This window comes from Hyperoodon ampullatus (assembly GCF_949752795.1).
Source record: "Hyperoodon ampullatus genome assembly, chromosome: 10".
NCBI classification, from domain to species: Eukaryota; Metazoa; Chordata; class Mammalia; order Artiodactyla; family Ziphiidae; genus Hyperoodon; species Hyperoodon ampullatus.
Window position 1 is genome coordinate 54705596 of NC_136923.1, and position 250410 is coordinate 54956005.

Here is a 250410-nt window from a genome sequence, read left to right on the forward strand (position 1 = left end):
TGTAGTATCATGTCATCTGCAAACAGTGACAGCTTTACTTCTTCTTTTGCAATTTGGATTCCTTTTATTTCTTTTTCTTCTCTGATTGCTGTGGCAAAAACTTCCAAAACTATGTTGAATAATAGTGGTGAGAATGGGCAACCTTGTCTTGTTCCTGACCTTAGTGGAAATGGTTTCAGTTTTTCACCATTGAGGACGATGTTGGCTGTGTGTTTGTCATATATGGCCTTTATTATGTCGAGGTAAGTTCCCTCTATGCCTACTTTCTGCAGGGTTTTTCCCTGAAATGGGTGTTGAATATTGTTAAAAGCTTTTACTGCATCTATTGTGATGATCATATGATTTTTCTCCTTCAATTTGTTAATATGGTGTATCACATTGATTGATTTGCATATATTGAAGAATCCTTGCATTTATGGATAAACTCCACTTGATCATGGTGTATGATCCTTTTAATGTGCTGTTGGATTCTGTTTGCTAGTATTTTGTTGAGGATTTTTGCATCTATGTTCATCAGTGATATTGGCCTGTAGATTTCTTTCTTTGTGACATCTTTGCTTTTGGTATCAGGGTGATGCTGGCTTCATGGAATGAGTTTGGGAGTGTTCCTCCCTCTGCTATATTTTGGAAGAGTTTGAGAAGGATAGGTGTTAGCTCTTCTCTAAATGTTTGATAGAATTCGTTTGTGAAGCCATCTGGTCCTGGGCTTTTGTTTGTTGGAAGATTTTTAATCACAGTTTCAATTTCAGTGCTTGTGATTGGTCTGTTTATATTTTCTATTTCTTCCTGGTCCAGTCTTGGAAGGTTGTGCTTTTCTAAGAATTTGTGCATTTCTTCTAGGTTGTCCATTTTATTGGCGTATAGTTGCTTGTAGTAATCTCTCATGATCCTTTGCATTTCTGCAGTGCCAGTTCTTACTTCTCCTTTTTCATTTCTAATTCTATTGATTTGAGTCTTTTCCCTTTTTTCTTGATGAATATGGCTAATGGTTTATCAATTTTGTTTACCTTCTCAAAGAACCAGCTTTTAGTTTTATTGGTCTTTGCTATTGTTTCCTTCATTTCTTTTTCATTTATTTCTGATCTACTCTTGATGGTTTCTTTCCTTCTGCTAACTTTGGGGTTTCTTTGTTCTTCTTTCTCTAATTGCTTTAGGTGTAAGGTTAGGTTGTTTATTTGAGATGTTTCTTGTTTCTTGAGGTAAGATTGTATTGCTATAAACTTCCTCTTAGAACTGCTTTTGCTGCATCCCATAGGTTTTGGGTCATTGTGTTTTCATTGTCATTTGTTTTCAGGTATTTTTTGATTTCCTCTTTGACTTCTTCAGTGACCTCTTGGTTAGTTAGTAGTGTATTTTTTAGCCTTCATGTGTTTGTATTTTTCACAGATTTTTTCCTGTAATTTATGTCTAGTCTCTTAGCGTTATTGTCACAAAAGATACTTGATATGATTTCAATATTCTTAAATTTACCAAGACTTGTTTTGTGACCCAAGATATGATCTATCCAGGAGAATGTTTCATGAGCACTTGAGAAGAAAGTGTATTCTGTTGATTTTGGATGGAATGTCTTATAAATATCAATTAAGTCCATCTTGTTTAATGTATCATTTAAAGCTTGTGTTTCCTTATCTATTTTCTGTTTGGATCATCTGTCCATTGGTGAAAGTGGGGTGTTAAAGTCCTCTACTATGATTGTATTACTGCTGATTTCCCCTTTTATGGCTGTTAGCATTTGCCTTATGTATTGAGGTGCTCCTATGTTGGGTGCATAAATGTTTACAATTGTTGTATTTCTTCTTGGATTGATCCCTTGATCATTATGTAGTGTCCTTCTTTGTCTCTTGTAATAGTCTTTATTTTAAAGTCTATTTTGTCTGATATGAGAATTGCTACTCCAGCTTTCTTTTTTATTTCCATTTGCATGGAATATCTTTTTCCATCCCCTCACTTACAGTGAGTATGTGTCCTTAGGTCTGAAGTGGGTGCCTTGTAGACAGCATATATACCAGTCTTGTTTTTGTATCCATTCAGCCAATCTGTGTCTTTTGGTTGGAGCATTTAATCCATTTACATTTAAGGTAATTATCGATATGTATGTTCCTATTACCATTTTCTTAATTGTTTTGGGTTTGTTATTGTACATCCTTTTCTTCTCTTGTGTTTCCCACTTAGAGAAATTCCTTTAGCATTTGTTGTAAAGCTGGTTTGGTGGTGCTGAATTCTCTTAGCTTTTGCTTGTCTGTAAAGTTTTAAATTTCTCCGTCGAATCTGAATGAGATCCTTGCTGGGTAGAGTAATCGTGGTTGTAGGTTCTTCCCTTTCATCACTTTAAATATGTCCTGCCACTCCCTTCTGGCTTGCAGAGTTTCTGCTGAAAGATCAGCTGCTAACCTTATGGGGATTCCCTTATATGTTATTTGTTGTTTTTTCCCTGTTGCTTTTAATATTTTTTCTTTGTATTTAATTGTGATAGTTTGAGTAATATGTATCTTGGTGTGTTTCTCCTTGGATTTATCCTGTATTAGACTCTCTGCGGTTCCTGGACTTGATTGACTATGTCCTTTCCCCTATTAGGGAAGTTTTCAACTATAATCTCTTTAAATATTTTCTCATTCCCTTTCTTTTTCTCTTCTTCTTCTGGAACCCCTATAGTTCGAATGTTGGTGCGTTTAATGCTGTCCCAGAGGTCTCTGAGGCTGTCCTCAATTCTTTTCATTCTTTTTTCTTTATTCTGTGCTGCAGTAGTTATTTCCACTATTTTATCATCCTGGTCACTTATCTGTTCTTCTGCCTCAGTTATTCTGCTATTGATTCCTTGTAGAGAATTTTAAATTTCATTTATTGTGTTGTTCATCATTGTTTGTTTGCTCTTCAATTCTTCTAGGTCCTTGTTAAATATTTCTTGTATTTTGTCCATTCTTTTTCCAAGGTGTTGGATCATTCTTACTATCATTATTCTGAATTCTTTTTCAGGTAGACTGCCTGTTTCCTCTTCATTTGTTTGGTCTGGTGCATTTTTACCTTGCTCCTTCATCTGTTATGTGTTTCTCTGTCTTCTTATTTTGCTTAACTTACTGTGTTTGGTGTCTCCGTTTTGCAGGCTGCACGTTCGTAGTTCCCTTTGTTTTTGGTGTCTGCCCCCAGTGGCTAAGGTTAGTTCAGTGGGTTGTGTAGGCTTCCTGGTGGAGGGGACCAGTCCCTGTGCTCTGGTGGATGAGGCTGGATCTTGTCTTTCTGGTGTGCAGGACCGCATCCGGTGGTGTGTTTTGGGCTGTCTGTGACCTTATTAAGATTTTAGGCAGCCTCTCTGCTAATGGGAGGGGTTGTGTTCCCGTCTTGCTAGTTGTTTTGCATAGGGTGTCCTGCAGTGTAGCTTGCTGGTTGTTCAGTGGAACTGGGTCTTAGTGTTGGGATGGAGATCTCTGGGAGAGATTTCGCCATTTGATATCATGTGGATCCTGGGGGTCTCTGTTGGACCAATGTCCTGAACTCAGCTCTCCCACCTCAGAGGCACAGGCCTGACGCCCGCCCGGAGCACCACGACCCTGTCAGCCACATGGCTCAGAAGAAAAGGGAGAAAAAAGGAAAGAAAGAAAGAGAAAAGTAAAATAAAATAAAGTTCTTAAAATAAAAAATAATATTTAAAAATAAAAAAAATTTTTAAGTAATAAAAAAAAGATAGAACGGGGCAACCAAACTAAAAAACAAATCCACCAATGATAACAAGCGCTAAAAACTATACTAAAAAAAAAACAAAAAATGGACAGAGAGAACCTTAGGACAAATGACAAATGGTAAAAGCAAAGGTATACAGGCAAAATTACCCAAAGAAGCATACACATACACACTCACAAAAAGAGAAAAAGGAAAAATATATATATTGTTACTCCCATAGTCTACCGTCTCCATTTTGGGATGATTCATTGTCTACTCAGGTATTCCACAGATGCAGGGTACATCAAGTTGACTGTGGAGATTTAATCTGCTGCTCCTGAGGCTTCTGGGGGAAATTTCCCTTTCTCTTCTTTGTTCGCACAGTTCCTGGGTTTCAGCTTTGGATTTGGCCCCGCCTCTGTGTGTAGGTCGCCTGAGGGCAGCTGTTCTTCGCTCAGACAGGATGGGGTTAAAGTAGCAGCTGATTAGGGGGCTCTGGCTCACTCAGGCGGTGGGGAGGGAGGGGTACGGAATGTGTGGTGAGCCTGCGGTGGCAGAGGGCAGCGTGACGTTGCAACAGCCTGAGGCACACTGTGCGTTCTCCCGGGGAAGTTGTCCCTGGATCACGGGACCCTGGCAGTGGCGGGCTGCAGAAGCTCCCGGGAGGGGAGGTGTGGATAGTGACCTGTGCTTCCACACTGGCTCCTTGGTGGTTGCAGCAGCAGCCTTAGTGTCTCATGCCCGTCTCTGGGGTCTGCGCTGATAGCCGCGGCTCATGCCCGTCTCTGGAGCTCGTTTAGGCGGTGCTCTGAATCCTCTCTCCTCGTGCACCCCGAAACAGTGGTCTCTTGACTCTTAGGTAGGTCCAAGCTTTCCCCCAGACTCCCTCCCATCTAGCTGTGGTGCACTAGCCCCCTTCAGGCTGTGTTCACGCAGCCAACCCCAGTCCTCCCCTGGGATCTGACCTTCAAGGCCCGAGCCTCAGCTCCCAGTCCCCACCCGCCCTGGTGGGTGAGCAGACAAGTTTCTCAGGCTGTTGAGTGCTGGTTGGCATTGATCCTCTGTGCGGGAATCTCTCCACTTTGCTCTCTGCTCTCTGCACCCCTGTTGCTGCGCTCTCCTCCATGGCTCCGAAGCTTCCCCCCTCCGCCACCCGCAGTCTCTACCCGTGAAGGGGTTTCCTAGTGTGTGGAACATTTTCCTCCTTCACAGCTCCCTCCCACCGGTGCAGGTCCCATCCCTATTCTTTTGCCTCTGCTTTTTCCTTTTCCTTTTGCCCTACCCAGGTATGTGGAGAGTTTCTTGCCTTTTGAGATGTCTGAGGTCTTCTGCCAGCGTTCAGTAGGTGTTCTATAGGAGTTGTTCCACATGTGGATGTATTTGTGTGGAGGAAGGTGATCTCCATGTCTCCCTCCTCCACCTTCTTGAAGGTCTCCTCACCTCCCCCCCCCCTTTTTTTTTTTTTTGCGGTACACGGGCCTCTCACTGTTGTGGCCTCTCCTGTTGCAGAGCACAGGCTCCGGACACGCAGGCTCAGTGGCCATGGCTCACGGGCCCAGCTGCTTCACGGCATGTGGGATCTTTCCGGACTGGGGCACGGACCCACGTCCCCTGCATCGGCAGGCAGACTCTCAAGCACTGTGCCACCAGGGAAGCCCTCACCTCCCCTTTTAATGCAAGTGTTGAGCTTTCTAGAAAATTCCTACTTACCTCCTTATTCCTTAGTTCAGGTTTACAAATGGCCTCAGAATTGCTCTGTCCATCTCCAGCTCTTCTTGTCTAGTCTATCTTTAATGTGTCACCAGATTTGACTTCCAAAGAAACAAAGTTGATAATATACCCCGTTGAGTTGACATTCAACGTACAAGCTCAGGTCTGAACACCTTGGCTTGAAGATACTACTTTACCCCACCCCACTTCTCAGATCCCCACCACTGTGTTTACTCCCCCCCACCCCACCCCCTGTGCTTGCCACCGTGACCTGCTGCTCATTTCAGCAAACCTGCAAACCTCTGGCTTTGCACAATCTGATTCCTGTGGCTAATGACTTCTTTTCTTTTCTTCATTTGGTAAACACTCCCTCATTTTCTAAGCCCAGCTGAATGCCATCTCCTCTGGGAAGCCCGTGTTTCTCCAAGCAGAGACCTGTTACTTATGCTGTGGCTGCTGCAGGATTTGATTCACCCAATGTGTCCTAATTATCTTTCTACACATCTGCCTCCACTCCTCAGCTGAGAGCATCACAGGGAAAAGACTACTGTTAGTCTGACCTGTCTTTGTAGCCTCAGAGCCTGTACATGGTAGATACTCACGAAGTATTTCTCTAACAGATGGCAATTGCTCTCTGGCACCCAGAGTGCAATCAATGTCACAGTTACTTATTTTCCTAAGGTCCATTAAGTTTGGCTCAAGCACTCGCTTTCTGGGTTGGTTAGGCATTCTCTAGCAGGGGAATCTTGAGTCTTACAATACCAAGTAATTGGTGATGTGAGAGGGGCCTGCACACCAGCTGATGGGGGTCATCACCTACCAGGCAGTCCAGAATCGTGGCTCAAATTCCAAAGGAACAGTCGGGAAGATCAAGCTGACACCATCTGCCTCCCCCTCCAGAGGTGCCTGTATTGCCAGCCCCTTCTGAAGCCTGCCTACCTCCAGCCCCCAGGGTCCAGGCCAAGACCTGGGTAACTTACCGCAATTGTTTGGACCTCTGACCTGCCTCCCCCAGGCTTGGAGAGTCGCCAGCCCCATTTCCTTCCACACCAAAGGTCAAATTCTTTGCCATCTTGGTTTCTCCAAATTTTCAGTTAGTTGTTCTGGAGGCCTGTCCCAGGCTCTGCCAACTCACATGCCCACATGCACCAGGAGGTGGGCTTGTCAGGGGACAGCAGGAGAACACTAAGGACAGTGGCTGCTTTTCAGTTTCTGCTGACTGACACCATGAGGGAAGCCAAGCCCACTGTGGCCAAAAGGTTCTGATTTTTCAAGAGATGCTGAGAATGAGATTTTCATGAGAAATAGTTTGGCAATTGATTTTTTAAAAAACTCAAGGTAGGGCTTCCCTGGTGGCGCAGTGGTTGGGAGTCCGCCTGCCGATGCAGGGGACGCGGGTTCGTGCCCCGGTCCGGGAGGATCCCACGTGCCCCGGAGCGGCTGGGCCCGTGAGCCATTGCCGCTGAGCCTGTGCGTCTGGAGCCTGTGCTCCGCAATGGGAAAGACCACAACAGTGAGAGGCCTGCGTACCGCAAAAAAAAAAAAAAAAAAAAAACTCAAGGTAGAAGCCAAAAACAACCTGTTTGTAGGCCAAATTCAGCTGGTGGCTGGGTAGTTTGTGACCTCTGACCTAGGCCTTTCTGTCATAAGAATTTTCGGGTCTGTCTCTGTCTTGGCCTATACCCTCCCCAGCAAATTTTCCTCTGTCCTGGGAAAGACAAGAGAACTGCTTATTCTCACCAGAAGACGCTTCTTTTTCTGTAGCAATGGAGGGCTGGAGACTTTCCATGAGTTCTCTACAGGAGCAAAACCATAAAACATAAAGGCTAGTTAATCTCTTCATAAGTCACCCTGTAACGTTTGGTTATTACAGCAGAGAGATGAAGGATAATCCAGGTGTACCCTTTCCTCTAAGGAACACTTGTGTATTTTAAGAGTGACCTTTTGTATCAGTGTGTTCTAAACTATCTGTGGGAAGGACCATGTTTTAAATCTGCCTTAAGTTAATAGTAAAATATGATAATAGCAAATTACTAGGAAAATGAAATTAAAAGATATACATAATGCAAGTCCCAATTTGATTTTTATATTATTTGATACATCAGACATAAAATTAGTCTGTCAAATTGCTATAAAGCAGTGGCTCTCAACCAGGAACGTTTTGTCCCATGGGGACATTTGTCAATGTCTAGAGACGTTGTTGGTTGTCCTCATTGAGAGGAAGGTGCTACTGGCATCTAGTGGGTAGATGCCAGAGATGCTGCCACACAGCCTAGAACGCACAGAGCAGCCCCACAACCACCTCCAGGTCTAAGATGTCAATGGTGCTGAGGTTGTTTCTATTACAGTTTCTAAATGACTCCCTCATTTTCTGTCTGAACTGATTCATGGACCAGTTATGAGCACTTCCCAGACTGGCACTGTTCTGCAGATTACACTCCAAGAAGGAACATTCTAGAGGTATTGCCATTGCCTTTCTTATCAAACCCAAAGCATGAGCCAATGGGCTGGTGGGATTTCTAGAAAACTTAGTATATTAGCCAGGATTCCTAATAGTGGGTGGAAGCCACACTGCTTACAGCAAAGACATTTATTTTTTAAATGACATAACTAACCATAATGTAACTCCTCTAGAATACAAACATGAGTTCCCAGAACAGAAGAAGGAATGCAAAGTCCTAGATCACCTAATGGTACCTCACTGACATACACAGCTCCCTTGTTCTTCTCAGCTAATAATATTTTAATCAGTTTAGCAGGGTTTCTCATGTTGATCATTAGTTTCTTACCTCTAATCAATAGTGCTTGTTAAAAATATAGATTTCAGGTTCCCATCCAAGACATAGGAATGGGAGCGGAGGTGAGTCTAATTGGAAAGCTCTGGAATCTGGAAAACACTGAGAGAAGGGAGACCAGAATCTAGTCACAGCACAAGTCCTGCCGATGTGTTCACTTAATAGCTCCTTACTCAGGGCCTGGTTCATGCCTGATGATGTGCTGGGTTTGGGGCTTCAGTAGTGGAGAAGGCAGACAGAGGCCCCCACCACATACAGCTTGTACACATTTCTTACTCCTTCCTTCCTGTCTCTCCTCCCCGTTCTTACTGTCCCTCCCTGGTGGCAGCACTTCTCCATCTCTCACCTGGATTAGTAGAATGACTGGTCTCCTTACCTCTGGTTTCACCCTCTATCCATCTTCCATAATGCCACTGCTTCTCTCCATCTGCCCCAGATTAAAACTCTTCACTGGGTCTCCGTTGCCTCCAGGAGAAAGTCTAAGCTTCTAAACATGGACTACAGGTTCTTTAGGACCTTATCTCTGGGCACACCCATCTCCCCACTTTAGCCTTTCTGAGAAACACCAACCCAATTATTGATGCCAACACTTTGCCTATGTTGGTCCCTCTGCCTGGAAAACTGGCATTCCACCTCATTTCCTAATATGATACACTTGTGTTTATTTCTCAAAAGCCAGCTCCTTACACCAATAATTGCTAACATTTATGAAGTACTTACTATGTACTATAATATCCAAGTATTATAGGCATTGGGCTAAGTGTTTGTTTTACTTACCCTCTATAGTAACTGTTGAGGGAAAGGAGGCTTAGCTAATTTTTGTGACCTTCCAATGGTTATGAAGCAAGTGGTAGACGTGAAATTCAAACCAGGCTGATTCCAGAGTCTATCTTGCTCCCAGTCACTTCTCATTTCTCCTCTCTGGGGAAGCTTTTCCCATAGCTACCCTCTCCCAGGTGGCTATATCCTTGTTGACAAACGTTTACTGTCCCTCTCGGAGGGAAGACTGCTATTTTCCTGTACTATTGATGTCAGGCTTGGCCATATGACTTTCTTTGCCTAATTAACCATCACCAGAAATAATGGCTGTTGTTCCTGTCACAGAGATAGAGCATGATTTGCCTGTTAATGGTCGAGAGGAACCAAAGGTCCAGCATCCTGGGTCCTGGCTGGGTGATGAAGAAAGCTGCACCAGATGCATGATGGACATTTAGCAGGAATGAGAAATAAATCTTAGTTGTCATCACCCACAGGGATTTGAGAGCTTATTTGTTACCAAGCAAAACCAGGTCATTCCGACACATTAGTTGTCAACATTAGTTGCTGCCTGCTCACCACTACTTTTGTACATACTTTTGTACCTACTTTTATTGTTACATCTAACACAACACATTTTGATTTAACTGTTCACACATCTATTTCCCCTACCAGACAGTGTTCTCTGAGGGACCATGTCTTACTTGTGTACCACGTTTAACACAGTGCCTGTCACATCATCAAAGCTCAAAAAGAGTTATTTACTGATCAGTGGACAAATAACTGTTGTGTCTTCGTCATCTGTTAGCTGCAAGAACTGTGTTCAATGTCAAGTGACTTTTAATATCCCAATGTCAGCTTCCAAATCCCTTGACCCTAGCCCCAGTGAGGCAGGTGTTTTCTTATGATGCCAAATCCAGATAAAACAAAGGATGGAAGTATGTCACAGATTAGAAAAAGGAAGAACTCTTAAAATCCATGAGTTTGAATCCCAGCTCTATTGCTTACTAAGTATGTAGCCTTAGACAAAGACCTAATAAAATTTATAAAATGGAAGTCATAATAATTATGTTGAGGAGGAAGAAAACTTTACCCTTGTAGGTTCTTCTAGCTGGTCTAAGAATTAAATTGACATGAGACACAGGAACAGAAGAACGTCAATTTTAATTTCAAATGTACAGGAACCCTACATACATGAGAGTTTCAGAGACAGGTAAAATGAGGTATATATGCCATTCTGATCTAAGGAGTGGAATAAGGGCCTGGGGCTTCCAAGGACAGGAGGGCAATTCACAGGATGATCAGAAGAAGAACAGATATTTGGTAATTCGATGTTTGTCCTGGCATATAGATGGGGCCACTTAGATAACATTTATCTTCAGTAGTAACTCTTTTCTGGGAAAAATTCCTAATTTAAGTTCTCCTAAGTAGTTAAGGGAGGGGCAGTAATTTCTCTTGAACCCACAGACTCTTGATTGCCTTTAGCTCAAAACAATCCCCTTGCAAAAGTGGCACATTTGGGGAAGGCTCGCTCTGAACCTCTACAGTTGCTTCTCAGGATTCTTGTGAAGATCACATGCCAAGTGCTCACAACGCAGCTTGGCTCACTGGGATATTGTAGTGACATTTGTCTTTTTTGGCTGTCTTGCATCTATCCTTCCTTCCTATGTGTGTGTGGGTCCTCTATTTGAGTATGGTAATGGTGGGGCACTTCAGCACCTGGGGAAGAGATCCATCCTGTATCCACCATTGGATCCAGGCTGGCCAATCCGGTGCACTCATCTGATTGATTTGATCAAGTGATCCCAAAATAAGAAATTGCATTCTTTCTGGGTACTTGAGGTAGGGTCTGAGGGTGGCAATGGGGCTTTCAGGGTGAGGGGGCATCCTTGGCTAGACCTGTCTCTGCAAAAAGATGCCTGCTGTGCCACCTCCTTACTGAACTTTCAGACCTGGCTTGGTTCTTGCTTGACTTCTAAGTCTGATATTCTAACCTCCAGTCAAGTCTGATGCCCTTGATATCCTCCTAATAAAGTGCTTGTTAAAAAAAAAATTCTTAAGGTAAGCCAGATGTCACTTAGGTTGTTTCAAAACAGTAAATGGTGGATAACTTTCTCATTTTTTCTCTCCACTTTTGTTTCTGTGAATTTGCTATAGTCTTTCTTCCTCTTGTCCTGAGTTCTTTGACTTCTCTAAGTTGTGTTCCTTAGGTTTTTAGCACCAAAGTGTGCTGATTATAATCTAAATGATGTTTCCTGGCAGTTTTGAACTCTGCTTGAAACTGATAAAATGAATGAATGTTCTTTCATGAAAAATACTCACCTGACCCAAACTCCCTGCTGCCCTGACCAACATGCACACACATTCAGACCAGTCCTGTTATCATCTGTTTTTTGGGGGAACTTCTTGATTCCCTAACACAGTTACTGTCTCTCTTTGTCTCTTTCTGCCTCTGTCTATCTCTCTTTAAACTTATTTTGTGCCAGGCACTGTGTCAAATGGTTTTCCAACTATGGCACAGATTGCTGGCTGCCTTTCCCTGGATAACAGAATCTGTAAAATGCCCAGGTTAACACACACACACACGCACACTTCCAAGCTTCTCTTGCAGAGGAAATATATATTGAACTTTACATGCAAGTTGTTGGATAAGGCTTCCAAGAAAGTTATTTTAAGGGACCCGACTCAGCTGTCAGGTGTTATTTTTGCCCTTTCCCCCTTCCTTCTCCTTATTTGGACATGAGTCAGTCTGGAGTTCTGACAGCCATTTTGTGACCATGAGGAAGTCCTGAGGCTGAAGCTTGTATTAAGGATGCTGGAGCAGAAAATGACAAGGCTTCTAGGTCCTTGATGGAGGCATGGAGCTTCAGTACCAAGCATAGACCATCTAACTCTACTACCTTCATGTTTAGGGAGAAAAATCATCTAATTTTTTAAAATCACTGCTAATTTGAGTCTCTACTACTAGCAACTGAAAATACATCTTTACCAATACAAAGATTATCATACAAAAATCCTATAGGGTTTATACTATTAATCCCATTTTACAAAATGGAGCCTTAGGCTAGTTGTAAAACTTGCCCAAGTTACTACTCATTCACTGGACAGTATTGGATTGACGATACTGGATCATCATTGACCCAGGATCTGACAGGTCAGCATCTGAATGTAGTGTTTGTCTGACACAAAGGCTGGATTCCTAATCATTACATTTTACTGCCCCTGAACTGAACATGTCTCCAGAATTTTAGACCAGTACAACTTGTGGGCCTCCTTGAGCAGGTGTAACTAAGTTGGAAGTTTTCTCATTGGAATAGATGCTTAGGATCTTCTTTCTTCTCTCTCACTGCCTGTCCAGCAAAAGGGATGTTTTTCAACCTCCAGTAAATTGGCCCAATAGCCGACCAACTCTGAGTCTAAATATACTTTTTTTTCCCCTCTCTCTCAATGTAAATTCCTAATTCCTTGGAGCATTCCTAGGGAGATCTGTTTTGAGATGAAATCAGCTTCCAGCAAAGTGTGTGTAATAGAGTAAGTGCTCAACAAATGTTGAATGGATTTATGAATGAATGAATGGTGTTCTCACAGCAGCCCTGCCTGGGACAACAATTCCCAAGTTCTTTCTTAAGACCAATTTTTGGGTCCCACCCTGTTATGAAATGTGGATGCTACTCTGTGAGGGAGCCAAGACTGCCAGGGTGCAGTCCAGTTTCCTGCAACGCCAGCCGGCCTGTCTGTGTACCTTCCAAGGACCCATTTTCCTGAAAGGTTTTGGTGAAAAGCTCTTATCATAGACTGTGGAAAGTATCTTTGCTAATCAGTGCAACCCAGTGTAGACACTGGGCACAAGCTTTGTAATTACAGAAAGCTGCCTTCTAATCATGGTTCCGAAATGCTTCCCCTCTGTGTTTCTCGGCAGATTACTAAAGCTGAGCCTCTGTTTGTCCATCTGTAAAAAGGGGGTGATAATAATTCCCAATCCCATATAAGGATTATAGAAGGGAATGTATGAAAAGCAGAGTGCCTAGCTCACAGTACATGTTTAAAAATAATAGCTACTATCATTAGTGAAAATGGTCAGTACTGGTTAGAAACATTTCTTAATCCTTCAAGTAGAATTAGCCATCCCCTCAGCTGTGGCTCCTCAATGCCCCATATCTTTCATGGAACATGAAACAGATGATGAAAAAGTAGCTGGTTCTAAGCCTGTCTCTCTCAACTACACTACAGCATTCTGAGGGCAGGATTTTTCTTTAAATCCCTAGTAACTGGCACAGAGGAAGTGCCAAGTAATTGAAGAATGAAAGCACGAAGGAATATAACACAATGCCTTTGCCATAGGAGTAAATATGAGAGTTGAGATAAGCCAGTAAGAGGTGAGCTTATAGAGCAGTTTCTGGCTTTCAATCTAAGAAATTTTAAATGGCATATTCCCTGGTTGGCGCAGGAGGGGAGAGGGAACAGGTCTGTAAATTGACATTTCTAGAGTCCACTGTGGCCCAGTTGGTCTTGGTTTGCCTCACACAGAGAGGTATTTAATTTAGCAGAGGCTGACACTGGTCACTGTTCTGAGCTGGGGTAGAGAGGGTCCACTTACTACAAAGCTAAAAAAGTTAAATGAAAAACTTGCCAGAGTGTATACTCCTTTAAATTGTTTTTAATAGAGTCACCAAAGTTTAACTCCTGAAGTTCTTATTTATGCTTCCATCACTAGATCTCAGTCCTTTATCTGGTGAAACTGCCTACAGAAGAGTAGATGGAGGGAGGGTGGTCTCAGAAACTTCATAAAATTTGTCTGCAGGGTCTTAACTTTAATATTTTTAATAACTCTAGTCTTATGTATATTAGGAATAATCAATTCTTATTTGAGAAAAAAGGGCTGCACTGTCTTCACTGATACGGACTTTAATTATGCAGCCATAGGAAATAGTTCACCTGCTAAGAAAGTAAACGAGGATTTTTTTTTTAGCCCCTTGAAGGATGTGGATTACAAATGCAGTTCTATAAGGTAGTTGTCATCAGTGTGCTTTGAAACGGTATTAACCGATTGCTCCTATCATCTCAACGGCCTCAGTTAAAAGCTCCTAAGGGAATTTAAACATAAAACTTGTTGGAGGGATGACAAAAAAGCAGCCCTCGCTGATTAAATTTAAACTTACAATAGGAACATGGCTGAAGCCTAACTTGCAGGGGCTTGCTGGAGCAATTACAGTGTTGTGAACATTTGAGTCTAAAGACCAAACTGATAGAGGCCCTTTCGAATTCACCGCCTCTTTTTGTTCTTTACCACCGGACAACAAGGTGCCGACCGCCTTCCCTTCTCCAAACTTGTAATGTTGCAGAGGCAAAAGGGTGAAATGGGATCTGGGGCAAAACATTCGCTTGTGGCGCTCTTAAATGTCAAGGCAGGCCTGAATGAATGGGTAGCGGATCCTATTCACCGCGGGTGCCCTAAAATAGGTTCCCTGCGCTGGTGGCCTGGAGCGGACATCAGATTTAGCTTAGGGCTCCTCTGGCCAGATCAGACCCAGCGAGGTGGTGACTACAAAAAACTGGATGCTGGGAAGGTCACAGGCCAAGGCTCACTCACCCAACCTCCTGTCCAGTCTCTACCCTGAAGGGCTGCTGGGGGTGCGCCCTGTCCGTTCCCACCTGGGCAAATGCCCCGCGCCCCCGCACACCGTGCCCCAGCCCTTCGCAGCTCTGGCAGAGGGACCCTGGCCCCGGGTCAAGCGGGCGGCAGGCCGCCAGCAGCTCGCCAAGTATTAATAGAGAGGCGCGGGCCGCAGAAGGCTGGCGCCGGGGCCTCGGGCTGCGGAGCACAGGCAGCGCGAACGAGTCCCTATCCGTCCCCACGCGGTGGCGAGCGCCCAGCGGCTGCCGCGCGCACCTGCGGGTCCCCACAGCGGGCGCTGCCTCGGCAACTGCAGCCGCCGCCTGGACTGCGGGAGCCGCGCCCGGGCCGCCCGGAGCCGGAGCAGAGATGAGCTGCCACCCGGACCGCGAGCGCCCGCTGGACGGTAACGACTCGCAGGCGCCGCGGCCTCTTAGTCCTTAACCGGCCCCACGCGGGGTATAACTTCCCGGTGCCGGTGGATCAGGGGGACCAGAAGGAGGGTTATTTATTTCCCCGTTAGGCGGCTGGTGTGGGTAGGAAGTCCTCGTCTTCCTGCAATTTTGCTCCTTTTCTGCTCTTTTTGGGGTTCTTTTTAGAATGAAACAAGTTAACTTTTCTAAAGCGCAGAGAACCGCTCTTGGAACGCAGTGCTCTTGGAACCGCTCTTGGAACCGCTCTTGGAACGCATTTGTCAAATCAAATGCAGAGCTGATTTCACTGACCAGTGCGCTGCCGCGGGTTTCTCTAGACATGGTGGGAGTTCCTTCCCTTTAAAGAATGATTTTGCTTCTACTTTGGGATGTACCCAGCAACACCCCTCCACCCCCGCCTCCACAAACAGGCGTTAAAAGAGGCTACCTCATCTTACAGAGTGAGTGATGCCCTCATGTTCTTCGGATTGGAGCCTGGGGGGGTGGGGGACCCAGGACGTTACTCGTTTAAAGAAGGCATCGTGCAGCAGAATTCCCCAAACTGACTTCAGAACTCGGGTGTCATTTAGTTCTACTGGGAAATAGTGGTTGTACGATTCTGCGAGGGAAGCGTCTCAGGTTGCTTTGAACGGGTGATGAAATATTCTGAACGCTTTTTTCCCATCAAAATTCACCTATTCACCTATTTGCATGTTTGCTAAAGATTTCAAACTTGACCCCTTAACTGCCTCCGGTTACCTGTGGTTCAAAAGCCCCGCCCTGAAAGGTCATCATTATTGCTATTAGCTACTTAGTTGTTGACCTTTTAGGAGGATCGCTCCTCCAGGAATAAACTCGTCTTTGCATCAATAACCCTTTCGGATTGTACTGAGCACGACTTAATGAAGTTGCTTTTTAAGTTGAAACTCTGGGGGCTTGTGAGGCAGGTGCACAGGCCAGGGTTCCCTGCGGACCAGGAATTTTGCACAGTAATTGGTAAGGCAAGAATCACTGCTGCAAAAACCATTTCAATCCTTCCTTTCATAGTCCCAAGTAGAGTTCTCAGCATCACTGCCCTGGATCCTCTTTTGAAAATATTTTTTTAAGTTGCATTGTTATTGTTTTCAGTAACATAATAAACTGGCATTTTGTTGGAACTTTTTGTAAAATGATTAATTTTGTGTTTCTAAGGTCAGCACACAGTGTAATCTAAGACAAATGGTTATTTGAAAACTGATTGATACATAAGACTAATTTCTAAAAAATTCCTGATAATATGGCAGGCTTCTTTATATGAGGCAGGGATGGTCAGGATAATTGTATCTGACTACCTTAGCCCTGCACTCTTTTGTTTGGTTTATTTTGTTTGGAATCTTAATTCCTGTTTTAAAGCCACAAACCCTTCAGAACTCTGATAGAAATCTTAAAAAAAAAAAAAGTAGCTCGTCTTCCTAAATTAAGCATATGTCCTTGTAACCAGGCATGTCTGTAACTTGTGAGGACTTCAGTAATTACTATATGTGAATAGCAAAGTGTAAAGTTTAACCTTAAATCTGAATTTCAGAGGATACCAAAAGGCTTAGGCTGCTGTCAGTCTGGTTATCCTTGAGCAGGTGACAAGGCGATAACATGTCCAATAACACCTAATTGTGCCAAATGTTTGCTATGACATCTTAAAAGAGGACTGGATATGTATCTGTCAGACTTAGTAAATTTCCAAGTATGTTTGACAAGATTGTGAAAGTGACATGTGATGAGTATGTTAAATGACATGCCTGTGTTAAACAAGCTCTCTGGTTGAGTATCTGTTACAGACTATACATTATGGACGAAGGTCATAGGGAATCCTGTTGCAGATAAAGAATTCTTATTCTACTCCTCATGTTTTGATCCAGTTTATAATCTGCCCATAGTACATCCCAGAGAAATTTAGGCAATTAATTATACCAGATTCAAATTTTAATACCATTAGAAATAAAGAATTATTTGGGCTCAAGTCATATTTTTCCTTTTGGTTTGAAATCATAACACAAATCTTCCATATAATTTTGGCCTGCAAAGTCCTCGTTTTTATTTTATGCAGCTTTGATTCTTCTTGAAACACTTTTAAAATGGAAGAAAATTTTAAGTTTTAATAGCAGAGGACAGAAACTTTTTCTGTTGAAAATCTGACTTTTATAGCCTGTTGTTAAGTCTGATGTTGGAATAAAATTGAAACCATTATATTCAGGAACAAAATTTCTGTGTAATTTTTTTGGCCTCCTCTATATCGCTTCGTTTTCTTTCTGTCTGTAAACTTCTCACTTTTTATTTACTCCTTTTGATCATAATTTAAATGAAACCCACTGTAGATAAAATTTATCACCCAGTGGCTGATCCCTCGTTTAGGATAAGAAGTGCTCACATTTATTGAACACTCAATTACCTGCTATGCTGAACTACAAGCACCAGCTTCTCTAACCCTCACTAGTTAGGAGAACTATTACTATCTGCTTTTATTATTATTATTATTAATTTTTTTTGTAAAACCGAGGCTCTGAGAGGGTGACTGTCAGCTTTGAGTGTTCACACGCCCCTAACACCTAACCCAGGGCCTGTGCTGCCTCCTGCTGGACCACAATGTTGAATGTCCACAGGTGGCCCACAGCATCCTCCGCCACCCTATTCAGGGACCAGGTAGAATGCTGGAGAGGCCCCTGGAAGGTGGCTGTAAGCTCATTGAAGTGAGAGCAGCATTCTTCCCGCTTCCTTTGGGTGGGAAACTGGGAGGAAAGACCATCAGTATTCAAAGGGCTGGAAGTGGAAGCTCCTTCTTCCCCTCCGGCCAGGGTAGGGACCTGTGCTTTGCCCCTGGGGCAGGGACCCTCTGGTTGCTAGGAATGAAGGGCAGCTTGGCCTTTCTGAGGGAGAAGGCAGTGCCCCATGGGACACTCTCTAAAGCCCTTCTCTGGAGCAGGTGGACCAGGGGTCCCTTCTTCCTCAGGCTGCAGCAGATGGGTCCACATTAGAAGGCAGTGCCCTGAACTCTGCTCAATATTATTTAACAACCTAAATGCGAAAAGAATTTGAAAAAGAATGGATACATGTATATGTGTAACAGAACCACTTTGCTGTACACCTGAAACTAACACAACATTGTCAATCAACTATACTCCAATATAAAATAAAATAAAAAAAGAAGGCTGGGAGCAGGCTGACCCACAGTGGAGCAGAGCTGTTCTCTGTGGCGAACTGTGGGAACAGAAGAAGGAGAAGGATACACAGCGAATACTGTGGCTTCAGCCTGCTCTGATGTGTATCTCTCGATACATGATTAAAACTCCGTGAGTCTCAGTTTCTTCATCTGTAAAATAGGGATAAAAAAATCCACTATTTAGAATTATTGTGAACATTAGCACTAATATACAGAGTGTCTGGCAAGTAGCAGGCTCCCCATAAACTTATTATATCCAGAAAATTGGATGTAGAGTTTAATGAGGTAATTGGAATGTGTTAGCAACACACAGCTCCCCAGGAAGATAGGGCTAACGTGACATCCATTCAACTATATGACACTACCGGGCACAGTCTACCTACTGATGCAGGAAGCCTGCCAGATGTGTGATCAGCCACACATGGTGTGTGCGTGTGTATGTGCTTTGGCTGCTGTGTCTGCAACTGGGGCTTTCATTTTGGGGAAAGACTGAGGAGAAGTTAATTTATATATTAAAACAGAAGGATGTGTTAGGAGTCCAGGTGAATTGTGGGAGAGTGATTTTCAGAAAGCAGTTTGGTCCATGGCACCGTGGAGTTACCCTCACAATCGACTTTCAAGACTTTGATTCTTGCTCACTGATTTTTCTAGTGTAATTTGGTAAAGCCTGTTTTGTCCATATCTTAACGCTTTTCAAAGTGTTTTCTAATTGTTTGTTTATATCTTTGTTTCTTACATAAAATCCATAGGGCATGGGCCACATCTTTCTATTTACTGGATCCCCAGCACATAGCTAAGTGCCTGGCACAGCGTAGGTACATATATTCAACATATGTTTGTTGAATAAAGAAATGCGTGAATGAATAAGAAAGTGATGGGAGGTAACAATGTGTGATTCCTGAAATACTTTAGTCCTTATTGTTTTCTGCATTAAGTTTTGAATTCTTACTCACTTTTTCATTCTCCAAGTTGTTTATAATAGTGAAAATCTATAAGTATTTACATGCCAAACAATAGGGTGTTATTTAAAACATATAAATATCCTTTTCTGGATGGCTTAAATAAACTGTGGAAGGCTATCAAATGCTATGTGAAGGCATTCTGCTTTTGGAAAATGATTATATGTTGCAAGAGGATCTAGATGGAGAGATAACAAAGGATTAATAGGTGTTGCTTCTGGGTAGATGGGATGATGGATATTCTTTATTTTTTATTTTTTTGCTTGTTTATGTTTCTGATTCTTATGTAATAAACTTGCTTTCTTTTTTAAGGAAGAAACACAATACAAGAACTATGTACTATAAAACAATATCATAGATCACTTACACTGCATCACCTAATCCCCTGTCACTGGACACTTAAGTTGTCTTCTCAACTGATTTTCCAAATTTGTCTGCCTAACTGTTTTGAACATTTAAATAAGTTTCAGCATCTCAGGGTTACAAAGTAGCATAATTGATTTTAAAGAGATGAGCAATTGAAAAAGAAACCCAAAGTAGGAAAAAGAATGACAATGACTCAATGCCAAGGACAAAATATACTAATTTTCCAACATGTCTTTTTGTTGAATACATTGCTTTGCTGCAAATCATAGTTAACTTTTCATCTCCCCTCTGCCCTAGGCTTTCCTTCCTTTGTTGTGTAAAGATGTTAGGACAGTTCATGAATAACTAGTTAGTAAGTGTTCCCTAATTGTTTTGTGTATGTACTTGAGGTGCTTTCATGGTGGCTACCAGTTGTATACTTTCTTTCTTTGCAGAGTTAGTTCCAGGAACAAGAACTTTGTAAAGCAGGGTGGTCTCTTCCCTTTTTTTTTTTTTTTAAAGTCACCATTCTTTGGGAATAGAGTTGTGAATGAGTAACTTTTAACCTTACATATTTTTTAAATCTTTAATTGAGATATAGTTGCTGTACAATACTAAATAAGTTTCAGGTGTACAAAATAGTGATACACAATTCTTAAAGGCTATATTCCATTTATAGTTATTATAAAACATTGGCTATATTCCCCATGTTGTACAGTATATCGTTTTAGCTTATTTATTTTATATATAGTAGGTTGTATCTCTTAATCCCCTACCCCCATGTATATATACCCATATATATATACACACATATATCCATATATACATATTACATCTCCTTTATCCTTTCATCTGTTGATGGACACTTAGGTTGCTTCCATAATTGGCACTTGTAAATAATGCTGCTATGAACATTGGGGTGCATGTATCTTTCCAAATTAGCGTTCTCATTATTTTTTAATATATACCCAGGACTGGAATTGCTGGGTCATGTGGTAGTTCTATTTTTAGTTTTTTGAGAAACCTCCATTCTGTTTTCCACAGTGGTTCCACCAATTTACATTCCCACCAACAGTGTAAAAGGGTTCTCTCTTTTTTTTTAATTTCGTTTTTTTAATACAGCACGTTCTTATTAGTTACCTATTTTATACATATTAGCGTATACATGTCAATCCAAATCTCCCAATTCATCCTACCACCACCACCACCACCACCCCTGCTTTCTCGCCTTGGTGCCCATACGTTTGTTATCAATCATCTGTGTCTCTATTTCTGCCTTGCAAACCAGTTCATCTATACCATTTTTCCAGATTCCACATATATGTGTTAATAAACGATATTTGTTTTTCTCTTTCTGACTTACTTCACTCTGTATGACAGTCTCTAGGTCCATCCATGTCTCTACAAATGACCCAGTCTCATTCCTTTTTATGGCTGAGTAATATTCCATTGCATATACATACCACATCTTCTTTATCCATTTGTCTGTCAATGGGCATTTAGGTTGCTTCCATGACCTGGCTATTGTAAATAGTGCTGCAGTGAATATTGGGGTGCATGTGTCTTTTTGAGTTATGGTTTTCTCAGGTTATATGCCCAGTAGTGGGATTGCTGGGTCATAGGGTAATTCTATTTTTAGTTTTTTAAGGAGCCTGCATACTGTTCTCCATTGTGGCTGTCTCAATTCACATTCCCACCAACAGTGCAAGAAGGTTCCCTTTTCTCCACACCCTCTCCAGCATTTGTTGTTTGTAGATTTTCTGATGATGGCTATTCTGACCAGTGTGAGGTGATACCTCATTGTAGTTTTGATTTGCATTTCTCTAATAATTAGTTATGTTGAGCAGTTTTTCATGTGCCTCTTGGCCATCTGTATATCTTCTTTGGAGAAATGTCTATATAGGTCTTCTGCCCATTTTTTGATTGGGTTGTTTGTTTTTTAAATATTGAGCTGTTTATATATTTTGGAGAATAATGCTGTGTCCATTGATTCGCTTGCAAATATTTTCTCCCATTCTGAGGGTTGTCTTTTCATCTTGTTTATGGTTTCCTTTGCTGTGCAAAAGCTTTTAAGTTTCATTAGGTCCCATTTGTTTATTTTTGTTTTTATTTCCATTACTCTAGGAGATGGGTTAAAAAAGATCTTGCTGTGATTTATGTCAGTGTTCTTCCTATGTTTTCCTCTAAGAGTTTTATAGTGTTTGGTCTTACATTTAGATCTTTAATCCATTTTGAGTTTACTTCTGTGTATGGTGTTAGGGAGTGTTCTAGTTCCATTCTTTTACACGTAGCTGTTCAGTTTTCCTAGCACTTACTGAAGGGACTATTTTTTCTGCATTGTATATCCTTTCCTCCTTTTTCATAGATTAGTTGACCATAGGTGTGTGGGTTTATTTCTGGGCTTTCTATTCTGTTCCATTGATCTGTATGTCTGTTTTTGTGCCAGTACCATATTGTCTTGATTACTGGAGCTTTGTAGTATAGTCTGAGGTAAAGGAGTCTGATTCCTCCAGCTCTGTTTTTTTCCCTCAAGATTGCTTTGGCTATTCAGGGTCTTTTGTGTCTCCATACAGATTTTAAGATTTTTTTTCTGGTTCTGTAAAAATGCCATTGGTAATTTGATAGGGGTGGCATTGAATCTGTAGATTGCCTTGGGTAGTATAGTCATTTTCACCATATTGATTCTTCCAATCCAAGAACATGGTATATCTCTCCATCTGTTTGTCATCTTTGATTTCTTTCATCAGTGTCTTATAGTTTTCTGAGTACAGGTCTTTTACTTCCTTAGGTAGGTTTATTCCTAGGTATTTTATTCTTTTGTTGCAATGGTGAGTGGGATTGTTTCCTTAATCTCTCTTTCAAATTTTTCATCATTAGCATATAGGAATACAAGAGATTTCTGTGCATTAATTTTGTATCCTGCAGCTTTACCAAATTCATTGATTAGCTCTAGTAGTTTTCTAGTGGCATTTTTAGGATTCGCTATGTATAGTATCATGTCATCTGCAAGCAGTGACAGTTTTACTTCTTCTTTTCCAATTTGTATTCCTTTTATTTCTTTTTCTTCTCTGATTGCTGTGGCTAGTACTTTCAAAACTATGTTGAATAATAGTGGCGAGAGTGGACATCCTTGTCTTGTTCCTGATCTTAGAGGAAATGCTTTCAGTTTTTCACCCTTGAGAATGATATTTGATTTGGGTTTGTCATATATGGCCTTTATTATGATGTGGTAGATTCCCTCTATGCCCACTTTCTGGAGAGTTTTTATCATAAATGGGTGTTGGATTTTGTCAAAAGCTTTTTCTTCATCTATTGAGATGATCATATAGTTTTTATTCTTCAATTTGTTAATGTGGTGAATCACATTGATTGATTTGCTTATATTGAAGAATCCTTGCATCCCTTGGGTAAATCCCACTTGATCATGGTGTATCATCTTTTTAATGTGTTGTTGGATTCTGTTTGCTAGTATTTTGTTGAGGATTTTTGCATCTATATTCATCAGTGATATGGGTCTGTAATTTTCTTTTGTTGTAGTATCTTTGTCTGGTTTTGGTATCTGGGTGATGGTGGCCTCATAGAATGAGTTTGGAAGTGTTCCTTCCTCTGCAATTTTTTGGAAGAGTTTGGCAAGGATGGGTGCTAGCTCTTCTCTAAATGTTAGGGTTCTCTTTTCTGCACATCCTTACCAACATTTGTTATTTGTGTTCTTTTTGATGATAGCCATTTTGACAGGTGTGAGGTGATATCTCATTTTGGTTTTAGTTTGCATTTCTTTGATGATTAATGAGGTTGAGCATCTTCTCATGTGCCTGTTGGCCATCTGTATGTCTTCTTTGGAAAAAAATGTCTATTCAGGTGCTCTGCCCATTTTTAAATTGGGTTGTTTGGTTTTTTGATGTTGAGTTGTATGAGTTATTTATATATTTTGGATATTAACCTCTTATCATTCATATCATTTGCAAACATTTTTTTTCCACTCAGTAGATTGTCTTTTCATTTTGTCAGTAGTTTCCTCTGCTGTGCAAAAGCTTTTAAGTTTAATTAGGTCCCATTTGTTTATTTTTGCTTTTATTTCCTTTGCTTTAGGAGACAGATCCAAAAAAATATTCCTGTGATTTATGTCAAAGAGTGTTCCTCCCATTTTTCTTTAAGTTTTATGGTTTCCAGTCTTACATTTAAGTCTTTAATTCATTTTGAGCTTATTTTTATATATGGTGTTAGAGAATGTTCTAATTTCATTCTTTTTTTTTTTTTTTTTTTTTTTTGTGGTACGCGGGCCTCTCACTGTTGTGGCCTCTCCCATTGCAGAGCACAGGCTCCGATCGCGCAGGCTCAGCAGCCATGGCTCACGGGCTCAGCCGCTCCATGGCATGTGGGATCTTCCCGGACTGGGGTACGAACCCGCATCCCCTGCATCGGCAGGCAGACTCTCAACCACTGCACCACCAGGGAAGCCCTAATTTCATTCTTTTACCTGTAGCTGTCCAGTTTTCTCAGCACCACTTATTGAAGAGACTGTCTTTTCCCCATTGGATATTCTTGCCTCCTTTGTCATAGATTAGTTGACCATAGGTGCATGGGTTTATTTCTGAGCTCTCTATTCTATTCCATTGATCTGTGTCTGTTTTTGTGCCAGGACCATACTGTTTTGATTACTGTAGCTTTTTAGTATAGTCTGAAGTCAGGGAGTGTGGTTCCTCCAGTTCTCAAGATTGTTTTGGCTATTCAGAGTCTTTTGTGTTTCTATTTTTAAATTATTTAAAATTATTTGTTCTATTTCTGTGAAAAATGCCTTTGATATTTTGATAGGGATTTCATTGAATCTGTAGACTGCCTTGGGTAGTACTGTCATCTTCACTTAGTATTGGAAGTCCTAGCCACAGCAAGCAGACATGAAAAAGAAATAAAAGGAATCCAGATTAAAAAGGAAGAGGTAAAACTATCACTGTTTGTAGATGACATGACACTATACATAGAAATCCTAAAGATGCCACTAGAAAACTACTAGAGCTCATCAGTGAATTCAGTAAAGATGCAGAACGCAAAATTAATATATAGAAATCTGTTACATTTCTATACACTAATAATGAACAATCAGAAAGATAAATTAAGGAAATAGTCCCATTTACAATCACATCAAAATGGATAAAATACCTAGGAATATACCTACCTAAGGAGCCAAAACACCTGTACTTGGGAAACTATAAGACACTGATGAAAGAAATTGAAGATGACACAAACAGATGGAAAGATACACCGTGTTCATGGATTGGAAGAATTAGTATTCTTAACCTTTCATGTTTATCAATATGTACTTCACAGAAATCACAATGCCGCTTCTATAGCATCCCTGGTGACATCATGATATTGTTTCCTTTCTAATTCTCATTGCTTCTTCAGGTTTCTGACTGAGAGGTAGGTCCTGGGCCTCTTTTTCCAGGTGCTGTCAGCAGCATCTCTTTTCTCTTCCATGTGGAGAACTCTTTCAGTCTTGAAGGAAATCCACTCCTCCTTTTTGAGGTTTTCCCTCCCAAACACTCTTATAACCTTGCTGAGTATGGGGGACCCCATCCCTTCCCTGTTATCCAGCTCTGCTACACTTCTTCTCTAGAGGTCCTGACCTCTTCATTTGAAGATGGTACCCCTATTCCACCCCATTTTGGTAGAAGGGATATGGAAAGGGAAAAATACCTGAAAGGAAATAATGTCTCAGACACAGAATCCCTCCCATTAAATTTGCTCCAACACTCATGGATCCATCTCAGTCCTTCTGGCCCCTCCCACTTTCTTTTCACCTTAAGCTTCTGATGGTTCCTGAGAGACTGGAACTCCACGATGATTGTTCTCCAGACAGTGTTCATTAGACTTCCTTTTGGATTATGAGGGACTGATTATATAGAACACCTAGCTGTCATTTTTTACACTTGGAACCACCACCCAGATGAAGAAGTATAATTTTACCAGTGTCCTGGGGTCACACATACTAAGACATAGCCCTTTCCCTCCCTTGTAAGGAAACATTACCCTGATTTTTGCATTTTCTCATAGTTTAACCAACCAAATATGCATTTCTAGACCTAACAATTTAGTCCTACCCATTTATAAAATTGTGATAAATCTTTTAATTTATAGATGTACTGTCCTTTTCTATTCAAATAATTTATCTGTTGAAGAACGTGGGCCATTTGGTCTATAGAATCCCCCACAATCTGGATTTTGCTGCTTTTGTGCTTATGGTTTAACATTTTCCTTGAAAATTGCCTTCTTTTGAACTCTGGTTTATACCACCCTAGCCCATCCTCTTTCTCAGTCCTTTTGGCTAAATTACATTTATTAGTCTGATCCTTAAATTCTAGAAACAACCATGAAATCATTTTATCTCTTAGACTTTTTATTATTAGGCAATAAAACATGTTATTAAGTTTCTCCTATTCAACTCCTTCATTCTTGCGTTAACTTCATTAGGCATTATAATGAATTGGTTGAAAGTTGATGCTCTCATTTACTAATTATTTCAAATATTAGTAATTTGGGAGCATTATGGGGCAGTTTTTTTATAAACTCTTGTACACTGTTGGTTGGATTGTAAAATGGTGTAACTGCTGTGAAAAACAGTAGGGAGGTTTCTCAAAAAATGAAAAATGAAACTACCAATAATTCCACTTCTGGATAAATATCCCAAATAATTGAAAACAGGGTCTTAAAGAGATGCCCATGTTTATAGCAGCACTATTCACAATAGCCAACAGGTGGAAGCAACCCAAATATCCATCAATGGATGAATGGATATACAAAATATGCTATATACATTCAAGAGAATATTATTTAGCCTTAAAAATGATAGAAATCCTGTCACATGCTCCAACATGTATGAACCTTAAGGATATTATGCTAAGTGAAAGAAGCCAGGCACGAACAGACAAATACTGTATAATTCCACTTATATGAAATGGAAAGTAGAATGGTGGTTACCAATGGCTGGGGGAATAGAGGGAATGGGAAGTATTTAATGGGCTTAGAGTTTCAGTTTTTCAAGATGAAAAATTCTGGAGATCTGTTTCACAAGAATGTGAATATACTTAACATAGTGAGCTGTATAATTAAAAATGATTAAGATGGTAAATTTTATGCTATGTGTTTTGTTACCACAACAAAAAAGGAATACCAAATTTAAAGACAAACAAAAATACTTTTAAGGATAGAAAATTTTTTTTTTTTTTCTGTTTCCTGAATTTTTTTTTTTATTAGTTTCTGCTTTATAACAAAGTGAATCAGTCATACATATACATCTGTTCCCACATCCCTTCCCTCATGCATCTCCCTCCCTCCCACCCTCCCCATCCCACCCCTCCAGGTGGTCACAAAGCACCGAGCTGATCTCCCTGTGCTCTGCGGCTGCTTCCCACTATCTATCTACCTTACGTTTGGTAGTGTATATATGTCCATGCCTCTCTTTCCCTTTGTCACAGCTTACCCTTCCCCTTCCCCATATCCTCAAGTCCATTCTCAAGTAGGTCTGTGTCTTTATTCCCGTTTTACCCCTAGGTTCTTCATGACATTTTTTTTTTTTTAATTCCATATATATGTGTTAGCATACGGTATTTGTCTTTCTCTTTCTGACTTACTTCACTCTGTATGACAGACTCTAGGTCTATCCACCTCATTACAAATAGCTCAGTTTCGTTTCTTTTTATGGCTGAGTAATATTCCATTGTATATATGTGCCACATCTTCTTTATCCATTCATCTGATGATGGACACTTAGGTTGTTTCCAGCTCCGGGCTATTGTGAATAGAGCTGCAATGAACATTTTGGTACATGACTCTTTTTGAATTATGGTTTTCTCAGGGTATATGCCTAGTAGTGGGATTGCTGGGTCATATGGTAGTTCTATTTTTAGTTTTTTAAGGAACCTCCATACTGTTCTCCATAGTGGCTGTACCAATTCACATTCCCACCAGCAGTGCAAGAGTGTTCCCTTTTCTCCACACCCTCTCCAGCATTTATTGTTTCTAGATTTCTTGATGATGGCCATTCTGACTGGTGTGAGATGATATCTCATTGTAGTTTTGATTTGCATTTCTCTAATGATTAATGATGTTGAGCATTCTTTCATGTGTTTGTTGGCAGTCTGTATATCTTCTTTGGAGAAATGCCTATTTAAGTCTTCTGCCCATTTTTGGATTGGGTTGTTTGTTTTTTTGCTATTGAGCTGCATGAGCTGTTTATAAATTTTGGAGATTAATCCTTTGTCAGTTGCTTCATTTGCAAATATTTTCTCCCATTCTGAGGGTTGTCTTTTGGTCTTGTTTATGGTTTCCTTTGCTGTGCAAAAGCTTTGAAGTTTCATTAGGTCCCATTTGTTTATCTTTGTTTTTAGTTCCATTTCTCTAGGAGGTGGGTCCAAAAGGATCTTGCTGTGATTTATGTCATAGAGTGTTCTACCTATGTTTTCCTCTAGGAGTTTGATAGTTTCTGGCCTTACATTTAGGTCTTTAATCCATTTTGAGCTTATTTTTGTGTATGGTGTTAGGGAATGATCTAATCTCATACTTTTACATGTCCCTGTCCAGTTTTCCCAGCACCACTTATTGAAGAGGCTGTCCTTTCTCCACTGTACATTCCTGCCTCCTTTATCAAAGATAAGTTGGCCATATGTGCGTGGGTTTATCTCTGGGCTTTCTATCCTGATCCACTGATCTATCTTTCTGTTTTTATGCCAGTACCACACTGTCTTAATTACTGTAGCTTTGTAGTATAGTCTGAAGTCAGGGAGCCTGATTCCTCCAGCTCCGTTTTTCGTTCTCAAGATTGCTTTGGCTATTCGGGGTCTTTTGTTTTTCCAAACAAATTTTGAAATTTTTTGTTCTACTTCTGTGAAAAATGCCAGTGGTAGTTTGATAGGGATTGCATTGAATCTGTAGATTGCTTTGGGTAGTAGAGTCATTTTCACAATATTGATTCTTCCAATCCAGGAGCATGGTATATCTCTCCATCTATTTATATCATCTTTAATTTCTTTCATCAGTGTCTTATAATTTTCTGCATACAGGTCTTTTGTCTCCTTAGGTAGGTTTATTCCTAGATATTTTATTCTTTTTGTTGCAATGGTAAATGGGAGTGTTTTCTTGATTTCATTTTCAGATTTTTCATCATTAGTGTACAGGAATGCCAGAGATTTCTGTGCATTAATTTTGTATCTTGCTACTTTACCAAATTCATTGATTAGCTCTAGTAGTTTTTCGGTAGCATCTTTAGGATTCTCTATGTATAGTATCATGTCATCTGCAAACAGTGACAGCTTTACTTCTTCTTTTCCAATTTGGATTCCTTTTATTTCCTTTTCTTCTCTGATTGCTGTGGCTAAAACTTCCAAAACTATGTTGAATAAGAGTGGTGAGAGTGGGCAGCCTTGTCTTGTTCCTGATCTTAGTGGAAATGGTTTCAGTTTTTCACCATTGAGGACAATGTTGGCTGTGGGTTTGTCATATATGGCCTTTATTATGTTGAGGAAAGTTCCCTCTATGCCTACTTTCTGCAGGGTTTTTATCATAAATGGGTGTTGAATTTTGTCGAAAGCTTTCTCTGCATCTATTGAGATGATCATATGGTTTTTCTCCTTCAACTTGTTAATATGGTGTATCACATTGATTGATTTGCGTATATTGAAGAATCCTTGCATTCCTGGAATAAACCCCACTTGATCATGGTGTATGATCCTTTTAATGTGCTGTTGGATTCTGTTTGCTAGTATTTTGTTGAGGATTTTTGCATCTATGTTCATCAGTGATATTGGCCTGTAGTTTTCTTTCTTTGTGACATCCTTGCCTGGTTTTGGTATCAAGGTGATGGTGGCCTCGTAGAATGAGTTTGGGAGTGTTCCTTCCTCTGATATTGTTTGGAAGAGTTTGAGAAGGATGGGTGTTAGCTCTTCTCTAAATGTTTGATAGAATTCGCCTGTGAAGCCATCTGGTCCTGGGCTTTTGTTTGATGGAAGATTTTTAATCACAGTTTCAATTTCAGTGCTTGTGATTGGTCTATTCATATTTTCTATTTCTTCCTGAGTCAGTCTTGGTAGGTTGTGCATTTCTAAGAATTTGTCCATTTCTTCCAGGTTGTCCATTTTATTGGCATAGAGTTGCTTATAGTAATCTCTCATGATCTTTTGTATTTCTGCAGTGTCAGTTGTTACTTCTCCTTTTTCATTTCTAATTCTACTGATTTGAGTCTTCTCCCTTCTTTTCTTGATGAGTCTGGCTAATGGTTTGTCAATTTTGTTTATCTTCTCAAAGAACCAGCTTTTAGTTTGGTTGATCTTTGCTATCGTTTCCTTCATTTCTTTTTCATTTATTTCTGATCTGATCTTTATGATTTCTTTCCTTCTGCTAACTTTGGGGGTTTTTTGTTCTTCTTTCTCTAATTGCTTTAGGTGCAGGGTCAGGTTGTTTACTCGAAATGTTTCCTGTTTCTTAAGGTGGGATTGTATTGCTATAAACTTCCCCCTTAGAACTGCTTTTGCTGCGTCCCATAGGTTTTGGGTCGTCGTGTCTCCATTGTCATTTGTTTCTAGGTATTTCTTAATTTCCTCTTTGATTTCTTCAGTGATCACTTCGTTATTGAGTAGTGTATTGTTTAGCCTCCATGTGTTTGTATTTTTTACAGATCTTTTCCTGTAATTGATGTCTAGTCTCATAGCATTGTGGTCGGAAAAGATACTTGATACAATTTCAATTTTCTTAAATTTACCAAGGCTTGATTTGTGACCCAAGATATGATCTATCCTGGAGAATGTTCCATGAGCACTTGAGAAAAATGTGTATTCTGTTGTTTTTGGGTGGAATGTCCTATAAATATCAATTAAGTCCATCTTGTTTAATGTATCATTTAAAGCTTGTGTTTCCTTATTTATTTTCATTTTGGATGATCTGTCCATTGGTGAAAGTGGGGTGTTAAAGTCCCCTACTATGATTGTGTTACTGTCGATTTCCCCTTTTATGGCTGTTAGTATTTGCCTTATGTATTGAGGTGCTCCTATGTTGGGTGCATAAATATTTACAATTGTTATATCTTCTTCTTGGATCGATCCCTTTATCGTTATGTAGTGTCCTTCTTTGTCTCTTCTAATAGTCTTTATTTTAAAGTCTATTTTGTCTGATATAAGAATTGCTACTCCAGCTTTCTTTTGATTTCCATTTGCATGGAATATCTTTTTCCATCCCCTTACTTTCAATCTGTATGTGTCTCTAGGTCTGAAGTGGGTCTCTTGTAGACAGCATATATATGGGTCTTGTTTTTGTATCCATTCAGCCACTCTGTGTCTTTTGGTGGGAGCATTTAGTCCATTTACATTTAAGGTAATTATTGATATGTATGTTCCTATTCCCATTTCCTTAATGGCTTTGGGTTCGTTATTGTAGGTATAGTCCTTCTGTTGTGTTTCTTGCCTAGAGAAGTTCCTTTAGCATTTGTTGTAAAGCTGGTTTGGTGGTGCTGAACTCTCTCAGCTTTTGCTTGTCTGTAAATGTTTTAATTTCTCCATCAAATCTGAATGAGATCCTTGCTGGGTAGAGTAATCTTGGTTGCAGGTTTCTCTCCTTCATCACTTTAATTATGTCCTGCCACTCCCTTCTGGCTTGTAGAGTTTCTGCTGAGAGATCAGCTGTTAACCTGATGGGGATTCCCTTGTGTGTTATTTGTTGTTTTTCCCTTGCTGCTTTTAATATGATTTCTTTGTGTTTAATTTTTGACAGTTTGATTAATATGTGTCTTGGCGTATTTCTTCTTGGATTTATTCTGTATGGGACTCTCTGTGCCTCCTGGACTTGATTAACTATTTCCTTTCCCATATTAGGCAAGTTTTCAACTATAATCTCTTCAAATATTTTCTCAGTCCCTTTCTTTTTCTCTTCTTCTTCTGGAACCCCTATAATTCGAATGTTGGTACGTTAAATGTTGTCCCAGAGGTCTCTGAGACTGTCCTCTGTTCTTTTCATTCTTTTTTCTTTATTTTTCTCTGCATCAGTTATTTCCACTATTTTATCTTCCACCTCACTTATCCGTTCTTCTGCCTCAGTTATTCTGCTATTGATCCCATCTAGAGTATTTTTCATTTCATTTATTGTGTTTTTAATCGATGCTTGATCCATCTTTAGTTCTTCTAGGTCCTTGTTAACTGTTTCTTGCATATTGTCTATTCTATTTCCAAGATTTTGGATCTGGGAAATAGAATCTTGGATCAGCTTTACTATCATTATTCTGAATTCTTTTTCAGGTAGACTGCCTATTACCTCTTCATTTGTTAGGTCTGGTAGGTTTTTATCTTGCTCCTTCACCTGCTGTGTGTTTTTCTGCTTTCTCATTTTGCTTATGTTACTGTGTTTGGGGTCTCCTTTTTGCAGGCTGCAGATTCGTAGTTCCCGTTGTTTTTGGTGTCTGTCCCCCGTGGCTAAGGTTGTTTCAGTAGGTTGTGTAGGCTTCCTGGTGGGGGGGACTAATGCCTGTGTTCTGGTGGTTGAAGCTCGATCTTGTCTTTCTGGTGGACAGGTCCACGTCTGGTGGTGTGTTTTGGGGTGTCTGTGGCCTTATTATGTTTTTAGGTAGCCTCTCTGCTAATGGGTGGGGTTGTGTTCCTGCCTTGCTAGTTGCTTGGCATAGGGTGACCAGCACTGTAGCTTGCTGGTCGTTGACTGAAGCTGGGTGCTGGTGTTGAGATGGAGATCCCTGGGAGATTTTCGCTGCTTGATATTATGTGGAGCTGGGAGGTCTCTTGTGGACCCGTGTCCTGAAGTTGGCTCTCCCACTTCAGAGGCACAGCACTAACTCCTGGCTGCAGCACCAAGAGCCTTTCATCCACCCGGCTCAGAATAACAGTGAGAAAAAGTAGAGAGAAATAATTAGTAGAAGAAAGAAAGAGAGATTGAAAGAAAGGAAGAAGGGAAGAAAGGAAGGAAGGAAGGAAGAAAGAAAGAAAGGAGGGAGGGAGGAAGGATGGAAAGAAAGAAGGAAAGAAAGGAGGGAGGGAGGGAGGAATGAAAGCAAAAGGAAGAGTGAATGGAAGAAGAGAGGGAGGGAGGGAGGAAGGAAAGAAAGAAAGAAAGACAGGAGGGAGGGAGGGAGGGAGGAAGGAAAGAAAAAGAAAGTGGAAAGAAGAAGGGTGGGAGGGAGGGAGGGATGGAGGAAAGAAAAAGAAAGAAGGAAAGGAGGAGCGGAGGGAGGGAGGGAGGAAGGGAAGGGAGGAAAAAAAGAAAGAGCAGGTAAAGTAAAATAGAATAAAGTATGAAATATAGTAGCGTTATTAAAATTAAAAAGTAATTATTGAAAAAAAACACGGACCGAAAGAACCCTGGGACATATGGTGGAAGCAAAGCTATACAGAGAGAATCTTACACAGAAGATTACACATACACATTCACAAAAAGAGAGCAGGGGGAAAAATCAAAAATCTTGCTCTCCAAGTCCACCTCCTCGATTTGGGATAATTCGTTGTAAAAAGAGGAAAAGGGCGAAAAGTCTGAAATCTTGCTAAGTCCACCTCCTTAATTTGAGATAATTCGTTGTAAAAAGAGGAAAAAAAAAGGGGGGAAAGTCTTAAATCTTGTCCTCAAGGTCCACTTCCTCAATTTGGGATGATTCGCTGTCCATTCATGCACTCCACAGACGCAGGGCACATCAAATGGACCGTGGAGCTTTAATCCGCTGCCTCGGAGGCTGCACAGAGAGATTTCCCTGTCTCTGCTCTCACAGCTCCCGGGTCTCAGCCTTGGACCTGGCCCCGCCTCTGCGCGTAGGTCGCCGGAGGGCGTCCGTTCTTCGCTCAGACAGGAAGGGTTTAAAGGAGCCGCTGATTCGGGGGCTCTGGCTCACTCAGGCAGAGGGGAGGGAGGGGAATGCCCTCTCCTCGCGCAGCAGGCAACAAAAGGGAAAAAAGTCTCTTGCCTCTCCGGTAGCTCCAGACCCTTTCCCCGGACTCCCTCCGGGCTAGCACTAACCCCTTCAGGGTCTCTTCCTGCCGCCAGCCCCAGACCTCTCCCTGCGCTCCGACTGAAAGCCGATACCCGAGCCTCAGCTCCCAGCCCCGCCCGCCCTGGCGGCCGAGCAGACAAGTCTCTCGGGCTGGTGTGTGCCTGAGGGCACCGATCCTCTGTGCCAAAATCTCTCTGCTTTGCCCTCCACACCCCTGTTGCTGTGCTCTCCTCCGCTACTCCGAAGCTTTCCCCCTCCGCCACCTGCAGTCTCCGCCCGCGAAGGGGCTTGTAGTGTGTAGAAACCTTCCCTCCTTCACGGCTCCCTCCCACTGGTGCAGGTCCCGTCCATATCCTATTGTCTCTGTTTATTCTGTTTTTTCTTTTGACCTACCCAGGTATGTGGGGAGTTTCTTGCCTTTTGGGGGGTCTGAGGTCTTCTGTCAGCGTTCAGTAGGTGTTCTGTTGGAGTTGTTCCACGTGTAGATGAATTTCTGATGTATCTGTGGGGAGGAAGGTGATCTCCGCGTCTTACTCTTCCGCCATCTTCCTCCGGCTCCCCTGCATGAGCTGTTTATAAATTTTGGAGATTAATCCTTTGTCAGTTGCTTCATTTGCAAATATTTTCTCCCATTCTGAGGGTTGTCTTTTGGTCTTGTTTATGGTTTCCTTTGCTGTGCAAAAGCTTTGAAGTTTCATTAGGTCCCATTTGTTTATCTTTGTTTTTATTTCCATTTCTCTAGGAGGTGGGTCCAAAAGGATCTTGCTGTGATTTATGTCATAGAGTGTTCTACCTATGTTTTCCTCTAAGAGTTTGATAGTTTCTGGCCTTACATTTAAGTCTTTAATCCATTTTGAGCTTATTTTTGTGTATGGTGTTAGGGAATGATCTAATCTCAAACTTTTACATGTCCCTGTCCAGTTTTCCCAGCACCACTTATTGAAGAGGCTGTCCTTTCTCCACTGTACATTCCTGCCTCCTTTATCAAAGATAAGTTGGCCATATGTGCGTGGGTTTATCTCTGGGCTTTCTATCCTGTTCCATTGATCTATCTTTCTGTTTTTGTGCCAGTACCACACTGTCTTGATTACTGTAGCTTTGTAGTATAGTCTGAAGTCAGGGAGCCTGATTCCTCCAGCTCCGTTTTTCGTTCTCAATGTTGCTTTGGCTATTCGGGGTCTTTTGTTTTTCCAAACAAATTTTGAAATTTTTTGTTCTAGTTCTGTTAAAGATGCCAGTGGTAGTTTGATAGGGATTGCATTGAATCTGTAGATTGCTTTGGGTAGTAGAGTCATTTTCACAATATTGATTCTTCCAATAGAGGAACATGGTATATCTCTCCATCTATGTGTATCATCTTTAATTTCTTTCATCAGTGTCTTATAATTTTCTGCATACAGGTCTTTTGTCTCCTTTGGTAGGTTTATTCCTAGATATTTTATTCTTTTTGTTGCAATGGTAAATGTGAGTGTTTTCTTGATTTCACTTTCAGATTTTTCATCATTAGTGTACAATAATGCCAGAGATTTCTGTGCATTAATTTTGTATCCTGCTACTTTACCAAATTCATTGATTAGCTCTAGTAGTTTTCTCGTAGTGTCTTTAGGATTCTCTATGTATAGTATCATGTCATCTGCAAACAGTGACAGCTTTACTTCTTCCTTTTCAATTTGTATTCCTTTTATTTCTTTTTCTTCTCTGATTGCTGTGGCTAAAACTTCCAAAACTATGTTGAATAAGAGTGGTGAGATTGGGCAGTCTTGTCTTGTTCCTGATCTTAGTGGAAATGGTTTCAGTTTTTCACCATTGAGGACGATGTTGGCTGTGGGTATGTCATATATGGCCTTTATTATGTTGAGGAAAGTTCCCTCTATGCCTACTTTCTGCAGGGCTTTTATCATAAAGGGTGTTGAATTTTGTCGAAAGCTTTCTCTGCATCTATTGAGATGATCATATGGTTTTTCTCCTTCAGTTTGTTAATATCGTGTATCACGTTGATTGATTTGCATATATTGAAGAATCCTTGCATTCCTGGAATAAACCCCACTTGATCATGGTGTATGATCCTTTTAATGTGCTGTTGGATTCTGTTTGCTAGTATTTTGTTGGGGATTTTTGCATGTATGTTCAACAGTGATGTTGGCCGTTAGTTTTCTTTCTTTGTGACATCCTTGTCTGGTTTTGGTATCAAGGTGATGGTGGCCTCATAGAATGAGTTTGGGAGTGTTCCTCCCTCTGCTATATTTTGGAAGAGTTTGAGAAGGATAGGTGTTAGCTCTTCTCTAAATGTTTGATAGAATTCACCTGTGAAGCCATCTGGTCCTGGGCTTTTGTTTTTTGGAAGATTTTAAATCACAGTTTCAATTTCAGTGCTTGTGGTTGGTCTATTCATATTTTGTATTTCTTCCTGATTCAGTCTTGGCAGGTTGTGCATTTCTAAGAATTTGTCCATTTCTTCCAGGTTGTCCATTTTATTGGCATAAAGTTTCTTGTAGTAATCTCTCATGATCTTTTGTATTTCTGCAGTGTCAGTTGTTACTTCTCCTTTTTCATTTCTAATTCTATTGATTTGAGTCTTCTCCCTTTTTTTCTTGATGAGTCTGGCTAATGGTTTATCAATTTTGTTTATCTTCTCAAAGAACCAGCTTTTAGTTTTATTGATCTTTGCTATCGTTTCCTTCATTTCTTTTTCATTTATTTCTGATCTGATTTTTATGATTTCTTTCTTTCTGCTAACTTTGGAGGGTTTTTGTTCTTCTTTCTCTAATTGCTTTAGGTGCAAGGTCAGGTTGTTTGTTCGAGATGTTTCCTGTTTCTTAAGGTGGGATTGTATTGCTATAAACTTCCCTCTTAGAACTGCTTTTGCTGCATCCCATAGGTTTTGGGTCGTCGTGTCTCCATTGTCATTTGTTTCTACGTATTTTTTGATTTCCTCTTTGATTTCTTCAGTGATCACTTCGTTATTAAGTAGTGTATTGTTTAGCCTCCATGTGTTTGTATTGTTTACAGATCTTTTCCTGTAATTGATATCTAGTCTCATAGCATTGTGGTCAGAAAAGATACTTGATACAATTTCAGTTTTCTTAAATTTACCAAGGCTTGATTTGTGACCCAAGGTATGATCTATCCTAGAGAATGTTCCATGAGCACTTGAGAAAAATGTGTATTCTGTTGTTTTTGGATGGAATGTCCTATAAATATCAATTAAGTCCATCTTGTTTAATGTATCATTTAAAGCTTGTGTTTCCTTATTTATTTTCATTTTGGATGATCTGTCCATTGGTGAAAGTGGGGTGTTGAAGTCCCCTACTATGAGTGTGTTACTGTCGATTTCCCCTTTTATGGCTGTTAGTATTTGCCTTATGTATTGAGGTGCTCCTATGTTGGGTGCATAAATATTTACAATTGTTATATCTTCTTCTTGGATCGATCCCTTGATCATTATGTAGTGTCCTTCTTTGTCTCTTCTAATAGTCCTTACTTTAAAGTCTATTTTGTCTGATATGAGAATTGCTACTCCAGGTTTCTTTTGATTTCCATTTGCATGGAATATCTTTTTCCATCCCCTTACTTTCAGTCTGTATGTGTCTCTAGGTCTGAAGTGGGTCTCTTGTAGACAGCATATATATGGGTCTTGTTTTTGTATCCATTCAGCCAATCTGTGTCTTTTGGTGGGAGCATTTAGTCCATTTACATTTAAGGTAATTATTGATATGTATGTTCCTATTCCCATTTCCTTAATTGTTTTGGGTTCATTATTGTAGGTCTTTTCCTTCTGTTGTCTTTCTTGCCTAGAGAAGTTCCTTTAGCATTTGTTGTAAAGCTGGTTTGGTGGTGCTGAACTCTCTCAGCTTTTTCTTGTCTGTAAACGTTTTAATTTCTCCATCAAATCTGAATGAGATCCTTGCTGGGTAGAGTAATCTTGGTTGCAGGTGTTTCTCCTTCATCACTTTAATTATGTCCTGCCACTCCCTTCTGACTTGTAGAGTTTCTGCTGAGAGATGAGCTGTTAACCTGATGGGGATTCCCTTGTGTGTTATTTGTTGTTTTTCCCTTGCTGCTTTTAATATGTTTTCTTTGTGTTTAATTTTTGACAGTCTGATTAATATGTGTCTTGGCGTATTTCTCCTTGGATTTATTATGTTTGGGACTCTGTGTGCCTCCTGGACTTGATTAACTATTTCCTTTCCCATATTAGGCAAGTTTTCAACTATAATCTCTTCAAATATTTTCTCAGTCCCTTTCTTTTTCTCTTCTTCTTCTGGAACCCCTATAATTCGGAAGTTGGTGCATTTAATCTTGTTCCAGAGGTCTCTGAGACTGTCCTCTGTTCTTTTCATTCTTTTTTCTTTATTCTGCTCTGCAGCAGTTATTTCCACTATTTTATCTTCCACGTCACTTATCAATGGATAAGTGCCTCAGTTATTCTGCTATTGATCCCATCTAGAGTACTTTTAATTTCATTTATTGTGTTTCTCATCGTTGCTTGATTCAGCTTTAGTTCCTCTAGGTCCTTGTTAACTGTTTCTTGCATTCTGTCTGTTCTATTTCTAAGATTTTGGATCATCTTTACTATCATTATTCTGAATTCTTTTTCAGGTAGACTGCCTATTTCCTCTTCATTTGTTAGGTCTGGTGGGTTTTTATCTTGCTCCTTCACCTGCTGTGTGTTTTTCTGTCTTCTCATTTTGCTTATCTTACTGTGTTTGGGGTCTCCTTTTTGCAGGCTGCAGATTCATAGTTCCCGTTGTTTTTGGTGTCTGTCCCCAGTGGCTAAGGTTGTTTCAGTGGGTTGTGTAGGCTTCCTGTTGGAGGGGACTGGTGCCTGTGTTCTGGTGGATGAGGCTCAATCTTGTCTTTCTGGTGGACAGGTCCACGTCTGGTGGTGTGTTTTGGGGTGTCTGTGGCCTTATTATGTTTTTAGGCAGCCTCTCTGCTAATGGGTGGGGTTGTGTTCCTGTCTTGATAGTTGTTTGGCATAGGGTGTTCAACACTGCAGTTTGCTGGTCGTTGAGTGAAGCTGGGTGCTGGTGTTGAGATGGAGATCTCTGGGAGATTTTCGCCGTTTGTTATTATGTGGAGCTGGGAGGTCTCTTGTGGACCAGTGCCCTGAAGTTGGCTCTCCCACTTCAGAGCCACAGCAGTGACTCCTGGGTTTAGCACCAAGAGCCTTTCATCCCACTGGCTTAGAATGAAAGGGAGAAAAAGTAGAAAGGCAGAATTAGTAGAAGAAGAAAGAAAAAGAAAGAAAGAAGAAAGAAAGAAACAAAGAAAGAAAGGAGGGAGGGAGGGAGGCAGGAAGGAGGGAAGGTAGGAAAAAGAGAAAGGGAGAAGATAAAGTAAAATAGAATAAAGTATGATAAAATATAAGAGTTATTAAAATAAAAAAGTAATTATTAAAAAAAAACAGACAGATAGAACCCTGGGACAAATGGTGGAAGCAAAGCTATACAGACAAAATCTCACACAGAAGCATACACATAGACATTCACAAAAAGAGGAAAAGGGGAAAAAAATCATAAATCTTGCTCTCAAAGTCCACCTCCTCAATTTGGGATAATTCGTTGTAAAAAAAGGAAAAGGGGAAAAAATCATGAAACTTGTTCTCAAAGTCCACCTTCTCAATTTGGGATGATTCATTGTCTATTCAGGTATTCCACAGATGCAGGGTACATTAACTTGATTGTGGAGCTTTAATCCACTGCTTCTGAGACTGCTGGGAGAGATTTCCCTTTCTCTTCTTTATTCTCACAGCTCCCGGGGCTCAGCTTTGGATTTGGCCCCGCCTCTGCGTGTAGGTCACCGGAGGGCATCTGTTCTGCGCTCAGACAGGATGGGGTTAAAGCAGCAGCTGCTTCGGGGATTCTGGCTCACTGAGGCCGGGGGGAGGGAGGGGTACGGAGTGTGGGGCAAGCCTGCGACAGCAGAGGCCGGTGTGATGTTGCACCGGCCTAAAGCACGCCGTGCGTTCTCCCGGGGAAGTTGTCCCTGGATCCCGGGACCCTGGCAGTGGCGGGCTGCACAGGCTCCCTGGAAGGCAGGTGTGGAGAGTGACCTGTGCTTGCACACAGGCTTCTTGGTGGCGGTGGCAGCAGCCTTAGCATCTCATGCCCGTCTCTGGGGTCCGCCCAGTTAGCCGCGGCTTGCGCCCGTCTCTGGAGCTCCTTTAAGTAGCGCTCTTAATCCCCTCTCCTCATGCACCAGGAAACAAAGAGGGAAGAAAAAGTCTCTTGCCTCTTCGGCAGGTCCAGACTTTTTTCCGGACTCCCTCCCAGCCAGCCGTGGTACACTAACCCCTTCAGGCTGTGTTCACGCTGCCAACCCCAGTCCTCTCCCTGCGCTCCGACCGAAACCCGAAACCCGAGCCTCAGCTCCCAGCCCCGCCCACCCCAGCGGCCGAGCCGACAAGCCTCTCAGGCTGGTGAGTGCCGGTCACCACTGATCCTCTGTGCGGGAATCTCTCCGCTTTGCCCTCCGCTCTCCTGTTGCTGTGGTCTCCTCCACTACTCCGAGGCTTTCCCCCTCCGCCACCTGCAGTCTCCGCCCGCGAAGCGGCTTCCTAGTGTGTGGAAACCTTTCCTCCTTCATGGCTCCCTCCCACTGATGCAGGTCCCGTCCCTATCCTTTTGTCTCTGTTTATTCTTTTTTCTTTTGCCCTACCGAGGTACGTGGGGAGTTTCTTGCCTTTTGGGGGGTCTGAGGTCTTCTGCCAGCGTTCAGTAGGTGTTCTGTAGGAGTTGTTCCACGTGTAGATGAATTTCTGATGTATCTGTGGGGAGGAAGGTGATCTCTGCGTCTTACTCTTAGGCCATCTTTCTGGGCTCTCCCCTGCACTCCTTTAATCTGGCCTCAGGTGGTCTCTTGATGAGGTTCTCTGGTTCCTTTAATCTGGCCTCAGGTGGTCTTCTCTGGAATGAAGAATGCTACCATCTTCCATTTGTTGGGTGTTTTGTTCTATAAAGAGCTCAAAGATACTGTTCTGTGTATCCCTTGAGGTGGAACCAGGACCCTGCACGAAGGCTGCACTGTTGTTTCTTGGCTGTTCTTCTCTTATCTCTCCATCCCCTTCCTTCCCTGATTGACAACTATTCGAATCTGCCCTTTGGAACTCAGGGAGTGTCAAGGAGGCTGGAGTCTCTTCCCTATAAACAAGAAACGGGGGACACAGAAAGGCTTCCATGTCCAGGAGCACCACAGGGTCCTGATTGGTTTCACTACTAAGAGGTCTGTAGTACAGCTTACAGGAGGCTGGGCAACTGTGCTTCGCTCCTCTTTACATTGCACATGATTTTTTAAGAGCTTTATTGAGGTATGATTTACACAGGTCTTTAGGTCTTTACATATCATATAATTCACCTGTTTGTGCAATTCAATTTTTAGTAAATGTACAGAGTTGTGCAGCCTTCACCAAAATCCAATTTTAGGGCATTTCCATGTGTATGATATTTCAAAAATATATTACTGTACTTTTCTTCTGCTGTTTCTGAGTACCTGCTCTTCTCTGCAAGTAGATGTCTGCCTGAGAGAGATTGTGACCTTTGCGGGTAGAATGCAAAGAGAAAGACAATTACTGTTTAGATTACTATGGTCAAAATAAGAGTTTCAAAGCAAAACAATAGTTTTGCAAGACAGACTATTGCCTTCAGATAGGACTTTCTAAATTCTTTAATTTTTTTTGGCCACGCTGCACAGCATGCAGATCTTAGTTCCCCGACCAGGGATGGAAATTGTGCCCCCTGCAGTGGAAGCACAGAGTCTTAACCCCTGGACCACCAGGGAAGTCCCCTCTAAATTCTTTTATTTCCCCTTGAACATGATCTACTAAACCTAGGAGGCAAAAATCATGGAGTTTTGTCCATAGTACAGAGAAGATCCCCTTGTGCACCTTTAGAGGTTATCCATAAAGCTAGGGTCAAAAAAGATAATTTTTAATGTAAAAAACTTCAGTGAAAAAAATCTCCACTTAAGACCTGAAGAGATAATGGGTACAGAAAAAGAGATTGAAGCAAGATACGTCAGTGCTGAAAGACTTGTCTCTATTTCATATTACTTGAGATCAAAGCCAAGGGACAGTGAGGGGCAGTAGATCATTTACATAGTAATTTAATGGAAACACTGAATAACAGAGATCTTTACCAACTTCTCTTGGAGGAGACCACCTTGCAACCTCTTCAGAGCAAAAAGTGATGGCTCACTGAGGTGGATAGAGAGAGAGAGGCTGGACTTAGCTCTTCAGGAGGTGGAGGTGACTCAGAAAGACCCTCTTTTCCTCAGAGGGAGGTAGCTGGATAAACTACCCTTGATCCTCCCAAGGGTCTCTGATGAGGATGAAGGTAGAAACAGTAGGATAAACCTGCTCTATTAGGGAGCTGATGAAGAATGTGGCATAAGCCCAGAGGGGTCTTTATCATTACCAACAACCAAGGTGAGTCCGTCTTAGGCAGGGATCACCCCCAGTATCTGACCACGATGAGAGAGAAGAGACCACAAGTATGCCTCAGCCATGACTGCCAGGTGGGAGAGAAATAAAGATGTAGATAAGTGAGATTGCTAGAGACAAAGGTGCCTGGGAGCCTACATGGATCCAAGGACCCCACCACTCTTCCACCATCCTGAAGTTGAGTAACATAATGCTTTCCTCCCCATGTACCTAGAAGCCACCAGAAAGAACACATGGAGACAGGGGAGTGAAAATCTGAGAGATCAAGCATTTTTATTGAGCATTGTAAAACTGAGCATTGCCTAAAGTGACTGTTTAATTTATCATAGCTGACCACATTTTAACAAGATTGGATTAAATAGAGGAAATTTTGTCAACTCCTTCCATCAGTGGAGACCCATGGGGAAGATAAGATCAATTAGAGAACAAAATAAAGATACAAGAAACCTTGTTTTATTATACTTTGCTTTATTGCACTTCCCAGATACTGCGTTTTTTTACAAATTGAAGGTTTGTGGCAACCCTGTGTTGAGCAAGTATATTGGCGCCATTTTTCCAACAGTATTTTCTCATGTCATGTCTCTATATCACATTTTGGTAACTCTCACAATATTTAAAAATTTATTATTATTATTATTATTATTATATATTTTATGGTGATCTGTGATTAATGGGCCTTGAAGTTACTATTATAATTATTTTTCAGCACCAGGAACCATGCCCATATAAAATGGTGAATTTAATTGATAAATGTGTGAGTTCTGACTGCTCCACTGACTGCTCTTCCCCATCTCTCTCCCTCTCCTTGGGCCTCCCTATTCCCTGAGACAGCAATGCTGAACTTCTGCCATTAATAACCCTGAAGTGGCCTCTAAGTGTTCCAGTGAAAGGAAGCATCCCAAGTCTTTCACTTTATTTTATTTTTTTTAACATCTTTATTGGAGTATAATTGCTTTACAATGCTGTGTCAGTTTCTGCTTTATAACAAAGCATATCAGCTATACATATACATACATCCCCAGATCCACTCCCTCTTGCGTCTCCCTCCCACCCTCGCTATGGCACCCCTCTAGGTGGTCACAAAGCACCAAGCTGATCTCCCTGTGCTCTGCGGTTGCTTCCCACCAGCTATCTATTTTACGTTTGGTAGTGTGTATATGTCCATGCCACCCTCCCACTTTGTCCCAGCCTACACTTCCCCCTCCCCGTATCCTCAAGTCCATTCTCTAGTAGGTCTGTGTCTTTATTCCCGTCTTGCCCCTAGGTTCTTCATGACCCCCCCCTTTTTTTTTTAGATTCCATATATATGTGTTAGCATACGTTATTTGTTTTTCTCTTTCGGACTTATTCACTCTGTATGACAGGCTCTACATCCATTTACCTCACTACAAATAACTCAATTTCGTTTCTTTTTATAGCTGAGGAATATTCCATTGTATATATATGCCACATCTTCTTTATCTATTCATCTGTCGATGGACACTTATGTTGCTTCCATGTCCTGCCTATTGTAAAGAAAGGTGCAATGAACATTGTGGTATATGACTCCTTTTGAGTTATGGTTTTCTCAGGGTATATGCCCAGTAGTGGGATTGCTGGGTCATATGGTAGTTCTATTTGTAGTTTTTTAAGGAACCTGCATACTGTTCTCCATAGTGTCTGTATCAATTTACATTCCCACCAACAGTGCAAGAGTGTTCCCTTTTCTCCACACCCTATCCAGCATTTATTGTTTGTCGATTTTTTGATGATGGCCATTCTGACCAGTGTGAGATGATATCTCATTGTAGTTTTGATTTGCATTTCTCTAATGATTACTGATGTTGAGCATTCTCTCATGTGTTTGTTGGAAATCTGTATATCTTCTTTGGAGAAATGTCTATTTAGGTCTTCTGCCCATTTTTGGATTCAGTTGTTTGTTTTTTTGATATTGAGCTGCATGAGCTGCTTGTCAATTTTGGAGATTATCCTTTGTCAGTTGCTTCATTTGCAAATATTTTCTCCCATTCTGAGGGTTGTCTTTTGGTCTTGTTTATGGTTTCCTTTGCTGTGCAAAAGCTTTAAAGTTTCATTAACTCCCATTTGTTTATTTTTGTTTTTGTTTCCATTTCTCTAGGAGGTGGGTCAAAAAGGATCTTGCTGTGATTTATGTCATAGAGTGTTCTGCCTATGTTTTCCTCTAAGAGTTTGATAGTGTCTGGCCTTACATTTAGGTCTTTAATCCATTTTGAGTTTATTTTTTTGTATGGTGTTAGGGAGTGTTCTAATTTCATTATTTTACATGTAGTTGTCCAGTTTCCCCAGCGCCACTTACTGAAGAGACTGTCTTTTCTCCATTGTATATCCTTACCTCCTTTGTCATAGATTAGTTGACCATAGGTGCATGGGTTTATCTCTGGGCTTTCTATCCTGGTCCTTTGATCTATATTTCTGTTTTTGTGCCAGTACCATACTGTCTTGATTACTGCAGCTTTGTAGTATAGTCTGAAGTCTGGGAGCCTGATTCCTCCAGCTCCATTTTTCTTTCTCAGGATTGGTTTGGCTATTTGGGGTCTTTTGTGTTTCCATACAAATTGTGAAATTTTTTGTTCTAGCTCTGAGAAAAATGCCACTTGTAGTTTGATAGGGGTTGCATTGAATCTGTAGATTGCTTTGGGTAGTATAGTCATTTTTACAGTGTTGATTCTTCCGATCCAAGAACATGGTATATCTCTCCATCTGTTTGTATCAATCTTTAATTTCTTTCATCAGTGTCTTATAGTTTTCTGCATATAGGTCTTTTGTCTCCTTAGGTAAGTTTATTCCTAGGTATTTTATCCTTTTTGTTGCAATGGTAAATGGAAGTGTTTCCTTAATTTCTCTTTCAGATTTTTCATCATTACTGTATAGGAATGCAAGAGATTTCTGTGCATTAATTTTGTATCCTGCTACTTTACCAAATTCATTGATTAGCTCTAGTAGTTTTCTGGTAGCATCTTTAGGATTCTCTCTGTATAGTAGCATGTCATCTGGAAACAGTGACAGCTTTACTTTTTCTTTTCCAATTTGTATTCCTTTTATTTCTTTTTCTTCTCTGATTGCCATGGCTAGTACTTCCAAAACTATGTGGAATAATAGTGGAGAGAGTGGATATCCTTGTCTTGTTCCTGATCTTAGAGGAAATGCTTTCAGTTTTTCACCATTGAGAATGGTGTTTGCTGTGGGTTTGTTGTATATGGCCTTTATTATGTTGAGGTAGGTTCCCTCTATGCCCACTTTCTGCAGAGTTTTTATCACAAATGGGTGTTGAATTTTGTTAAAAACTTTTTCTGCAGCTATTGAGATGATCATATGGTTTTTATTCTTCAATTTGTTAACATGGTGTGTCACATTGATTGATTCGCATATAATGAATTCTTGCATCCCTGGGATAAATCCCACTTGATCATGGTGTATGATCCTTTTAATGTGTTGTTGGATTCTGTTTGCTAGTATTTTGTTGAGGATTTTTGCATGTATATTCATTAGTGATATTGGTCTGAAATTTTCTTTTTTTGTAGTATCTTTGTCTGGTTTTGGTATCAGGATGAAAGTGGCCTCATAGAATGAGTTTGGGAGTGTTCCTTCCTCTGCAATTTTTTGGAAGAGTTTGAGAAGGATGAGTGTTAGCCCTTTCTAAATGTTTGATAGAATTCACCTTGAAGCCATCTGGTCCTAGACTTTTGTTTGTTGGAAGATTTTTAATCACAGTTTCAATTTCATTACTTGTCATTGGTCTGTTCATATTTTCTATTTCCTCCTGGTTCAGTCTTGGAAGGTTATACCTTTCTAAGAATTTGTCGTTTTCTTCCAGGTTGTCCATTTTATTGGCATAGAGTTGCTTGCAATAGTCTCTTAGGATGCTTTGTATTTCTGTGCTGTCTATTGTAACTTCTCCTTCTTCATTTCTAATTTTATTGATTTGAGTCTTCTCCCTCTTTTTCTTGATGAGTCTGGCTAATGGTTTATCAATTTTGTTTATCTTCTCAAAGAACCAGCTTTTAGTTTTATTGATCTCTGCTATTGTTTTCCTTGTTTCTAATTCATTTATTTCTTCTCTGATCTGTATGATTTCTTTCCTTCTGCTAACTTTGGGTTTTGTTTGTTCTTCTTTCTCTAGTTCTTTTAGGTGTAATGTTAGATTGTTTATTTGAGATTTTTCTTGTTTCTTGAGGTAGGCTTGTATAGCTATAAACTTCCCTCTTGGAACTGCTTTTGCTGCATCCCATAGGTTTTGGGTCATCGTGTTTTTATTGTCATTTGTCTGTAGGTATTTTTTGATTTCTTCCGTCATCTCTTGATAATGCATTGTTTAGCCTCCATGTGTTTGTGTTTTTTACGTTTTTTTTCCCTGTCATTGATTTCTAATCTCATAGCATTGTGGTCAGAAAAGATGCTTGATATGATTTCAATTTTCCTAAATTTACTCAGGCTTGATTTGTGACCCAAGATGTGATCTATCCTGGAGAATGTTCCATGTGCACTTGAGAAAAAAGTGTAATCTGCTGTTCTCGGATAGAATTTCCTATAAATATGAGTTAAATCTATCTGGTCTACAGTGTCATTTAAAGCTTGTGTTTCTTTATTAATTTTCTGTTTGGATGATCTGTCCATTGGTGTAAGTGAGGTGTTAATGTCCCCCACTATTATTGTGTTACTGTCGATTTCCTCTTTTATACCTGTTAGCAGTTACTTTATGTATTGATATGCTCCTATGTTGGGTGCATATATATTTATAATTGTTACATCTTCTTCTTGGATTGATCCCTTGATCATTATGTAATGTCCTTCCTTGTCTCTTGTAACATTCTTTATTTTAAAGTCTATCTTATCTGATATGAGTATTGCTACTCCAGCTTCTTTTGATTTCCATTTGCATGGAGTATCTTTTTCCATCCCCTTACTTTCAGTCTGTATGTGTCCCTAGGTCTGAAGTAGGTCTCTTGTAGCCAGCATATATATGGGTCTTGTTTTTGTATCCATTCAGCCAGCCCGTGTCTTTTGGTTGGAGCATTTAATCCATTCACATTTAACATAATTATCGATATGTATTTTCCTATTACCATTTTCTTAATTGTTTTGGGTTTGTTTTTGTAGGTCCTTTTCTTCTCTTGTATTTCCGGCTTAGAGGAGTTCCTTTAGCATTTGTTGTAAAGCTGGTTTGGTGGCACTGAATTCTCTTAGCTTTTGCTTGTCTGTAAAGCTTTTGATTTCTCCATTGAATCTGAATGAGATCCTTGCTGGGTAGAGTAATCTTGGTTGTAGGTTCTTCCCTTTCATCACTTGAAATATATCATGCCACTCCCTTCTGGCTTGTAGAGCTTCTGCTGAGAAATCAGCTGTTAACCTTATGGGAGTTCCCTTGTATGTTATTTGTTGTTTTTCCCTTGCTGCTTTCAATCTTTAATTTTTGCCAATTTGATTACTATGTGTCTTGGCATGTTTCTCTTTGGGTTTATCCTGTATGGGACTTTCTGCACTTCCTGGACTTAGCTGGCTATTTCTTTTCCCATGTTAGGGAAATTTTCGACTATAATCTCTTCAAAAATTTTCTCAGTCCCTTTCTTTTTCTCTTTTCCTTCTGGGACCCCTATAATTCGAATGTTGGTGTGTTTAATGTTGTCACAGAGGTCTGTGAGTCTGTGCTCAAATCTTTTTATTCTTTTTTCTTTATTCTGCTCTGCCGTAGTTATTTCCACTATTTTATCTTCCAGATCACTTATCTGTTCTTCTGCCTCAGTTATTCTGCTCTTGATTCCTTGTAGAGTATATTTTAATTTCATTTATTGTGTTGTTCATCATTGTTTGTTTGCTCTTTAGTTCTTCTAGGTCTTTGTTAAACATTTTTTGTATTTTATCCATTCTTTTTCCAAGGTGTTGGATCATTTTTACTATTATTACTGTGAATTCTTTTTCAGGTAGACTGCCTGTTTCCTCTTCATTTGTTTGGTCTAGTGCGTTTTTACCTTGCTCCTTCATCTGCTGTGTGTTTCTCTGTCTTCTCATTTTGCTTAACTTACTGTGTTTGCAGTCTCCTTTTTGCAGGCTGCAAGTTTTTAGTTCCCTTTGTTTTTGGTGTCTGCCCCCAGTGGCTAAAGGTGGTTCAGTGGGTTGTGTAGGCTTCCTGTTGGAGGGGACTGGTGCCTGTGTTCTGGTGGATGAGGCTGGATCTTGTCTTTCTGGTGTGCAGGACCGCATCTGGTGGTGTGTTTTGGGGTGGCTGTGACCTTATTATGATTTTAGGTAGCCTCTCTGCTAATGGGTGGGGCTGTGTTCCTGTCTTACTAGTTGTTTTGCATAGGGTGTCGTGCAGTGTAGCTTGCTGTCGTTCAGTGGAACTGGGTCTTAGTGTTGAGATGGAGATCTTTGGGAGAGCTTTTGCTCCTTGGTATTACATGGAGCCAGAAGGTCTCTGGTGGACCAATGTCCTGAAGTCGGCTCTCCCACCTCAGAGGCACAGGTCTGACACCCGCCTGGAGCACCAAGCATGGCTCAGAAGAAAAGGGAGAAAAGAAGAAAGAAAGAAAGAGAAAAATGAAATAAAAAGAAGTTCTTAAAATAAAAAATTAAAAATAATTTTTTAAAATAAAAAAATTTTAAAGTAATAAAGAAAAGATAGAAAGAAGAGAGCAACCAAACCAAAAAACAAATCCTCCAATGATAACAAGCACTAAAGCTATACTAAAAACAAGAAACAAAAAAAACAAGAAAAAAACAAAAACAAACAAAAAAAGAGACAGACAGAACCCTAGGACAAATGGTAAAAGCAAAGCTATACAGACAAAATCACAAAAAGAAGCATACACATACACACTCACAAAAGGAGAAAAAGGAAAAATATATATATATTGTTGCTCCCAAAGTCTACCGTCTCAATTTTGGGATGATTCTGTCTACTCAGGTATTCCACAGATGCAGGGTACCTCAAGTTGATTGTGGAGATTTAATCCGCTGCTCCTGAGGCTGCTGGGAGAGATTTCCCTTTATATTCTTTGTTCGAACAGGTTCTGGGCTTCAGCTTTGGATTTGGCCCCGCCTCTGTGTGTAGGTCGCCTGAGGGTGTCTGTTCTTCCGCTCAGACTTGACGAGGTTAAAGTAGCAGCTGATAAGTGGGCTATGGCTCACTCAGGCTGGGGGGAGGGAGAGGTACGGAATACGGGGCAACCTGTATTTTGTAGGTCCTCTGTGGCGGCAGAGGCCGGCGTGACATTGCAACAGCCTGAGGTGTGCCATTTGTTCTCCCGGGGAAGTTGTCCCTGGATCACGGGACCCTGGCAGTGGCAGGCTGCACAGTTTCCCGGGAGGGGAGATGTGGATAGTGACCTGTGCTTGCACAGGGGCTTCTTGGTGGCTGCAGCAGCAGCCTTAGCATTTCATGCCCGTCTCTGGTGTCCACGCTGCGCTGATACCTGCGGCTCGCGCCCGTCTCTGGAGCTCATTTAGGTGGTGCTTTGAATCCCCTCTCCTCGCGCACTCTGAAACAATGGTCTCTTGCCTCTTAGGCAGGTGCAGACTTTTTCCTGGACCTCCTCCCGGCTAGCTGTGGCGGACTAGCCCCCTTCAGGCTGTGTTCACGCAGGCAAACCCAGTCCTCTCCCTGGGATCTGACCTCCGAGGCTCGAGCCTCAGCTCCCAGCCCCCACCCGTCCTGATGGGTGAGCAGACAAGCTTCTCAGGCTGGTGAGTGCTGGTAGGCACTAATCCTCTGTGAGGGAATCTCTCTGCTTTGCCCTCTGCACCCCTGTTGCTGTGCTCTCCTCCATGGCTCCAAACCTTCCCCTCCCCCACCCACTGTCTCCATCAGTGAAGGGGCTTCCTAGTGTGTGGAAACTTTTTCTCCTTCACAGCTCCCTCCCAGAGGTGCAGGTCATGTCCCTATTCTTTTGTCTCTGTTTTTTCTTTTTTCTTTTGCCCTACTCAGTTATGTGGGGAGTTTCTTGCCTTTTGGGAAGTCTGAGGTCTTCTGCCAGTGTTCAGTAGGTGTTCTGTAGGAGTTGTTACACACGTAGATGTATTTCTGATGTATTTGTGGGAAAGAAGTTGATCTCCAGGTCTTACTCTTCCACCATCTTGAAGGTCTCCCCCCAAGTCTTTCACTTTAAATCAAAAGATAGAAATGATTAAGCTTAGGAAGGCATGTGAAAAGCCCAGACAGACTAAAAGCTAGGCCTCTTGTGCCAAACTGTTAGCCAAGTTCTGAATGCAAAGGAAAAGTTCTTGAAGGAAATTAAAAGTGCTACTCAGTGAACACATGGATGACAAGAAAGAGAAACAGCCTTCTTGCTGATATGGAGAAAGTGGTAGTGGACTGGATAGAAGATCAAGCCAGACACAACATTCTCTTAAGCCAAAGCCACATCCAGAGCCAGGACCTAACTCTCCTTAATTCTAGGAAGGCTGAGAGAGGTAAGGAAGCTGCAGAAGAAAAGTTTGAAGCTAGCAGAGGTTGGTTCATGAGGTTTAAGGAAAGAAGTGTCTCCATAACATCACAGTGCAAAGTGAAGCAGCAAGTACTGATGTAGAAGCTGCAGCAAGTTCTCCTGAAAGTCTAGATAAGATAATTAATAAAAGTGGCTACACTAAATAACAGATTTTCAGTGTAGATGAAGCAGCCTTCTATTGGAAGGACTTTTATAGCTAGAGACGAAAAGTCAGTGCCTGACTTCTGAGCTTCAAAGGACAGGCTGACTCTCTTGTTTGGGGCTAATGCAGCTGGTGACTTTACATTGAAACCAATGCTCGTTTACCATTTCGAAATTTACCATTTTGAAAAAGGGCCCTTAGGAATTATGCTGAATCTACCCTGCCTGTGCTCTATAAATGGAACAGGAAAGCCTGTATGCAGCACATCTGTTGGCAACGTGGTTTACTGAATGTTTTAAGCCCATGATTGAGATGTATTGCTCAGAAAAAAGGTTCCTTTCAAAATATTACTGCTCATTGACAAGGCACCTAGTTACCCAAGAGCTCTGATGGAGATGTACAAAGAGATTAATGATGTTTTCAGGCCTGCTAACATGACATCCATTCTGCAGCCCATGGATCAAGGAGTCATTTCAACTTTCAAGTCTTATTATTTAAGAAATACATTTAGTAAGGCTATAGATAGGAATTCCTCTGATGGATCTGGGCAAAGTCAATTAAAAACCTGGAAAGGATTCACCATTCTAGATTCCATGAAGAACATTCATGATTCATGGGAAGAGGTCAAAATATCAACATTAACAGGAGTTTGAAAGAAGTTGATTCCGACCCTCATGGGTGACTTTGAGGGGTTCAAGACTTCAGTGGAGGAAGTCATTGCAGATGTGGTAGAAACAGCAAGAGAACTAGAATTAGACGTGGAGCCTGAAGATGGAACTGAATTATTGCATCTCATGTTAAAACTTAAACAGACGAGGAGTTGCTTCTTATGGTTGAGCAAAGAAATTGGTTTCCTGAGATGGAATCTACTCCTGGTGAAGATGCTTTGAAGCTTGCTGAAATGACAACAAAGGATTTAGAATAACTTTAGTTGAGGATTTGAGAGGTTTGACTCCAATTTGAAAGTAGTTCTACTGTGGGTCAAATGCTATCAAACAGCACTGCATGCTATAGAGAAATCATTCATGAAAGGAAGAGTCAATTGATGTGGCAGACTTCACTGCTGTCTTGTTTTAAGAAACTGCCGCAGCCTCCCCAGCCTTCAGCAGCCACAGCCCTGATCAGTCAGCAACATCAACATCCAGGCAAGACCCTCCACCAGCAAAAAGATTAGGACTCACTGTAAGCTCAGGTGATGGTTAACATTTTTTAGCAATAAAGTATTTTTAGTTAAGTGGGTTTTTGTTTGTTTGTTTTAGAGATAATGCTATTGCACACTTAACTGTAGCTGTAGCACTGACAAATCTTAAATTTTCACAATTCATTTGTTGCCTCAAATATATTGCTAAATCCTCCCTTTGTTTAGAGTATAGGGTAAACATGACTTTTATACACACTGGGAAACCAAAAAATTCACATGACTCGCTTTATTTGATATTCGCTTCATTGTGGTTGTCTGGAACTGAACCAGCAATATCTCCAAGGTATGTCAGTACTATATTTTCTCAGTATACCTGAGGGTCATACATGTAATCGTGCTACAAATAGCCTTGAAACAACTGAAATTGGCTGCTTTAGTGACTGCCCTTGACACTGGCACTGTCTTGGGGGAGTGCAGTTGCCAAAGACAAATGTGTGTAAAGCTGGATCTCAGGTCTGCTGATGAAGTGTTCCATGGCATGAGGCTTAGTAGATAAGTTCTCCACTTTTTAAAGAAGGGAAAGTAATGGCTGCCAAAAGTCAATCAGTCATATTGTAATTTGAAGCCAAAGTGTTCCTTCATTCATTCATGCCTATGAACTCTATTTAAGCAAAACAGTATAGAGAGGCTTTTGAGATAAAACAGGCTCACCTGCTCATCATCTCCATTAGTTCCTCCCCTGAGCCACTACCATGGAGGTCCTGAAACATTATAGGAATTCACAGTTCTGCAGAGCATTGATGAGGATTGCTTTTAGAAATGCTGGAATGTGATTTATGGTAATTACATGAATAGGAATTTAATTGAAAAAAGGGCTTTAGCCATAGAATCACTGACTGTTAGGGTGGCACGTCATCTTGTAGAGCACCATTTAACTGAGAACATCGTTAACCAGAGAGGTTAAAGTACTACTTGGCAGCCACAGAACTATATAGAGCCAGACTTGGGGCAAGAACCCCTACCCCATTCCAAATTCCAGGGTGTTCTTTCTGTGCATATTGTCACAGCAGAAAATTAAATGTAAGAAGTCAACTCCACAAAATACTGATTAAATCAGAGTTGGATTTATATTTGTTTCCACCAGCATCTGCCATGTCTTCATGCAGTGCTAAGAATTTCAGCATCCAGGAGCTTCTTAGTGGGAAGTATTGCAGAGCAACTATCTAAATTACTTGAGGTCTGCAAGCCGTTGTTAAATATTAAAATCTGTTTTGGTGATTTAGCTGTAGCATTGACAAATCTTAAATTCCCACACTCAATTTTTTGCCTCTTAAATGTATTGCTAAATCTTCCCTTTGTTTAAGTTTCTTAGCCAATAAGCCTATTCCCAATTCAGCACTCTAGATGCTATGTTGTTTGATCTTCTAATACTTTGTATCGACTTACAAAATCAATAGACTTAGTTGGTATTTTATGACATATCTGTTCTTTCAGATGCTATGTGGGCCAAAAAATACATCCAGGGAACATATTTTCCTCATATACATTTTCCTTATGGTATACTCTGCTATGCTATCTGCTCAGTTTTATTTCAGTACCTAGTTTGTATGAAGCAGTGATAGAGGAGAAAGAAAATCTATGAAAAATTGAATTTCCTAATATTTGTCCATGGCCTTATTTTTCAAGTTGATGGCACAACAAAAGAGAATTTTAGAAAGTAATTGTGGAACATACATATGATGACACTTTTGCCCAGAAGTGTTCAATACAATATGTCAGCTTAGCTTAGTTAATTGTTCTTTTATTGTTTCACCTGTGTTAGTCCAACCTCCCTGGCGAGAGTGGCTGCATGGTTTAGTGGAAAGAAAAGAGACATTGCAATCAATCATAGTTTAAATATCAGCTCTTTTCTTTGCCCTGCCAGCTATGTGACCTGCATAAATTTAATTAAACTCTTGGATCCACGTTTCCATATTTGTAGAATTGGGTGTAATACTTGCCTCATAAGGTGCTATGAAGATTTGTATAAAGACATGTAACATAAGTACCTAGTACAGTGTTGGTCTGGTCCATAGGCATTCAAAAAACAGTAGTCATTTGTTTTGATTTGGATTTTCCAGAAGCACTCAAGGATTGGAGCATAAGTAGTACCTTTGGAAGGTGGTCCCAGGGAAGCCAACAGAGATACCTTATAAAGCAAGTTATCACTGAGGGTAACTACAGCTTACTTCCACTGGGTAACTAGGAGTGTTAATGAAGAATACACCTCTCAGAGTTATCTCATATGAAGGACAAGAGAGCTGATGTTTACACATTAATTTTTATCACTTGTTGATTGAGGGATGCTGATATGGGTATTAATTTTTCAGAGCTTCTGATTTGCTATGTAAGTGGGCAGAATAGAAAGGCCACAGGCAAAGAGATGAAAGTGCTAGCACTTGGAAATCAGGTAGCTTGCACATGAATGAGACACCCGAAGAACCACCTTACCCAACTTTTGTTAACTATGATTACATTTCCTTATTGAAGACCTTTTTTGTTTTCCTAGATCCCTATACCATGGTGGGCAGAAGCCACTTCATACCAGCTCACGAGAGTGTCAGATATTCAGAAATATTGTAAGCTGATATGTAAACTATTGGTACCTTGAAATTAGCTTGATGGGAATACCATACCATTGAAATAGATCTATTAGGATCTATTTTTCTTCAGAAACAATTTTACAGCACACCACTGTTCCCATCCCTTTTCTCCCAGTAGATGGAGAATAGGAATTACATGCATAGGCTTGGGAATCAGATAAATCTGAGGTCGAATCTGAGCTCTGACATATTTTAGCTGTGAAGTCATGGGAAAGTGTCCTAATTTCTCTGAGCCTCAGTGTCCTTGTCTGTAAAATGGGGATGTCTATAACTTGTACAGCTGTGATGAAGATTAAATGCAGTAACAGGTTGTATGTAAGATGCATTGTGGAATAAGGACTTTATTATTGGAATTAAACCTTACACAAATGTAGGAGGAGCTGTGAAAGGAAAATTCCACAAGGGGAAGTTGGAAGTCACAGAAAAGTCACTAACCAGCCATCCTGAAGCACCGTCAAGAATGGACAGGTTAGGGGCTTCCCTGGTGGCGCAGTGGTTGAGAGTCCGCCTGCCGATGCAGGGGACACGGGTTCGTACCCTGGTCCGGGAAGATTCCACATGCCACGGAGCGGCTGGGCCCGTGACCCATGTCCGCTGAGCCTGCACGTCCGGAGCCTGTGCTCCGCAACGGGAGAGGCCACAACAGTGAGAGGCCCGCATACCACAAAAAAAAAAAAAAAAAAAAGAATGGACAGGTTAGAGTTTGTGTGGGAATCCATGAATGCTGGCATACACAGTTGCCAAAGTGCAACTGTCCAAGGAGCTAGAGAAAGAAAGTTGTTTCTCTGTGTAGTTGCCATCTCAGGGGAACAAGAACCAAGCGTCCAGATGAGAGAAGAAGAGAGTGAGGCAAAGCTCACTGCTGTATGTCTGTGACTACCCATCATTGTATGCGATCTCAAAGAATATCAGAGAGGCTGGGATGTTTCTTCACTTCTGCCAGAGTGCAGAGCCAAGAGTCACAAAGAATAATGGGTTAGGAAACCATCCCAGAGGGCAGAATCAAACCACATTCAATATATGCAATATACACCTTGCTAGATTTCAGATCTGCTATGGGTCAGTGCCTGGACCTGGGCCTTTCATTCTTCCCTGGGTGTGTCTGTGGCAGTTATCCTGTTCTTCTCACTGTTTGTGTGTGGTGTCTGATAACTTGCATTTTAGTTTATGGGTCCCTGGATCAAGAGCAGCTGCAATTTAACAGCCTTGTCTGTCTGTAGACTTGATACAACTCATGAGATCCCAGAATTGAAGTCTGTTTCTATAATGAGATAAGATTTGGGTTGGTCCTGGGATGGAAATGAGCGTATTTTGTAGATGGGAGGAATATGAATAATTTGTGGTCGGGGGTAGACTCTGCTGGATTGCAAAGATGGCTTCAAATTCCTTTCTTCCTAGAATGCATACACTTGGCAATGTGATGTTGCCTTCTGTCACCGAGAGGTGAGCTTTTTCCTGTATCTTTGAGTACAATTTTCCTCGTGACTTGCTTTCACCAACAGAGTGTGTCAAAAGTAACAAAAGAAAAAAAAAGTTGTGTGACATCCAATCTGAGATCTCAAGAAGCTTGTCAGCTTTTTCCTTCACTGTTTTCAGACCTGCCATCACCTTCTGAGGAAGACCCAACAAATCTCTTGGATAATGAAAGCCCACAAGGAGAGAGAGGTCCAGCTATCTCAGTCTTCCCAGCTCTGAACTCGGCTCCAAGCCAACATACAAGTTGCTGCAGGTGTGTGAGTTAGCACAGGGAAGACCAGAAAAACTACCCAGACCCAGCCAAGCCACGGGATCATGGGAAATAATACATCCTTGTTGACTTAATCCACTAAGTTTTTGGGTCACTTGTTACACAACTATAGATAACTTACACACCCTCCCAATAAATTATTTTTCTGCTTAACTTAATCAGAGTGGGTTTTAGTTGTTTGTATCTTCACAGGGTTGTTGTGTAGGATAAAGGTGCTACTGTTTGTAAAGGACTTATCAAAACCTGGCACATAGAAGGGCTGAATAAATAGTAGCTATTATTATGTGAAATAGGTTCTAAATACTTATGAGAGGTGTAGTGTGGACAGCCCTTAGAGGATCCAATAGACTTACAGAAGGGGATATGTAAACATCAAACAGTCTGTGTGCCACTGAATCACAGTTCTCTCAAATTCAAAATGAGGACATTTCCCAAATTATCTGTAAGTGCTGTTCAAGCTCTAAGATCCCATGATCCTACACAAAATTGGCCAAAACCCCACCTTGGCACCTATTCTAGATGGCTCTAAACTCATGCCTCATTGGGTCTCAGCTGTAGACCAGCACAGACCAATGCCTTTATGGTCTTTTATGCAGTGTTCTGTGAGTGCCTCACTTATCAACATAAGAGTAGCAATGAGATGTGTGGGCATCCCCCAGAGCTGCCATGTTTGCCATTTCAGGGGCACCAGCTATAATGTAGTTTATGTGACTGTGTTGGCTCCCAGGTAGGTTAAAAATTTGGAATATTTGCTCTGATTTTATATGGAGGTGAGGCTGAGTCTGTGTAGCATAAAGGATGAGGAGAAAGATGCTGGTGGTTGCCTCACCCTCTTCTCTACTGAGCAATTCATCTCTGAACCCAAATTTGCATACCCCATTTAGCAATGCATTTGCCCTGCAAGTAAGAGTCCTCCCTCCTTAGAAGGCAGTTTAGACCATCTATTTTCACTTAAAGATGCTTCTTGGAGAGGTCTTATTGCCATCCCAAGCAGCTTCTCTGTATATTCTTTCCAGTCTCATGTAATACACTTCATAAAGAGGTTTTGGTAAGTGATGTTCTCTGCATTTGAGGGTGGTCACGTGTGAATGTCATAGCACGTGTGTTGAAATACTGAGCTGAGAGTAATTGCCCACTACTGACCTAGAAGATGACCTTCCAAAAGCCTAGGCTAGGAGGCAGTACCCTGGGCACACATGAGCATCACATCAGAGTTAATCAATGGATCATGCAAATGAGGTACCCATTTATAGCATGTATTTAAATTTTCACTTAAATTTCAGGTTAAGTGGAATCATTTAAAATCCTGCAGTCAACACTTGAGCAAATTGGTTTTAAAATTATATATTACATTGCAGCACATTGCAATTTAATACATAGTTCCCAGATAATTGCTTATTGCTTTAGGAGTATAAAATATGTGTCCAAATAGTTTAGAGTGGTTGATAAGACATGAGAAACAATATCTCTTTATTCACCTTTTTTTGGAAAAAGGTAGAATATAGTCACTACGAACATGATGTCCAAACTCAGGCTGCCTGGCTTTGAATTCTGGCTCTGTCACTTACAATTCTCTTCATCTCTCTGGCCTCAGTTTTCCTATCTGTAAAATTGAGTTAATGAAGATAATTATTATGAGAATTAAATGAAGTAACACATATAAGGTACCTAGCTCAGTACCTGATCCATTGCAAGTATCCAATAAATGTTAGCTATTGTTATTTTCTAAATGCAATTATATTTTTGTTCCCTTTCTGCCATACTACTACTAGAAAAGCTGCTAGAAAAGGTAAAATCACACAGGTGGCTGGAATTGTACTTCTTTTTGGCAGGGCTGTTCTAGACTCTTTTTTTGCTAAGACACTGGCCACAAACATCCTGACTTGTACATAAGTGGAATATTTTTAAAAAGAGAAAAAATGCAATATTTATCTTTTGACAGTAACTGGATGACCTCTAAGTTTTGCAGAACAATAAAAATAGGTGGGAAACTCTGAAGGTACAGAGAATATACTTATTAAGCTGTGTGTAGTTGTCTTTAACTTTCCTTAGTTGGGAATTTCCACAGAAGTCAAGTTATTCAGAATATTAGTTATGGTTCTCTGTTTTCACAGAACACAGAATGACTCTTGCTCACTAGAAGGGGGAGTTGACTGGAAGGATTTGGGAGAACTCACAGAATTCGAGAGAGAGCTAAATAATGAGGCCTTGGAAAAGACAAGAGCCAAGGCAACTCTCGAGATCTGGAATACTTGAGACTTGGAGATACCATGAAAGGGGAAAACCATAACTGACAGTGCTGCCGAGACTGTGTCCTGGGGGAAAGAGTGGTTCCAGTTGGGATGCCGATTAGGCCAAAAATTCCGCAAGCAAACAAGCAAACTCAAAATGGACGTTCTCCCTACTCATCCTCAAATCTCAGAAAACACAGGAGTCACTGATAAAGCAACAAGTCAAATGTAATGTTTCACAACTATATGTAGGCAAGAAACTAGATGAAAAGTCAGAGAGGGTACAGAGCCCAGATGGCAGAGAGGGAAATGCCAGCAGAAATGGTGACGCTGGGGGGCAGTGGCCAGTGAAGGAGGGGGCAGACATGGTGAGAGCAGCTCCTGGGGAGCACGGTGCTGATAAGCGAGATGAAAGGACATCGTCCGTAGCCACGTTCTCCAGCCCGGGCTGGAATTTACTCTATGCGTATGCCAGTCCAGTTTTCTCATAGAGCCTGGCTGCATTCAAGTCCCTGTAAGCTGAAGTAGTACCCATCAGTTCATAAGGTGTAGAGGGGGGATGATGGCTGGGGGTGGCTTCAGGGACTCCCTTCTAAGAAGCTTGTCCTCTCAGAGAATGGATTGTGTTGATGGACCCGGCTCTTTTGTTAAAGCGCATGCCTTGGTGTTTCCACAGAATCGGAGTCCTTTGACTGACATCCCAGATGCTAACACAACAGGGTCTCATAAAATAAAACCCAGGGGAATGGGAACATGTCACCGAAATGTTCTGTGTTCATCCATGCTTTGCAAGAGAGGAGCTGATGTATGGATACACAAAATTACCTTTTCCTATCTTATTCTGTCACCTTTCATCCAAAGATCATTTTAGAACATAGACTTACTGGAGGATAGAAAACTATACTATCCATGTACAGTTGTAGGGCTCATTAGAAAGACACAGGATTCCTGACTTCAAGTTTGCAGTAATAATATTGTAGGCAAGAAGTCAAAATAAATATAACCCCCCATCCTCTCTATTATCTAGTCCATGTCCTCCCTCTCCCTGGCCTGGATTATTGCCATCATGTCTCCCCAACTTGAACTCTTGATTCCCCACCTAAACTCGACACTGGTACCCACTTCATCTTTCTAAAGCGCTCCTCTTATCCCATCAGAAGTTCTCAGTGGCTCCCTATTGCCTACCAAGTAACAGACACATTCCTCAGTCTCCAGTGAGGTTCCTGCAAGATTGGTGCCCATGTCACCTCTCAGCAGTCAGTCACTTCTCCCATTTACAGACCCTGCCCCTTGGACAAACAGAAGTACTTGAGGTTTCCTGGACACAGACACACACACACACATTTTTTTGCCTAGTTCAGTTTCCTTTTTGGTTATGAATGTCCTTGCCATAATCTTTGTTTCTACCCCATCATAACCAATTTCTACAAATCAGTCAAAAATCTTGATTCTCCATCACACATTGACCCGACTGCCCTTTTCCAGTGGTCCCTGTATCAGCATAAGGCCCTGTCATCTAAGAGTCTTTTGTCTTCTTGACCCCCTGCACCCACTTCATCAGCAAGTCCTCTTGGCTTTACCACCAGAATTTCCCAGATTGCAATGCTTTTCCTATGTCTTCTGGATCAAAGCCACCATTCTCTGTTGCCCGGACTTCTATAGTAGCCTCCTAAGCAATCTCCCTGTTTCCACATCTGCCCTCAGACAGTCCATCCTCTACAAGGTACCAGAGAAATCTGTTAGAAATGTAAACCACATCATGTTACTCCTTTGTTTAAAATCTTTAAGTGGCTTCCTGTTGCTTTTAGAATAAAACACCTTACCTAACCTGCTCCCTGTCTGTCTTTCCAAAGCTCAGTCTATTCCTCCTTCCCCTTGTCCTCACACTGAGCTACACTGATGTCTTTCTATTCCTTTAAAAGGACAATTTATAGATTATTTGCATTTTTTGTTCCTTCTTTCTGGACTATTCTCTTTTCATGTCTTTTTACATCTGGAACCTTCTCATTTGCATCTAATCCAAATGTTTCTTCTTCAGAAATACTTTCCCCGATCAGATCTGAAATACCTCCTTATCTTCATCCTATCAAGTCATTCAGGTAATTTCCTTTAGAGCATTTATTAGAGTCTGCAGTTATTTTAATTATTTATCTGTTTGCCTTTTTATTAACTATCTCTCCCATCAATCCCAAGTAAATGTAAATTTGTGTCTTCTTTTTCATGGCTCAGCTTCCAATGCCTCACACAGTGTTCTGAACATAACAGGCACTAAGTAAGTATTTGCTGAATGGTTGAATGAAGGACCATCTTAAATATCATCTAAGAGGACTTTCTGCTTCTCACAGTCAGAAGCCCTCCTCTGGAATTTCAGTGTGTGCTTTGTCTGACCTCAAGTATCATGCTTTATACCTTCTGGATGGGATTCTAGGTATTCATAAACGTGTCTAATTTTCCTTATTGGACTTTGAGGTCACTGTCTGTGTGTCTGATCCATCTTTGAGTCTCCCACAGTGCCTACCCCAGTGTCTTATGCATAGCAGGTATTCAGTAAATATTTTGGGAAGTATAAATGAAAGAAGTATTAACTCACTGTGTATTTCAACTAAAGAGAGTTTAACCCCCAAAATGAGACTCAGTGATTTAAATTTTCTTTTTTTTTTTTTTGCCTTTGGGTGCCCATCTCTAGCTGACTAAAGTTATGAGCATAGTTTTGCCATTTTCTCCTGTGACTTCATATTTGGGGGCTGTACTGTGGACATGGTTTGATCTCTAAGTCAGGTCTATGATTCTACCAATCACAGAGCTAGATTCAGACACTCAGTCCCTGTACTTGTTGCTACTACCCACACCTTCAGAGCTTCTGTGGCCGCTGCTTTGTATTATTGTTATTTCTTAATATTTTTTTATTTCCTATAGTCTTTTTCCTTGTAGACTGCTCTTAGTTACCCTGACATTGGCGTGTTGTTTCTAAGACAACAAAAATGACTTAAAATGGTTGTGAAATTCAAAAGGGATGCAAACAATGTATAAGTCTTACAGGACCAGGTACATTGACTAAATTAGGTGTGCACTTTTTTGAGCTTATAAGAGACACCTGACTTGGAAAACTCCAGAACAGAAGAATGTCTCTTCAACTTTTGTTCAGCTCTATTTTTCTTCTCCCTGGCCCCCTGGATATTGTCTTTGAAGACTTTTAGCAACTTGAGAGCAGAGATTCTGTGTTTTTTAATTTCTGTATTCCCAGGCACCAGGCTGGTGCTTGGTACATGGTAGGCCCTTATTAATTTATTAATTAATACTATCCTCTTTCCCAAGTTTTGCTTCTCATTCCTATCTTGGACTGGCCTACTGGGCTCTCCAGATCCTGACCCTCAGCTTTCCCTGGGGCCCCAATGTCTTTGGCACAAGTTTTCTGAAGAGTTCCTTGACCTCCCCACCAGATACCTGGATTCACTTTTGATCCATTGTTCCACTTTCCATCCTTTGGAAGCAAGAGTTATTTTCCTAGTGCTGTTTTGCTCTTAACAATTAAAGAATCTCATATGGGAATCTTGGATCTTATTGGCAGACCTTCTGACAAAGACCTAAGGCTATTGATTCTAAACTTTACCTGGGCCAGCAGTGTAACGTGGGTGCTGGAAGAGAGTTCATGTAGACTTAGCCACAGTAAAGATCCCCATTCACTGTGTCCTGTACTCTACTCCTGGCAGTTGGCTCTTCAGCTTGCACGTACAGCCACATTCAACCCTCCCAATGACTCAGTGCAATAGGCATGGCTATTTTCTCTGTTGGCCAGATAAGAAATCTGGGTCACATGGAAGTTAAGTAACATGGGTAAGATCACAGCAACACGGTTAGAATTGGGGCCAAGATCTGCCTGGTTTCAAAGCTTAAGCTTTGGAATCAACTAGGATGCTAATAGAAGCCTTACTAATGGAATCATGATGACCAGAGAAGGGGAAATACCAATTCACTGTATTTTGAGTTGGTGAGACCACACCTGGAGTATGCCTCATTTTGTAAGATAGAAATAAACTGACCCAGACTAACAACCATGGTCTATCAGATCCATGGAAGAAACTGGAACAGTTTTAACTGGCAAAATAAGAGATTTAGATGAGAGTTGATAAAGGTCTTCACATGTTTGGATTAGAGTCCCATGGAAGAGAAATTAGACTTGCTTTGTCTACCCATCTAGTGTAAAAGCCTGAAGAAATGACACAAATGCATATTGAGTCACTGTAGGAGAAGCTTTGTGACCACTCCCAGCTGTTTGTCATGGACTTGCTACTTTAAGATGAGGTTTTAAAATTATAACTTTGTGATGAGGTTTTAAAATTATTATTATTATTTCTTACTGCAGATATTTAAAGAGAAGACAGGTCTTCCAATTCAGAAGTCTTCTCTGATATCTCAACTTCTCCTATAACCCTAAGCCTTAACCCTAAATGTCTACATTGCTTACATTCAAAACATTTTATTGGTATCCTTCTCATGGCACTTGACACCCTTTATCTTCTATTGCATTATTCAGACTCTGAGGCTCTCAATTACCGAGGACAGGAACTGAGTGTAATTCATCTTGCTGTCATTACTAACTCCCTAACACTGCCTTGCAAACTGTAGATGCCCATAGAGCAGTATCTCATTGCTCCTTTGTAGAACTTCAATATATTACATTATTTACCCCAGTTTCACTACTTACCAGCTCTGTGACCCTGGGCAAGCCAATTAAACCCTCTGTGTCTCAGCTTCCTCAACTATAAAACTGAGTAACTAAGTGGAAATTTTGTGACAATTAAATTTACTAAATCTATAAAATTTTTAGAACAGAGCCTACCCCACATGTCTTTTATTCTTGTAAATTTTCAGCACCTAACTCCCCAAAGAGACTTTGAGATCCTCAAAGAGATGATCCAATTCCTGTCTTTAGCCCCCACCTGCTGTGTGGCACATGGTAGGTGAATAACACGTTTGTTGAAATGAAAACATAATTATTAAAGGATAAGAGGGAAGCCAGGCGAACGAAGATGTTAAGATTCTGGAAGCATCTTAGAGGTCAACCAGAGCAGTGGTCCCTAAACCCACCTGCAATGTTAGTATATTTCAGTACTGTTAGCATAAGTGAGAGTGCAGCCAGCCCAGCACTTTCCTCAGGTTATCTCCTATTTTATAGATGAGGAAACTGAAGCACAGAGAGGATGTATTATTCCAGGATCAAAGAACCTGAGTGACTAGAACTCAGCTCTCCTGTTGTATCAGCCACTGGGTTGGGGAGGGGATTTGGGGGACTGTATGAAAGGGCCAGATAAGATGACCTCCAAGATAACAATACATTCAGCCAGTCAGTCCTCAGAGAGTTGCTGAATGCCTACGAATGCCAACGGCTGAACGGTTTTCTGGAATGTCCAGAAAATTGAGGCATGGATCCCTTCTGTAGGCGTTTACAATCTGGTGCAAGAAATAAAACCTCTACACAGATAACCACAGTGCAAGGTGGAAAGTGACAAGGTGGGAAGTCTGGACAGCTGCCCACCCCATGTGGACTGAACTGCTTGGCTATTGCCAGAAGTTCAACTCTCTTCATAAGGACAATCCCTTCCCACTGAGCCTTCGTCTTCCCATTCTTGCAGGGGATAACTCACCAGCCACTTTAGAGTTCATTACCTTGGGCATCTGATTACTCTGAGATCTCCCTTTCTACTGTCATTGCTTACTGTCACATGTATTTACTCCTGTTTGTTTATGTATTTAATAGTCTTGACTGCCTACTACTATTAACTTACACTTACTGACTTAGCTAATATTTCTAACATTTATTGAGTGCCCACTACACACCAGGCATTGTTTTAGGTCTTCATCTGTATTAATTCATTTACTCATATGTCAACGAAAGAGTCCACGACTGAATCTCTGAAACAATATTTGAAGCTGAATTTATTGTTTGTTCAGCAAGGCAGAGCTGTGCCTCTCTTTAAACAAAACAGAAGTTGAGCTTATATAGATAGGGGTTTGGAAAGTATGGAGTTGAGGAATTGGTGGAAATTCAGAAGTCGGAGTGTTTCAGGATTGACTGGCTTCCACGCTTGGAATTGTGGTTCCTGGAATGAGATTTGTTATGGACTGACCTTCAGAAGTCATATGACTACAAAAAAGGGAAGGAGGGAAAAGAGAGAGTAGGAGTGGCCTTGGTGAAAAGAACGGCTCAGGGAGGAAAGTGAGAGCCTCTCACCAACTGTTTCTTTTGATAACCCGGACTGCAAACTCAGTTTTGCCTTGTTGACCCTGTTCTCCAGGTCCTTCTTGCAGCCCCTGCTGCCCCTTCTCTAGCCCATGAATGGAGTTCCATGTCTGCCCTATTCCTACCAAATGTGTTTCCTCCTCGGTTAGGGCTGGCAACCTGCGATGGCACCTCAGAGGAAGGGACATGATCACCGGATGGTGGAGGGAACCAGGTCCCAGGCTTTTTAAATTTAATAGCCAACAAATGTTTATGGAACTCCTACAAACTGCCAGGCACATTCTGGGTGCTGTGGAACAGACACAAGCTCATGTTCCCATAGAGCAAAACCTCTGTTGCAGAGACAATATTTAAACAAGTAAATTAATAAGAATTGTAGGTCACTGCTCTTGAGTCAAATAAAGCAGAGAAAGAAGGTGGGAGAGGGGAGTGGTGCAGTGTGAAATGGGGTCGTCGGGGACACCTCTCTGAGAAACTGGTGTTTAAGGAAAGAGTAGAGGAAAAGTGAAGAGGTGAAAGTGGGTGAAACGTGGTGACCTTTGAGGGCAGGAATAAGAGATGAGGTTTGAGTTCCAAGAGATAATGGGGGAGGAGTTCATTTAAAGCCTTCGAGGTCATTATTAGGACTTTGACTTTTAATTTGATGAGTTAAGGGGTCATTGAATGGTTTGAATAGAGGAGTCATCATGTGATCTGCCATCTTTTCAAAGACACGTAGGAGCTACTATGTTGAGAATTATCTACACGGTACATAGGGCAGGGTGGCAGCTGGGGGTTAGTTGGAAGGCTAACCCCAAGTATTTGATGGTGATAAGGGAGGGGGGAATGAAGAGCAGACAGATTCTGGGTATATTCTTCATGGAACACTCCTCCCATTGAACAATTTCATTATTTACCGCTATCAACTCTAGCAGTTAGATGGGAGGTCCTGGGTGTGCATCCCCAGAAGATCACAGTTTGACTGACTGTTCAGTCTCCAGAGGGTCTTTTCCAGTTGGACAAATGTACTGGGGAAAGAGTGACATGATCACATCTGGTAATAGAAATAAAACATATCTATCAAGAAAAGACGCATACTCTATACCCAATTCTATTTAGTTTTTTTAAAGTAGTATTTTCTCCTATATAATTGTTTGAATTATGGGGGATTTCTGTAATTGATGGCTGTGGAGAAACAGACAATTTTAATTTCAATTTCTGTGCTATTCTGGTTTCAAGTGGGTGTTTGACATTTTCTAATGTGTGTGTGTGTGAGAGAGAGAGAGAAACTTTGAGAGGCCTACAGAGTGGTTGCTATTCCCTGGGCAATAAAAACCTGAAATCCTACTAATGAGTTAGAAAAAATCGAACTTTTTCCATGTGCTTAATAATAACACTGCCCACTTACGTAACCAGGGTTCCCTGAATAATTGCCCTCTTTTCCAATTGATTTTTACGACCTAAAATTTGGGGAGAGGAAAGTGCCTTTAGGTGTAGAGCATTTCCATCCAAAAGCTCAACTCCAGGGCTTCACCATTTGTCCTAAACCATGTTAAATACATCTTTTCAAGTGAAAGATAAGTGAAAGTGAAGGATGGAACTGAAATTCATCGTGGGAGCTCTGGATGGTTTACCCTTGGGTGTGAGGATAAAAGATTGATCCTTTGCTACAGATTCTATCTTTCTCAAATTAGGGAATCTTCTGGTGACATTTTTATCTGTCTTCGTGGACACCATTTGAGTTTGCCAGTCATAGAATTAAAGGTTTTAGAAAACCACGGAATTATACCAAACATGTAACTGCGAGGAGAAGATGGGCTCCAGGGCATAATAACTGTTAATACAGTTAGAACCCTCAATAAGTATAAAAATGTTTGAAATACATACAGACCGTCAGCATATTTAAGGTGTATTTACAAAGAATAAGTGAGGTGCTGTGCTAGCTGAGGCGCTGAAAAATACTTTTAAAAATTGTTTCTGTAAATTTCCACAACTCAGTGAACATGTACATTATAAGGAGGAAAGAGAGAGTGATCAGAAAAAGAGAACACAATCGAGTCAGAGCTTGAGGCAGATATTGGTGGAATATCTGGATTAAGTTGCCAGAATTATTTTGGAGGAGGGCTATTTTGGGTAGGCAGTAAACTTTATTCTCAGATATAGATTTCCATGTTGACTTTTAACCTTTATTCACTGACTGGCAACTGTCCAGTCCTGAAAATGTCCTGCTCCATCCTTCTGCCTAAATTGCAAGTTTGAAAAGTTTAAAGGTGTTAAGTATGGGTTTACAGGAATTGTGACACTGCTCACGTTCTTTTCTCCTTCTCCCAGTAGGAAATGGCCGAGTGGGTTTAACGAGGGGTTTCATAGACAAGGCAGAAGGGCATTTAATCACAGGCTTAAAACGTAAAGTTAAGAGAAAAGGCATGTTGACATTACTTCTTCTTCTTTAGGAATGACTTATGAAAAGGAAATGTATGGTCATACTTAAACTACAAGAGAGTGTGTGCCCACGAAATAGACATGGGCTTGTGTTTACAAAGATCTTTTTGTACGTGTGTCTGAAAGATGTTGGTATGAGTGAGTAAAATGGGTTGAATTTATGTTGCTTGAGCTCCTCCACGCTCCCTGATGCTAAACAAGATGCTGCAGGAATGGAAAATGGAACTTTCTTTCTTTAACTCTGTCATACCATTGGGCACCATAAGAAGCTGTCAGCTTCAATGCCTCAAATGTATTAAAAGAAGGTATGCCCTTTGAAGGTGGGACGGTGAGCCATTTCCCCTGTGTTTTGTTCTGTGCTCGAATTAGACTATCTCTCAAACACGGTTTGACTGTGTGCTTCCAGGAGATATCGATCCACAAGAGATGGTTCCCAGCAGGAAGAACACTGTTTTCGTGGATGGAGTCATACTGAATGGCCCCACAACAGATGCAAAAGCGGGAGAAAAATTTGTCGAAGAGGCCTGTAGACTAATAATGGAAAAGGTGGTTTTGAAGGCTACAGACATCAATGAGAAGGTAAATATAAAAACCTATAAGGAACCCTAAGAATGGGAAAGATAGGTTTTAACCAAACCTGTATGGCTAGATGTAAGGGAAATGGGAATCATGCTTTCATTTCCTCTATACCTTTGTTTCAAGGGGATGCCCAGATACCAAAGTTTGTATCTACTCCCCACCCCATCCCCGCCTCCAGAACCCCACCCAGTCTCTGTTTTTCTGGGAGGGTTGACTTTTACTTTGCCACCCAGCATGTGTCAGGAAATTGGCTGAGACCCAGAGTTTAACCAGGTAAGGCTGTGAAGCACAGGATGAAGCTTTCTGCCCCAGATAACAATATAGATTATAAACCACCCAATGATCTGATTTCTACACTCTCCAAAGCACACTCTGCTTTCCATTTTCTTGTGCATATTCTTTATGTTAGTAAGGAAAACCAAGCAGAAGGTAGAAAAAGTGTGAAAAGTTTAAAAATTTTTCTGAGGGTCTTTACCAGGACCTTGTCTGAGCTCAGACTAGAAATCTTGGGTTGTTAAGTCTGACTTCTGACTGGTACCAATGACTGGTTCTAGGTTTCAAATTCAGACTCAAATTCAGATGTAAATTGATATTGGAATTACCACTAATAACATCTATTCTTAACAGTACTTACTACGTGCCAGGTGATATTCTAAAAACTATTCCATACGTATTTGTGTATTTAATCCATGTGTTTGTGTATTTAATCATTAAAGACCCCTAAGATGCAGGTAGTATTTATTAACTCCATTTTAGAGATGAGGGAAAAAATGTGGCACAAGAGGTCAAGTATGTTGCCCCAAAGCACATGCTAGCAAGTCTCAGAGCTGGTACTAAACTCCAGGCAGGCTGGCTTCAGAGTTTGTGCTTTTTCTTTTTCTTTTTTTTTTTTTTTTTTTTTTGTATGTGTGTGTTACGCGGGCCTCTTACTGTTGTGGCCTCTCCCGTTGCGGAGCACAGGCTCCAGACGCGCAGGCTCAGCAACCAAGGCTCACGGGCCCAGCTGCTCTGCAGCATGTGGGATCCTCCCGGACCAGGGCAAGAACCCGTGTCCCCTGCATAGGCAGGCAGACTCTCAACCACGGGGCCACCAGGGAAGCCCAGAGTTTGTGCTTTTAATGATTCCTCCATACGTCTCTTAAAATCTCAAAATTAACCTCTATCACATTGATCACCTTTCATACTGGAATCAGATTATCAGGAAATAGAAGGAGAGATTTTCATTTCAATTTTATCAGGAGAAATAAATGTCATTTAAAAAAATGATTTTGAATGTGAAGTGGTATGCTGAATTTTTGGTAACATGCATTTGGGAAAACTAATAGGAAAATTGGTCAAAATGACCCATGATCTTGCAATGGTTAAATTCAAGGCAAAGTCACTGGAGGTGTTTCCTGATATGTACTTATAATTGCATATTTTCCTGTTTTCTTTGTACTTGGGGAATATTTTGGACCTGCTTTACTTTGGAGTAAACTACTCCCCTGGAACTTTTTTTATATCGGCCTTTATTCAGTCATTAAGTATTAACTGAGTGTTAGCTAAGGGTAAAGCATTACATTTGGGCCTGGGGAATATAAAGAAAAGTAAGAAAAAGGTTCAGCTTTGAACAGAATTTTAATCTAATTGGGAGAACAAGTTTTTGTTGGGATAGAGAACAGGGGATCCCAATAAGAATGTGATAAATGCTGCGTGATTCGGGCAGACTTTGGGGATTTCACTGAGGAGCGGGCACCTTGAACTTTGATGCAGAGTCTGAAGGTGAAGTAAGGTTTTGATGGACAGAGAGAAGTCAGCACAGGTGTGTTGAAGAAAGTGGGAGGTAAATGATAGAGAGTTGTAATAGGATAAGGTATTTAATACACTAAGAGGACTCTTCACCTAGAAAGAAGGGCTCATACAGGGCCCTAATGGGAGGTAGGATGAGAAGGGTAGGCTTAAGATCCTAAGTTGTCCATTAAGCAACCCCAAGCCCATTGCAGTATAGTAGACGTGCATCCATGTGAAGCTGGATTGAAAGTTATGTTGAGGTTGGGAGAGGGAGGTGAGGATTTTATGCTGCTGACTTAGCCTACTTGGTCAAAGATTCAACAAGTCCCCTTTCAAAGGTGACCTGAGGATAGGATGGGTCCCCACACTTAGATGATTATTACTAGTGCCCTCTTTGATAGACACTTTTTCTCAGCCACTTTTTTTGTTTTTAATTGAGCTGTAATTTACATTTAGTCAAGTGTATTCCTTTTGGTGTGCAGTTCTATGAGTTTTGACAAGTCATGTAACCATGAACAGAATTAAGATACAGATTAAGATCCATCACCCCCCATATTTCCCCGTGCCCCTCCATAGTCAACCTCTCCCCACACCTCTAGCCCTTGGTAATCACCGATCTGTGTTTTTTTTTTTTTTTTTGTCCTTATGGTTTTTGCCTTTTCCGGAGGTAAGGTAGATGGAATCATATCACAAGTAGCCTTTGGAGTCTTGCTATTTTCTTTCAGCAGAATGTGCTGGAGATTCATCCACATTACATGAACCCATAGTCCTTCCTTTTGATGGGCTCAGCCCATTTGATTTACTTCTGCCCATTATGGTTCTAAGCTGAGAGTTTGATTTCATACCTCTTGCACGACTTGGTATTTCCTCCTGCTTTCCCCAGCCTCCCACATCCTGGTCTTTACTCCCTGGAGGCCCCCCGTCTCTCTCCTCCCCTCCACAGCGAAACTTTTTAAAGATTGTCAATACTGCCCCCCTCCCTCTACTTCCTCACCTCCTACATCCTCACTTCACTCAATCTGGCCTCCACTCCCACCTCCCTCAGTCAAATGCTCTTGCCAAGGACACCTCCTTGTTGATAAATCCCAGGAGCACTTCTCAGGCTTTGTCTAAGTTGGCTTCTCAGCAGGATTTGATAGTGATGAGCATCTTCTCCTTAAAACATTCTTTTTCCTTGTTTTAGTAGCATCAGGATTTGACAGTGATGACCGTCTCCTCCTTCAAGCATCCTTCTTCCTTTGTTTAGTAGCACAAAACTCTTCTGGGATTCTCCCTGCCTCCCTGGCTTGTCCTCCACCTCACAACTGAGTCCCTCTCCCTTTGCCCATTTCTTACGCGTTGGCACCACCCAGGTGAGACCCTGCGCCTTCCCCTCTTACTGTAGGTTCCCTCTGAGCTGTGTCACCTGTGTCATCTTATAATGGATGCCTGGAACTCTGTTCCTGATCTTTTACAAGAGCTTCAGACCAACTGCTACACCCCTTTTGGATGTCCTGCAGGTGCCTTGGACTAAATGTGCCCCCAAATCATCATCCCCACCCCACCCCATCCACCATCAACCCGTGTGCAAGCTGGAAACCTCAGGATGGCCTTTGCCTCATTGCTCTCCCTCATCCTTAATTTGCTACTGCTTTCCGAGTTCTATTGATGGCACATTTTCAAAATCTCCAGATATGCTTCATTCCTAAAGCAGCTAGCCTCATCCAGACTACTACCTTCTCTTGCCTGGTTTATTAGAGTAACCTCTTATTTCCAATTTTATTTGGACTCTCCATATAGCAACCAAAGCTATTGTCTAAAACACAAATATGATCACATAATCCCCCTGTCCAAAGCATAATAGTTTTTTTAGAGCCATGTTCAAACTCTGTAACATGCCACACAAAGCCTGTCACAATCTGAGCCTTGTTTATCTCTTCATTCATTCATTCATTCAGCACATCTTTGTTGATAACCTCTTGTTATGGCAGGCTCTGTTAGTTACTTGGGATTGGTGAGCAAACTGACTGACATGTCTGCTCTCATGGAGATTGTGTAGGATATCATAAATGAATTACGTAGCACGCTGGAAGGTGACAGGTGCTATGGAAGAAGGAAGAGAAGAAACAGTTGGGGGGAATTGCTAGAGATGGGGTAATGTGCAGCCTGAGATTTTAAATAAGGACTCAGGATTGCTGTCATTGAGAAAGTGACATTTGAGAAGGGTCTTGGATGAAATGAGGAAGTTAGTGATGAGGATATTAGCGGGGGCGGGCATTCCAGGCTGAGGGCAAAGACCCAAAGGTGGGAATGTGCCTGGTCTTTTAAGAAACAGAAAGGAGTCCAGGTTGTGGGGACAGCGTCAGCTGGGAGGAAAGCAGTGCCACCAGGGAAGGAGGTTGTACAGGATCATTTTAGGTCATTATAAGGACTTAGGCTTTTACTTTGAAAGAATGAGGAGCCATCAGAGGTGTTTGAGCAGAGGGGTGACCGTGGCTCATATACAAGAGGAGCATTCTGGATTCTGGCTGCCTGGTTGAGAGTAGATTGTATGGGGCCAGGGGACAAGCAGAGAGACAAGTTAGGAGTTATGCCGGGAGCCAAGCTTCACTTCTCCCTCCCTCCCCCAGGTTCTGCGTTCAAGCCACACCAATGGACTTCACTCTTCAGAAGGGCTGTGGGTTCCCTTATATCTCAGCTTTGCTTGTTCTGTTCCTCCCACCTAGAAGGCCCCTTGCATGACCCCATCCCTTAATCTTTGCTTGGTTCACCCCACTCTTATTTTATGTCACAACTTAGATATCAGTTCCTCCAGGACGTCTTCCCAAATGTAAGATGGGATCCCTCCTTTGTTCCAACAACATCTGCTTTACCATCATAGCTCTGGTCACAGGGAACTATGGTTGCAGGTTAAATCTCTCTCTCTCCCACTTGTCTGGAAGCTTCGCAAGGGCAGGGGGCCACGCTTCTGACATCCTCTCCACACCTGGCTCTAGCGGGTGCCCAGTTAACCGTGCCATTGCCGAATCTCTAGGTCTGTGAGTGGCGGCCCCCTGAACAGCTGAAACAGCTCCTCGACTTGGAGCTGAGGGACACAGGAGAGCCACACCACCGGCTGTTGGAACTCTGCCAGGACGTCATACGCTACAGCGTCAAGACCAGTAAGAACTTCACTGACTCCCTTGATCCGTGCCTCTAACACGTTCTTCCATTTTCTTAAGCCTGTATTTACCTCATAGTAAAGGTGACTAGGGCACTGTTTATGGGATGAGAAAGCTGGATCAAAAATAGTGGTTCTGTTGTTTTGACAATGGTCCATCTAATCCGTAAAATAGATTTGTCAAGGCCAAAGATAGATTGATAGAAAAACTGATGGTGTTAGTGGTCATATGTAAATATTATCTGCTCTTCAGCAATCCTCATCCTCCTGATAAGTAGCAGTATCATGACTGCTACTTATCATTTCTTTTGTTGGTCCAAACTGATTAACAGTATTTTTTTTTTTTTGGCAGTACACGGGCCTCTCACTGCTGTGGCCTCTCCCGTTGCAGAGCACAGGCTCTGGACGCGCAGGCCCAGCGGCCATGGCTCACGGGCCCAGCCACTCTGTGGCATGTGGGATCCTCCCGGACCGGGGCACGAACCTGTGTCCCCCGCATCAGCAGGCGGACTCTCAACCACTGCGCCACCAGGGAAGCCCTGATAAACAGTATTTTGATTTTAGAAGTTGTTAAGGGATTTTAAATCGTGATCACCCAGAATATGGCCCCCCAAAATGTTCAAGAGGGTGACTTTACTATAAACAGGGATAGATTTATTTGTAAAGTACTCTTGGCAGTTGGCAAGTACCAAATTATTTGATCAAATCTAGCAGGATCAAAAGATAAAAACCTTTCAGAAGGTATAAGAAAATGAATGTATGGTGAGTTTTTGCTCTGATAGTTTCACAATAATGCTTAACCACTGTGATCTTTTGTAAATGCAGAAACATGATATTTGTCTTGTGCTTAAGTCCTATTCCAATTGACTGTTAGTATCCTATATACCCAGTGAATAAGTGTCAGAAGTAGAAGAATAACTTTCCAAAATATGCATTTCTCAGTGTTATATAAAGGTAATCTAGTGCTTAAGACCATACAGGCATTATGCTTTGTGAGTTCTGATACTGAACTAAATTTAGTGGAAAGAACATAATAAAATCCTGGCTAAAAATAATTGGTTTATATTCCCTTGGGAAAGTCTGATGTATGTATCAAAAAACCAGTTAGCATTTCAAAAGCAGAGATACATATCTCATTATTACAGTGCATGTCGGAAGTGTAGAATGACATTTAATGCAGTAGATTTTTCAGTTTACTGGATACTTTCCATAAAGTTACCATGGAAATCAATCATAAATTAACGCGGAACTAAAAAAAAAATCTTATTAAAATTACTTGTAGCAATGTCTGGTTTCCCTTGCCAGATTAGAGGAAGTTTGCCACGTTTTATACGAAAAGACATTTTCTTCTGAGACTTTTGTTTTTCATTGAACTGGTTTCAAGAGAAAAAAACCCCAAAACCAAATGCGGTGAGTTGCAATGAGAGGTCACTAACTAAAATGATTCCCAAATACCCAAATTTAGAAATAGGCCTCCTGCCTCTTTATTCTTTGTCACACTGGGCTTCCTATGATTGAGAATGTCAAGCCAGCCGTTAGCCGGGGGTTTGGTGTGAATATTCACACTGTGTAAAGCCAAGAACCTTTATGAGACCTTTTATGGGAGGGAAAAAAATAGAAAGTTGGAACTGAAGTTTTTCGAGTCTTAAAGGCAACTGCCTTTGAAGTGCATTGAATCAGAAAGTTTATGTAAGCTGCATGATGAGTCACATCTTACTCCATCAACACGATGCCAGTTGCACTATAAAAAATGGTCCAATCTGAAAAATTAAAAGGCCACTCACTGCCAGGAGCCTGAAGTGAACCCTGTTGGTGAGTGAAATGTGTTTAAATTAGGGAAATAAACATTGATATTTTTAGAAGGTAAAGGTAGCAGCAGGCTTTGATATGTGGACAAACTGCTCAAATAATCCATTTCTCAAGGTTCTGGTTTGGGTCTGAGTTGTATTTAAAAAGAAACAGGTAAAGCAAAGCTCTCAAAAGAGTGCTCAAGTTTTGCTTAGAAACATATTGTTCAGTAGACAGGGCTATGAAATGGGTCTTCAACATTTGTTTCCCTTGTACATGACAATATTTTATTTATTTATTTTTAATATTTATTTATTTTTTTGCGTTACGCGGGCCTCTCACTGTTGTGGCCTCTCCTGTTGTGGAGCACAGGCTCCAGATGCGCAGGCTCCGTGGCCATGGCTCATGGGCCCAGCCACTCTGTGGCATGTGGGATCTTCCCGGACCGGGGCACGAACCTGTATCCCCTGCATCGGCAAGCGGACTGTCAACCAGTACGCCACCAGGGAAGGCCCATGACAATATTTTAAATACTTTTTTTTAATTGAGGTATAATTTACATTCAGGAAAGTGGAAAACCTCAGGTGCTCAGCTCAGTGAATTTGTACATATCTGCATGTAAGCGACCATCACCCAGAGCAAGATATACACCATTCCTGGGACTCCAGAGGCTCCCTCAAGCCCCTTCCTAATCAATATCTCCTTGCCAAAGGTACCCAGGATTCTAGACAGAGATGTCTCCACAGATCAGCTTTGCCCCATATTGAACGTCATATAAGTGGAATCATGCATTGTATACTCCTTGTATCGAGCTGCTTACATTGTCTGAAGGATTCACTTATGTTATTCTGTGTCGATAGTTTTCTTTCTTTTTTACTGCTGTGTAGATTAATATTCTGTTTCAATTTACAGACCATCCAAGATTTTTCAACCAGTTATATGCTGGACTTGATTATTACTCCTTGGTGGCCAGATTTATGACAGAAGCATTAAACCCAAGTGTGTGAGTACCTTTAAATGGAATTTTACAAGGAATACGGATTAGAGATTTTGTTAAGTAGGTGAAGTTTTATTTCATGAACTTCTATTTAATGGTTTCATTTGTGCAGTGTCATCATAAATAATGGAATAGTCTTATGACACTTTGCAGTATTCAAAGAACAGTTTGATCTGATAGCGGTACTGTGAGATGGGTAAGGCAGGAATTATCTCCACTTAACAGATGAGAAAATTGATTAGGAACTCATTCCTGCATGAAAAGCCATGTCTGTGCTAAGGTGCTGGAGAGATACTTTGTGTAAAAACAAACCTCCGCTTTACCTCCATGAAGCAAATAATCTAATGATATAGAGATGCATGCAAATTAATCAAAATGATCTATACAAATTAATGTATTATTTTCAAATGAAGGAGAGGTGCATGATGCTATAAATATAAATGGGACAAATTTTCCTTGTTGGGCACTGAGGGAAGTCTTCTCTGAGGAAGTGACAGCTAAGTGCTGAAGAATGAATGAAAGTTAACTAGGTGAAAAGAGGAGGGATGGGTTCCAGAGGGAACAGCATGTTCAAAGACTCTATGACAAAAGACAGCATGACATGTGCTATGAACCGAAAAGTCAGGGTGGGTGTAGCTGAGAAAGTTATAGGGGGTGTCATGGAGGACAAGATTGGAGCCAGACATGCAGGGCCCAGTGGGCCACATTTATGAGTTATTCTAAATACAATGAAAAGCCATTGAAGGTTTCCACATCACTAGGTGACATTTGCTTAGTAAAAAGGTCACTGGAAATATGGAGAGTGGATTGGAGGAGACCCATTAGGATGGCATTGCCTTGGTCAGGTAAGAGATGATAGTTGCTTGGATTTAGACAGAAGTGGTAGGAATAGAGGGGAAAAAATGTGTTTGGAAGATAAAACAGAAAGGACTGGATAATATACTGGATCTTGGAAATGGGAACAAGAGGGAGGTTTATAAGATGATGCCTGGGTTTCTGGCTTTAATAGCTGGGTTGTTGGTCATGTCACTCACTGAGATAAGAAGCACTGGAAGAGGGGCCGATTTTCAAGTATATGGTGAAAAGGGCAAGAGCAGTAATTCAGTTTCAATTGTGAACATTTGCATTTGCAGTAAATTTGAAATATTTAAGAGTATACCCTTGGTGAGTTGAGATTATATATGGGCCTGAAATTCTGATATTTATATGGAAGTTATAAATTTAGGTGTTACTGGCGAATGATGGTAATTTCAGTAGTGGGCATGGATGAGATTCCTAAAGTCAGGGATTCTCAACTCTTTCTGCTCTTTAGAATCAACCTAGGAACCTGGTTAATATTAAGACCTGGGTCCCAACCCAGACCAATTAAATCTGAATTTCTGTCTGTGTGTCCTGGGTACTGATACATTTTCATAGCCCAACAAGTGATTTTAATGAGCAGGATGGAGACATTTTAAATAAAAACAAACCAGGAGATGGAGAAGCACTGCCTGCAGGACAGCATAGAGTGAGGAGAGAAGACGGCTCGGGCCTGGGCCTTGAGGGCATCTCATATTTCATGGTTGGGAGGAGGAGAATAAGCCTACAGTGGAGAGAGAAGAAGGAGAAAATCCACTGGGAAGACCTGGGAGCCATGGAGGAGAGTGTGTCCAGAGTCATATATTGTTGAGTAGAGTATTTAACTAAGACAAAGACTAAAAATGTCCCCTGGATTAACAACATGGATGTCATTGGTGACTTCAGTTACAGAATTTTTCGTGGAATAATTCAAGACAATACCAGATACCAGGTTACAATGGGTAGAAGAGTTAAGTGGTAGACAAGATAGTGAAATTACACAATTCTGTGAACCTCTCCTTTTAAGTCCTGGGATCTTTCTAACTCCTCATCTGGGTTCTTTTACTGAAATATTTAGAGGCTTTTGAAGTATTAAATTGCTGCTAAGCTGAGTAGTCCACTCAAAATCTCACGAAGCCACGAGTGCATTCTGTATTGTCCTCTCCTCCACCTTCAGGCCAATTTCCAGGTTTACGATTGAGCTAGTTTTCAAAGACAAGTTTAATAGTATTTTTTTCTTACTAAAAAGTGAATGATTATTTCACTTTTATTTGTAGGTACACATACACATATATACTTTTTTCATACTTTTGATATGTGTAAAGTGGTTTCCTAGCATGGTTGAAAATAGAAGCTAAATTGTTTGAAAAATGATGTAACTTCTGTAGAGTGCTTGGCAGGTAGGGAGGTGATAACACAGTAGGTGTTCTTTTTTCCTTTTTTTTTTTTTTTTTTTGCCTCTTTACCAAAGTTTTTTTCCTTCTGATGTTAACATAATTGCATTAAATTCCGTGACTATGAATTTAAATGTGTCTGCTTAACTTACATATTTAGAGTACATATTTATTCAGATTCAATTTAAGGTAATCACCCAATTGTTCAAGAAGGAGATTATACATATTAGTCACCCTCCAGTTATCTGGAGAAAGAAAGAAACGTTATAAAATTACATGATAACTGTTCCAGGCTGGATTCCTGGGCAGCTGCCCTAGATGGAGCTTAGTGAGTAGGATGTTTATTAAGGGAAACCCTTGGGGTCAACAGGGTTTGAGGGAGGGGAAGGGAGGGGAAGGAAGCAAGAGTGGGCAGAGATAGGAGTCAAGCCACTGTGTAGGCTCTAAGACCACCTTGGCTGACCCCACAGACGTCTCTGGAGCTACCCTGGCCCTTCAGTGTGGTCTGGAGCTGGGCCCCCAAGGCCAGGCCCAGTTGTACCTCCAGCTGGACCAGGCATCGGGTGTGGACCACCACAGGACATCCCTAAAGGGGCTAACTTAGCAATGCTGTCTAATGACAGCATTCCAGCCCAGAGCCTCAAACCTTCATGACAGGGATCCGGGTAGCGCTGTGTAGTAAAATCATCACATCATAAGAGATGTCCACAGTGCTCTTGCCATTTGTACAAACCCAGGAGTGTGGTGGAGGAATCCCAAGTTCTAAAGCTGACTGCTAAGGTACTTCATGGTAGTAACCTAATAAACCTGGCTACCATGAAAATGGTTTTTCTTTAACCACCATCCAAAACAGCATCCAAAGAGCTAAACGGCTGCTGTTCATGGCTAATACAAAGAATCCAGGTGCACTGCTTTGATCTCTCCCGATGGAATTGAAGGTTTCCTCTAAATTAAGACTGCGAAGTAGCTAGTATCCTTAAAGCCACCAGCTACTGACATTTATCTAACCATGACCAGTGCTGTCATAGACTCTGTATTTCTCTGTTTCCGATGGATTCATTTCCAAAGACTCTACCCACACTTCAACAGCCACTTGGTTTAATAAAACTCTATGTGCATTTCTTGGGACTCCAAAGGGATGGTTTGACTCTAGTCATAGAAGTGAAGTGTTTTTTATATCTATCTAGTTATACGTATGAGGTGTCCCCAGTGTTTCTGTTAGTGGAAGAAGCGGTTCTGAAGAAAATGATTGAATTTATTGGCTGGAAAGAAGGGGATGGAATATTTAACCCAGGTAAGTACAATTAGTTATTGCCTCCATTAAAGCATCCACAATATTATTCATGCCTTATTTGAGAAACAACTCCCCACAGACTTCCACATTACAAAAACTTGGATATTAATCATGCCACTTGGGGAGAATCGAGCTTGTGCCTTTCTCCAGAGTGATGATATTTTGCATAAATGCTACAGAAGTGACATACATGCTAACAAATGAGATGTCTACAATTTTGGATTTATATCCAACACAAATGAATTTATCTGCTGCTGGGAAGGGCTGTCATACGTTTTCAAGTTTATCAATTAATTTTACTTGAGAAGTTTCCTGAATCATATTTTGTTTCTCCTACAGTCCTTCTTTGGAACCAGGGAGGAGCATGTATTGTCATTTTATTGATTAGAGACAGACAGAAAGAATATTATTAACTGTGGAGACCTGGGTACTGGCCCTAAGTCCATAGGTGGAAACTCTTAGTTTAGAAAAGCTCTGGAATGAGAGAATAGACCAAAACTTCTGGAACTGGAGATGAGGAAGTGTGTAAGAGTAATGGGATTTGGGGGGGGGGTGCTCCCTTGATTTTGACAGTAATTTGTCATTAGGCTGGTGCACCCGCAGCCATCCATGCCTCCCACCGTAGCCAGCACTTGGGGAACAATGACATCATGCTATACATGTTTCTGTTTTTGTTTTTGCAGGTGGTTCAGTGTCCAATATGTATGCCATGAATTTAGCCAGATACAAGTACTGTCCTGATATTAAAGAAAAGGGGCTGTCTGGCTTGCCAAGATTAATCCTTTTCACATCAGCAGAGGTAAAGAACAAATTATTTTTGATATGAGATACAGATTTTCTGAGAATGAATATGTCATGAAGAGGGCTTGTTTGTTTGGGTGCTCCCGATGTGCTTTTATCCCATCCATGTGTGAGTCACGTGCCTACGTACAACGTTGTATTCATTCCAAAAGAAATTCTGATCGGTTTGATATTGTAAGCCCTGGCCACCCAATTTTGTACATCACCTTTATTTAAAATTTATAGTCTGTAACATTTTCTTAGAGAAAAGAGAACACTGAATTTGAAAGTGCCACCTCTTTCTGTGAATCTCTGAGTGTCTTAGTTATGAGAACTTAGATGATTGCTACTGATGTCAGGTATGTCTTCTACTCCCATTTCCTTGTGAAATTGATTGCTTTGAATGGCTAACACAAGGGCTCTTCAAGAGGAAAGGGAGATATTCAGTAACGATGAACATCATGCGCACGCACGCGCACACACACACGCACAGTTGGATGTTGCCACAATCCCCTATCTCACTGTGCTCCCCACTGAAGTAGGAGGTCCAGTTGCGGATGAATGCATTGGCTTTCAGCTAGGCTGCCTGGATTCAATTCCTGTCTCCACTACTTACTATCTGAGGGACCTTGGGTTAGTTGACTAACTCCTCTCTGCCTCAGCTTCCTAATTTACAAAAATGAGTGTATCAGTTAGCTCTAATATCTAACAGATTACTCCAAAACCCAGTGGCATAGGACTATAGCCAGATATTATTTCCCTCGAGTTTGGAGATAGCTGGGCAGTGCTGCTGTTCTTGGCTGGGCTTGGCTGGCGAGTGGCTGATCTGGGAGTGGCTGGGCTGGAATGACCCCAGTGACGCCCCGCGTGTCTCTCATCCGCCAGCAGGCTAGTCCAGGTGTGTTGTCATGACAGTGGTGCAGGTAGAAAACAGCATGGACACACACTGGGCCTCCTGAGTCCTGGGCTCAGAACTGGCACACTGTCATTTCTCCCTCATTTTCTTGGTAAAATAAGTTGTATATAGGAATCTAGATCCAAGAAGTGGGAAAATAGACTTCACCTTTTAAGGAGACTCTGCAAAGCCACCAGGAAAAGGGATTGGATGCAGGGAGCAGTGAACAGTCTGGGGCCATTAAAGCAGCCCAGTGGCGACATGAGCTTAGTAGGCACTGATTGATTAGTGGGTTATTGCAAAGATTGAATGAGTTAGAGCATGTAAAGTAGCATCTGGCACATGCTAGATAGACAAAAACATTAGCTATTAGTAGTAATAAGAGGAGGAGAATGACCCAGCAATAATAATGCGGAGCACAGCTCATATGCAGTCTTACTTAGAAGGGATGCTTTTTTTGTTTTTCTTTTTGTGATTGCAGTGGGGGCCTCTGGGGTTCCATCCCACCACAGCTTCTTCCCCATGTCCCCTCCTGTACCTTCTGCAATAATCCTAGGTCTCCTGTCAAACACGTGAGGTGGGCAAAATCTTAAAATTCTCTGTTAATTCCAGCTGGACTTTTCTGTATCTGTTACTTTCTTTCAAGAGCAAGTTACTTTATTATGGCAAAAGTATAAATGGTGCAGGAACCTGACCACCCCCGCGTGTTCCCCGTGCCCTGCCTGAGTTCTGGTTAGTTCAGCGCTAAGGGCAAAGTGGGCATTGAGTTGGGGGCAACTGGGAGGAGTCATCTAGTCTGAGATTCTGACCTCAGCTCCCCAGACCCTTCCTCATGAGTTGTTCATTCTGTAGCAAGAGAAGAATGCTTGGGAATGTGAACATCTGGGGGAAAATGCTTGGTTATTTGGAATGATTATGGAGTAGAATTTCCCTGCCCTGGGAAACTTTGGTTCCAACCCTCGGGTTCCAATCCTTGGTATTTCAGTTGGAGGAACCCTAGTGTATCAGAAATGCAGAGCCCCTCTGCATTAGAATTGCTATTTCCACGCCTTGGAAAGCTGATTAAATAGGGCCCTGCTATCAGTGCAGTGCTTTTACTTTTGCCTTTTTCGTTCTCCATTTGGTTTAAAATGTACCAGAGTTCTTTTCTGGGATAATTGCTCCAGAAAGAGGGAAGAATTTCTATGGAAGCCTAAAATAGAGATTATGCCTGGGAAAGATCAGTAACAGGTGTAGCTGGCAAGTTGCGAATGAAAAAAAATTGAAAAGTGAACCCAGAACTAAGTATTTTTGAAAATCTCCGGTGGCGATATACATGCAAAAAGAGGTAAAATATATGCCTTGGTTAACAGACCAGCAGAGGATGGAGCCAGAAAACCAAGCTAGATGTGTGTCTTAGTTTGCTCAGACTACTCTAGCAAAATATAGTGGGTGACCTAAACAACAGACATCTGTTTCTCACAGTTCTGGAGGCTGGGATGTCCATGATCAAGGTGCTGGTAGTTCTGGTGTCTGGGGAGAACCTGCTTCCTGGCGAGTGAACCTCTGTGCTCACATGGCCTTGCCTCCGTCCAGGCTCGTGGTCAGAGTGAGACCTGCCTTCCTCTTCTTACAAGGGTACTCATCCCATCAGAGTCTCGCCCTGGAGAACATCACATTGGGGGGCAGGGATTAAACACACACAGGTTTTGAGGGGACTCAAACATTCAGTCCATAACAGAGTGAACTCCACAGAAAAATTCCATAACTTTGAACACACTGTAGCCTTGAATATATAAATTTTACCCCATCCACCATACTCTTCTTTGTAGCTCCTTCTTTTTCCCTGCTCTGCCAAAGAGACCCAAGTCATAGCATTGGCATTACTTTAATTCATATTTTAGGGACCTCTGTACCACTATTTACAACAAATCCATTCATTACTTAGTTAAAAAAAAAAGAATTAAAGAAAGCTGTGTTTCCTAAACCCTATGCTAATCTTTTTGTTAGAGCCCCCTTGTTTTTTTTCAGGCGTTGGCCCATGGCCCCCTGGTTATTTTCCCAGATTGTTTTATCAGGTGGTCTTACTTTTCCAGTTTTTATGCAGCCCCAGATGAACCAGGGTAAGTTACTCCATCTCTGCCTTGCACCATCAAATGCAGAATATGTGCACTCGCCACTAAAGGGGATTTTGCATACACTTCAGGTGTCCATGGTAATTCAGCTGTTGGTGGAGACCAGGAAGATCACAGCAGAGACCCCTAGACTGTCAGCATATCTAAAGTAGCCTCTCCAGGCCAAGCGGGAACCAAAGAGAAGGGGACTTTTGGAGAAAAGTAATGAAAGGAATAGATTTGTGGCCTGATTAGCAATTAGATATGAATTCCTTACATTTATAGAAATCTTAGGGTTGTCATTCAAATCATTTTGGGAATTAGCATGAAGGAGTGATTATTGTCTGCCACTAAAAAGTGAGGGAGAGGGGCTTCCCTGGTGGTGCAGTGGTTGAGAGTCCGCCTGCCGATGCAGGGGACACGGGTTCGTGCCCCAGTCCGGGAAGATCCCACATGCCGCGGAGCGGCTGGGCCCGTGAGCCATGGCCGCTGAGCCTGCGCGTCTGGAGCCTGTGCTCCGCAACGGGAGAGGCCACAACAGTGAGAGGCCTGCGTACTGCAAAAAAAAAAAAAAAAAAAGAAAGTGAGGGAGACAAGAAACCCTTTTCACTCCCAGGCCAGTGATCAGTTGTCATAGTTCCTTACTAACAGAATCGAGGCTGGGGTGAGGCAAGTGAGACGTGTAGAGTCCACATTTCAAGGTCACGCCTCCTTAAATTTTGCACCTGAGGTGCCTGACTCCCTCCATCATGGCCCTGCTCTCTAGGTGAGGCTGCCCTGAGTTTGGATGGCATTGCAGGCATTCACGGGCCAGCAGGTGCTTTTCAGGATGTGCAGAGTGTAAGGTAGTCCATCTGGATTCCGACTCTGCTTCTTTAGGAATTGAACCAGCTGCGTGCTCTTGGAAGAGTCCCTGTACATTCCTTTTCTTTATTTCCTAAGGCATAACATTCATAACCCTGCTCTCCCCACCACCTGAAGCAAATTTGAACTTCAAACTAGCCAGCATCTTAGGACTTCAAGTGTCCAGAACACAGTCCACAGGAGGGGAAAGCAGCGGTTCACTGAGAAACCCAAGGTCACAGATGAAATCCTTGCTGGAACCAGGAAGGAAAACTTCAGTGCAATTCTGTCTTTCCTGTGGGCACTGGCCATCTTACTTTTATAGAAATGAATACCCACTGAGATTTGTTTGTCTTCTGTGGACGAGTGAAACTCAGGGGGAGATTGGGTCTTAGAAGGACTAACTTCTCTTCTGCCAGTGAAGGGAGTAGGTACCTCTTGTTTCTAAATGCAGCTGTTACTTCTGAACTCCTGCCTTCTAGGGTTTTCCTTCTCTTGAAACTACTCAGTATGTCTGAAGCATTGCTCTCTCTTTTTTTTCCCCTTCCAGGGCTCTTTTCCTCCTCTGATGCTTTCAGATGTTTCGACTTCAGTTTTTCAGACTTGTAAAAATCTGTCTCTATCCATTTGAGATTGACATTGGACTCTACTTTGCCCTGAGATACCAAAAAATAGCTCCACCGAAGCTATTCTTATTCTGATGACAGGTTTTTTATTCAGCAGATCCATTGGTTGGGGGTATTTTGCTGTTTCTCAGGGCAAAGCAATGTGATTTTCCTTATTGGCAGATGTCAGTGGGGGTACGCTACTATTTATCATTATGAAATCAATAGCTGTTTGGTGCCAGAGCCCCAATCTCTGGTGAGAAATAATTCACCTTAGCTGTGTCACCTTAGCTATGGTGGGCTGATGTAGCAAGTAGGGAATTAACAATATTTTCATGTACATTATTACTCTTCACTATGCACGTGTTCTGTAACAACTCGAAATGAATGCATCCTACAGGTGTTTTGAATGTGTCCTATTTGATATTTGGAAATTAATTATTTAGGATGGTTTCATTTTTCCTGATGATGTTACTTCTGCATTTATTTTTACAGAGTTAAAAAAGAGCTCCCCATAAAGCTCTCTTGACAAAAGAGGAAAAAAATTACTACATTTGAGGGAAATATATCAAGTTAAGTGTGACGGCTTGACTACTCTTTTAATGTATTCATACCTACAAATTAAATTACTAAGGTTTTTTTGTACAATAATGTCCTTTAGCACCTTCATTTTTTCTGGCATGAAAAAGAATTAATTGACCACCTGTCCACAGTAATGTATAAAGAGCGACATCTCCAATGTTTGAATGCTAATTATTTTATAGGATTTACATAGGGCAAAAAGACCCAACGCTCCAGAGTATATACTACTATTTGCCTATAAGAAATAGACAAGACCTAATTCCAAAGCCAGCTCCTAGCCTCATTCATGCCAGGGCTGCATCAGTAGTGTGTCTATAAATTATTATTACTTTTGTTGTTATGATTTAGCCACATTCCCGTGTGTCTAATTTCAGTCTTATACTCAGTATTAAACAAGATTGGTCAAGTGTCTGATCAGCATTTATAACCCACTGTTTGCTCTTGAAAATAGATTCTTCTGTGGTCTGTGACTACAATTTTTGAGACAGTCTTGCTCACTCCTTAGAGGGGTTTTGAGTCAGCAGTGGACTAGATTCTGTTTCCATTAATACTGAGTTTTATTAGTAGCATCAAGAGAAACTTTTCTCAATGTTACATAAAACAACAGCCTCCAGTGACCAAGTTTTTTCCATACGCCAGGCTCTGTGCGAGCTGTTTACATACATTAACCCATTTAACTCCATGACAAGCAGATGGAGGAGGCATCCACATGCCCGCTTTATAGATTAGCAAATGGAGGCTTGGAGAGTATGTGTTCTTTGCTCAAGGGTCTATAGCTGGAACTAAATCCTGGTTTCTCTGACCCCAACCAAAATCAGTGTTTTCAACCACTATACTAAAGAGCTCAGTTAAATGACTTTCTTTTTTTTTTATGGCAATACTATTCCAAAGGTTGGGCTTAGCTGTATTATGTACACCCATTTAGATAATAAACAGTACTTTTTTCATGCTATGTATTTGTGTCTCTCTCTCCCCCTTGCCTTTTTGAATGTAGTGTCATTACTCTATGAAGAAGGCGGCCTCCTTTCTTGGGATTGGTACTGAGAATGTTTGCTTTGTGGAAACAGATGGAAGGTAATGGGGACAGGATCCAGAAGCCTGGTGGGTGGAGGGGGAAACTGATACTATTTAAAAAGCAGTACCAAGGTCTGTTCACTGCTGAACATAACAATGTCTCAAACCTGTGTCTCTTAGAGGTAAGATGATACCTGAGGAGCTGGAGAGGCAAGTGTGGCAAGTCAAGAAAGAGGTGAGAGGGGGAAGGAGAGGGAGGGAGAGAAAACGTGTGTGTCTCTGGCATTGGGGGAGCATGCAGGGCCAGCAGCCAGGCCCACGTCTGTGTGTGTGGGAGAGAGAAGAGGGCCCCTTAGAATTAAAGGAGGAAGCTCATTTACAGATGTGCTATTTCCGGGTGCTCACTCTACACGTTCTGCGGAGTTTCTCAGATGTTCTCATTCCCAGGTGGCTGGAGCTTATTAAAGCACTGACATCACTGGATTCCAGATTCTTGCCTAGAATTAGCCTCAAAAGATGAGCCCAGCCTCTCTAGCAGGGTCCCAACATCCACACTCCTACGTAGCTCTTGACTCTGAGGATGCTACAGGCTAAACCAGTTGTCTCTGGGCTGCATTCAGGATGATTTCTGATTTCTTGATCAAACTGTCCTCCTGGGTTGCTTCCACCCAAAGCCCATCCATAACCATCACCCCCTGTTGGGTGTGGGTCTAGTATTTCAGCTCTGGCAGACTATCCTCTCTTCCTTAGCTGCCAGGATGTATTAAAGCTGGCACATCCATTGCTGGGGAAGGCAAGGCATGGCCCTGGTCACCTGCTGTACTCCAGCTAAGCCTGGCATCTGCTTTTTGGGTGTGGCATTGTCTTGGTGCCAGCCATCTTGCTTCTTGGACCAAAAGCCTACTGGATTAGGTGCAGCCACTTCACTGCTTCCCTCCCATCTTCCCGCAGCCCCCATGCCAGTGGAGCTTCAGACTGTTCTCCCACCACTTTCCAATAGACGGCAACAACGTGGGGTGTGACTGCTGAAAAATTAAAAGCCCAGCTTTTGAGCTGGGATATAAGTTTATCTCTCCTCAGAGGGCTTCACACTTTAGGAAAGATGGGTTCTTTAATTTTTATTTTTTAAGATTTAATATTATATTTCTTTTCTTTCACACTTCATATTTTTTTTAATTTTTCATGAAATTCAACTTATCTGGAGCATGTTAGATCACTGTATTTGGTGTGAAATTCTGTACTTAAAAGTTCTGCCTTTATTGCACCTGTATTGGCTTCTGATGTGTGTCCTTAGCACTATATTTTTTAAAACATTCCATTGACAAGTGGATTTGATAGTTGTCTGGTGGTACAGGTTATCAGATTTCTTTATCTCTTGGGTAAAATTCTATATTGCAACCTGTTTATTCTGCTGTGAACTACAGATATCACCTTCTAGTTTTATCTATTTTTTAAAATCTAGTTTTATCTTTTTCTACAGAAGTTCCTGTCGAAAAGAACTTTATGTTATTAATGCTTGTTGGTGGGGAACACCCACCAACACCCCTTCCTCCTTCCTTCCTTCCCTTCCTCTCTTTCTCTTTCCTTCCTTCCTCTCTTCTTTCTTTCTTTCTTTCTTTCTTTCTTTCTTTCTTTCTTTCTTCTTTCTTATTTTAAACTTTTCATTATGGAAAATTGTAAATATATGTAAAACTAATATAATGAGATTCCATATACCAGTCATGCAACTTTCACAATCATTAGCTTATGGTCGCATCCCCTCCCAGTACCTCTAGATCAGTTTGAAGTGTATCCTACACATTATATCATTTGATCTATAAATAGTTCCGTATATCTGTAAAAGATATGTACTCTCTCTTTTAAAAAAGCCCATAATGCAATTATAAGAAAGAATAAGTTCTTAATATTATCCAGTATTCACTCTGATTAAATTTTCTCCCATTGCCTTTTAAAAAAAATAGCTGGTGGTCTGAATAAGGAGTCATACAAAGTCCATGTGTGGAATTTGGTTGATTTATCACATAAATCTTTTCTAACCTATAGTCTCCCCTCCTTTTTTCCCCTGCAACTGATCTGTTGGAGAAACCAAGTCCTTTGTCCTGCAGAGTTTTCACATTATGCATTTTGTTGATTCCATCAAGAATTTGAGACTCTAAGTGCTCCCCTCCCCTGTACCTCCCCATCTGTTTTCTATACTTCCTGTAATTTGGCTGTTAGATATTGAGACTTGGGGAGATTCAGGTTGGAACTTTTACCAGGAAGACTTCATGGGTGGCATTTTGCCTTTCAATCAGGAGATGTCTTGGGCCTCCTTTTGTTATCGGTCCATCTATCACAGAACTCTGCATCAGCCTCTCACCTCATGGATTTTGCTGCCATTTGTCATCATTATCTAGACCCGTTATTTCATTACTGATGTTCTAATTCATTCTCTCATTCCTTCTTCATTTAGTGGCAGGCCTACTACCCTAAACATTTTTGTTTCTTCATCCATATTTGGTTTCCCTAAGGAAACAGTTTGGACAAGCAAGACAGCATCAATATTTTATTCTTTTCCTTTATTTACCAATTTTCAGAATAGTGAGTGAGTTGCCAGGCATCCTGAAAGATAGCCAAACCTTTTTTTCTTTTTAAAGTATCATGAAGAACTCATCTTCTAACATATTGGATGGATTTTACTCCACGGCAGTCATTATTATTTTCGTTGTTCAAATTTCTGTTTGTTTTGACAATGAAAGTCCATGAAAGTAACATATCCTGAAGTTGAGAACTTGAAAGGGAAGTTTTTAAAAAGTAAAAATTGCTTTAGGCACATTTGAAAGTAGGGCAACAGGGTTAGAGTTGGCATACCTCCTCAGTTTTCTCTCAAGTCAGTTAAAACTTGAGCTTGGATTCACTAAGGACAAATCTTGCATCCATTCTGAGATTTTAATACCTGATGACTAGTTTCTTTTTCTCAGTAGCTTCAGACCTACTTTTTGTTGTTGTTTGTTTGTTTCAAGCTTTTAACTCATATTGTTACAGATGTAGGAAATAGTTATCAACTTTTTTGTTTTTGCTGCTGGGATTCAATTCCCTGGCCAACCACGATCCATTAAAAATCTGTTGAGCAGTGATCTTTACCTTGATGCCATTACAAAGATGGTAGAAACCACAGAAAGCATCAGAAGTTCTAAAGTGCTTATAAAAAGATGAAACTAGTATAAACACTGAATAATTGGAAGTATTTTTGTGTATGAGTATTTGAAATGACAAACTTTCTTAGATAATACAACTCATTGGCAACACACAATCAATACTGTTTCCACTGACTTTTCTCGTTAATAGTGTGAGATATGAGAAAGGGAAAAAAAAAAACCTGGAAGGTTAAATCCAGATTACGAAAGTTGAATTTCTGGGACTTATAGCTAGATTAAAAAGGTGAGGAAAACTCATTAATGGTCTGTAATAGCTAGCATAGATATTTTCTCACAATTGTCAGGATGTCATAGACTTTATAAGGAAAGCTCAACCATTAAAGACACCTTCAGTGGTTTTAGTAAATTCCTTTTTCGATTGCTTTTACTGATGGATGTAAATGTGGTCACATTTCATTTAGGTCATGGGCATGATAAAGACATAATCTGTTGGTAGTTGATTACAGGGAAAAAGTCCCAAAGCCTATGGTCCCAGGGGCTCTGTCACCTACTGGCCCTGCTCTAGGAGGCTTGGTGGACTGTATTACATGTGTCACAGCCGTCTGCCCACATGGCAGATGGATCCATTGTGTACCATCACTTTGATTCCTGTGCATCTCAGCCTAGAGATGTGGACCAAGCGTCCTTGCTCTGCCCCGCTTTCCATCGAGAAATAACTTCTTTCTGTCAAAGGTCAGCTAAATTGGAATGAAACTGGTTCAAGCTGAACACCCCTGACATTAAATTATGTTAGAAGAACAAGTGTATTTCACGATAAAACTGAGGGAAAAATGACTCCATCCTAAAATGACTTTGACTCTTCCTCTGCAAGTAAGTATTCTTGTCACTGACTTCTTGTGCTCTAGAATCAGGATTCTACTTGCTCTCCTGATCCCCACCTTTGTCTGCAAATTTCCCCCTCATGGCACTTCCAAAGAGAGCAACACACCTCTGCCAACATGTTGGGATGGATCTATCTGGAAACAAGCTTGTGTACTGTCTTCTACATGGCTGCCATAAAATCCCTCATGGGACCAGGGTGCCTGGCTCGCTCGGCTGGAATTACCATTCATCTCTGCACTTGTTCCCACATTCTCCCTTTCCTCCCATTTCTCACGGGTACCTGCTCTCTCCGAAAGATGCAGCCATGGACTGGATGAGGAGGGAAAATTATGGCAGAAAGACACAGGTTCTCTTTTCCAGCACATTCTAATGACTTTCTCTGTGGCAGCACCTGTTTGGGGGAGTGTATCCCAATGAGGTTACTGTATCCCCTCTGACGCCAGATTTGTACCTGATTACATCCCTTGCCTTGTAGCTGCACTTACTTTACCAGGTGACAAGCAGACAGGCCTCCATGGCCTGCCCCTGGAGCTGGCTGTTTGTCTTCCATTTTGGAGGTGTTAGGGAGGTCCCAATGAGTCTCCCTGGGAAGGAGTTAGGAGTCACACAGGATGCCAGTTTGCTGTGGAGGTTGAGTTTATTCACTTCTATCCGGAAAAGCTAGAGAACAGAAAAGACTAATAAAGAAAATGAGAGTAAAGAGAATAAGGATGCATGTGGAGTTGGGACAAAGGATACTATTGTCATGGCATTTTCTGTTTCTTTAACCTATTTATAGTGACTAGAGGCCATGTGATGGAGAAATGTAAACAACACTCACTCAATGAATGTTTATCTCCAAAGAAACCAGATAAATGTCTGGGTGTATAACCCTTGTGTTTACCAACCTACTGCAGCACAGATTTAATGGTGACGATGATGATTCTTATAATTCTCACGTGTGGGTCCTTCTCACAGGGCGCAGCTCCATTTCTTGTCTGTGCCACATCTGGTACCACGGTATTGGGGGCCTTCGATCCTCTGGATGAGATAGCGGACATCTGCGAGAGGCATGGCCTCTGGCTCCATGTGGATGTAAGTTCATCTGGGTGTGCATATCTGTTAAACTTTCTAGCCTTTTTGCAGCTTTGGTGGGAAGTTTTTCGTATTCTCAGTAACTAAATGTGAGGTCCCCAGCTAGTTGTATTTAAATATGTATTTCTAATTAGGGTAAATAAATGTGTTGTTTCCTGTTAGGTAATAAAGAAAAAGATCCCTCATTGATGCACATTTTATCTTAGTTTTCCCAATTTCCTCTTCTGTCCTGAATCATTTCTTTGGTCCCTTGGATCTACTGTCACTGAGGCAACACGGTGTGGGGGACACATTTCCTACTGTGCAGTCGAGAGTCTGGTTTTGGATTCGAATCTGCCTTCTCTTCCTTGTGACCCCAGCTGTTTGGATTTTGGTTTCATCTGTAAAGAGGGAAATGACTGACGTGGTCAATAAAGGATCTTCTAGCTCTAACATTCTGTGCTTCCAATCAGCTGTAAAATGCAAAAGGCTGCATGACTTCATTGCATGCCATAATTAAAACAGGTTTTATCTGGATCTATCGTAGATAACTATTGGAGAGGGATTGGGATAACTTATATTCTTCATAATTTTCTAACTTAAAGGGTTGGCCTTTTTTTTTTTCTACTTAGTTTTGTAGGTCCTGGGGTTGTTCATAATAATTGTTGTCCTAAATTAAAAGTAACTCTTAAAATTCTACTTATTTAGGGTTAAAAAGTTGAACTCAGGGCTTCCCTGGTGGCGCAGTGGTTGAGAGGCTGCCTGCCGATGCCGGGGACGCGGGTTCGTGCCCTTGTCCGGGAAGATCCCACATGCCGCGGAGCGGCTGGGCCCGTGAGCCATGGCCGCTGAGCCTGCGCGTCTGGAGCCTGTGCTCTGCAACGGGAGAGGCCACAACAGTGAGAGGCCCGCATACCGCAAAAAAAATAAATAAATAAAAAGTTGAATTCAGCCAGTTATGAATGCTTGTTGAGCATTTTGGTTTTCTTTGTGTGTGTATGAAAACAGCAGTTAATTAGTTTGATTCAACCCAGTAGAAAGAACTGTTGAATCTGCAGTTGAGAGGAACTTTCCTCCAGTAAGTGAGTGGTTAGTGTCACTTACTGGAGGAGAGGACAATATTTTTGACTTACTGAACATTAGGTAACTGAGCATTTATTTGGGGGATATGCCTGCATATAATTTTATAGTTTGTATGATTTTATGCTTTCAAGGTAAAGTTTCTATGATATAATATCGAAAGAATTTTTCAGCAACTCAAAGCTTTCATTAAATGTACGCTAATATTTGGTAAAAGCAGAAGTAGTAATATAAAGCTCACTAGAGTTATAGGCTTGATTAGTAAGCCAATGGCAATACATCAGTTAGATTATTTGTGACTTCTTTAAATGGGATTATAGTATCTGTATCTGTTCACATGTCAACTTATATCTTACTGATTTTTATAGACTTAGAAGCATAATAATACAGTATGTCCTGAAAGATAATATGAAGTGAATACTTTTGTGACTGTGGAAATAGGGGCAAAATCAAATATATGAGCAGTTATACTTAAAAATTCTACTCTCATAAAAGAAACATCAAATATAGATTATATGGTTTATGTGAAACAGAGTAACTACAGCAGTTTCCAAATTGGGAATGATATTAAGAGATTTATGGGGCTTAGAAAGAATTGTGATTTATAAGATGTGAATGAAAACCTCTGTAGATTTTCTAAAAATCAAAGGTTGAAGTTTTGAAGAAAACACTTTTATAAGGGAATATTTAAGCCACGCAAGTTGTTCTATTTGCATATAATAGGCTTCAAGTTGAATGTCTGTAGTATTAGATTAAATTTGACAACTGTTTATATGACTTATTAAAGAAATTAGCTCTAACATTGAGACAGTACTCACTCATCCTCTAATATTGCAGACATCATTCTGTTGATAAAATTTTATGCAGGAGCATATAAATTCTCTTGAAGAAACTTCATATACCAAGGGTAGTTTATTAATTTTACAGATAAAAAATTAGTAAAATTACAGTGATTACTTTGGCCTGTTTGAATTTTTTTGGCTGCATTGGGTCTTCATTGCTGCACACCGGTTTTCTCTAGTTGCGGTGGGCGGGGGCTACTCTTCCTTGTGGTGCGCGGGCTTCTCATTGCAGTGGCTTCTCTTGTCATGGAGCACAGGCTCTAGGTGCATGGGCTTCAATAGTTGTGGCACGCAGGCTCAGTAGTTGTGGCTCACAGGCTCTAGAGCGCAGGCTCAGTAGTTGTGGCACACAGGCTTAGTTGCTCCACAGCATGTGGGATCTTCCCGGACCAGGGTTCGAACCTGTCTCCCCTACATTGGCAGGTGGATTCTTAACCACTGCGCCACCAGGGAAGTCCTGAAATTTTCTAAAGGGTATTTTAAAGATCCTTTAAAATATTAAAAACTGGCATTTAATGATTTCTTTTTTAAAATGTAATTAGAATTGCTTGGTCTTCTGAGTTTTCCATAAAACCAGGTTGCCCAGCATATATACCATATCTTATTATTTCTAAGATACACATATTTTGTTTACATTTTTAATATACCTAATTGGTATGTTGATGTCATTTTTTTTTCTTTCTTAGCAATCCACAAAAAAATGGTACTCTTACCTCTGATAGTGTCTGAAATTTGGTTAATTACAATGTATTTTTAAACAACAGAATAAGAAAAACTTCAGTTGTGTTAGAATATTTTGCCTCCAGGATTATTCTGTATCTGCGAGAGTCAGTGTTATCCCAGCTTCTGCCTGAGACCAGCATTTCAGGGCTGGTCCAGCTCTTCTCTGAAGCAGAGGCTGTGGCCACTGCAAAACCTCACCCTCCCAGCAACACTTCCTATGGTGTCTCACCCACACTCCATCCCAAGTCCCGGGGGAGGTGACAAACACTGTATTTAAAATCATGGGCTTTAGGGGCTGCCATCTCTACATTCCACACTGCCTCCACTTCCCTTTCAAGATTGGCTCTACAATTAAATTATTAACTAATTACTTGAAGAGAAAAATGTAGTAAAATGATACTCATGGTGTCTGGCTCATAGCTCAATAATGACATCCATTGGTTCAATGTTGTTGCAAGCTCTGGAGTGAGGGGGTTATGGAGTGAAGCCAATACAAGTAGGGCACTGGCATCAGGCACGTCGTTTTTCCCCTTTCAGCTGTTTTGAGGAACACATTTGTGGATGAGCTGCTTCTAACTCTGCCTACCACCCTGAAAACCAGTGAACGAATGCCTTGAAAGAGTTCATGTGATTTTAAAACTTCAATCCAGCTCACTAAGATTGGCAGGATATTGTCTACTTTCTGAGGAGGAAGAAGAGGCAGAGGCCAGTGCAGGAGGCACCGGGGAGGGCAGGTGTGTGAGTGGGCAGGTGGAAAGGGTGAGAGTGAATGGGCGTGGCTGAGCTTTACTGATTAGTCCTTCCCCTAGTTGCCACTGGTAGGTTCTCAATGCAGTTGGGGGTTAAAAAGATTGAGAAAAGCAGGCAACTTAGAGTTTAGGGATATAAGAGAAGTAAAAGAACCTAATATGTAAGTCATCTTCATGTTCCTGAGGGTCAAGTTCTCAAACCCCAGGTCTGGGGAGCCTCAGTTAGCAGGTTCAGATCACGTTTTCCCAGAGGCTGAGGGCAGCTGCCAACATAGCTCAGCTTTGGTCACACATGGTCCATCATGAACTCTGGTGGGACACAGAGGGCAGCAGCAAGGGGACTTAACTGACAATCCTGATCATCAGTCCTTTATCTGGGCATCTTTGGAACTTGCCTGCATACCACCTTTGGCCCACAAGCCTTTGGGAACCCTATGGGGTCACTGGAAAGCCTAGTCCCTGGAAACAGGGCTGGAACTAAGGTGAGGCAAGTGAGGTTCCTAGGGTTCATTGGGCAGGTCAGTATTATGAGCAAAGGAGAGGAGAGCTGAGAATAAGAGGAAAGGAAATCCCATTGTCAGTAAGTCTGGAGGAGAGAGAGGAAGAATCAATGTGAGAAAGAAGAAAGTCAGTTTGGTATTTGAAAATTTAAGGAGGCATTCACTCCCAGGACCATGCAAGAGTCCAACTCTGCGAGTGAGCTTAAGGGTGCACCCTGGGTGACTCGCTCGCTTGCCCCTGGGCCCAGCCCTGAATGAGAGAGCTGTTCTTAAGACCACTCTTTATTGTCCACCATTGGTCTCAGCTTTCTAATACTCTAAGGATCGTGGAGACCTCTCACTTACTTCCTCCTTCACATCCATGGTGCACACAATCTTGCCATTTCTTTCTGCATGATATTGGGCTCTTCCTTACCTTTTTTTTGGAGTTATTATTTCAGTGTTTTATTTACTGTTGTATTTCTAACACTTATATCAGTGTCAGTCTATTTAGATATGTAATAAATATTTCTTGAATTAAATTATTATGCTCACTATAGTCATGTTAGAATGCTCAAGGTCAAAGTTTGGGGCATAAAGTTTTTAGAAAGATCTTTTTTTAAAATTGCAATATAGTTGATTTACAATGTTGTGTTAGTTTCAGGTGTACAGCAAAGTGATTCAGTTATACATACATATTATATATATATATATATATATATATTCTTTTCAGATTCTTTTCCATTATAACTTATTACAAAATACTGAATATAGTTTCCTGTGCTATACAGTAGGTCCTTGTCGCTTACCTGTTTTATATATAGTAGTGTGTATCTGCTAATCTCAACATCCTAATTTATCCTTCCCCTCCTTTCCCCTTTGGTAACCATAAGTTTGTCTTCTATATCTGTGAGTCTATTTCTGTTTTGTTATGTAAGTTCATTTGTATCATTTTTTTTCCAATTCCACATATTAAGTGGTATCATATGATATTTGTCTTTCTCTGTCTGACTTACTTCACTTAGTATGATCATCTCTAGGTTCATCCATGTTTCTGCAAATGATATTATTTCATTCTTTTTTATGGCTGAGTAATATTCCATTGTATTGTGTTGGCCAAAAAGTTCGAACTTTTTGGCCAACCCAATATATATGAACCACATCTTCTTTATCCATTCATCTGTCGATGGATATTTAGGTTTCTTCCATGTCTTGGCTATTGTAAATAGCGCTGCAATGAACGTTGGGGTACATGTTCATTGGGGTTGCCTTTTAAAATTCTGCTAGGCAACTCCCCTCCTACCTCAATTCTCCATGCTGAGTTCTACCATCGGTCCAATTGGTCACCTTCCCTAAGATATGATGTTAGTGTAAAAAAAGAATGGGCTTTTGTCTCTCAGACCTGATTTTTATTACCTGTGAGACCTTGGAAAATTTATAACCTCCAACCGTTAGTTTTTCTCTTAAAAAATTGACATGATGATAATTCTGTTCTCAGTGCAACGTGCAGTTTAAATAACCGTGGAGAGCTTGCAACATCTCCCATGCTGGTCCCCTCATATTCTCTCACAACAAGTCTGCTCGATTTCAGGTACCAAACTGACTTTCTTATTTCTCACATTGATTCTTCCTCCCCCTCCTCCAGACTTATTGACTCTGGGATTTCCTTTCATGAACCCATGTCTCATGTGTATGGTAGAATGTCAACACTGAAGGGCTGTTGTCTATTTTAGATTCTAAGATTTGAGAGGATATGGACTGTGTCTTTTATACTTCTCTTTGTCCACAGGCAACTCAATGAATACTATACCAATTTCCTTATAGTGTGGGAATTTAACTCCTAAGCATCAGTGGGGGACCATCTATTGTGATGAGGTTCTGATCGCCTGAGTAGAGCCAGTGGTCAAAATTTCCTAGAGTCCACATTGGTTAACATCGACTTAAAGCATCCAATGACAACTGGCTGGTAAACAAGTACCATTGAAATAACATCATTTTGGTTATATAAATATCTCAACAGGCTTCCTGGGGTGGCTCAGCCTTGATGTCAAGGAAGCACCGCAAGCTTCTGCACGGCATCCACAGGTAAATGTAGTTTCCCCAGTCACAGTGCCTTTTATTTAGGCAAGGGACTCTCTTTGGCCTTTGCCCAATTAAGTGACATTTTGAAAATAGGCAAAAAACTAAGGAATTGTTTTGGTTTAAAAAAATCCCAAACTCCTTAAACTGCTCACACAAGGAATCCTTTGGAGCACTAATTTGGACGTGAATACTGAATGTACCAGCATTCTTCCTACCAGTAAAAACTAATTGAGTCTCCCCTCCCTACCCTGTTTTTTTCTTTGTTTAACATAACAGGGCTGATTCTGTGGCATGGAATCCACACAAGATGCTGATGGCTGGGATTCAGTGCTGTGCTTTCCTTGTAAAAGACAAATCTGTGAGTTTTCCTCTTATGGCCTTCATCAGGCATGGAGGGGGGGTAGATTACCATATTTGCAGAGGACCCATTTTTGCTTGTATTTTATACCTTGGGCCAGAGGTAGATGACGGTCTTTGGTAAATGTTGATGGAATCAAAAGGAAAGTTGAATAGACCCAGGTAAAAGAAACAAGTGCTTCTGCTCAGGTAATGTTGTGTATTTGATTTAGGTATTATATAATCTCATTACTTACAGCAAAATGGTCTCTCTCGCCCTCATTTGGATTATATTTTTAAACTCAGTTTTAAACATTGCCAGGATATTTTTCCCCCTTGATTAAGTCCGGGATTTAAGTTATCTTGAAACTTCTCCTCCCTGAGAAAGGAGAGCAGATGTTTGTCATACATTAAATTGAATTCTTAATATGCTTAGCTGGGACTTAACAGCCCCTTTATATGGGAAGATGTTGGTTCAGGGCTGATCATCAAACCCTGATTTATTAGGGGATTGCCTCTCTCAAGTGGTTGGTACTTAGCTTCTGTTGGAACACTGGGGAGAGCCGGAAACTAGTCTGGATTGCTGTGAGGCAAGCAGGCTGAAGTTCATCTTGGTTAGAGGTAGAAACTCTATGCTTTCTCTGGGTTAAATAAGGATCCTTGTGGGACGTGGCCCAGGCTGGGAAGTGCCACTTCATTCTTAGAAATGCCTCCTCAAGATCTGTGTGCAGCATGTGGGTGATCTTTCTCAGCCATCTGTTTACATTTTTTTCTTAGGGGACTCCCTTTGCCAATGCTAAAGTCATTTTCTCTTTTTAAGGAATTTTATTTCAAATGACAACCATATTTAAAATCTGAAATCTAGTCTCGTATGTGTGGATGGTTACAACTTTCTTTTAAAAAATTTTGTGATATTTACATGTTGGTGCCCTTTGTGTTTTGAGATGACCAAACAGGATGTCCGTCGAAACTATGAACAGATTCTGCATCTGTAGATAGAGAGACTCTTGGGAATATGAATCTATTCCTTCATGTTTTATTAGGTTGGCTACTATGGACTGCATTCAATGCCATTTAACTTTTATTCATTTAAGTTTTTCAATAGTAGAGTGACTGCATGTTATAACTGAAAGGTGGTTAAAGATTACTATATCATTTATGAACTAAAGAACATATTCAACTTGCCCACAGTTACATATATAGGACATGAAAGAGTTAGGAGTAAACCCAGGTTTTCCTGTGGTCTAGATATAAGAACAAAAACATGCCTAGCATCCTTTATGTGCCAGGCATTTTACATCTGCTTTCTCCCTAATCGGATAATCTGAATGACATCTTTATCTGTTAGTGTGATGCTCTCAGGAGTGGAAAATTTAGACCCCAAATTTTATGACTATTCTTTTAAATAACTTTGTAGCTTTTATAAATTTTTCTCGTTGAATGATATTTGGAGTGATTTAGCTAAGAATTGATTTACATTCATGTCCTTGAGGCAATTTAAAATTTTCTGGATCATCTAACGCTATATAACGGTGGTTAAAATAATTTTTTTGAAGAATTCATTCCTGGATCTCAATGCAAACTATAGCACCCATGTCTACTCACATGGCAGGAGTTAACAGATTAGGAAAATTGCATTCATGGTGCAAAGAATGGAGCACTTTCAAAAGTTGCCCTTTTTTGATGAAAGACTGTTTTCAAATTACCTGGAATGCAGAATTGAACCATGAGGTATGAGATATGACCATCGGCTTAAGTTCTGTGTCGGCAGTTTTCTGTCCCTTTTGTACCTATTTTCTGCCTCTGTTGTTTTCTTTCATACTTTCATTCATTCTACCACTGCCAACTGACTCCTACATAGGCTGGGCGCAGTACTGATGCTGGGCTTAGAAACAGACACGTTCCCCATAGTCAAAGAGCTTATAATCTCACAGAGGAGACAGTGAACAAAGTGTGCATATTGAATTGTTTGATTACTATTTTGGTAAGTGCTCTGAAGACCGTGTTGTACACTGTTGATTATATATTCACCAGGCGTCCTGACTTACTTCCTTCTCTCTCCTGATGCTCATCTAACGAGCCCCTACTTGCAGCTAAGAGTCACCATATGACACAGATATGGCCACTATGATGAGGGAGAAATGTGAAACAAAGGTTTTAGTTTCTGGTAGAGGTGCTATACCCAAGAGGAGAGCTTTCTGCTCCCTTTTCTACCATGAATGCAGAAACATTGTTGTGTCAGACCATGATATAGGGAGCTCTGACAGCCACTTTGTAGCCATAAGGCAATGACCCTAAATTAAAAAGTGAACATGCACAGAATGACAGTTTTGAAATATTGCGCTTAGTATGGAATTGCCCACTTCCAGACTTTTTGTGATATGTATGGTAAGTGTCTTTATTGCTAAAACTACTTCTACTGGGTAATCGTTACTTGAAGCCAAATGCACTCTTATCTGAGACAGAGAACAGTGTGTTACTCAGACTACAAAGCAGGGACACCTGAGAAGTTCCAGGTGGAAGGAGCAGCATGTGCAAAGTCTTTAAGAAAGGAAGGTCCTTTTTTAAATTTTAGGAACTGAAAGAGGTTCATTGTTGCTGAAGTACAGAGAGTAATGCTAAGACCAGCATGAGATGAGACTAAAAGATTAGGTAGTGGATGGATCATGCAGGGTCTTAGAAACCATTTTAATGATTCGATGTTCAGAACAATGGAAGAATTTTAAAAGCAAGGAATAATCAGAAAAGATTTTCATTTAAGACAATGAATTGAAAGGAGGCAAAAATGGGTACAAGGTGAGAAAAGACTTGCAGTATCCAAACAAGATAATGGTAGGGTATGGAAAAAGTGTGATAAAATTCAAGATATATTTTAGCTGTCAACTAGACCAGGCTGAATTCCCAGTTATATATGGAACATGAGGAGGAAGCAGGCATCATGGTTGACTCCCTGAGTAGTGATACAGCAACTGAGTGAATGGTCCTGTGTAGGGAGATGGAGATTGCTGAAGGAAGAGAAGATTCCACAGGGAAATATCTTGATTTAGCATGGGCTATGTTACATTTGAGACTCCTGTGCGGTATGCAAGTGAAGGTGTCATGTAGGCACTTGACATATGGATCCAAAGCTAGGAAAAGGGTTCTGGGCTGGAAAAATATATTAGGGGATTGTTGAATGCAGATGATGCTTGAGGTCATGAAGTGGAATGGCTTGCCTAGGGAGGAACTTTGTAGTGAGAAGAGGATGGAGATCTTAGGCCTGAAAAACTCAGAGTCTGAGTTTAGAAGAGGAGGAACCAGCAGTGAGAGAGAAAGCTGAGTTGGAATGGCTAGGGAGACAGTAGAAGGACCAAGAAAGGGTGATGCTAATGAAATAGAGAGAAACATATTAGGAGGAGTGACTCTGTCTTAGTGTCAAAGCTTGAGTATCACTTTCTTAAGGAGGAGTTTCCTGACTCACCCAAGTAACTGTCATCTCTCCATTATTCCTTCTCAGAGCCTGTTCCCTTCCTCCAAAGTGCTCATCACAATTTGTAATTATGATTTCTCACGTATTAATGTTCCCTCCCTTAGAATGTAAGCTGTATATAGATAGGGACCATGTCATTATACTCACCACTGTATCCCGTGTATCTAGCAAGTACTCACTGAACGAGGAAAAAATAAAAATCCACTGAAAAAAATGAATGATTCAGTAAATTTAAAATCCTCAGAAATATCTGCTTTCATATCAGCAATAACTAGGAGTTTCCACTTTCTCCCCTACCCCAAATTATTCCTTCTGAGAGCTCTGAGGTAACAATGATTAAAATGATAGTTGATGAGCTTTATTGCCTTAGTCCTAACACAAGGCTTGAGTGTGCCTCCAGCAGGCAATTGATGAATAGTGATTTTAATTTGGACTTACTTCTCCAGTTAATGGAAGGGGGTAACTCTAGTTAAAAGAAAGCAAATTACTTAGTGAACATACTTCTGTTAAGGGAAAAACCAATTCCCTAATTGTACCTTCAAAGCCCCAGCCCCAATGCTGTTTTCCCTGATTGACTAGCTGGTGGTGTTTGTTCACATTTTTAATTTCCTGTATCCATAAAGAAGACTGCTTCCGAAACAAAGAGCTGTTGCTCTCCAAGTCATACTATCACTAACACTCTGCATGATAGGGATAAAAAGAAAATCAGGGATTTAGAAAAAATCTGTGATTATAAATAAGTTGACTTCAGATGTAAATGCTGGGTCTACATGGTTGCTTTGGATCAAAGACAATTTTGATGCTTTGATCTAAAATAAAAGTCTAAGAATCAGATGCATAGATGGAGAAAAATCTCAGTATTGGCTTTTTGACTTTTAGTGTTTATTGGAAGAACTATTTAGTTAAAAAAATATCTAACAGATATATGAGAACATGAAAAATGCTAATCAGATGACTTTTTGAGAATAAATAATTCCTCTCTATTTCTGCATATCATCATCATCCAATATTAACTCACAAGGACTTCCTGTTTAATCTAGCAGCTATAGATAATTAAAGGGACATTTTTTTCTTAGAAAAACTATGTAGATACTAAGGATTTTTTTTATTATGTCCATTTTTATATGTTTATTTCAGAAGTAATTCACCTACATCATAGACCAGAATCAGAAAATTCAGATAGGGAGAAAGATGAAGAAAAAAGATGCCCTTTACAAATATCTGAAGATGCATATTTTCTTAGGCATATTTATATATGTCAGTGTACACATATATATTTATCTAACATAAAAACATATTTTGATTTTAGCATGCTTTTTCTGTTTCACAAAATTGCAAACATTGCTCCATGTCAATATTCATTGTATACATTTTCCATAGCTGCATGGTGTTCTATCATTTTGATATTTGATATTTGATAATTAACTAGACTACCACTGACCAACTAGATTGTTTTGATTTTGGGCTAATATAGATGTGGCTGCCACCTTTGAGGCTAAATCTTTGGGCATATCCTTTATTTTTCCCTTAGAATAAATTCTTAGAAGTCAAAGAGCCATGATCATCTTTCATGATGCTTTTTTATACTTGTTTCCTAATTTTCCTTCTAAAAAATTGCTTGCCTTCTCACTAGCAGAGTATGTGTGTGTGTGTGTGTGTGTGTGTGTTAGCTTTTGACATAGCAAAGGGTTTTTAGCTTTGTCGCAAGACATTTGTACACCCATACTTACAGACACATAACCATTTTCCTTCTCATTTTATCCAGTGATGTACTGTATCTCCTCCTACTCGGGGGTCTTCTTTAGCTGGAGGTATTGACATGCAATTCTGGGCTGCCTAGGTTTCAAATGTGAGGCTTTGGAGATAGACTTGCAGTTCTTTCCCTTTCATCTTCAGTCTAGAGGAGGCTCAGGATGGTCCCAGTTTTTCTTTAGAAGAAGTAGCAGGGAGAAGAGGAGCAGGGAGTTCATTCCGTATACACCCAACGAAGGTATACTGCGGGCCTGGCACTGCTATGCATGGAGAAAAAATGGAAAAGGAGACTCATACCACCTCCCAGTGTGGTTCCCCAAGAGAAGGCGGGAATTTTTCACCGGGATACCACACCTGAGAAATGTGTTCTCTCTCAGACCCACTTAAATTTCTATCCTGAATGATCATTGATATTGCAAAGGACAACTATTATATGCCATTTTAAAAATGTGCAAGAAAATAAAAAAGGGAGAGAACATGGCTTATCAGAGAAACTAGGACAAACTGTGTCTGCTTTGGTGAGGATTTCTTTTTCAGCTCTCATTTTTCTTCATGGAGTTCCTATGGAAGTGCCGTTAGATGGTTTGAAAATACTGAACAATCTGATCATGAAAAACTTCTTTTCTGTCATTCCAGAGAACACTCACACTTCCCCTACACACGTACATTATACATTTCTTTGGAATGACAGCCTCCTAGCTAATGGAACAGAAAAGGGGGAAGGTCAGTGTTTAAAACTGATTAGAAAAAAAGAAGCATTTGACTTGAAGGAGAGACATCAGTCTCCTGGGCTTGAGGCTGCCAAAATTATTCTCCAGATCTTGGAGACTCTTGACTGAGCTCAGAAAATTCTTCAGCTTTTCAGCAAGGTTGAGAATTTCATGACACTGGCAGAGCTCAACAAATTCGTGGTTGGTAAATAGCCCATTTTCTTTTTAATTGCTGTGTTTTTAAAAATTATAATGAAAAAAGTTAATTTTTTCTTGAGGCTTTTGGAAATTTTTGCATATATATATGCACAAATTTCTAAAAGCCTCATGAAAAAATTAACTTTTTTCATTATATATATGAAATGTATATATATACTGGATGTATATATATACTGGATATATATATATATACATCACATTAAAAAAACTTCACATGGTATAGTGTCTGCTTTCCTTCCCCATGAGGTAAAGAGAGATAATAATTAATGTTAGAATTGCTTGTGTTCAAAACCCATCATATCTTTCTCCACTGAACAAACCAATAAGTTTGGTTTTAGTATTTACTGGGTTCATATTGCAATTGTCATTAACTTTAACAAGGGGATTTGTACTTTGTTTTAGAACTATGCATCATATAGCCTAGTAACTTTGTTTTAGAACCTTGCATTATATAGCCTAGTATATTAATTCCTTGGTGAACTGCAGCTCTGAGGGATGTGTTATTGCATGATCATGATTGTACTATCTGATTCCAGTCAATAGTTGCCATCATGTCATAAATGGGCACAAGTCCCAGCCGAGAACCTATCCCTTGGTTCTTGGAATCATCTATATGGTAGACTGTGAGTTACTGGAGAGCAGAAGGGGTCTATTCATTGCTGTACTCCCACTAACTTAGTACAAAGCCTGACACTCAATTCATGCTCAATAAAAAGGTTTCCTGGAGTGAACTTACTTTGTATCTTTTTCCAGTACTATCAAATGGTAATATTTTAAATTTGTTACCTGCAGTATATCCTTTATCATCACAACCTGATCTCTTTCAAGTCTCAGAGCATCCCTTCTTGCTAGTACATAGACGTTTTTTTTTTTTGAGGGGGTATAGAAATTGCTTGTCTTATCCGTATGGTTTGAGATGTCCATTATCTCCTTACATCCCATTTCATGTTGGTGATTAGAAAAAGTCTACCCTAAACTGTGCCAACATTTGGCCTTTTATCTACATGCCTCAGAGACCAATAATAAATCAGTGACTCATGCTTTCCTTTTTGCAGAAACCATATTGTCTTTCCCCTAGAAAGTTATTTTTGTTTCAGTGTCTAATGATGCTGTGCTTTATTGGATACTGGACAAGCGGAAGAGCAGCTTGCTTTCCCAGGGCTCCCGGGTCCTCTCTTGACCCCTTCTAATGAACAGAATGACATTCACAATCTGCCAGGGTAACGGTGGTGGCTGTTTGTAATGCTAGATCAAGTATCTTGGCCAAAAAGTTTTCCAATTTCATCCTTGAGTTCCTTCAAACCTTTGGGTGGCTGCCACCTGGTCCTACTGATTGAGCTACATTTATTTCATCAGTTTGACTTGAATGAGTTGGGGTGCTGCCCGTGGTTGCATTTAATATCATCTGCCTGTCTATTTTTGAAGAACCCGAAGAATGTGGGAATTTCTCTGATATCCTTCCAGGTAAAGAATTCGTTCTTCATAACAGCCATCCCATGTCTATGGGACTGCAACATTCGCTTCTCTGCCATTCATCACAGAAAACTTCAGATTTGCTAAGAAATGACCAAGAGGAAAGAAATAGGAAATTCTACCTTTGTGTCCTTTTGTCATCTCTGATTCCACAAAAACTACCAGTTGAAAAATATCCCAGAAAGAGGATTCTACTTACAGATTGAATTTTCTCTATCTTACCTTGTAACAAAACTGATTAGGGCCCCATAATATAGGAAGATTACATAAGTTAAAATCTAAAAAAAACAAGAAACATAAGGATTAGGGCATAAAAGAAAACCTGGAAAGAAGCTAATGGAAAAATGCATGCCATAAGTAGCAAGCTACACCTGCCTCAGTGGGTAGGCTAAAATTTGATTTTAGCATTTTTTAAATATTCTAAGCATCTGCCTTTTGCCTTTATTTTATTTTTTACTATTAACTCACTACACCAAGGCTTTCTCTTCTATTTCTACTCTCTGGTGTGATGCCTGAGGCCCTTTTGACTTCTTGGCATAAATCGTTCCATTTGTTTTCCTTTGCACATTTCTAGCTGTCACATTTGTTGTTTTCCAAGGAAGATATCTAAAAACATATCTGACACTCCTAATTAGGCTTCCTAGCTTTGTTGTTTCAAGGCCAAATAATTTCAGGGAGTCCATTTTTTGGGGGGGTTTTCTCCATGGCAATTCGAAATGCAGATACAAATGCATGTGAATAAGAGAAGTATTTTAATTTTATAGATAACTCAGAGGTGGTAAATATAGATTTATCTTATATAGATTTTTAGCTGTTGTACTTAAACACTAATTTGTACAGAAATTGTTACTGGCATATAATAAAGGAATTAATTGTGGACTGAGTAGAAAAACAGAAACTCTGTAAAATAATTGCCATATTTTATATATTGAAGTTACATACAACTCGTGCATGCAAGCACACGTGTATTTACTCAGCAAACATACTTGCCTTTAGGTCACTATGATGCTGATGGAAAATCATAATTTAGGAAGTTTTGTTAATTGCAAAAGGAATTAGAATCTTCTCTGGTAGTTCCTTCTAAGGGCTATTTGGGAGTTTAGATGATATTGATATTTTTTCAATTAATTATTATGAAATATAAGGAAAATATAAAATATGCATGAAATGCATTTATTTAATTTATTTTTATAAAAAGAATAATCAGGTGATTCCCACCCAGATTAAAACAAAGAACAGAAACCCAGAAATCCCCTATGTGCTCCTTCCTGTTACTGACTTTTTAACTTTTCTCTTTAGCTTTGCTTTGTAGTTATGCATTCTCAAATAATTAGTTTACTTTTGCCTTTTTGAAATTTATGTAAATGGAATCATGCAGTATGTATTTTTTGGTTTGGCTTTGTTGCTGTTGTTACTCAAACTTACCTTATGTCTGTAAGATTCATTCATGAGTTGCACAGTCACAGGGTTATTCATTTTCTGCTTTATACTATTCCATATGAGCAAATCACCATTTGATTATCCATTTTGCTGTTGAGGAACATTTGAGTTATTCTAATTCGGGGCTTTTACAAAATTTTGCTACAAACATTTTTGTCTACATGTCTTCATTGCTTGCTGTGTCCCAGAGGTGCCATCTGGTATAATTTTCCTTTTTCTTGAAGATCGTATTTAGGAATTTCTTAATGAATCAAAAGGTGGCATACTCTATTAGACTTTGCTTCTTTGAAAATGTCTTTATTTCATTTTTTTCTGGGGATAGAATTATGTGAGGAATTTTCCTTTAGAACTTTAATGATTTTTTTTGTTGTTGTTGTCTTTTGGCATTGTGTATTAGAAAGTTAACTACTTAACTGTCATTTCTTTGGTGGCAAAATAACTTCTTTCTCTGGCTTCCTTTAAGATTTTCTAGCTTTCTTTAATTTTCTGCCATTTATCTATAATGTTATTAATATATATTTTGTTTGGTTTTTCTTAGACTCCATTGTGCTTCTTGAATCTGAAGATTGACATGTCTCATAAGTTTTAAAAATTCTCCATTTAATTATCGACCTTGTCTCCTTTCTTTTCTGGCACTCCAATTAAATGTGTAATCAACCTTCTTACTGTTTCTTCTCTTACTCTAATTTGTAAGTTTCATAACTTTGTCTTTCCTTGTCTCCTTGTGGATAATTTTTAGGGCCTATTTGAAATTCACTGATTCTCTCTTCAGCTATGTCTAATCTGCTATTAACACTAGCCCTTGGGTTCTTACTTTATTATTGTCTTTCTGGTTTCGTAGCATCAAATTGAATCTTTTTTACATATAGAAGGTCTCTAGGTTCTTGTTGACATTTTTAAGATCAGCTTTTATCTCCATGAACAGTCTGCCTCTGCTAACTCTAGTTTCTGGATTCCCACAAGTGCTATACCTATTGTTTCTTAAGTCTGTGAGTCCTGGCTGTCATATTGTCTAGAGAGGTACATTACAATCCTTGATGGTTTACTGAATATTTTATTTAAAAATTTACCTTCAGGAATAATTTGAAACTAGAAGTGAAGCTCTCTTTCTTTACAGAGGATTTTATTTTCATTCTCTGGGCATCTGGGGGGGTGGGGATTAGCAGTCCAGGACCAACGCTTAAAGATTCTCTGGATCTTCAGAGTATAATCTTGACCTCTCTTTCCAGTGGAGAACTTTGGGTCCTAAACAAGAGAAAGGATTGCTTTAGTGCTCTTGTTACATTGACCACCTTTGAACTCTGTTTCCTGATGGTGATACTCCAGGTCCCCACACGTGGAGGCCACACTCCCCCTTCCCTCACCTCTCCCCACTCTAGCTCTTGCTGCAGCTGCCCTTCTAAGTCTGAACAGGCCCCTGGGGTGGAAGCATCTCTGGCTCACCTCTGAGCTCCATTCCTCTCCTGTACCTCCCAGAAGTTTACTTCTGCCTTGTGTAGGTCTGCTACACTTTTTATTAGATGCAGTTTTTATGTTTTTTTCCAGGCTTTCTTGTTATTTTCAGTAGGAGCATTTCAAGTTCATCTAGTCTTTTATTACCAGAATTGATATATGTCAGACTTTGGCCTTTTAATAATCAACTGCTGTTCAGTGCTGCCAGTGGGGATGAGCATTCGTTAATTTACTCACCCTTTCATTCCACCTGCAAATGTGTGTAGCCTCTTATGTGTTACTTGAGTAAGACATGCTCCTTATCATAAGTGAACTCAGGGGATAGTAAGAAACAAATTTTAAGCAAATAATTAAAATATAATACCTGTATTTATGTAACAGAGTAAAAAGCAGGTGTTTTGGAAATGTAGATCAAGTGAAAGAACAATGCTGCTGAAGAAGCTGGTCTAGAAAACTTAATTGAAACAGAGGCGACCTTTAACATATCAGTTATTGGTATTTTCTTGCCATTTTTAAAGCAATATAGGATCAAAATAGCAGTGTCAGGCATAATGAGGAATATAAAAATTACTCGTACCCACCAGTCAAAGTTAAATCATTTAAAATTTTCTTGATAGATGAATATTAATACATTACTGTATCTGTGTTGGTATAGATTTGTGTATTTTGCTTCTATAACTAGCATATCCTTTCTTTACCCATTCCTACCCCCTCTCATTATCTAAAAAACAGAGGCACTGGGCTTATAAAATCTTCATTTAAAATTATTCACTTGTTTAACTATGACCACCATTATCTTACCAGATTTCATATTAGTTCTGAGGGGTTTCAAGTTATTCTCTTGCATTTTATAAATATATAATAATATTAGTATATAAGTGTAATTTTGTTTGCTGTCTAATATTCTAATATATTTTGTTTGCTTCATATCAGTTGCAATTATAATGCACTGATAAAATTTCCAAAAATATGTTCAGTAATAATAGTAAATAGAAAGCATTTTTATCTTCTTTGTGATTTTATTAAAGTTGCCTTAAGATATACATTCTGTATAAATCCTCTTGAGAAATGATCTAGGAATGAGTATTGAATTTTACCATATCCCTTTTTAATATCTGATAAGGTAGTTCTATCATTTTACTCCTGAACAAAGTTAGATGTGTGTTCATTGATTTTCTACATTTCTGATTAACCTCATTTAGTTGCAGTAGATTGCTTTAATGTATTAATGGATTTGTATCCTTAGATTTTGGCCTCTATATACATACAATTAATCTACTCTGTGTGTGTGTATGCATGCGAGTATGTGTGCATGTTATCTTGGTTGGATTGTATTTTGACTGTCAGCTTTCAACTGTCTTATTTGTTTTAGAATAATTATGAGAGCATAGAGATCGTCAGCTTTTAGAAATGGTGAGAAAAGTCAATCATAAAACTCTTGTTCAGAAATTTGGAGGGAGATAATTATTTTCCCATTTTTATTCAACTGTTAAGAATTTCATGCTCTGCTTGATCAATTTCAAGAACATTTTCTCAAATATTTAATACATTTTATTGAGATTTTCAAGTATATTAGTAGAATCTATATCATTTCATCATTTTCATCTAATTTTTACCTTATATCCTTGCCTGAAGTCTTAATTTTTTAAATATTTTTTCTTAGTTTGCTTACCTTATCTTCTCTCCATAAGAATCACTTCTTGCATTTATTTTTTCAAGTCACATCTTTATTGTTTATTTAATTGTTATTCATTTACTCCTGCTTCTTTATGTTTTTGTTCTGTAAAAATGTTATTTTACATTTGAGGGCAGTTTTGGCTCAGCTCCTTAAATTTTGTTTTGGAGTATTCTCATTTAAATTATTTCCCAATTAATCTATAATCACAGTGTTGATTTACTCTTCGAGCCAACGGTGATTTATAAAAGTAATTTTAACTTCCCAAGTGCTTAAGATGTGTTATGAAATTCTGGTTTGTTTTACTGTAGTCAGATAATCAAAATGAAAGCAGAGATCAAGAGTGATGAATTTTTATCTTTTAAACTCAAAAATTGAAAGGACATCTTATCATCCAGAATCCACTTTTAGTTTGCATTTTCTTTCCCAAGCAGATAAACAGTCCTCAAGTTCGGGGCGTGGGGGAGAAGAGTGTTTGAAGAAGAGCCAAGTATTAAATATGAATAAGCAAACCCAGGGGGTTCAAGAAAAACCAGAACTTCCCTGTAAATAGAATATGTGGGTTCTTTCCTTTCTTGGCCCAAGTTCTAGGTGAGGCTCAGAGATTTGAGAAGGCTCCCTTCTCCTCCACCTCTCATGTCAATCTGGAAAGCAGAAATTAAATAGAGATGGGAAGCGGGTATATCCAAGGCATGAGAGTGCCTGAGAATACACCCATTTCTCCTGTAGGCTTCACAGTGGCTGGTCGGAAGAGCAACCAAAAGTAACTGAAAATGAACCGGGGGCACAAGGGAGACTGGAAGTAGGGTCAAGAAGCAAGGAGCATGACTCGTGATCTGACAACCACAGCCCAAGGCAGGTTTTTAGACGTAAGAAGGAAAGAGCATCTGGAAAGAGCTAGAGATGGTCAGGTGGTCAGTAAAAGGACAGCGGTGACCACACTGCAGAAACAGATGTCCTCTCCTTGGCTTCAGTCGGCAGATTTAGCAATTGAAAACATAAGATGCACAGTGAAATTTGAATTTCAGATAAATGACGTAATATTTTAGTATAAGTATATCCTAAATATTGCATGGCATAATACTTTTACTAAAAATTTTGGGTTTTAGGAATTTATATGAAATTTGTATATAATTCAAATTTAATAGGTGGTTTTGTATTTTATCTGATAACCCTCCTTAGCGGGATTTGTGAATGTCCCAACGACGTTAAACAAAAGGTAAGAGGAAGAAAACTCTCAGAGGAAAAACCTCGATTGCCCATGTTTTATGTCTGCATGGTCTGAGAAATCACTCAGTTTGAGCTTTGAGTTTTTCTGGAAGTGACCCAATTAAATAGTTTGCATTGGAAATAAACATAGCTCAAAATCAGAAATGTTTTCACTGAAAGAAAAGTGAAGTGTCATTTTTGCATATCCAAAGTGATATCATTTTGAAATTCATAACAATTTTATTTGTTTTTAAGTTCATGTGACAGATAAAAGTTGGCACTTCACAGTATGATGTTTACATCTTTACCCAAAAGACGTACACAAGCTAAATTAGGATCTTGCAGTGTTCATTCCAAATCCCTTGTCTTCTCCACCTCTGGTCCAGTAAGCTGGGACCAGGGGGATGAGGCAGGGGAACAGTGTGATGTGACCATCTCTGTGGGAGAGAAGGGAAGTAAGGGGTCCCTGGGAACCAGGCAGAGAGCCTAAATTGTTTACTATAAATGACTTCCATCTCTTGCTGTGACAACTTACTAATGGATTGCTGAGTTTTAAACCTGGTCCAGAAACTGAAATGGAACAAGATAGATGGATTGCATCTTGCCTGTTTCTAGCTCGCAGCAGTTGTCAGAAAGAAGTTCACGGCTTCTTTTTTATAAGGCTACTCTCTCCCCAGTACGTTTCATTATGCCCTTGTCACGGAGTAGCACATGTCACTATTATATGTCCTTTGGATCTTATCTTGGCATATTTATTCCTCTGTTTTATTACCAGTTTTAGACAGTACCATAGTGCGGATTAAACCCTCGACACCCAGTCACAGAAATACCAATGCATTCATTTAGAGTATTGTCAGCGTCTTTGTGCCATTTCAATATCCAACTTGCCAGAGATGTAGTGAAATTCAATGAAATACATAGCTTTTTTCAGAACTACTGAGAACCAGGAATTTATATATAATAAGAAAAATATTGTTTTCTAACAGTGAGGTAGCAACAGCAAGTGTTAGAAGGTTAGTCACTTTAACAGATTTTATTTTCCCATTATGAGAGTTATAGGATGCCTTTCACTTAAAGGGTTCAGTTGAAATCCAAGAGGAAAACCTCCAGGGGAGTGAAGTTCTTTATATGTCTCTTTAATTTAAAAAGATTGTGCTTTGGGATTGACTCACTCTTGATGGGTGGGGAGGTGAACTTCACGGAGCCAGCAATCTTCAGTGTACTGTAGAGTCTGATATTGGCTGTAGAGTTTAACAATGAAGTGATGGGAACCCGTAGGGGTTAACTTTCCCTACATGGGGATGTCCCCCAAAGCCACCATTGCTTTAGGCATCCTTGAGACAGGGCATCACTTACCTTCAGGGCATTTATCATAATTATTTAGGACCAAAAATGTCATTCATTGGTGCCAGGCTACATGAAATCGTAGAGAAGATATGCTGTCCCTCATCACTATACCAATTTCATGGATTTGGGGAGGCCGGGAGAAGAAAGATAGCTGGTTCATTTGCAGTTCCTGTGCCTCTGGGCACTGGACCTGTCAGCGCACAGGGCCTTCCTCGAGGTTCTGAGCAGAGGTCTGCTCGAGGGCTTGAGGATACGGGGTAAGAGTCGGGGTGAAGCCTTCACCCCAGTTACTGCCTGATTTCTGACCTGTTCTAAACAGTCCGAAATGGAGAACGTGTGATCTGGTCATTTAAGGATCCCATATGGCTACTTTCATGCTATACTCTCAGAGTTGAATAGCCGTGACAGTGATCCCATGTCTTATAAAGCTGAAAATATTTACTCTCTGGCTGTTTACAGAACTCGTTTACAGAACTCGCCCATCCCTGATTTAGAACCTCCAGAGGAGAGGACTTTGTCTTCCCCATGCTCTGGGACCACAGTTTGACTAGGAAATTCTGGGATTAAATACGATTTCTCAGTGCATACCTCCCTCCACCTAGGGCCCTTGATGCCCAGCAAGACTTGTGTTCAAATTCTGCCTCTGCTTCTGCCCTATGTGACTTTGACAAGTCACATAGTTTCTCTGAAATTCCATTATTTTATGTGTAAAATAGAGACACTTCCCATTTTGAAGAAGTGCTATGACCTTGAGTGAGAGAATGTCCAAAAGTGCACAGTATGCTGCCAGCCACGTGATGGGCACCCTGTGCATGCTATATCTTGTTTCCTTGTTCTCTCCAGATTGAGGGCACATGTGAATGCACAGATTCTTCTGTGTGGACAAATGTCCATGTGTATAGTGGGAAAATTCTTTGTCGTTTTAGCACATTTCTGTATTTTATCACGAGTCTTTGGGAAAAGAATGCTTTTGTTCACTACATCCTAGGTTCTATTCAGAGGTTTTTACCAAGTGCTTCCTAGTTCATTTCGAACTATTATTTAAGCCAGTTTTCTGTGGGATTGCCCATGGTTATGGTAATATCAACAATTTCCAACAACCCTTTCGTGGGATTTTTACAAAAATCAGGGAACAGTGTTTCAGAAATGGCCCTCCGGGGTAGCATTTCCCTGTGCAAAATCAAGCTCTTACCTGTGCTCCAGGCCTCAGAGACCAGACCTCTCAAGGATGCTAAAACTCCCAGAAATGTAGGCCAGCAGCCTTGCTGCTGAATGTGCCCCTGTGAACAGCATTGCAATAAGCTGGAGACATAGATTGATTTTGTTAAATATTGTGCTCCTGCTGTAGAATCGCTCTCATAGCCCCCGTCCAAAGCAGCACACTTGCTCGGTGTCCGTTTTGTCCAATTTGAAAGACCTCATTTCCATCTACGTCTGTCCACCTATTTTGGAGAGAGGCAACTAAGCCATCTAGACTGAAGAAATATGTCTTGAGTTAATAAATGTTTTCTTCCAGACATTCACTTAAACGTTGTGCCATGAGTATCCATCCCCGGGAGGTGGGATGCAACACAATGTCATTATCCTCAAAGTACAGATGAATGATGAGTGAGGCGATGGGGCAGCATGATGTAGTTGACAGTTCACAGTCAAGACTCAGCGCTCAGAAGCAGCAAGTGACACCTGGATGCTTTTGCTGTGCCTGTGGGACCGGATGTGCTGAGACCTTGGCAAATATCTGTCCCCTTTCATTCTCCTTCTGGCGTGCCTTTTGTGCACAGATGTCACTCCCCATTTCATCGTGTTTCCACATCACCTTTTCTGCCGGAATGGACCCCGTGTCCTCCCCTCCTCCCCCTCGTCCCCACCTCCTTCATCCTCCTACCTTCCCTGCTGTCTTGCCTCCCCTTCCTCCTTTTCTCTTCTCATCCCACCATATTGTATTTTTGTAAGTTGCCTTAACTCCCTTTTGCAACAAGAAGGGTGACAATAGATATGTATCAGGTAGAATTGTAGAAACTCAGAGTTGGGAGTATTGCAAGATCTCAGTTGAGTGAGCGAGGTTTACTCGTATCCATGTTGATATGATTAAGCTTCCAAAAACAAGTGAATCTTTGTCCCCCATCACAAACACCTAGCAAATCGAAAAGTGTAATAGATTAAGGTTGTGGGGTGTTTTTTTTTCACATCACATCCACACCAAATCTTTGGACATACGTTTCATAGCTCGGAGCATTTTTCCCCCTGATGAAGACTCCAGCATTATTCATATCGAACCTGTATGCTCTTTATTTAGTTGCATGGACTAAAGTCATTCTTCACTTGTATTCATGCACAAATAAAACTTTGATGATTGGCACTCACAGCACAAAAAGAAGGCAGATAATCACCCTGGTTTATATGCTCTGGTGAAAACTCAACACTTGAGAGTTTTCTAGATTCAATGTGAATGTAATGCTGACCAAAACTTCTAGATCAGGATTTTTCAACATAAGGTCAAGACCCATCAGAGCAGTGTTTTGCAGTCATGGCTGCACAATGGGGTCACCTGGGAAGCTTTTTAAATAAATAGCATTGCCCTTACCCCACATCAAAGATTCTGATTTTTTGATCTGGAGTAAGGACCCTGCATTGCTATTTTTCAAAAAACTCTTCAGATAACTCTAATATTAACTTGGGTTAAGAACCACCATACTAATTGGTCTTGAGTTATATAGTCAACTGTGAGTCACATCAGGGTTTTATTTTCCCTTTTAATGAACAGTGAGAATAAAATGGAATAGAAAATATCAGTATGCATTTCATGTAGAAATGATGGATACTCTATCAAGAAACTTTTGTTTCAGTTTCATGTATTTTAAAGTGGATGCTGTCACTATTGAAAAATAATTTCTTACTGTGGGTTGTAGTCAAAGACTGAAAAACACTGTTTTAGATCATCTTTAACAGAGATGGTATGTTGATAGTTGCCTGGGGAAGATCAGAAAATCTCCATCTGTCCTAAGAGAGAAGCCTGATAGAACTATTTTTAAATGCGTGTAGGGCACGCAGAGGTATTGCCAAGTGTTCTCTGTGCTATCAAATGTTTCTTGCCTATTTATAGAAGCCCTTACACATTCTTTGAGACACTGAGCCTGACTTTACCCTCTCCTGTAGGTACCATCACTGCTTAAAAGTATTAAGTTACATTTCTTAAAAATGTCTTTTAGTTCAGCCTCCTCATTTCCGAATCCGCTCATTCTAACCCGTAGTTTGGGCGAATTTAAGGAAGATTTACATTTCAGAAGAAAATATGGGAGTGGTGTGTGCTAATGCCTCTAATGTAGTGAAAGATGATCTTCCTTCTTGCTTCTTCTTGCTCTGTAATGTAACTGACTGTGTTTCCGTTCCCATTTCCACATTAAAGTTCTTAAGAATAGTGACGTTCTCATTTACCACTACAGCCCCAGTGCCTAGCACAGCTTTTGGCATATATTCAGTCTCTCAAAATGTTTCCTCAATAAATAAATAAAGACAACATCAGAAGCTATAATCATTTTTAAAATTCACTTTTGTATTCTAGATTGCAACCAAGCCTTCCTGCTGTTCACAGTCTAAATTTAGTTTTGCACATTCGATCAACAAGTATGAGCCTAGATGTGTTGTACCTCCATGGGGTTATATATCTAAGCTCCTGCCATCATAGTGCTTGTTATAAAAGTCCTCAATACCTAATTTTGGAATGACTTAATTAGTACAAACATGATTAATATACCCACTTCCTAAGACATCTAGGCAATTTCTTGCATGTAAATAATGGTGATAGGGGACAGGTTATGTGAAAAACCATACGGGAAGAGTTTTTAGGAGATTTTGTTAAGCTGAAAAACATGATTGCAAGAAGTGGGGACTGGGAGTAGTCACTGACTCCTTGTAAAGAGCCTGCAGATCTGGCTGGCCTGTGGAAATCAAAGATGGCTTAGCTAATTTTGACAATGAAAATGCGTAACCTCATAATCCAGGATGTATTTTTGGTGATAAATTAAGTATCACCAGTCACAAGTATTTAGAAAAAATCTCAAGATGCTTTACAGAGAAGATGTTACACTAGTAAGACTAGAAGTCATATTTACAGGAACAAAGTAAGAATCTGAAACAGGGGCTTCTCTAGTGGCGCAGTGGTTGAGAGTCTGCCTGCCGATGCAGGGGACGCGGGTTCGTGCCCTGGTCCGGGAAGATCCCACATGCCGCGGAGCGGCTGGGCCCGCGAGCCATGGTCGCTGAGCCTGCGCGTCTGGAGCCTGTGCTCCGCAACGGGAGAGGCCACAGCAGTGAGAGGCCCGTGTACCACACACACAAAAAAAGAATCTGAAACAGGATGTGAGTTGCTTTGACCTCTGTTGTGGTATATTCTCTGCTGCCGTGTTCAAGAACTCTTCATGAGCTTTTACAGGTCCCTCTCCTCCACAAATATTTAAGCTCCAGTGCAGAGAGAGTAGAGTATAATGGGTAAAGAGTTCACGCCCTGAATCCTAGCAGCCTCGGTTTGAAACCCAGCTCTGCCACTCAGTAGCTACGTGATCTTACGTCATTAACTGAACCTCGCCGGGTTGCAGTTTCCACACATGTGCAATGGCATTGAAAAATAACAGAACTACCTCGTTGGGTTGTTATGAGATTTATGAGTTCATCCACACACAGGGCCTGACACATAGTAAGGACTCCATACATGTTAGCTCTGGTCATGATTGTTCCATGCTTGGTGAAAAGGAGTGTTGTGGCTTCTGCACTCATTCAGTGTGCTTGTCATTTGTCATTTCTCTTTACTGTATAATTCATTCTCCAGTTTTCCTCAGCTTTGCTCTGCAAGGGGCCTGACTGCTGGGAACCACATTTCCTGGGCCCCCTTGCCCACTGGCTTCAGAAGAGATCGAGGCTGGGAGGCCAGTGGTCTCTCGGCTTGGGTAGCGTCACCAGCCAAGGCTACCTCTTTTACGTTTCTCATCACTCTCTAAGCAGAGCCTCCCCCTGGGCTCACAGGTCCTACTGGAAGACACTGTTCCAAGGCTTCTTCCCAGCCTTCTGCTTTAGGAGTGAGGCCAATACAGAAGAAAACAGAACAAGAGGAAAAAGATTGTAGATTTAATCCTGGATCCAACTGTGCCTGAAGGTTATATATGACTGGATTGTTAAATATATGCACCTATAAAAATTCTCCTTTTTGCTTAAGTTATTTTGATTGCATTTCTTTCACTTGTCACTGTGTGTATCCTAACCCAATGCCTCCTAATTCCTGAGAACTGTTTGAGACGCTATCACAATATGGAGCAATTGGCATTCTCATTGAATACTTGTTTCTAGAATTCAGATAACTAGTATTTACTGTCCTGCTAGGATTAAGAGTATAAAGATGAGCAAGATGAGCATGGTCCTTCTTTTTGATAGCACAGCAGTGACTAATTAAATGTTTTCAAAAATGTTAACTTTTACCATACTTATTCTAAAATGTTTTCTCTGGACATCTGAACATCTTCTCTTAGTTGATGTCTATCTTAAAACTAAAGACAGCTCATCCATTTTAATACAAAGATAGAAACTAAAATGCAAAGCAGGGACTTTGGGAGGAAAGTTTTCATTTATTTTGATAAAGTAAATATCGACATATTTTTAGTTGTTCTTTATGAAACCTTCCCAAGACAGGAGGATTTTTTAGTGCAGCGAGATCAACAGTGTCATGACTACAGGGTAATCACTCATTCTGCGATATGCTTTCTGGGCTCTTTGCTTCTCCATTTGTCTGTGATGATGCCATTTGTCTTCCTCTAATGGATGGGCTTCCTCTCCCTTTCAGTCACTAGCAGAAGGCACTGAAACTTGCCCAGGACATGTCCAAAGTTCATCTGCTTTGGGAATTTTTGAATCTTTCATGGTTGATGAAAGTAAATTTATAATCATGATGCAAGTATAACTGTGGGGTGTGTGTGTGTGTGTGTGTGTGTGCGCGCGCACATGCGCACGCGTGCTTTGTCCTTAAACTGCAGTGGTCTTTTAATGTTATAATATATGGTCAAGCTGTAGTTGCTCTGGAAACAGTAACCAAATTTCCTGACCTTTGAGGGTAGGGAGATGCAGTGGTGGCAGCTGTAATCAGAGTTGAGAGATTGATGATAGAATTATAGTAAAGATTAAAGAATAAGTGCTTTTTCTACCTTAATGATCAGGTCGGGGCAATCTCCTCTTCCCCTGTGTCTACCAATATTACCCATCAGAGCCAGGCTGAAGGCTTACTAGTATTCCTTTATTATTTTTAAATCAGTTTACTTTTGGATACTGGATGAGCCAGATTTTGGAGTTCTTGACTATAGCTGGTGTATCATTTTCTACATAGTATAGAATCATACTTTCTGGTATTGGAGCATATAATACCCAGATCAGTGTCCACGCAACACAGTATTGTTATTAAGACAACAAATGTGTGCTTTTGTTTGGAATGTGATACCTTGAGATTTTCTCCTTATTCTTTAAGTACATGTTGATCACTCAAACGAGGCATGTAATACATTCTTTCTTCAGGAGGGATCATTTTCTAGGACTTCCGTGACTGGTGGGGAGTTTCTCCGTAGCTTCCTGTACAGCACTGATGGTTCTGCATTGTTAAAGTTTGGAAGATGCACCAAATGAGAAGTTCTTGTATCTGTGTTTATTTTGTTCATACTAAACGTCAGGGGGATGTGAGAAAAGTACAGAATATGGGGGGTGGTGTCCTCACCCTAACTGCTTAGTGAGGGTCTTTGTGCCCAATGGTGTTAAGTTCTGTGGATGTGGACATGGACAGGAAATGATTCCTGCCCTCAAGAAGCTGCTTGGCCTCACGAGGAGAAAATATGTGGGGCTGCTCACTTAGTAGGGGAAGCACAGGAGCAAAGGCAACAAATGCAGTCAAATGTGAAAAGAATAAGGTAGTCCAACGGGATGGGCAGATAAAGAAGCTGGAGGGGAAGCAGAACTTGAGATGGGACCCAAAGGAAAGGCAGACCTAGAGAAAGAGAGGCAACTGTGTTCAGCGTTAGTAAACTTCACAACTTATAAATATGCTGCATTTATTCTTTCAAGTGTGTCAAATACATTAAAACAGAGACAAAGAGAAGCAAATTGTGTGAACAGAGATATAAATGGGGCATGATCTAGTGATTAAGGGGCGTTGAGCAGTTTGGTTATGCTAGGGAAGCAGAAGGTTCTAATGGCTATTCTCTAGGAGTGAAGATGCTCAGGGGATTGTGGGGCTGTGAAGGATGGGCTAGGATACATGGGATTTCTTAGATCCCACATGACATTGAAGGAAATAGGGCTTAAACTCTAATAATTTGAGGTCAAAGTAAAGACTCTAGAATGGTAATAAACAGGGTAAATTGTCACGCAGGGTAAATCATAGAGAGAAGTAACCAGTCAGTAAATGCAAATTGAATTTGGTTGCAAATAAAACCAGTGTGAGACCAACCCCCCGCCCCCAATTCTGTGGAATTGTAGGTGCTGTTTAGTGGTGGTTAAAACGTGTCGGCTCTTGTTTGACTCTTCCATAAGCTCTTTCCTCGGGTTTTTTTTTAAATCTCTGGGTTACTGTCAATTCTGGCCTTTTGAATATGGATATGAATTGAAAAAAGGATTTGGATTTAAAAGCCTATTTTTTTGCCTGTGAAATTGTATAAAGTATGTACAATATGTTGGGTATTTTTTTTCTAATACAGAGCCTTGAGTGAGTTATAGACAAATTTTTTTTTTCATCTTGAGAACTTGGCCTATCTTGATGTCATATGTTATACAGATGATGATATAGTAATTTCAAAGCTTCTTAATACTCATCAATACAACTGTGAAGATGGACTTAGCATTCTCAACTCCGAGGGGTTTTTGGTTTTTTTGAAAACACAACGGGTCATCTGTGTCTCAAAGTTAATACACACCTAATGTTCCTGACGTAGGGCAGTCACAGAGCAAGACCAAATACTCTGGGCACAAAGTGGTAGAATATTATACAGGTTTTGTTGGTGGGCATGTGTTTTTGAAATCAACTGCATTCTAAAATGTACAGTCTTACAGTTTGTCTTTCTTCCTTTTTATTTTTTCCCGAAAGGACCTTCTTAAGAAATGCTACTCTGCCAAGGCATCTTACCTCTTCCAACAGGATAAATTCTATGATGTCAGCTATGATACAGGAGACAAGTCTATCCAATGTAGCAGAAGACCAGACGCATTCAAGTTCTGGATGACCTGGAAGGCCCTGGGCACATTAGGCCTTGAGGAAAAAGTTAACCGTGCTCTTGCTTTATCTAGGTACTTGCTCTGTGTGTGTGTGTGTATGTGTGTGTGTCCATGGCTGTCTAACAGAAAGATGTTCTTCCATATATGTATTCCTTCTTTCATCTAATAACCATTTTCTCAGTACCTAGTGTGTGTTAGGAATTGACAACAAAGCAGTTCTACCCTCTGCCCTCCAGTATCCCAGCCTAGTGAGAGATACATCCAAGTGACAAAGCAGATAAAATACAGGTGCACATAGTTTTTGGTAAAGGGAGGTACACGGTGCTCCAGAAGCACTCGGGAGGGTTCCCTAGTATGTTCTTGAGGGATGTTGGCAGAGGTTTCCTGGAGGGAGTGGCATTCAACTAAGACCCAATGAAGAAAGGGGAGTAGATTGATTGAGGAGGAGGGAGCACCAGGCCCAAATCTCTGGGTGTGGGAGAGATCCTGGTGACTTCAAGGACCCGAAAAGACGGTCTGTGAGAATGTGGGGCTGGTGGAAAGACATACAGGTAAAGGTGATGTGGAAGCACCGTCATTGCTGCCTTCTTGTAACGTAAGGACAAAGCTTTTGAAACCACTTTCAATGACACTAGAAAAGCTCTTGAGATACAGGTGCTGGGTGCTTGCCACTAGAGCAGGATTCTGCTGGTAAGCTTGGACTAGTGTGTGTGGATGGCAGGCCATGGCCAAATGTAGTTTTAAATGTGATTTGTTGGGCCTGAGCTCCATTGGGTTAACCTGGATTGTGTTTTAAAAAATCAAACATTTAAACATTCCAAATATTATTAAATAGGGAGACCGTCAAAAATCTAGATTTGTGGTTTCTCTCAAAAGATCAGAGTGCTCTCTGTCCCACCTGATGACAAGGCACTGAACATGGTGATGCCTGACTCTGGAGACCCACAGTGCCCTCCATGCCCCCTGGTTTTTGTTGAGCCTATTTTACTCTGGCACAGAATGCTAATAGCCGGGCCTCAAAAGTTAGCTCCACCATTTACAAGCTTTGTGACTTGGACAAGTTGCTAAAACTTTCTTTACCTCCATTGCATCCCAGTAAGATGGAGGTAACCACAGCTTCGAACTCAAACAACTGTTAGTAGAATTAAATGAATTGATATTTGTAAAACACCTAGGATGGTGCCTGGCATATACCACATGCTGTATGAGTTTTATTAGTTATTATTTTCTTACTTGCTTGGCCACTAGAAGCACCAGAGTTTGTGATCTCTGGTTTGGATAATCTCTCCAGTGTCTCCTTAAGAGATTTAAACAATTTCCTCTCTCTATAGGGAAGTGGTATGGGTGCTCTATGCGCCTGTGTGACAGTGGTGCTCTGAGCATCCCTGAGGACTGTCTAAAAACCTAGTATCTTAAAGCAGCAATCGTTTATTTTAAGAGGTCTGCAGGTTGGCTGGAGTGGCTTCATCTCATCCTGAGGCGGCTGTGGGGGTAGGAGGAGGGTCTGGGTCTCCTGCCTGCATGTCTTGCATCTTCCTTGGACCAACAGGCCAGCCAGAGCCTGGTTTTGTGATGGTGGTAACAGAAGCCCAAGAAGGCAGGCATACTTTAAGCTCCTGATTGCATCATGTCTATTAGCATTCCAGTGACCAAAGGAGATCAGATGGCCTAACTCAATGTCAGATGGCCAAACTCAATGTCAAGAGGCAGAAAGAACAGCAAGGTTACATGGTGAAGGGCTTAGATATAAGGACAGGGAAAAAGACGGCTTTGGCACTTTCAGAAGACTATTAGAAGTCAGCAATTCTGGTGATTTTGGTTTAAAAAGTAGTTTGAAAAATCTGTAGATACTGTGTCTGTTGGTAAGCAACAGAAACCTTCATTCAAGGCATTATAAACAAAGAAAGGTAATTTATTTGCTCATGTTAACTGATAAGCTAGTGTAGTGATGACTATGGAATGGCTTATTCTAGGGGCTTAAACAATATCACCAGGCCTTAATCTCTGTCCATCAATCAGGTAGGCTCTCCTCCATGTTCAGTTTATTCCTTTGTAGAAAGGTAGCTGCCAGGAGGGTCAGATCTATAGCCTCCCAGGTTCAACTTCAAGGTCAAAAGGAAAGAGTGCTCCTTTCTTAACAATCCCAAGGAAAGTTTTAATTCCTTCTGAATGAGGCAAATGTCCATATCTGAATCAATCACTGTTGCCAGGGAAATGTGATATTGAGTCACATGCTCTCCCTTGGCACTGGGAAGACTGTCGACTCCTCCTACGTATATAGAATATACTGACACTGGGTGAGGAGTGTACCTCTCTTAGAAGCAGGGATAAAGTGCCTTTGTCAGAAGTGGGGAGATAACTATACAGTGGTGAAAACATGAAACTGTCTACCACAAATATCCATAGTTGCCCATTAAACTAAGAGTTCAGAAAGCTCTGTTCCCTTGTTTGTATTTTTCTCATACCATTTAGGTATGCTAGACTCTGCATTATTTTATCAAAGCTGCTAAGTAATTCGATGACAGGTGTCTTGAAACAAGGCTAGATGTAAATATTTGATGATCGTATTTATCACAAAGTTAACATTCATCTCAGGGTGGAATTTAATTTATAGTCTAAGGTTACTTCCTAATTTTGCAGAGAAATATCACAGGAGGATAAAAGTAAACATTTCAATTCAGTTCAACAGCACATTGTTTGTAAATGTTTGTCAAGTTGAATTGAATTGAATTAACATTTCAGCGAGCATCACTGCAGACGCTGTGACCTATATTTAAAATAATCCCTTTTCTGTCATTCCATTAGTCATAATGGTCTTCTTGCCTTAACTTTCCACATTCTTGATATCCAACAGTCCATTCCTGGGGTGGGCAAAAGCCATCCTCTTCCCCCATCCCCAGCGACAGGTGCCAAGGAAGAGTCCTTTTAGGCACGTCACTTGGAATGAATGTGAAATTATAAACTTGGAGAACGTTTCTCTGGGATTAAGAATTATTTCACATTAGCAACACAAGTGCTTTATTTTCATGATTTTATGTCCTTTCAAATTGAACGTGGTTCTGCTTTTTAGGAAAGAGGAAACATTTTCTGAATTCTGAGGTCTATTCTATTAGTTGGAGCCTATGTGCAGTTGTGCACTGGTAAACTGTTTCTCAGGAGGGGAAAAAGGCCCCAATTTGTAATGTCTGCCAATTTCCATGGTGTAAATATTCCCACTGTGGAAAATTGCAAGCTACCAACAGTTGCGGCTGGTAAATTTCTGATTATTTAACAATTGGCTCTCACTAGCCAGTACAAACTAACTCTATACTACCATTGATTATATGAGCCAGCATAATGGGTTCAAACCACTAGCAGGTGGGAGTTAAAATACCATTTCTCATCAAGCCTACTGACCTGCAGCCACTTGTTTTAGAGTTTACCTAATAAAAATGATTCTCATCCACTGTCAAAAGACTCTATTTGGCTTAATTTCTAGGTCAGACCAACACTGTTTTTTTTCCAAGAAGTATGATTTTCTCCAGTAGATAACAACTCTAGCAAAGTAAAGCTGCAGATGACAATTGTGTTACTATTTGTGGTGCACATCTGTCATCAGCAGCCTAAGGGAGATAAGATGTCCATTCCCACAGGCCCTACCTGGGTCAGGTCTCTTAAACACAGAGAAGGCTGTGCAAGTCTTTTCCCCTGGCATATTGCAGTAAGGATTGCACTGATTCCATAGAAACAACATTTCCATGTTCCTGAATCTGAATGGAACTTAGTTTTAAAATTTGTATATTGACCTTAAGATTTAAGGACCAGATTTTGATGGACCAATGGACAGCCATCACCCTGATCAGATGTTCCCTCTTCCCTTGGGAAAGCAAGAGCAGACCTTTTCAAGAGGACAATGATTCCTATTGTATGAGTTGTCAGAAATCCAGCAAGAAGGAACTAATTAGTTCCTAGAAGATCTCTGAGGCTTTCCCTAATTTCCATTTGACCCTTGTCATTCCAATGGATGAGATAACATTTCTCTCAAGAAATATTAATGACAAAAAACTTGCTTTCTCCTTTGGTTGTTGGAAAACCAGTGACATTAGGAACCTAAAGCAGCATGTGATTATTAAGCATAATTGAAACCCAGAAGGCTGAGGTTTCTTAAAACCACCATTTCGGGCACAAGGTGATTGTGATCTCTGATATCTAGTTAGAAAAGTTGAAAATGTGTTACAATACCCAGGGCTACTGGTTGCTGAGGGCACCTTGTAGGCCTTTGTTACAACACTCAAGTTAAATGGATATTCACTAAGGGGTAATTTTTAAAGCAAATCTGGAAGAGTCATGTGTGTAAGTCTTTTCAAGAACAACAAACAGGTCAGGAACTCCCATTCTGCTATGTTGCTAGGTCTCCAGTGTATCATTTATCTATTCCTCTGACACACAATCTCTGTAATCTCTCAGATGGAATTCATTTCACTGACTTGCATGAACACTGAGGGATTTATTGGTACCAGTATGGAAAAAGTAAGCAGTAACACAAGGCAATTTTGTGCTAGTGTATTTCTCTAGGTGAAGAGAGGGAGAGAGTCTAGAAGACTATAGAAGGGCCAACGTTTTCACTTTTTTCTTTATATTTGTAATTTTAAAAACATCACAATGCTGTAAAATGTAGCATGTAGGTGTCTGTGATGAATCACACATGCCATGCAATATGTTCTCATATATGCAGAGCATACAGAAAGCATATGGAAAAAAATCCCAGGAGTTCTGGGAGGTTCCATTGCATCAGAAGAAATTTCAAATGAGATGAGACTGGGAGAGGCACTTGGTCCAGAGCGCTCCAGGGAGACTCCAAGTGGCTGGTGAATTGAGAAAGGGACTGGAAAGGCTATTTCTGGAAAGGAATGTATGTCCTGCAAAAGGGCAAGTGAAATGCACAACTGTTAAATGGACTCATGGAGCTAAGGAGGGAAATGTTTCAGAGCAAGATTTCATTAATGTACACTTCAAAACTAAGCCAGGATCTTAATAAAATGAGTTTTTTACCCAGTAGGATTGGTGAAAACTCACTAATGTGTATTTTTTTCTCTCTTCTCTCTTTTTGCTAAGCTTAGTGGGAAGGACTGTGAATTTTATGATGCTATTGTTGCTTTTTGAACCCATTTACCTGGATGCCTTTTGGTAGAAGTGTTTTATGGTTCCTGAGTTTTATCAAAAAACTCAATGTATATCTTTTTTTTTCTGGCTTGTATCAGATAAGAATAGAGTTTTTTTTTTTTTTTTTTTTTTTGCGGTACGCGGGCCTCTCACTGTTGTGGCCTCTCCCGTTGTGGGACACAAGCTCCGGACGCGCAGGCTCAGCGGCCATGGCTCACGGGCCCAGCCACTCCGCGGCATGTGGGACCCTCCCGGACCGGGGCACGAACCCGTGTCCCCTGCATCGGCAGGCAGACTCTCAACCACTGTGCCACCAGGGGAGCCCTGTTGTTGTTTTTTTAATGTATTTTATCTTTAGGCTGTTTCCATATACTGAAAAGTTGCGAGGAATAAATCATGCTATGACTGTAGGCAGAAGTGACTTAAACCTTGTTTGGATCCCCTCCCCCAAAACTCATTTCATTTAAGCATTTATTTAATTTAATTTATTTATTTTTATTTTTGGCTGTGTTGGGTCTTAGTTGCAGCATGCGGGATCTTTGTTGTGGCACATGGGCTTCTCTCTAGTTGTGGCATGGGCTCAGAAGTTGCAGCGTGCAGGCTTAGTTGCCCTGCGGCATGTGGGATCTTAGTTCCCCGACCAGGGATTGAACCTGAGTCCCCTGCATTGGAAGGCAGATTCTTAACCACTGGACCACGAGGGAAGTCCCTAAGCATTTATTTAAGAAGAGGGTAGGAACGCTATAGAAGAGGCACTTTATGCTAGCATTTCTGAACCTATGCTCCATGGTATAATAGACTTCCAGAAGATCTTAATAGATGTTCTTCCAAAAAATGTTTCCACGGTCAAATATGTTTTGACAATGCTAACCAATACATTGGTCATCTCTTGGAGGTTCAAAGTGTTCATTAGCACATTAAAGGCTCTGAGGGGCTTGTAATATAGAAACATTTTAAACTTTAGCCAGTAGGCAGACACTGTTGACTGTTCATCCAAAAACCATTCTTCCTCTTTCCTTGCCAACAGAACCTCAATTTTATATAGATAGCAATATTCCAGCTGGGAACATTGACCTAAGCCTATCCCCTTTGCCAGTCATTAGCTTAGGGATGGATATATGACTTAGGTTCAGTCAATAAGATACAGGAAGAATTCTATGAAGGCTTCTGAGGAAAATATTCTTACCTAAATAGAAATTAAGAGAAAATGCATTTTGCTCCAGCCTCCTCTCTTTCTTCCTGGGACACTGTCACATATAGATGTGATGTGTGGAGCTGTGGCTGCCATCTTGTGAACACAAGTGAATTCACTAACACTCTGAACATGGCAGGCTGAAATAATAGAAAATGCCTGTTTCTTGGTGACATTACTGAACTTTCCAACCAGCTCAATAAATGTTCTCATGAATTAAGCCAAGTACACTTCTAATTTTAAGCAAAAGCAATCTAATGGATATGCCTAGCATTGCTCAAATTTATTTGAATGGAACCCTTTCATGTGGGAAACCTATTAACACGGTGTACCAAGGAACATAGTTTGGGAACTCTGGTGTAAACCTTTTACTATTGTTATAACTCTCTATCCAAATCACCTCTACCCTCAGTTCAGTTGGAGTGTTTGTTACACTGGGCTTTACAGATTCTGAGAGTGACTGCATGGGGGCATTGATCAGGCACAAAGCCCAGATCCACGTGGTTAGCAAAGAACAGAGTTTTAACTGAAATGATTCAGCTCTGCCTTAGGATGCCTTTCTCCCAGGAGCAATGTTAGCCAGTCTGACAGATATTTTAAACTGAGACTACGGGCAGTCTGTCGAAGTTTCATCTTAACAGTCTTAATCTGTTGGGGAAGGATTTTACAAATATAGTTCCACATCTCCATTATGTGCACGAGGAAACTGAGGAGGGCTCAGGGAGTCTGAAGAGTTTGCCTAGAATCACAAAGTTGATCAACTGCACAACTAGAATCTTCTAGAGTCGTTCCCTGGATTTCATAGCCTGGGGGTATCCAGGATTAGTGCAGGCCCCCTCAGAATGGAATCATGGCACTGAGTTAGCAGATTGCCGTTATATTTGTGCCTGAAAAGGTAAGAAAAAATAGGGTTCATGAAGCTTTCCTTGTATAGATAAAGATTGTATATGTCTATTTATTTTGTTTTGTGATTTGTATTTTTTTTCTTTTATTAATTTCCTTTTCAAAAATTATGAGTCACCACACCTATGAAGCTTTGCAGAGATATAAAAAGAGAGTAAACAGTCTCTACCTCCCCACTGCATCCTGTTTCTTGCTTACTCAGGTAGACATCAAGGATGTCTTTAGGATGTGGTCTTCCATACTTCATTCCATGCTCATATATACATGTGGAGAGGGATCACTTATGCTTTTTCTTTTTTTTACATTTTCTTAAAAAGAAGAATCATATTATCTACGTTTCTCAGTCCCTTGCTTTCATCTCTTACTAATACATCATGAGCATCCCTGTGGTTTAATTGAAGTGGATATAATCCATTCTCTTTAATAACTGCATCGTAGTACATGTGTTGCTATAATACATTTTATTTTACCCTTTGCCAATTTCTGGATATTAATCTTGTTTCTAATTATTCTGTATGGAATACACACACATACACATGCACATGTAGATTTAGATGCAGCAACATTTGAGTATGCATCTCTCTCTCTCTCTGTCTCTCTATCTCTCTATCTGTCTGTCTTAGTGTTGATGAGGTTTTCCTGGTAGACCAGCATCTCATAAGTGGTTTTGCTGGATCAGAAGCTATGAGTATCATTAATTTTGCAAGGTTTATAGCAGCTTTCTATCACATTCACTAGCACTGGATGTTGTCCCTCTTTAAATTTGTTTCCAGTGTCCTGTGGGCAACAGGTTTAGTATTGTTATTTTAATTTGCACTTCTTTGATTACCAGTGATCTTGAGCATCTTTTCTCATGTTTATTGACCATTGGAATTGCTTTTATCGAAAGTTAGGCAGTGTGCTAACGGTGTAAAAACTTTACAGCTACATGACATCTCCTGAAAAAACATTCAGGGAAAGGAGTATGTAGAAAGAACATCAAATACTTTGTGAATCTGTGTGTGTGTGTGTGTGTGTGTGCACGCACGTGCGTGCACGCACGCATGTGGTGTCACAACATTATTGCTCAAAATAAAAGATTCATATCATCCAGTTAATACCAATAGGATTTTTAAAGATATTTTATAATTTAAAGATGATATAATCTGTATGCTAAACACCAATACTTAACCTTATGCAAAAAGCTAAAAAATTGTTTGGGAAAAAAGAACTTCATCCCATTAACTGGTGTATTTCATATCCACATTCTAGAATGTCCTTTAGTAAATAAACATAGTAATAATAATCCCCCATTTCCACAGTTTATATTCTATACAATTTTTTACATATGATGTTATTTAATTTTTTTACAACATCCTTTTGAGATTGGAAAATCAGAATGTGTTACTCCAGTTTTACAGGTAAGGGAATTGAGGTCCAAAGAGGAGCATTTCTTTGTTGCCCTTAAATATTAATTGAATATATGTTATTTAGTTACACAATCAATTCCATATGATGGTACCATAATTCCATATGACCGGACAGGATTTTCAAAGCCAGGGCTTGCTTGCTTGCCTGCTTCCTTCCTTCCTTCCTTTCTTTTTGGCTATAACATATAAAATTACAGAATACCCTGGAAAGTACATTTTTGTCAGCACCTCCGATCATTTCCTTACATTTGACCCCCAAGTTTGAAATACTGGGTCAAGTGTTACGAACTTTTCAAAGCTCATGAACAAATCACTAGTTTTCAAGGCCAGTTGTTCAGAAGGTTTATCTTTTTATTTAGACAATAACCAAGCCCAGTGGGGCAGAGTCAGTGTTCATTTACTCTCCATTCTCAATGTCATTTTAGTCTTTTCTGCATCACATTCCATATCTCATGTAGCTGTGCCCTTTGCTTATGGTATGATAATTCTTTTTTCCCTGACACTCAAGATAACTTCATAGACATTCTATCAATGGCTACAACCCACTTACTTTTAGCATGATACCAGTGATCAGTCTTTCTTCCCTCTGGCCTGGCCTTGGGAAGGATGGTGTTGCACTTCCTTGATCTTAAAAGAACACACAAGCAAGACTAAACACCAAAAACTTTTACCACCAAGCCAGCTAGATAATTTAAGTACCTATGCTAAATCCCCATCTAGAATATGAATGAGATATATATCCAATCTACTTTGTGTGGCTTTCACACTTGGGTTGAAATCTGATGCTAACATGTAAGAGAGACATCATCTCATCAAAGAGATGTACCTTTTTACTCAGGCCCCAGTGGATTGCAGTAGGCTCAGGTGTATCCGTCTAAATACAAGCGTGTGCCTGTACATGTACCCTTACTTATTTCTAAGCCTTGTCTCTGCATCAAAAATTATAGTTTATTGTGTGTCAGCCATGTTCATGGAATTTTTAGATTGCAGATTATAAATATTATTGTGACTTTTTTTTAGGTACCTAGTAGAAGAAATCAAGAAAAGAGAAGGATTCAAATTACTGATGGAAGTAAGTGATTACAGAATTGTGCTTGTGATTTTGTCAGTCAACAGTGATGAAGGTGGTAATTTTCTAATCTATTATATTTCATTGGTTTTTGTGTTGCAGACTTAGAAGCAAGTCATTAGCTTAATTCATAGAGTCCATTATGTTAATTTACTCTATTAGTGAGTATTTTTCCTTTGTTGGATTCAGAGAACACACTTGCTTTTAAGTATTGAAAATTACAGTGCTCAATAATAATTACCAAGGATAATACCAAATAAATTATGACCTGTCTCTTGATATATAAATTGCATAATGATTGTACTGCAAATATTCAACTGTGCTATAGTGATGCTTCTGTGAAAAATCAATTAAGTGAATGTACAATAATGCATATAGTTTTCTCTTTTTATAAAATAATGAGAGCATATTAACTTTGGAGCAATGGGAAAATAAGTCATTTTGTTGTTGGATTGTTTGCTATATATAAGAAACATGGTGGTTACAAAGATAGAGATTATTGGGGTTTTTTTCTAAAATATATGGTTAGAAAATATGAAGAATATTATTTAATTCTGATTTTTAAGAAATGTAAAGTGTGAGGTTTGCTTAGCTCTTCTTATAGCATATACTTTATAGCAATTTTTAACATAATAAAAATCACTTAGAGACTGCAGCCTAGGAATGTATCCTGTACATAAACAATCTGGCTAGTTTTTGGTATTCATTTATTTGGCAAGATTTACTGAGCAATTGCTCAGTAAATGAGTGAGTTGGAGATATAAGACAGGGAAGTTCCCCACTCTCATGGTGCTTACATTCAAAAGGAAAGTGACAGGCAATAAACAAGCAAATTATTACATGGGAAACATCTAGTTGGGGGAAGTCTTAAGAAAACAATAAAACAGATTCATGAAAGATAATAAGTAATTACAAATAACTCATTAGACAGTTCCAGATGTGGGAAGTACTATAATGGAAATAAATAGGGTAAAATGCTGAAATGGGGGGTGTGGGGGGTGGTGGCCTTTTTGGTTGGGATGCAGGTAGGGCCCTCTGGGGTTGCCTCTGCACTGAGACCTGCTGAATAATGGTAAGAAGCATGCCGCACAGATGCTTGAGGGAAAGGCATTCTAGGTAGAATCAACAAACAACTGCCAAGGCTTGAAGCTGAAAGAGTTCTGTGTGCGGGTTTCCCTGGTGGCGCAGTGGTTGAGAGTCCGCCTGCCGATGCAGGGGACACGGGTTCGTGCCCCGGTCCGGGAAGATCCCACGTGCCGTGGAGCGGCTGGGCCCGTGAGCCATGGCCGCTGAGCCTGCGCGTCCGGAGCCTGTGCTCCGCAACAGGAGAGGCCACGACAGTGAGAGGAAGAGTTCTGTGTGTTTGAGGAGCCAAAAGAAGGTGCATTAAGCAAGGGGGAGAGATAGTCGGTGATAGCGTGGAGAGGTTGGCAGAGACCAGATCTGCTGGAGCCAGGCGGGTCATGGTAAAGACCTTTGGCTTTTATTCCAAGTGTAATCTTTGGAGAAGTTTTCAGCAGAGAGGAGTCTGACTTCCATTTTGAAGGATGGTGCTGGATGTCATGAGAAGAGAGGGAGGGGGTGGTGGTGAGGGGAGGACAAGAAAAGAATAAGCGAGACAAGGTGGGAGCCTGTTGCAGTAACTTGGGTGAGATGTGATGATGGTCCTCAGATGACTTCGGGAAACACTGCTCCGGAGACTCCTAGCCATGGATTCTCCCACTGTCTGCAAAGGGGGCATCTGATCAGAAGGTTCTAAGAATCCAGACTCCCTGAAAACTAGGGATATAAAGGAACTTGCAAAAAGAGCAGAAGAGTCCATATTTAAACGACTTTCTGATAACACCACTAAAAAGCAAGAAGACCAGTTTAGAATGTGGAACATTCCACAGTACAGCTGACCTGGTTTCTTCAACGGATCAGTGGCATGAGGAAAAATAAAGGAGAGTGTGATGATGATCACTTCCGGGGTCAAAGAAACCTAAGAGGCAAAACAACCAAAGGCAACATATGCACCTGTTGGAACCCTAGTTTGAGGGAGCCAATTGTAAAAAGTAAATTTTGAAACAGTTGGGGAATTTCTAATATGAACTGGTAGGAGTTATCACTGATTTTGTTAGACATGACAATGGCATTATAACTACAGAAGAAAATGTCTGTATTTTCTAGAGATGCATACTTACCATGTAAGGATGAAATAAGAGCTGTCTGACTGGATTGTATTTGAGTTTGAATCACCTTTTTTATTTTCTTGAGGTTGAATTACCTCTTTATTTTCTCAAGTTTGAATTGCCTTTTTTATTCCTCTGGCTGTGGGAGCTATAGGTCTTAAGAAAAGTGCTGTACACCTCAGAACTGCACAGTCTTTTGATATAGCTGAGAGAAAAAGTGACGAGAAAAATGATGAACTGATTTTAAAGTTATTTATATACCTTACTAAAGGCTTAAAAATTGAGGGAGGAACCTCTTGCCATCATCTTTAGGGAAATGCAAACATTCACATCCTTGTAATGAAAGTTAAGGTGGATTTTAAGCATTAGGCAGCCTTCTGCCCTGGATATTTTATCTGTGGGAGCCAGATGGCCCCAAAGCAGGGAAGGTGGCTCCTTCAATGATCCTCCAGAATTCCTACTTATAAGGGATTTTGTATGTGATCTGCATTTGCCTCTTTTCTCTGTATCCATTTAGAGAAATAAAGTAAATTTAGACCTTGAATTTCACATATAAGTGTCAAATTGATTAGCTTCTTTTTGTTAACAAATGCCTTCCTTGCACTGATTAAATATAACCCTAAAGCATACTTAAGAGAAGAGATACACAGGTTTGATGAGAGCCCAGGTCTGTAAAACTGCAAGGTTTTCAATTTAGGAAAAAACGAAGTCTATAATGATATATACATACATTTCACTGTGAAGCAGATGGCAGTGAGAGTGTTAAGTGGAACATTACAAACAGTGAATGAACACAACCACACAGAGTATCTAGTACTTGAATATCTTTCCCTGAAAAGAACAAAAGTAATGCATATCTTCTTGAAGATGATTGAAACTTATCATTTCAAAGGAATTCTGCATTATTCATAGGCCCCTGAAAATCCTATCTTTATTTTTCCATGTTGGATCTAAGATCTAATAGATGTTTTCTTAGCGGTATATACTATCATTCACATGTTTATTTTGATCTCTTGGGAGAGTCCTAATTATTCAACTTTTTGTTTTTCTCTTCCTGAGTTCTGCCTTAGAAAGAGTTATTTAGGTTTCATAGACTTTCTGAGTTACAAAGGATCTTCAAGGACATCTAATCAACTTCCTGCTCAGTGCAGGAAACCTCTCTTGATAGTTCTTGTAACAGGAAGTCAACTTCTGCCAGGACACTTCCTGTGTAAGAGAATTCACAGTTTATTCCTCTTCCAGGGAGCTCTAAATATTCATATCCTAACACTTACTGAATCCTACTATTAGGATTTGATATGTATCAAGCACACTGCAACTTACAGTTTTTTAAATATAGTTTTTATATAGTTTTATTAGATCATAACAACCTTCTATTTGCTAAATTCAATGCACATCCTGTAATCTTCTTCTTGGACTTCTGCAGCATTTTGCACCATTATCCATTTCTTTCCTGTCTTGGTTCCTTTAACTTTCTCTCCCAGTTTTTCTCCTTTCCATGTGACTTTCTCTTCTAAGCCTCTGTGTGAAGGTCTCTTCATCTGGGGACTGCTTAAATGCTCTCCATTCTTTTGTCTTGGCCCTTTCCTGTGTCCGTTTCCCTGGAATGTTTTATCCATGTCTAGAGCTTTGTCATCAATAGTCTCAATAATGTCTCCATCCCTGACTTGTCTCCTCAGCTTCAGTCCTTTGTATATAAGTATGTCCTGGAATTTTCCAGACTCCCACAGTCACCTCAAATTCATCATTTCTAAAGCTAAAGTGTAGCCATTTTCTTTACCAAAATTTTGATAAATTCATTTTCCAGATGAATTTTTGGAACTCTTTTCCATTAGAACTATGATCCATCTTCTTCTTTTTCATTAGAACTATGATTTATCTAAACCAAAGTCTCGATGTTGTCTTCACCTATTTCCCTTCTCTACTCCTAAAGCCACCACCTTAGTTCAGGCTCCCCTTACCACTCAGGTTGGTGCTGTCTCCCAACTCATCCACTGCTTCCAGTCTTAGACCCCTTTATCCCATCTCCACACTGCAGCCACCCTGTGGGCTTTCTAATAAAATGAAATCTGTCCCCTAGACTGAAACTCTCCAGTTGCCTCCAGAATCAAGCCCAGACTCCCCAGCATGGCCAGTGAGGAAGCCCTTTGTGAAAGGTTGCCCATCTCTGTTTCCAGCATAACCCCTCTTCAGCACACCCTGCCATCTAGTCATTCCAAGTACTTGCCATCACCCTGAATACACCAGCTTCTACCTGTGTACTATTCGCGTTGCCAGGAATATTTCTTGGATTATGAGAAATATCTTCTTTTAAAATGCCCATACCATTGCAGCTTGATTGCCTGTACCTAGCTTTATTACTGCTCTCTGAGTTCCTGGAGATAAGCATAAAATGTAAGTCATGTTTCTCATCCCAATGCCTGGTCCAATATCTAGAACATAAAAATTTTGAGTTGTATTCTGTGTTTAAATCATATGAAATTGAACATTTCAGTTGCCCTTCTTTGGACATGCTATAACTTTTTTATGTTCCCCTTCTAATATGTAGGCAGAAATTAACACAGTGACGTGTCTCACCCAGTGAAGATTTTCTAGTGGGACTGTTTATCCACTTGAAAAGCACATCTTTCTACCAATATAGTTCCAAATAATAGTCACTACACTAGTAGAGTGCCTTCTGTGTGCCAGATGTGGTGGTAAATGTTGGAAATAATCTCTTTACTCATCAAACCAACTCTGTGGGGTAGACAATATAATCTCCATTTTATAGATTAGGAAGCTGAAGCTTAGAGAGTTTTACACTTGTCCAAGCAAAGACCTGGTGAAGTTGGGATTCAAACTGCATCCATGTGACTCCAAAACCCAGGCTTTTTGTGCTACTAAGTGCTGCCTTCGGAATTTTTCAGTAGTCTAATCAGTTACTTAAAACTTGTGAGCTTGAAGTCAGGTAAAATCCATCATGACTCCTTTCTCCATTCTATATTTGCATGATTGATCATTTCAGTCTATGTGCTAGATTCTACATTTATACTTACTAAAAAGCATACTGCTAGTTTTTATTATTATTATTAATCATCATCATCATTGTGATCTAATGATATTTCAGCAACAGAGATGAATTTCTTTTGACAAAGCTCAGTTTTAGAGAATACAAGCTACTATATCTTGGTGACCACTGACTTTTTTTCCCCCAAGGGTCTCATATTATTTGCTCAATAATCCTTGCTGGAATTGACATCAAAGCACTGGCTTTATCTCTTGGAATATATCTCCTTTCTTTCTCTTTGAAAATCAGGATAGAATGAACCCATCTTTTCTTTAGTGACACTTCTCTACTTCTCCATGAATTTTTAAAGATGATGACAATGCTTTTACTGCTATAGGTTTTTTGTACCCTTCTCTATCATCCTTCTGGTCTAGACACTTGGATTCCCTTTTATGCCTTCTCAATGTTGTGGTGTTAGACAATATGGACTTAATGTGGTCCTAAGATGCCCAAGAGGTCAGACTTTTATATATGTAGGGAATTAAGTGGCATGTGAATGCTTCTACTCTGAAAATACACTTTACTGCTTTGAAGCTACTTGAAGAAAGTCTATGTAAAATAAAAAACTCAAATATGTTCCTTGTGGATATTCAAGGGATGTTTTTTCCAAGTTTCAATAATTTGGGGAATGCCTATAGTAAAGGTATTCCACCAAATGGAGCATCAGATTTCCTCCAATGAAATGAAATGTCAAAAAGGCTTCACCCGTTTTCAAATTTCATAGCACTGTAGCCACACCATTCTAAAAGAGACTGGGCAAAGATATCACAGATTTGCCACTTCCAAAATATCTAAACCAAAACTTATTGAAGGAAGAAAATATAAAATGTGGTTCAAAAGGACTAGGTACTAACTTACAATATATAGAGCAGATCTGGTAGCAGATAGAAACTATTACAAAATGATTCATAATGTTGCCATGCAAATGAAAAAGAATGGCTTATTTAATGATGTATTAGGGTCCAATAAAAAGACAAAAACTGCACAGTAATCTGAAGTGGGAAAGTGCAACGTAAAGAACTATCGTGCTTGCTTTAGCAGCACATATATTAAAATTAGAACAATACAGAAAAAATTAGGATGCTCCCTGTGCAAGGATGACATGCAGATTTGTGAAGAGTTCCATATTTTCAAAAAAGAATTATTAACAGGGGATTGGCGTCATGGGAGATGGCCTCGCAAGAGACCCTAAAAAATACAGAAATAGCAGATACTGTAAAGAACAGATATCACTCCTAGAACTGAGATGGAGCACTGAGCAAGAGGCCACCCCCACCCGGGGCTGAGATCCAGACTTGGTTGGAGAGGGTGCAGTGTGGCTCACAAGATGACAGGGAAGTCCCCCAAGGTGTCACACAGGTGGGGTCTCTAGGAGTCCACCTCCTGGAGTGCTGGAGGACGCTGATATCAGGGCACTGCCATATTTTAGAACTCACTCAAGCCATCCAAGGCAAGGTGCCTCGCTGGCAGCCCTCCCTATGAAATCCCCGGAGGAGAGTGTGCAAGGAAAAACCATTTATGGGCATCCTCCTGTGACCAGGCTGCTGTGAAGCCGCCACAGGGCATGGTGCTGGGGCAAGCTTTCAGGGGCCACTTGCTGCTGGTCACCAAAACTGCTGAAAAGAGCCCCACCTACTGCAGGAGCCCCATGAGATGAGTGCACGTGACCAGGAGGAGACACCTCTTCCTTCTCCGTATCCCTCCAGCACCCTCTGGTGATAAAGTCTTCGATTGGACCAGATGGCTAGGAGAAATATTTATAGAGTCCACCTCCATTATTGGAGAACATAAAGAAAGGGTGGATTTGGAACTGAGAGGCAATAAATTGATAACTAACATAAATGGCACCTGGAAAAAAATCTTCATTGATATAAAGATGCAAATTCCTAGAATCTAGTGACAGATAATAACTCTGTTTTTTTCTACTTTCTAATCAACCATAGTGACTTTATTTATTCACAAAAAGATTTATTCACATTAGATGATTAAACAATTTGAAGGCCAGGACATTCTATTCTAGAGAAACCAAATTAATCATAAATTAGAAAACCAAGTATAAATTGTATAGATCTGTAAAGACTATTGTAGTCTCATGATAAATGTTTATGGAGTTGACTTGAATTACAAAGTACTCCATTTTGTTTTTTTATTTTTTTAATCATTCTTTAATTTTCCCATGTTCAATATTAGTTATCTATCTTATACACATCAGTGTATACATGTAAATCCCAATCTCCCAATTCATCACACCACCACCACCACACCCCACCTTCCCCACTTGGTGTCCATACCTTTGTTCTCTACATCTGTGTCTCTATTTCTGCCTTGCAAACTGGTTCATCTATACCATTTTTCTAGGTTCCACATATATGTGTTAATATACGTTATTTGTTTTTCTCTTTCTGACTTACTTCACTCTGTATGACAGTCTCTAGGTCCATCCACGTCTCTACAAATGACCCAATTTCGTTCCTTTTTATGGCTGAATAATATTCCATTGTATATTTGTACCACATCTTCTTTATCCATTTGTTTGTCGATGGGCATTTAGGTTGCTTCCATGACCTGGCTATTGTAAATAGTGTTGCAGTGAACATTGGGGTGCATGTGTCTTTTTGAATTATGGTTTTCTCGCGGTATATGCCCAGTAGTGGGATTGCTGGGTCATATGGTAGTTCTATTTTTAGTTTTTTAAGGAACCTCCATAATGTTCTCCAGTGTTCTCCATAATGTTCTACAGTGGCTGTATCAATTTACATTCCCACCAACAGTGAAAGAGGATTCCCTTTTCTCCACATCCTCTCTAGCATTCATTGTTTGTAGATTTTCTGATGATGCCATTCTAACCAGTGTGAGGTGATACCTCACTGTAGTTTTGATTTACATTATCTAATAATTAGTGATGTTGAGCAGCTTTTCATGTGCCTCTTGGCCATCTGTATGTCTTCTTTGGAGAGATGTCTGTTTAGGGCTTCTGCCCATTTTTTGACTGGGTTGTTTGTTTTTTTAATATTGAGCTGCTTGATCTCTTTATATATTTTGGAGATTAGTCCTTTATCTATTGATTCATTTGCAAATATTTTCTCCCATTCTGAAGGTTGCGTATTCGTTTTATTTCTAGTTTCCTTTTCTGTGCAAAAGCTTTTAAGTTTCCTTAGGTCCCAATTGGTTATTTTTGTTTTTCTTTCCATTACTCTAGGAGGTGGGTCAAAAAAGATCTTGCTGTGATTTATGTCAAAGAGTGTTCTTCCTATGTTTTCCTCTAAGAGTTTTATAGTGTCTGGCCTTACACTTAGGTCTTTAATCCATTTTGAGTTTATTTTTGTGTATGGTGTTCGGGAGTGTTCTAATTTCATTCTTTTACATGTAGCTGTCCAGGTTTCCCAGCACCACTTTTTTTTTTTTTATTAGTTTCTGCTTTACAACAAAGTGAATCAGTCATACATATACATCTGTTCACACATCCCCTCCCTCCTGCGTCTCCCTCCCTCCCACCCTCCCCATCTCTCCCCTCCAGGCGGCCACAAAGCACCGAGCCGATCCCCCCGTGCCACGCGGCCACCCCCCACCATCCATCCACCCCACGCCCGGCAGTGTATACACGTCCATGCCTCTCCCCCGCCCCGTCACAGCGCCCCCCCCAATATCCCCAAGCCCACCCCCAGTAGGTCTGTGTCTCTATTCCTGTTTTACCCCTAAGTTCTTCATGACATTTTTTTTTCTTAAATTCCATATATATGCGTTAGCTTACGGTATTTGTCTTGCTCTTTATGACTTACTTCACTCTGTATGACAGACTCTAGGTCTATCCACCTCATTACAAATACCTCAGTTTCGTTTCTTTTTATGGCTGAGTAATATTCCATTGTATATATGTGCCACATCTTCTTTATCCATTCATCCGATGATGGACACTTGGGTTGTTTCCATCTCCGGGCTATTGTGAATAGAGCTGCAATGAACATTTTGGTACATGACTCTTTTTCAATTATGGTTTTCTCAGGGTATGTGCCTAGTAGTGGGATTGCTGGGTCATATGGTAGTTCTATTTTTAGTTTTTTAAGGAACCTCCATACTGTTCTCCATAGCGGCTGTACCAATTCACATTCCCACCAGCAGTGCAAGAGTGTTCTCTTTTCTCCACACCCTCTCCAGCATTTATTGTTTCTAGATTTCTTGATGATGGCCATTCTGACTGGTGTGAGATGATATCTCATTGTAGTTTTGATTTGCATTTCTCTAATGATTAATGATGTTGAGCATTCTTTCATGTGTTTGTTGGCAGTCTGTATATCTTCTTTGGAGAAATGCCTATTTAAGTCTTCTGCCCATTTTTGGATTGGGTTGTTTGTTTTTTTGCTGTTGAGCTGCATGAGCTGCTTATAAATTTTGGAGATTAATCCTTTGTCAGTTGCTTCATTTGCAAATATTTTCTCCCATTCTGAGGGTTGTCTTTTGGTCTTGTTTATGGTTTCCTTTGCTGTGCAAAAGCTTTGAAGTTTCATTAGGTCCCATTTGTTAATCTTTGTTTTTATTTCCATTTCTCTAGGAGGTGGGTCCAAAAGGATCTTGCTGTGATTTATGTCATAGAGTGTTCTGCCTATGTTTTCCTCTAAGAGTTTGATAGTTTCTGGCCTTACATTTAGGTCTTTAATCCATTTTGAGCTTATTTTTGTGTATGGTGTTAGGGAGTGATCTAATCTCATACTTTTACATGTCCCTGTCCAGTTTTCCCAGCACCACTTATTGAAGAGGCTGTCCTTTCTCCACTGTACATTCCTGCCTCCTTTATCAAAGATAAGTTGACCATATGTGCGTGGGTTTATCTCTGGGCTTTCTAAACTGTTCCATTGATCTATCTTTCTGTTTCTGTGCCAGTACCACACTGTCTTGATTACTGTAGCTTTGTAGTATAGTCTGAAGTCAGGGAGCCTGATTCCTCCAGCTCCGTTTTTCGTTCTCAAGATTGCTTTGGCTATTCGGGATCTTTTGTTTTTCCAAACAAATTTTGAAATTTTTTGTTCTGGTTCTGTGAAAAATGCCAGTGGTAGTTTGATAGGGATTGCATTGAATCTGTAGATTGCTGTGGGTAGTAGAGTCATTTTCACAATATTGATTCTTCCAATCCAGGAGCATGGTATATCTCTCCATCTATTTGTATCATCTTTAATTTCTTTCATCAGTATCTTATAATTTTCTGCATACAGGTCTTTTGTCTCCTTAGGTAGGTTTATTCCTAGATATTTTATTCTTTTTGTTGCAATGGTAAATGGGAGTGTTTTCTTGATTTCACTTTCAGATTTTTCATCATTAGTGTACAGAAAAGCCAGAGATTTCTGTGCATTAATTTTGTCTCCTGCTACTTTACCAAATTCATTGATTAGCTCTTGTAGTTTTCTGGTAGCATCTTTAGGATTCTCTATGTATAGTATCATATCATCTGCAAACAGTGACAGCTTTACTTCTTCTTTTCCGATTTGGATTCCTTTTATTTCCTTTTCTTCTCTGATTGCTGTGGCTAAAACTTCCAAAACTAAGTTGAATAAGAGTGGTGAGAGTGGGCAGCCTTGTCTTATTCCTGATCTTAGTGGAAATGGTTTCAGTTTTTCACCATTGAGGACGATGTTGGCTGTGGGTTTGTCATATATGGCCTTTATTATGTTGAGGAAAGTTCCCTCTATGCCTACTTTCTGCAGGGTTTTTATCATAAATGGGTGTTGAATTTTGTCGAAATCTTTCTCTGCATCTATTGAGATGATCATATGGTTTTTCTCCTTCAGTTTGTTAATATGGTGTATCACATTGATTGATTTGCATATATTGAAGAATCCTTGCATTCCTGGAATAAACCCCACTTGATCATGGTGTATGATCCTTTTAATGTGCTGTTGGATTCTGTTTGCTAGTATTTTGTTGAGGATTTTTGCATCTAAGTTCATCAGTGATATTGGCCTGTAGTTTTCTTTCTTTGTGACATCCTTGCCTGGTTTTGGTATCAAGGTGATGATGGTGGCCTCGTAGGATGAGTTTGGGAGTGTTCCTTCCTCTGCTATATTTTGGAAGAGTTTGAGAAGGATAGGTGTTAGCTCTTCTCTAAATGTTTGATAGAATTCGCCTGTGAAGCCATCTGGTCCTGGCCTTTTGTTTGTTGGAAGATTTTTAATCACAGTTTCAATTTCAGTGCTTGTGATTGGTCTATTCATATTTTCTATTTCTTCCTGTTTCAGTCTTGGCAGGTTGTGCATTTCTAAGAATTTGTCCATTTCTTCCAGGTTGTCCATTTTATTGGCATAGAGTTTCTTGTAGTAATCTCTCATGATCTTTTGTATTTCTGCAGTGTCAGTTGTTACTTCTCCTTTTTCATTTCTAATTCTATTGATTTGAGTCTTCTCCCTTTTTTTCTTGATGAGTCTGGCTAATGGTTTATCAATTTTGTTTATCTTCTCAAAGAACCAACTTTTAGTTTTATTGATCTTTGCTATCGTTTCCTTCATTTCTTTTTCATTTATTTCTGATCTGATCTTTATGATTTCTTTCCTTCTGCTAACTTTGGGGGTTTTTTGTTCTTCTTTCTCTAATTGCTTTTGGTGCAGGGTCAGGTTGTTTACTTGAGATGTTTCCTGTTTCTTAAGGTGCGATTGTATTGCTATAAACTTCCCCCTTAGAACTGCTTTTGCTGCGTCCCATAGGTTTTGGGTCGTCGTGTCTCCATTGTCATTTGTTTCTAGGTATTTTTTGATTTCCTCTTTGATTTCTTCAGTGATCACTTCATTATTGAGTAGTGTATTGTTTAGCCTCCATGTGTTTGTATTTTTTACAGATCTTTTCCTGTAATTGATATCTAGTCTCATAGCATTGTGGTCGGAAAAGATACTTGATACAATTTCAATTTTCTTAAATTTACCAAGGCTTGATTTGTGACCCAAAATATGATCTATCCTGGAGAATGTTCCATGAGCACTTGAGAAAAATGTGTATTCTGTTGTTTTTGGGTGGAATGTCCTATAAATATCAATTAAGTCCATCTTGTTTAATGTATCATTTAAAGCTTGTGTTTCCTTATTTATTTTCATTTTGGATGATCTGTCCATTGGTGAAAGTGGGGTGTTAAAGTCCCCTACTATGATTGTGTTACTATCGATTTCCCCTTTTATGGCTGTTAGTATTTGCCTTATGTATTGAGGTGCTCCTATGTTGGGTGCATAAATATTTACAATTGTTATATCTTCTTCTTGGATCGATCCCTTTATCGTTATGTAGTGTCCTTCTTTGTCTCTTCTAATAGTCTTTATTTTAAAGTCTATTTTGTCTGATATAAGAATTGCTACTCCAGCTTTCTTTTGATTTCCATTTGCATGGAATATCTTTTTCCATCCCCTTACTTTCAATCTGTATGTGTCTCTAGGTCTGAAGTGGGTCTCTTGTAGACAGCATATATATGGGTCTTGTTTTTGTATCCATTCAGCCACTCTGTGTCTTTTGGTGGGAGCATTTAGTCCATTTACATTTAAGGTAATTATTGATATGTATGTTCCTATTCCCATTTCCTTAATGGCTTTGGGTTCGTTATTGTAGGTATAGTCCTTCTGTTGTGTTTCTTGCCTAGAGAAGTTCCTTTAGCATTTGTTGTAAAGCTGGTTTGGTGGTGCTGAACTCTCTCAGCTTTTGCTTGTCTGTAAACGTTTTAATTTCTCCATCAAATCTGAATGAGATCCTTGCTGGGTAGAGCAATCTTGGTTGCAGGTTTCTCTCCTTCATCACTTTAATTATGTCCTGCCACTCCCTTCTGGCTTGTAGAGTTTCTGCTGAGAGATCAGCTGTTAACCTGATGGGGATTCCCTTGTGTGTTATTTGTTGTTTTTCCCTTGCTGCTTTTAATATGATTTCTTTGTGTTTAATTTTTGACAGTTTGATTAATATGTGTCTTGGCGTATTTCTTCTTGGATTTATTCTGTATGGGACTCTCTGTGCCTCCTGGACTTGATTAACTATTTCCTTTCCCATATTAGGGAAGTTTTCAACTATAATCTCTTCAAATATTTTCTCAGTCCCTTTCTTTTTCTCTTCTTCTTCTGGAACCCCTATAATTCGAATGTTGGTGCGTTTAATGTTGTCCCAGAGGTCTCTGAGACTGTCCTCTGTTCTTTTCATTCTTTTTTCTTTATTTTGCTCTGCATCAGTTATTTCCACTGTTTTATCTTCCAGGTCACTTATCCGTTCTTCTGCCTCTGTTATTCTGCTATTGATCCCATCTAGAGTATTTTTCATTTCATTTATTGTGTTTTTAATCGTTGCTTGATTCATCTTTAGCTCTTCTAGGCCCTTGTTAACTGTTTCTTACATTTTGTCTATTCTATTTCCAAGATTTTGGATCATGGAAATAGAATCTTGGATCATCTTTACTATCATTATTCTGAATTCTTTTTCAGGTAGATTGCCTATTACCTCTTCATTTGTTAGGTCTGGTAGGTTTTTATCTTGCTCCTTCACCTGCTGTGTGTTTTTCTGTGTTCTCATTTTGCTTATCTTCCTGTGTTTGGGGTCTCCTTTTTGCAGGCTGCAGATTCGTAGTTCCCGTTGTTTTTGGTGTCTGTCCCCATTGGCTAAGGTTGTTTTAGTAGGTTGTGTAGGCTTCCTGGTGGGGGGGACTAATGCCTGTGTTCTGGTGGTTGAGGCTCGATCTTGTCTTTCTGGTGGACAGGTCCACGTCTGGTGGTGTGTTTTGTGGTGCCTGTGGCCTTATTATGTTTTTAGGCAGCCTCTCTGCTAATGGGTGGCGTTGTGTTCCTGTCTTGCTAGTTGCTTGGCATAGGGTGACCAGCACTGTAGCTTGCTGGTCGTTGACTGAAGGTGGGTGCTGGTGTTGAGATGGAGATCTCTGGGAGATTTTCGCTGCTTGATATTATGTGGAGCTGGGAGGTCTCTTGTGGACCCGTGTCCTGAAGTTGGCTCTCCCACTTCAGAGGCACAGCACTGACTCCTTGCTGCAGCACCAAGAGCCTTTCATCTACCCGGCTCAGAATAAAAGGGAGAAAAAGTAGAAAGAAAGAATTAGTAGAAGAAAGAAAAAGAGAGAGAAAGAAAGGAAGAAGGAAAGAAAGGAAGGAAGAAAGAAAGAAAGAAAGGAGGGAGGGACGGAGGAAGGAAAGAAAAAGAAAGAGTGAAAGGAAGAAGGGAGGGAGGAAGGAAAGAGAAAGAAAGAAAGAAAGAAAGACAGGAGGGGGGGGAGGAAGGAAAGAAAGAAAGAAAGAAAGGGTTAGAGGGAGGGAGGGAGGAAGGGAAGGTAGGAAAAAAAGAGAGAAGATAAAGTAAAATAGAATAAAGTATAAAATATAGTAGCGTTATTAAAAATAAAAAAGTAATTATTGAAAAAAAAAACAAAAAAAAAAACGGACGGATAGAATCCTGGGACCTATGGTGGAAGCAAAGCTATACAGAGAAAATCTCACACAGAAGCATACACATACACATTCACAAAAAGAGAACAGGGGGAAAAAAATCGAAAATCTTGCTCTCAAGGTCCACCTCCTCAATTTGGGACAATTCGTTGTAAAAAGAGGAAAAGGGGAAAAAATCTTAAATCTTGTCCTCAAAGTCCACCTCCTCAATTTGGGATGCTTCGCTCTGCATTCATGCACTCCACAGACGCAGGGCACTTCAAGTGGACCGTGGAGCTGTAATCCACTGCCTCCGAGGCTGCACAGAGAGATTTCCCTGTCTCTTCTCTGCTCTCACAGCTCCCGGGTCTCAGCCTTGGACCTGGCCCCGCCTCTGCACGCAGGTCGCCGGTGGGTGTCCGTTCTTCGCTCAGACAGGATGGGTTTAAAGGAGCCGCTGATTTGGGGGCTCTGGCTCACTCAGGATGAGGAGAGGGAGGGGCACGCAGTGCGGGGTGGGCCTGCGGCAGCAGAGGCCGGCGTGACGTTGCACCAGCCCAGGGCGCTCCGTGCGCTTTCCTGGGGAAGCCGTCCCCCAGCACCACTTATTGAAGAGACTGTCTTTCTCCATTGTATATCCTTGCCTCCTTTGTCATAGATTACCTACCTGACCATGGGTGCATGGGTTTATCTCTGGGCTTTCTATCCTGTTCCATTGATCTATATTTCTGTTTTTGTACCAGTACCATATTGTCTAGATTACTGTAGCTTTGTAGTATAGTCTGAGTCAGGGAGTCTGATCCCTCCAGCTCCATTTTTTTCCCTCAAGATTGCTTTGACTATTTGGAATCTTTTGTGTTTCCATAAAAATTTTAAGGTTTTTTGTTCTAGTTCTGTAAAAAATGCCACTGGTAATTTGATAGGAATTGCATTGAATATGTAGATTGCTTTGGGTAGTATAGTCATTTTCACAATGTTGATTCTTCCAATCCAAGAACATGGTATATCTCTCCATTTATTGGTATCATCTTTAATTTCTTTTCTCATTGTCTTATAGTTTTCTGAGTACGGGTCTTTTGTCTCCCTAAGTAGATTTATTCCTAGGTATTTTATTCTTTTTGTTGCAATGGTAAATGGGAGTGTTTCCTTAATTTCTCTTTCAGATTTTTCAACATTAGTGTATAGGAATGCAAGAGATTTCTGTGCATTAATTTTGTATCCTGCTAGTTTACCAAAATCATTGATTAGCTCTAGTAGTTTTCTGGTGGCATCTTTACAATTCTCTATGTATAGTGTCATCTCATCTTCAAACAATGACAGTTTTACTTCTTCTTTTCTGATTTGGATTCCTTTTATTTTTTTTTTCTTCTCTGATTGCCGTGGCTAGGACTTCCAAAACTATATTGAATAATAGTGGTGAGAGTGGACATCCTTGTCTTGTTCCTGATCTTAGAGGAAATACTTTCAGTTTTTCACCATTGAGAATGTTTTTTGCTGTGGGTTTGTTGTATATGACCTTTATTATGTTGAGGTGGTTTCCCTCTTTGCCCATTTTCTGTAGAGTTTTTATCATAAATGGGCGTTGAATTTTGTCAAAAGCTTTTTCTGCATCTAATGAGATGATCATATGTTTTTTATTCAGTTTGTTAATATGGTGTATCACATTGATTGATTTGCATATATTGAAGAATCCTTGCATCCCTGGATAAATCCCACTTGGTCATGGTGTATGATCCTTTTAATGTGTTGTTGGATTCTCTTTGCTAGTATTTTGTTGAGGATTTTTTCATCTATATTCATCAGTGATATTGGTCTGTAATTTTCTGTTTTTGTAATATCTTTGTCTGATTTTGGTATCAGGGTGATGGTGGCCTCACAGAACGAGTTTGGGAGTGTTCCTTCCTCTGCAATTTTTTGGAAGAGTTTGAGAAGGATGGGTGTTAGCTCTTCTCTAAATGTTTGATAGAATTCACCTGTGAAGCCATCTGGTCCTGGACTTTGGTTTGTTGGAAGATTTTTAATTACAGTTTCAATTTCATTACTTGTGATTGGTCTGTTCATATTTTCTGTTTCTTCCTGGTTCAGTCTTGGAAGGTTATACCTTTCTATGAATTTGTCCATTTCTTCTAGGTTGTCCATTTTATTGGCATGGAATTGCTTATAGTAGTCTCTTAGGATGCTTTGTGTTTCTGTGGTGTCTGTTGTAACTTCTCCTTTTTCATTTCTAATTTTATTGATTTGAGTCCTCTCCCTCTTCTTCTTGATGAGTCTGGCTAATGGTTTATCAATTTTGTTTATCTTCTCAAAGCACCAGCTTTTAGTTTTATTGATCTTTGCTATTGTTTTTTTTTTGTTTCTGTTTCATTTATTCCTGCTCTGATCTTGATGATTTCTTTCGTTCTGCTCACTTTGAGTTTTGTTTGTTCTTCTTTCTCTAATTCCTTTAGGTGTAAGGTTAGATTATTTGAAATTTTTCTTGTATTTTGAGGTAGGCTTGTATAGCTATAAACTTCCCTCTTAGTACTGCTTTTGCTGCATCCCATAAGTTTTGGATCATCGTGTTTTCATTGTCATTTGTCTCTAGGTATTTTTTGATTTCCTCATTGACTTCTTCAGTGATCTCTTGGTTATTTAGTAACGTATTGTTTAGCCTCCATGTGTTTGTGGTTTTTACGGTTTTTCCCGGTAATTCATTTCTAATTTCATAGCATTGTGGTCAGGAAAGATGCTTGATATGATTTCAATTTTCTTAAATTTACTGATGCTTGATTTGTGACCCAAGATGTGATCTATCCTGGAGAATGTTCCATGTGCACTTGAGAAGAAAGGGTAATCTGCTGTTTTTGGATGGAATGTCCTATAAATATCAATTAAATCTCTCAGGTCTATTGTGTCATTTAAAGCTTCTGTTCCCTTATTTATTTTCATGTTGGATCATCTGTCCATTGGTGTAAGTGAGGTGTTAATGTCTCCCACTATTATTTTGTTACTGTCGCTTACCTCTTTTAGAGCTGTTAGCAGTTGCCTTATGTATTGAGGTGCTCCTATGTTGGGTGCATGTATATTTATAATTGTTATATCTTCTTCTTGGATTGATCCCTTGATCATCATGTGGTGTCCTTCATTGTCTCTTGTAACATTTTTTATTTTAAAGTCTATTTTATCTGATATGAGTATTGCTACTCCAGCTTTCTTTTGATTTCCATTTGCATGGAATATCTTTTTCCATCCCCTCAGTTTCTGTCTGTATGTGTCCCTAGGTCTGAAGTGGGTCTCTTGTACATGGCATATATATGGATCTTGTTTTTGTATCCATTCAGCAAGCCTGCTTCCTTTGGAGCATTTAATCCATTCATGTTTAAGGTAATTATCGATATGTATGTTCCTATGACCATTTACTTAATTTTGGGGGGGTTGTTTTTGTAGGTCCTTTTCTTCTCTTGTGTTTCCCACTTAGAGAAGTTCCTTTAGCATTTGTTGTAGAGGTGGTTTGGTGGTGCTGAATTCTCTTAGCTTTTGTTTGTCTGTAAAGCTTTTGATTTCTCCTTCGAATCTGATTGAGATCCTTGCTGGGTAGAGTTATCTTGGTTGTAGGTTCTTCCCTTTCATCACTTTAAGTTTATTATGCCACTCGCTTCTGGCTTGTAGAGTTTTTGCCAGGAAATCAGCTGTTAACCTTATGTGAGTTCCCTTGTATGTTATTTGTTGTTTTTCCCTTGCTGCTTTCAATAATTTTTCCTTGTCTTTAATTTTTGCCAATTTGATTACTATGTTTCTCAGTGTGTTTCTCCTTTGGTTTATTCTGCATGGGACTCACTGTGCTTCCTGGACTTGGGTGGCTATTTCCTTTCCCATGTTAGGGAAGTTTTCGACTATAATCTCTTCAAATATTTTCTCAGGTCCTTTCTCTCTCTTCTCCTCTGGGACCCCTATAATACAAATATTGTTGCATTTAATGTTGTCCCAGAGGCCTCTTAGGCTGTCCTCCTTTCTTTTCATTCTTTTTTGTTTATTCTGTTCCACGACAGTGAATTCCACCATTCTGTCTTCCAGGTCACTGATCTGTTCTTCTTCCTCAGTTATTCTGCTATTGATTCCTTCTAGTGTAGTTTCATTTCAGTTATTGTATTGTTCTTCTCTGTTTGTTTTTTCTTTAATTCTTCTAAGTCTTTGTTAAACATTTCTTGCATCTTCTCGATCTTTGCCTCCATTCTTTTTCTGAGGTCCTGGATCATCTTCACTCTCATTTTTCTGAATTCTTTTTCTGGAAGGTTGCCTATCTCCACTTCATTTAGTTGTTTTTCTGGAGTTTTTTCTTTTTCCTTCATCTGGTACATAGCCCTCTGCCCTTTCATCTTGTCTATCTTTCTGTGAATGTGGTTTTTGTTCCACAGGCTGTAGGATTGTAGTTCTTCTTGCTTCTGTTGTCTGCCCTCTGAGGGCAGAGGCTATCTAAGAGGCTTGTGTAAGTTTCCTGATGGGAGGGACTGGTGGTGGGCAGAGCTGGGTGTTGCTCTTGTGGGCAGAGCTCAGTTAAACTTTAATCTGCTTGACTGCTGATGGGTGGGGCTGGGTTCCCTCCCTGTTGGTTGTTTGGCCTGAGGCAACCCAACACTGGAGCCTACTTGGGCTCTTTGGTGGGGCTAATGACAGACCCTGGGAGGGCTCACGCCAAGGAGTACTTCCCAGAACTTCTGCTGCCAGTGTCCTTGTACCCACGGTGAGCCACAGCCACCCCCCGCCTCTGCAGGAGATCCTCCAACACTAGCAAGTAGGTCTGGTTCAGTCTCCCCTAGGGTCACTGCTCTTTCCCCTGGATCCCAATGCGCACACTACTTTGTGTGTGCCCTCCAAGAGTGGAGTCTCTGTTTCCCCCAGTCCTGTCGAAGTCCTGCAATCAAATCCCACTAGGCTTCAAAGTCTGATTCTCTATGAATTCCTCCTCCTGTTGCCGGACCCCCAGGTTGGGAAGCCTGACGTGGGGCTCAGAACCTTCACTCCAGTGGGTGGACTTCTGTGGTATAAGTGTTCTCCAGTCTGTGAGTCACCCACCCAGCAGTTATGGGATTTGATTTTACTGTGATTTGCCCCTCCTTCCATCTCACTGTGGCTTCTTCTTTGTCTTTGGATGTGGGGTATCTTTTTTGGTGAGTTCCAGTGTCTTCCTGTCAATGATTGTCCAGCAGCTAGTTGTGATTCTGGTGTTTTCACAAGAGGGAGTGAGAGCACATCCTTCTAGTCCACCATCTTGGTTCCTCTCCTGTTTGTTTGTTCTTTCTGTAGCTCCTTTTTTTTTTTAGTCAAATTCAATAAGCCTGTTACTAACTTCAAAGGTGAAGGGATGATCAGATCAAGAGCTTACCTTGTTGAGCTGGAATGTTTCTGGGCTATGAGTTGTAATTTAAAATCCACTAAAATCAAAACTCTTTATAGTACCAGTTTTGATCTTAAGTTTTGAGGTGAGCTGTTTCCTCTCTCTGAAATACTTTATACTGACAATGTAGCATAACTTGGTTATTGAGAACTATTATAACACCGGTTGTTACCTACAAACTGTGCTTGTGGTGGGAAAATGGAAGTCATTTCAAAAATTGTCTGCATGAAAAATCAGATGAGGAAGGTGCTGAGTGGGTGGGCATGACCCAGCATGACCCAGTTCTTCAGCCATTTCTATGACAGACTTATTCAGCTTGGGGTATTCTGAGCCCAGGTGCTGAGAGTCTTCATTTTGAGCAAGCCGTCTAGCAGACTCACACCCTTCCTGATACTGATACTTGAGAGCCATTAGTCAAACCGATGGCCATTTTTTTCCTTCTGTTGCTGTATTGGCCAGGGTCACAGCAGGGCTGGTTAAGTGGAGCCCAAGTGTATCATATGTTACTGACTCACAGGTAATTGGGGATTTTGCATTTGTCAAGTGTAGCAGGTAATAGAAGACAACTTTGGCCACCTTAAGTAGAGAAGAAATTATTGGAAGGATATGGTAGTGTGAGATATAACTTAAGGATTAGGGTTGAAGAGGGATGAACCAGGGTATCTCTAGGTATATGTGTATCAGGTGCTAACTAATGGTTAGTTAGAGCTATGTGGAGTTAGCTTCAAACTCCATTATGTTTATTTCTGATCTTGTGCACATTCCTTACCCAGAGGGGAGAGCACTCTCTGGCTGCACCCAACTGAGAAGAAAATTTCTCAATAAGCTGTTATCAAAAGTAAGCCTGAATGGATGTCTAATCTATCAGATTCTGATGTTATCAACTTAAGACACACATGATGACTCAAAGAAACTAGCTAAGAGTTGATTTGCATTCTAAGATTAATTAAAAACTTTCTTCACCTTCAGCCTGAATATGCCAATGTTTGCTTTTGGTACATTCCACCGAGCCTCAGAGAGATGGAGGAAGGACCTGAATTCTGGGCAAAACTTCATTTGGTGAGTGATAAGGATATTGCATTTTTTCCTTTGGATGAAATAGATTCAATGCCCGTTGTCTATTGATCCTATAAATAATTTGATACTTGCAAGAACTTCTTGAGGATCTAGAGAGGTTGTTCTTAGTATATTAAAAGTTAATGACATGCCAAACAGTTGTGAGCATTTGTTAAAACAAATCAACATACTTGACACACACGTATTCAAAATAATTGTGCTGTTTGCAAGAGAGTGGTAGAATTTATCAGAAGTTCTAATTCACAGTGCACTTCAGAGCACGTGATCTGGTAATGGTTAATGTCCTATGATGAATGGCTTCTTCCTTCACCTCTGCTGGTGCATGCCTGTGACTGCTTGCATCACTTCACTAGCAGCTAATGTTAAAGTCTAAATCTGGTACCCTTTGTGAGTGTGAGACTTTCTGTTCTTTCCACCAAGGGGCTTATGTGATATAAAAGAAATGTCAGCAATGAATTTCAACTGATCATTGAACTAAATGTGACTTGCAAACCCCTCCTTACCCTCAGTGTGGAAGTCAATGATAGTTTTAACAGCTTTGATAGGTGATAGCCCTTCTCCTTGCCCTCTAGAAGAAAAGGAAAAACTTGCCAGTCATGCAAGCGACAGACATTTAGCACTCACTGTGCCGGTCACTGGAGATACAAACATCAAAGAGACTTGGTCCGTGGCCTGGGAAGCTTGTATTCTAGGAGACAAATGAGTAAAGAGATCATCACCAGGTAACTAGTAGGTGCCTAGATGAAGAGAAACCCTGTAAAGGCAGAGAGAAAGGATATCTACCCCAAAGTGTGACACTAGATTGGAGTCTTGGACAATAAGTAGGTGTGAGTCGGTGTCAACTGTGAAGAAGTGGGTTCCAGGAAGAATCACAACAGCATGGCCCAGAGGCTAAGAGGGGAGGGTGTGATCAAAGACCACAGTGGGGCAGGGGGCAGTGCTAGGAGTAGGACAAGAACAGCAGGCACGGGAGCACATGGAAGCCTCATCTCCCATGACAAGGTGCTTGGAATTTGTGCCTAGTTAGGTGGAGGTGGGAAGACCATGGCCTTTAAGTCATAGCCACCTGGATCCTCACCTGCAGCATCTTCTTTAGCCTCAGGCCACTTTCTGTTTCTTCGTGGCTCATTTAGCCTCCTGCAAGGTAGCACAATACATACTCAATATATAAATATCTTACCTCTTGTTAAACCTGAGGTCAGGCAGCAGAGATGGGGAGAGATGGACAGAGTTACCTGTGCCTTTGCCTAGACAAGCCCTCCATTGGCCATTTCAGGCAGTTAGCATGGTCCTTGGATCTGGTTTGTCTTTTTGTCACACAATGTAAATGAGAAAGTGCTAAAGAATACATTTCAGATGGTAAGTGACTCAAAAAGAAACAATGTGAGAATTTAATGGTGATGTTTCCAGGGACATTTTGCACTTTGATGGAATGCATCAGGGATTTTTTGGTGATGTTGAGAAGGATATGGCTGCCATCCTTCTCACTTTCTGATTGTTAAGAAAAGCAACCGAGAAGGTGATATTTGTGTTTTATGGGCTCAGTACTGTTGCATGGACACGGATCAGGATAAGTAAATAGTCTCTTTATGTTTGGAGATACTATGGACTCACTCTTCCATTGTTTAAAGAAATATTTACACTATCTAGTCTCAGAAAATTTGAAATTGAGGATGGGTATATAAGCTAAAATCAGATAAATCAGCATATAATACACTTTTAATCTTAACTGGAGATCAAATATGAATCAAGACAGTCTCTCCTCTCCCCAGTATTCTCCAGCGTCGGTTCTCTCATGATTGACATACATGACTCTCCATCCCTTCTTTTTGGAAACACTTTTCTGCCATTTAGAACCATGGGGCCCTTGCCCAGTCTAATATCATATTATTTTAATTGTTCTGGTTGCTTCTGATTCCTAAACATGTATGCTGCAGATGAATCATCATTGGTTCTGTCTTAGTTTCCTTTTATCCTCTCTCTTGGCATGGGTGTGTGTGCGTGAATTTGGCAAGGAAGGGAGGCATATATATCTGTTGTTAATCTATGTGGTTTCATGCTTCCTGTCGTATGAGAATGCAAGTATATGATTTATAACCTGGAGTGTACTTAAAGCACACTTGAAATTTGTCTCAGGATTTATCTTGGATGGAGAATCACAAACAAATAAATAAACCGAATAAGGCTTCGCCCCTCCAATTCAGACTCATGTCAGGCGGAGCTGTCAGATTTCAGAATCAGTGGTGTGATAAGTCTTCCCTTTGGCAACAGGAGGGGAACAGTATTATTTCATAAAGAACCTGGAGTTTGGGTGTCTGTGTGTGTGTGTGTGTGTGCGTGTGCATGCGTGTGTGCATGCATGCACACACATGAGACTGTTTTTGAGAACACGGGGGCTTCCCTGGTGGCGCAGTGGTTGAGAGTCCGCCTGCCGATGCAGGGGACGCGGGTTCGTGCCCTGGTCTGGGAGGATCCCACATGCTGTGGAGCGGCTGGGCCCGTGAGCCATGGCCGCTGAGCCTGCGTGTCCGGAGCCTGTGTTCCGCAACGGGAGAGGCCACAACAGTGAGAGGCCCGCGTATCACACACACACACAAAAAAAGTATCATCATGAGCTCATCAGTTTAAACATATTGGATGTGACTGATTATAGGGGCTTCCCTGGTGGCGCAGTGGTTGAGAGTCCGCCTGCCGATGCGGAAGACACGGGTTCGTGCCCCGGTCCGGGAAGATCCCACATGCCGCGGAGCAGCTGGGCCCGTGAGCCATGGTCGCTGAGCCTGCGCGTCCGGAGCCTGTGCTCCGCAATGGGAGAGGCCACAACAGTGAGAGGCCCACGTACCGCAAAAAAAAAAAAAAAAAGAGAACACAGTCACTCTACTGTCTACTGATGCTGTGACAGCCCCTCTCTGACACTGTGTTCAACCACCGCGTTCCAGCAACTCTTTTTATTTTTTATTTTATTTTTATTTTATTTTTTATTTTTTTGAGGTACGCGGGCCTCCCACTGTTGTGGCCTCTCCTGTTGTGGAGCACAGGCTCCGGACGCGCAGGCTCAGCGGCCATGGCTCACGGGCCTAGCCGCTCCGCGGCATGTGGGCTCTTCCCAGACCGGGGCACGAACCCGTGTCCCCTGCATCGGCAGGCGGACTCTCAACCACTGTGCCACCAGGGAAGCCCCAGCAACTCTTTTTAAAATGTCCTTCATGAAAGTTCTTCTTTTTGGTTTTTTCAGGCGTTGCGGCATTCTAGGTCTTCATTAGTTCTCTGCCCAGATTGTACTCGCTTCTTTTCTGGTCTCTGCCTCCTGTTTATTTTCCTTCCTCTCCGCACAGTCATACCTGCAGCCCTGTTTTATCTTGTCATTTTCCTGCTGGAAGCTTCCGAATGCTTTACACTCTTTACACTCGCAACTTTCAACCGATCGACCAATGACCACTGTTTCTAATAAATGCTGTTAAATGTTCTCTTTATTCTCCTAAGATGAAACCAATAGAAAATAGGACCTACCTACACGGAATTTTGTAAAAGGCAATAGAAGGCCTTACATGTCATATGAAGGAAAAATAATCTTCATAATAAAGATATGTATTTCATTACATAAACGTTTGGCATGACATATTAGAAGACACAAGGAAATGATAAGATGCTCACACATCCTCTTAGAATCACTGTGAATGTGAGCCATCTTCAAACTCAGACTCTTAGAAGTAGGTGATGTTGCTGATGCCAATAATAGGAATGGGGTGATGTTAGTGACATAATTTTCAAAAAAGGTGCACAATTCTTGGTAAAGCATTGAAGAAAACATTTTCCCTTTGATTTACATGGTAGTAGAAAACTTAATGTTTATTTAAAATGGGCACAGAATAGTTTGCATTTGCATGTAAACCAGAGTTAAGTTCTGGGCTTGGATAATTGTAATCAGGCTCCTGGCCTCCTGCATTTCCAGCAGGACATTTCAAAGTTGTACAGGACATGGGGCAGCTCTTCCTGGCTCAGGATTGCTCTCCACGGTGCAAGGCAGCTGGCATCCCTGTTCCCCACCTTCTAAACACAAGGAGCAACCCCCAAACATCATGAAAACCAAAAACATCTGCCCAAATTTTGAAGATATTCCCTGGAGGTGTAATACCATTTCCTTGAGAATGACTGGTCCACAGTATAAAATCTAGTTCATTCTGCTTGGCATCCAAAGGCCTCCATGTCTGTTCCTCAGACATTAAAAAAGCAAGAAAATTTTAAAAACTTAAATATTCAACTATAGGGAATTGATTAAAATGTGGTACATAATTTATATGCAAATTTGTAGTGTATAGACAATTAAAATTTTCTTCCAAAATAACGTATTCATAATTTATTATTAATTGAAAAAATAAGTTATGGAACAGTCACTATATTGTATATACATAGAGATTTATATACATATGCAATATTGTATATGTGGTTAGATAAGGGGCACCAAACTATTTTAGAAATAGAGTTACAGATGATTTTTCCTTTCTTTTGTATTCCTCTGCAATTTCTTAATTTTCTACAATTAATATATATTGCTTTTGTGAAAATAATAATAACAGCAGCAACAATAATAAAAATAATAAACCAAAGTATAGAATAATTGACCCAACGAAGCCTTAGAGTTGCTTGAGTGTTTATACAGGCAAAGGTTACCCAGGTTTTGACCACAATCTCCTAATAGTTAAAAAAAATTTTTTTAATTGAGTATTTACCCCAATATGTGTTTATTGTTTTAAATTATCTACATGTATTCATTTTTAAATATAGTATGTACATTTAAAAAATGCACAAAATAAGTTTTTTTAAGGATGGATTTAAAATATTTAATTATTCAGAGATGCTCTAATCTTTTCTTCTTATACCAAAGGGATTGTCTTGTTTGGAGACCATGATTATACCATAGTCAAATCAATTAGTTTGCAAACTATTTTCTCTCATGACTTGCTCCTAGACATAGTGTATAATTTGTCTTCCCTTCCTACTTCTCTTTTTCTCTCTCCTTATCTCCTTACTGAAACACCTACACTATCTGCACTGATTTCAAGTTCAGAGACGTTGCCCCTGGGGTCCACACTGAGAGCTTCAGCAGGCTTCCCAGGGCTTCTTGAAAGCTGCCTGCTCTGTGGTCAAGGTAGACTTCACTTGCTAAGGTGACTGCCCCAAATAAGATTATGTATGTTTGTTTCTTCTCACTTGGTGATCAGGTATGGAGGGCAAGGGAGTCGGGGAGAGAGGGCAAAGATAAAGCTGAAAGCATAAGACCCAGAGAATGTAATTGAAAATTTCATCAGTTTGTTTTATTTCATCATTACTCAATGTTCTGATGCAGAAAATTTCCTCTTTTGTCGACATTTCATAAACAGTCATGCATTCCACCAACGTAATTTACATTCTTAAAAGTAATTACCAAGGTGTCTTTTTGTACCTAAGCATGGTCATTTCAACTATTTTTTCATTCACTGACCTGCAGATTTGTGACTAATGTTAGACATTTATAATAGGCTCATTTCTCCTCGACAGTAGGCAAAGAATAAATCTTTTAGAAACTACTAGATGGGTTTGTTGTATTGCTTATTTGGTGATATAACTTGATATAGTATTCCAGATATCTTTGGAGAGAATCTAGTGCTCTCCCTGGCGGGTTTCTGATGAACAGCACTTGGAGATGAGACAGCGTAAACTGGGTAGGGTTGTGTGCTTTCAAGGATGCCCACTTTCTGGGTTTGGATCAGGCAGGGCCTCAGTGCCCCTGGCTGTGCTTCACTTGTTTCCACTGTGTGTGTGTATGTGTGTGTGCATATGTGTTCACATGAGTGCATATGAGTCCATACACATTTTGAGGCCTTCTGTGTATTTTGAGGACTTTGATTCTGATTTTCTTTCCCTCATCATCTGTGACATTTGCTTATCAAGCACTCGTTTTTGGATTGTGAAAAAAAAACCGTTTCTTTAAAGGTGTGACAGTGTTTTGTTTTGTTTTTTAATTTTCGAAGATGAGTTTCTTTTTTAATCCTGTAATATAGAAATTATAACATCTTCAAAACTCCTGTTTGCTAGTGGATATCCCTCATTTTAAAGCTCTACTTTAAAAAAATTATATTTAAGGAGAATGTAATATAGAAGTATCTTAAAATAAAATATTTCTGAGTGTGACTTGAGACTCTCTCCTTCTGATGATGGCTGGGATGTCGATTTTGAAAATGCTTAATGTACTAAATACTTAATGTACTATTTCTTGCAGATACTATATTCTCTTTCCCCAAATTATTAAGACCTGAGATAAAATGCTGTTCTTTTAACTATTCTCTGAGGGAGAGATGTTATTTTCTACAATCTGTCAGATATTCTACTAGCTGTGATCAGTTTCTTCTGAGTCATTAAGGGTCAAGGAGCTACTTAGGTAAGTCCTGTGTGTATGGCCTTCTTCAGAAATCAGCTGGGGAAGCTGGGTGTCCCTTCTGTTGAAGGACATGGGATACTCTGTCTTATAGCTTTTATGCTCATCTCTCTTCCCCAGTTGTTTACTCCTGGTCTTTCTAAATAGCTCTACTCCATTGGATCAATAAAATTTCAAGCAGTAAAAGATTCCAGCAGCATCCTTGTTGGATATGTGTGTACCATGGGGAAGTTCACATGAGTTGACCTTTGTATTCAACAACACCTTTCAACACGTAGAATACACTTGCCAAATTGGTGGTGTTAATTTATTTCATATGTTGCTTTTTAGTCTTTTAAACATTATTTTCAGACACATAGAGAGGAATTTCCATGGATAGTTCCTTGAATCCCCAGGAAAGCCAGACAAGTCCAGATGTCCTCAACAAAGAATTATTTTTTCTTTCCTTTATTTTTCTCCCCTACGTTTATTGACTGTGCAAGAAGTTCTAAACTTGGAATGGTCTATTGAAAGTTAAAATTGAGCAAAATGAAGCTGGGTGTCTCTGCAGGCTGGGGCTGAACTGTCCTGGACCTGAGGTCAGGACAGGACTGGGTCTGAGAGGAATGTCCATGGGTGTGGCCTCCTGTAGCTCACTCACACCAGCGCACACTCCATGGGGCACTCAAGATAGCAGTAATGGGAAATGAGGACAAAGAACATAGCTAAAGCTGCATTTCACAAGTATCTTTTTGTGCCTTGGGTTTACTCTTTAGCACACAAGCAACGAGTCTACTTGATGCCAGGAGTATGGCTGGCCTTGTCTGTAACATTTGCATATGAACCAAGTTAATCACTTAAGTACAACAGTTTCTTCAGTCTCTGCTCAAATCTTCAGGCCCATCTGAAATAATTCTGAATTTCCAGATCTATCAGAGTGCGAATTGAAGAAATGCAGAAGCTTAATTAGTTTCATGGAACACTTACCACTGTACCCTGAGTATGATTTTATTTAGTTCACTCAGTCAGGAGTTACAGACTCAAAACCTATAGAAGCTAGGCCAGTAGCGTACATGAGGGAAGTAGATGGGGCATAACACAATAGGGAATGGTGGGGACTGTGGACAACTGGAAAGCAGTGGCCCCAGCTAAAGGGGGCAGCCTCTACTCAGCTCCTAATGATGGCTGCCATGTGGAAATACAGGTCTGGGTTGCCAGGTCTTCTTATTTTTAAAGAGATGCTACATTTATAGAAACTTATGTAAACTGTCCTTTGCTTTTAATGTTTTAAATGTTGGCAAGTGAAAAATTACTAAGGTTGGCGGTCTCTGGCCTTCAGGCTTTTAGTTTGCAACTCTTACCTAAATCCATTAGTGCCCTATCACCTATTTCTCTTTATGTGTCACCAGAAGCTCCTTGAGATGAGGGTGTGCCCCGTCTTTGTCTTTGTCTTTGTTCCCCCAGGGCAGCTAATCTGATGGCCAGTCCCAGCCCGCCATCAACTTTGAGAGATGTCCGAGTTCTGTGTCATCTACCAGAAAAAGAAAACTCACTGTTGCATGCTGTCAGACTTGTAAATGGGGCTTTAAGAACTGTGGTCTTGTGGTCAATGTGGCAATACATTTAGGATATACGGGTGTTTGCTGTTCTTTTGATGTTCTTGTGTTTTCTCCTTTCCCTGTCCTGAGCACTGGACCTGGCCTCTGGGCTCCAGTCTTCTCTTGAGGCTTCTCAAGACAGATGGCATCTGTCTTCCTAGATTTTCTGAAAGCCTCAGCTGGCCAGAGATGAAACCCATAGAGGAAGGCAAGGAGTCTGGAGGTGGAGAGGCAGGCACAGAAGAGAGGAGCAGAAAGGGGCGTGCTGGAGACAAGAGCTCTAAAGATAAGGATGAATCCCAGCTTCCCTTCTCTGAGTGCCCTAAGGAGGTGTGTGCGTGTGTGTGTGTGTGTGTGTGTGTGTGTGTGTGTGTTCCAGGTGATGGAATGTCTGCCCATTCCTAACAAGTCACAGCCTATCAAGGGATCATGTTGGTTCAGACCATAAACATTTCACATATTGCACCAATGACCTAAATGTTAGCCCTGGCTGAGACCCCCAAGAACCTCTGCAGGACCCAATGAGGCTGTGGGAGCCATAATAATGACTGAAATTGACTTTTAACCTGACCTAGTAGGATAGCAGCTTGAGGTTGGATTTAATTTTATTTAAAGGATATAAAGTACTGTGACATTTCTTGCACACCTGAGCGAAATTCACATCCATTAAGGAATTGCTCTGGACTTGATGCAATATTTATTGTTGCAAAACAAAGAATGGATCCTGTGCTGAAAGAAAAAATATATATATATTTTTTGCATGTTGTCTTTGAAGTCCCTTTGCCAGTACCAAACCTGCCCCCTGGTGGCACTTTTGCTCATTTTTCCTTTCCTTGCTGGGAAGTGACACTAAATGCTGACTGAATAAATGCGGTTATAAAATGTGACAGAATTACAGCATCACTGGGGTCAGGGCTTCTGGATTCTGCCAAACCAAGAGCAGCTCACCTGAGTGAGAAATTCTCAAAGGATAAAATTGACCTGTGTGTCTTCACTTCAAACATGTTTCTTGTTGCTCTTTCTTCATCTTCACTCCTCGTTTCCACAGCAAACTCTTCTGTGCTTACCTTTGCGTCTGCTGTCTGGACTTCATCCCACCTGCAGTCTTACCACACACTTCCCTATCCTTCTCTGCCCTCCCACCCTCTCTTCTCCTTACTTCTCTCTCTCCTCACATTTTCCTTCTTCTTTTTTCTCTAATATATTGCTCCCCTCCAATGATAAGCACATCCAGGCTCTGACAGCCTTAAAGGAAATAATTTTATGATTTTTCTCTTAATACTGTTGCCCCCTCAAGATACATCCCTGTCTCTTTCTCCATCCCTTTGGACTAAACTTATGAAAATAATAGCTTAAAGTGTCTCACCCTGAATAATAGTCTGTGTCATAGTTTATAAAACCATTCCCATAATTTGGGGTGTTCAGGTTGTTTCCAACATTTCCCCTTTGTGAGCGGTAACGAATGACCATCTCCATTCCCAATCCACTTTTGCTTTTATTATTTCCAGAAGATAAAGTGCTCGGTATGTAATTGGTGATTATAGAAATCATTGTGGTTTGGAGCCTGAACTCTGGCTGTGTACTGGGATACTGATTTTTAAGAAGGTTGCATTCCACCAGTAAGCAACCAGTACACAGCCTTCTGTCTAACTGCGGCAACACTGGGTATTGCCTGCTTGGGGGGAAATGTTATTTAGAAAGGGGAAAAATACTATCTTCAGTTTGTTTTGCTTTTATTGTATTCATTGTTGGTGGTTTGAACCATTTTCTATTTTTTTCTTTACTGATGGTGCTTTTCTGTGTATCCATTGTTTTTTCTTATCTTACATGTTTGTATTTTGAGGTCTGATGGTTTCCTTATAAATTTGAATGAGGATATATATAGTTTGAGTTTCAAAGCCCTTTTTGCCAGATGGAATGCAAATAATGCCCTTAGTATAATGTCCTTTTTATTTTAGTCTTGCTGTTTTTTCATTGTACAGAACTTTTAAATTTTTTATGTATTCAGATCTGTCAGTCCTTTCCTTCATGATTTATTCCACTGCTTCAAAGCTGAAGTTATTGTTCTTTCACAAATCTGATAAATATTCTATTCCATCTCCTGCTGGTTTTTCTGTCATTCTTTTTTTTTTTATTTAATTCAATTCATGTGGAGGCTATTTTTGTGTACAGTGTAAAATATGTATCTAACCTGATCAGTTCCCCAAATTACTATCCAGTTATTCCAATTGGATTTATTTAATAATTCTTCCTAACACTTTTTATTATGGGAAGCTTGTGTTATCATGTGTTACACTTTTTAAAACACTTTAGTCTATTTCTGGATTTTCCAATCTGTTCTGTTGATCTGTGTTTCTGTTTTTGTGTCAGGAACAAAAGGTTTTAAATGGTGTTGCTTTATAATGAGTTCTCAAGGCTGCTAAAATATTACCCTTCTGGTTCTTTTTCAAAAGAGCATTCTTTAACATTACATTTAAAATTTTTTGTACGGCTCGTAGAACTTCTTTTAGTTAAAGACATCTTGTTAGGATTTTTATCGGAGTTCAAATTCATTGAATCTGGAGTTAAATAAATAATACCTTTGCTGCCGCTGGCTGTGTAACCATGGGCAAGTTACTTAAAGTCCCTTTACCTCCTCTTTTTCCTCAATAGCGTGGGGATAATAAAAAGTACCTATCTTAAAGGGTTTTGATAGGGTTGAATGGCATAATCCAGGTACAGTGTCTGGCACAGAGTAAGTGTTCATTAAATATTATCTTGCATTATTATTAATCCTATTTCCTCATTTTTGAAGGACTGTATGAACCTTAAATGTCTTCTTCATGCCTTTTTGCTTATCCCCCTTCAAATTACCTTAAATACTATTACAACAGTAAACTTTCTAAAATACAACCCTGATCATGTCACTCCTTATGTTTCCCTTTGTCCCAAAGGAAAGAGTCCGCAAACATTCAGGGACTGCAGAGATATGATTTAACTCAGCCTCCGTGCCCTGTCTCCTGCTAACCCTCTTCATGTACAGTTTTCTCCTGGAGGCCCCAGAGATACGTATTTGTTTCCTCCTCTGAAGTATTATGACTATGACCTAGTCTTCTTGAAGCCTCTTATAGCTTTCAACCTAATATAGTATAGGGAATCTGGGGGTCTGAGTCAACCTTCAATTAGGCTGGCAACACCTCAACTTGCCCAGAAGGCATTTCCTGACACTTGAGTATGAATACCCTTTCCATATACTCCTGTGACATCTTTGCTACCCTGTCTTGGCTGTTACCGTAAGATAGCAGCATTTGGGGTGGGGAATGGAAAAGATGGTGGCAAGCCAGGGAGGAGGGGAGTAGACAGTGAGAAGTCACCCATTGCAGGAAATAGCTGATGGATTTTAGCACAAGGAAGATGCATTGATAACCCCCGTTATCAACAAAGGTTCACTTATTTGTACTGATGACACTGTTGATGGAGGGGAGATGAAGAAAGTGGGCAGCATGTCCCACTGGGGTTGGCCATATTTGAGCTTCAATATCCCAAGCCAGGCTAGTATAGAGCCCTTGAAGCTCTGTACTAGAGCACAATGAAAATGCAGAGCCCTTTGTTCCAAAAGTATCAAGAATTTCAAGATGGTGACAGCACGGGGCTCTTCCACACCCAGGGCCCTATGCAGCTACACTGGTTGCACACTTATGAGGCCAGCCTGGTTGTATACTCATGTGGCGTGAGTGTTTAATAAGGGGAAAGTTGCTAGTGTTACTATTTCTTTGCATTTTCTCACGCTGCTATCACACAGTCGATGCACAATAAATGTTTGCTAAATGAATGAATTGGTGAGTAAAGACATGGCCTGATGGATTACCCTTTGGGTGACTGACTCTTATGCTTATAGTGGTTTCCTAGAGACATTAGTTGTTCTTACCTTTCTTGCCCATCAACTCACCCATAGAAGTTTTAAAAACTAAGAGTGCTCATTCTCAGAGTGTGATTGGGTTGGTCTGGAGTGAAGGGCTGGGATCATCTTTTTTATCTGGTTTCTGATATGCAGGAAGGACTGAGAACCATCACATCTTATGAATGATCTGTGTAAGGGATTCTCAGGATGAGGGCAGCTTAATAATGAAGATATTGTGAGGAGATAAATTGGAGGAGGCCACCTCCTCTGTCTCTATGTGAATCTAGCAGGGTTGGTGTTGTAGTTTGCTGTCTAGTTAGTTGTGTTCTGTTCACCAAATCATCATTAGTTCAGAATGCAAAAAAAATTTTTTGAAGGTCAAAATTTTTAAAGTCTGACTTCAGATAGCTCTCTCGATTTTAGTTCAGACTTTTCATACTACCTATCTTTGAATCACGCTCCGCTACTTATGAAAATATCCCCCTATCTAGGAGGTCCTAGAAAGAATAGCACTCCACTGTTTTAGGGGTCAGGGATAATTCAAATGCTAGAACTACAGTGGCAGAGCTTGCTTTAGTTGATTGTAATTGCCACCTGTCTGACTCAGAATTGAGACTGTCTCTCAGTCTACAACCTGGGGGGAGGTGCTTTTCCAGGTGGTACTACAATGGGCTAGAACAGCGGTCCCCAACCTTTTTGGCACCAGGAACCGGTTTTGTGGAAGACAATTTTTCCATGGACTGGAGGGTGGGGATGTGGGGTATGGTTCAGGGGGTAATGTGAGCAACGGGGAGCGATGGGGAGCGGCAGATGAAGCTTCACTTGCTTGCTAGCCGCTCACCTCCTGCTGTGTGGCCTGGTTCCTAACAGGCTGCAGACCATTACCAGTCCGTGGCCCAGGGTTTGGGGACACCTGGGTTAGAATCTTGTAGGTAATGGATTGGGTCTTAATCATGTCTTTCATATGGGTTAACAATGCTTCAGGGTAAAAACACAATCAGGGAGTCAGAATTCTCATTCGAATCTGCCTATTCATTCAAAAAATACGTATCTAGCACCTACCATGTACCACACTCTTTTCTAGGTGCTTGGGGTACATCTCTTTTGTTGAATAGTTTCTCTAATAAAATGTGACCAAAGCTTAGAAAAATTACAATTAGAGACTGAGGTTTTATGAAGGATAACAGGAAAGGTTTAAAAAATTAAAACTGAATTACTCCTCAGTTTTTACAAATGAAAGTTCAGCTTGGTTTTTAGTTTATAATGCAGTGGTCCTGCAGCTCTGTTGTTCTTACAGGCATACATTACATTGTAAATGTAATCTAACATAAATGTTGCAAAACTGAGTTATGATTTCTTTTATACTCTGAACATCAGAATCTATCAGATCATGTCTTGGAAACTAGTTTCTACTGTGTACTTCTTTTCTACTTCTTATAGTCTGAACAGAGAAAATGTCTTGGATCTAAAGTCTTACACTCTTAACTCCACTGAGATTTTTTCCCCTTTCATATCCTCAGTTATTATTTAAGAGAACTAAATTTTGAAATTTCTTAAAGCAATTTGTTTATTTTATTTTTTTGGTATGAAGTTTAAATATAAAATAGCTTCAGTAATTACATTATTAAAGATAAATTATCTTTGATATATATTAATATATATATTAACTTAATATATTAACTTAATACATTATATATTAATATATTATACATAATATATATTATACATATATATAATACATTAATATATTATATATATTAAATATCAATTTACATCTTTGTAAAATACTTGTATTAAAATTTTCTATGCTATTATCATAAAATTAATATTTTTTTTGGATTCTGGTTCAATTTAATGGTGAAGAATTCTAATTAATAAATGTAAAGGGAATGAGGGAAATAGGAAATCGCCATAATAATTGTGGTAATTATATACAAAATCCATTGATGGATGGTAAGAGTTGAAGGTAAGAGTATAAGGAAAAAATGGGATATTAGAATTGTCTCAAAGTATCTCTCCCAAGTATTTAATTACAAAGATAAAACATTGCACACACCCCTTTAACCAAATAAGCACCAACAGTAAGACATTGGCATCAAGGTGATGCACTAAGAAGGGCAGGGCTTCCCTGGTGGCGCAGTGGTTGAGAGTCCGCCTGCCGATGCAGGGGACATGGGTTCGTGCCCCGGTCCGGGAGGATCCCACATGCCGCGGAGCGGCTGGGCCCGTGAGCCATGGCCGCTGAGCCTGCGCGTCCGGAGCCTGTGCTCCGCAACGGGAGAGGCCACAACAGTGAGAGGCCCGCGTACCGCAAAAAAAAAAAAAAAGAAGGGCAAACACTTGGGTAGTATTCTCACCAAAACATGTGTAACTATGTTCTAATAATGAAGGAACTGCAGGCAGACCCAAAATGAGTACCCTTTTGTAAAATAACTTGCCCAGTACTCCAAAAGTTCATAACTTTTCTAGGTCATAAAAGGCAAGGGAACTAAATACAATGCCAGATTATGGATTCAATTTTTGCAACATAAGCAGAGAAAACTTGATGAAATTCAATCAAACCTGTCATTTGATTGATAGTATTGTTCCCAGTGTTAATGTCCTGGTTTTGATCATTATACTACAGTAGTGTAAAATGTTAGTATTAGGCAAACTGGGAGAAGGGCATATGGAAGCTCTGTAGTCCTCTTGCAATTCTTTTTTTTTTTTTTAACATCTTTATTGGAATATAATTGTTTTACAGTGGTGTGTTAGTTTCTGCTTCATAACAAAGTGAATCAGTTATACATATACATATGTTCCCATATCTCTTCCCTCTTGCGTCTCCCTCCCTCCCACCCTCCCTATCCCACCCCTCTAGGTGGTCACAAAGCACTGAGCTGATCTCCCTATGCTATGCGACTGCTTCCCACTAGCTATCTATTTTACGTTTGGTAGTGTATATATGTCCATGCCACTCTCTCACTTTGTCACAGCTTACCCTTCCCCCTCCCCATGTCTTCAAGTCCATTCTCTAGTAGGTCTGTGTCTTTATTCCTGTCTTACCCCTAGGTTCTTCATGACTTTTTTTTTTCTTAGATTCCATATATATGTGTTAGCATATGGTATTTGTTGTTCTCTTTCTGACTTACTTCACTCTGTATGACAGACTCTAGGTGCATCCACCTCACTACAAATAACTCAATTTCATTTCTTTTTATGGCTGAATAATATTCCATTGTATATATGTGCCACATCTTCTTTATCCATTCACCTGTTGATGGACACTAAGGTTGCTTCCATCTCCTGGCTATTGTAAATAGAGCTGCAATGAACATTTTGGTACATGACTCTTTTTGAATTATGGTTTTCTCAGAGTATATGCCCAGTAATGGGATTGCTGGGTCATATGGTACTTCTATTTTTAGTTTTTTAAGGAACCTCCTTACTGTTTTCCATAGTGGTTGTATCAATTTACATTCCCACCAGTAGTGCAGGAGGGTTCCCTTTTCACCACACCCTCTCCAGCATTTATTGTTTCTAGATTTTTTGATAATAGCCATCCTGACCAGCCACACACTTATATTTTTAATGGAAGTCAAAGGGTGGAAAGTATATTGAATAAAAAACAGTTTAAAAGCTAATAAAAATATTTTTGTTAAATTTCTAATCTGATTTTGGAGGTCAGTTTGTTGTACTGGAGAACTCAGATATGTTTTGTGTATTTTTTCAAGTAATGGCAGTTCTGAAAAATCACATGGAAATTTTGACTATAGCCTTCCAAAGGGACATTATATTGAGGTACTGGGTGAACTGGAAGCTATTTTAAACCTATGTTCTCACTTTTCCTACGTAGATTATTGCCACAGATGTCTCCACCTGACCCACCTGCTTCCGCACTGCCTCTGCTCCAAGCCCCTGTTCTCACACTGTCAGAGGGCCATGCATAAATGGCCATGAGTCACTGTGTTCCACTGCTTAAAGACCTTCCTGCCACCTTCTCTAGAAAATGCGGGTTCCTGAGCTGGGCCGTCGAGGCATTTGGGGATGTGGCTTTGCTCCTCCTATAGCTACACCTCCCACCTGTCCTGGCTGCACGAGTTCCTTTCAGATCCCAGAGCTCCAAGCTCAAGGTCTCATCTCTCACTTCTGTACCTTAGTCCCAGATGCCCCCTTTTCTTAGAATCTCACTGCACCCATCATCCCATCTTCCTGAAATATCACATACGTATATATGTATGTGTATGTGTACACACATGTAAACATTTCTTATTATATATAAGGCAAAAGACAGCATACTGATGTGCTGTACTATTTCAACACTGTCTTAAAAATATTAACCTTATGTTTGGCCCCAGTTGGTGCATGTCTGCATGCTCGATTGTGGGTATGGTGTAGAATAAGAGTTCCAGTATGATTTTTTGACTTAATCCTGGTCCAGTAAAGTCATTTTCTCTCTGTCTGTTCCTCTCTCCCCCTACACACCTCTGAAAATCTCATCCCAGTCCCCTTTTTGATCACTGCAGTCTGCTAAATATTGATATTTTCAATAGGACAAAGTTTAATCTAGACCCAAAGACTTTTTTGGGAGTAAAGAAAAAGGATCAACTACAGAGTCAGGGAAGGAAGCCTGCCCAATTTCCATCTGCACAAAAACACTTGGCCAGCACAGGAGCTAAAATATACCATGCAATAAAAATAAACATATAAAACCTCAAGTTCTGCAGTTAATGGGATGTGAAAGTGTGTTTGCTACAGACACTGGGTGCCTGGGAGAAGACGTAGCCACTTGTTTTGTCAATAAGCCCCCCACCACACACACACACTTAGTAAACAGTTGTCATTCGTTCCTGGAATCCACCAAACAAATATTCTCGGAATCGGTTTTAACTCAGCAACGTGGTAAGGGGCTCTGACAGGCTCTCGTTGTCTCCTCCCTAGAGGCTGTGCCCAGAATTCTCATTACTGTCCCTGCCGGACAGATCTCAGTAACAGACAGTGTGGTAGAAAGCCAGCCAGACTGGAAGAAAAGCTGGAATTATACAAAATGAGTTTTAAAAAAAAGCATCCAACATGAGATTTACACCCAGGGTCTCTTCAGAAGTCCTTCGTTAAATGCCTGTCTATAAGCTGAGAGTGTGATATCCTTTTTGAATGGCAAAAAAAAATCTAGTTGCAAAATTTTTATGGGCTGTGTTCTGCATGGTAAATTTTAATCCCTGTTTTGCCAGCCTGAATTAATATTGCTTACATTTTTATTAGCCATTGATTTTTGAATAGGACAGTACAGGATATCAGCCTTTAATTTGGATAATTGAAGTGGGCGTGGCCTCAGTTTCCCTATGCCCTTTGTGTCCCACCAAAACCCTTACTGGTTCCCACAGTCTTTTTATACATGAGGCTCCATCTTCTGTCCCTCACCACCCTGCCCCTAATTCCAGGAAAATGTATACAGTAAAAATCCTGAAATTAGAGAACACATTCAGGGCAAAGCTGCATTGCCAAAGTCCCTCTGCTTTACAAAATTATTCCAGAAAGTTCTCCTTTAACTTAAAAGCTCCATGACCCTAAATAACTCCCTCTGAGTGCTTTTGAAAGCCACATCAGTTCACCTACAAGGTATCTGGCGGGTATTTGGTGACAGGCAGAGAACTATTTATTCCTGCAATTTTTGTGTATGGATGACCTGGGAGATGGTCAAAGGAAGAGGAGACAGAAGAGTGAATTAGAAGAAGTTGCTGGCTGTGGTCTGGGAGTTCCGTGTCAGAGATTCCGTGAGGAGTGCCACCTGGAGACAGGCTTTTGGCAGGTGGAACTCCGTGGCTATGACTTGAGGACAACTTAGGGACTGGGGCTAGAGTTTGGGAGTTTTCCATAGAGAGTGATACAAGTCCTCAAAAATGATACTGAGAGGAGAGAAGAGGACTCAATGAAGAGAAGCCAACATCTACTGAAAAGCACAAGGAAGGTGGGGTGGGAAGGGCAGAAAGTAGCTCCAACCCCACAATGTGTGTTGGGTGGAAATGAAGGAGATGAGTCTCCAGGAGGAAGGGGGATGTGGAGGAAAGTATTAAACTTCATACAAGAGGCACCTTCTCTTTCTAATACATCCGATCTTCTTTGAAAGGGGGAATTTCCCTCTTTGCCTCTCCAGGAACATGATTTATTGCTACAACAACACTGTGTCGCAAACCTCAGTGATAGAAAACAGTAAGCATGTATTACTCATGCATCTGCAGATGAGAGGGGAAGGAGAGGTGGGGGTGCTAATTTAGGCTGGACTCTTGGAGGGGGCGCTCTGCCCCATGGATCCCTTATCCTCCTCCTTGAGCCAGTGGACTCTCTGGGGCATGTTGTTATGACAATGACAAGAGACCCACGAGCACAAACCTACTGCATAAGAGCATGTCAAGAGTCTCTGTCATAGCATGTCTGCTAACAGATGATCAAAGCAAATATGTAACTGAACCCAACATGAAAAGATGGTGGAGATATGCTCTACCCCAGTGTGAGGCCAAATCAAGCCATGTGACCAAAATCAATATAGTACTCCCTTGGAAGTGAGGCAGTGGGAAGAAATATTTCTGAAGAGCTACCTAGTCTACCACAAATAAAGATGGCCACTTTGAAAACTTACATTTAAGCATAATTTAACAAGAGATCAAACATGGAATAATAAAACCTAGTGATATTTCAAAATCAGTCTTTTGCCAGCCACGGTGCTGCTGTGGGGAAGTCCCAGTTCCATTCAGCACATGCATTGTGCTGAGTGCTGTGGGGAAAATCAAAGATGAAAATGATGTCTTCTATCAAGCTGCCTTCAATTGGAAAAAGAGACAGTCATATATAAAAGTTACTATAATGAAAAGTCAAATGTCACAAGAATTATGGGCAGGAACAAAGGACTGTGGGTAGAGAAAGGAGGGCAAGAAGAATTCCTCTTCTAAGTGACTGCTTAGAGATCAATTTCAGAAAATAGAACATACTCTGGTTAATTTAAGAAAAAAGGGATTTATAGAAAATTAAAGTCTTACAAAATCACTGAAGGGCTGAAAAGACACGTTTCAAAGTCCTACCCCAGAACTGGGCCATGCAGGGGGCTGCTGCTCCTTCCCGAGTCTGAAGTGGCCTGTTGAATTGTGAATCTGCCATAAGAGATGCCAGCACCAGAACCAGCTGTCCCACCATGACCTTCCTGGCAAAAACGGACCCCTGCCATTATGCCCCTTCTCCCAGTCGATTCTGAAATTATGGCTTATACACGTTCCAATAGTTGGCTAACCTTCAATCACATCAGACACCCTAGCTGCAAAAGAGACTTTATTAGAAGGAGGTTGGATGATGCTGAATCAATCCCTAATGTCTTCTATAGGAAGTTCAGGGAAGACGTCATCAAGAGTGTGGCATTGGTACCACGTCTTGGAAAGTGCTGCCTCATGTCAAGGGCGACATAAGATTCTGTTTATGGAAGTACTTTATAAATTGTAAAGCAGCAAACAAATATAAAGAAGACTTGCTTTATGCACTTCCAATGAAGTCCTCTTGAATGGGGTCACCATGGAGACCTTTTTCTCAGTAACAAGAATCTAGGAATAGTTTTGGCTTTCTCCTTCCACCAAATTTATATGTTCCTGGAAGGCGTATATTTATTTTTCCATAACAATTTTTGAGCTTATACTATATTGCCTTACACTGTGCTAAGCCCAGTACATATATAATTTCATCTAGCCTTTTCTTATTTTGTTCATTTGGGTCCTCTCTCTTTTCTTCTTAGTGAGCCTGACCAGAGGTTTGTCAATTTTGTTTATCCTTTCAAAAAACCAGCTCTTGGTTTTATTGATTTTTTCTAATTTTTTTAAATCTCTATCTTATTTATTTTCTCTCTGATGTTTATTATATCCTTCCTTCTGCTGACTTTAGGTTTTGTTTGTTTCTCTTTTTCTAATTCTTTTAGGTGGTAGGTTAGGTTGTTTATTTGAGATTTTTCTTGTTTTTTGAGGAAGACCTGTAGTGCTGTGAATTTCCCTCTTAGGACTGCTTTTGCTGCATCTCCTAGATTTTGTATGGTTGTGTTTTCATTGTCATTTATCTCAAATTATCTTTAAATTTCCTCTTTAATTTCATCAGTGACCCATTGGTGTTTTAGTGGCATGTTTTTTAGTCTCCATGTAATCATTTTTGTCTCATTTTTCTTTCCATGGTTAATTTCTAGTTTCATGCCATTGTGGTCAGAAAAGATGCTTGAAATAACCTCTTAAATTTGTTGAGGCTAGTTTTCTGTCCTACTCATTTAGTCTTTTCTGTGAAGTAGGTTCTATTATTACCCTCAGAGAAGGTAAGTTACTTGTCAAACATCTCATGTTAATCAATTAGTTAGTTAATGACAGAGCTAGTCTAACACTAAAGTTCTTAAGCCCAGGCACCGTGGCTCTTGGTAAAGGGAAGGGAGCAAAAAGGATGAAAAGCAAAGTGTAGAGAATGGAGCTTGGGCAAAAGGCAGAGCTGGGAGAGGCTGCAAAAAGTGGCCCCAAGAAAAATTGTCAGCCAGGAGGGGCTCTGCAGGGAGCTGGACCAAGCTCTGCTAAGGAAGGAGATGCACTCAGGAAGGTGAAACATTTGGTTCAGGCAGCTGACAAAAATGCTTGGCAGTTTGTAACATGTTGAATAAGCATTATTTTCAAATGCAAAGAATTTTGGCTGGAGTCAAAGCTTGAGGTTCAGGTGGTTGTTGGGAGAGAAGTACTTTGGTCTCATCCAGACTTAGTTTTGCTCTCAGCTCTGCCAGTAAGTAGCTATGAGACTCTGGGGACAAACCGCTGCATCTTGCCAATTCTCATCTGTAAATGGGCTTAACAATACCTGACTCATGGAATCGTTGAGAGACAAATTTGAGGTTATGTATGAACACCATGGTGCTTAGTACATAGTAAAATACTCCGTGAATGGTATCTGCAGTCATTGTTTATGGGTACTTGGCCTTCTGATCTTAAGCTCATATTCTTTTCTTAGTTTTTGCTGATTTGTTGGTTGTTTAAACAGCTTTGCTGCTGGTGTATTTTGATAATAAAGGAGAAAGAGAGAAGGCTGGGTATCCAGAAGTTACAGTATAGAAAGAGAACGCTTTAAGCAAGGGTGGGGATGTATTTGTAGGAGTTGTAGAATTCCTTCAATTCCTCATAACTTTGTGAACCTGATCTATTAATCATGAGACATATTTGGATGATTGGAGTCCTGGGCCCTCATCCCATGCTTATGCACACTCTGTGGGGGAGTTAAGCCCTAGGAAATAAACAAAACTCCCATCAACAAGGCAGAAATATAGGGAAACATTAATCCATGGGCCTGTGATTATCTTCAGAATATTCACAAAGGGCATCATATTAGCCTTGACTATGGTGGCCAAAACTCTGTGAGCAAAGACATAGTTGGTCATAAAGAAGACTTTGATGGCTTTTACCCTTTCATTTCTTTTTTAATTACCTTTCCACTTGCCACACAAATCATCCTGAACATTTATGGTTTTTATAGGCTTCTGATGATCTAGCCTCTGATCTATTCCCTTTTCCACTTCTGCTGACTAATCCCTTCCTGCTTTCCTGTATCAGCCGATTTTTAAATGTCAGTCTGGGTAGGTTGATTTCAGAAGCTATATTTAAAAAGAGACCTGCCTGCATCTTTGGCTCTTTGCCGGGACAGCATACTTAAAGAGGGATGAGACCCAGGAGGCCATTTCTTATTTTCTTTTTAGATCGCATCTTGGAAGCAGAAGCACAGCTGTTCACTTGGTATCCTGTGAACTCAGGGCAGGCTTTCTGCTGAGATCAGAAGCTCTCAGCCTTAGTCCTGAGGTCAGCCAGAAATTGTGGTTAAAACCACCCTGGAAATGCTGAAGGAAGCTGAAGGGAAAAGCTGTACCATACAGTTGTCATTGACTTACACATTTTCCGACCACGTGAGCCCTCTTCTCTGGACATGTCCCCAAGGGCTCTGGTAGGCAGCTATGATGCCAGGTCAGTGAGCCATTGCCATGTAGTGCACCACCCCCAAACCCAGTGGTCTCAAACAATAAGCTGTCACCAGTCCTGATGAATTTATAGATGGTCTGGCGGTTCTGCTGGTCTTGGCTGGGCTCCCTTTACACCTATAGTCACCTATGGGGCAGGCAGGCAGCTCTGCTCATCGTGGCTCTTTTTGCTGCTGGATGCTGCACTAGGATGACCTCGGCTGGGACAACCGAGCCGTCCTCCAAATGACTCTAATCCTCACCAGGCTATTCTGGGTGCGTTGTTCTGGTAGTGGTAGCGTTCCAAGAGAGAAAATGAACGTTTGCAGGACTTCTTGGGCTCAGGACTCCCACACCATCACCTCTGCTGTTTTTTATAGATCAGAGCAAATTGCAAAGCCAAACAGATTGGAGAAGAGGTTTGGTGGAGGAATAGACGCCACCACTGCCGATGGGGGGGAACTTAAAAGTCACACTGCAAAGCATGGCAGAAGGATAGAAATTAGCATTCTACCACACAGACCCCTTTCTTTATAACTTTGTATATTGCAGAGTGTTCTATGGCTTGACAAGTGTTTCCACATCCACAATCTCACTTGACTTGCCTAAGAATCCTGTAAAGTCAGTTTCATTCTTATGATCATTCCCATCTTCCATATGAAGAAACTGAGGCCCAGATCAGTTCATTAGGTAGAGTTGAGGTGGAACCAAGACTTAAATACAGTTCTTATTGTAACCATGCCCCATGTGGTTTTCATGGCACATGATAAGATGATTACATCAAAGGATGAAGGGAAAAGAAATGCTCTTGACGTAGCTAGATCGTGTGTGTCCGAAGAGTGGTGAGTCATTTTGTCTCTGCTGCTGCTGGCTCCACGCTGCTGAGGCATCTTGTGAAGCTCCCTCTGGCTGTGAGTGTCTCCTGAACCATACTAGGTCTCTGCTGCAGGCCTGGGCACGGTGCCCTTATGGATGGTCTGGATGGGGGGGCTCTTCATATCCCATAGGAGAGGCCTGCCAGAGGTCTCCCTGTGAGGCAGCATGGCTCTCCCAGAGGAACCAGCCCCTTAAGGCTGACTTGGGGTTACCTGTATGAATGTTGGGTATACAGACAAGTGCCTCACACTTTCTTTTAGTAGGCAAAGAGAGTGCTTTGGCACATGTTTAAATCATTTTCTATCATAACATATGTTTCTTGACATTCAGCCTTTATGTTATTCACTCACTCATTTAATAAATATTTATTGAGTGTTTCCGATATGTCAGGCTGTGTTCTCGGAGGGTTCTGTGTCCTCGATGAGCTTAAGGTCTAATGGAGGATACAGACAAACATATAAATATACTATATATACATATATATTTACATGTGTATATATATGTGTATATACATATATGTACATATGTGCATATATTATATGTGTATAAATATACAGATGAACAGACAAATAAATAACATTACATTAGTGTATATAAATATACACCATATATACATGTATGTGTGTATATATGCAATATAAACATTAATACGTGTAAATATACAGATAAACATATAAATAACTACAACTTTACCGTCATTCAGAAAGTTTATATTCTCTCCAAAGTCACACCCTAACAAAAGCCCCCTGACAATTTCCTGTCTTACCAGTATTGCAGAGGAGGTAACCCCACCCTAGGACAGGCTCAAGAAATGCCCAATGGAGAGGTAGAATCTTCACCAAGACTTTAACTTAATATATTTTTTAATGTGTGACTAATTATCTTTGTATTTACTCCAGTGTTGGCTTAGAGAAAATTTTGACTTATTAAAAGTTTCATTATGTAGAAAACTTTATTTATAGTGGTTCTCTTCTTCCAAGAGCTAGATTGGAACTGTCCTCTTTTATTGTTGCTATTTAATAACAAGAAAAAACCACCCAGGTTCTTTAATAAATCAGGTTTATGGTTTCATAATATAAACATCTCTGTATGTATACCTTCAAGTCAATAAATAATTATTATCTCCTATCATATACAAGACATATCTAGTTGGGATATAATTTACATTAAGGGAAAGGTAAGTCCTTGATGAAATGCGAATTCTCTGGATTTCTTGCTAGCTTAAATAGTATTCTTCATCCAGGAAATCCTCTTCAGAGATGCTATAATGCTTTCTCAATGAAAGTCTCCGTTTTTCAATATTTAACCATCTTATTAGTTTCTAAAGAAAATTTAAAAAAATTTTCCCAAGCACCTGAGATGATTTTTCAGAAAGGAAGAAAAAAAGGAAAAGAAACCAGTGCTCCCATGGCCCAGAGTTAAGATCCATTGTTAGGAAAACATGCTGGGTAATTACATCTTTTACATGTGCTGGTTTATCTCTGTTGGCCATAGTAAACATCTCACTGCTTAATTTGTTCTGTCAACCACAGCTTTTAAAAAACTGGGGCTCTCAGGCAGTTGAGGGTTTGTGTCTGCAGTATAATTTCACAGGCAGTTTTTTTCCATCTAATTTTGTATTCTTGGCTCATTTACAGTCAAATATCTAACAAATATCTAACACTCCATGAAGCTTAAATATTTACCCATTGAGGTAATATACTTTATCATCTGTCAGCTTAGCCGTAGAAGCTGGACTCCATGCTCCTGATGCTCCCAGGCTTCTGTAGCTTCAAAAGTTTGTCATCAGCAACCCTGTGGAGCTCTCTCTTTCCCTATCCCTTTAGGATTTAGGCTTTATAATGTTTATCATCGTCACTGCATCATGACTCTCAAAATGCGGTCACAACATACTCCCTTTTTCTTTCCTGAAGGAATCCATAAGGTAATATTACTTGATAACTTTTATTTCATTAGTTGGATAAAATTATAGTTGGTGTCCCAAAAGGCTTTTGTGTAGGACCCTTTTTATACATCTTGTTAAAAATAAATGGTGGACTTCCTGCCCCTTACACTACACTGGACTTGTAACCCCTGGAGAAAGTGAAAAGGATGGAGTCACACCTCAAAGGCAAACTAATACACCTTCTTTTCTCTTTTTATTGAAAGGGGTTTTAATCATTTGGAAACCACATATCAATCAGCTACTTTTTTACAGGAGCTGTGTCAGTAATTGAGTTTATCACCTGAAAGTCGAAGACAGAAAATGAAATTGGTAATGCAAATGGCCCTCATCACCCCTGGAGAAATTGTGTGCATTGCCGTGACTTTCAGTGTGCTTCTAGCAGCTAGTGATGTCATTTAAGCAATTGCTTCCTCTTCTCTGATTAGTCAAGGTTCTAGTTACCTATTTTTGCAGAGGCCACTAAAACTAAGTACTGAGTCGGGAACCTCATAAGTGGGTTAAGGCATCAAAGAAATTTGCCTGTTTTCTTGCAGTTTATGAATTAGCTCTTACCTAGAAACACATGCCTTCCAGGTTTAATAGTTAAGAAGCAAATGAGACTGTCATTGTTTATTTTTCGTGGTAAATTCACGTTGGTTTCCTCATATGATTACCCACATGTCAGCAGCACCTCCTGTAGGTCCCGACCCACAGGTAAACATGGGGTTAAGAGGGTGAGTTTAAGTATTGCTCGGGAGGACTAACCAGTTATCCTTTAAAGCCTGTGGTCTTTGGTTTTGTTGGATGAGCTCCGTGGTGGTGGGTGGGGAAAAGGGTTTCTCATTAATCACCTTCGATAAGAAACCACCCTTCCTTAACAGTAGTTTGCTTTCTTTTTTTTTTAAACTTTATTGAAGTAGAGTTGATTTTCAATGTTGTGTTTAATTTCTGCTGTTTAATTTCTTTTTAAATTGAAAAAAATGACTACTTGAGAGAGTATTATATTCTGTTTTCCCTAAATATTAAAATTAAGAAGATTTAAAAATAGACAATAAGCAAGAACCCCAATTAACCAAGATAAATAAGCAAAAGGCATATTGTATGTAAATCTCTCCCTGGCATCTTTAAAGATGTATTTGGACCTAGGGAAGCTGCTTTTGAGGAAAGACTTCTGAATGGAAGGAATAACTGTCAGAGAAAAAATGCTGTTATGGACACAGCATGTAATGTCAACTGGAACCGTCCCCACGCACACGATCTGAAGTCAGGTCCCCCTGTTTGCGTGCAATCATGGCTGGGGTCTCTGTAGTGTGGTTAGTATTTCACAAGCCTATTTAGCACATTGACATCACAGAGGCTGTGAATTGCTGCCTCATCAATAAGAGAAAACATTGCATTTTTTTGGCAGTGACTTGTTTTAAAGAGAAGCTGGTTTACAAAGATGCCTATTATGACTCTCCTCTATGAATCTGAATATAGTTGAAATTTAATTTAAGACTTCATCAGGGGAGGGATGGAGTGGGAGTTTGGGGTTAGCAGATGCAAACTATTATATATAGGATGGACAAATGACAAGGTCCTACTGTATAACACAGGGAACTATATTCAATATCCTGTGATAAACCATAATGGAAAAGAATATAGAAAAGAATATATATATGTATAAATGAATCACTTTCCTGTACAGCAGAAATTAACACAACATTGTAAAACTATGCTTCAAAACAAAAAATTTTTTAAAAAGACGGACTTCATCTGCTCTGATGATAGAGTGTCCTACAATGATTGAAGTTGGTGAGGGTGAGAGTCTACATTCTTAGCTGACTTTAAGGGACTTATCTGTTTGCTGTCATCCACTTATACTGACTTGACTTCCATCCACCTTTTTTAGCATTTATTTTTTGAGACCTTAAGAAATAATTATCCTATTAATTTAAATAAAACAAGCACTAGTCTCCCAACAGTTGGGTTGTTTTAACAGGTGATTGACATCTTTCAAATGTTAACAAACGAATCTTTTCTAGAAACCCACAAGTGAACTAGGAGATGGTGGAAGTTTCTTCTAGAACAATCTATGGTGCCCTTCTGCTCCTGCCATCCGCTGTGGAGTATGTTCCAACCACCATTTTCTAGAAGCTATCAGATGTGTTAAGGGGGAGAGGTGAAGAGACAAGGAACAAGGAAAGAGTCACTTAGAGCTCCTTGAGACTGAGTCTCAGAGTGGTTCTGGTGATTTAAAGAAGCAAACAGAGTTCCATGTGATCCTCATCTCCAGGGCTATGGAGATGCACAGTAAATGCACAGTAACTATGGTAACTGTGAGATGCAGGGCATTAGCTAAAGCTGAGGTCAGTATGGCACAGACTCCACTGTTATTCCCATCATCTTGTACCATAAATTTCTTCACCTCCATGCACAGCACACCACTTACATGAATTTTATGCTTAAACTGTACCCTGTGACTGTCAGACAGGAAAGGCAGGTCCTACAGTGTCTGAAACGAGAGAACAGTACGCTTTGTCTCATGCCAGTCTGGGCTAGTGCTAAGTTTGTGATTCTGCATCCCTTGGAAATGACCCTGAAATTACCTGAGGAAGCCCGGGGAGCAGGACGACAGCTCAGGTGTGTCAGCGAAGGTCCCTTTGTGTGTGTGTACTGAGAACCCACACCAGCACTTGGAACTTGGATGAAAGAGGTTTCAGCCGTCAGGTGAGGCAGCCTTTGGAAAATTCTGCCTGCTGGGTTTAATTTCAGAACCTTGGCCTGTTTTATTCAGACGGACAGCCAACACACGTCTTTCTTTCTTTTTTTTTTTTTTTTTTTTTTTGTCCTTTTCATCCTTGGCCTCATTACCCTTTGCCATTCACTTGTTGGAAAGACAGGGGAATGAAATTGGCCGGGGGCGAAGAGGGAAGCTGAATTAAATCCTGCATGTGACAAAAACCTGTGAAAAAATTTCCGAAGGGCTTTCCTCTGAAACTGTGAGATGGTGAGACCAGTCGGGGGCGTCAGTGCAGCAGAAATCTAATTGAGTTTCTCAGTCCCTCTATTGATGTCTCTGGGACACAGCTATAGTACAAATAGACTGGGGGAGGGGAAGATCATCCCTCAAATCATTTGTCTTTGAAATTGTGTATTAGCCTATTTTCCCCAGATACTGCCATTCAAAACCTGGAGGGCTTTCTTCTGCTCTGCTTGGTATATTCAGTTTGCCTAAGAAATAGCTCTTTACTTCTTTCTCTACCAAATATGCCCTTTCACATTTGCAACAAAAGTTGACCTTGGGCTACAGATGAGGTCCTGTGTCTTCCAAAACTATGTAAAATATATCATGTTCTATTTATTATATGCTCTACCAGGGCCTGATTTTCATTGTAAATAAAAAATAAGCTAAGTCAGGCAAATGAATTAGCACTTTTCTTTTTAATGTGATTTTAGTTATTTTTTTATACAGCAGGTTCTTATTAGTCATCCATTTTTACACATCAGTGTGTACGTGTCAATCCCAATCTCCCAATTCATCACACCACCACCACCACCACCCCGCTTTCCCCCCTTGGTGTCCATACCTTTGTTCTCTACATCTCTGTCTCAATTTCTGCCCTGCAAACCAGTTCATCTGTATCATTTTCTAGGTTGCACATATATGCGATAATATACGATATTTGTTTTTCTCTTTCTGACTTACTTCACTCTGTATGACAGTCTCTAGATGCATCCAAGTCTCTACAAATGACCCAATTCTGTTCCTTTTTATGGCTGAGTAATATTCCATTGTATATATGTACCACAACTTCTTTATCCATTCGTCTGTCGATGAGCATTTAGGTTGTTTCCATGACCTGGCTATTGTAAATAGTTCCGCAATAAACATTGGGGTACATGTGTCTTTTTGAATTATAGTTTTCTCTGGGTATATGCCCAGTAGTGGGATTGCTGGGTCATATGGTAATTCTACTTTTAGTTTTTTAAGGAACCTCCATACTGTTCTCCGTAGTGGCTGTATCAGTTTACATTCCCACCAACAGTGCAAGAGGGTTCCCTTTTCTCCACACCCTCTAAAGCATTTGCTGTTTGTAGATTTTCTGATGATGCCCATTCTAACTGGTGTGAGGTGATACCTCATTGTAGTTTTCATTTGCATTTCTCTAACAACTAGTGATGTTGAGCAGCTATTCATGTGCTTCTTGGCTATCAGTATGTCTTCTTTGGAGAAATCTCTATTTAGGTCTTCTGCCCATTTTTGGATTAGGTTGTTTGTTTTTTAATATTGAGCTGCATGAGTTGTTTATATATTTTGGAGATTAATCCTTTGTCCGTTGATTCATTTGCAAATATTTGCTCCCATTCTGAGGGTTGTCTTCTCATCTTGTTTAGGGTTTCCTTTGCTGTGCAAAAGCTTTTAAGTTTCATTAGGTCCCATTTGTTTATTTTTGTTTTAATTTCCATTATTCTAGAAGAGGGATCAGAAAACACCTTGCTGTGATTTATGTCAAAGAGTGTTCTTCCTATGTTTTCCTCTAAGAGTTTTATAGTGCCTCGTCTTATATTTAGGTCTCTAATCCATTTTGAGTTTATTTTTTATTTATTTATTTATTTATTTATTTATTTATTTATTTGCGGTACGAGGGCCTCTCACTGTTGTGGCCTCTCCCGTTGTGGAGCACAGGTTCCGGACGCGCAGGCTCAGCGGCCATGGCTCACAGGCCCAGCCGCTCCACGGCATGTGGGATCCTCCCGGACCAGGGCACGAACCCGTGTCCCCTGCATTGGCAGGCGGACTCTCAACCACTGCGCCACCAGGGAAGCCCCTGAGCTTATTTTTGTATATGGTGTTAGGGAGTGTTCTACTTTCATCCTTTTACATGGAGCTGTCCAGTTTTCCCAGCACCACTTACTGAAGAGACTGTCTATTCTCCATTGTACATCCTTGCCTCCTTTGTCATACATTAGTTGACCATAGGTGTGTGGGTTTATCTCGGGGCATTCTATTCTGTTCCATTGATCTATATTTCTGTTTTTGTGCCAGTACCATATTATCTTCAGTACTGTAGCTTTGTAGTATAGTCTGAAGTCAGGGAATATGATTCCTCCAGCTCCGTTTTTTTCCCTCAAGACTGCTATGGCAATTCAGGGTCTTTTGTGTCTCCATACAAATTTTAAGATTTTCTGTTCTAGTTCTGTAAAAAATGCCATTGGTAATTTGATAGGGATTGCATTGAATCTGTAGATTGCTTTGGGTAGTATAGTCATTTTCACAATATTGATTCTTCCAATCCAAGAACATGGTATATCTCTCCATCTGTTGGTATCATATTTAATTTCTTCCATCAGTGTCTTATAGTTTTCTGCATACAGGTCTTTTGTCTCCCTAGGTAGGTTTATTCCTAGGTATTTTATTCTTTTTGTTGCAACGGTAAATGGGAGAGTTTCCTTAATTTTCTCTTCCATATTTTTCATCATTGGTGTATAGGAATGCAAGAGATTTCTGTGCATTCACTTTGTATCCTGCTACTTTACCAAATTCATTGATTAGCTCTAGTAGTTTTCTTGTAGCATCTTTAGGATTCTCTATGTATAGTATCATGTCATCTGCAAACAACGACAGTTTTACTTCTTCTTTTCCAATTTAGATTCCTTTTATTTCTTTTTCTTCTCTGATTGCCGTGGCTAGGACTTCCAAAACTATGTTGAATAATAGTGGTGAGGGCTTCCCTGGTGGCGCAGTGGATGAGAGTCCGCCTGCCGATGCAGGGGACACGGGTTCGTGCCCCAATACGGGAAGATCCCATATGCCACAGAGCGGCTGGGTTCGTGAGCCAGGGCCGCTGAGCCTTTGCGTCCGGAGCCTGTGCTCCGAAACGGGAGAGGCCACAACAGTGAGAGGCCCACGTACCGCAAAAAAAAAAAATTAATAATAGTGGTGAGAGTGGACCTACTTGTCTTGTTCCTGATCTTAGAGGAAATGCTTTCAGTTTTTCACCATTGAGAATGATGTTTGCTGTGCGTTTGTCATATATGGCCTTTATTATGTTGTGGTAGGTTCCCTCTATGCCCACTTTCTGGAGAGTTTTTATCATAAATGGGCGTTGAATTTTGTCAAAAGCTTTTTCTGCATTTACTGAGATCATCATATGGTTTTTATTCTTCAATTTGTTATTATGGTGTATCATTTTCATTGATTTGCATATATTTAAGAATCCTTGTATCCCTGGGATAAATCCCACTTGATCACGGTGTATGATCCTTTTAATGTGTTGCTGGATTCTGTTTGCTCGTATTTTGTTGAAGATTTTTGTAACTATATTCATCAGTGATATTGGTCTGTAATTTTCTTTTTTTGTAGTATGTTTGTCTGGTTTTGATAGCAGGGTGATAATGGTGGCCTCACAGAATGAGTTTGGGAGTGTTCCTTCCTCTGCAATTTTTTGGAACTGTTTGAGAAGAAAGGGTGTAAGCTCTTCTCTGAATGTTTGATAGAATTCACCTGTGAAGCCATCTGGTCCTGGACTTTGGTTTGTTGGAAGATTTATAATCACAGTTTCAATTTCTTTACTTGTGATTAGTCTGTTCATATTTTCTGTTTCTTCCTGCTTCAGTCTTGGAAGGTTATACTTTGCTAAGAATTTGTCCATTTCTTCCAAGTTGTCCATTTTATTGTCATAGAGTTGCGTGTAGTAGTCTCCTAGGATGCTTTGTGTTTCTGTAGTGTCTGTCGTAACTTCTCCTTTTTCATTTCTAATTTTATTGATTTGAGTCCTCTCCCTCTTTTTCTTGATGAGTCTGGCTAATGGTTTATCAATTTCGTTTATCTTCTCAAAGAACCAGCTTTTAGTTTGACTGATCTTTGCTATTGCTTTCCTTGTTTCTATTTCATTTATTTCTGCTCTGATCTTTATGATTTCTTTCCTTCTGCTAACTTTGGGTTTTGTTTGTTCTTCTTTCTCTAGTTCCTTTAGCTGCAAGGTTAGATTGTTTATTTCAGATTTTTCTTGTTTCTTGAGGTAGGCTTGTATAGCTATAAACTTCCCTCTTAGAACTGCTTTTGCTGCATCCCATAGGTTTTGGATTGTGTTTTCATTGTCATTTGTCTCTAAGTACTTTTTGATTTCCTCTTTGATTTCTTCAGTGATCTCTTGGTTATTTAGTAACGTATTGTTTAGCCTCCATGTGTTTGTGTTTTTTACATTTTTTCCCCAGTAATTCATTTTTTTTCTTTTTTTTAACATCTTTATTGGAATATAATTGCTTTACAATGGTGCGTTAGTTTCTGCTTTATAACAAAGTGAATCAGTTATACATATACATATGTTCCCATATCTCTTCCCTCTTGCATCTCCCTCCCTCCCACCCTCCCTATCCCACCCCTCTAGGTGGTCACAAAGCACCGAGCTGATCTCCCTGTGCTATGCGGCTGCTTCCCACTAGCTATCTGTTTTACGTTTGGTAGTGTATATATGACCATGCCACTCTCTTGCTTTGTCACAGCTTACCCTTCGCCCTCCCCATATCCTCAAGTCCATTCTCTAGTAGGTCTGTGTCTTTATTCCTGTCTTACCCCTAGGTTCTTCATGACATTTTTTTTCTTAAATTCCATATATGTGTGTTAGCATACGGTATTTGTCTTTCTCTTTCTGACTTACTTCACTCTGTATGGCAGACCCTAGGTCCATTCACCTCAATACAAATAGCTCAATTTCGTTTCTTTTTATGGCTGAGTAATATTCCATTGTATATATGTTCCACTCTTCTTTATCCATTCATCTGATGATGGACACTTAGGTTGTTTCTATCTCCTGGCTATTGTAAACAGAGCTGCAATGAACATTTTGGTACATGACTCTTTTTGAATTATGGTTTTCTCAGGGTATATGCCCAGTAGTGGGATTACTGGGTCATATGGTAGTTCTATTTGTAGTTTTTTAAGGAACCTCCATACTGTTCTTCATAGTGGCTATACCAATTCACATTCCCACCAGCAGTGCAAGAGTGTTCCCTTTTCTCCACACCCTCTCCAGAATTTATTGTTTCTAGATTTTTTGATGATGGCCATTCTGACTGGTGTGAGATGATATCTCATTGTAGTTTTGATTTGCATTTCTCTAATGATTAATGATGTTGAGCATTCTTTCATGTATTTGTTGGCAGTCTGTATATCTTCTTTGGACAAATGTCTATATAGGTCTTCTGCCCATTTTTGGATTGGGTTGTTTCTTTTTTTGTTATTGAGCTGCATGAGCTGCATATAAATTTTGGAGATTAAGCCTTTGTCAGTTGCTTCATTTGCAAATATTTTCTCCCATTCTGAGGGTTGTCTTTTGGTCTTGTTTATGGTTTCCTTTGCTGTGCAAAAGCTTTGCAGTCTCATTAGGTCCCATTTGTTTATTTTTGTTTTTATTTCCATTTTTCTAGGAGGTGGGTCAAAAGGATTTTGCTGTGATTTATGTCATAGAGTGTTCTGCCTATGTTTTCCTCTAAGAGTTGGACAGTTTCTGGACTTACATTTAGGTCTTTATTCCATTTGAGCTTATTTTTGTGTATGGTGTTAGGGAGTGATCTAATCTCATACTTTTACATGTCCCTGTCCAGTTTTCCCAGCACCACTTATTGAAGAGGCTGTCCTTTCTCCACTGTACATTCCTGCCTGCTTTATCAAAGATAAGGTGACCATATGTGTGTGGGTTTATCTCTGGGCTTTCTGTCCTGTTCCATTGATCTATATTTCATTTTTTATGCCAGTACCATACTGTCTTGATTACTGTAGCTTTGTAGTATCGTCTGAAGTCAGGAAGCCTGATTCCTCCATCCTCATTTTTCGTTCTCAAGATTGCTTTGGGTATTCGGAGTCTTTTATGTTTCCATACAAATTGTGAAATTTTTTGTTCTAGTTCTGTGAAAAATGCCAGTGGTAGTTTGATAGGGATTGCATAGAATCTGTAGATTGCTTTGGGTAGTTGAGTCATTTTCACAATGTTCATTCTTCCAATCCAAGAATATGGTATATCTCTCCATCTATTTGTATCATCTTTAATTTCTTTCATTAGTGTCTTGTAATTTTCTGAATACAGGTCTTTTGTCTCCTTAGGTAGGTTTATTCCTAGATATTTTATTCTTTTCATTGCAGTGGTAAATGGGAGTGTTTTCTTAATTTCACTTTCAGATTTTTCATCATTAGTGTATAAGAATGCCAGAGATTTCTGTGCATTAATTTTGTATCCTGCTACTTTATCAAATTCACTGATTAGCTCTAGTAGTTTTCTGGTAGCATCTTTAGGATTCTCTATGTATAGTATCACGTCATCTGCAAACAGTGACAGCTTTACTTCTTCTTTTCCAATTTGGATTCCTTTTATTTCCTTTTCTTCTCTGATTGCTGTGGCTAAAACTTCCAAAACTATGTTGAATAAGAGTGGTGAGAGTGGGCAACTTTGTCTTTTTCCTGAATTTAGTGGAAATGCTTTCAGTTTTCCACCATTGAGGACCATGTTGGCTGTGGGTTTGTCATATATGGCCTTTATTATGTTGAGGAAAGTTCCCTCTGTGCCTACTTTCTGCAGGGTTTTTATCATAAATGGGTGTTGAATTTTGTCGAAAGCTTTCTCTACATCTATTGAGATGACCATATTGTTTTTCTCCATCAATTTGTTAATATGGTGTATCACGTTGATTGATTTGCATATATTGAAGAATCCTTGCATTCCTGGAATAAACCCCACTTGATCATGGTGTATGATCCTTTTAATGTGCTGTTGGATTCTGTTTGCTAGTATTTTGTTGAGGATGTTTGCATCTATGTTCATCAGTGATATTGGCCTATAGTTTTCTTTCTTTGTGACATCCTTGTCTGCTTTTGGTATCAGGGTGATGGTGACCTCATAGAATGAGTTTGGGAGTGTTCCTCCCTGTGCTATATTTTGGAAGAGTTTGAGAAGGATAGGTGATAGCTCTTCTCTAAATGTTTGAAAGAATTTGCCTGTGAAGCCATCTGGTCCTGGGCTTTTGTTTGCTGGAAGATTTTTAATCACAGTTTCAATTTCAGTGCTTGTGATTGGTCTATTCATATTTTCTATTTCTTCCAGATTCAGTCTTGGCAGGTTGTGCATTTCTAAGAATTTGTCCATTTCTTCCAGGTTGTCCATTTTATTGGCATAGAGTTGCTTATAGTAATCTCTCATGATCTTTTGTATTTCTGCAGTGTCAGTTGTAACTACTCCTTTTTCATTCCTAATTCTATTGATTTGAGTCCTCCCTTTTTTTTTCTTGATGAGTCTGGCTAATGGTTTATCAATTTTGTTTATCTTCTCAAAGAACCAGCTTTTAGTTTTTTTGATCTTTGCTATCATTTCCTTCATTTCTTTTTCATTTATTTCTGATCTGATCTTTATGATTTCTTTCCTTCTGCTTAACTTTGGGGTTTCTTTGTTCTTCTTTCTCTAATTGCTTCAGGTACAAGGTAAGGTTGTTTACTCCAGATGTTTCCTGTTTCTTACGGTAGGATTGTATTGCTATAAACTTCCCTCTTAGAACTGCTTTTGCTGCATCCCATAGGTTTTGGGTCGTCTTGTCTCCATTGTCTTTTGTCTCTAGGTATTTTTTGATTTCCTCTTTGATTTCTTCAGTGCTCACTTCGTTATTAAGTAGTGTATTGTTTAACCTCCATGTGTTTGTATTTTTTACAGATCTTTTCCTGTAATTGATATCTAGTCTCATAGCGTTGTGGTCAGAAAAGATACTTGATACAATTTCAATTTTCATAAGTTTACCAAGGCTTGATTTGTGACCCAAGATATGATCTATCCTGGAGGATTTTCCATGAGCACTTGAGAAAAATGTGTATTCTGTTGTTTTTGGATGGAATGTCCTATAAATATCAATTAGGTCCATCTTGTTTAATGTATCATTTAAAGCTTGTGTTGCCTTATTTATTTTCATTTTCAATGATCTGTCCATTGGTGAAAGTGGGCTGTTAAAGTCCCCTACTATGAATGTGTTACTGTCGATTTCCCCTTTTATGGCTGTTAGTATTTGCCTTATGTATTGAGGTGCTCCTATGTTGGGTGCATAAATATTTACAATTGTTATATCTTCTTCTTGGATCGATCCCTTGATCATTATGTAGTGTCCTTCCTTGTCTCTTCTAATAGTCTTTATTTTAAAGTCTATTTTGTCTGATATGAGAGTTGCTACTCCAGCTTTCTTTTGGTTTCCATTTGCATGGAATATCTTTTTCCATCCCCTCACTTTCAGTCTGTATGTGTCTCTAGGTCTGAAGTGGACAGCATATATATGGGTCTTGTTTTTGTATCCATTCAGCCAATCTGTGTCTTTTGGTGGGAGCATTTAATCCATTTACATTTAAGGTAATTATCGATATATATGTTCCTATTCCCATTTTCTTAATTGTTCTGGCTTTGTTATTATAGTTCTTTTCCTTCTGTTGTGTTTCTTGCCTAGAGAAGATCCTTTAGCATTTGTTGTAAAGCTGGTTTAGTGGTGCTGAACTCTCTCAGCTTTTGCTTGTCTGTAAAGGTTTTAATTTCTCCATCAAATCTGAATGAGATCCTTGCTGGGTAGAGTAATCTGGGTTGTAGGCTTTTTCCTTCATCCCTTTAAATATGTCCTGCCAGTCCCTTCTGGCTTGCAGAGTTTCTGCTGAAAGATCAGCTGTTAACCTTATGGGGATTCCCTTGTGTGTTATTTGTTGTTTTTCCCTTGCTGCTTTTAATATGTTGCCTTTGTATTTAATTTTTGACAATTTGATTAATATGTGTCTTGGCATGTTTCTCCTTGGATTTATCCTGTATGGGGCGCTCTGTGCTTCCTGGAGTTGATTAACTATTTCTTTTCCCATATTAGGGAAGTTTTCAACTATAATCTCTTCAAATATTTTCTCAGTCCCTTTCTTTTTCTCTTCTTCTTCTCGAACCCCTATAATTCGAATGTTGGTGCGTTTAATGTTGTCCCAGAGGTCTCTGAGACTGTCCTCAGTTCTTTTCATTCTTTTTTCTTTATTCTGCTCTGCAGTAGTTATTTCCACTACTTTACCTTCCAGGTCACTTATCCGTTCTTCTGCCTCAGTTATTCTGCTATTGATCCCTTCTAGAGTAGTTTTAATTTCATTTATTGTGTTGTTCATCGTTGCTTGTTTCATCTTTAGTTCTTCTAGGTCCTTGTTAAATGTTTCTTCCATTTTGTCTCTTCTATTTCCAAGATTTTGGATCATCTTTACTATCATTATTCTGAACTCTTTTTCAGGTAGACTACCTATTTCCTCTTCATTTGCTAGGTCTGGTGGGTTTTTTTTGTTTTGTTTTGTTTTTTGCGGTACGCGGGCCTCTCACTGTTGTGGCCTCTCCTGCTGCAGAGCACAGGCTCCAGACGCACAGGCTCAGCAGCCATGGCTCACGGGCCCAGCCGCTCCGCGGCATGTGGGATCCTACCAGACCGGGGCACGAACCCATTTCCCCTGCATTGGCAGGCGGACTCTCAACCACTGCGCCACCAGGGAAGCCCATCTGGTGGGTTTTTATCTTGCTCCTTCATCTGCTGTGTGTTTTTCTGTCTTCTCATTTTTCTTATCTTACTGTGTTTGGGGTCTCCTTTTTGAAGGCTGCAGGTTCATAGTTCCCATTGTTTTTGGTGTCTGTCCCCAGTGGCTAAAGTTGGTTCAGTGGGTTGTGTAGGCTTCCTGGTGGAGGGCACTGGTTCCTGTGTTCTGGTGGATGAGGCTGGATCTTGTCTTTCTGGTGGGAAGGTCCATGCCTGGTGGTGTGTTTTGGGGTGTCTGTGGACTTATTATGATTTTAGCCAGCCTCTCTGCTAATGGGTGGGGTTGTGTTCCTGTCTTGCTAGTTGTTTGGCATACGCTGTCCAGCACTGTAGCTTGCTAGTCGTTTAGTGAAGCTGGGTGCTGGTGTTGAGATGGAGATCTCTGGGAGATTTTCACCATTTGATATTATGTGGAGCTGGGAGGTCTCTTGTGGACCAGTGTCCTGAAGTTGGCTGTCCTACCTCAGAGGCACAGCACTGACTCCTGGCTGCAGCACCAAGAGCCTTTCATCCACACAGCTCAGAATAAAAGGGAGAAAAAGGAGAAAGAAATAAAGGAAGGAAGAAAGAAAGAAAGAGAAAGAAAGAAAGAAAGAGAAAGAGAGGAGGGAGGGAGGAAGGAAGGAAAGAAAGAGAAAAGAGGAAAGAAAGAAGAAAGAAAGGAAGGGAGAAAGAAAGAAAGAAAGAATATAAAATAAAATAAAATAAAGTAAGATAAAATAAAATAAAGTCATTAAGATAAAAAATAATTATTAAGAAAAAAAATTTTTTAAGTGGAAAAAAAAAAAGGACGGATAGAACCCTAGGAGAAATGGTGAAAGCAAAGCTATACAGACAGAATCTCACACAGAAGCATACACATACACACACTCACAAAAAGAGGAAAATGGGAAAAAATAATAAATCTTGCTCTCAAAGCCCACCTCCTCAACTTGGGATGATTCGTTGTCTGTTCAGGTATTCCACAGATGCAGGGTACATCAAGTTGATTGTGGAGATTTAATCAGCTGCTTCTGAGGCTGCTGGGAGAGATTTCCCTTTCTCTTCTTTGTTCGCACAGCTCCGGGGGTTCAGCTTTGGATTTGGCCCCGCCTCTGCATGTAGGTCACCGGAGGGCGTCTTTTCGTTGCTCAGACAGGACGGGGTTAAAGGAGCCACTGATTGAGGGTCTCTGGCTCACTCAGGCCGCAGGGAGGGAGGCGTACGGAGTGCGGGGCGAGCCTGCGGCGGCAGAGGCCTGCGTGACGTTGCACCAGCCTGGGGCGCGCTGTGCTTTCTACCCGGGAAGTTGTCCCTGGATCCCGGGACCCTGGCAGTGGCGGGCTGCACAGTCTCCCCGGAAGAGAGGTGTGGAGAGTGACCTGTGCTTGCACACAGGCTTCTTGGTGGCGGCAGCAGCAGCCGCCTAAGCATCTCATGCCCGTCTCTGGGGTCCGTGCTGTTAGCTGCAGCTCGCACCCGTCTCTGGAGCTCCTTTAAGTAGCGCTCTTAATCCCCTCTCCTCACGCACCAGGAAACAAAGAGGGAAGAAAATGTCTCTTGCCTCTTCGGCAGGTCCAGACTTTTTCCCGGACTACCTCCCGGCTAGCCGTGGTGCACTAACCCCTTCAGGCTGTGTTCACGCCACCAGTCCTCTCCCTGCGCTCCGACCGAAGCCGGAGCCTCAGCTCCCAGCCCCACCAACCCCGGCGGGTGAGCAGACAAGCCTTTCGGGCTGGTGAGTGCTGGTCGGCACCGATCCTCTGTGCGGGAATCTCTCTGCTTTGCCCTCTGCACCCCTGTTGCTGCGCTCTCCTCCGCGGCTCCGAAGCTCCCCACCCCTGCCACCCGCAGTCTCCGCCCGCGAAGGGGCTTCTAGTGTGTGGAAACCTTTCCTTCTTCACGGCTCCCTCCCACTGGTGCAGGTCCGTCCCTATTCTTTTGTCTCTGTTTATTCTTTTTTCTTTTGCCCTACCGAGGTACGTGGGGAGTTTCTTGCCTTTTGGGGGGTCTGAGGTCTTCTGTCAGCATTCAGTAGGTGTTCTCTAGGAGTTGTTCCACATGTCGATGTATTTCTGATGCATCTGCTAGTGTTGGAGGGTCTCCTGAAGAGGCGGGGGTTGGCTGTGGTTCACCTTGGGGACAAGGACACTGGCAGCAGAAGCTCTGGGAAGAGCTCTCTGCGAGAGCCCTCGCAGAGTCCGCCATTAGCCCTACAAAAGAATTCATTTCTAATCTCATAGCATTGTGGTCAGGAAAGATGCTTGATATGATTTCAATTTTCTTAAATTTACTGAGGCTTGGTTTGTGCCCCAAGATGTGATCTATCCTGGAGAATATTCCATGCGCACTTGAGAAGAAAGTGTAATCTGCTGTTTGGGGATGGAATGTCCTATAAATATCAATTAAATCTATCTGGTCTACTGTGTCATTTAAAGCTTCTGTTTCCTATTAATTGTCTCTTTGGATGATCTGTCCATTGGTGTGAGGTGTTAGTCCCCCACTATTATTGTGTTACTGTTGATTTCCTCTTTTAGAGCTGTTAGCAGTTGCCTTATGTATTGAGGTGCTCCTTTGTTGGGTTCATATATATTTATAATTGTTATGTCTTCTTCTTGGATTGATCCCTTGATCATTATGTAGTGTCCTTCTTTGTCTCTTGTAACATTCTTTATTTTAAAGTCTATTTTATCTGATATGAGTATTACTACTCCAGCTCTTTTTTTTTTTTTTTTTGCGGTACGCAGGCCTCCCACCACCGCGGCCCCTCCCATCGCGGAGCACAGGCTCCAGATGCGCAGGCCCAGCGGCCATGGCCCACAGGCCCAGCCGCTCCATGCCATGCGGGACCCTCCCGGACCGGGGCACGAACCCACGCCCCCTGCATCGGCAGGTGGACTCCCAACCACTGCGCCACCAGGGAAGCCCCTCCAGCTTTCTTTTGATTTCCATTTGCATGGAATATCTTTTTCCATCCTCTCACTTTCAATGTGTATGTGTCCCTAGGTCTGAGGTGGGTCTCTTGTAGACGGCATATATATGGGTTTTGTTTTTGTATCCATTCAGCAAGCCTGTATCTTTTGGTTGGAGCATTTAATCCATTCACGTTTAAGGTAATTATCGATATGTATGTTCCTATGACCATTTTCTTAATTTTGGGGGGTTTGTTTTTGTAGGTCCTTTTCTTCTCTTGTGTTTCCCACTTAGAGAAGTTCCTTTAGCATTTGTTGTAGAGCTGGTTTGGTGGTGCTGAATTCTCTTAGCTTTTGCTTGTCTGTAAAGCTTTTGATTTCTCCATCAAATCTGAATGAGATCCTTGCTGGGTAGAGTTATCTTGGTTGTAGGTTCTTCCCTTTCATCACCTTAAGTATATCATGCCACTCCCTTCTGGCTTGTAGGGTTTCTGCTGAGAAATCAGCTGTTAACCTTATGGGAATTCCCTTGTATGTTGTCATTATTCCCTTGCTGCTTTCAATAATTTTTCTTTGTCTTTAATTTTTGCTAATTTGATTACTATGAGTCTTGGTGTGTTTCTCCCTGGGTTTATCCCGTATGGGACTCTCTGTGCTTCCTGGACTTGGGTGGCTATTTCCTTTCCCATGTTAGGGAAGTTTTCAACATAATGTCTTCAGATATTTTCTCGGGTCCTTTCTCTCTCTCTTCTCCTTCTGGGACCCCTATAATGCGAATGTTGTTGCATTTAATGTTGTCCCAGAGGTCTCTTAGGCTGTCTTCATTTCTTTTCATTCTTTTTCTTTATTCTGTTCCACAGCAGTGAATTCCACCATTCTGTCTTCCAGGTCACTCACCTGTTTTTCTGCCTCAGTTATTCTGCTATTGATTCCTTCTAGTGTATTTTTCATTTCAGTTATTATATTGTTCATCTCTGTTTGTTTGTTCTTTAATTTTGCTAGACCTTTGTTAAACATTTCTTTCATCTTCTCGATCTTTGCCTCCATTCTTTTTCCGAGGTCCTGGATCATCTTCACTATCATTATTCTGAATTCTTTTTCTGGAAGGTTGCCCATCTCCGTTTCATTTAGTTGTTTTTCTGGGGTTTTATCTTGTTCCTTCATCTGGTACATAGCCCTCTGCCTTTTCATCTTGTTTATCTTTCTATGAATGTGGTTTTTGTTCCACAGGCTGCTAGTGTTGGAGGGTCTCCTGCAGAGGGGGCAGGTGGCTGTGGCTTACTGTGGGGACAAGGACACTGGTAGCAGAAGTTCCAGGAAGTACTCCTTGGCGTGAGCCCTCCCACAGTCCACCATTAGCCCCACCAAAGACAATTAGCACTTATTTTGAGTTGAGCTGAAAGTAAATTAGTTTGACAAAGATACTTATTTAAATCAAGCAGTATGAAACCACAGAACAAATTACATATACAGGTGTGTGTGTGAGAGAGAGAGAGATTGTGTGTATGGGGTGTGTGTGTGTGTTGCTAATATTGGCAATTAGTTGTAGCAATTATGGCAAAAGGGTGGCGTCTGGGGAAGGAAGGGAGAGATGGGAACTTGTATCCAGTGCGCTTTCCAACATATGAAAACATAAAATGGTACCCTCTCAATGGACTATGACATTTCTTACAGCCTCACCTTTGGAATGTTGTTTGGATGTCTTGGGAGACCTCGCATTTTGGAAACCTTAGCAGAGGGAGACCTACAGGCTCCTGGGGCAGTGTGTGCTGCTAATGCATCCCACCCACTTGGGCAGCTCCGTCCACTTACATAGCATCCATAAGATACTGTCAGTGTGTGTCTGGTGACCAGAGAATGTATTGCTTAACTCAGGACACTTTTGAAAGTGAAGTGGATCTAAGAGCAAACCAGCATCCTAGTTATAGGCTCTTGTTTTTTAGCTCACGATTCTTTCTCTGATGAGGTCCAAAAGCAGAAAGCATATTTTTATTCAATTTTGATATATGTGTTTGATGAAACCAGCATCATCTTAGAAGAGACCTTTGTTTTAGTGAAAATGATACACACTCATTGTAAAAACAAATTGGAAAACCCAACAATACAGAAAGTGCAAGACAAGTAAAAATCCATTGTGGTGCCAGAACCAGGAGATAACTAGTGTTAACAGTTTGGTAAACATTCTTCTGGTCTTCTCTACATATGGGCATATGGACACAGATACACGAATATACTTTTACACAAATGGGATCAAATTATATATAATGTTCTACAATTTGCTTTTCTTCAGTAAACGCTTAGACATCTTTCCATGGTGTCAGATATAGGTCTGCACCATTTTCAATGGCTACACACACAGGAGAATGCATGTATTATACCATTGTTTTACATAATTCACTCATGCAGTATTGACATTTGCTTCTACATTTTTTGTAGTTTAATTTTTATTTTATATTGTAGTATAGTTGTTTTACAATGTGGCGTTAGTTTCAGGTATATACATATACCTATTCTTTTTCAGATTCTTTTCCCATATTGGTTATTACAGATTATTTAGTAGAGTTCCCTGTGCTATACAGTAGGTCCTTGTCATCTATTTTATATATTGTTGTGTGTATATGTTAATCCCAACCTCCTAATTTATCCCTCCCCTCTACGTTTTTAACATTATAAATAACAGAGGTAAATGCTCGGGTATACACTTTTTTTGATTGTAATTTTAACCCCTTCTCTCTCTTTCATGAAAGCATGTCAGAGGAGTGAGAGATGTGTTATATTGGGATAATCTGAAATGCTTTTAACTTACTTTGAAGAAGGAGGAGGAAGAGGAAGAGTTACTTGCAAATTCCTATGCTGCAACCTGATTAATAATAAGTTACCTACACACTGCATACCTGACTGAGCTCCAGCAGTATCTCTGGACCCTTGTCTAAAGTATAAACTCTCCTGCCCAAAGTACTCTTTTCCGTCACCCCTGATCTCTGCCTATAGAACACCGTGTCTTAAATCTCCATCACGTTTCATTCTTCAGTTCTGATATTTAATCCATTTCATTTCATGCAATAGTCATTTTCATGTTTTCTCGCCCCTCCCCGAGAGATAATGTGTTTTTCCTACTTATTCCTTGTTAGCAGCCTCAGTGGCTCGTTTGTGTGAGGTGCTGAACTAGGGCAAGTGACACAGGCAGTGGGGCTCAAACCACTAAAAGCAGCATCTGACCACTTTGACTGCCTACAGGTGCTCTTCATGGAGTGTCTAGCAGACTGAGAATGTTTTGCCAGGTAACAACCCTCCCTCCTTATTAGTTAAAGGACCACCAATAAATGTAAGGAAAGCGTAGTTGAAATGTTTGAAAACTGTTGAAAACTGCTATATTCTCTAAGTTCAAAGTAAGTCCAATTGGTTTAAAGTGTTGATTTCTTGAAGAAATGTCCCGAGAGTCACTTGTTGCTAAAAAATAAGCGTGGCTTAGTCAGCCCAGGGCTGGATTAAGATAATGATCAGTAATATGCCATTTGTCAGTGGAAGAGTTCAAGGAAGAAGTAAAAGGGCCACCCACCATTCTGGCTGGCCTTCTTTCCTTCTAATTAGAGAGAGTCCGAGGGCCTGATGGACGGCCGCCATCTCCCCAGGGACCTCTGATCGAGCCATGGAGGCTTTTTTTCTTCACCTGAAAAGGAAAACTCAGCAACATTAGAAACACAAATACAGCATTTGCTTTCATTTAGAGTAGCTAGAATCAGTTACTCCTAGGAACTGTGATGCCCCAAATGGCAAACGGAGGGTGTAACTTCTGAGCAACAGCTAGAAATGACAAAGCAAGCTTCTGATCAAGAATGTGAAGTGAGGTTTTTTGAAAGTCTGAATAGGATGAATGAAGATTTGTTAGAAACTACTGATAGTTAATTATGGTCAAAGTACCACAAGATTGAGCTTGGGGGGGTGCGGGGTTGTTGTTGTTTGCTTTATTTCTTCCCCCTGAAGTTCAGAGGCAGCCACATGACATTTATTCAACACCAAGAGCACGTAGATCAATGTATGGAGGAGTGTGACATTGAAATGTGGAGCTACGTTATAGATGAATGAATGAATAAGTAAATAAATAAAGGACACAGCTTTATATAGAAGAATTCAAAATGTAATGGATGAGTTGTATTCAGCTTTCCTCCCCAGTTAAAAATTCTCTCTCCCACCTCTAGTTATTGAACAATCTTATATTTATTGAGTGCCTTTGGTGTGCAGCCCGCTGTGAAATAGGTAATATTGGTACTCATTTTCTGGCGATAAAAGCTATTGAGTTCTAGAAATTAAAAAAAATTTTTTCATAGCTAAGGCCTCTGACACATATACTGGTTAGCTGAAAAACATGGCAGTTTGTAGACGCGTGTTTGAAAATCTGGTGCCCTCGCATCATACTTCCCAAGCCCTTTGTTGTCATTCCCAGAAGAGACTCTGGCAGGTTGGGCTGACTCGTGTGTTGCTTCCATTCCTACTATAGTCCACAAGAAAGTGCTAGGGAAGCAGTGCCCATTCTATCCTAAGAAGCAGGTGGGATAACTAGCTGAATCTGGTCTTTGCTGGAATGCACACGGGTCATCCTTTTTGCTTTTGCCCTAAATTAAAAAAAAAAAAATCATACCATCGTCATTTCAGAACCATTTAAAATAGTCTGAAAGAGTTGAATCAGAATTGGGCTTGGGATTTTCTTTCTCTGTTCATGCACTTCCTCAAATCCTTCGCTAGATGGTGTTCCAAATCAATCCGTGATCTCTACATGGTTGCTTTGGTCCAGGAAAATGGGGGAAACACACAGCCATCCCTCTGTGACTGACCGTGGTCCCTCCCTCTGCCTTCAAGAATGGCTGGACTTTTCCCCACTACCCAGTGAGTAGTTCTGCGTATTGTTGAGCTGTATTGCAGGCCATATGTGTCAGTATGTGGGAGTGGTTCTGACAGGAGACATTTCTGTGTGATTGGCAGGAAGCTTTGCTAGCCTCATCATCAGCGACCCCCATGACTCTCGCTGGTGCTGGGAATCACAAGCAAATTAGTTTTAACCCCCTGGTGAAGATGGTCAATTCAAACCACAAGCCACTATCCCTACAGGAACTAAAACCTGGGTGTGGCCCCTGAGTGGTGCCAACAGATGAGTAATGAATAGAAATATTTACAGAAGGTGATAGACCTGGGAAATGTACAAATCTGTGCCCACATATGTAAATCTTGGATCTATGTTTGTTAGGGCTGTATCTAGGGTCTTCATTTCAAAGGAAATGATGACTTAATGTTGCTTTTCTCAAATACTGAAAAATTCATTTGATTCACAAATGATATTGGAGACTATCTTTCAAAAACAAACTGGATTTGAGGATGCTATAAAAATGACGGTCCAAGTATGGTACTGGCACAAAAACAGAATTATAGATCAATGGTACAGGATAGAAAACCCAGAGACAAACTCATGCACATATGGTCACCTTACCTTTGACAAAGGAGGCAAGAATATACAATGGAGAAAAGACAGTCTCTTCAATAAGTGGTGCTGGGAAAACTGGACAGCTACCTGTAAAAGAATGAAATTAGAATACTCCCTAACACCATATACAAAAATAAACTCAAAATGGATTAAAGACCTAAATGTAAGGCCAGACACTATAAAACTCTTAGAGGAAAACATAGGAAGAACACTCTATGACATAATCACAGCAAGATCCTTTTTGACCCACCTCCTACAGTAATAGAAATAAAAACAAAAATAAACAAATGGGACCTAATTAAACTTAAAAGGTTTTGCACAGCAAAGGAAACCATAAACAAGACAAAAAGACAACCCTTAGAATGGGAGAAAATATTTGCAAATGAAGCAACTGACAAAGGATTAATCTCCAAAATATACAAGCAGCTCATGGAGCTCAATATCAAAAAACAAAGAACCCGAACTATATATAATAACCTGTGATAAACCACACTGGAAAAGAATACAAAAAAGAATGTGTATGTGTGTATAACTGAGTCACTTTGCTGTACAGCAGAGATTGGCACAACATTGTAAATCAATTGCACTTCAATAAAAACAAAATTAAAAAACAAACAACCCAATCCAAAAATGGGTGGAATACCTAAATAGACATTTCTCCAAAGTAGCCATACAGATTGCCAATGAACACATGAAAAGATGCTCAACATCAAGAATAATTAGAGAAATGCAAATCAAAACTACAATGAGGTATCACCTCACACCGGTCAGAATGGCCATCATCAAAAAATCTACAAACAATAAATGCTGGAAAGGGTGTGGAGAAAAGGGAACCCTCTTGCACTGTTGGTGGGAATGTAAACTGATACAGCCACTATGGAGAGCAGTATGGAGGTTCCTTAAAAAACTGAAAATAGAACTACCATATGACCCAGCAATCCCACTACTGGGCATATACCCTGAGAAAACCATAATTCAAAAAGATACGTGTACCACAATGTTCATTGCAGTACTATTTACAATAGCCAGGACGTGGAAGCAACCTAAATATCCATCAACAAATGAATGGATAAAGAAGATGTGGCACATATATACGATGGACTATTACTCAGCCATAAAAAGGAACAGAATTGAATTCTTTGTAATGAGGTGGATGGACCTAGAGTCTGTCATACAGAGTGAAGTAAGTCATAAAGAGAAAAACAAATACCGTATGCTAACGCATGTATATGGAATCTAAAAAGACAGTACTAATGAACTTAGTGGCAGGGCAGGAATAAAGACGCAGATGTAGAGGACGGACTTGAGGACACAGCAGGGGAAGGGGAAGCTGGGATGAAGAGTAGCATTGACATATATACACTACCAAATGTAAAATGGATGGCTAGTGGGAAGCTGCTGCATAGCACCGGTAGATCAGCTTGGTGCTTTGTGACAACCTAGAGGGGTGGGATAGGGAGGGTGGGAGGAAGGCTCAAGAAGGGGGAGATATAGGGATATATGTTTATGTATAGCTGATTCACTTTGTTGTACAGCAGAAACTAACACAACATTGTAAAGCAATTATACTCCAATGAAGATATAAAAAAAAATGACGGTCCAATGAGATATATGAATAGATATGAACTTATCCTCCTTAGTTCCACAGTTCCTCATGCTCTCCTCCCCAGGCTGTACTCCATTATTCAGATAGCTAAACACACCATCACTTTGACAGCTATATATGCAGTTGACTCCTTATTGTCAGTGGCCAAGGAAACTGAAAATTTTCATGACATATTTGTGTCTGGAGGCAGCTCCATGGGAAAAAAAGAACTTTTAGACAACCCAGTGGTCTGGGTCTAAAATCTCTGGGAGGGAACAATGGCCTGGTTCCACTTGTGATGATTCTGCTGTTACCATAAACAGAGCAGAGCCCAGTTCTAATGGACTGGTCTGAGGATATGCTTCATGTGCAAGGCTTAGTCTGGGCCTGTGATGATGAAAATCATCTGAGCGACAAAGAGAAAAGTGCAGGACCCTGAAAGGTGCTATGTTTTAGAGACATCCCTATATAACTGCTGTGATTTTACAGGGTACCCAAAAGAGTCTGTGAAGATGAAGGATGGATGTTCCTGGCCTCGACTGCATTCTTTCATGGAGGGATCTTTCAGTGGCCTTCTGCCCTTTAATTCTCAAACTCACACTAGTTCATTTTCACTCTCCTCCATGGCCAGCCCTCAAGAACGCCTAAAGACAACACTGAATTCATAGAAAATCAATGATTTTTGTACATGTGATCGATCTGGTTCATTTTTTCAAACATTTAAATGGCATTTTTTATTGACAATTATTTTAAAATTTTTTTCTTGAAATCCCCAAATTATACTTCATTTTTATTTGTTGATGTTCCTGAGAGTGTGAGATGCCTGATGGCCTAGAGAAAAGTACAAAGTAGAAAGAGAAAGAAGCTTGTCACAGAAATGTTAGCCCACCTGTCACCCTGCTGCCCAGTGGGATGGGCCCCGGTGCCATTTTTCATGCCGATGTGAAAACACTCATGGTGATGTCTGTTTGCCTCGCTCATGATCTTCATAAGGAGTTTCCTGTACTTGACTTAACATTGGAATCACAGGGAAATTTTGGTAAAAATCATATTTCCAGGCTCAACTTCTTAGAGAATGAAGGTTCTGTAGGTCTGCAGTGGGTGGTACCCTAAAATCTGTATTTTTAACAAGCATCTCCAGATGATTCCAAGGCAATGTGTCCACGTTCCAGAAACACTAGACAGGGTGCTTCAGGGCTTGTGTAAATGGTACTGTCTCCACTCACCACTATACTTGAAGTATGTTAACATCAGGATTAAATGAATATTAACTCATCTCCCTTTTCTGTACTCCCTTCTCCATATGTTTATTTAAACACACAACCATACCATCACCTCAGAGCAATTTCACTTACCTTAAAAATCTCTCCTACCCTGTGAAAAAGTAGAAGTTTCCTTAAGTATATAACCAGTTTTACAGGAGAATATTTCTCCCTTCCTTTGTACACTATTCCAGGAGGAAGGTGTTCATACCTGCCCTGGTGTCCTGCAAGGCAACAGTGATAGATAAGATGCATGTCAAATCATCCATCTCCTAGACAGAAAAGACACTGTGTGGTTGTTAATGATGTTGGTCATTATTTTGGCAGTAGAAGAAATGGAAAGAATGGAGGGGAGGGGATTTTAAAATTCAGGGACACAGTGAGTCCAAGAGGAGGACTGGAAGATAAATTTAAGATGCTAAATCAGGCCAAAAAAAAGTATTGAAAAAATAAATATACTTTTCTCTGGTGGCATGTACATTTAGAGGAAGAAAAAAGTTGGTTCAGTTATCTCAACAATTGTCTCTATGGCCCATGCACTAAAGATGCTGGATATCGGTCCTAAGCACATTTGACCCTAACGATTTATGTCAGAAGACATTTAACACAACATAGAGCAACGTAGTATTGAGATTCATTGTCTTTTAAAAGAAAACTTGAGTTCAGTAAGTCACAAAATTGACTTCTGTGTAATTGAGCAGATAGCACTAAGATCTTATTTTCTATTCCTTGTCCATGCAGGACAAGCTCTAATGCAAGGCTTTGGGAATTTCATGACTTTGCTATAGAACACAGAGTTGTTATCTGTCATTCAAAATACACCCCTGAATTGAAAATAAGGCACTTCCATGTCAGGTCAATATAATTAAGAATCTAATTAATGGTCATGTAAATCATGACAGATATTAATATTTATTCTTAATTATCCTGTTTGTCATATCAAACCAATTGCTCAGCAAATGTTGACTTAAAGGATTCTCTGCTTCGCCTCATTACTGTCTGACCTCATGCATTAACTCAGCATGCATTAAATAGGTCTAAAGTGAGAATCCACTCTGAGTCTGTAGAGCAGAATGAAGGATGCAAGGAGCTGAAATTCATTGAGTGCTTACTCATTGGCACTTTATATTTCATCTTAATTAATTCCTCCAAAAGCCTTATGAAGTGGCTTTTATTATCTCTGTGGCAAAACCGAGGAATTATGCATGTCCTTCCGTGGCTGCTGGGTGGGGCTTTTAATGTTAATAGAAACGTGGTTGTAAAACATTAGTCTGGTTTTAAGATTTTTTTTTGTTTCTTTGTGTGTTTTTTACGTTTTCTTACGCTATAGCAGGGTCAGCCCCCAGACCAAATCCAGCCCATTGTTCGTTTTTGTAAATAAATTATATTGGAACACAGCCACAGTCTGTGTTCTGTATTATCTACAGTTGCTTTCACTTACAACCTGAGTAGTTGCAACAGAAATTGTATGGCCTTCAAAGCCTAAAGTTTTTACTACCTGGTCCTTTATAGAAAAAGTTTGCCAACCCTTGTGCTACAGATTGATGCTCTCTATATATGACTAAACCACTTTCATGATGGCAGATATTCATCGAATAATAGCTTAGAATCACCAGATTGTTGCCTTGACATTGTGGAAATCTAAGTGTGTGGTGTCATCAGGGCTTGAGGGCTTTAGTCTCCCTTGTCTAATGTGGGAAGAATTAGTTAGATCCAAACTTCCAAACAAGCACGAGTTACCTAGTTTCCTCTAAAGTGGGACTCAGCCTAGATCTAACCTTCTATACCTTAGTTTGAGTCACATTCATTAGGGTTCACTTAGTTATACTACAGAACAAGTGAGCTCCCCCTCCCCAACCTCAGGTTTATTTCTTGATCACATTTCATGTCTGCTGCGGGTCAGTGGCTGCTCTGCTCTGACACAGGGCCCTCATCCTCACATCCAGGCTGAAGGAGGACCCCTGTCTGGGACATGCCATCCTCCCAACAAAGGGAAAGGAGAAAAGTGCTGACAGAAATACACAAGGGCTCTTATAGTTTCAGCAGGTACTTGGTCACATGCTGATGGAAGGATGATACATACTCCTGCTGTAAGGAGGCCCCACAGGCTGTGAGGCAAGGGCAAGGATGCACACTCTTACAGTGAGCAGGACATGTGGATAATTGAGGATGGTAATAAAACCTACTGCAGGCCAGAACAATCAGTCCCCCATCTGCCAACTAGAGAACCTTCATCCTCCTAACCATCCCTTAGGTAACCAGGGTGTGTTGTGAAATCTCAGAGTTACTGCTTCCTGTAAACACTTCCTGATCCCCCTCCTCTTCCAGGTGGGTTATTGTTCTGTGTTTTGTTCTAACCACCCAGCCTTACATCACCTTCCACGCACGTGTTTCTATTTTTCTTTCTGGGGCGAGTGCCCATGACTTGATAAACAATCAATGGTGAGGTAAAGCAGGTCCACTCAACAGCTTTCGACTTACTTCCATCAGCAGGTGGGCACCATTCTGAGGCATTTCAGTTATTCCAGATCTCTGTCTTCTGTTTGTCAGGGTTACAACAAAGAAAGTCAAATCGCCTAAGAAGATACCCTATGGTTTAAGTTTCCATGTCCTTTTTAAAGAAAGCTGACCGTTTTGTGAGCCTGAAGATGAAAGTTGTCTGTTAAATGCAGATTTTCTGGCTATTCTGCCTCAAAGTCAGTGAAGTAGGAGAAGATATTAAAGATACTTCTCCAAACTGGGTCAGAACTGTGGTAGAAGATGAGAGGATTATTTCAGGAAGCCACACAATAATCCACTCAGGACTGACAAACTTAATTTATATAGTGTTTTTGGATTCCCCAAAACTGAGGAGATGGATTAGTCAGCCACGTACCCAAGGTTCCATTTTCTGTGCTCCATCCTGCCAAGCTCCATTATTTCCAATGCTCAGCCAAAGCAGGTTTGAAAAAGCAATTTCATCATTTTATACCTATTGCTGAACAAGTAAATCAAGAAAGTAGTCCAAAAGTATTTCTCCCACTTAAAATGAAGCAAGAAAGACAAAATCCTTAGAAATTGAAAAAAATACACATGTTGAATGACCTTCAAAATTAATGTTAAGGGACTTCCCTGGTGGCACAGTGGTTAAGAATCTGCCTGCTAATGCAGGGGGCACAGGTTTGATCTCTGGTCGGGGAAGATCCCACATGCCGTGGAGCAACTAAGCCCATGCACCACAACTACTGAGCCTGCGCTCTAGAACCCATGAGCCACAACTACTGAGCCCACGCACCACAACTACTGAAGCCCATGAACCCTAGAGCCCATGTGCCACAACTACTGAGCCCGTGTGCTGCAACTACTGAAGCCCATGCACCTAGGACTCATGCTTCACAACGAGAAGCCCGCCCACTACAATGGAGAGTAGCCCCCATGTACCACAACTAGAGAAAGCCCATGCACAGCAATGAATACCCAAAGCAGTCAGAAAAAAAGAAAAAAATTAATGTTAAGAGAGATAAATTAGGAGTCTGGGATTAACATATACACACTACTATATATAAAATAAGTAAACAACAAGGACCTACTGTATAGCACAGAGAACAATACTCAATATCTTGTAATAACCTATAATGGAAAAGAATCTGAAAATGTATGTATATGTACATGTATAATTGAATCACTTTGCTGTACACTTGAAACTAACACAACATTGTAAATTAACTATACTTCAATTTAAAAAATAATGTTAAGGTTTAGAGGTTATCTCATGGTTATATCATTTTGTTTGCTTATATGACGTCTTAGATTAAATTATATTAAATGCAAAAAGCCTTCCTATTAAACTCAGGAACAAATTATGAGCATCTGCCCTCCCTGCTGTGCATTAATGTTATTCAAAGAGTGCTACCAGCTTAATAGCCAGAAGAAGACATGGGCTTTAAAATATTTAAAAGGAGAAGATCCAAATACATTCATTTTAGATTATATGATTGTATACCTATAAGACCCAAGGGCATCAAATAAAAAACTTAGAAATTTTCCATAGTAGATGTACAAAGTTGAATACCTAAAAAAGTTTTTTCTTACATACAGAAGGAGAAACTAGGAGCTTGAAAATTGAAATTTATATCAGAAGGCAGATTTTTAGTCAGAATAATTTCATCACCACAATAGCAAAAAATACTTGAAATAACTGAATTAAATGAAGTATAGTACCTTCAGAAGAAAATTATAAAATTTTAAGGACCAAAATAAATCCTTAATGTTCCAGGAACAGTTTCTGTTTTATAAATTATTTGAAGTATAGCAGCTTTAAACAGCCATTTTATTATACACCCAGATTTTGTGGGTTAGGCATACAGACAGCACAGAGGGAATAGGATGTCTGGAGCCGATCTGGGAGACTAATAAGGCTGAGGGTGATGCAGTGGCTGGGGCTGGAATATTCTGGAAGCATCTTCAGTCTTATGTCTGATGGTTGGTGCTGGCCCTGGGCAGGAAACTCACTGGGGACTGTCACCCAGAGCACCTGCTGGAGGCCTCTCCAGGTGGCCTGGGATTCAGCAGAGCTGGGGGGCTCAGGATAGTTGGACCTCAAAAGGTGAGTGTCCCTGAGAACTAGCTGGACGCTGCCCTACTACCTCTTCTGACATCATCTCGGGGGCCACACAGTGTCCATTGCTTGCTACTGGTAACTAACCTGCCACAAATCGTCTCCATTTCAGGAAATTTCCGAGAGCAGTGCCAAAGAATTTGCAACCATATTTTAAAAACCACTTCATTAAGAAACTGGAAAACAGAACAAAAACCACATTCACAGAGAGATAGGAAAGATGAAAAGGCACAGGGCTGTGTACCAGATGAAGGAACAAGATAAAACCCCAGAAAAACAACTAAATGAAGTGGAGATAGGCAACCTTCCAGAAAAAGAATTCAGAATAATGATAGTGAAGATGATCCAGGACCCAGAAAAAGAATGGAGGCAATGATTGAGAAGATGAAAGAAATATTTAACAAAGACCTAGAAGAATGAAAGAACAAACAAACAGAGATAAACAATACAATAACTGAAATGAAAAATACACTAGAAGGAAACAATGGCAGAATAACTGAAGCAGAAGAACGGATAAGTGACCTGGAAGACAGAATGGTGGAATTCACTGCTGTGGAACAGAATAAAGAAAAAAGAATGAAAAGAAATGAAGACAGCTTAAGAGACCTCTGGGACAACATTAAATGCAGCAACATTCACATTATAGGGGTCCCAGAAGGAGAAGAGAGAGAAAAAGGACCTGAGAAAATATTTGAAGAGATTATAGTCAAAAATTTCCCTAACATGGGAAAAGAAATAGCCACCTAAGTCCAGGAAGGGAAGAGAGTCCCATACAGGATAAACCCAAAGAGAAACATGCCAAGACACATGGTAATCAAACTGGCAAAAATTAAAGACAAAGAAAAATTATTCAAAGCAGCAAGGGAAAAATGACAAATAACATACAAGGGAACTCCCATAAGGTTAACAGCTGATTTCTCAGCAGAAACCCTACAGGCCAGAAGGGAGTGGCATGATATACTTAAGGTGATGAAAGGGAAGAACCTACAACCAAGATTACTCTACCCAGCAAGGATCTCATTCAGATTTGATGGAGAAATCAAAAGCTTTACAGACAAGCAAAAGCTAAGAGAATTCAGCCCCACCAAACCAGCTCTACAACAAATGCTAAAGGAACTTCTCTAAGTGGGAAACACAAGAGAAGAAAAGGACCTACAAAAACAAACCCAAAACAATTAAGAAAATGGTCATAGGAACATACATATCGATAATTACCTTAAACGTGAATGGATTAAATGCTCCAACCAAAAGATACAGGCTTGCTGAATGGATACAAAAACAAGACCCATATATATGCTATCTACAAGAGACCCACCTCAGACCTAGGGACACATACACACTGAAAGTGAGGGGATGGAAAAAGATATTCCATGCAAATGGAAATCAAAAGAAAGCTGGAGTAGCAATACTCATATCAGATAAAATAGACTTTAAAATAAAGAATGTTACAAGAGACAAGGAAGGACACTACATAATGATCAAGGGATCAATCCAAGAAGAAGACATAACAATTATAAATATATATGCACCCAACATAGGAGCACCTCAATACATAAGGCAACTGCTAACAGCTCTAAAAGAGGAAATTGACAGTAACACAATAGTGGGGGACTTTAACACCAATGGACAGATCATCCAAACAGAAAATTAATAAGGAAACAGAAGCTTTAAATGACATAATAGACCAGATAGACTTAATTGATATTTATAGGACATTCCATCCAAAAACAGCAGATTATACTTTCTTCTCAAGTGCGCATGGAACATTCTCCAGGATAGATCACATCTTGGGTCACAAACTAAGCTTCAGTAAATTTAAGAAATTTGAAATCATATCAAGCATCTTTTCTGAGCACAACGCTATGAGATTAGAAATCAATGACAGGGGAAAAAACGTAAAAAACACAAACACATGGAGGCTAAACAATACATTACTAAATAACCAAGAGATCACTGAAGAAATCAAAGATGAAATGAAAAAATACTTAGAGACAAATGACAAGGAAAACACCATGATCCAAAACCCATGGGTTGTGGCAAAAGCAGTTCTAAGAGGGAAGTTTATAGCTATACAAGCCTACCTCAAGAAACAAGAAAAATCTCAAATAAACAATCTAACCTTACACCTAAAGGAACTAGAGAAAGAAGAACAAACAAAACCCAAAGTTAGCAGAAGGAAAGAAATCATACAGATCAGAGAAGAAATAAATGAAATAGAAACAAGGAAAGCAATAGCAAAGATCAGTCAAACTAAAAGCTGGTTCTTTGAGAAGATAAACAAAATTGATAAACCATTAGCCAGACTCATCAAGAAAAAGAGGGAGAGGACTCAAATCAATAAAATTAGAAATGAAAAAGGAGAAGTTACAACAGACACCACAGAAACACAAAGCATCCTAGGAGACTACTACACGCAACTCTATGCCAATAAAACGGACAACCTGGAAGAAATGGACAAATTCTTAGCAAGGTATAACCTTCTAAGACTGAAGCAGGAAGAAATAGAAAATATGAACAGACTAATTACAAGTAAAGAAATTGAAACTGTGATTAAAAATCTTCCAACAAACCAAAGTCCAGGACCAGATGGCTTCACAGGTGAATTCTATCAAAAATTTAGAGAAGAGCTAACACCCATCCTTCTCAAACTCTTCCAAAAAATTTCAGAGGAAGGAACACTCCCAAACTCATTCTATGAGGCCACCATCACCCTGCTATCAAAACCAGACAAACATACTACAAAAAAAGAAAATTACAGACCAACATCACTGATGAATATAGATGAAAAAATCCTCAACAAAATACTAGCAAACAGAATCCAACAACACATTAAAAGGGTCATACACTATGATGAAGTGGGATTTATCCCAGGGACGCAAGGCTTCTTCAATATATGCAAATCAGTGAATGTGATACACCATATTAACAAATTGAAGAATAAAAACTATATGATCATCTCAATAGATGAAGAAAAAGCTTTTGACAAAATTCAACACCCATTTATGATAAAAACTCTTCAGAAAGTGGGCATAGAGGGAACCTACCTCAACATAATAAAGGCCATATGTGACAAACCCACAGCAAACATCATTCTCAATGGTGAAAAACTGAAAGCATTTCCTCTAAGATCAGGAATAAGACAAGGATGTCCACTCTCACCACTATTATTCAACATAGTTTTGGAAGTTCTAGCCACGGCAATCAGAGAAGAAAAAGAAATAAAAGGAATCCAAACTGGGAAAGAAGGAGTAAAACTGTCATTGTTTTCAGATGACAAGATGCTATACATAGAGAATCCTAAAGATGCCAGCAGAAAACTACTAGAGCTAATCAATGAATTTGGTAAAGTAGCAGGATGCAAAATTAATGCACAGAAAACTCTTGCATTCCTATACACTAATGATGAAAAATCTGAAAGAGAAATTAAGGAAACACTCCCATTTACCATTGCAACAAAAAGAATAAAATACCTAGGAATAAACCTACCGAGGGAGACAAAAGACGTGTATGCAGAAAACTATAAGATACTGAAGAAAGAAATTAAAGATGATACCAATAAATGGAGAGATATACCATGTTCTGGGATTGGAAGAATCAATATTGTGAAAATGACTATACTACCCAAAGCAATCTACAGATTCTATGCAGTCCCTATCAAATTACCAATGGCATTTTTTATAGAACTAGAACAAAAAATCTTAAAATTTGTATGGAGACACAAAAGACCCCAAATAGCCAAAGCAGTCTTGGGGAAAAAATCGGAGATGGAGGGATCAGGCTACCTGACTTCAGACTATACTGTAGTATAGTATATGCTACAGTATAGCTGTAGTAATCAAGATAATATGGTACTGGCACAAAAACAGAAATATAGATCAATGGAACATGGTAGAAAGCCCAGAGATAAACCCACGCACCTATGGTCAATTAATCTATGACAAAGGAGGCAAGGATGTACAATGGAGAAAAGACAGTCTCTTCAATAAGTGGTGCTGAGAAAACTGGACAGCTACATGTAAAAGAATGAAATTAGAACACTTCCTAACACCATACACAAAAATAAACTCAAAATATATTGGAGACCTAAATGTAAGACAGGACACTATAAAACTCTTAGAGGAAAACATAGGAAGAACACTCTTTGACATAAATCACAGCAAGATCTTTTTTGATCCACCTCCTAGCGTAATGAAAATAAAAACAAAGATAAACAAATGGGACCTAATGAAACTTAAAAGCTTTTGCACAGCAGAGGAAACCATAAACACGACAAAAAGACAACCCTCAGAATGGAAGAAAATATTTGCAAACGAATCAACTGACAAAGGATTAATCTCATGCAGCTCAATATTAAAAAAACAAACAACCCAATACAAAAATTGGCAGAAGACCTAAATAGACATTTCTCCAAATAAGACATACAGATGGCCAAGAAGCACATGAAAAGCTGCTCAACATCACTAATTAGTAGAGAAATGCAACTGAAAACTACCATGAGGTATCACTTCACACCAGTTGGAATGGGCCTCATCAGAAAATCTACAAACAACTAATGCTGGAGAGTTTGTAGAGAAAAGGGAACCCTCTTGCACTGTTGGTGGGAATATAAATTGATACAGCCACTATGGAGAACAGTATGGAGGTTCCTTAAAAAACTAAAAATAAAATTACCATATGACCCAGCAATCCCACTACTGGGCATGTACCCAGAGAAAACTGTAATTCAGAAAGACACATGCACCCAGTGTTCATTGCAGCAGTATTTACAATAGCCAGGTCATGGAAGCAACCTAAATGCCCATCGACAGACAAATGGATAAAGAAGTTGTGGTACATATATACAATGGAATATTACTCAGCCATAAAAAGGAATGAAATTGGGTCATTTGCAAAGATGTGGATTGATCTAGAGACTGTCATACAGAGTGAAGTCAGAAAGAGAAAAATAAATATCGTATATTAACACATGTATATGGGACCTAGAAATGGTACAGATGAACCCGTTTGCAGGGCAGAAATTGAGACACAGATGTAGAGAACAAACGTACGGACACCAAGGGGGGAAAGCAGTGGGGGGTGGGGGTGGGGGTGGGATGAATTGGGAGATTAAGATTGACATGTATACACTGATGTATATAAAATGGATGACTAATAAGAACCTGCTGTATAAAAAAATAAATAAAATAAAATTCAAAAAAAAATTTAAGACTTATGAAGAATGATATAGTGAAGAAAGAAGAGAACGGGACCCAGAATAGCCCTTGTATACCCAGTTTATGGACAACTGTGAATTAAGAATTTTCTTGTTAAATAGAGATGGATACTATCACTGGGTCATAATATTTTGGATAATCTTTATTTTCTAATTTATAATATTTTTAATGGTGGTGATGGTGATTTGTATGTGTATGCATACATGCACATGTATGTGTTTTATACTGAGTATGTATAATATTCATAATAAGATGAAGCAAATAAACCATTCAGATAATAAAAAAAAAGAAACTGGAAAACACCATAATTCTAGATGAGAAGATTAATTTTCCCTCATTAATATATAGGCCTAATATCATTTTAATCATATCAATAGAAGTTTTTTTTTTCCTCTTTGTATCCCTTCTTTTTTTTAATTGAAGTATAGTTGATTTATAATATATTAGTTTCAGGTGAACAACAAAGTGATTCAGATATATATGTGTGTGTGTATATATATATATATATACCTTTTTCAGATTCTCTTCTATTTTGGTTATTACCAGATATTGAATATAATTCCCTGTGCTAGAGTAGGTCTTTGTTGTTTACCATTTTATAAATAGTGTATATCTGTTACTCCTAAACTCCTAATTTATCTGTCACTCCCTTTCCCCCGTCACTCCCTTTCCCCTTTGGCAACCATAAGTTTGTTTTTTGTTTGTTTGTTTGTTTGTTTTTTTGCAGTACGCGGGCCTCTCACTGTTGTGGCCTCTCCCGTTGCGGAGCACAGGCTCCGGACGCGCAGGCTCAGCGGCCATGGCTCATGGACCTAGCCGCTCCGCGGCATGTGGGATCTTCCCAGACCGGGGCACGAACCCGTGTCCCCTGCATCGGCAGGTGGACTCTCAACCACTGCGCCACCAGGGAAGCCCCATAAGTTTGTTTTTTATGTCTGTGAATTTGTTTCTGTTTTGTCAATAAGATGATTTGTATCATTTTTTAGATTCCACATATAAGTGGTATCGTGATACTTGTCTTTCTCTGTCTGACTTACTTCACTTAATATGATCATGGCTAGGTCCATCTGAAATGGAGCAGGACCCTATGGTCCTTGACCCCCCACGTTCTCAGCCCGCCTTTTGTCTGGGGGAAAACTTCAGCCGAAGAATAAGTTTAATCAGAGAAGTGAGAAAATGTAGAAACAAAGGTAAACAGTCCAACAAGACTAAATAATAATAGTTTAGTCATGAAGCAAAGTCAAGGACCTTTAGTTCCTCCTCAAGGGCTATAGATAATATTCTGAGCCATGTCCTGCGAGCTGTCTTATAGATACTGAAACCCCCACCAGGTGGAACAGGTTAATACATGATGACCAGACTGTAGCCATGACATAAGCTGCTGCAGTTCTGAGAACTGGCCTCAAAGAAATGGGAACAAACCCACCCTGGAACTGAAGATTAACTGTACTTAAAACAATCAAGATGATGGTGGTCAGACCACCGATGACCAGTTTCAAGATGACTGTCAGAGCTGACTGTGCTATTTCTGCATGTAGCCCCCTCCCTTTGTCTATAAAAGCTCTTGCCGACTGATTGTCAGTGGGAGGAGTCGGCCTTTGGACAGGAGCCTGCCCCCCAACCTGGTTGCTGGCCTCCAAAATAAAGCAAGCTTTCCCTTCCACCAGGCTTGCCTCTTTATTGGCTTTTGAGCGGCAAGCAGCTGGAGCCACTTTAGGTAAGTATTTGGTTCCCAGCGTGAGGCTGGGCTCTCACGATATCTGGCTCCCGGGTTTTCCTGATCAGGGCCTCCGCCATGAAGACACGCTGGGATGGCTGCGAGGAGCCTCCTGGTTGTGTCTCACTGGCCCTGCCTTGAGACGGGTCTGGCGTGGACATTCCTAGCAGCTGCCCAAACCATTTGTTTTGGGGCTTCTCCCTGTTTCTCCCCTGCTCAGCCCTGGCTGCCAATGTACGCTTTCCCTTGGTAGAATGGAAAGATGCCTCTGGAAGAGCTGACGAGCTCCAAGACCGAGTAAGTCCACCGGTGTGCAGCCGGCAAACTTCTCTTTTGAGCACGAAGTGTCATTTGGGTGTTTTGCTAGTTGGTTCTGATGTGTGTCTGACGTCGAGGCCTGTTTGTGTTGGGAACTGTTTGGGACTTTATCGGTCATCTCTCGGAGGATTTGTGACAGTTGTGTTTTCTGGTGTATGAGTGTATATTCCATTTGTGTGATTGGTATCTTTGTTGTCCTTTGTAAAATGGGAAATTCAGGTTCAATTCATTAGAAAAAACCTTAGCTATGATATTATGACTAAAGAAAAAGAAAGATAATTTTCTTAACAATATATGACAATGGTATTCTTCAGACTGGAAAAAAATGGTTAAGATGAAACTCTTTTGAAACTCCAAAACTGGTTCTGTTTGCATATGCAGTTAGAGAAAGCTAGCTTGATAAAATACTGTTTTCAGAATTCTGACCCTGAGAGAATAAAAATACACTTCGGAGAAAACTTGAAGTTAGCTCTCATCATGTCCTTGAAATACAAACACAGCCCACTTTGCCTGAGACTTCAGCCTTGGGTTAGATAGTAGAACTTAAGAAGAAGTTTGGGTTTATTAAACACGCATCTTGTACCACATTAAGGAGAAATTATGCTATAAGAAAAATGTAAGTTTTTAGAGGTTATGGAATATGTTCTTAAGTTTCCCAGGCAGTAAATGCTGGAGTAACAGTTCAATTACTTGTTTCTTGGTTTTGTTAAGGATTTTAAGGGTTAAAAATTGTAATATGTAATTAAAGCTACTGAAAACCAAGTTAAAAGCAGATAAATCACTTGCAATGTGTAAAGCCATCAGATAATGTTCTTACCAACATAGAGTTCTTCTAAATCAGTAAGAAAAAGATGATTACCCAAAATGGGCAAAGAACATGAACAAGCAGTTCTTAAAAAGAGGACATTCAAGTGGCCAGCGGATGAGTTGAAACCCTGGGGCACTTGCAGGAGAGTGAGAGCATGGGAATGGAATGATGATTACCTGCCAGAGGCAACAGAGCCCCTGGAACGTGATATGGCTTTGTTACATAGCTGTGCTTGGGACATACTTAAGTTCAATTATGTGAAATGGTCATTTATTATTGTTGGTTATTTATTATTACTCTCCTGGAAGGTAACTTGACAACATATGGCTTATCCTAACTTTTTTTTTTAATTAATTTATTTATGTTTGGCTGTGTTTGGGTCTTCGTTGCTGCACGCTGGCTTTCTCTAGTTGCAGCGAGCGGGGGCTACTCTTAATTGTGGTGCGCAGGCTTCTCATTGCAGTGGCTTCTCTTGTTGCAGAGCACAGGCTCTAGGCACACGGGCTTCAGTAGTTGTGGCACCTGGGCTCAGTAGTTGTGGCTCCCAGGCTCTACAGAACAGGCTCACTAGTTGTGGCACACAGGCTTAGTTGCTCCGCGGCATGTGGGATCTTCCCGGACCGGGGCTCGAACCTGTGTCCCCTGCATTGGCAGGCGGATTCTTAACCACTGCACCACCAGGGAAGCCCCTTATCCTTAACTCTTAAATAAAAGAAGCTTAGTTTTAGCAAGGAGACATATTTCCCTGTGAATTTTCTTAGCTTCCCCAACCCGGTCAAGAATGTCAGACCCCAGGGTCCACTCTCTGCCCTTAGACTCAGCATCTAAGGAGCATTCCCTTGGCCAACATCTAGAGGGCTATTTTGCAGATATTCCAAAATGATAGCTCTTGAATAAATAATACATACATTGCCAATCAAATTCAAAGTTGGTCTTTTTAAGTGGCAGATCCCTTTTTGTCACACAAATTCTTACATAGAACTCCAACATGTAAGACAGGTAAAGAGGAGCTTGGTTGAGGCCAAGAAGGGCCCTGTCTGCTTTGCCTCCTTCTTGCCTCTGTGGCAGCCCTGCTCCCCAGGGGAAGCACCCTGCAGCCAACACTTTTTCCATGACTTTAAGGAAAAAGTGTTGCTGGCATTCGGCCTGTGTACACCAGCACCGGATTAAATCTTGGAGACAGAGTTTTGGGTGAAGTAGAAAAGAACAGATTTATTGCTTTGCCAGGCAAAGGGGGCCACAGCGGGCTAATGCCCTCAAAACTGTGTACCCCTGGAGGGGGTAGTGAGGAGTTTTATAGTAATGATTCAGAGGACGTGATCAGCTGATGGACATTCTTCTGATTGGCTGGTGGTGAGGTAATTGGGAGTCAGCATCTTCAACCTTCTGGTTTCAACCAGTCTAGGGTCTATGTGCTTGCGGTCAGCAGTTTTCACCTGCAGGGGGTCTGCTTCCTGTACAAACAACTCAGGAGTGTGTCAGGCCTTTATCTGTATCTTTCAGGGAACTGGGAGTTAGGTGATTCTGCTATGTGATGGATTTATAGTCTAAATTGCCATCATTTCCCCAGCCCAACAGCTGTTCTCTGTTTCTACCTCTTCACAATTCCCAATCATAACTCTTGAGTCAGCATTTTACTTCAAAAGTCAGGGACACAGGGGCTTGTATGTGGCTTCAAAAGCAACTTCTGATTTTAAGTACAGGGTTCAACAGTGTTGAGGGAGCTCCACAAGGAAGAATGTGTAATCACTTTTGTTAGTTTGCTCAGTATGTGTTAGTTTGCTAATGCATTTTGTTACTTAGGTGTGTATCAAAACATCACACTGGACACTATAAATATATACCATTCTTATTTCTCAAATAGACCTCATAAAGCTAGAAAAAAATGAAATTAAAATGAAACATTAAAAAAGGAATCTAAGGGAAACAACAAAATACTGTTTTTTGCCCTCAAGGGTCCCATTTACTTTGCTGACCCATCAATTTAGCCATCTGTTCTGACTCAAAGCAAGGTCAGTAACTTGTGGGAGAAACTGAAAGGACCCAGAGGTGTCAAGACAAAGTGTAGAAGGTGTTCCTGGAGCACACAGGGCTCCTAATCAGCGTTTCTCAGCAGGGGCATCACTGGCATTTGGGGCAACATCATTCTTCCTTGGGCAAGTTGTGTCTAACCATTGTGAAGCATTTGTCACTCTTGACCTCACACATCAAGTGCAAGAAACACGCAGCTGTCATTGCAATAACCCAAAATGCCTGGACTCCTTTCCAAATGCCCCCGAGAGGTGGTGCCAGCCTTGGCTGAGCATTACTGAATAACTTGCCATTTTAAGGAACAATATAGGGATCTCGCAGCATGGGCTAACATTTGGGGGTTGGCCCACAACAGTTACTGAGGAGCTGTGAGCTCATGTGACATCACTGAGTATTAAGGTTTTACTTTATAGAGTGTGTAAAACATTTATTGTGTCCATTCTCCAGCTAAAGCTTTCAGTTCAGTTTGGTTTCTATTTATGACTGTTCATTCTAGCTGCCTTGAATATATGACTGACATTAGGTTTACTGGAATTGCCGTCTGTCATTTCTACGTTACAAACACCGCATGTGAAGCTGTGTTTTTCATTCTTCCTGGAGGTCTGACCTCTTTGTTTCTGTGGCTTTGCTCATCTGTATTGGGAAGCGTATAGACAGGGCAGTGCTTTTAAAGTGTAGCACTTTTTAATGTTATGCTGATTTTGAGATATACTCCAGAGGAAAATAAGGGTAAAAATCCATATTTGAAAAAAGGTATGCCCCGAGTGTGGCCTGTTTCTCCATGTCTGCCAAGCTGAAATGATCTCTTAGACGCAAATGATTTCATGGGCTCTGGACCACTGATTTTACATAATGTAAGCTTGGGAGGCACACCAGTGCAGCTCACCTCTAAATTGTAGAGGGGAGACATCAGGGGAAAAGAGTGAGGGCAAAGGAGTAGGAGAAGAATTGAGCAGGTAAGGAATGGCAGGAACTATATCGAGAGAGGAAAATTGATTCTTTAAGCATTCAGTACGAAGAGTTTCATTGTTTCCTGGGCCATAATTAAGTTGAATACTTTTTCATGTTTTATGATTAACAGAAAAGTTGGCTAACGGCTTCTTTGAAGGTCACTCGTTTATTATGAAATCAACATAAGCAATTCAGGAAGGGAGATTCCCAATCTCTCCTCCTTCCTCTCTCAAAATTGTTCTTTCCCGTCCAACACCTCTCACCTCCTACCGCACCATATGTCTCCAACGTCCTAGTTAAAGGACTGCCATTGTCCAGGTTCCCAAACTTGCATCATGATAGCAAGAACTTGAGTGCCTGGTCAGTAAACATACAGACCAATGGCCTGTCCCATCGAAGTTCAAATTCAGCTGCTGTGGATTGGGGTCTGGATCCAGGTGCCGTGTATTGTCAGGCACATTTGGGAAGCACCTAACACAGCTCTTTGGTCTTCCTTTGATAAAAATGTACGTGGCAGGACAACACACTCAAGTTTTGGATACAAGCTCACGAATATGGGGACAAATGACCTTTTCATTATACGTGAACTTTTCACATGTCCAAAGAAGAAGTAACTTCATTGCTTAGAAAATATTTCTGTATGCTGCAAAATTACACAACACATAGAAATTTCTAGAATACAATAGAAACTCATCCCTGCCCACAGTACATTTCAATGGAAACTTCTCTCCCCACCATCAAACGGCCAAGATAATCAACAACTGTTTTACTTTAAAAAAAAAAGTTTGCTTTGTTAATTTTTGTCTGATTTGGAAAAAACCTAGAACATAAATAGAAGATTAATATAGAAGCAGCATACATGAGGTGTAAGATTGAATTTCTAAAACTGCTAACTTACAACCTCTCAGAATTATTTAATACAGTTTAGATGCTTTGGGGAGAAAGAATAAATTACAAGTCATGTTTTCACAACACTTTCAAATGCTCATGTCTCAAGAGATAATGAAATAGAGTAATAAAAGACCAGGTGTGAATGTAAATTGATTCAAAGCAAATTCATTTTAAGCAATTAATAACACTAGTTCATATTATTGAGTGCCTAGCAGATGCCAACTCTATGCTTGTTTTTTTTTTAATAAATTTATTTAGTTATTTTTGGCTGCATTGGGTCTTCGTTGCTGCATGCGGGTTTCTCTTTTCTCTAGTTGTGGCGAGCAGGGGCTACTCTTCATTGCAGTGTGTGGACTTCTCATTGCGGTGGCTTCTCTTGTTGCAGAGCATGGGCTGTAGGTGTGCAGGCTTCAGTAGTCGTGGCATGCTGGCTCAGTAGTTGTGGCTTGTGGACTCTAGAGCCACAACTTGCGGGCTTACTTTCTCTGCAGCGTGTGGGATCTTCCTGGACCAGGGCTCGAACCCGTGTCCCCTGCACTGGCAGGCAGATTCTTAACCACTGTGCCACCAGGGAAGCCCCTATGCTTGGTGTTTTTATCTATATTATTTCATTTAGTCCACATGACAATCCTACAAGGGATTATCAGTTTTTCATAAGAGAAGACTATGAGTCCCACAGGAGTCATAGTCCTAAGTCCAAAGTTCTTGTCCAGAGTCACACAGAATTTCAGGAATTGGGTCCCTAGTCAGTAAACTAGTCTCTTGGTCCATTTATGGTTAGTCTAAACCATATAACTTAGCTTCTAAATTGGGACACATAACAGTGAAAAGGAGTGCTGTGATAATTACAAGTATAAGTTGAGTCTGTCCTGAGGACAGTGGATATTTGGCCATTCATATGTGCATAGAGCTAGTTTATTTAGTCATCAGGCAAAATAAGCATGGGGTGGGGTATAAGAATTGAATTGGGGCATATAAAAATACTTGCTAACTTTTAAAGATGGCTCCAAAATACAAAAGAAAAACTGCAAAATCACAGATAATGAACATTATGTTAACTTAGTCAATCACAACTCAACTGAAATCTTCTATAATTATGTGTGAATTCTATTTAATAAATACGGTGATATTGTTACTGAATGCAAGTTCCTGTGCCGGACACACAGTGAGGCCAAACAACCAAAACGTCGGAGTTTGGAGCAGAGAAAAGGTTTATTGCAGGGCCATGCTAGGCAAGGGGTGGGTCGTGCCCAAAAAACCCCAAACTCCCCAAAGGGTTTCAGCAAAGCACTTTTAAAGTCAAACTGGAGGGAGGCGGGGCATGGTTAGTTACAAACTTCTTGGTGCCAGAATCCTTCATTCTTGCAGCTGTCCACATAGGTCATGATGCTCCTGTAAACCTCCAACAGAACACATGTTATTCTCTGTTCTGCAACTTTTTACCTTTATATGAATGGACTTTTAAAGGTCAGAGACTTGAGAATGGGCTATCCTGTATATTTCAGGCTATACGCAACATTCTTTTACAAAAGATGCAGAGCCAGCATTACTAAGCACAGGCAACAGAGCACAAAGATTAAAGCAAAAGGAACAGATCTAATATAAAGTCAGATTTGTTTTTCCCTATTACAGTATATTTGATCTTTTTTTTAAATATAAGTTTATTTGTTTATTTATTTATTTATTTTTGGCTGCATTGGGTCTTCACTGCCGCGCACAGGCTTTCTCTAGTTGCGGCGAGTGGGGGCTACTCTTAATTGTGGTGCGCAGGCTTCTCATGGCCGTGGCTTCTCGTGTTGCGGAGCACGGGCTCTAGGCACGTGGGCTTCAGTAGGTGTGGCACATGGGCTTCAGTAGTTGTGGCTAGCGGGCTGCAGAGCTCAGGCTCAGTAGTTGTGCACGGGCTTAGTTGCTGTGCGACATGTGGGATCTTTCTGGCCCAGGGATCGAACCCGTTTCCCCTGCATTGGCAGGCGGATTCTTAACCACTGCGCCACCAGGGAAGCCCCAGTATATTTGATCTTATGTGCTGCAAAGCCTCCAAAAAACCTCAGACCATACAGTTTCCATTAGTCTCCACTGCCCACCATGAAGAAAAGCTTCAAGTGCCACCATGTCCAAAACACCTTTATCCTTTGCATCTAAGAGTGGTCAACATGACCCTTCTCATTTTCAGACCTACAGAGAACTCAAGTGATTTGCTAAAGGACATGCAATAAGTGGTAGAACTAGAAGGAAACATCGCAATTCACGCTCCATTTCCTTTCCAGATTTTGTTCTCTAGACTCTTCTTTTTTTCAGTTTTAATATTTTTTATTGAAGTATAGTTGATTTACAATGCTGTGTTAATTTCTGCTGTACAGCAAAGTGATTCAGTTATACATATGTATACATATATATATACACATTATTTTTTATATATTCTTTTCCATTATGGTTTATCATAAAAACTTACATCTGCTAACTCTAACCTCCCATTCCATCCCTCCTCCAACCCTCTCCCCATTGGCAATGACCAGTCTGTTCTCCATGTCTGTGATTCTGTTTCTGTTTCATAGATAGGTTCATTTGTGTCATATTTTAGATTCCACATATAAGTGATATCATATGATATTTGTCTTTGTCTGACTTACTTCACTTAGTATGATAATCTCTAGTTGCATCCATTGTTGCTGCAAATGGCATTATTTTGTTCTTTTTTTATGGCTGAGTAGTATTCCATGGTATATATGTACCACATCTTCTTTATCCATTCACCTGTCGATGGACATTTAGGTTGCTTCCATGCCTTGGTTATTGTGAATAGTGCTGCTATGAACATAGGGGTGCATGTATTTTTTTTGAATTACAGTTTTATCTGGATATATGGCCAGTAGTGGGATTGCTGGATCAAATGGTAGCTCTATTTTTCATTTTTTAAGGAATCTCCATACTGTTCTCCATAATGGCTATACCAGTTTACATTCCCACCAACTGTGTAGGAGGGTTCCCTTTTCTCCACACCATCTCCAGCATTTGTTATTTGTAGACTTTTTGATGATGGCCATTCTGACTGGTGTGAGGTGGTACCTCATTGTAGTTTTGATTTGTATTTCTAGATTCTTCTTGAGTAAGAATATTAATCTCCATCATGGACTGTCTGTTCACAGCATTACACACTTCACCCACAATATCACATTCCATATTTTATCAATCTTAGGAAGAGATCTGTACTACTATTTTTTTTTTTAATTTTTTTTTTTTTTTTGCGGTACACGGGCCTCTCACTGTTGTGGCGTCTCCCGTTGCGGAGCACAGGCTCCGGATGCGCAGGCTCAGTGGCCATGGCTCACGGGCCCAGCCGCTCCTTGGCATGTGGGATCTTCCCAGACCGGGGCACGAACCCGTGTCCCCTGCATCGGTAGGCGGACTCTCAACCACTGCGCCACCAGGGAAGCCCTGTACTATTATTATTATCTCTTGCCAACTAGAGATAAGGAAACTGGGGCACTAGGAGCTGAAGATACTTGCATGATCTCACATATCTACATGGCCCTCTCAGAATCTCTGTTGTTTTTTAAGTTAATTAATTTATTCATGTCTTAATTTACACACACGTAAAATTTACCTTTCAAGGTGCACAGTTCTGTGAGTTTTGACAAGTGCATAGCATTATCTCCTGGCAAGACTTTACATTAGGTTCTGAGGGATATAAAGAAAAATAAGGTGAAAACCTAGCTTTGAACAGAGTTTATAGTCCAGTGGTCATGTATCCATACTACAGTATCACAGTTTTCCTTCTTTGAGTCAGAAATGCTCTTAGAAATGTGGAAGTGCTTTAAGGTTGTTCTGGCAGATACTGGTTTCTTCCTTGATGGGGGGTGGAAACTGCCTGTGTGATCAGCCATAAGCAAAATTTCTGCTGTTTAGGGCTGTGAGCTCAGAACAATTTTAGACAAAAGCAAACTGTGTTAGGAGGGCAAATGCCTATTCTATATAGAATGTCATGTTTGGGGCAACTTACTCTAAAGTGTTTGGAAATACAAAGGAATGGTTTCTGTATTGTGAGGTAGCAACTGTTTCTTTAGTATCGGGTGAGAGATTGCATTTGCCACATTTTAAGGATGTAAAGCTAACCATTACCACAAAGAACTTTTTTTATAAGACTAAAAAATCACTTTCTCCTTTGGACTATATCATGTTTAGACCATAAGGAAATGTTTTCTTTCAATAGCTGTTCATTTAGCAACAACCTCCCTGTGTAACACAGAGGTTCCAGATGGGAGGATATATATTTAGCTGAATTCAAAACCCATTTCTATATGTTCTGAATTGCATGTGTAAAGGAAAAGCCAATTCTTTTTTTTCTTTGATGGGAAGTTTCACTGTTATAATAGTGTTCATTTTTCCTTAATTTATAATTTCACATACATCCAAACAGCAGAAATATGTTAAACCCATGAAAATGAAAATATCTTTTTAAAAAAATTTTATTGGAATATAGTCGATTTACAATGTTGTGTTAGTTTTCAGGTGTACAGCAAATTGATTCAGTTATACATACAAATACACACACACACACACACTCACACACACACATATATATATATATTCTTTTTCAGATTCTTTACCCATATAGGTTATTACAGAATATTGAGTAGAGTTCTACAGTAGTAGTTACAGTTGGTTATCTATTTTATATATAGTAGTGTGTGTATGTTAATCCCAAGCTCCTAATTTATCCCTCCCCTCCATAAATTTGTTTCCCCTTTGGTAACCATAAATTTGTTTTTGAAATTTGTGAGTCTGTTTCTGTTTTGTAAATAAGTTCATTTGTATCATTTTCTTTAGATTCTACATAGAAGCGATATCATATGATATTTGTCTTTCTCTGTCTGACTTCAGTTAGTAAGATAATATCTAGGTCCATCCATGTTGCTACAAGTGGCATTATTTCATTTTTTTTGGCTGAGTAATATTCCATTGTATATATGTACCACATCTTCTTTATCCATTCATCTGCTGATGGTCATTTAGGTTGCTTCCATGTTTTGACTATTGTAAATAGTGCTGTTATGAACATAGGAATGCATGTATCTTTTTGAATTGGAGTTTTCTCTAGATAAATGCCCAGGAGTGGGATTACTGGATCATATGGTAGTTCTATTTTTAGGTTTTTAAGGAATCTCCATACTGTTCTCCGTAGTGGTTTTACCAATTTACACTGTCACCAACAGTGTAGGAGGGTGCTCTTTTTCTCCACAACCTCTCCAGCATTGTTAGTAGACTTTTGATGATGGCAATTCTGACTAGTGTGAGGTGATACCTCATTGTAGTTTTGATTTGCATTTCTCTGATAATTATTGATGTTGAGCATCTTTTCATATGCTTTTTGGACATCTGTGTGTCTTCTTTGGAGAAATGTCTATTTAGATCTTCTGCCCATTTTTTGATTGGGTGGTTTGTTTTCTTGACATGGAACTGCATGAGGTGTTTTATATTTGGGAAATTAATCCCTTGTAGGTCGCTTCATTTGCAAATATTTTCTTCCATTCTGTAGGATGTCTCTTCTCTTGGTTTATGGTTTCCTTTGCTGTGCAAAAGTTTTTAAGTTTAATTAGGTCCCATTTGTTTGTTCTTATTTTCATTACTCTAGGAGGTGGATCAAAAAAGATATTGTTGCGATTTATGTCAAAGATTGTTCTGCCTATGTTTTCCTCTAAGAGTTTTATAATGTCCAGCCTTACATTTAGGTCTTTGATCCATTTTGAGTTTATTTTTGTGTATTGTATTAGAGAATGTTCTAATTTCATTCTTTTACATGTAGCTGTCCAGTTTTCCCAGTACCACTTATTGAAGAGACTTTTTCTCCATTGTGTATACTTGCCTTTTTTGTCATAAATTAATTGATCATAGGTCTGTGGGTTTATTTCTGGTCTTTCTATCCTGTCCATTGAGCTATATTTCTGTTTTTGCGCTCGTACCATGCTGTTTTGATTACTGTAGCTTTGTAGTATAGTCTGAAGTCAGGGAGCCTGATTCCTCCAGCTCAGCTCTATTTTTCTTTCTCAGGATTGCTTTGGCTATTTGGGGTCTTTTGTGTTTCCATACAAATTTTAAAATTTAGAAAAGCCAGTTCTTACGTACAGTCAGAAGAAATCAAAGTATCTGGTTCTTATGTACAGTTAGAAGAAATCAAGATAAAAATGTTCATTTAAGTTTTGGGAAGTTCTTATATGTTTGAGCTCTTTTCGTGATCAGAAATTGATGGAATGCACTTATCCACTAGAGAGTATATCTTTTTTTAATTGAAGCTAAAAGGAAAATAAGAGATGAAAATCTGTGTTTAGACTGTGATCCAGTATCAGTGTTATGATGACCTTCCATTCACTGGTTCATGCAAGGACCATCATGATGCTTTAGTTATGGAGATAAATACCAGAGAAAGTAATGAACAAATAAAGGATTTACAGTCTTTCTCACATCTTACTTTCTATAACTGCATTACTGGCATTCAGGAATGCCTGGGGAATCTCTCCGGGGTAGCTTTTCTCTGATGATTGATTGGCCTTAAGCTTATATGCACTGGGAAAGCCCCGTTTGCTTCCTAGATTGTCACTGTGCTGGTCTGCACTTTTCTCAGAAGAAGGAGGGCCCCTGGAAAGCCCACTTAAGTTCTCTGACTGGTTTAGTCTTGCTAATTCTTCTCTTGGACTGGAATTCTTCCATTTAAATTCTGGCCCTCACCTTGATTAGTGTGTTGCATCTCTATCTGGGCTCAGAAAATCTGAGATGTCCCCAAACTATACCCAAAAAAATGACTTAAATGGGGAAAGGAGTTACATACCTTGTTATAAGTCTCGGAAAGAGTTTTGTGTTGGGTGCCAGGTACCAAGTGTGGACATTTCCTGCCAACTCTTTCCATGATCTAGATTTTAATATCCTACTCAGAAGAACCCACCTCAAGTTAACATGGAAGATGGGGCTTATTTGGAGCCCAGATTATTTGCGAAGACAATATAAAGCAAGCTACTTGTTGTGATGGTTCAAGAATAATTGTTCTGGAAGAAATCCACTGTGGCAACCCTGCCCACCCATCTGTGGCTCTGGTTTCATGCTCTCCTGGAGAAGAAGAGACAGGAAGAACTTTTTCATTTCCTGGCTCAATTCAGAGTTTCTGAAAGAAGCCCAGTGAACCTAATATTCATAGACTTTTTCCTTCTAAGGGGTAGATTTTATATATTGTAATGTATTTTTTCCATTTTGACCAGGGAGTTAGTAAATTATGTCCAAAGCCAAATCTAGCTTATCACCTATTTATGTACAGCCTAGGAGCTACAAATGGGCTTAATATTTTTAAGAGGTTGAAAAATAATGAAAAGCAGTTAATATTTTGTGACGTGAAAATCATACGATATTGAATATTAAATTTCATTGTCCCTAAATAAAGTCCCTAAATAGCCATGCTCATTTGTTTATATATTGTCTAGGGCTGCTTTCATGCTACAGTGGCATAGTTGAGTATTTGCAGCAGAGCTTGTATGACTTACAAAGCCTAAAATATTTACTGTCTGGCATTTTACAGAAAAAAAAAGCTTACCAAACTAGAGCTAGAGCAACTAACATTCAACATAGCAGCTGAATCAGCCCCCGCTATATTGCTTTCTCAGTGTTTATTTGCTTAACCATGTATTGCAATGAGTAGCTTTGGTATGGCTATAAACTCTGTTCTGGGAAATACAGAAGGTGCCAAAGATGTATGAAGTTTAGTGTAAATATAAGGAAATTAAAAACTCTTTCAAGTGACTTTTATAGAGAGAAAAAATATTGTAGATAATTTCCTGCATTTGATACAACTAGCTCTCCTTTAGGCAAAATAATCTTAGAAAAAGTTTTATTAATTACAATAAAACTCTAATTTATTCTTCAGTTTATTAGTCTGCCTGCCCACTCCATGCTCTACCCACAAGATGTGCAAATTATTATGAGTTTAACCTCCTACTCCTTAAAAAATCTTTGCTTCCTCAGAGATTACAGAATGAAGATTTAATTAAATTGAAATTGAGAAAACAGCTCTAAAATCTGGAGTTTGAAGAACATCAATTTAGGGAAGAATTTAGAAGAACACAAATCTTGCTGGGTTTATTAGAAGCTCTGAATGATTCTGCTATCTAGAGTCACAGTAGAAGTGTATGTAGTCTTTGTCCCTCATATTTGCTTAAAGGGATCACTTCCTTTAATTATGGGCTTATCTTCTCAGTCATGCTGGGTGTTGTGCTGCCCCGTATTTTGTAGGTGAAAATGTGACTATTTCACCCTTAAGAGCATCTGATGGGAAAAGTTGTATAAAGATCCTAATGTCTAGGAGATTTTGAGACATTTATAATCTCTGAACTAGACTTTGAAGAACTGATTTAGAGTTTTCATGATTAGGTTCATGGTTTCACTGAAGTGCCATTGGAAGCAGTTCCAAGACTTAACAAGTGGGACATGTTTAGGTAAACTATGGCACAGTGGTTTAGTGAAAAAAAAAAAAAAAAAACACGATTCAAAATGGTATGGAGATTTTGCCAATATGCAGAAGTAAGTATGAAAAATAACACCAACATTCATAACTAAAATTATATACACCCCCAAGGAGACAAGGGAGTTAAAACAGAGCAGCAGTCCTCAAAATGTGGTCTCCAGCACCCTGCAGACCCATGAACTGGGTGTCTGCCATAAGAAAAACATGGGAACCCAGAGTTACTGTTTAGAAGCTTTTATAACAACAGTAAGTTTATTGTTGATTTTTTTTAAAAAAACACTAATTTAGCTTGTACTTATTATGTCTTCCTTTTACCTTCTTACTTTCTTTTTGTGTCTTTTTAAAAATTTTTTAAATTAATTTTATTGAAGTATAGTTGATTTACAATGTTTTTTAAATTTCTGCTATACAGCAAAGTGACTCAGTTATACACACACACACATATATTCTTTTCCATTACAGTTTATCACAGGATATTGAATATAGTTCCTGTGCCATACAGTAGGACCTTGTTTTTATGTCTTTTTTATTTCATTTTAATTTAGTAATTAATTTTCATTTAGTTATTCACTTTTATTGTATTTCAGAAAAGTATGTAATGGACTGGAAAAAATGAACTTCCTTACAGAGAGTTTGAGAAACACTTTGTATATTGAAAAAAACTGTGTTGTTTAACATTAAATAAGTTACACATTTTTAAGAAGAAATGTCATTTTACAGACATGACGATTTTATTTTAATAAAAGGCTCTGGTGACACCTGGTCAGTTATCTGTTACCAAATTACTGTACTTGGCCAGAATGAGAGAGTTGTTTTTTTCTTTTCCTTGGGTTTAAGCAACTTTTAAATACCAGTTTCTGTTTATGCAGCAGGGGTGTGGCAACAAAATTCTGTTTAAATGGCTAAATCATTGCTGAAACATAATTTAAGGGGGGGAAACAGCAACCCTACAGAAATGTGTCGATTAAGTTTCTATGCAACCAAATAGAAATGTCAGGATCTTCCTCCACTTAAGATGCAGGAACCAGAGCACTGAGGCAGGAGAAAAGAATTTGATTTACAATTTTGGGGAAAAACCAGCAGTAAAATAATTGAGAGCTGGAAAGCAATCTCACTCCTGCTAAATTGCTTTCCTCCTTGCGTGCTCCATTTAGGGGTGATATTTGGATACTTACATTTAGTTTGCACATATTTTCTTTCCCTTGTGAGTATTCCATCTTGTCGGATTAGGACTGTTTCTCTGCTGTGATCAGCAAAAGAGAATATCCTAGCTGCCAAGAATTGGATTATGCCTGAAGCTTTATAAATAGGAAGTGGTTGATTTTTTTTTTTTTTTTTTTTTTTTTATGTGCAAAGGTGACAAGCTGGCTAGTCACGAGAACATTCTGGTCCCTAAATTGCAAAAATGTGGATTCTTTTCCAATAAGCTTTAATTTGGGTTCATGAGAATCAGAGACATGAAAAGCACATTGCAAATGTTAAAGAGTTGGTAAAATATTAACAATAACAACAACCACTACTACACTGCTACAATTACAATTTGTGGCAGATTTAATGAATGATGTTGGTGTTGCTTACAGCTTGCTTTCCCCATGAAGTATTTAAACAAAGGAGGTTTTCCCCTCTTGGCCAGGAGTAATTACCTCTAGGAATTAACTTATATTCATGGGTACGAAAATAAGATGTGTATTGTACTGCCAAACCCTTACTTAGCTGATTCTCTGAATCACACAGATATTTAGTCATTTCTTTATAATTTTTGAAAGTCAGTGACAAAATTTACCTTAGAAGTTTGGTTCTGATGCCAGGTGTTCTGCCCATGGAAGCAAATTTTTATGCCTTACAAAGAGCAAGAATTTAAAGATCAAAAATACCTTTATATTAACACATCTGAGTGCCTCTTAGTTTTATCTTTCTTGCTCACATTAGGAGATGTTTTTGGTTTGCTAACAAGAAATGCAAACCTGACATTCATTTTGATAAGCACCTCCTGTGAGCCACATTAGGAGCTGGAATCAAAATTCTACTGCTCTCCAAAGGTAAGGCATAAATTATGATTTGGGAAAGAAAAATAGAGGAAAAATAAATGGAAATAGATAATGCAAATTAGGTTTGAGCCAAGAACATGCCTGTTTTAAATTTAAAATTTGCTCTAAGCCAGAGCGGATTATACCCTGGGTACTACCTAGAGGAAGATGGAGATAAATATGAAGGGAATTTTTATTTTAAAAAAAGTCTACAGAACCACAAGCTGTAAGCTCTAAAATTGATAGTCTGTGACTCTCCTGGGCAGACATTTGCCCCACATGGACCAGATCTTCCTGGCATTGATTAGCATGGGCACTGTGGGCCATGCCTTCTCATACCTACTCTCACACCTACAGGTTACATGCAAGAGCCCACTCGCTCTTGGAATTAAAAATAAATGTACCTTTGTCATGAGCCTAAGTCAGCCCACAGTTCTGCATTGCCCTGTGACTAGGAGGATTTTAAGAGCAGTAAGTGACAAATGGGGGTTAGAAGTTTAAATTACATGTGATTGTGCACACACATGCACACATACACCCACACATGCACACCCACACATGCACATACATACACACCACACAAACACACATGTATGCACACAAATGCACATACATCCACATCCACACATGCATGCATACACACATACACACATGCACATACACACACATTCATACTCACATATGCACTAGAACCCCACCTACCTAAGGGGATGAGGATTGATCAAGTTAAAGCAAATAATCCTAGAAAAATATGTGATGCATATGTAACTTAAATATTTTAACTTAAAACACATCTATGTGCATTTTAATTTCCCCATCTTTTGATGGAAAGGTTTTTTTTTTTTCCATCAAGTGAGGATCTCCAAGAGCAAATGAGGCTTTTCTTGAGCAGAGTTCTGATGCTCTGAGGGCATCTATGGTTCTTACATAAACTATACTCTTCAGGAATCATCTGTCCTTTCCAGCTCACGTTTCTTTAAATGGAAAGCATGCTCAGCACCTAGGCAGCCACCTGTGGGCAGATTTGGTCTGGACTCTCAAGACTTTGTTTTAAAGCTTTTACAGCTCTCCCATCACACCTAACTTGATGGCAGTAAATTCTGGCAGCCCCTCACCTCCTTTATCTGGTCTTTCCAAAGGATTCAACTTAGTTTTTATGGAAAACACTCTCCTTTCCACTTTTCCTTTGCTTAGTATTATTTCACTAGATATTATAATTCTAATAAGTGGTACTTGCATAGACAGCTTTGGAAGAAAACTGATGCTAAGAGCATACAAATTGAAGGGTTTCAAATGGACATGCATAAGCATACACAGAGTTACCTACCAGCTTCCAGCTTCAGTATCCACTGGACTTTGTCACTAAGTTTTGCAAAGAGAATGGAGGTGATGTTGATTTAACCCCGTTTTTCTAATCTAAAAAGCTCAGAATAAAATTTGTGACACATTCCCAGACATTAATAGAACCTGATGGTCTGTATTTTTTCAGTAACTTGACCTCTGACTTCATCTTCTTTTTCTTCATTTATTTTTCATTAAAGCTTTTATATTTTCTTTTTATGTTCCTTTTACTGTGAGAGACATCCAATCCTTCGCTAGAATGACAGTGTGACTGTGCTTAGTAAGTCTTCGTTTTTGCTGTTGTAAGCACAGTAATAGTTCATGTTTTACAAGATTTAAGTTCTAAAATGAGCACATGATGAAAAAAGTATTTAGCTAAAATGACCCTTGGACATCGCTTAAGAAGGCTCTGGTTGAGTCCAACATATATCTCCAGAGGTCTGAAGCATTGATCCTCCCATAAGCTTGGAATAGATCATTTTGTTGAGAGCTGGATGAAGTACTTTGGCTTGTGTTTAGAGAAGTATCTGACAAATCATAGATGTGTTTCAAAGCAGAGTGGTGTGGGGTGGTCACACTCTGAGAAGGGTTCCCGGGAACCGAGATTTATGCCCCTCTTCTAAGGCATCTTATATCACGTTGTGCCTGGTTTTATTTAAGTATGCGTTTCTCCCTTCTGGACTAGCTAAGTCTCCTCTTCCTGACAGGAGAGGACACTCATTCTATTCTCTTTGCCCATATTCACTGAGGACATGCTCAGCAACTGTGAAAGAGTTAAAATGAAAATGGAAGTGGAAAATTAGAACAATGTGTGCACTTGGGCTCTCAGGGCCCATTCTTCCTGTGTTCACCAGAAATCCTTAAAATATGGACTTACTAATTTTTTTTTTTTTTTTTTTTTTGCTGTATGCGGGCCTCTCACTGCCGTGGCCAGACTTACTAATTTTATTACCAACTGTACGCCTCTTAATAAGTGACACAGTGGTTATATTTCCTGTTAACAAACTAATATGTTCTATTAATAAACTAATAAACTGGTAGTCTTCAAAATATAACTGCACATAGTACCTGTTTTAGTGTTTTCTTTGGTAGACTGTCAAGGCATGGCTGTTATTTTGTGTGCTTTTTATCCATTTCTGACTAATCTTCTTTATTTGATTTGCCTGAACTGGAGTATTTTTTAGTTCCAACAAATTTGGGAACATAACATTTGATACTTTTGAGACTGTGACCCCTGAGAACACCTGGTTTGATTTTAATGCGGCATCATTGCATCGTGATTTAAGTTTCTGAGCATGGGCTTGGGTGAGACTGCCTGCTTTTAAATTTCAGCTCTCCCACTTACCAAATGCAGGACCTCAGGCTATTTATCTAATCTCTGTGCACCTCAATTTCCTCATCTGGAAAGGGTATATTAATAATATCTCCCTTGTGGAGTTATTGTGAAGATTAAGTAAATTCATCTATCTAAGGCGCTTGAATCAGTACTCATAGGCCATAAGTTCTCAGCAGGTGATTATTATTAATGTCGACTTTGTGTGTGTAGAATGGCATCCTCACCAGTGGCTTCCCTGTGAGTAGCCAATGACTGGGTACAATGCAATCATGATGCCTCAGTGTTCTGGTCTTTCACCGCCTCCCTCCTCTCCCATGCAGGTGGCCCCGGCCATTAAGGAGCGGATGATGAAGAAGGGGAGCCTCATGCTGGGCTACCAGCCCCACCGGGGGAAGGTCAACTTCTTCCGGCAGGTGCTGATCAGCCCTCAAGTCAGACGGGAGGACATGGACTTCCTCCTGGATGAGATAGACCTTCTAGGTAGGGACATGTAGCTGTGGTTTTTGATCCCCCAGAGGCACAGGTCCTGCCCTGGAGGGTTACAGATCCAGGGCATCTGGGGACACATAGGAAATTGCAGCCCTTCTGGTGAGAAATAGGAAACATGCCCCCTCCTTGCCCAGCAAAACCAAAATGCTAAGCAAGTAGTGTTAAGGACTCTTTAGCTGCCTGGGTGCTACTGCTGCAATAAAGGATTTTCAGATGATCCCTGGGGCAGAGCCTGGGAGAGAGTTTAGTGAGTACTACGTGGGCTCTGGGTTCTAAGCTTTCATTTCTCTTGAAAGAACATCGAAATTAGTGGGTTAAAGCAGTGGTTCTCACAGTGTGATCCCTACACCAGCAGCACCTGGAAACATGTTAGAAATGCAGGTTCTCAGCCTGGCGCCAGACCTACTGAATCAGAAACTCTGGGGGTGGGCTGGGTATTCTGAATTTTAAGGAGCCTTCCACGTGATTCTGAGGCAAGGTAAAATCTGAGAACCAGTAGTTTAGCACAACTTTGAATTGACTGAATAAGCACTCTGATGTGTTGCCAGCAAAAGGATATCTAATATTTCAGTGGTTCCTGAGTCGGTCTCTGAAAGTGCAGCTGTAGCACAAATCTTTAGGGTCATCAGAAGTATATCAAAGCTGTTTTTTAAAAGAGAAACTATATAAGATGGTTACTTTATAAAAAGTATCTTTTATGCAGACTAAATGTTTATTCTCAAAAGTTAAAATTAGCCATTATCTATTATAAATTATTTAAATTAGAGATAAGGATAAAAGAGAAACACTTTGTAGGGTAGTCCTTTTAATCAAAGCAATAGTCCCAGTTCACTTCCCAAAATCATTCGTGTCATTAATTGGGAGTAGACGTTAGGTATATATGTCTCTAATTAGGTACCTCTTTAAGCTTGAGGGGCCCTTTTTTTTTATCTTGTTCTCTGCTTGTAGGGAAGAACCAGAATAAAGTCCAGGGTTATACAACACTCCCTTTCTCAAGCTTTGAAATGTCAGTGTAGACTATTAAGTGATTTATATTGGGCAGAGAATCTGGAAATTAGAGGTCTTTCAGGGCAAACACCTCCTCCATTTCTCCTGGGAATGGATAATTGTAATTCTGTCTAATCCTGGTCCTAGATTTCTAGCAGAATTTTCTCTAAGAAATAAACAGAATTCAGAGGGTGCAGAGGTCAACAAAGTATAATTATGAATCTAATTAGAGCTGTGATTTGGAAGGCACATGATTGAAGGTTGTTCAAGTATTAGACATAGCATATTCAATAACCATTTTGTATGCCTTCCTTAACTTACTTAAATTGTGAAGACTTAAAAAGCAGATGTGTACTATTTGCTTTTATTCCATATTCTCATTTTAGGGTGTGTCATTTCTCAATATCTCCATCAGTCAAAGAATATTTTAATCTTTCTCTGAATTACTTCAGATCTCTGGTGATAGGTATTTGTGTGTGTGTATTGCATTTCTTGTTGCCTTTTTGTTTTAACGTTTTCCTAAAATGTTCTGAAATTGATGTTTGCAATAATTTGGGTTTAATGAAATAAAAAGCAATGTGAGCACACCGTGTTTGGCTTTTCTTTTCCTGTCACCCCCTCTTTACTGGATTGTACCAATACATTTTATTTATTTATTTATTTTGTAAGTAACACATAGTCATTTTATTTTCTTTTTTATATTTTTAAGTGTTAAAATCTTTTTTTAATTTTAATTTTATATTGGAGTATAGTTGATTTACAATGTTGTGTTTGTTGTCAGTGTACAGCAGCTTGATTCAGTTATACATATACATATATCTTTTCTTTTTCGTATTCTTCTCCCATATAGGTTATTACAGTGTTGAGTAGAGTTCCCTGTGCTGTACAGCAGGTCCTTGTTGATTATCTATTTTATATATTTTAATGTGTACATGTTAACTTCAACCTCCTAATTTATCCCTTCTACTACATTTCCCCTTTGTTAACCTTAAGTTTGTTTTCTAAGTCTGTGAGTCTGTTTCTGTTTTGTAAATTAGTTCATTTGGTACCAATACATTTTAGAAGTAATTTGGACTCTGTTGGCATTTTAGTTAAATAATTGAGAGAGTGGGTTGGAAGTGGTCTGTTTTTTAGTTAACACCGTGAATAAAGTGGAAAAAACAGTTATAGCCAAGTATGGATTTGCCTCTTGTTCAGTCTTTCTTCATCTACAAGGCAGGCCATGGGAGACTCAATAACCCGAGCTCAACTCCTGTTGGGCCTTTTATTTGAAAGATGACAGTTCCTTGCTCAATGGCAAAAAACAACTGCTACCAGTACTTTGAACATCCCACTCCTTTCTCCTTAAAATGTTCAGATATACCACTCCCAATCAGGTATTTGACTGAATGGTCAAGAAAAATTTTTTGATAAAAGGTTAATTGTAATTCATTCACCCTTTAAATGTATTGCTAATGGGCCTACTATGTTCCAGACTGTTATCTAGGTGCAGGGAATACCCAGTGACTGAAATAGATAAAATTTCTGCTCCTGTGAAGCTTTCTATATCCTTGGGGCTGACAATTAAGTCACTATGTAACAAGTCAGGTGGCAACGTGTATTTTGAAGAAAAAGAGAGTAAAGGGATGGAATATGGTAGCAGTGAGGGTGGACTTGGCTGTCGGAGAGAAGTTGGTTAGGCAGGGCCTCTCTGACAGGGGAACCTCTGCATGGAGATCAAGGAAGTGGAGAGAGAGCCCTGTGGGTATCTGGGGAAAGGGTGTTCCAGGAGGAGGGCTTGGTAAGCTAAAGGCTGAGGAGCTGCACTTGTGATCCATCCAAGGACCAACGTGGAGGTAAGTGTGGCTGGAGTGGAGGGACTGATGGGGGTGAGTGGTAGTCAGGATAGGGTGATGGAATCAGGGACGTATCTGGGAGTCAGGACACTGGACCATGTAGATGGAGACTTAGATGGAAACACACTGGAGCATCTGAACAGGGTATTGACATGATTCAGCTTATATTTTTGGAGGATCACTCTGATTGCTGTTTGGAGAATAGGGCGTGCATGGGCAAGGGTGGAGATCAAATGGGGGCAATTGCAATAGCGCAAACAAGAAACCATGGTGGTTTATGCTAGAGATGTAGCGAAGGAAGTGGTGAAAATGGGTCTGATCCCAGAGGCACTGAAAGGTGGAGTCTTGGCTAATGGAGTAGAGTATTTAAAAAGAAATGAGAAATGAAGGATAGTTTCATTTACCTTTGGCTTGGGCAACCATAAGAAAGGAATTGCCATTACTGGGATGAGGGCTGCAAGAAGAGTAGCTTTACCTGGTTTTGGTCATGTAAAATGTGAGCTGTAAGTCAGCCAACCAGATATGATACAAGAAATTACGAGTCTCAACTTCTAGGGGGCCATTAGACTGAACCAATGAAGCATTGGACACCCAGACCATTAAAGTAAATGCCCCTGGGGCAGGGGGAGTATGTGGAGTGCTATAGCCAAAAGGAGAAAGATAATACAGGTTTCCTGTTTCTTTTTTTTTGCGGTACGCGGGCCTCTCACTGCTGTGGCCTCTCCCGTTGCGGAGCACAGGCTCCGGACGTGCAGGCTCAGCGGCCATGGCTCATGGGCCCAGCCGCTCCGCGGCATGTGGGATCTTCCCGGACCGGGGCACGAACCCGTATTCCCTGCATCAGCAGGTGGACTCTCAACCACTGTGCCACTAGGGGAGCCCAAGTTTCCTGTTTCTTTAACCTGTTAGTCCTGCAGGTGTGGTGTTTCTCATGGCAAATTCCACAAGTTTGAGCCTCCTCTAATGCAGAAAACCAAGGACGATCATGACAATAGCTAACATTTACTGAGTGCATACAACATGCCAAGGACTGTGCCAGCTAGTTCATTTACATGGTCTTACACACACCTCACAAAACTCGACCAAGGTGGGAGTTTTATTATCCTCATTTTACAGTCAAGGAACCTGGTACACAAATAGTGTAAGAAAATTCTCCAAGATTATCAGACTACTGAGTGGTAGACCCCAGGGTCAAATCTAAATCCACCTCACCCCAGAGCCCAGGCTCTAAACTTCTTCACTTTGCTATTGTAGGTGTATAGAGAGAAAAGGGTCATCTTGAACTAATCCTAGCAATCTGACTGTGTCTGACATCCCACAGTTACTTGGCAAACAGAAACATCAAGAACTAGGTTGGTCTAAGAGGACAATAATTATATTGTCATGGCCCCTTTCTCAAACCAGAAGACAGGAATTTTCTTGTCTGCTTTTTGCCATTGAAGTTGGAGGGCAATAGCCTAGAGGGCATTTTGATTTGAAATAGTAAGAAATTTTAATAGGAACCCCAGTGGAGGTGAGAATAAATATTTTCTTAGTATTTGGCCATTGCTTTCTCAGACCTTTGTGAGCTCCATGCCCACATGGGCAAATGCTTACTTGACAACTCCACTCAGGTCCCACTCAAACTCAGCGTGCCCAAAGCTGACTCAGGATTTTCTACACCCCTGTTCAAACAAGTTCCTTTGTCCATGCTTCCATCTCAGCGAATGACATCATTATCTAGTTCAGCAAACCAGAATTTAAAATTGATGCTTAATATCTCTGTCTCCATCTCTCCCCCAGTGTCCAACCTACGAGCAGATCTTGTTGGCTTTACCTCCAAAACATGTCTCCAATCCATCCATTTATCCCAGCTCCATTGTCATGTCCAAATTCCAAACTCCTTTCACCTCTCCTCTGGACTATAGCTATAGCCTTCTTACTGCATCCACACATTGATCCTGGGCTTTGTCCCATCTGCTCACCAAACTGCAACCATATGAAAACACAAACTGATCCTATCTCTCACTTTCTGTTTTACAAACTGCAGAAGATCTTCAGAAAAGCTGTTGGTCAAGCAAAGCTAATTAAAACTTTATTAGACCTACTGAGTATGGAGCAACACTGCCTTGAAAGAGTTTCAGTGGGGTCTCAGAAGGGGGAGTTGAAGAAGCCTATTTACAGGCTTCAGGTGTGTGCTCAAGTGGCTTAAATAGTGGGTCTTTTAAGGCAAACTGGTTGGGACACAGTCCACCATGTAATGGTGTAGGGTTGGTGGGCACAGCAAGGGGAGTGTCTTGGCACAAGTCTCCATAAATCAATTGTGTGATAAGTGAGCTGTTTCTACAGCTGAGCCCTCTTTTGTCCTGATGGGAGAGATGAGTAAAGTGTTTCTCTGGATAAGCTGGTTGGCAGGAATTTCCTAAAGCAAACAGTAAAGTTACTCACTGATTTACAACATGAACTTTCTGAGCAAAAATCTCCTGAAACAAAATTAAATCATGTTGGCATAGGTGATCGCGGTCCTGATAGTTAAGCTATACGAAAGCAGGTGATTTTAATTCCCAGGATAAAGATCAAATTCTGGAAGTGGCTGCCAAGACACTGTGTCCTTCCAGCCCCATACAGGTTGTGTTGTGCTGTCACCCACCTCATGGGAGCCGGAAGTTGGGCTTTTTTCAGATCCCACCCCTCCTTTTTACCCCAGCTGTCAAAACCTTTGGATGTAGTCCTGCCTCTTCCTACAATGCTGTTTCCCCCTCCACCTAGCTAAACTTTTGCTTACACTTCTGATCTCAGCTTGATTCTTTGTTTCTTAGGGATGTTCTCTGCCTGCCTTCCACCCACCCAAAAGGGGATCCATCCCAATATAAGCTCTCTATAATTTTCTTAAAATATTTGTATCACTATTTGTAATTATATATCTCTCTGCATTTAAAAATTAGACTATAATATCCATAGGGGGCTTAGCACATAGTAATTAATAAATAATTGTGGCTGTGAGGAAGGTTGGCACGTAGGTGCATTTAGTTTGCCTTTGGAGATGATAACTTCTTTACTTAGGGAACACCTGGATACGTAAATGTAAAATACCTAACTCATGTCTTAGAAAAAGCTCTTAAATCACCTTTAATCTTTTGTTTTTAGTTTTTTAGTTTAATTTTATTTATTTTTTAATACAGCAGGTTCTTATTAGTCATCAATTTTATACACATCAGTGTGTACATGTCAGTCCCAATTGCCCAATTCATCAGACCACCACCAGTCCCCCGCTGCTTTCCCCCCTTGGTGTCCATACGTTTGTTCTCTACATCTGTGTCTCAATTTCTGCCCTGCAGACCGGTTCATCTGTACCATTTTTCTAGGTTCCACATACATGCGTTAACATACGATATTTGTTTATCTGACTGACAAGTCTCCAGATCCATCCACGTCTCTACAGATGACTCAATTTCGTTCCTTTTTATGGCTGAGTAATATTCCATTGTATATATGTACCACATCTTCTTTATTCATTCGTCTGTCAATGGGCATTTAGGTTGCTTCCATGACCTGGCTATTGTAAATAGTGCTGCAATGAACATTGGGGTGCATGCGTCTTTTTGAATTATGGTTTTCTTTGGGTATATGCCCAGTAGTGGGATTGCTAGATCGTATGGTAATTCTATTTTTAGTTTTTTAAGGAACCTCCATACTGTTCTCCATAGTGGCTGTATCAGTTTACATTCCCACCAACAGAAGTCACCTTTAATTTTAAAATACATGCTACAAACTGAAATGTCAAGTGTTCTGGTTAGTGTATGCATCCCTGCAGGAAAAGAGAAAAGTTTCCCCCTAAAAATGAATTTAGATTGACTTATCTGAGAAAACTTTTCTTCTTGGGAGTAGCATGATTTTGATTTCTAAATATTTTCTCACAAGAGAATGTCAGGCTAAAGCCACGTTCACTTTAAGAATCACAAGTTACAGGTCAGTTAACATTTTATGAACACTGCCTAGGACCTACTCATATTTGACATATTCTGCAATTCTGACTGATAGCTGCTAACAATGTAGAATACAAATAGCCACAAAATGTAACCCAAGTGAATAGTGAGTCCTAAACAATTTTTTTTCTGTTATTTGAAGGCTCTTCAATGGACAGGTCATGTTTTGCTGCAGACCAAGGGATGAGAAGGTTGTTACACCGTAATGGAAACACAGTTGTTCTCTCTGTAGGGGGAGGCCTTTCTGTGGTGGGCTGGGTGGGGCAGGGGGTGAGCATCGATGCTGGAGGAACTTCATTACCTCCTCACCTCCCTGCCCTTGGAAGAGGACCCTACTGTCACATTGGAGAACCTGTGCTAAACCTAAAAATATGTCTTCCAATCCTACTTAAGTCAACACGTGAGTTGAATTTTTAGTTGAATGATTATTAGGTTGTGTTCTAAAACCAAAGTGCCATGTTTTTCTAAGGCCTCTCACATTTGGGTCTCCAGAGAGGAATTTTCTAGAGGATAAATTCTGGTATTTCTCACATCCTTGGGGCAGAACCACACACCTCAATCTTCATGGCTTCTGGGAGGTCTAATATTCATATTAGAGGGATTTGCTGGTCTGCCAGGCAGGAGCACACACATTCCTTACAATTTGGTATGCAAATGATAAGGATCTGTTTGAGATTCTCCACTTCCTGCAAGCGCTGGATGCGCGTTATAGTTGCAGCCACATAATCAAGTCTAGGTGGGAATTTCTGCATCATGTCTCCTAACGTGAACAATCCAGGGTGAATTGCCAATCCTGGAGATTACTCATAAACAGATTATGTGACATTTGGGCCTGTTCCATCCCTCCTGAGGCTAAAGCTAAACCACTGGAAAAACACTCATGTGCCTAATCCTGTGTGATTTCTTTCTGTCTTTACCATCTCTTTAGCATATTACCTGAGCTGCACATAATCTCTGGTTTAATGCTTAGTCAACAATAAAACTCACCTTTGTGGCTAGGTTTTATTCATTAGCAGAAAATTTTATTTATAATATTAGACTTCCCCATCAATTATTAAAAATCAGTTGCCTTGGGCTTCCCTGGTGGCGCAGAGGTTGAGAGTTCGCCTGCCGATGCAGGGGACACGACGGGTTCGTGCCCCGGTCCGGGAAGATCCCGCATGCCACGGAGCGGCTGGGCCCGTGAGCCATGGCCGCTGAGCCTGCGCGTCCGGAACCTGTGCTCCGCAACAGGAGAGGCCACAACAGTGAGAGGCTCGCGTACCGCAAAAAAAAAAAAAAAAAAAAAAAAAAAAAATCAGTTGCCTATATTTGCAGAGTCTATTTCTGGGCTCTTTATTATTTTTTATTTTATTTTATTTTATTTTACTGAAGTATAGTTGATTTACAATGTTGTATTCTATACAGCAAAGTGACTATGTATATAGTTATATATATGTATATATATACTTTTATATAGATATTAAAAATATATACTTTTTTATGTTAGAAACCATTACGGTTTCTAACAAGATATTGAATATAGTTCCCTGTGTTACACAGTAGGAGCTCGTCGTTCATCCATTCTATATATAATAGTTTGCATCTGCTAATCCCAAACTCCCATTCCTTCCCTTCCCTACCCCTCCTCCTCTTGGCAACTGTAAGTCTGTTCTCTATGTCTGTGAGTCTATTTCTGTTTTGTAGATAGGTTAATTTGTGTCATATTTTAGATTCCACATATAAGTGGTATTATATGGTATTTGTCTTTCTCTTTCTGACTTACTTCACTTAGTATGATCATCTCTAGGTCCATCCATGTTGCTGCAAATGACATTATTTCCTTCTTTTCGATGGCTCAGTAATATTCTATTGTATATATGTACCACATCTTCTTTATCCATTCATCTATTGATGGACATTTAAGTTGCTTCCATGTCTTGCCTATTTTAAATAGTTCTGCTATGAACATAGGGATGGATCTATCTTTTTGAATTATAGTTTTATCTGGATATATGCCCAGGAGTGCGACTGCTGGATCCCATGGCAACTCTTATTTTTAGTTTTTTGAGGAAACTCCATACTGTTTTCCACAGTAGCTGCACCAATTTACATTCCCATCAACAGTGTAAGAGGGTTCCCCTTTCTCCACACCTCTCTAACGTTTGTTGTTTGTAGAGATTTTAATGATGGGCATTCTGACTGATGTGAGGTGGTACCTCACTGTAGTTTTAATTTGCAGTTCTCTAATAGCGATGTTGAGCATCATTTCATGTGCCTATTGGCTAACTGTCTCCTTTGGAGAAATGTCTATTTAGGTCTTCTGCCCATTTTTCGATTGGGTTGTTTGTTTGTTTGTTGTTGAGTTGTATGAGCTGTTTGTATATTTTGGAAATTACGCCCTTGTCAGTTGCATCGTTTGCAAATATTTTCTCCCATTCCGTAGGTTGTCTTTTCATTTTGTTTATGGTTTCCCTTGCTGTGCAAAATATTGTAAGTTTGATTAGGTCCAGTCTGTTTATTTTTGTTTTTATTTCTATTGCCTTGGGAGACTGACCTAAGAAAACATTGGTACAATTGATGTCAGAGAATGTTTTGCCTATGATCTCTTCTAGGAGTTTTATGGTGTCATATCTTATGTTTAGGTCTTTAAGCCATTTTGAGTTTATTTTTGTACATGGTGTGAGCATGTGTTCTAACTTAATTGATTTATATGCAGCTGTCCAACTTTCCCAGCACTACTTGCTGAGGAGACTATTTCCCATTGTTTATTCTTGCCTCGCTTGTTGAAAATTAATTGACCGTAGGTGTGTGGGCTTTTTTCTGGACTCTCTATTCTGGTCCATTGATCTGTATGTGTGTTTTTGTGCCAATACCACCCTGTTTTGAATACTGTAGCTTTGTAGTATTGTCTGAAGTCTGGGAGGGTTATGCCTCCTGGTTTGTTTTTTTTCCTCAGGATTGCTTTGGCACTTCTGGGTCTTTTATTGTTCCATATAAATTTTAGGATTATTTGTTCTAGTTCTGTGGAAAATGGCATGGGTAATTTGATAGGGATTGCATTAAGTCTGTAGATTGCTTTGGGTAGTATTGCCATTTTAACAATATTAATTCTTCCAATTCAAGAGCATGGGTTATCTTTCCATTTTTTTGAACCATCTTTAACTTCCTTTATTAATGTTTTGTAGTTCTCAGCATATAAGTCTTTCACCTCCTTGGTGAGGTTTATTTCTAAGTATTTTTGATACGATTTTTAAGGGATTATTTGTTTACATTCCCTTTCTGATATTTCATTGTTAGTGTAAAGAAATGCAACCAACTTCTGTAGTTAATCTTGTATCCTGTTATCTTGCTAAATTTGTTTATCAGTTCTAGTAGTTTTTGTGTGGAATCTTCTGGGTTTTCTATACATAGTATCATGTCATTTGTGTATAATAACACTTTTACTTCTTCCCTTCCAATTTGCATACATTTTCTTTCTCTTGTCTGACTGCTGTGGCTAGGACTTCTAATACTATGTTGAAGAGAAGTGGTGAGAGTGGGCATCCTTGTCTTGTTCCAGATTTTAGGGGGAAGGCTTTCAGCTTTTCACTGTTGAGTATTATATTGGCTGTAGGTTTGCCATAAATAGTTTTTATTATGTTGAGATATGTTCCCACTATACTCATTTTCATGAGGGTTTTTATCATGAATGGATGTTGAATTTAATCAAATGTTTTTCTGCATCTATTGAGTTGATCATGTGGTTTTTGTCCTTTCTTTATTTGATGTGGTGTATCACATTGATTGATTTGTGTATGTTGAACCATCACAGTTGTGATTTCTTCTCTTTCATTTCTGATTTTGTTTATTTGTGTCTTCTCTCTTTTCTTCTTGGTGAGCCTGGACAGAGGTTTGTCAATTTTGTTTACCCTTTCAAAGAACCAGCTCTTGGTTTTATTGATTTTTCTAATTGTTTTTTTAATCTGTATTTTATTTATTTCCTCTCTGATCTTTATTATCTCCTTCCTTCTGCTGACTTTAGGTTTTGTTTGTTCTCCTTTTTTAATTCTTTTAGGTGGTAGGTTAGGTTATTTATTTGAGATTTATCTTGTTTCTTAAAGAAGGCCTGTATCACTATGAACTTTCCTCTAAGAACTGCTTTTGCTGCATCCCATAGATTTTGAATGGTTGTATTTTTATTGTCATTTGCCTCAAAGTATTTTTAAATTTCTTCTTTGGTTTCATTGTTGACCCATTGGTTTTTTAGTAGCATGTAGTTTAGTCTCCATGTAAATTTAAGAGTACAGAAATTATTTCAAGCATCTTTTATGACCACAATGGCATGAAACAAGAAATCAACCACAGAAAAAGAAAAAGAGAACAAACATCTTATGACCATAGCAGAGCCCAAAAGGAAGAGAATGATGTTCTCTTTATGTCTGGCAAGGGCTCAACCAATGAGAGACTGTCACAACTCAGCCAATGAAAAGCCACTGTTCTTCAAAATCTTAATTCCTCCAGTCGACTCTTTGTTTACTATAGCCCTTTTAACTTCTTTTCTCCCTCTTTATTTATTTTTTAATTTTTAAAAAAGTTTTATACACTTTTTAAAGGTTACTTTCCATTTACAGTTATTACAAAATGTTGGCAGTATCCCCCATGTTGTATAATACATCACTGAGCCTATCTTTCACTCCATAGATTGTACCTCGCACTCCTCCTTCACCTCTCTTAAAAGAGTTCTCCTCTCCTTGCTGGGCAGGGGACTTGCATGTGACTTGCCATGGTTGCAGACTCCAAATTGCAATCTCTTGAGGATCCAAAATAAACCCATTTTTGCTGGAGAAATAAATGGCAGTCTATTTGTTTTAGGTCAACATAGTTTTATAGTGTGTCTTCAAAGTAGATAGAACTTAGTTCGCTTTCAGAATTGTTTATGCTATCCTAGTTTCTTTGCACTTCTACATAAATTTTAGAATTTTCTTGCTGATACCTACCAAAAAAAGTGCTAGGGTTTAGATTTAATTGTCTTGACTCTACAGATCAAACTGGAGAGAATCGATGTTTTAACAATATTGAGTCGTCCAATTCATGATCACAGAATAGAACTCCATTTATTTTGGTCTTTTATATTCCTTTCATCAGTTTACTGTAGTTTTCAGCATATAGATCCTGCATACAATTTTTTATCATTTAAACTGGTAGAGCTTTTCTCACTTTGGGCGGGCTGTGTGTCACAATTATGCTGTCTTCTGCTCCTTATCCTGTTTTTTCACTAGTCATGCTCAATCTGTATTTTTCAATGAATTTTATAATCTAAATCATCTTCTTTTAATTAATTTTGATATCATTTCCTTTTTCTAATAAAATAGATCCGTACTGTCTACTCAACACTTTGTAATTATAAAAAAAAAATTGGAAAAAACCCAGTGTCTTTGAGTAAGGTGAATGAAGAATTTGTGGTATATTCATGTGTATTAAAAGGTACATGGAAACGTATTAAAAAACAAAAAGTAGTTAGGAGTGCTCCACAGACCAGAGCTAGGGACAAGGTTTTTATACAGAAGACATGGCTCATCTTCCCCAAGAGTCCATTTTACTCAATGATTTGTGGAACATTATGTCTTTTTTAAAAATTTTATTGGAGTATAGTTGATTTACAATGTTGTATTAGTTTCAGGTGTACAGCAAAGTGATTCAGTTATACATATACATACATTCATTCTTTTTCAGATTCTTTTCCATATAGGTTATTACAGAATACTGAGTAGAGTTCCCTGTGCTATACAGTAGGTCCTTGTTGGTTATCTAATTTATACATAGTAATGTGTGTATGTTAATCCCAAGATCCTAATTTATTCCCCTTGCCACGTTTCCCCTTTGGTAACCATAGGTTTGTTTTTGAAATCTGTGAATCTGTTTGTTTTATAATAAGTTCATTTATATCATTTTTTTCAAAATTATATTCCACATGAGTGATATCATATGATATTTGTCTTTCTCTGTCTGAATTACATCACTTAGTATGATAATCTCTAGGTCCATCCATGTTACTGCAAATGGCATTAGTTCATTCTTTTTTATGGCTGAGTAATATTCCATTGTCTCTATGTACCAGTTCTTTATCCATTCATCTGTCGATATACATTTAGGTTGCTTCCATGTCCTGGTATTGTGACTAGTGCTGCCATGAACATTGGAGTGCATGTATCTTTTTGAATTATGGTTTTCTCCTGATATACACCCAGGAGTGGGATTGCCAGATCTTATGGTAGCTCTGTTTTTTGTTTTTTAAGGAACTTCCCTACTGTCCTCCGTAGTGGCTGTTACAATTTACCTTCCCACCAACAGTGTAGTTGGGTTCCATTTTCTCCATGCCCTCTCTAGCATTTATTGTTCACAGACTTTTTGATGACTGGTGCCAGAGGATACCTCATTTTAGTTTTGATTTGCATTTCTCTAATCATTAGCAATGCTGAGCATCTTTTCATGTGCTTTTTTTTTTTTTTAAACAGTGTGAGTAAAATTTACCTCTTGAAATTGGCTTCTTGAAAGTTGGCCCTGTTTTGAATTCCTTTTTGATTACCTACCACAGGACATTTCTTAAGGGCAGGTATATTTATAGCCCCGCAGGTCTTGTTAAGACGAAGTACCCATAAGCACCAGTTTTAAAGTTTTTGTTGTGAGAAATGGCTACAAGGCAGCAGCATTTCTATATGCCCCACTCTGGCAACTTGGGCAACCAGAGCCTTAGGAAATTTGTGTTCCTGGGTTATCAGAGTGGAATGTGCTAGAAGAAACTCCCGAGGGCTTGTGTCTCATTACTTCTTCCCCCTTACCCTTCACCCACCAAACAAACCCCAACCCTGCAAAACCACTACATTGAGGGTGCTGTCATCTGTAGGTGGGGCAAGTGTAAGGAAGGAGGATGGAGGTGGGAACCCCACCACCAGGAGACGTGGAGACCAGGTGACTTTTCAAAGCTCTTCCAGACCAGAGGGTCCACCCTTCTTTGGGTGCAATGGGCTTGGTTTAGCTTTTGAAGGGCCTTCCTGGATCTGGAGCTTGTGGTCCCATCCAGAGTGGACCAGGCACTACAGGTCCAAGGGGGGCTCATTTGCTGGTACATCCTCCCCAGCTCCCTCAGCCCCATGAGAGTCCAGCCTTGCGACCCAAGCCTGCTCAGGCTCCAGAGGATGTGACACCAGCCCAGGTCACCAAGGCCTGAGGAGAATAGAGTAGGCATTTCTTTCCTTTTTAAAAAAAATTTTATTTTCTGTTGGAGTATGGTTGATTTACAATGTTGTGTTTTTATGAGGTGTACAGTAACTTGATTCAGTTATACATATACATGTACCTATTCTTTTTCAGATTCTTTTCCCACATAGGTTATTACAGACTGTTGAATAGAGTTCCCTGTGCTGTACAGTAGGTCCTCGTTGATTATCTATTTTATATATAGTAGTGTATATGTGTTAATGCCAACCTCCTAATTTATTTCTCCCCCCCTCAACTTCCCCCTTCGGTAACGCTAAGTTTCTTTCCTAAGTCTGTGAGTCTGTTTTTGTTTTGTCAATTAGTTCATTTGTATCCGTTTTTAGATTCCACACGTAAGCAATCTCATATGATATTTGTCTTTCTCTGTCTGACTTACTTCCCTTAGTGTGATCATCTCTAGGTCCATCCATGTTGCTGTAAATGGCTTTATTTCATTGTTTTTTATGGCTGAGTAATATTCCATTGTATGTATGTACCACATCTTCTTTATCCATCCATCTGTCCGTGGACATTTAGGTTGCTTCTGTGTCTTGGCTGTTGTAAATAATGCTGCAGTGAACGTTGGGGTCCATGCATCTTTCCGAACCATGGTTTTCTCTGGACATATGCTCAGGAGTGGGACTGCCAGATCATATGGTAGCTTTGTTCTTAGTTTTTGTTAAGGAACCTCCACACAGTTTTCCATAGTGGCTGTATCAATTTACGTTCCCACCAACGGTGCAAGAGGGTTCCCTTTTCTCTACACCCTTTCCAGCATTTATTGTTTGTAGACTTTTTAATGATGGCCATTTTGACTGGTGCTAGGTGATACCTCATTGTAGTTTTGAATTACATTTCTCTGATAGTGATGTTGAGACATTATGTCTTTGAAATATGACAACATCACAACTTCATTGTGGAGTAGATAATAATAGTTAATGCTTACGTGCACCAGTCTCTGTTCTAATGCTTTGAAAACAGTAACTCTATTTTTATAGTAATTCTTACTATAGGTAGGTCCTGTCATTACCCATTTTACATGGTAAGAAACCAAAGTAATAAAATGATTAAAAGGTTCATGCCATGTCAGTCTTGTGGAGCTGAACAATAATTTCAACCAAACCAAGGGGATCTGACTCCAGAGGTCCCAATTTTAATGATTTTGTTAGAATATTTAGACAAAATATGACATTTCAAAGGCATTTCATCTTTCTGGTGACACACCAGCACCAGGGCTATCATTATTCTATTGTCTGCCCAGCAGGCATGGAGCGGGGAAGATTCGAGGACAGTTTCAGCAGGACCGATTGCACGGGCTGCATGCAGAGTGAGTTTTTAGCATCAGGGGTGTGTGTGTGTGTGTTTGTGTGTGTGTGTGTGTGTGTAAAGAGTGAGAGAGCACACATTTCACACCGTGTGCAATTTTAGCTTAATTAGAATAGGAAGACTATTAACAAGCTATTTTTAAATGCACCAAAGATCAGGAGGTGTATTAGAACTAAATTACACCGTGTGAGGCTGATTCGCAGGCCATGTAATGGGGGAAGGTTCACAATCTTGTCTTTATCTGCAGTTTGCAAAGTAGGCCCGAAAGCCATAGCCCCACACCCACAGTCTGGAGCTATAATTATCCAAGTAAAAAAAGAAAAACTAATTGGAAATGTGATAAGCAACGATTAGGCAGCCTATTTCAGAAGGAAAATGAACAGAATTGCAGATGCCAACTGTGGTGACTTTTGTGAAAAAGGATGGACACGCTTGCTTAGACGAAAACTTCTCTGTCACCCTGGGAAGGGTTTTCCCTCGGGAATAGACTATTAGTGTACACCCTGTCACTTGCATAGGGAGCTTAAAACAAAAACCACCACTGCAAACTAGGAACTGCCAGGCAGAGAGCGCCTGCATTCCAAAGCTGCTGACGGGTGCAAGGACCAGGACCCCGCTGAGGGCACTTGGAGACTTCCTGCCAACCGGGAATGCTCCTGACTTTGAGGTAGCCAAGACTGAAATAACCCGGGTAAAACAGAGCCTGTAAGGGGGGGCGTCAGAGGACCTTGGCTCCTGTTTTGGCTGGAGCACTTGGGCTGGAGCCCAGAGTCCATGTGCCTTTGAGGAATGACTTTTGCTCCCTGATGGCCACCCTGGCCCCTCCAGTGTGCACTGCATGTTCCTCCTGTGGATTTGACACTAACGAATCAGACCTCGAGCATTCCAGGACTCCACCTTGCCCTTCAACTCCAGCTTCACCTTGCGTTCAAGGTCTACATGCGGGCTCTGGAGTCTGACTGCTTCAGTTCCAATCCTGGCCTTAAGACCGCTCACTGTGGGACTCAGTAATACCTTGCTCCCTGCCTGTTTCCTCACCACTTATATGGAGGTAAGACTACCTCACAGGTTGGTGGTGAAGATTAAAGCAGATAAAGATGGTAAAACACAGAGAATGGTGTTTGGTGCTTCCCAAGTGCTCCATGAATATTAGCAATTCATACGGATTTGCTTCCTTGTGGGGAGCACGCCAACCTCATCATTCATATTCCCAGCCCCTGCAGTTGCCAAAAATAAGGACCGTTATCTACTTAATGCATTTTAAAAAGTCAACTCAAGTTTTTAAACCCAGCTATATTTCAAGCAATAATATTTGTGAAAGCCCAGGGTCAATGTGTTTATTTTTTCTAATACATGTTAAAATAAAAACAGACCCACTAAAATAATGTTTTTAAAGGTTGGCACAATCTGAAACCGTCTGAAGGAGTGGGCACACTCCACACATTAGGCAACACTATTTGCTCGTCCTCCAGTTGTGCTCTCGGCAAGAATTTAGACAGCACTTCTCATGTGAGTGGAAGCAAGTGGAGCAACAGAGATAAGAACACACCTTCCTTGTTCCCACTGTGCAGACAGACCCCTGGGGGTGGTGGTGGATGAGAACAATGATGGTGCTATGGGGATGTTTCATGGTGGTGCAGCCCTCTCATCCTGCTGGGCAGGCCAGATCCCTCAGGAGACAATACGAGAAAAGAACCAAGCATCATTCCAAAGTATTATTTCAAATTTGAGGTCCAGAACAACTTGGCTTTTCAAGCAGACCTACCTCCGTGAGACCCTAGGCTTCTTACTGGAGTCCTCCGAGTGTGATTTCTCATCTGTAAAATGGGCACAGTACCTACCTCATGGACCTAGTCTCGGCAGGTGCTCAGTGAATGGGCGTCCTCCCCAGATGACCAGTACTCACCCAGGACAGGAGCTTCCCTGTGCTCCAGGCCGGCAGTGTGTGTCCACTTCTCTGTGTTGTTAACGCCCTCTAGGATGTATCTCAGTATCGGCCTCTTTGGAAAGCAGCCCTGGCACACTAAACCAACCGAATACTGGCCAGTATGCACTGAAGGCTTTCCAAGTTCAAGATGCAACACCAAAAGCCTTGCCAGTATTCCTTACCACAGTGGTCACTGGTATGGGATGAAACCTGTAAAATCCCATTGTACATATAATTAAACTGAGGCATGGAGAGCGTAAGTAATTTGCCCAGGTCACACAGGTGGTAAATGGAGGAGCAGGAAACTGCTAAGATTAGTAACCTCTAAAACTGCCAAGCTACTAGTTAAGACAGCACTACAACTAATGCCCGCAGTAGTATAGGACCCCGTCATCCAGATAAGTGATTCTCAGCCGAGAGTGATGATTTTTGTCCCCCAGAGGACATGTGGCAATGTTTGGTGACATTTCTGGTTGTTGCAGCTATGGGGCGGGTGCACTGCTGGTGGGAGTGCACATACTGGTGCAGCCACTATGGAGACGAGCAGTGTGGACAGTCCTCAAGAAGTTAAAGATAGAGCTACCACACAATCCAGCAATTCCACCTCTTGGTATTTATCTGAAAAAAGTGAAGACATTAACTTGAAAACATATCTGTGCCCCATGTTCACTGCAGCATTATTTACGAAAGCCAAGATAGCCATGCAACTTGTGTCCATTGATGGATGAATGGATAAAAAAAGTGGCGCATGTATACAATGGAATGTTTTTCAGCCATAAAACATAAAATCTTGCCATTTGTGACAACATGGACAGAACTTGAGGGCATCACGCTTAGTGAAATAAGTCAGGAAAAGGCTAATACCATATGATCTCACTTATATGTGGAATTGGAAAAAAACAAAACGAGATTCAGAGAACAGGCTGGTGGTGGCCAGAGGCAGGGGGTGGGGAGTGGATGAAATGGGTGAAGGGGGTCAGAAGGTACAAACTTACAGTTGATAACATAAATAAGTCCTGGGGATGTAATGTGTGACAGCATGGTGACGATACTTAATAATACTGTGCTGCATATTTGAAAGTTGCTAAGAAAGTCGATCTTAAACGTTCTCATCACAAGAAAAAAAAATCCTGTAACTCTGTATGATGACGGATATTAACCAGACTTACTGTGATCACTTCACAGTACATACAAATATTGCATCATTATGTTGTATACCTGAAACATACAATGTCGTATGTAAATTATACCTCAATGAAAAAGCTCCAAGTGGGATGGGCTGGCTGGGTAGAAAGGAAGAGGGAGGAAGCGTGACACATGGCGGGGGGGGGGGGCGGGGGGGGAGATAGCGGCAGCCTGTTAATTGAGAGGAGTGGGGACGGAGAAGTGGGCATGCGCGGAGCCGGCTGCGCACCCCGCGAGAAGCCATGTGTGGATGCGGGCCGCTACCGGGACCCGGGGACAGAGGAGATGGTGGTTGGGGACGTAGAGGGACACGGTGCCAGACCTGGGATAAGGGGCAAGCCACCACCAGCATCTGCCACGTCTCCCAGTACTGAAGTGACTGCTTTTTTAAAAACAGGGACCTGACACTGTCAGTTGAAGAAGACAATGAATATGGAAGAGTTGGAGAGGATTTGTCTTGTGGCTTTTTCTGCACAAACTGCAAAATAACCAAATGAGGCTCGTGGACCCCTATGAATAGGAACAGGAGGCAGGAAGCTGACCTGAGTATTTTTGTTTTATTCAATTGAATAAACATTTTATTTATATAAAAGACAAACAATGCATAGAATGAAAATAAGTGCTTGACACAGTTGATATAAAAAGAGTATATAGCATTCACATTCCTATTTTAATAAATGAGTACTGGTGAAGTGTTCCATAAAAGAATAAAACTTTCCCTTTATGTAGAGTAGTGAAAAAAGTCAGTATTTTTAGGAACTACAGAATGATATTCCTTGGTCTTTTTCTTGAATAAGGGAAACAAACATAAAACAAGCCACAGTATCATCTGACACTACATTCCAGTTTATGCTGATGACCACCCAGAAGTGATAAAGCTCTTTTGACTCTTGGAAGATCCCATAATGGACCAGTATTCTAGAAATTCACCACTAGAGGTCAATGAGCAACAGCTATTGGGACGGCCTCACCAGCCCTAAAGTGCAGGGGATTTCTGGGCACTTCCACGGCATTGCGGGTCAAACTACCTTAACTCTCTCAGCCCACCCCACAGAGCAGGGTTCCTAAAAGTTCCAACTAATCCCAAACTTCAACATATCTGCTAAAACCCCAATGAGATGAGACCTTCCAAAACCCAAGTAGAGCTGGTCACTGCCAGTCCCTCTCCAATATTCCTATTTGGCTGAAAATAAGCTTCAAAAACATTTTTTAAAAATTGTTATTTGCAGCATTAACACTTGTTTGTGGATTAACGAGTTTCCTATGGAGTAGTAAAGCACATTCTTTGTTCTTGTCCATGTGGACACAGATTTCCTAACTGTATGTGGGACTCCTGTGTCCCACATTCAAATTCTGCAAAGGTTGGGAAGGCAGGTGTGACTGAGAGCAGTAACCATGACAGCTTCTTGGAGTAAAGGGCTCCCTCTGAAAGCAGAGGGGGAAGCTCTTAAAATACAAGCAAAAGAGATGTGGGTTAACAGGGACCGCCCAGAGGAGGTCCCCGTTAGTCCAAAAGAAGGCCAGCTTCAAATCTTAACCCCAGGAAGGGAATCAAAATCATACTCTATAGCCAGAGAAGGAGTGCGTGGATGCACATTTCTCACAGGGGCCCTTGGTTGGAAGCAGGTTTAATTCCCAGACTAGGGTGGGAGTGGGTGGAAAATACAAACGTTCATGGCGGAAGTGAGCAGCTTTCTAAGAGTGTCCACACCTGCATCTGTGAATGATGCGGACCAGAGAGAACTGGAAACCATCTGCTCTCTAGAATTACTTGAGGATCCAAAATTTTTTTTTTTTTTTTTTTTTTTTGCAAAATCTCCAAGTATTTAAAAAGTGCCTCGATTTTGTTAAACACTGTGCTGGCCAAGCAAAACACACGTTCAGAGTGCCTGAGGAGACTCCTGATGTGGCAGTGCTGTGCTGCTCAAATACTTTCCCCTTGGCCGAAATGTGCTCGAGTCCCCTGAAGCCCAGAGCATAGAACCTACTAGTGTTGCATAGAAAGCTGGAGACTGAAACCAAGAGTGATAAAAAATACTAAACATAAAGAACCTGGAAGGGAGACCTGTTCCCTTTTAGGAAACAGGGAACAGTAACATAGGTATGGGGGGGAATTTTTAAAAAAATAATAATTTCTTATTAGTAGAAGGTGTGGCAATTTCACGGGTGGGGAAATGTGTCCTGATTTTTCTGTAGCCTGTGAAGGTAAAACATGGGGCTTAAAACATTTAAGCAATTAAAATGGGGCAAAATTTCTGAACTAGCTGAGGAAGGAGGTTCACAAACCAGAGGTGGGTCGTGAAGCTCCGGTGACAAGTCCAGGAGAGATGATGGCACACGGGGACCCCAGGGTCTGGTCCCCAAACGGTGCCACTCCAATCAGCTCCATGGCCAGAACAGGACCCAGTACAGGGAATTATTACTTTGCAAAAGCAAGTGCAACTTGGCCACAGCAGGCTCTGAGACCTGGAGTCTGTCTGAAGGCAATGACCGCCCCCCCGCCCCCCCAACCCCTGTGTGCTCAGAGGCCCAGCACACAAGTGACTGCCAAGTGCTGAGGCTTCCCCAGAGCCCCTCCTTCTGTGCTCAGTGCCAAGCTCGCCCATCCAACCCATTTCTTGGGCATATTTGATCTTTTTCCTCACCTCTTTCTAGAGTATGGCTGTATAGATAGATATAGACATATATAGATATATATAAAACATAGCTATTCCATATTTATATACAGGCATTAATAAA

The 250410-nt window shown here is 40.2% G+C and overlaps 1 protein-coding gene across 1 annotated transcript; it reads left to right on the plus strand.

The window, feature by feature from the left end:
- Positions 1 to 58769: 58769 nt before the first annotated feature.
- On the plus strand, positions 58770 to 229233 carry GADL1 (glutamate decarboxylase like 1; the record flags this gene model as incomplete). Its single annotated transcript, XM_079712622.1, has 16 exons — positions 58770 to 59012; positions 63080 to 63164; positions 67276 to 67448; positions 72232 to 72358; positions 75058 to 75148; positions 78561 to 78667; positions 79351 to 79466; positions 85460 to 85539; positions 85660 to 85714; positions 90456 to 90572; positions 96445 to 96509; positions 96783 to 96864; positions 119699 to 119898; positions 129493 to 129544; positions 150479 to 150568; positions 229060 to 229233. The coding sequence occupies 16 exons, from the start codon at positions 58770 to 58772 to the stop codon at positions 229231 to 229233; spliced, it is 1857 nt and encodes a 618-aa protein (XP_079568748.1).
- Positions 229234 to 250410: the final 21177 nt, after the last annotated feature.